The sequence below is a fragment of the Oncorhynchus gorbuscha genome, linkage group LG25 (assembly GCF_021184085.1).
Source record: "Oncorhynchus gorbuscha isolate QuinsamMale2020 ecotype Even-year linkage group LG25, OgorEven_v1.0, whole genome shotgun sequence".
Lineage (NCBI taxonomy): Eukaryota > Metazoa > Chordata > Actinopteri > Salmoniformes > Salmonidae > Oncorhynchus > Oncorhynchus gorbuscha.
In genome coordinates, this window is record NC_060197.1 from 19,732,658 (window position 1) to 20,021,015 (window position 288,358).

Here is a 288,358-nt window from a genome sequence, read left to right on the forward strand (position 1 = left end):
TATGTCATGGGGAATTGATGTACACTAACAATTCACACAATGAAGTGATGAAACAATGAATGTGCACAAAAAACACAGGATGTAGTACCCCCAGTTACCGTCAACCAATCATGTCAATGCGGAGCTATACCATGGGAGATTTTAGCATTTAAATCTTGGTGTGGAAGAATCCCCCCCAAAATGTAAGATGGATGCCAGCAAAGCCATTACACAACACATCATAAAAAAGACATTAATTGCACTACAACAGTGACAAACGGTGCCCACAAACTGTTAGGACCTACATAAAGCTGTCCCAACAGCAGAGCTTTCTTTTCAGCACCATGGAGTGAATCCTTACCACTGCTACACCTGGCTATCAGTGGAGCCTTGTCTGGCAGCGAAACAGTTCATTTAGCTTAATTTACTGCCTTTAAAAAAACAGTTGATATGGCTGACTTACATAAACAAATGTCGTTTCTACTGACAATTGAGACGTACAAACTATGGTATAAGGGGATGATGAGAGGATAAGAGACAATCCGCAATTTCTATTAAGACATTAATGACTGAGCTAGGACGGACATAGTCAATATAACTATTTGTTCAGCACTTTTGAAATGTACAGCGACAGAATTCAGAACATGGACCGATCTTACAGTATTCTCCCTGTACACCATGTCAGAACCGTAGTATAAATAAAGGGGGCATATAAGCACACAATAAAATCTCTTACAATAGTTGATGATTACATTTGTCTAAAACAGGCTATAGGCTACATGTACAGCATTAAGTCAGAACAGTATGAGGGGGAAAGGTACCAAATCATAAGGGTGATGCATATGGACTACTAACAGCTTACTACACAACATACACTTAGTATTACTTTCTTAGCTACAGTATACATATCTCCCTGGCATATTACAGAATTTATGCAGCAGCATACAAGACATTGTTGGACTCACCTTGTTGTGTTGTAAACAGGAAGGTGGCGCGGCACTCCATGTGGGCAAATTTTGTCATCTAACTTTGTCATCAAAGTCTGGCATTCTCTGGATTTATGGTACTTTCAAGACAACTGGGAACTCAATGAAAAAACAGGTTGAATCATGACCTCAGTGATCTTCAGGTTGGAGCTCTAGAAAGAGTTCCCGACTTGGAATTTCGAGTTGGATGACTGTTCAAAACTTATTTTCCCAGTGGGAGATCTTTTTTTTTTCAGAGTTCCCAGTTGTCTTCAACTGACTGAAGTCTGAGATTTCACAGTTCCGAGTTTCCAGTTGTTTTGCTGGATTGACAGCATGGCCAATGTATGCAACCTTTTCTGGCCCATGGTGTTGAATGTTTACCCTTTTAAGCTTGGAAAAGAGACCCTTAAACCCAGACTTTTATCACACACCCACTCCACTGAATAGCAGGCTAGTGATTGCTTTGCAACACTTGCAGTTAGCCACTGATTCCTTCCAAACCACTCATTGCTGAATTTGCGATTTATAATATTTATGTAATATTTATGTCCAATGGCCAATGAGCACCGATTCATTTTATCTATAATTTATCTTCATATGACAAGGATTGATTTGCCAGTAGATTGTCAACGTGATTCATGATGATGACTGCTTGTCTAGTTTGCTAGCAAAGATTTTGAATGTATGATGTTGACATGATCAGTCCAATCAAAGCTACGGTAGATATAAAGTGATTTGACATCATTTTATCTGCAGCCAATGATCTTGAGCCTTGGATGGGCACATCTAATGTAACTCTATGGCTCTGCCCCACCTGCCCTAAATGACGGGTCGCCACTCACCTACAGTGAATTTGGGCAGTATTCAGACCCCTATATTTTTTCCATATTTTGTTATGTTACAAACTTATTCAAAAATGTATTAAATAGTTTTTCCCCTCATCAATCTAGAAACAATACCCCGTAATGACAAATGTTTTTGGAAATTTTGCAAATGTAAAAAAATAAAAACAGAAATATCAAATATACATAAACATTCAGACCCATTACTCAGTACTTTTTTGAAGCTCCTTTAGCAGAGATTACAGTCTTTATGACGTGACAAGCTTGGCACACCTGTATTTGGGGTGTTTATCCCATTCTTCTTTGCAGATCCTCTCAAGATCAGTCAGGTTGGACAGGGAGTGTCGCTGCACAGCTATTTTCAGGTCTCTCCAGAGATGTTCGATCGGATTCAAGTTCGGGCTCTGGCTGGGCCACTCAATGACATTCAGAGACTTGTCCTGAAGCCACTCCTGCGTTGTCTTGGCTGTGTGCTAGGGGTTGTTATCCTCTTGGAAGGTGAACCTTTGCCCTGGTCTGAGGTCCTAAGCACCAGATCTCTGCTCCATTCATCTTTCCCTCGATCCGGACCAGTCTCCCAGTCCCTGCCACTGAAAATCATCCCCACAGCATGATGCTGTCACCACCATGCTTCACCGTAGGGATGGTGCCAGGTTTCCACCAGACGCTTGGCATTTAGGCCAAAGAGTTCAATCTTGGTTTCATCAGACTAGAGAATCTTGTTTCTCATGCTCTCAGAGTCCTTTAGGTGTCTTTTGGCAAACTCCAAGTGGGCTGCCATGTGCCTTTTACTGAGGAGGCTTCTGTCTGGCCACTCTACCATAAAGGCCTGATTGGTGGAGTGCTGCAGAGATGATTATCCTTCTGGAAGGTTTTCCTATCTCCACAGACGAACTCTAGAGCTCTATCAGCAGCAACATCAGGTTCTTGGTCACCTCCCTGGCCAAAGCTCTTCTCAGTTTGGCCGGGCAGCCAGCTCTAGGAAGAGTCTTGGTGGATCCAAACTTCTTCCATTTAATAATGATGGAGGCCAATGTGCTCTTGGGGACCTTCTCTCTTTCTTTCTCTCTCTATCTCGGATGACCTGAGCCCTAGGACCATGCCTCATGACTACCTGGCATGATGACTCCTTGCTCTCCCCAGTCCACCTGGCCGTGCTGCTGCTCCAGTTTTAACTGTTCTGCCTGCGGCTATGGAACGCTGTCCTGTTCACCGGACGTGTTACCTGTCCCAGACCTACTGTTTTCAACTCTCTAGAGACAGCAGGAGCGGTAGAGATACTCTTAATGATCGGCTATGAAAAGCCAACTGACATTTACTCCTGAGGTGCTGACTTGCTGCACCCTCGACAACTACTGTGATTATTATTATTTGACCATGCTGGTCATTTATGAACATTTGAACATGTTGGCCATGTTCTGTTATAATCTCCACCAGACACAGCCAGAAGAGGACTGGCCACCCCTCATTGCATTGTTACATTTTTTTGGGAGAAGCATGGCGATGCAGTACAGAGCTCGATTTGGCCTCTGCATGCCTCTGGAGGCTCTGCAATTGCGTCTGTCATGCAGGTGAAAGAGGACCCAAAAGCGACTTGGCGAAAACAGAGTCTTTAATCCAGTAAAGTAAATACAATCAAAAAAAACACAACTTTCACTCGAAATGACGAGGACAAACTGGAGACTCGATCTTGAACAGCAGGTGAACAGCAGGTTGCCTCGGGAAGGCACTTGAACCAGACAGACTCAGACACCTGCTCACCACGCAGCATCTGAGGAAAACACGACACGACAGGGCGATACACAAACACAGCACGGTGAATTCAAGACAAGGAACCGACAGGGCAGAAACGAATAACAAGGAGAGAAATAGGGACTCTAATCAGGGAAAAGGATCGGGAACAGGTGTGGGAAGACTAAATGATTGATTAGGGGAATAGGAACAGCTGGGAGCAGGAACGGAACGATAGAGAGAAGAGAGAGCGGGAGAGTGAGAGAGGGAGGGGGAGAGAGAGGGATAGAAAGAGGGAAAGAACCTAATAAGACCAGCAGAGGGAAACGAATAGAAGGAAGCACAGGGACAAGACAAGATAATAAATGACAAAACATGACAGTACCCCCCCACTCACCGAGCGCCTCCTGGCGCACTCGAGGAGGAATCCTGGCGGCAACGGAGGAAATCATCAATGAGTGAACGGTCCAGCACGTCCCGAGACGGAACCCAACTCCTCTCCTCAGGACCGTAACCCTCCCAATCCACTAAGTATTGGTGACCCCGTCCCCGAGAACGCATGTCCATGATCTTATGTACCTTGTAAATAGGTGCGCTCTCGACAAGGACGGGAGGGGGGGGGAGGGAAGACGAACGGGAGTGCGAAGAAAGGGCTTGACACAGGAGACATGGAAGACAGGATGGACGCGACGAAGATGTCGCGGAAGAAGCAGTCGCACAGCGACAGGATTGACGACCTGGGAGACACGGAACGGACCAATGAACCGCGGAGTCAACTTACGAGAAGCTGTCGTAAGAGGAAGGTTGCGAGTGGAAAGCCACACTCTCTGGCCGCAACAATACCTTGGACTCTTAATCCTGCGTTTATTGGCGGCTCTCACAGTCTGTGTCCTGTAACGGCAAAGTGCAGACCTCACCCTCCTCCAGGTGCGCTCACAACGTTGGACAAACGCTTGAGCGGAGGGAACGCTGGACTCGGCAAGCTGGGATGAGAACAGAGGAGGCTGGTAACCCAGACTACTCTGAAACGGAGATAACCCGGTAGCAGACGAAGGAAGCGAATTGTGAGCGTATTCTGCCCAGGGGAGCTGTTCTGCCCAAGACGCAGGGTTTCTGAAAGAAAGGCTGCGTAGTATGCGACCAATCGTCTGATTGGCCCTCTCTGCTTGACCGTTAGACTGGGGATGAAACCCGGAAGAGAGACTGACGGACGCACCAATCAAACGACAAACGGCGTCTAACGGGAGGCCATGAATTCTGAATACATTCTCGATAATGATTTGTGCCGTCTCCTTAGCGGAAGGAAGTTTAGCGAGGGGAATGAAATGTGCCGCCTTAGAGAACCTATCGACAACCGTAAGAATCACAGTCTTCCCCGCAGACAAAGGCAGACCGGTAATGAAGTCTAGGGCGATGTGAGACCATGGTCGAGAAGGAATGGGGAGCGGTCTGAGACGACCGGCAGGAGGAGAGTTACCCGACTTAGTCTGCGCGCAGTCCGAACAAGCAGCCACGAAACGGCGCGTGTCACGCTCCTGAGTCGGCCACCAAAAGCGCTGGCGAATAGACGCAAGAGTGCCTCGAACACCGGGATGACCAGCTAACTTGGCAGAGTGAGCCCACTGAAGAACAGCCAGACGAGTGGAAACAGGAACGAAAAGGAGGTTACTAGGACAAGCGCGCGGCGACGCAGTGTGCGTGAGTGCTTGCTTAACCTGTCTTTCAATTCCCCAGACTGTTAACCCGACAACACGCCCATAAGGAAGAATCCCCTCGGGATCAGTAGAAGCCACAGAAGAACTAAACAGACGGGATAAGGCATCAGGCTTGGTGTTCTTGCTACCCGGACGGTAAGAAATCACAAACTCGAAACGAGCGAAAAACAACGCCCAACGAGCTTGACGGGCATTAAGTCGTTTGGCAGAACGGATGTACTCAAGGTTCTTATGGTCTGTCCAAACGACAAAAGGAACGGTCGCCCCCTCCAACCACTGTCGCCATTCGCCTAGGGCTAAGCGGATGGCGAGCAGTTCACGGTTACCCACATCATAGTTGCGCTCAGATGGCGACAGGCGATGAGAAAAATAAGCGCAAGGATGAACCTTATCGTCAGACTGGAAGCGCTGGGATAGAATGGCTCCCACGCCTACCTCTGAAGCGTCAACCTCGACAATGAATTGTCTAGTGACGTCAGGAGTAACGAGGATAGGAGCGGACGTAAAACGTTCTTTTAGAAGATCAAAAGCTCCCTGGGCGGAACCGGACCACTTAAAACACGTCTTGACAGAAGTAAGAGCTGTGAGAGGGGCAGCAACTTGACCGAAATTACGAATGAAACGCCGATAGAAATTAGCGAAACCTAAAAAGCGCTGCAACTCGACACGTGACCTTGGAACGGGCCAATCACTGACAGCTTGGACCTTAGCGGAATCCATCTGAATGCCTTCAGCGGAAATAACGGAACCGAGAAAAGTAACGGAGGAGACATGAAAAGAGCACTTCTCAGCCTTTACGTAGAGACAATTCTCTAAAAGGCGCTGTAGAACACGTCGAACGTGCTGAACATGAATCTCGAGTGACGGAGAAAAAATCAGGATATCGTCAAGATAGACAAAAACAAAGATGTTCAGCATGTCTCTCAGAACATCATTAACTAATGCCTGAAAAACAGCTGGCGCATTGGCGAGACCAAACGGCAGAACCCGGTACTCAAAATGCCCTAACGGAGTGTTAAACGCCGTTTTCCACTCGTCCCCTCTCTGATGCGCACGAGATGGTAAGCGTTACGAAGGTCCAACTTAGTAAAGCACCTGGCTCCCTGCAGAATCTCGAAGGCTGTTGACATAAGGGGAAGCGGATAACGATTCTTAACCGTTATGTCATTCAGCCCTCGATAATCCACGCAGGGGCGCAGAGTACCGTCCTTCTTCTTAACAAAAAAGAACCCCGCCCCGGCCGGAGAGGAAGAAGGCACTATGGTACCGGCGTCAAGAGACACAGACAAATAATCCTCGAGAGCCTTACGTTCGGGAGCCGACAGAGAGTATAGTCTACCCCGAGGAGGAGTGGTCCCCGGAAGGAGATCAATACTACAATCATACGACCGGTGAGGAGGAAGGGAGTTGGCTCGGGACCGACTGAAGACCGTGCGCAGATCATGATATTCCTCCGGCACTCCTGTCAAATCGCCAGGTTCCTCCTGAGAAGTAGGGACAGAAGAAACGGGAGGGATGGCAGACATTAAACACTTCACATGACAAGAAACGTTCCAGGATAGGATAGAATTACTAGACCAATTAATAGAAGGATTATGACATACTAGCCAGGGATGACCCAAAACAACAGGTGTAAACGGTGAACGAAAAATCAAAAAAGAAGTAGTCTCACTGTGGTTACCAGATACTGTGAGGGTTAAAGGTAGTGTCTCAAATCTGATACTGGGAAGATGACTACCATCTAAGGCGAACATGGGCGTAGGCTTCTCTAACTCTCTGAAAGGAATGTCATGTTTCCGAACCCATGCTTCGTCCATGAAACAACCCTCAGCCCCAGAGTCTATCAAGGCACTACATGTAGCACCCGAACCAGTCCAGCGTAGATGGACCGACAAAGTAGTACAGGATTTTGATGGAGAGACTTGAGTAGTTGCGCTCACCTGTAGCCCTCCGCTTACAGATGAGCTCTGGCTTTTACTGGACATGAATTAACAAAATGTCCAGCAACTCCGCAATAGAGGCACAGGCGGTTGGTGATCCTCCGTTCCCTCTCCTTAGTCGAGATGCGAATCCCTCCCAGCTGCATGGGCTCAGTCTCTGAGCCAGAGGAGGGAGATGGTTGCGATGCGGAGCAGGGAAACACCGTTGATGCGAGCTCTCTTCCACGAGCCCGGTGACGAAGATCTACCCGTCGTTCTATGCGGATGGCGAGAGCAATCAAAGAGTCCACATCTGAAGGAACCTCCCGGGAGAGAATCTCATCCTTAACCACTGCGTGGAGTCCCTCCAGAAAACGAGCGAGCAGCGCCGGCTCGTTCCACTCACTAGAGGCAGCAAGAGTGCGAAACTCAATAGAATAATCCGTTATGGACCGTTCACCTTGGCATAAGGAAGCCAGGGCCCTAGAAGCCTCCCTACCAAAAACTGAACAGTCAAAAACCCGAATCATCTCCTCTTTAAAGTTCTGGAACTTGTTAGAGCAATCAGCCCTTGCCTCCCAGATAGCTGTGCCCCATTCTCGAGCCCGGCCAGTAAGGAGTGAAATGACGTAAGCAACCCGAGCTCTCTCTCTAGAGTATGTGTTGGGTTGGAGAGAGAACACAATCTCACACTGCGTGAGAAAGGAGCGGCACTCAGTGGGCTGCCCGGAGTAGCAAGGTGGGTTATTAACCCTAGGTTCTGGAGGCTCGGCAGGCCAGGAAGTAACAGGTGGCACGAGACGTAGACTCTGGAACTGTCCAGAGAGGTCGGAAACCTGAGCGGCCAGGTTCTCCACGGCATGGCGAGCAGCAGACAATTCCTGCTCGTGTCTGCCGAGCATGGCTCCTTGGATCTCGACGGCAGTGTAACGAGCGTCTGAAGTCGCTGGGTCCATTCCTTGGTCGGTTCCTTCTGTCATGCAGGTGAAAGAGGACCCAAAAGCGACTTGGCGAAAACAGAGTCTTTAATCCAGTAAAGTAAATACAATCAAAAAACACAACTTTCACTCGAAATGACGAGGACAAACTGGAGACTCGATCTTGAACAGCAGGTGAACAGCAGGTTGCCTCGGGAAGGCACTTGAACCAGACAGACTCAGACACCTGCTCACCACGCAGCATCTGAGGAAAACACGACACGACAGGGCGATACACAAACACAGCACGGTGAATTCAAGACAAGGAACCGACAGGGCAGAAACGAATAACAAGGAGAGAAATAGGGACTCTAATCAGGGAAAAGGATCGGGAACAGGTGTGGGAAGACTAAATGATTGATTAGGGGAATAGGAACAGCTGGGAGCAGGAACGGAACGATAGAGAGAAGAGAGAGCGGGAGAGTGAGAGAGGGAGGGGGAGAGAGAGGGATAGAAAGAGGGAAAGAACCTAATAAGACCAGCAGAGGGAAACGAATAGAAGGAAGCACAGGGACAAGACAAGATAATAAATGACAAAACATGACAGCGTCACACTCTCCATAAATTGTCTTTTAGTCTAGGCCTCCGCAATGGATTAGTTCACAGAGATGGGTGCAAATATATATAAATAAATATGTGTTGCTGCTCAACTAAAACAATCTTGGTCGACCAACAGCCTAACGACTGAACAATCAACCAGTCGACTAATTGGGGTCAGTCCTAATTTGCATATGAATGTACTGTATGTATCTTTATCTCTTTTTTTTATTGCGATGTACACTAGTCAACTGCTTATAATGGTCTTGATTATTGTATTAATTATGTATTCATTATGATGTAGGCTAGTTAGCTGCTTATCATGGTCTTTTTTTGTATTGAAAATATATCTATGGTGATGTAGGCTAGTTAGCTTATCATAGGCCCATGTATTTTCCTGTGTATTTCCCTGTTTTTCCCTGTTCGTTATGTCCTGTTTTTGTTCTACACCTAGGACCACATTGGAAACAAGTGTTTGTATGCTTTCATGTGTCATCCTCTGGGTTTCATGTACTTTTAACCCTTTACACTCGTGGGAATTGGCCTATATGGATAGGTACCATGGTAGCAATCGAAAGGGAACAGTTAGGAGACTATGGAGAAATTATTAGACCAACGTTGCGGACATAACAGTTCACCTGACACAAGACAGAATCCAAACATTACACTGTTGATTTTATATGTGGATTTTACATTTACTCTCCAAGCTGTGCCGTTGAGGCACTAGAACAAGCACACTTTTAGCTATTTTGTTTGAAACACAGCCCAGCATTCATGCCATCCCGCAATTAAGGTTGTTGTTCGCGCAATCCAAAAATGTCCCATTATAAATCGCAATCTGGGTCAAGTGGGCATCATTTGAAAGCTTGTTCAATTGCCAACATGACTAGCTAAATTACAATATACAGTTATGCTTTCACAGGGCAATTCATGGAAACAGATTTTAATTTTGTTGCGCATAAAAAGGAGTTGTGTGCATTCAAGTGCATGTTCCCAATAAACATCACAGGCTCATTCTGTTCAGAACAACCCAGGGTATGATGCAATGTCATCTTGTAACTGTAGGCCTACATCAAACATAGTGATCATAAACGTTGACACTGTATATGACATGGAAATGTGAAGTGTACATTTGTTTGGCTTGCTTGTATGACATCAAAGTGGTATTTATTATAATCCTAAACGTCTCATCTTTCAAAATACATACTGTAGAATCCTCTTAATTTACACCATTTCCCTCACTCAGATAACAAACCACTTGCAAAAGTTGCCCAATTAAGTGGGAGGGATCGGGCAACATTTGGTGCTCAAGTTCATAACGGCTGTCAGTCAAAACCAATGCAGCGTTGTGAAGTGCAGGGCCAAAATCTGCAGTTTATGGGTATAAGTGTAAAGGCTTAAACTGTTTTTAAATATTTCAAATGATTTTTTCCAAAATTAAATGAATCAATCAATCCATCATGGTATGGTATAGGCCTACAGTTGAAGTCGGAAGATTACATACACTTAAGTTGGAGTCATTAAAACTATTTTTTCAACCACTCCATAAATGTCTTGTTTAACAAACTATAGTTTTGGCAAGTCGGTTTGGACATCTATTTTGTGCATGACACAAGTCATTTTTCCAACAATTGCTTAAAGACAGATTATTTCACTTATAATTCACTGTATCACAAATCCAGTGGGTCAGAAGTTTACATATACTAAGTTGACTGTGCCTTTAAACAGCTTGGAAAATTCCAGAAAATGATGTCATGGCTTTAGAAGCTTCCGATAGGCTAATTGACATCATTTGAGTCAATTAGAGTTGTACCTGTGGATGTATTTCAAGGCTTACCTTCAAACTCAGTGCCTCTTTGCTTGACATCATGGGAAAATCAAAGATATCGGCCAAGACCTCAGAAAAAAGTATTGTAGACCTTCCAAAATGCCTGAAGGTACCATGTTCATCTGTACAAACAATAGTACGCAAGTATAAACACCATGGGACCACGTAGCTGTCATACCGCTCAGGAAGGCGACACGTTCTGTCTACTAGAGATTAACATACTTTGGTGAGAAAAGTGCAAATCAAAACCAGAACAACAGCAAAGAACCTTGTGAAGATGCTGGAGGAAACAGGTACAAAAGTATCTATATCCACAGTAAAAATGAGTCCTATATCGACATAACCTGAAAGGCTGCTCAGCAAGGAAGAAGCCACTGCTCTGCTCCAAAGCTGCCATAAAAAAGACAGACTACGGTTTGCAACTGCACATGGGGACAAAGATCGTACTTTTTGGAGAAATGTCCTCTGGTCTGATGAAACAAAAATACAACTGTTTGGCCATAATGACCATCGTTATGTTTGGAGGAAAAAGGGGGAGGCTTGCAAGCCGAAGAACACCATCCCAACTGTGAAGCACAGGGTTGGCAGCATCATGTTGTGGGGGTGCTTTGCTGCAGGAGGGACTGGTGCACTTCACAAAATAGATAGAAATAATATGTGGATATATTGGAGCAACATCTCAAGACATCAGTTAAAGCTTGGTCGCAAATGGGTCTTCCAAATGGACAATGACCACAACCATACTTCCAAAGTTGTGGCAAAATGGCTTAAGGACAACAAAGTCAAGGTATTGAAGTGGCCATCACAAAGCCCTGACCTCAATCCTATAGAAAATTTGTGGGTAGAACTGAAAAAGCGTGTGAGAGCAAGGAGGCCTTACAAACCTGATTCGGTTACACCAGCTCTATCAGGAGGAATGGGCCAAAATTCACCCAATTTACTGTGGGAAGCTTGTGGAAGGCTACCTAAATCACATTACCCAAGTTAAACAATTGAAAGGCAATGCTACCAAATACTAATTGAATGTAGTATGTAAACGTCTGACCCACTGGGAATGTGATGAAAGAAATCAAATCTGAAATAAATCACTCTTTACTATTATTCTGACATTTCACATTCTTAAAATAACTGGTGATCCTAACTGACCTAAAACAGGGATTTTATACAAGGATTAAATGTCAGGAATTGTGAAAATCTGAGTAAATGTCTTTGGCTAAGGTGTATGTAAACTACCGACTTCAACTGTATGTATCTCTATGGTAGCCTATAGTTCAGAAAAATGTTTAGAACTATCATGTTGAACTCATGGAATGTCAGTCCTTGCATCTATGGCTCCATCTATGTATTTGGGCTACATTTCTCCAGCCCCATGCCTCAGCTTCCCAGGAAAAGTTGTGGGGCTGCTGTTTGTCTGAATCACAAATTAAGGATTGTGGCTTTAATATATTCCCTATTGCAAATCCAGCAGTAGTTAGGCCTCCAAGGTAGAAAAAAATACTCAGTAGTCAAAGGATTGATTTGATTAAATCCAGACATACCAAGTCCTGGATTAACCTATTTCCTCTGTCCAACTAGTCCAATAGGGCTCTGCGCACTAATTTCACTTAAAGGCACAGTTCAGTCAAAAATATGATATCCTGTGTTTTATTTATATTTCCACGCTGAGGTTGGAATAATACAATGAAAATGATGATAATGCCCTTTTACTGTAAAAGCTGTTTTGAAGACTGAAATTTCTGCCTGTTTTGGTGGGATGGAGTTTTGGCCTTCCATGGTGACATCTCCATGCAGTAAATTGATTAATAGACCAATAAGAAAGGAGTGTTCCAAACTTGTCTGCCAATAACAGCTAATTTCAGTTTTCCCCTCCCCACTCAGACCACTCCCAGACATTCCTAGCAAAATTCTTGCTTGAGAATTTGCCCTTTGCTAAAAATATATATTTTAACATTTTAATTGAAAGGTAAATACTTAACAGTAAGGTACTTAATTGTTACCCAGAAAATATTTGATATTGAGATAGAAATGACTGCATTGGACCTTTAATACACAGTCTCAGTAATCCATGTCATGATCCCAAGGAGCACAGAACCTACACACCCATGTTTCCAAATAAACACAGCCATCTGTAGGAGGTCCAAATGTCAGACATGTCAAAAGACTGTTTGGGTCAAAAGGGAGTTGGTGTAAAAACCGTGCATACCACAAACTCACTCAACTCAGGAAGTTAATATGAAGTTGTCACGCCTTGGTCTTAGTATTTTGTGTTTTCGTTAATTATTTGGTCAGGCCAGGGTGTGACATGGGTTTATGTTGTTGTATTTCGTATTGGGGTTTTTGTATTATTGGGATTGCGGCTGAGTAGGGGTGTTGTATGGGCTTGGCTGCCTGAGGCGGTTCTCAATCAGAGTCAGGTGATTCTCGTTGTCTCTGATTGGGAACCGTATTTAGGTAGCCGGGGTTTCACTGTGTATTTCGTGGGTGATTGTTCCTGTCTCTGTGTAGTTTCACCAGATAGGCTGGAATTAGGTTTCACGTTCCGTTTGTTGTTTTTGTATTTGTATAGTTATTTCATGTGTCACTTTTTTCATTAAAGTCATGAGTAACCACCACGCTGCATTTCGGTCCGACTCTCTTTCTACAAACGAAGAACGCTGTTACAGAAGTAAAGAAAAAAAATCATAATGGGTATTTTTTTCATTGATATAATTGATTTGAATTATATGCATTCCCATGTGTTGACTTAATTAATTGACAACAACCCTTCTTAGCAAATAGGTTTTACTCACTGTCCTCGTTCCAGGGTTGGACCGTCTTGTCTGAATGGTGACCACAGAAAGGAGGACTGCATCAGGACTGTTAAGTGCACTTGATTACACAAACTCACTGGGCATCTCCTTAGGCCTGCCGTGTAATCTGCTGAGATTTAAACCTGCTGCTTCTGTTTAATAAATCCCACTGCGATTAAAATAGGATTAGAGCTCTGCTTTCACCCCCTAATAACATTGGATCATGAAACATTTTATTTTTGCCTGGTTCTCCTTAATTTTTCAGTCATTGACATCGTCCACGACAGGGACAAATTTCCAGTTCCTGCCCCATACTTCCTATCTTCTGTCTGTGGCCCAGCAGGTTGGTCCATAGTAGTGTGGGGTGATGAAGATTAACCTTATAATACGGTGCACACTCTGAGTGTACAGAATATTAGGAACACCTTCCTGTTATTGAGTTGCACTCCATTTTATTCTCAGAACAGAACAGCCTCAATTTTGGGGCATGGACTCTACAAGGTGTCGAAATTATTCCACAGGGATGCTGGCCCATGTTGACTCCAATAATACCCACAGTTGTGTCAAGTTGGCTGGATGTCCTTTGGATTGTGGACCATTCTTGATACACATGGGAAACTGTTCAGTGTGAAAAATCCAGCAGTGTTGCAGTTCTTGACACACTCAAACCGATGTTTGTACATTCAGTGTATATCTGTATATAAAATGAAAGCGTTGGAATGATATTTTGAATACATAACTAATACATTATTGTAATGATTGATTTTATAGTCAGATCTGTGTAAACGTGGATGTCATTAACTATATTGGTGCACTTACTTGTAACTATGTCACTGACATTGTCAAAAATAGCATTTTGCTTTTATGCTTTGAGTGTGGTCCGCAAATGTGATATATAAAATAGGACAATGAAATCGATAAGATGGTGCTATTCCGGTGGGGTATACTTTTCCCCCTTACTTTTTTACATTGAACATGCTTAGTACATGCTTAGTACATTACGTTTACTTCTAATAAGCCTGTCACACAATAACTTCAGATGTATACAAGTACATAATGTCTTGTTCTTAACTGACTTGCTTGATTAAATAAAGGTTAAATAAAAGTTATAGAACAGTTTTCTACTTAAATAATAAAAATGACAAGGAAGCAAAACATTTTATCACACTGAGCTCATAACAAGAACATACAAGGCCAACCATGCAATGCCATAATAAAATGAGGTATTGAGGGGTATAGAACATGTTTCTACTGAAAAAAACAATTCTATGGATTAAAAAAAACATGCATAAACAAAATGGAAAATGAACTAATGCATTTGATCCATATTCAGTATGATTTTGCTGTAAGAAGGCCCTGGCCTGTATATTGTGTTGATAATATGAAACCTATTTGGCATGCCTGTCATATTATATGGGTGATCTTGTAGGACGCTCAAAGTGACCTCAGCATTTCTGCATGCTGGTGTAATGTTAGGATATAATGACTTCCATAGAGGCAATCCACCATAGAAGGAAGTAGGTGAGCAGAGACTCGAAAAAAGCTTTTGTTGGTCAATGAGTGCTGAGCGAAACTATAAACTGGTAGAAACAGCAACTGTTATAGTGATTCCCAAATATACCCCCAGGGGTACGCGCAATGCAGTCGGGGGTACGTCAAATAAATATGTGATCTACAAAAAAACATTTAAAAATATATATACAGTGGGGCAAAAAGTATTTAGTCAGCCACCAATTGTGCAAGTTCTCCCACTTAAAAATATGAGAGAGGCCTGTAATTTTCATCATAGGTAAACTTCAACTATGACAGACAAAATGAGAGAAAAAATTGTAGGATTTTTAATAAATTTATTTGCAAATTATGGTGGAAAATAAGTATTTGGTCACCTACAAACAAGCATGATTTCTGGCTCTCACAGACCTGTAACTTCTTCATTTAAGAGGCTCCTCTGTCCTCCACTCATTACCTGTATTAATTGCACCTGTTTGAACTTGTTATCAGTATAAAATACACCTGTCCACAAACTCAAACAGTCACACTCCAAACTCCACTATGGCCAAGACCAAAGAGCTGTCAAAGGACACCAGAAACAAAATTGTAGACCTGCACCAGGCTGGGAAGACTGAATCTGCAATAGGTAAGCAGCTTGGTTTGAAGAAATCAACTGTGGGAGCAATTATTAGGAAATGGAAGATATACAAGACCACTGATAATCTCCCTCGATCTGGGGCTCCACGCAAGATCTCACCACGTGGGGTCAAAATGATCACAAGAACGGTTAGCAAAAATCCCAGAACCACACGGGGGGACCTAGTGAATGACCTGCAGAGAGCTGGGACCAAAGTAACAAAGCCTACCATCAGTACCACACTACGCCACCAGGGACTCAAATCCTGCGTTGGCAGACGTGTCTCCCTGCTTAAGCCAGTACATGTCCAGGCCCGTCTGAAGTTTGCTAGAGAGCATTTGGATGATCCAGAAGAAGATTGGGAGAATGTCATATGGTCAGATGAAACCAAAATGTAACTTTTTGGTAAAAACTCAACTCGTCATGTTTGGAGGACAAAGAATGCTGAGTTGTAGCCAAAGAACACCATACCTACTGTGAGGCACGGGGGTGGAAACATCATGCTTTGGGGCTGTTTTTCTGCAAAGGGACCAGGACGACTGATCCGTGTAAAGGAAAGAATGAGTGGGGCCATGTATCGTGAGATTTTGAGTGAAAACCTCCTTCCAGCCGCAAGGGCATTGAAGATGAAAAGTGGCTGGGTGTTTCAGCATGACAATGATCCCAAACACACCGCCCAGGCAACGAATGAGTGGCTTCGTAAGAAGCATTTCAAGGTCCTGGAGTGGCCTAGCCAGTCTCCAAATCTCAACCCCATAGAAAATCTTTGGAGGGAGTTGAAAGTCCGTGTTGCCCAGCAACAGCCCCAAAACATCACTGCTCTAGAGGAGATTTGCATGGAAGAATGGGCCAAAATACCAGCAACAGTGTGTGAAAACCTTGTGAAAACTTACAGAAAATGTTTGACCTCTGTCATTGCCAACAAAGGCTATATAACAAAGTATTGAGATAAACTTTTGTTATTGACCAAATACTTATTTTCCACCATAATTTGCAAATAAATTCATTAAAAATCCTACAATGTGATTTTCTGGATTTTTATTCTTCTCATTTTGTCTGTCATAGTTGATGTGTACCTATGATGAAAATTACAGGCCTCTCTCATCTTTTTAAGTGGGAGAACTTGCACAATTGGTGGCTGACTAAATACTTTTTTGCCCCACTGTATGTTTGAGGTGTGAATGAGCACTGATGTCTCACTTTCCCTTGTGCTGCGGTCTAATCAGCTCTAGGATTTACCGGTAAGAGACCTTCCTGTGGATTATCGTTCCCCTAATCTCTTTAGCTGGATGACAAAAATGAATATTCACATTTCATCCCCTCTCTGCTCATTGGTTTTGCTTCTCCATTCCAAATATGTATACTGTACCTCTAATATCTCAGACTGAGCAAACATTCCCCACTCTGTTCCAATTTAAAATCTCTGGTGAATAGCTGTGGGCGTCGATTGTACACCTAAACAGGCAGCTAAAGTGCAGGAAGATACATACAGTATGTTAGAGGCAGAAGGCAGCATATACATTTATGAAAAAAAAAATATAAAAACAAATTTCAGTTCATTGTAGTATGTGGTGTTCATCCAGTAAAGGCCTATCCAAGCCTCTTTGGTCAGTATTGTGGTTGAGTAGGGGGATTAGCATACAGCCATAATTTAATCTCATACCAGAGTCCCCCAGAAAGAAATCCTGTTTGGATGACCCTACACTTTTACTGTTTCGACCACCAAGCCACAAACCTTTGGCAATAATTGTGGTTAGTGAGGTTAAATTTGCTTTGGTGGCTGTGTCGCTCTCTCTCTCTCTCTTCGTTGGGAAAGCTTAACAGACCCCTCCCCGCATCTATCCCCCTTTACCATTGCTGACAAATGCACACAACTATGTGGCACACAAAAGCACGGATTTAGCCGCTGGCCCAAACTAAGGGTGGTATGGGGGGTAAGGCCAGGGTGGATCATTCTGTTGTTTTGTTTCGTGCAGATTTCAGACAAATCAAAACAAGTCCCATGACCAGTCATCACTTTTATGCTGGAGATGCAGCCAGATATGTGCCACTCAATGAGGAGGAGGCTGGGTGCCCATTGTGGAAAAAGAGCTGACTTAATGTCGGGATCTCATTTGATAGGCAAAATCATTGCCACAATTGAAGAGGGGTTGGTTGTAGTCAGGAAGTGTTGTGCACACAGGCCATTGGCCATTGTTACTTTATATTACAGTTATATTCACCACATACGATGCATGGATATTGTTACCCAGTAGTGGAAATGGTCTAGATTCAGTGGGAAAACCATAGTAGGGGGGTCAGGGGACAGACCTTGAGAAAAGGTTTTCTAATTTAACAACTAAATTCTGCATTTAATGGATTGAATAGAATAGTTACAGTACTTATTTACTTACTTATTATAAATAGATATTTTTGGCTTGTTTAACATTCCAAGAACATCAAATCAATATTCTAGTGGAAACATATTTCAGGTACAATGTGTACATTTGTCATTTGATAGATATTTCGAACACAAATCTAGGTATTTACACTACCTTTATGAATCAAATCAAAATCAAATTTTATTTGTCACGTACACATGGTTAGCAGATGTTAGCGGTAGCAGATGTTAGCGGTAGCGTTACTTCCGGGTTGGAGCGAGCGGTCGCATCGGCACTTCGCTCCGCAGGTAGTATAACTTTTTCCTTACATTTCATTATAGTACAACGGTTTGATTTGTCTAATCTTAGCAATTTCTTCTTAGCTAGCTACATAGCCGACTTTGTATCAAAGATAATTGCATAATTATCGTATTTCGTCGTCCTAACGTAGTCTACACTGCTATTTTCCCAGCAGCTAGCCAGCTAGCCAGCTAGCAAACGTCCACCGATTAGCAGCACTGTAGTAACTATTACACTCAACTGAACGACTTGATTAGTGTAGTGTTAGCTAGCTACATAGCTGTCTTTGCTGTCTTCGTATCCAAGATAATTGTGTAGTTTAGAGTGTGTAGTCTTAGAGTGATTATCTTAATTTACCGAGGTTAGCTAGCCAACTATTTGTCGTCCTATTTGTCGTCCTTAACGTAGGAGACTCTGCTAGCTAGCCAACAGCTAGCCGACAGCTAGCCAACGTCTACCGAATAGACTCAACAACCCGGTCGCATTCACAGGTAGTATCACATTTTCATTTCATTTCATTACAGTACAACGGTTTGATTTGTCTGATCGTAGCTAGCTACATAGCTAGCTACATAGCCGTCTTTGTATCAAATATAATTGTGTAGTCTAGAGCGATTTTCTAGGTTAGCTAGCCAGCTATTGTCGTTCTTTTAACGCAACGTAACGTAAACAACACTGCTAGCTAGCCAGCTAGCCCCCGAATAGCAGCACTGCAGAAACTATTACACTCAACGGAACGACTTGATTAGTGTAGTGTCAACAACGTACCCACTGCCAGCTAGCCTACTTCAGCAGCACTGTATCATTTTAATCATTTTAGTCAATAAGATTCTTGCTACGTAAGCTTAACTTCCTGAACATTCGAGACGTGTAGTCCACTTGTCATTCCAATTTCCTTGGCATTAGCGTAGCCTCTTCCGTAGCCTGTCAACTATGTGTCTGTCTATCCCTGTTCTCTCCTCTCTGCATAGACCATACAAACGCTCCACACCGCGTGGCCGCGGCCACCCTAATCTGGTGGTCCCAGCGCGCACGACCCACGTGGAGTTCCAGGTCTCCGGTAGCCTCTGAACCTGCCGATCTGCGGCCAACAAGGCAGAGTTCATCTCAGCCTATGCCTCCCTCCAGTCCCTCGACTTCTTGGCACTGACGGAAACATGGATCACCACAGACAACACTGCTACTCCTACTGCTCTCTCTTCGTCCGACCACGTGTTCTCGCACACCCCGAGAGCTTCTGGTCAGCGGGGTGGTGGCACCGGGATCCTCATCTCTCCCAAGTGGTCATTCTCTCTTTCTCCCCTTACCCATCTGTCTATTGCCTCCTTTGAATTCCATGCTGTCACAGTTACCAGCCCTTTCAAGCTTAACATCCTTATCATTTATCGCCCTCCAGGTTCCCTCGGAGAGTTCATCAATGAGCTTGATGCCTTGATAAGCTCCTTTCCTGAGGACGGCTCACCTCTCACAGTGCTGGGCGACTTTAACCTCCCCACGTCTACCTTTGACTCATTCCTCTCTGGCTCCTTCTTTCCACTCCTCTCCTCTTTTGACCTCACCCTCTCACCTTCCCCCCCTACTCACAAGGCAGGCAATACGCTCGACCTCATCTTTACTAGATGCTGTTCTTCCACTAACCTCATTGCAACTCCCCTCCAAGTCTCCGACCACTACCTTGTATCCTTTTCCCTCTCGCTCTCATCCAACACCTCCCACACTGCCCCTACTCGGATGGTATCGCGCCGTCCCAACCTTCGCTCTCTCTCCCCCGCTACTCTCTCCTCTTCCATCCTATCATCTCTTCCCTCTGCTCAAACCTTCTCCAACCTATCTCCTGATTCTGCCTCCTCAACCCTCCTCTCCTCCCTTTCTGCATCCTTTGACTCTCTATGTCCCCTATCCTCCAGGCCGGCTCGGTCCTCCCCTCCCACCCCGTGGCTCGACGACTCATTGCGAGCTCACAGAACAGGGCTCCGGGCAGCCGAGCGGAAATGGAGGAAAACTCGCCTCCCTGCGGACCTGGCATCCTTTCACTTCCTCCTCTCTACATTTTCCTCCTCTGTCTCTGCTGCTAAAGCCATTTTCTACCACTCTAAATTCCAAGCATCTGCCTCTAACCCTAGGAAGCTCTTTGCCACCTTCTCCTCCCTCCTGAATCCCCCCCCCTCCTCCCTCTCTGCAGATGACTTCGTCAACCATTTTGAAAAGAAGGTCGACGACATCCGATCCTCGTTTGCTAAGTCAAACGGCACCGCTGGTTCTGCTCACACTGCCCTACCCTGTGCTCTGACCTCTTTCTCCCCTCTCTCTCCAGATGAAATCTCGCGTCTTGTGACGGCCGGCCGCCCAACAACCTGCCCGCTTGACCCTATCCCCTCCTCTCTTCTCCAGACCATTTCCGGAGACCTTCTCCCTTACCTCACCTCGCTCATCAACTCATCCCTGACCGCTGGCTACGTCCCTTCCGTCTTCAAGAGAGCGAGAGTTGCACCCCTTCTGAAAAAACCTACACTCGATCCCTCCGATGTCAACAACTACAGACCAGTATCCCTTCTTTGTTTTCTCTCCAAAACTCTTGAACGTGTCGTCCTTGGCCAGCTCTCCCGCTATCTCTCTCTGAATGACCTTCTTGATCCAAATCAGTCAGGTTTCAAGACTAGTCATTCAACTGAGACTGCTCTTCTCTGTATCACGGAGGCGCTCCGCACTGCTAAAGCTAACTCTCTCTCCTCTGCTCTCATCCTTCTAGACCTATCGGCTGCCTTCGATACTGTGAACCATCAGATCCTCCTCTCCACCCTCTCCGAGTTGGGCATCTCCGGCGCGGCCCACGCTTGGATTGCGTCCTACCTGACAGGTCGCTCCTACCAGGTGGCGTGGCGAGAATCTGTCTCCTCACCACGCGCTCTCACCACTGGTGTCCCCCAGGGCTCTGTTCTAGGCCCTCTCCTATTCTCGCTATACACCAAGTCACTTGGCTCTGTCATAACCTCACATGGTCTCTCCTATCATTGCTATGCAGACGACACACAATTAATCTTCTCCTTTCCCCCTTCTGATGACCAGGTGGCGAATCGCATCTCTGCATGTCTGGCAGACATATCAGTGTGGATGACGGATCACCACCTCAAGCTGAACCTCGGCAAGACGGAGCTGCTCTTCCTCCCGGGGAAGGACTCCCCGTTCCATGATCTCGCCATCACGGTTGACAACTCCATTGTGTCCTCCTCCCAGAGCGCTAAGAACCTTGGCGTGATCCTGGACAACACCCTGTCGTTCTCAACTAACATCAAGGCGGTGGCCCGTTCCTGTAGGTTCATGCTCTACAACATCCGCAGAGTACGACCCTGCCTCACACAGGAAGCGGCGCAGGTCCTAATCCAGGCACTTGTCATCTCCCGTCTGGATTACTGCAACTCGCTGTTGGCTGGGCTCCCTGCCTGTGCCATTAAACCCCTACAACTCATCCAGAACGCCGCAGCCCGTCTGGTGTTCAACCTTCCCAAGTTCTCTCACGTCACCCCGCTCCTCCGCTCTCTCCACTGGCTTCCAGTTGAAGCTCGCATCCGCTACAAGACCATGGTGCTTGCCTACGGAGCTGTGAGGGGAACGGCACCTCAGTACCTCCAGGCTCTGATCAGGCCCTACACCCAAACAAGGGCACTGCGTTCATCCACCTCTGGCCTGCTCGCCTCCCTACCACTGAGGTAGAATAAAAGTGGCATAGTTTAAAGTGGCTAGTGATACATGTATTACATAAAGACGCGGTAGATGATATAGAGTACAGTATATACATATGAGATGAGTAATGTAGGGTATGTAAACATTATATTAAGTGGCATTGTTTAATGTGGCTAGTGATACATTTTTACATCAATTTCCATCAATTTCCATTATTAAAGTGAACTGGAGTTGAGTCAGTATGTTGGCAGCAGCCACTCAATGTTAGTGGTGGCTGTTTAACAGTCTGATGGCCTTGAGATAGAAGCTGTTTTTCAGTCTCTCTGTCCCTGCTTTGATGCACCTGTACTGACCTCACCTTCTGGATGATAACGGGGTGAACAGGCAGTGGCTCGGGTGGTTGTTGTCCTTGATGATCTTTATGGCCTTCCTGTGACATCGGGTGGTGTAGGTGTCCTGGAGGGCAGGTAGTTTGTCCCCAGTTATGTGTTATGCAGACCTCACTACCCTCTGGAGAGCCTTACGGTTGTGGGAGGAGCAGTTGCCGTACCAGGCGGTGATACAGCCCGACAGGATGCTCTCGATTGTGCATCTGTAGAAGTTTGTGAGTGCTTTTGGTGACCAGCCAAATTTCTTCAGCCTCCTAAGGTTGAAGAGACACTGCTGCGCCTTCTTCACGACGCTGTCTGTGTGGGTGGACCAATTCAGTTTGTCCGTGATGTGTACGCCGAGGAACTTAAAACTTACCTCCCTCTCCACGACTGTCCCATCGATGTGGATAGGGGGGTGCTCCCTCTGCTGTTTCCTGAAGTCCACGATCATCTCCTTTGTTTTGTTGACGTTGAATGTGAGGTTAATTTCCTGACACCACACTCAGAGGGCCCTCACCTCCTCCCTGTAGGCCATCTCGTCGTTGTTGGTAATCAAGCCTACCACTGTAGTGTCATCCACAAACTTGACGATTGAGTTGGAGACGTGCATGGCCACGCAGTCGTGGGTGACCAGGGAGTACAGGAGAGGGCTCAGAATGCACACTTGTGGAGCCCCAGTGTTGAGGATCAGCGGGGTGGAGATGTTGTTAACTACCCTCACTACCTGGGGGCGGCACGTCAGGAAGTCCAGTACCCAGTTGCACAGGGTGGGGTCGAGACCCAGGGTCTAGAGCTTGTTAACAAGTTCACATTCTAAAAACGGAGATCACATACTAAAAACGGATACACACAGGACAATGTTGAGCATGAAAAATCCAGCAGCGTTGCAGTTATTGTCACACTCAATCCGGTGTGCTTTGGCACCTACTACCATACCCCATTCAAAGGCATTTTACATCTTTCGTCTAGCCCACTCACTCTCTGAATGGAACACATACACAATCCATGTCTCAATTGTTTCAAGGCTTAAAAACCTTTCTTTAACCTGTCTCATCCACTTCATCTACACTGATTGAAGTAGATTTAACAAGTGACATTAATAAGGGATCAAAGCTTTCACCTGGATTCACCTGCTCAGTCTATGTCATGGACAGAGTTCATTATTTTTTGTACACTCAGTCTATATACACAGGCTGCTTCAGAAACAACATTTTCAGCCTCCTGAGACAAAAATTTAGCACACTAAATTCAACAAACTTCAATACTGACAGATACACAAAAAAACTCCTTCCAGCACAGTAAAATGTTCTGCAACCATCTAATTGATCAAATAGCCTACTTATCTATCCATCCATCAATCAAAAACTCATTTTAATTAACTTGTCTAACGGGTGAAGACATTCTCAGGAAAAAACTTTGGAGTCAGATGGCTAGGGAGCCTGATTGTGAGAGGCATTGCCCAATCCATTATGAGGAGTGAGCGCCAATGCATAATGGTTGAGCAAAGCAATTAAACTCTGAAACACTTTGCAAATAAATCAGTGGCCTAGTGGGCTTTTGCATCGGACAGCATTCAAACCAAAGTTGAATGAGAAGTCCCTGGGAGACCACGTTGGTTTCTCCGAGGGAGAAATGTATGTTATTACACACAAGATGTGTAAAGAATCATTGATAGCACTTCATATTAAGTCCATAGATAATGCATTAATTAAACAGACACATAATGGGTTATAATGCAGTCAAAGTGTAGTAGGGACATAGCTGAAGTCTGTCATCAGGCTATCATTACTCCTGGGAATTATTATGAAAACTCCTAATGAATGATTTTGAATAAATGTGCCATTTAGGTTGTTATGGAGGATACTGCGACACTGATAAAGGTGTTATTACCAATGTTCCCTCAAAAAAAATTCTGCTGAGCGCAAACTTAAAAAAAACTTCCAGCACACTGTTTTAACAGTGACCATGTAGCCTAATGTGGCTGTTTAATCATAATATCATAATCCTACCATCAAAAACAATGGAGAAAATGCATCCCATAATATTTTAATATGGAAATAGCTGTTCTTTCATTCAGCCTACAGAAGCCGCCTATGTGTGGTGTTCAATGTAGGCCTACATGCCATGGGATTTTACAAAACAAAATGCATTATTATTCCCATACCATTATTACAGAATCCTACTCCGAAGCGTTCTGCCTACAGCAAAATCTCTTGCATAGTTTGTTTTGTTTCAGTATGCTACATTGAAAGTGGCTAATATTTGGTTGATTTAACCACAATTGCCACAGTAAAGGGAAACATTGTTCGTGTTAACTAACAGGGAAAACTCTAGAAAGATAAGTGATGTGTCATGGCTGATGAAAGGAGAGGACCAAGGTGCAGGTGGGACGCGTTAATGATATTTTATTAAATCAGAAAACTTGAACAAAAATAACAAAGAGGAAAACAAACCGTTCTGTAAGGAAACTAAACTATACAGAAAACAACTACCCACAAAAACCCTGTGGGAAAAAGCTACCGAAGTATGGTTCCCAGTCAGAGACAACGATAGATAGCAGTCCTTGATTGAGAACCATACCCGGCCAAAACAAAGAAATACAAAAATATAGAAAAAGGAACATAGAATGCCCACCCAAATCACACCCTGACCAAACCAAAATAGAGACATAAAAAGCTCTAAGGTCAGGGCATGACATGATGTTCAATCTCGTGCTTCTCTTCATGTGCTGAAATTTCTACTGCACTCTGTGTAGCAGTCCAGGGGGAGCTGCCCGGCAGTCTCCGTTATCGTGCGCCCGCTCGGCTGTAACTGTAATTTAAGATATATATTTTTAAAGTATTATAAGAATATTCAAATCTTGATTTTGTCCAAAATAACAGACATCATTGTTATTTTTAGCTGTATAGACGATGCATTTTGGACGTGTATTTTGAACGCTTTCAGTGAATGCAATTATTCACGGTACTACAAAATGTGTTCACTAAAATGACAAAACGTTAATTGATTAACTCTGACAGCCCTAATAATAATAATTATGATATATTGTAATATGATTTTAAAACACTTTATGGGATCTTTTATTTGGGGCAATCTGGGATTGGCACATTCATTTTTGGACATTAAATTAATTGTATATACCCATCGATTCATTATTGAATGACATAACTTAGAAATGCTTCGTTCAACTGTCGTACCCCATCAGAACCCAATATATAAACTGTTTTAACTGCAATGTTTGTAAAAAATTGTAAATGTGAACAAACAATGTATAGCCTCAATTAAGGTTTAAAACTCCTTACTCCTTGCGTCCATAGTTCTGTCTATACATTTGAGAGTGGTTACATTTGTCCAGCCCCACCGCTCAGCTTTTTTTGGTGGGGTGCCTACTTTGTTATTGTTTGAACTGCATATTGCCAATCTGTGATTGGTACATACGTTTTGGGGTTTCTAAATGAATGATAATGTAGCAAACGGTAGGGAAGGGAACCTGGGTGCTGGGTGAAAGGCAAACACCCTACGCATCACGCCAATAGAGTTTGCCCACTTGGTGGGAATTGTACGTGGCTCATATAGCAAGGATTGAGGTGGAAAAAGGTGGAAAAAGGTTACCCAAGTATGATTCTCAATCAGAGACAACTAACGACACCTGCCTCTGATTGAGAACCATACTAGGCCGAACACAAACCCCAACATAGAAAAACAAACATAGACTGCCCACCCCAACTCACGCCCTGACCATACTAAAACAAAGAATAAAATAACAGAACTATGGTCAGAATGTGACAGCACCCGCCCCCAAAGGTGCGGACTCCGATCACAAAACCTGAACCTATAGGGGAGGGTCTGGGTGGGCGTATGTCCGCGGTGGCGGCTCTGGGGCGGGACGTGGACCCCACTTCACCATAGTTTTTGTCCGCCGCCTCAACCGCCCCCGTGGCCTCTTATGAGCGGCGACCCTCGCCACAGACCCCGGACTGGGGACCCTCGCCACGGGTCCCGAATGGATGGGAGATTCTGGCAGCGCCAGACAGGCGGGAGACTCTGGCAGCGCCGGACAGGCAGGAGACCCCAGCAGCTCCGGAGTGAAGGGCGATTCTGGAATCGCCTGGCTGTCTGATGGCTCTGGCAGCTCCTGGCTGACTGACGGCTCTGGTGGCTCCTGGCTGGCTGACGGCTCTGGCGGCTCCTGGCTGGCTGACGGCTCTGGCGGCTCCTGGCTGGCTGACGGCTCTGGCGGCTCCTGGCTGACTGGCGGCTCTGGCGGCTCAGGAAAGACTGGCGGCGCTGGCGGCTCAGGATAGACTGGAGGCTCTGGCGGTGGGCTGTGCTGGCGAACCAGGGACACCATGCGTAAGGCTGGTGCCATGTACGCCGGCCCGAGGAGACGCACTGGAGACCAGATGCGTAGAGCCGGCTTCATGGCTCGATGCCCACTCTAGCCCTGGCCGATATGAGGAGCTGGAATGTACTGCACCGGGCTATGCACACTCACCGGGGACACTGTGCTCCCCACCGCATAACACGGTGCCTGCCCGGTCCCTCTCGCTCTCTGGTAAGCACAGGGAGTTGGCTTAGGTCTCCTACCTGACCTAGCCACACTCCCTGTGTGCTCCCCCCAAGACATATTTGGGGCTGCCTCTTGGGCTTCCAGCCGCACTGCCTTGCTGCCTCCTCATACCAGCGCCTCTCCGCTTTCGCTGCCTCCAGCTCCGCTTTAGGGCGGCGATATTCCCCTGCTTGTGCCCAGGGTCCCTTGCCAACCAAAATGTCCTCCCAAGTCCAGTAGTCTGATATTTTCGGCCGCTGCTGCTGCTGCCCGTTACTATGCTGCTTGGTCCTCTTGTGGTGGGTGTTTCTGTAACGGATCTCATCCTCATCTGAGGAGGAGTAAGAATCGGACCAAAAAGCAGCGTGGTAAGTGTCCATATTGATATATTCAAAAATACAACTGAACACTGGAACAAAATAATAAATGTGAAATATACAAAACCGAAACAGTACCGTGTGGCCCAAACACTCACACGGAAACAGACACCCACAAAACCCAGGTGGAAAAAGGCTACCTAAGTGTGATTCTCAATCAGAGACAACTAACGACACCTGTCTCTGATTGATGACCATACTAGGCCGAACACAAACCCCAACATAGAAAAACCAACATAGACTGCCCACCCCAACTCACGCCCTGACCATACTAAAACAAAGAATAAAATAACAGAACTATGGTCAGAACATGACATATAACTATAACAACTGTTGTATTCCATCAGAACTCCCAAAATAAGCTTGTTGTACTCCATTGTTTGTAAACCATGTACTGCTAAACAAACACTGTATAGCCTAACATCATGAGCCAGGATTAAATACAAAATAAAAAGCTTGTGTTCCAGCATTGTGGATGTTGCATTTGCACAGATGAGGATCTGTGAAACCCACTCAACCTGAAGTATCCCCACTTGAACTGCCGAATAGCTAGCTTTTTGGTGACGCGACTAATAAGACTTTTCAGGAAGGCAGTCTTCTTTGTGTTCGAGCTTCGGTATGAGCTGAATCAGGGGGAAGCAGTACTCACTAAACAAGCAGCATGACGTTCTTTACACATTCACGGTAAATGCGGATAAATTGGGAATTACCTTTAAAAATGGCATTGTCTGCTGTGCAGAGCACTGGCCAACAGATAGAATCCCGGCCAATGTTAAAACTATTTTGATTTCATGTCCTTGTATCCATAGTTCTGTCTATTTGAGAGTCCTTACATTATTCTAGCCCCATTCCTCAGCTGTTTACAAAAACAGTGGCAAGGTGTCTACTTTGTTGTTGTTTGAACTGCAGATTGCACCTTTGAGTAAAGTAGGGTCACCATGTTGAGAAGTTATACAATTCTTTGAAAACTGCACCTTTATGTCATTTTATTTAATTGGCCAGATTATCAAATGTAGGTATGACATGCCAGCAATAAATGCTGCCACCACACATCCAAGTACAACTGATCAAATTATGAAAGACAACCATTGTAATTTTGAATTCCGTAAAGTGAGTGAGGAAGAAGTGTTGTCTGTCAACAATGACAAGCCACTGGGGTCAGACAAAATTACTGAGGATATTAGCGGACGATATTGCCACTCCTATTAGTCATATATTCAATCTAAGTGTGTGCCCTCAGGCCTGGAGGGAAGCTAAAGTAATTTAGTAAATAATAAAGCCCCCTTTGCTGGCTCAAATAGCCGACCAATCAGCCTGTTACCAACCCTTAATAAACTTTTGGAAAAAATTGTGTTTGACCAGATACATAGTGAAGGACATTCAAGAAGCACGGCACTTACAAAAATGACTGATGGTATGATAAAGGTATGATAAAAAGACTGTGGGAGCTGTTTTGTTACACTTCAGTGCGGCATTTGACATTATCGATCATAGTTTGCTGCTGGAAAAAATGTATGTGTTATGGCTTTTACACCACCTGCTATATTGTGGATAAAGAGTTAACTCTCTAACAGAACACAGAGGGTGTTCTTGAATGGAATCCTCTCCAACATAATCCAGGTAGAATCAGAAATTCCCCAGGGCAGCTGCCTAGACCCCTTACTTTTTTCAATCTTTACTAATGACATGCCACTGGCCTTGAGTAAAGCCAGTGTGTCTGTGTAAGCGCATGACTCAACACTATACACATCAGCTACTACAGCGACTGAAATCACTGCAACACTTAACAAAGAGCTACATTTAGATTCAGAATGGGTGGCTAGGAATAAATGAAGGGTGTCCAAAATATTTCACATACTAAAAGCATTGTTTTTAAAAATAATAATAATAATAATAATTTCACCTTTATTTAACCAGGTAGGCAAGTTCTCTTTTACAATTGCGACCTGGCCAAGATAAAGCAAAGCAGTTCGACACATACAACAACACAGAGTTACACATGGAGTAAAACAAACATAGTCAATAATACAGTAGAAAAATAAGTCTATATACAATGTGAGCAAATGAGGTGAGATAAGGGAGTTAAAGGCAAACAAAGTCCATGGTGACGAAGTAAATACAATATAGCAAGTAAAACACTGGAATGGTAGATTTGCAGTGGAAGAAGGTGCAAAGTAGAGAGAAATAATGGGGTGCAAAGGAGCAAAATAAATAAATACATTCAGTAGGGGGAGAGGTAAGTGTTTGGGCTAAATTATAGATGGGCTATGTACAGGTGCAGTAATCTGTGAGCTGCTCTGACAGCTGGTGCTTAAAGCTGGTGCTTAAAGCCAGTTTCAGAGATTTTTGGCAGCAGAGAACTGGAAGGAGAGACGGCCAAAGGAAGAATTGGTTTTGGGGTTGACCAGAGAGATATATCTGCTGGAGCGCGTGCTACAGGTGAGTGCTGCTATAGTGACCAGCGAACTGAGATAAGGGGGGACTTTAACTAGCAGGGTTGTGCTGCCATCCTGTTAGAAGATAACAGATTATTTTATTACAATGGGTAAATTGGATTTTCATTGTGTTCAATGGTGTTATTTGCCCCCTAGTGGCGCTTTCTGGTACTTAGAGAGACGACGCAAACAGGAAGTTCAGAATTTGTTTTGCACGCATAGAGCAGCTACAAACAACGCTACGTTGCAGGTCTTTCAATGTAGTTATTTCTTGTCACGCTTCAGCCTTGGAAAAATATTTGTTTGTAAGTTCGATTCAAGCATTTAGCTAATGATGATAATCTTGTTATTGATAGAGTTTCTTACATATCAATGTTGGTTGCATTTACTCACAAATCGCAATGCCTTTTGTGTATGTCGTTAGCTGTATTACTTTGCTCATGCGTCATGCAAACGAATTGTAAAATATACAATACTGTAGTTTTGTTACTGTTTCTAGTGTAATATGCTTTGTTATTCTACATAGATGGTTATACATTATTAGAGTAATGAAAGGAGCAATTACCATATGGTTAACAATTAGCTATATGGTTTGGCATCATGCCAGATGCATGGTACCTTAGCGCGTGCTTTGTATTTATGCAACTTCAAATGTTTAATGTACAGCTACAGTATGTCTGTGTGAATTGAACACTAAAGTATATTCTTTTCTGTATTTTGCAGTTTCACAACATAAACATTTTCAATATATTCATTCAAGAAAAGTCACGCCTTGGGAGTTTTATTGAAGACTTAGCTATCTGTCTAGTTTTGCATGGGAACGCAACTCAAGGGCAGAATAGTGAAAAAACATCATCACAGCGGGCTCAAGCACAAGAATAACTGCACACGGTGGTTATGTTTCTACGTTCATCAGCCAACAAAGCCTCTTATCCTAGGGAAGACCAGCAGTCTACGATGCAACAACCAGAGCCAGGTGTTCAACAGAGAGAGATGGAAGAGCCTCTTCAGCACATTGGGACCAAGTCTCAATCTACAAGATCAAGGTCATCAAAACAGTCAAGCAGATCCTCAACGGCGAGTTCTGCAGCCGTCAAAGCACGCGCCAAGGCGGAGGCAGCACGCGCACACGTCTCTTATGCTGAGAAGGAAGCTTCTGTGATGAAGCAAAAGGCCAGCTTGTTGAAGCAAAAGACAGAAATAGAGGCCAGCTTGTTGAAGCAAAAGGCAGAAATAGAGGCCAGCTTGTTGAAGCAAAAGGCAGAAACAGAGGCCAGCTTGTTGAAGCAAAAGGCAGAAACAGAGAAGCAAAAAGCTGACCTCGAGGCAAGTTTATATGTTCTCCAAGTTGAGAGAACAGCTGCTGCTGCATTGGCTGAAGCTGCAGCTTTTGAAGAAGTTGTAGGATCAGAACGCAGAGAGCTTCGCAAAGAACTAGACACCAGGACACAGCCCTTAAGTCCAGTCCAACGTACATGTGAGTATGTACAACAACATGCTAGGCCCTACTTTGCTGAACTTCCATTTGAAGTGGAGAAACAAGAGCTTAGTGTCGACCCAGCTACATGCCATAATCCAGAAAGTAGCAAACATGAGCAGAGACTCTCCGTTCAAAAGAAATGAACAGCAGCATGGTGGAAATGGAAAGCAAGCCCACTTCCAGTCACACACACACAACTTCCCTGAGTCACAAGTGGCACCAGACCTCACCAAGTACCTCCTACGACGTGAGATGGTGAGTTCAGGACTCCTGAAGTTTGATGATCGCCCTGAAAATGATTGGGCATGGAAAGCATCCTTTCTCAATGCGACCAGAGACTTGAATTTATCAGCCAGGGAAGAGTTAGATCTAATTACCAAGTGGCTAGGGGCAGAGTCGTCTGAGCAAGCAAACAGAATTAGATCTGTCCATATTTTCAACGCAACAGCAGGGCTTAACATGGTCTGGCAACGACTAGAAGAGTGCTATGGTACACCCGAAGTGATCGAGAATGCACTGTTGAAGAAAATGGATGATTTTCCAAAACTGGCTAACAAAGACAATCACAAACTAAGAGAACTAGGTGACATTCTTCTCGAACTGGAGTGTGCTAAAGTAGAAGGGTACCTTCCAGGCCTCGCTTATCTGGACACATCTCGGCGGGTAAACCCTATTGTAGAGAAACTTCCATTCAGTTTACAAGAAAAATGGATAGCACAGGGATCCAAATATAAGGAGGACTATCGGGTAGCATTCCCACCATTCTCGTTCTTCTCGAGATTCATCAGGAACCAGGCGAAAATTAGAAATGACCCCAGCTTCACCCTCTACACCTCAACTAACCAGGTGTCCATGAAAAGTGAGAAACCTGCCAGGTACAGCAGCAAGACACCTGTGACTGTATACAAGACAGATGTGTCATCTGAGGCTTCAGACCACCAAACCAAACCCAGTAAGACAAAGGTTGAAAACCCTGACCGTCACTGCCCAATACATAACAAGCCTCATCCTCTTAAAAAGTGTTGTGGGTTTAGATACAAAACTCTAGATGAGCGCAAATCATATCTCAAAGACAATGGCATTTGTTTCCGATGTTGTGGGTCAACTCAGCACAGAGCTAAAGACTGTAAGGTTTCAATCAAGTGCTCTGAGTGCGACAGCGACAGGCATCTTGCTGCTCTGCATCCAGGCCCAGCCCCTACAAATACATACACCGCTACAGCAGAGACAGATAATGGCGGGGAGCAAGGTGACGATGGTCTTCTATCTGTCACCTCAAAGTGTACAGAGATCTGTGGTGAGGCAGTCAATCCAAGATCATGTTCAAAAATATGCTTAGTCAAAGCTTATCCGGCTGGGAAAAGAGAGAAAGCTGTCAAAATGTATGTAGTGCTTGATGAACAAAGTAACAAATCTCTGGCCAAGACAGAGTTTTTCAGTCTCTTCAACATCAATGACAACTCTGCTCCATACACCATGAAGACGTGTTCTGGGGTAACAGAGACTTCAGGCAGGAGAGCCGTCAACTTCATAGTGGAGTCTATAGATGGACACATGCAGCTCACTCTCCCTACTCTGATAGAGTGTGATATGATGCCAGACGATAGGATGGAGATTCCCTCCCCCAACATTGCGTATCATCATCCCCATCTGCAACCAGTTATGGACAGAATTCCAGCTGTGGACCCAGACGCTCCCATCCTCCTGCTCTTAGGACGAGACATCTTAAGGGTACACAAGGTACGAGAGCAAATCAATGGGCCCCACGACACTCCTTATGCACAGCGACTCGACCTCGGGTGGGTCATTGTGGGTGAGGTCTGTCTGGGAACGGCTCACCGACCAGCCAATGTTAACGTGTTCAGGACAAACATACTTCAAAATGGTCGCACATCCTATCTGAGCCCTTGCCCTGACATCATCCAGGTAAAAGAGAACTACAACAGCGTAGCTCAGAAACACATCTCTCCCTCTACAGTGCACTTGAGAGATCCAATCACAACTGTGAACACAGACAGCCTGGGATGTTTCGTGTTTGACAAAACACAAGACGATGATAAACCAGCACCATCAGTGGAGGACAAAGCCTTCTTGGACATTATGGACAAACAGGTTTTCCAGGATGATGGCAACAACTGGGTGGCTCCACTACCCTTTCGCCCCAATAGACGTCGCCTTCCTAATAACAGGGAGCAGGCCATGAACCGTCTCACATCACTTCGCAGGACTTTAGACAAAAAGCCTGACATGAAGCGTCATTTTATTGACTTCATGCAAAAGATGCTGGATAACGACCAAGCCGAACCTTCACAGCCACTAGAGGGAGACAAAGAACGTTGGTATCTGCCCATATTTGGTGTTTACCATCCACAAAAGCCTAAACAAATACGAGTAGTATTTGACTCCAGTGCTAAGTGTCAAGGCGTGTCACTTAACGATGTTCTGCTTAGTGGTCCAGACTTAAACAACACACTCTTGGGTGTCCTAATGTGTTTCCGCAAGGATTGCATTGCACTAACAGCAGATGTGCAACAAATGTTTTACTGTTTTCGTGTACGTGAGAATCACAGAGATTACTTAAGGTTTCTCTGGTATGAAGACAACAACCCAGATAGAAACATAACTGAGTACAGGATGAAAGTCCATGTATTTGGGAACAGCCCTTCACCAGCCGTAGCCATCTACTGCATGAGACGAGCAGCGCTACAGGGTGAGAAGGAACACGGGTCAGAACCCAAGCAATATGTAGTGAGGAACTTCTACGTCGATGATGGTCTGACATCAGTAACTACTACAGAAGAAGCTATCAATATTCTAAGAAAAACACAAGCAATGTTGGCGGAGTCCAACATGAAACTACACAAGATTGCATCCAATAACGAAACAGTTATGGAAGCCTTCCCTATGGAGGACCATGCGAAAGACTTAAAAGATCTGGACCTAGGAGTGGATCCTCTCCCCTTTCAACGGAGTCTGGGACTTTCATGGAACCTGGAAACAGACAGCTTCTCATTCCAGGTGTCCCACAATGAGAAGCCTTTTACTCGGAGAGGCATCCTGTCCACAGTGAATAGTCTTTATGACCCCCTTGGGTTCGTGGCTCCAATAACAATGCAAGGTAAAGCCTTAATCAGAGAACTCTCTTCTGATCAGAGTGAGTGGGATGTCACTCTTCCAACAGAAAAAGAAGAGAAATGGAAACAGTGGAAGCAAGTCCAGTGTCTCGCTGACACCTTTTGGAAAAGGTGGAGACAGGAGTACCTGACAACGCTGCAGAGACGCAGAAAATGGACAGCAGAAAAGCCAAATGTAAAAGTGGGAGATGTTGTCTTATTGAAAGACAGTCAGGCACACAGAAATGACTGGCCAGTCGGGCTTGTGGTAAAAACCTTTCCCAGTACTGACAAAAAGGTTAGGAAAGTAGAACTAAAAATTGTCAAGCAAGGAGCTGCTAAGGTGTTTCTGAGACCAATCTCAGAGATTGTTGTTCTTCTTTCTGAAGCATCCTAGAGACAAAAGATAAAAATAGAAAGGACATTATTTGTTTCTTGATATGTTTTATTTCATAGTGGCACAATTTCATTATACCAGGCGGGGAGTGTGCTGCCATCCTGTTAGAAGATAACAGATTATTTTATTACAATGGGTAAATTGGATTTTCATTGTGTTCAATGGTGTTATTTGCCCCCTAGAGGCGCTTTCTGGTACTTAGAGAGACGACGCAAACAGGAAGTTCAGAATTTGTTTTGCACGCATAGAGCAGCTACAAACAACGCTACGTTGCAGGTCTTTCAATGTAGTTATTTCTTGTCACGCTTCAGCCTTGGAAAAATATTTGTTTGTAATTTCGATTCAAGCATTTAGCTAATGATGATAATCTTGTTATTGATAGAGTTTCTTACATATCAATGTTGGTTGCATTTACTCACAAATCGCAATGCCTTTTGTGTATGTCGTTATTATTACTTTGCTCATGCGTCATGCAACAACCAGAATTGTAAAATATACAATACTGTAGTTTTGTTACTGTTTCTAGTGTAATATGCTTTGTTATTCTACATAGATGGTTATACATTATTAGAGTAATGAAAGGAGCAATTACCATATGGTTAACAATTAGCTATATGGTTTGGCATCATGCCAGATGCATGGTACCTTAGCGCGTGCTTTGTATTTATGCAACTTCAAATGTTTAATGTACAGCTACAGTATGTCGGTGTGAATTGAACACTAAAGTATATTCTTTTCTGTATTTTGCAGTTTCACAACATAAACGTTTTCAATATATTCATTCAAGAAAAGTCACGCCTTGGGAGTTTTATTGAAGACTTAGTGGTTAGCTATCTGTCTAGTTTTGCATGGGAACGCAACTCAAGGGCAGAATAAGGGTATTGTAGATTTACCTGTAGCCAGTGGGTTTGGCGAAGAGTATGAAGTGAGGGCCAGCCAATGAGAGCAGTGGTGGGTAGTATATGGGGCTTTGGTGACAAAACGGATGGCACTGTGATAGACTGCATCCAATTTATTGAGTAGGGTATTGGAGGCTATTTTGTAAATGACATCGCCGAAGTCGAGGACTGGTAGGATGGTCAGTTTTACAAGGGTATGTTTGGCAGCATGAGTGAAGAATGCTTTGTTGCGAAATAGGAAGACAATTCTAGATTTAACTTTGGATTGGAGATGCGAGTCAGACAACTAAGGTATTTGTAGATGTCCACATATTCTAAGTCAGAACCGTCCAGAGTAGTGATGTTGGACGGGCGGGCAGGTGCAGGCAGTGATCAGTTGAAGAGCATGCATTTAGTTTTACTCGTATTTAAGAACAATTGGAGGCCACAGAAGGAGAGTTGTATGGCATTGAAGCTCGTCTGGAGGGCTGTTAACACAGTGTCAAAAGAAGGGCCAGAAGTATACAGAATGGTGACATCTGCATGTGTCATCTCACCTGCAGCAAGAGCGACATCATTGATGTATACAGAGAAGAGAGTCGGTCCAACAATTGTTCCCTGTGGCACCCCCATAGAGACTGCCAGAGGCCCGGACAACAGGCCCTCCGATTTGACACATTGACCTCTATCTGAGAAGTAGTTGGTGAATCAGGCAAGGCAATCATTTGAGAAACCAAGGCTATCGAGTCTGCTGATGAGGATGTGGTGATTGACAAAGTCGAAAACCATGGCCAGGTCAATGAATACGGCTGCACAGTATTGTTTCTTATCCATGGCGGTTAAGATATCGTTTAGGACTTTGAGCGTGGCTGAGGTGCACCCATGACCAGCTCTGAAACCAGATTGTCTTCGGCAGATCATACAAGAAAGAAAGGGTCCAGATTGTCTAGCCCAGCTGATTTGAAGGGGTCCAGATTTTGCTGCTCTCTCAGAACATCAGCTGACTGGATTTGGGAGAAGGGGAAATGGGGAAGGCTTGGGCGAGTTGCTGTGGGTGGTGTAGTGCTGTTGACTGGGGTAGCCAGGTGGAAAGCATGGCCAGCCGTATATTTTTTTTTCAATTATAGTGGATTTATCAGTGGTGACAATGTTTCCTATCCTCAGTGCAGTGGGCAGCTGGGAGGATGTGTTCTTATTCTCCGTGAACTTTACAGTGTCCCAGAACTTTTTCAGTTTGTGTTGCAGGAAGCAAATTTCTGCTTGAAAATGCGAGCCTTTGCTTTTCTAACTGCCTGTATATTGGTTTCTAGCTTCCCTGAAAAGTTGCAAATCACGGGGGCTGTTCGATGCTAATGCAGAACGCCATAGGATGTTTTTGTGTTGGTTATTAAGGGCAGTCAGGTCTGGAGAGAACCAAGGGATACATCTGTTCCTGGTTCTACATTTCTTGAATGGGGCATGCTTATTTAAGATTGTGATGAAGACATTTAAAAAAAATAACCAGGCATCTTCTACTGACGGGATGAGATCAATATCCTTCCAGGATACCCCGTCCAGGTCGATTAGAAAGGCCTGCTCGCTGAAGTGTTTCAGGAAGCGTTTGACAGTGATGAGTGGAGGTCGTTTGACAGCTGACCCATTACTGATGCAGGCAATGAGGCAGTGATCGCTGAGATCTTGGTTGAAAACAACAGAGGTGTATTTGGAGGGCAGGTTTGTATTTATAATATCATGATTTGTATATAATCATTGTAATATAATATATATAATATAATATATAATGATTTGTATTTGGGACAAATCATTCACTAAACCCTAAATCTCAACTACATTTTGTCAATAAATAATGTGGAAATTGAGCAAGTTGAGGTAATCTATCATGGTGAAAACATGTTGATACAACAGTAGCTAAAATGGGAGAAGTCGGTCCATAATAAAGTGCTGCTCTGCCTTTTTAACAACACAATCAACAAGGCAGATCCAACAGGCTTTAGTTTTGTCGCACCTGGACTACTGTTTAGTCGTGTGGTCAGGTGGCACAAAGAGGGACCTCGGAAAATGACAATTGGCTCTGAACAGGGCAGCACGGCTGGCACTTAAATGGACATGGAGAACTAACATTAATAATATGCATATAAATCTCTCATGGCTCAAAGTGGAGGAGAGATTGACTTCACCACTACTTGTTTTTGTAAGAAGTGTTGACATGCTGAATGCACCGAGGTGTCTATTTAAACTACTAGCACACAGCTCGGACACACATGCATACCCCACAAGACATGCCACCAAAGGTCTCTTCACAATCCCAAGTCAAGAACAGACTATAGAAGGTGCACAGTACTACATAGAGACATGGAACTCTATTCCACATCAGGTAACTGATGCAAGCAGTAGAATCATATATATTTTTTAAACAGATAAAATGATCCTTATTTAACAGCGGGGACTGTAAAATAGACACACATACACACAGACACGCACTCATGATAAGACACGCATATAGTAAATATGTGATACTGGAGTAGGGAACACACTAAATGTATTGGGTATATAGTTATGAAATGTAATGTCATGTAATATTTTAAATTGTATATAACTGCCTTAATGTTGCTTGACCCCAGGAATAGTAGCTGCTTCCTTGGCAGTAGCTAATGGGGATCCTTAATTAATAAATACAAACACAAAAATGTAAATGTACTTCCTGTAGTGGAATATTCGTATCGTATCTATTTTTTGCATTTAAGCCTCTGTTTTGGATTTTTCGTCAGACTCAATCTCTCCGAGTATCAGGAGTATGGGCATGGAACAGTCATGTCACCATTTTGACCTGATCAAATGAAGTCCAATACTCTCATTAGTCATACTGTTGAATTATAGTTTGGTAACACCTCCTACGAGTACCCTGTTTATAATGTATTGTCATAATTGTCATTAATTGTCATAATGCCTTATGCTACATATAATGTAATGCATAACATAACTGTAATGTTATAGCTGCTCGTAAACATGTACAATCATTATTATCATTATACAGTAGATGATGAACAATCTTTTTATCTATTTGTTAATTTTCGTACTTTTTAACTACATTTTTGGGAAGGGCTCGTAAGCATTATTACGGTAAAGTTTACATTTACATTACATTTAAGTCATTTAGCAGACGCTCTTATCCAGAGCGACTTACAAATTGGTGCATTCACCTTATGACATCCAGTGGAACAACCACTTTACAATAGTGCATCTAAATATTTTAAGGGGGGGGAGGGGGGGTGAGAAGGATTACTTTATCCTATCCTAGGTATTCATAATAATATAATAATAATAATAATAATAATATTCCTTAAAGAGGTGGGGTTTCAGGTGTCTCCGGAAGGTGGTGATTGACTCCGCTGTCCTGGCGTCGTGAGGGAGTTTGTTCCTCCATTGGGGAGCCAGAGCAGCGAACAGTTTTGACTGGGCTGAGCGGGAACTGTACTTCCTCAGTGGTAGGGAGGCGAGCAGGCCAGAGGTGGATGAACGCAGTGCCCTTATTTGGGTGAAGGTCTGATCAGAGCCTGGAGGTACTGAGGTGCCGTTCCCCTCACAGCTCCGTAGGCAAGCACCATGGTCTTGTAACGGATGCGAGCTTCAACTGGAAGCCAGTGGAGAGAGCGGAGGAGCGGGGTGACGTGAGAGAACTTGGGAAGGTTGAACACTAGACGGGCTGCGGCGTTCTGGATGAGTTGTAGGGGTTTAATGGCACAGGCAGGGAGCCCAGCCAACAGCGAGTTGCAGTAATCCAGACGGGAGATGACAAGTGCCTGGATTAGGACCTGCGCCGCTTCCTGTGTGAGGCAGGGTCGTACTCTGCGGATGTTGTAGAGCATGAACCTACAGGAACGGGCCACCGCCTTGATGTTAGTTGAGAACGACAGGGTGTTGTCCAGGATCACGCCAAGGTTCTTAGCGCTCTGGGAGGAGGACACAATGGAGTTGTCAACCGTGATGACGAGATCATGGAACGGGGAGTCCTTCCCCGGGAGGAAGAGCAGCTGCGTCTTGCCGAAGTTCAGCTTGAGGTGGTGATCCGTCATCCACACTGATATGTCTGCCAGACATGCAGAGATGCGATTCGCCACCTGGTCATCAAAAGGGGGAAAGGAGAAGATTAATTGTGTGTCGTCTGCATAGCAATGATAGGAGAGACCATGTGAGGTTATGACAGAGCCAAGTGACTTGGTGTATAGCGAGAATAGGAGAGGGCCTAGAACAGAGCCCTGGGGGACACCAGTGGTGAGAGCGCGTGGTGAGGAGACAGATTCTCGCCACGCCACCTGGTAGGAGCGACCTGTCAGGTAGGACGCAATCCAAGCATGGGCCGCGCCGGAGATGCCCAACTCGGAGAGGGTGGAGAGGAGGATCTGATGGTTCACAGTATCGAAGGCAGCCGATAGGTCTAGAAGGATGAGAGCAGAGGAGAGAGAGTTAGCTTTAGCGGTGCGGAGCGCCTCCGTGATACAGAGAAGAGCAGTCTCAGTTGAATGACTAGTCTTGAAACCTGACTGATTTGGATCAAGAAGGTCATTCTGAGAGAGATAGCGGGAGAGCTGACCAAGGACGGCACGTTCAAGAGTTTTGGAGAGAAAAGAAAGAAGGGATACTGGTCTGTAGTTGTTGACATCGGAGGGATCGAGTGTAGGTTTTTTCAGAAGGGGTGCAACTCTCGCTCTCTTGAAGACGGAAGGGACGTAGCCAGCGGTCAGGGATAAGTTGATGAGCGAGGTGAGGTAAGGGAGAAGGTCTCCGGAAATGGTCTGGAGAAGAGAGGAGGGGATAGGGTCGAGCGGGCAGGTTGTTGGGCGGCCGGCCGTCACAAGACGCGAGATTTCATCTGGAGAGATGATTTACACTTGTTGTATTCAGCACATATGACAAATACAATTTGATTTGATTTAGAATTGAGCTTCATAGAACATTTTACTGAAGTGTTCTTTAATTTGCATTCTATTTATGAAAGGCGTTTTTTTGTTAATGTGAAAAGAGTTGTGTATTTAGAAGGCTATGCATGAACAACAATAAAATAACAAGCCACTATGGAAGTGCACAATATGTTGTTTGGAATAGTAGAGACAAGAGTTTAAGGCTTTGAGGGGAGAAAGCAAGCCGTCCATCTCAATTTGTAGGTCTGAGCTTCTTACACCGTGGGTGGGTCAATCGGTGTGAATTGTCCATGAACGCATTTGTCTTTCAATGGTAAGTGGATATTGATAACAGGAATGCAGACAAGTTACTGTCTGTCTCTGTGCCCATTTTGGGTTAATTGCAGGTGGGAAGGGAGGGTAATCAATTAGGTCAGTGAATCGTGATATATTATCTACCACGAGGGCATTAGTGTCACACATACCTTGTCATGCTGTGCAGAGATTGCTGTCTTTATCTAACACGGCTTGTTTGGAATGTCTGCTAATGCTAAATCCTGCTGGGGGTTTTGATGTAAGAGGAACTGAAAGTAAACCTGAGAAGCAGGTTTGTAGAGATGGATGTAACGTCTACTGAGGGCTGAGCAACAGACAAATCCCAATTTGTAAGTCGCTCTGGATAAGAGCGTCTGCTAAATGACTTAAATGTAAATGTAATGTAATGTAAATCCTACAACACCAAATCCCACACAGTGTTTGACCTTGAAGTCATGACTGCAGTGCATTCCTTTATGGATCTCATGTCCCAAAATGCCCTGATGTTTCAACCTAGTTTCAGATGAATAATATCCAGATTACCCAATGTGGTAGGCTATACCACATCAATTGATGTAATTTCAAAACACTTCAACTCATTGATGACTCACAAATTCAAAACCATCTGTGCCCATATCCAAAGTGTTGATTTAGGATCAAGTCCCCCGTCTTATTCATTATAATAAAATAAAAAACAGATCATAGCTCTTACTCTGCTTTGTGAATAAGGCTCTGCTTTAGCTCCATTGGTGACTACCCTTCATTGCCTATACAAAAAAGATTGCAGTTTGAAACTGCAGTAAAAGTGCAGTAACTCGATTGGGATATTTTGGAAGCATTAATTGCAGAATAACTACTGCACTCTAACTGCAGTTACACTGCAAAATTACTGCAGTAAAAATAGTTAAATTTGGACGCAGTATTTGTAGCATACTGCAGTTATACTGCACTAACAGCAGTAGTACTGCACTCTGACTGCAATTTTTTTTCGTAAGGGTGACCTTCATATGAAGGATCAGACCACTAAGTAACATCATTGCACGTTATTTTAAAAACAAATCCATCCATCTATGTCAGCCCTATCTGTGTAGTTGAAATGGTGCCATTGCTGTAACCACGGCAACTCCATCCAAGTCTAGTATTTCCGTGGTATATGGTATCATTTGACGGTTTACACTGTACGTAGTCTACCAGCCAACCAGGGAAATGGTTTGTCCGTCGGATATTGTAGGCTATAGCCTCCGTATTCACGTGGTTGTACCGATCCAACATTGGGTTACAGTCTCTTCTCTTACATTAGCAAGGTACTTTCGGATTTCTCTGTGATATGGGAGGGATGATGCTGAGGTGAGCGCAGCTTGCAACCAGTTTGTCAGAGCTCCGCATCAATCGTCGGATAGGATAGTAACATCACATTTGCTCAATGAGAGCATAAGGACACGAGAGAGGATACTGAATTTCGACCTGATGCGATAACGTGCCGTTCTATGTACCTCTATATAAGGTAAGACATTCATAATGACTCACACATTTGTCAATGTTAAGCGTTTACGCATACATTTTACACAGATGATGTTAACGAACAGCCTAATAATTACGCAGCTTTGGAGCACTATTGTTAACCGGCAGGGCGATTTTTATTGAAGGACAGAGGCGCACGTTACAACAGCTGTTTGCTGGTCCTAGTATAAATGAAGAGATAAAATGCTGATATTTCATTGCACGATGCAGGCTATAGGCGTACGCAAGACAAGGCCAGTATGTTTGCGTTTAGGCTATTTAATTTCAACGCAAATAGCCTAACGTTACTGACTGACTTAAACGTACATTTCCAGCAATGTTTGTTATTTATTTGTAAAAATAAAGATTCTGCCGCAAGTAGTCTGTTGGTTAACCACGTTTGCGTCACGAAAAAAAATCGACGCAACAAAAAATGTAACATTCTGACAATTTATCTAGAAAATGATCGTCTCAACGCGCATATTATCCATGATGCTCTGCAGCACAAATATGGAGGAACTAATGGTACAACCCTAGTACAAAACAAACAAGTCTAAGCATCTAGGTGCCAGCCTCTTTCTCATATGGTAATGCGGTCAACCTGACTCTCAACTTGGACTGTGGCGTTGACAGAGGTGTAGGCATGTGAGTAGCCTGTGTCGCAGTCTTGTTGTGTACTTTTGTGGGTGTGGCTGAGTAAGTGTCCTGAGAATGTGACTGTGATCTCCTAGGTGAGGACTGCTGAGTCAGGGTGTCACTTAATAACAGTTCTGGACTACTCATGACTGGTGGTTCTGCCGATGTTGCTTTACTCAACAGTAACTGATATGTGTGCCTTTGACAGATGATGTCCTCTGCAGTCTGGACAGTGTAGGACACAGGACCAGTCTGAGCAATGACCAAAGCAGGAAAACCACTTTGGTTCTTTGAGGCAGTTCCTAGCTAAGACAGTTTCTCCAGCTCTGTCCTTTGCTCTCAGTTCACAACGTTTGACTTGACTCTACAGTCTCCTTTTCGTTCTGAGGTTGGAGTAGGTCGAAGCTTGTGCGTAGCTTTCGCTTCATGAGTCGCGATACAGGTGAAGCCTTTGTGGTTGCGTGAGGTGTGTTCCTGTAGGATAGCAGGAAGCTGTTCAAGTATTGGTGCAGTCTCCTTTGACCATGAGACGCTTTCAAGGCATGTTTCATCGTCTGTACGAACCTTTGTGCCAGCACTTTGGTAGATGAATGATACGTCGTGGACCTGTTATTTTGTATGCCATTCACATGTAGGAACATAGCCATTTATTGGGACACTAGCTGCATTCTGTTGTTGCTAATGAGTGGTGATCCGAACCGACTAAATACTTCCCCAAGCTACTTGATGTTATTCTCAGCAGTAGTAGACCTCATGATGGCAACCTTTTGCCATGAGGTTTCACGACCATGAGAAACATTCGGTCTTCGAATGGAACTGTGAAGTCGGTGTATGCGTTGCCATGCCTCCCCCGGCCAACCCCACGCATAAAAAGGTGCAAGTTGAAGTATGTTGTGACCCTTCTGACATGAGGAACATGTTTTTGCTTTCTCCTCAATGCTTCCATCCAGACTTACCATTAGGCAAGATGGGCAATTGCTTTGTGCCTCACATCATCAAGAGGCCTCGTGAGCTGGGCATAGTTAAAAAATAAATAATAATAGTGGTAATCTTTTTTTTATGAGGCCCCCCCTGCTCCACTCTAGGGGAGTTTTGCCTGGCCACTGTGCCCAGGTTAATGAGGCCGCATTGTTGACAACAAAAGGCCCCTCAAAAAGTTTATGAATCCATTCAGCCAAATTCATAATATATCAATCATTTATTTCCATGCATATACATATATTTCATATTAATATTAATATAATCCAAGTTTTAATAGTCAGGCTTGGGTTGGTTACTTTCTAAATGTAATCCGTTAGAGTTACCTGTCCAAAATTGTAATTACCAACATAACTTTTAGATTACCCAAACTCAGTAACGTAATATGATTACTTTCCCCTTAAGAGGTGCAGGTTAGTAGCTGGCACAGCCACAAAGTCATAAAATCTGCTTTTAAACCTAACCTTAACCCGAACCTTAACCATACTGCTAACCCTAAACAGATGGCCCATCTAACCGAAATCGCTCAGATCCAATTCCAATTAATTTAATACCCTTGATCTTCAAGAATAGGACTTGTAAATATAGATTAGCCAACCTGTTTTATCTGAGCATAACCCTAAAACTAAGGACTAATTAGCCGACTCTGTTGTTTATGATTTTGTTGTCTCGGAGGACTGATTAGGTTCATTGCTTCGAGTGGGGGAAAAAATACTGCTCTTGGAATGGCATGATTTGAGCACTACCGAAAAGTGCTAATTGCATGTGAAAAATCTAGTCTAGTGTTCAACCTTCCCAAGTTCTCTCACGTCACCCCGCTCCTCCGCTCTCTCCACTGGCTTCCAGTTGAAGCTCGCATCCGCTACAAGACCATGGTGCTTGCCTACGGAGCTGTGAGGGGAACGGCACCTCAGTACCTCCAGGCTCTGATCAGGCCCTACACCCAAATAAGGGCACTGCGTTCATCCACCTCTGGCCTGCTCGCCTCCCTACCACTGAGGAAGTACAGTTCCCGCTCAGCCCAGTCAAAACTGTTCGCTGCTCTGGCTCCCCAATGGTGGAACAAACTCCCTCACGACGCCAGGACAGCGGAGTCAATCACCACCTTCCGGAGACACCTGAAACCCCACCTCTTTAAGGAATACCTAGGATAGGATAAAGTAATCCTCTCACCCCCCCCTCCCCCCCTTAAAATATGTAGATGCACTATTGTAAAGTGGCTGTTCCACTGGATGTCATAAGGTGAATGCACCAATTTGTAAGTCGCTCTGGATAAGAGCGTCTGCTAAATGACTTAAATGTAAATGTAAAAATGTAAATGTAAAAATGTATTCCAAATTCTGCATTTGCTATAGGCCTGAAGGGAGGAACTCAGACTCTTATTCCATAGGCTGGGATACGCACTATGCGGCTGCTGCTAGCAATTTTTTTTACTGGCTGTCCACTGGGGGGGCGTAATCATTATTCTGATTCTGTTGCAAAACATTTCTTAAACCGAACGAAACGGGAAGGGACCTACCTGAATATGTCCAATAGAAACTCTCCTTTTGCTCTGTTAGCTTCCGTTTGGTTCGTAAACAGTAAAAGTTTTCCCGTCATAAATACAACCCTGGTAGCAAAAACAATGATTGACAAGCAGTTTAAACTTCTTCAATTCAACCATTATTGGGTTAACAAATTAACATCCATCCACAACATCCACAATCTGTAAGGTGCAAACAGTTAAATGAGAGAGCAGGAGTGTGATTTACATCAATGTGGCCTAGTTATCAATAATAAGTGATACCCATATCGCCTGTAGGCTACACCACTGCTGTCGTCCTTACCTCCAAGAATTTATTCCAGTTGGATAATCTTTGGATGCTAACAGCAGTTGCACAATTGGAAGACCTTCCGAAAGTATTCACACCCCTTGACTTTTTCCACATTTTGTTCTGTTACAGCTTGAAAAAAATCTATTAAATTGAGTTGTTTTGTCACGGGCCTACACACAATACCCCGTAATGTCAAAGTGGAATTATGCTTTTTGAAATGTTTACAAATGAATTAAAAATGAAAAGCTGTAATGCCTTGAGTCAATAAGTATTCAACCACTTTGTTATGGCAAGCCTAAATAAGTTCAGGAGTACAAATTTGCATAACAAGTCACATAATATGTTTCATAGACTCTCACTCTGTGTGCAATAATAGTGTTTAACATGATTTTAGAATGACTACCTCATCTCTGTACCCAACACATACAATTATCTGTAAGGTCCCTCAGTCAAGCAGTGAATTTCATACACAGATTCAACCACAAAGACCAGGAAGGTTTTCCAGTGCCTAGCAAAGAAAGGCACCTATTGGTACTGTAGATGGGTAAAAAAAAAAGAAAAAAAGAAGCTTAGTGGTGGCTATATCATGTTATGGGTATGCTTGTAATTGTTAAGGACTGGAGAGTTTTTCCATGAAAAAAAAGTCTCCTAAGCACAGGCAAAATCCTAGAGAAAAACCTGGTATAGCCTGCTTTCCACCAGACACTGGGAGAGGAATTCACCTTTCAGCAGGACAATAACCAAAAACACACTGGAGTTGCTTACCGTGAAGACCGTGAATGTTCCTGAGGGTCCGAGTTACAGTTTTGTTTTAAATCTATTTGAAAATCTATGGCAAGACCCTCAAATGGTTGTCTAGCAATGATCAACAACCAATTTGACAGAGCTTGAAGAATTTTGAAACAAATAATGGGAAAATGTTGCACAATTCAGCTGTGGAAAGCTTAGAGACTTACCCAGAAAGACTCACAGCTGTAATCACTGCGAAAGGTGCTTCTATAAACTATTGACTCAGGAGTGTGAAAACTTTTGTAAATTAGATATTTCTGTAATGTTCAAGAAATGTGTTGAAATTTCTAATAACATGTTTTCAATTTGTCATTCTAGGGTATTGTGTATAGATGGTTGAGAAAAAACACATTTTTAATCCATTTTGAATTCAGGCTGTAACACAATGAAATGTGGAGAGAGGAATACTTTCTGAAGGCATTGTAGCTTGGACCATTACTGCTCTTTTCTTGCGATCCATCAAACACATGTGGCATGTCATCATAGTGGTCTCTGAAGTAGATAAAGGGCCTCATTGCTAAAATACCTAAGTAGCCCTTTAAACTTGCTCCTTTTTTCAATGCTAATTTGAATATAATTGAGAAAACAGAAATGTCTCCAAAAACATATTTTCTGAATTGTTAAGTAATCCTACAAGTAATCATTTAGTTTTTAAAACGTTTCTGTAATCTGATTACACTATTTTTGCTGGTGATGTAAAACAGGTTACAGTTGGTTTGTAATCTGTTCAATGTAACGGATTACATATAATCCTCAATGAGGCCCTTCACATGTAATCTGTTACTCCCCAACCTTGATAATAGTAGAAACAAGTGTCATTAATCACCCATGGACTGGATCATAATAATGAACTATTCCAGATGCAGCAATGAGGTTCTTTTAAGATGTAATTTGTCTGTTAAAATTCAGTAAATTAATGCATTTCTTTAGTAAGAAATCACCAAGTCCACCCCTGGCCACCAGAAGTAGCTTTGTGTGATTTCCATCATGTGAACCATTCCATAATGACTTGAGTGTAGCTGTTGCAAAAGGGGTTTCCTCACCGAAGGCGGAATGATAACCCTCCTTCCCCACAGAAGACAACCGGACTGTACTGACAGCTCAGTTCTCCTGGAAAGGTAAAGTTTCAGTGCCGTGGCATCCCTTGCAGCCCTGCCTTTGATGATAAGTCGTTTCTGGTGTTTCTGCGCACTTGTGTTGAAGTGACTGGTGCATTTTCCACTTCTCTGAAGTAGAAAATGTCTACTTGGCGTGACTGTTGCAATATAGTTCTGACTTGCAGTTCTTGATATCGTAGGTGTGTGCTGACAACAACAAAACCCATCTTTGCATTCTGCTTACAGTAAGTGATGTAATCCCTGTATGCAGTCCAAAGATGCACGTTAGGGGACGATGATCTGTAAGAAGGGTCAACTTCCTCCCGTACAGACACTGGTGAAACTTACGCAATCCAAAAACGATGCCTAGGGCTTCCCGTTCTATTTGTGCATTGTTTTTGTTCAATATCCTCGATGCGAAAGTGATCGGCTTCTCTTCATCTGAAGGCATGATATGGTAATGACTAGGGATGGGTATCATTAAGATTTTAATGGTATTACTACTCTTACCGATACTGCTCATCTATCCGGTACTTTAACGATATTCTTTTCGGTTCTTTTTGCAATTTTTTTACAAAAAAAACCCTGAAACAAATTAAGAACAGAATTAACATTGCTTTATTTTCTGAAATGTAAAATAAATAAAATAAAAACGATTTACAGAAAAAGAAACAGCAATATTTTGAACAAATCACTATTATAGACCCTAATGTTGTGATGATGGAAATGTAAAACAAATTCAATAAACAATATTTTCCTGCAAAAGAAAGTACAGTGGTATACATGTAGAGCAAAACGGGTGGGGTATGCAGGTAGTTTGCAAAAGGACTAACAATCCTTAGCAGTTCTTCTGGAGAAAGATCAACATATTTGCCTTCTCTGGCAGAAGTCGGGACGTCTCCTGACTTATTATGTTCCCTGCAGTCGAATATACCCTCTCGCTAGGGGCGGAGGAGGCTCGAGCACAGAGGTAACTTGTTACAATGTTTATGAGGAGGGACAGAGTAGCTCTCTTCTCCCACCGTCACAGGATCTTCAGCCATGGGGATGGGAGGCAGGCCTTTGTAGAGCTCGACCTCTAGGTCAACACGCTCGCTGAGGGGCAAGGTGTCCTGTTGGATCGTCAACCTCAACTTCCTGTACTCCTCTGAGAACAGCTCCTCCAAGGCACTCCTTGTTTTGTACAACAGAGGGACTGGACTGTCTCCTCCATTTCCTTTCCTTCAGACTCCTCCTGTTGTTGGTGCTCTGTGCTTGTCTGCTCCTGCTCCTCTGACAGCCCTGGTGTTGCTCCTGTCACATTGACCTCAACAGTTGCCTTCCTCAGCCTGTCCCAGGTGGCGTCACTCACCGGCCTCCCTTTAATTCTGGGGTCCATTGCTGTGGCCTCATGCAGGAAGGCTTGAATGTCCTCACCCTGATAGCACTCGGAGAGATTCTCCCACACCTTCACTTTGATGGTTGCCACAAATGTTGTCTTCATGCTTCTCAGTGAAGTGCTCTTCCAGTTTTTTGAGGATGGGTATGATCTGTCGACAGGTGGCATTCTTTTCACATGGCACACACAGTGTGGATGTATAGAGGATTGTCAAACTCAAAATCAAATCAAATCAAATTTTATTTGTCACATACACATGGTTAGCAGATGTTAATGCGAGTGTAGCGAAATGCTTGTGCTTCTAGTTCCGACAATGCAGTGATAACCAACAAGTAATCTAACTAACAATTCCAAAACTACTGTCTTATACACAGTGTAAGGGGATAAGGAATATGTACATAAGGATATATGAATGAGTGATGGTACAGAGCAGCATACAGTAGATGGTATCGAGTACAGTATATACATATGAGATGAGTGTGAAGACAAAGTAAACAAAGTGGCATAGTTAAAGTGGCTAGTGATACATGTATTACATAAGGATGCAGTCGATGATGTAGAGTAGAGTATATACATATTCATATGAGATGAATAATGTAGGGTAAGTAACATTATATAAGGTAGCATTGTTTAAAGTGGCTAGTGATATATTTACATCATTTCCCATCAATTCCCATTATTAAAATGGCTGGAGTTGGGTCAGTGTCAATGACAGTGTGTTGGCAGCAGCCACTCAATGTTAGTGGTGGCTGTTTAACAGTCTGATGGCCTTGAGATAGAAGCTGTTTTTCAGTCTCTCGGTCCCAGCTTTGATGCACCTGTACTGACCTCGCCTTCTGGATGATAGCGGGGTGAACAGGCAGTGGTTCGGGTGGTTGATGTCCTTGATGATCTTTATGGCCTTCCTGTAACATCGGGTGGTGTAGGTGTCCTGGAGGGCAGGTAGTTTGCCCCGGTGATGCGTTGTGCAGTCCTCACTACACTCTGGAGAGCCTTACGGTTGAGGGCGGAGCAGTTGCCGTACCAGGCGGTGATACAGCCCGCCAGGATGCTCTCGATTGTGCATCTGTAGAAGTTTGTGAGTGCTTTTGGTGACAAGCCGAATTTCTTCAGCCTCCTGAGGTTGAATAGGCGCTGCTGCGCCTTCTTCACGACGCTGTCAGTGTGAGTGGACCAATTCAGTTTGTCTGTGATGTGTATGCCGAGGAACTTAAAACTAGCTACCCTCTCCACTACTGTTCCCTCTGCTGTTTCCTGAAGTCCACAATCATCTCCTTAGTTTTGTTGACGTTGAGTGTGAGGTTATTTTCCTGACACCACACTCCGAGGGCCCTCACCTCCTCCCTGTAGGCCGTCTCGTCGTTGTTGGTAATCAAGCCTACCACTGTTGTGTCGTCTGCAAACTTGATGATTGAGTTGGAGGCGTGCGTGGCCACGCAGTCGTGGGTGAACAGGGAGTACAGGAGAGGGCTCAGAACGCACCCTTGTGGGGACCCGTGTTGAGGATCAGCGGGGAGGAGATGTTGTTGCCTACCCTCACCACCTGGGGGCGGCCCGTCAGGAAGTCCAGTACCCATTTGCACAGGGCGGGGTCGAGGCCCAGGGTCTCGAGCTTGATGACGAGCTTGGAGGGTACTATGGTGTTGAATGCCGAGCTGTAGTCGATGAACAGCATTCTCACATAGGTATTCCTTTTGTCCAGGTGGGTTAGGGCAGTGTGCAGTGTGGTTGAGATTGCATCGTCTGTGGACCTATTTGGGCGGTAAGCAAATTGGAGTGGGTCTAGGGTGTCAGGTAGGGTGGAGGTGATATGGTCCTTGACTAGTCTCTCAAAGCACTTCATGATGACGGAAGTGAGTGCTACGGGGCGGTAGTAGTTTAGCTCAGTTACCTTAGCTTTCTTGGGAACAGGAACAATGGTGGCCCTCTTGAAGCATGTGGGAACAGCAGACTAGTATAGGGATTGATTGAATATGTCCGTAAACACACCGGCCAGCTGGTCTGCGCATGCTCTGAGGGCGTGGCTGGGGATGCCTCAGCCTTATGGAAGGTTGTCCTTGGTCATTGCTTTTCGCAATCGTGGGTCCAAGGCTGCTGCTTGGATCACTGGATACTGATCCATGAATCTCTCTATCATTAGATAGAGCGAGTTCCATCTGGTCTTGACATCAAGGATGAGTAAGTGTTGCGGAAGGCCTGAAACGACAACAAAAAACAACATGCATTTAATTACAGCACACTTGAATATTGAATTCAATTGATAAATTTGGGAATTTCAAAATAATACTTTAATAGATTGAACTGGCTTCTTACCAAGGAGCTGCTGCTTTTCTTTCAAGACTGTTTAGAATATCGAGGATCTCTTGAATCACACGGCCACTGCTCTGATTCGAGCTGCCCATTTATCAATTGAAGTAATATTGTCGATTTTCTTCACTGCCAGATTCAATGTGTGTGCAAAGCATCCTATTTTGATGGCGACATCCATATTGCCAGCATTATCAACAGTCACAGCTACAATCTTGCTCTGGCACTATTTCGCCAGTTTGTGATTTGTACACTGCCCTGTTATGGGGGACCTTCTGTTTTACACTGCCCTGGCTTGTGTAGTGCACTGTAACAGTGAGATAGTGGTCCTGACAGAGGCTGGTCCACCTGTCTGATGTGATGGCCAGCTTTGGCACATCCTTCAGCTCAGTGATCACATTGGCCTTTTCTACACCATACCAGGTAGGAATTATTGTGCCACTGAGGTAATTCCTGGAGTGAGGGGTATATTTGGGGTTGAGTGCCTTGCTTATCTCCCTACAGTAAAAAAAAGAAGATAATTCAACACATGAAAACAATCATTATTGTGTTGTTGTGTATTGTGGAGTGATGGGACTAACATATAAACCTTTTATACTACTATATCCTAAAAATGAATACAACTCAATATATACTCACAGACTGTTACCTAAAGCCCTTGGACTACTGTTTCAAATGGGTGTAGGCCTTTCACTATGAACTTGGTTAAGGCTAGATGGCACTCATTCACCTTCTCCTCTGTCATCCTCCCACTAGCTGCCAGTGTGAAGGGGCTATGGGCTTGTCTTTGGCTTGGACCAGCGCAATTAAAGGGAGGAGTGGGTTGCTTCATTGTGGCTGCAACATTAACAAAAAAGTGACAAAGTCTTTAAATGGGTGATTGAATTTATGAACGCACCCATAGCTAAACAATTAGCTGGCTAATGGTTACTTTTGATCATGAACCCATGTTCACATAATTTAGTTAACTCTGTGTGTGGGCTCTAGGCTGCTAGCATACATACCAAACGTAGATTGGGCAACGAGTGATGAACTACGAGCTAGGCAGTCAAAAATTGTGCATTTCTCTGCCTGTACATGATGCACCTTTGATAGATGTTTGGACAGATTGCTCAAGTTTCCGACCTTACAAGCAAATGTCTTGTTGCACTTGTGCCAACGAGCATTGTCCGCATCGACTCTGAAGTGTTACACACTTTTGAACGTTTAGTTCTCTCTCTCTACCATCGTCACTAATTAAGAGCAGGCTCTTTTGTGTGTGTGTGTGTGTGTGTGTGTGTGTGTGTGTGTGTGTGTGTGTGTGTGTGTGTGTGTGTGTGTGTGTGTGTGTGTGTGTGTGTGTGTGTGTGTGTGTGTGTGTGTGTGTGTGTGTGTGTGTGTGTGTGTGCTGTAGCGTGTGAGAGACACAGGCTCCACGCGAGAGAGATCTCTCTTCTGGATTGGGAATAGCGAAAATGCACCACAGACTAATGTTTTCATCCTATTGCAAATTTGAAACAGTTGGTGAGACTAAATGTGCAAGATAATGTTTATGTAGCAATAATAAATAGGAAATGTGTTTTCTTAATTTCTCCAGTACCGAAAGCAGAACCGATAACGTCAGAGCTTATCGATACTACGTTCCTTCATAATTTAGCCCTGGGGCCTGTTTAATACCGGGTTTCGGGACCCATCCATAGTAATGACTGCTCCCACACCATAGGGACTAGGATCACAAGCTAGTTGTATTGGCAATGGCCGATCAAAGTGTTTTAAGTGCCTCATTTCAGGAATGTTTGCTTGGTTTTCACGATACTTCCCAGCATTGTTCTGTCCATTTCCATGTTTTGTCCTAACAAAGCAACTGATGCATACTACATATAAAGTGTACATAGTATTTCAGTAACCCCAGGAAAGAACACAGTTGACTGACTTTCTGAGGAGCAGGGGTATCCAAGATGGCCTTGACCTTGTGAAGGCCCTTAGCATCGACAACTTGTCCGAGGTATTCAACTAGGGATGTGATAAATGGACACATTTTCTTAACGTTTAAACACCAATTTCTTAAAATCGGTTTTCCGTTAAAAAGATAATACGAATTCATACAATTCTACGTGAATTCACAATAGAGCTGCGATGCTGCCAGCAATGATTTGGGTTTCACGCACGGTTTGGGTCCCTTTCAGATGGTTAATCATTGCACATGTACTACCATTATTGTACCTCAATTCCACCTGTCAAAGTTTTAATTTCCTTATCATTTAACTTCTTGCGTCGAGCAATCCCGTATTCAGGAGCGTAATCATAGCCTCAAGCTCATTAGCATAATGCAACGTTAACTATTCATGAAAATTGAAAATGAAATTAAATAAATATATTGGCTCACAAGCTTAGCCTTTTGTTAACAACACTGTCATCTCAGATTTTTAAAATATGCTTTTCAACCATAGCCATATTGATAGATAGCATAGCATTAAGCCTAACATTCAGCAGGCAACATTTTCACAAAAACAAGAAAAGCATTCAAATAAAATAATGATGTTTTCAATGAGGAGACTCTGTTAGATAGCAAATGTTAAGTTTTTCCAAAAATATTATTTGTGTCGGAGAAATCGCTCCGTTTTGTTCATCACGTTTGGCTAAGAAAACCCCCCGAAAATTCAGTCATTACAACGCCAATTTTTTTTCCAAATTAACTCCATAATATCGACAGAAACATGGCAAACGTTGTTTAGAATCAATCCTCAAGGTGTTTTTCACATATCTATTCGATGATAAATCATTCGTGGCAGTTTGGTTTCTCCTCTGAACCAAATGGAAAAATGCACGCAGCTGGAGATTACGCAATAATTGCAACGGAGGACACCAAGCGAGCACCTGGTAAATGTAGTCTCTTATGGTCAATCTTCCAATGATATGCCTACAAATACGTCACAATGCTGCAGACACCTTGGGGAAACGACAGAAAGTGTAGGCTCATTCCTTGTGCATTCACAGCCATATAAGGAGACATTGGAACACAGCGCCTCCAAAATGTGGGAAATTTCCTGTTTGATATTTCATCTTGGTTTCGCATTGCACTCCTGGCAATCCACTCAAGATCTGACTCATTGCCCTCTCGAACAGCGAGGATGCACTACCAAACGCTTGACGACAGTACCTGAAGATCCATTTGTGTGTCCGCAGAGCAGCTCTTTTTGCTTTTCATACACAATCATCTGCGAGTAGGCTTTCCAGAAGTCAATTTTGCTCAACTTAGGACCCTAGGCCTGCGAAAAGGTTGTCGATGTGTGGTAGCAGATACTGCTCTGCGGACAACACAGGGTTAACTGTGTGTGTTTCTGAATATGCATACTACCTTGCACCACACTCTCATGCTCCAAGTGCATTCTTTGAGGATGTTCTCTTGAGTACGTAAAACATTTAATTTGACAAGCACTCGCACTACCCCTACTGTATTACCTCAACGCTGCATCTCCCCATTCACTGACCCTTCTTCCAGCCAGGACAATGCCTCAATAGAGACGAAACAAGAAAGCAAACATTATACTTTATTATCAACTAGATAATCTCAGCCAAAAAAGAAACGTCCTGTCACTGTCTACTGCGTTTATTTTCAGCAAACTTAACATGTAAATATTTGTATGAACATAACAAGATTCAACAACTGAGACATAAACTGAACAAGTTCCACAGAGAGACATGGGACTAACAGAAATATAATAATGTGTCCCTGAACACAGGGGGGGGGGGTCAAAATCAAAAGTAACAGTCAGTATCTGGTGTGGTTGCCAGCTGCATTAATTATTTGCAGTGCAGCTCCCCCTCATGGACTGCTCCAGATTTGCCAGTTCTTGCTGTGAGATGTTACCCCACTCTTCCACCAGGGCACCTGCAAGTTCCCGGACATTTCTGGGGGGAATGGCACTAGCATTCACCCTCCGATCCAACAGGTCCCAGACGTGCTCAATGGGATTGAAATCCGGGCTCTTCGCTGGCCATGACAGAACACTGACATTCCTATCTTGCGGGAAATCATGCACAGCACGAGGAGTATTGCTGGTGACATTGTCATGCTGGAGGTTCATTTTAGGATGAGCCTGCAGGAAGGGTACCACATGAGGGAGGAGGATGTCTTCCCTGTAATACACAGCATTGAGATTGCCTGCAATGACAACAAGCTCAGTCCGATGATGCTGTGACACACCGCCCCAGACCATGACAGACCCTCCTCCTCCAAATCGATAACGCTCCAGAGTACAGGCCTCAGTGTAACGCTCATTCCTTTGACGATAAACGCGAATCCGACCATCACCCCTGGTGAGACAAATTCGCCAGTCCTGTCTCGTCCAGCGACGGTGGGTTTGTGCCCATAGGCGCCATTGTTTCCAGTGATGTCTGGTGAGGACCTGCCTCACAACAGGTCTACAAGCCCTCAGGCCAACCTCTCTCAGGCTATTGAGGACAGTCTGAGCACTGATGGAGGGCTTGTGTGTTCCTGGTGTAACTCGGGCAATTGTTGTTGCCATCCTGTACCTGTCCCGCCGGTGTGCTATTCGGATGTACCGATCCTGTGCAGGTGTTGGTACACGTGGTCTGCCACTGCGAGGATGATCGGCTATCCGTCCTGTCTCCCTGTAGCACTGTCTTAGGCGTCTCACAGTACGGACATTGCAATTTATTTCCCTGGCCACATCTGCAGTCCTCATGCCTCTTTGCAGCATTCTAAGGCATGTTCACACAGATCAGCAGGGACCCTGGGCATCTTTATTTTAGTGTTTTTCAGAGTCAGTAGAAAGGCCTCTTTTATTTTTTTTATTAAACTAGGCAAGTCAGTTAAGAACAAATTCTTATTTTCAATGACGGCCTAGGAACAGTGGGTTAACTGCGTTGTTCAGGGGCAGAATGACAGACCTTGTCAGCTCGGGGGTTTGAACTTGCAACCTTCCGGTTACTGTTACTGTAAACTGTTAGTGTTTTAACGACCGTTCCACAGGTGCATATTCATTCATTCTTTATGGTTCATTGAACAAGCATGGGAAACAGTGTTGGTCTGTCAAGCTATTTGGATTTTTACAACAGGGTCCTGAAAAAGGGACGTTATTTTTTTGCTGAGTTCCTATGTGAATCGTAAACTTGCTTGTTAACAGGCAAAACTTATCTAAAGCTAATGTTATGCAAGGTAGATATAAATTCTTTGTGGGTGGCTAGCTAAGAGTTCTTCATGTCTAGCCAGTTAGCCCGATTGACTTATCCATTCACGGAACCGTTCTTCTTCAAGCCAGCAAAATGGGTATTGTACAGTGGGTATTATAGGCAGGTTACCATGCCAAAATTAACACAGCATGTACAGTTGAAGTCGGAGTTTACATACACCTAAGCCAAATACATTTAAACTCAGTTTTTCACAATTCCTGACATTTAATCCTAGTAACAATTCCATGTCTTTGGTCAGTTAGGATCACCACTTTATTTTAAGAATGTGAAATGTCAGAATAATAGTAAGGGGAATGATTTATTTAAACTTTTGTTTCTTTCATCACATTCCCATTGGGTCAGAAGTTTACCTAAACTCAATTAGTATTTGATAGCATTGCCTTTAAATTGTATAACTTGGGTCAAACTTTTCGGGTAGCCTTCCACAAGCTTCCCACAATAAGTTGGGTGAATTTTGGCCCATTCCTCCAGACAGAGCTGGTGTAACTGAGTCAGGTTTGTAGGCCTTCTTGCTCGCACACACTTTTTCAGTTCTGCCCACAAATGTTCTATAGGCTTGAGGTCAGGGCTTTGTAATGGCCACTTCAATACCTTGACTTTGTTGTCCTTAAGCCATTTTGCCACAACTTTGAAAGTATGCTTGTCCATTTAGAAGACCCATTTGCGACCAAGCTTTAACTTCCTGACATCTTGAGATGTTGCTTCAATATATCCATATAATTTTCTTCCCTCATTACGCCATCTATTTTGTGAAGTGCACCAGTCCCTCCTACAGTAAAGCACCCCCACAACATGATGCTGTCACCCCGTGCTTCACGGTTGGGATGGTGTTCTTCGGCTTGCAAGCCTCCCCTTTTTCCTCCAAACATAACGATGGTCATTATGGCCAAACAGTTCTATATTTTGTTTCATTAGACCAGAGGACATTTCTCCAAAAGTACCATCTTTGTCCCCATGTGTAGTTGCAAACCATATTCTGGCTTTTTTATTGCGGTTTTGGAGCAGTGGCTTCTTCCTTGCTGAGCGGCCTTTCAGATTATGTCTCTATAGGACTCGTTTTACTGTGGATATAGATACTTTTGTACCCGTTTCCTCCAGCATCTTCACAAGGTCCTTTGCTGTTGTTCTGGGATTGATTTGCACTCCTCTAGGAGACAGAACGCGTCTCCTTCCTGAGCGGTATGACTGCCGCGTGTTCCCATGGCATTTATACTTGCGTACTATTGTTTGTACAGATGAATGTGGTACCTTCAGGCATTTGTAAATTGCTCCCAAGGATGAACCAGACTTGTAGAGGTCTACAATTCTTTTTTCTGAGGTATTGGCTGATTTCTTTTGATTTTCCCATGATGTCAAGCAAAGAGGCAATGAGTTTGAAGGTAGGCCTTGAAATACATGCACAGGTACACCTCGAATTGACTCAAATTATGTCAATTAGCCTATCAGAAGCTTTTAAAGCCATGAGATCATTTTCTGGAATTTTCCAAGCTGTTTAAAGGCACAGTCAACTTAGTGTATGTAAACTTCTGACCCACTGGAATTGTGATACAGTGAATTATAAGTGAAATAATCTGTCTGTAAACAATTGTTGGAAAGATTACTTGTGTCATGTATAAAGTAGATGTCCTAATCGACTTGCCAAAACTATAGTTTGTTAACAAGAAATTTGTGGAGTGGTTGGAAACAAGTTTTAATGACTCCAAACTAAGTGTACGTAATTTTCCGGCTTCAATTGTATTTATTAACATAACAAGATAACATTTTGCAGTCAGGCAACATATGAGATGTGAATAGGCAACATTTCAGTGTATTTGCTCTCGCTTCAGCTCAAATAATGGCCTCATTTGCATAATCTGTATGTGATTGCGTCATATTTCTTTACATACTTTCTGTTGAAGCTTGCATCGATGCATGCTTCAAAATATATACAAACGTAGTACGCATTTGGGAAGTGCCCTCCATGATCCAAGCTATTTTTATTTCTGCAGGCTCATTCAATGTGGGCCTTTTTACCACAAGCTCGGTGTTCAGTGTCCTTACACAAACACGTAGACACCTGATGTCCCGATTTTCCTGTCTCTGATTTTCAGTTACTATGTACACTTTTTTTGTGATGAACTCAACTGGTGAGCCTCTTTAGCAGCTCGTTCCATGGAAACACTGACTTCAATAGCCTTTGCCAAGGTTAGATGATTTTCAGTCAGTAGGTTATTTTCTCTAGCATCAATCCATAGCCCACATACTAGTCTGTCTCTAAACATTGTCATTGATTCTCTCTTTTCCTGATTTCTCTGTGGAACCTTTTTATTTAACTAGGCAAGTCAGGTAAGAACAAATGTTTATTTACAATGACGGACTCGGAACATTGGGTTAACTGCCTTGTTCAGGGGCAGAACGACAGATTTTTACTTTGTCAGCTTGGGGATTCAATCTTGCAACCTTTCGGTTACTGGCCCAATGCTCTAACCACTAGGCTACCTGCTGCCCTGGTTTTGGTGAAAAGTGTCCTTTAAGTATTTCCACAATTTATTTTACATTTTTTGTTTCACCTGTATTTAACCAGGTAGGCTAGTTAAGAACAAGTTCTCATTTGCAACTGCGACCTGGCCAAGATAAAGCAAAGCAGTTCGACACATACAACAACACAGAGTTACACATGGAATAATCAAACATACAGTCAATAATACAGTAGAAAAAGTCTATATACAGTATGTGCAAATGAGGTAGGATAAGGCAGGTAAGGCAAACAATATAGCAATTAAACACACTGGAATGGTAGATGTGCAGAAGATGAATGTGCAAGTAGAGATACTGGGGTGTAAAGGAGCAAGATACATAAATAAATACAGTATGGGGATGAGGTAGTTGGATGGGCTATGTACAGGTGCAGTGATCTGTGAACAATATCCCCATATGTCTTATTACCTGGCCTGTCTAGCTGTTGCAGGCTGCATAGTAAATTAAATGTCTTTGGTCCCATTACACAAAAACATGTGCAACTATTTTGTCCTCCAACAATAACGCTTTCATCCACAGTTTTTATGCGAGTAAAGTCATGCTGTATAAAAATAATCTTATGATAAACTTCATAGGGTGGTGAAAGTGTGCAGTGATCTTGATGCACCTTTCCAATAAATATCTAGGGTCTTATTTTAGTGACATGATGATCGATGCTTGACTGCAGTTTGACAAATAAAAATATTATTGCTCTTAGGCTATTCATAATAATCTGATGTAGACTCGCACAACCTACCCGCTCAACCTACCTGAACTGTATCTGCGAGCTGTTGGCTAGAGCGCACGTACCAAGACCATAGTAGGCACACTTGCTATTTAATGCAACGGTTGTTGTGACAAAACTATCTGTAGAGTTGAAAATGCAATGGAAACATATTGAAGATATTCAAGATTTTTATATGGTACATGAAAACTTAGTGCACACACACAAAAAACTCTGCTTATGTCATAATGCAGTGATTTTTATCCACAACAAGTCCACTGGTGGGAAAATGTGCAGATTTTCTTAATGCGTTTTAATTTTTTTATATTCACATGAAAATTGGTCGCAAATTGGTTCGAAATCTATAGAATGTAATTTGCAAAAACAACATATTTAAACCGTTCTGTGCGTTCTGTACGTATATGGAGCTCCACTGCTCAATACTTTCATTAAACTGTTCAACAGTTCCAGCCATCCAGCTCATTTCTCAATAGTATGCTGGACACATGACATTTTTAACAACGCTTTTTTTCTGATAAAAACGAGTTCATTGCATCCATCGTATGACCATATTTCCCAGCTGCTTGCCATTGTTTTGAAGTAGTCAGAAAAAATCTGGCCTTATTTTAGGGCATTTTTCACCCTGCCAGCTCCTATTAGTTCTATTGACCATCGTGGCACCAACTTGCCTTCCAAACATTCTATTCCCAGCTTATTGTTCTACGTCACAATGCCTGCTTCGCTATTGTTGGCAATGAGACCTGCTCACGTTGTTTATAGTTAAATGTTAACAACAACAAAGAATGGAGTTCGTCCCATTGTTTCCTATAGGGGAAATATAGGCATGTTTGTCTATTTCACCAAATATCTCGCAATGTGTATATTTAGTTTTTTTCGGACGCCATTTTAATCATGACAATCTCCTCTTTCTAATTATGTAAGTCTGGGCAGCGAGCCCGGTTGTCATCAAATGCTAGCCCCAAAATACTTTTTGCCCTTGGAACAAAAACTTAGTTGTTGTCTTCCTATGGAAAGGCATGCCTGTCTATTTCGCCAAATATCTCACAATGTGTATATTTTAGATTTTTTCAAGTTGGGCAGCATTTTAATCAGGATAATTTTCTCTTTGTAATTATGTTCAGTTCAACCATTTATCCAGAATGTGATCATCTCAACACACATTAGCCATAATACTCTGCATCACAACTACGGTAAGTATGGAGGTGCAAATGGTACAACCCTAATACATAACATAGATGATCTGCTTTCAACACCGCAATCCAATTGTATAGTGGGCTAGTCTGTAACTATAACCTTTATAAAGGTATCACTGAAGTTTCTTTTATTTCAAGGGCATTTGGTGCATCACATTGCAAGTAAGCCCATAATTTTGTGGAATTCTGCTATTTGCATACATTTTACCTGGATACCATGCCATTAGTAGTGTTGATTTATTTTTAGGAATATTATATTATGAACCCTATTTGTCCGAGTAGGCAATTACTATATTATTAATTCAAACATTTGCAGATTTTTTCCCCAATGTTATATGCTTATTTCTGAAAAGATTAAGTGGGATATAGCTATTGCCTCTGAACCCATGTATGGATAACTGGATAACCACTGGTCAGGACTAAGTTATGGTGTTAAATTCACTACAGAATTGTAGTAGGCAAATGTGACAGCTAATAGTTTGTTGCTGTGTGTGAGTTCTACATGTTGACGCTTCCTCCTTTTCTTTTTCTCTTTCATTTCTATTGAAATCTTGTTTTTAGAGGCTAATATGAAGACATCAATGGTCAAGCCAGACCCTGGAAATTATCTGGAATCCTCCCATGTTGTTTGAAGCCTAAGGCAGGACCATGCATTGTGTCTGGTGAAAACCAGTCCACCCTCCTTCTACCAAACCATTGAGAGTGAAGACACACACACGCACGCACGCACGCACGCACGCACGCACGCACGCACGCACGCACGCACGCACGCACGCACGCACGCACGCACGCACGCACACACACACACACACACACACACACACACACACACACACACACACACACACACACACACACACACACACACACACACACACACACACACACACACACACACACACACACACACCACAGAGATGGGTTTGGACCAGCCCTGCTTGGATATGGTGGTGCAAAGGCCCTTTCTGGGTGCAACATGTAATAGGCACCCCCACCAGAACCTGCGAAGAAAGATGAGGCCCATACGAATCCTGGGTTTTGTATTCAGCCTGGTAGCCATAAGCGCAATCTCATTTTCCTTCAGTGCCTTGACCTGGAGCTCAGGGACCTACTCAGAGCCGCTCCTGCCCCAGGAGGCCATCCTTCAGGCAGGCCCAACTCCACACAGGACTCTACTTTCCACACAGCACCAGAGGGACCGCAATATCTCAGCCGACATTCCCGTGGCAATGAGGTCTTCGGCAGACGGCAACGAGAGCCAGGGGGACTACCCCACGGACCTGTTCACGCTGGAGGAGAGACGCCAGGGTGCTGTGGTGCTCCACATGTTTGGGATGCTGTACATGTTCATCTCTTTAGCCATTGTGTGTGATGAGTTCTTCGTGCCCGCTCTGACAGTCATCACAGAGAAGCTGGCCATCTCTGATGATGTGGCGGGGGCCACCTTCATGGCGGCAGGTGGGTCGGCGCCGGAGCTCTTCACTTCAGTCATTGGTGTATTCGTCTCCCACAGCAATGTGGGCATCGGGACCATTGTGGGCTCAGCTGTCTTCAACATTCTCTTTGTCATTGGAATGTGCGCCATCTTCTCCAGGGAGATCCTCAATCTGACCTGGTGGCCCCTCTTCCGTGACGTCTCCTTCTACATCATGGACCTGATCATGCTCATCTGTTTCTTCCTGGATAACTACATCTCCTATTGGGAAAGTATTGTGCTACTTTCAGCCTATGCCGCCTATGTGATCTTTATGAAGTTCAACAGCAACGTGGAGGGCTTCGTGAAAGGCTGCATGAACAAGAATCAAGTGGTGGAGGTGGAAGTGCAGCCCAAGGTGAGTCTATTTCCCTATTTTTCTTTATCTATCTTTCCCGACAGAGCTTCATCACCATTACCTCTGCCTCTCTATCTTTCAAATGAATGTGACCATTTGAATCTAGCGGTTAGAATCTCAGATCACAAGTATTGTACAAAATAACAATAGACAAATGTAACAATAAAAAGTTGTCTCTGTAACGGATAGACTTGATCTTATATGGGATAACCCCACCCCCATTTAATAACAAAAATGTAACCTTAATTTAACTAGGTAAGTAAGTTAAGAACAAATTCTTATTTACAATGACGGCCTACCCCTGCCAAACACTAACGCGGATGATGCTGGGCCAATTGTGCACCACCCTAGTGGTTAGAGTGTTGGAAAAATTTAAAATAAATAAAAATCATGGCTGGTTGTGATACAGCTTGGAATCAAACCAGGGTCTGTTGTAATGCCTCCAGCACTGAGATGCAGTGCCTTAGACCACTGCACCACTCGGGAGCCCCATCCCCAGCCACCAACCCACCACACACATGCTCACACACACAACACAGCCTATGAAGGGATGGATCAATTCAAAATAAGTCAGTCAATTGAGGAAGTGATACCCTTTTTTCTATTATGGAATTAGAATATCTGGTTACTTCCTGAATTGACTGACTGACCTGAATTGACTGACATTTCAATTTATTTTCAATATTTATTCATTTTTGGACTTGCCTAGGCCTGTGACCTACAGACTGCAGGTGTCGTTTACATGCCTTGAATGCTTACCTTGTGCTCTGAAATGAAAAATGTGTATTTCATGATTGTTTTATTTTATTTAAACCTTTATTTAACTAGGCAAGTCAGTTTAAGAACATATTCGTATTTACTATGATGGCCTATTTTATGAGTACAACCAATAAATTATTGTGAAAATGCCGTCAGAGCTCCCAGAACTCCCTCTACAGGTGATTTGGTGGACATGCAGTGGTGCAAGTAAAAACCAATCCTCAAACCTCAAAATGCAAGTTTTGAAATTAAAACAATACTCCAACACACTAAGCCCGTACTACACTATAGATTGTTTTAAAGGTAGTCTGAACAAGGCCAACATATGGCTTTTGATGAATTTCTCAATCAATTTAGGTTCCAATGTCAGTGGCTTCACATCCATTGACTTTTTCCACATTTTGTTATGCTGCAGCCTGAATTTAAAAACGGATTAAATTGAGATTTTATGTCACATATTGTCACAGTGGAATTAGGTTTTTCGAAATTATTACAAGTTACACTGAAAATATAAATGCTAAATGTAAAGTGTTGGTGAGCTGAAATAAAAGATCCCAGAAATCTTGAATATGTACAAAAATAGTATTTCTGTATGGACCTCGCTTTGTGCACGGGGAAATTGTCATGCTGAAACAGGAAAGGGCCTTCCCCAAACTGTTGCCACAAAGTTGGAAGCGCAGAATTGTCTAGAATGTCATTAGTGTTAAGATTTCCCTTTACTGGAACTAAGGGGCCTAGCCCAAACCATGAAAAACAGCTCCAGACCATTATTCCTCTTCCAACAAAGTTTACAGTTGGCACAATGCCTTCGGGCAGGTAGGGCTCCCCTAGCATCCGCCAAACCCAGATTTGTCCCTCAGAATGCCAGATGGTCAAGCGTGATCATTACTCCAGAGAACACGTCTTCACTGCTCCAGAGTCCAGTGAGCTTTACACCACTCCAGCCGACGCTTGGCTTTGCACATGGTGATGTTAGGTTTGTGTGTGGCTGCTCGGGCATGAAAACCCAGACAAACATTTCTGGTGCTGACGTCGCTTCCGGAGGCAGTTTGGAACTCGGTAGGGAGTGTTGCAACTGAGGACAGTCGATTTTTACGCCCTACGCACTTCAGCACTCGGCAGTTCCGTTCTGTGAGCTTGTGTGGCCTACCACTTTGCAGCTGAGACGTTGTTGCTCCTAGACATCTCGACTTCACAATAACAGCACTTACAGTTGACCGCCCTGCTCTAGCAAGGCAGAAGTTTGACGAACTGACTTGTTGGAAAGGTGGCATCCTATGACGGTGCCATGTTGAAAGTCACTGAGCTCTTCAGTATGGGCCATTCTACTGCCAATGTTTGTCTTTGGAGATTGCATTGCTGTGTACTCAATTTTATACACCTGTCAGCAACGGTGTGGCTGAAATAGCCAAATCCACAAATTTGAAGCGGTGTCCACATACTTTTGTATATATAGTGTAAGTTCAGGAGTAAATATTTCTTAACAAATCACTCACTCTTTGGGAAATAAACGTGCTTAACATTATGTTTGAATGACTACCTTATCTCTGTACCCCACACATACATCTCAGGTTCCTCAGTCGAGCAGTGAATTTCAAACAACCACAAAGACCAGAGAGGTTTTCCGATGCCTCGTAAAAAAAGAAGCAGACATTTAATATACCTTGGAGCATGGTGAACCTATTAATTACACTTTAGATGGTGTATCAATACACCCAGTCACTACAATGATACAGGCGTCCTTCCTAACTCAGTTGCTGGAGAGGAAGGAAACCACTTAGGGATTTCACCATGAGGTTGATGGTGACTTTAAAACAGTTACAGAGTTTAATGGCAGTGATGGGAGTAAAACTGAGGATGGATCAACAACCTAGGTAGTTACTCCACAGTACTTACCTAAATGAAAAGTGAAAAGGAGGAAGCCTGTACAGAATTTTAAAAATCCTATACATGCTTCCTGTTTACAATAAGGCACTAATGTAAAACTGAAAAAAATAATTGGCAAAGAAATTAACTTTATGTCCTGAATACAAAGTGTTATGTTTGGGTTAAATCCAATTCAACACATCACTGAGTACCAGCATGGTGGTGGCTGCATCATGTTATGGTTGTCATCGGCTAGGACTGGGAATTTGTTAGGATAAAAAGAAATGAAATGCACAGGCAAAATCCCAGAGGAAACCTTGTTCAGTCTGCTTTACTGCAGACACAGGGAGACAAATTCACCTTTCTGCAGGACTTTAACCTAAAACACAAAAGTCAAATATATGCTGGAGATGCGTTGCATGTTCCTGAGTGCCTAGTTACAGATTTGACATAACATCTATGGCAAGACTTGAAAATGGCTTGCCATTATGGGTTATTGTTTTCAGTTTGCCAATATGGTGTTGTTATGCTGGTGAATGAGGACCCAAAAGCGACTTAACAGAAACAGAGTCTTTATTCCAGTCTTAAACAAAAACGATAATCCTGGAAATTATCTTAGGTAAATACAAAACAGGAAAACTGAAATCCTCTCGTCAGTAGAGAGGAACGACTGGAGACGCGACCACAGACTGCAGGTCGCTTCGGGAAGGCACAGGCCGTAGCTGACATAGACACCTGCTCACACGCAGCATCTGAAGAAGGCAAAAACACGACAGGGCGGAACAAGGACACAGAACAGCAAACATCAAACAAGGATCCGACAAGGACAGAAGCGGAAAACAGAGGGAGAAATAGGGACTCTAATCAGAGGGCAAAATAGGGGACAGGTGTGAAAGAGTAAATGAGGTAGTTAGGAGAATGAGGAACAGCTGGGAGCAGGAACGGAAAGATAGAGAGAGGGAGAGAGGGAGGGGGAGAGAGAGGGATAGAAAGAGGGAAAGAACCTAATAAGACCAGCAGAGGGAAACGAATAGAAGGGAAGCACAGGGACAAGACATGATAATCAATGACAAAACATGACAGTACCCCCCCACTCACCGAGCGCCTCCTGGCGCACTCGAGGAGGAACCCTGGCGGCAACGGAGGAAATCATCAATCAACGAACGGTCCAGCACGTCCCGAGATGGAACCCAACTCCTCTCCTCAGGACCGTAAACCCTCCCAATCCACTAAGTACTGGTGACCACGTCCCCGAGAACGCATGTCCATGATCTTCCGTACCTTGTAAATAGGTGCGCCCTCGACAAGGACGGGGGGAAGGGAAGACGAACGGGGCGCGAAGAAAAGGCTTGACACAGGAGACATGGAAGACAGGGTGGACGCGACGAATATGTCGCGGAAGAAGCAGTCGCACAGCGACAGGATTGACGACCTGAGAGACACGGAACGGACCAATGAACCGCGGAGTCAACTTGCGAGAAGCTGTCGTAAGGGGAAGGTTACGAGTGGAAAGCCACACTCTCTGACCGCGACAATACCTAGGACTCTTAATCCTACGTTTATTGGCGGCTCTCACAGTCTGCGCCCTGTAACGGCAAAGTGCAGACCTGACCCTCCTCCAGGTGCGCTCACAACGTTGGACAAAAGCCTGAGCGGAGGGAACGCTGGACTCGGCGAGCTGGGACGAGAACAGAGGAGGCTGGTACCCAAGACTACTCTGAAACGGAGATAGCCCGGTAGCAGACGAAGGAAGCGAGTTGTGAGCGTATTCTGCCCAGGGGAGCTGTTCTGCCCAAGACGCAGGGTTTCGAAAAGAAAGGCTGCGTAATATGCGACCAATCGTCTGATTGGCCCTCTCTGCTTGACCGTTAGACTGGGGATGAAAACCGGAAGAGAGACTGACGGAAGCACCAATCAAACGACAGAACTCCCTCCAAAACTGTGACGTGAATTGCAGGCCTCTGTCTGAAACGGCGTCTAACGGGAGGCCATGAATTCTGAACACATTCTCAATGATGATTTGTGCCGTCTCCTTAGCGGAAGGAAGCTTAGCGAGGGGAATGAAATGTGCCGCCTTAGAGAACCTATCGACAACCGTAAGAATCACAGTCTTCCCCGCAGACGAAGGCAGACCGGTAATAAAGTCTAAGGCGATGTGAGACCATGGTCGAGAAGGAATGTCATGTTTCCGAGCCCATGCTTCGTCCATAAAACAACCCTCAGCCCCAGAGTCTATCAAGGCACTGCAGGAAGCAGCCGAACCGGTCCAGCGTAGATGGACCGACAAGGTAGTACAGGATCTTGATGGAGAGACCTGAGTAGTAACGCTCACCAGTAGCCCTCCGCTTACTGATGAGCTCTGGCTTTTACTGGACATGAAATGACAAAATGTCCAGCAGAACCGCAATAGAGGCAAAGGCGGTTGGTGATTCTCCGTTCCCTCTCCTTAGTCGAGATGCGAATACCTCCCAGCTGCATGGGCTCAGTCTCTGAGCCGGTGGGAGGAGATGGTTGAGATGCGGAGAGGGGGAACACCGTTAACGCGAGCTCTCTTCCACGAGCTCGGTGACGAAGATCTACCCGTCGTTCTATGCGGATGGCGAGTGCAATCAAAGAGTCCACGCTGGAAGGAACCTCCCGGGAGAGAATCTCATCTTTAACCTCAGCATGGAGTCCCTCCAGAAAACGAGCGAGCAACGCCGACTCGTTCCAGTCACTGGAGGCAGCAAGAGTGCGAAACTCTATAGAGTAATCCGTTATGGATCGATCACCTTGACATAGGGAAGCCAGGGCCCTGGAAGCCTCCTTCCCAAAAACTGAACGATCAAAAACCCGTATCATCTCCTCTTTAAAGTTCTGATAATCGTTAGTACACTCAACCCTTGCCTCCCAGATAGCTGTGCCCCACTCCCGAGCCCGACCAGTAAGGAGTGATATGACGTAGGCGATCCGAGCTCTCTCTCTTGAGTATGTGTTGGGCTGGAGAGAGAACACAATATCACACTGGGTGAGAAAGGAGCGGCACTCAGTGGGCTGCCCAGAGTAACATGGTGGGTTATTAACCCTAGGTTCCGGAGACTCGGAAGACCAGGAAGTAGCTGGTGGCACGAGACGAAGACTCTGAAACTGTCCTGAGAGGTCGGAGACCTGAGCGGCCAGGGTCTCAACGGCATGACGAGCAGCAGACAATTCCTGCTCGTGTCTGCCGAGCATTGCTCCCTGGATTTCGACGGCAGTGTTGCGAGAATCCGTAGTCGCTGGGTCCATTCTTGGTCGGATCCTTCTGTTATGCTGGTGAATGAGGACCCAAAAGCGACTTAACAGAAACAGAGTCTTTATTCCAGTCTTAAACAAAAACGATAATCCTGGAAATTATCTTAGGTAAATACAAAACAGGAAAACTGAAATCCTCTCGTCAGTAGAGAGGAACGACTGGAGACGCGACCACAGACTGCAGGTCGCCGGGAAGGCACAGGCCGTAGCTGACATAGACACCTGCTCACACGCAGCATCTGAAGAAGGCAAAAACACGACAGGGCGGAACAAGGACACAGAACAGCAAACATCAAACAAGGATCCGACAAGGACAGAAGCGGAAAACAGAGGGAGAAATAGGGACTCTAATCAGAGGGCAAAATAGGGGACAGGTGTGAAAGAGTAAATGAGGTAGTTAGGAGAATGAGGAACAGCTGGGAGCAGGAACGGAACGATAGAGAGAGAGAGCGAGAGAGGGAGAGAGGGAGGGGGAGAGAGAGGGATAGAAAGAGGGAAAGAACCTAATAAGACCAGCAGAGGGAAACGAATAGAAGGGAACCACAGGGACAAGACATGATAATCAATGACAAAACATGACAGGTGTGTAGATGGGTGATAATTATTCTTATTACTTTAATCAATATTGAATGTAGGCTGTAGCACAACAAAATGTGGAATAAGTCAAGGGATATGAATACTTTCTGAAGGCATTGTATATCCTAGAAATGCACACTGTAGTTATCACATAAATGTTGGTACCAACGTCAAAAATATATCCTAGTAATAAAAAAAGGGAAATGGAAAATGGAGATTGTTTTCTTTGTAGTCAAATATCTGATGAAAACACACCATGTACCTTTTTTGAATTTATTTTCACACAAATTGCCCAACATAGTCACCATTTATTTTATCTATCTTTATTTTAGTTTCTCAGATATTTTCAGACTTAGTGTTCTTCTGTTGAGATGGCATTGGCCTGTGTCACCCAAGCTGCCTCACAGTATTCCTCTGTGGGATTAATAAAAATGACAGTGTCATTCTAGGTTAAGCTGGACAAATTGTGTCCCAGTTTGACAAACAATCCCTTGAAATATATGGAAACTCTACAAACCAAATTTCATTTGACAATGTCAAAGGAAGGTCTGTTTTGAAATGGGTTTAAAAATATATAAAAATGAAGATATCCAAAAGATGTTAGATATCAGTCCTTAATGTATGATTATTAGTATGATTGCCTCATTGCAAGGAGAAGCAGTTTCTGTACACAAAATTGCCACTGTGGTACAATGGTCTTACTCCATCTGTCTTTCAGTCGCCCTCATTAAGAAATTCTAAGAATCTTGAAATACTCCCTCAGGTTAAATTATGCTGTAAAATATATTTTTTTGTTTATTCACAAATTATGACTGGTATCTTCCTTGTGATACATGTATATCTATAGGATTCCATTGACTTCACAAAGCATAGAATGCTATCTTCAATGACACTGGAGGGCAAAGGGAATATATTCCATAGCAATTTGATACTGTTGTTGAGATTATCCGGATGGATTTAGGTTACTTTGAGATACGAGATGAAAATTAGTTTTTGAGATATTAACCCAGAAAGCTGTACTGTAATAAAGCTTTAAATAAATCAGGATTTACTTTAAGTAGATAAAGGATATTTCATTGGAGGCCACACAACACAATACTGGGAATCGAACATCAAATAGACTCTAGAATTCACATACATTCAAGGTTGGCTAGGTGCTTGATATGTTCATTCCCAAGTGAGAATCTAGTAAAGCTTTCAAAATATAAGGTCTTGAAAATGGGTGTGTTGTGTCTATAGTGATGTATTTTGGCTTCTGGCTGCTACTAGTGAGTTAAATAAACCTAATAAGAATGCAACAGGGAGTGCCAGAGCAAAGAGGAGATTCAGTTGACCTTGAGATGCAATACATGAGACGACTGGAGAAAATAATAGAAAAACAAGTCCAAAAAGGTGGATACACAGACGAGTCGATCAACCATGCTTGTCTCTGTTCTCATCCCCACAGCTCAATTATCACTCATGGCATGTTTAAGTCTCTCCTATCATGGCCGGCTGAGGAATGCCTCCACCACTGCCCTGTTGGCTACAGACCATATTGTGTTGGACTGTTAGATTCTGACATTATGACTAAATATCTTTATGTCGATGATTTTACACTTGAGAGTCCTTATTCTTTGTAGAATTATGTGTACAGTGCCTTCAGAAAGTATTCATATCCCTTGACTTATTCCACATTTTGTTGTGATACACCCTGCATTCAAAATTGATCAAATATTTTTTAAATGTCACCTAGTACCCCATAATGTACACAGTACCCCATAATGTACACAGTACCCCATAATGGAAATGTTTTACAGTAAAATGAAAATGAAATACAGTAATATCTCATTTACATGCAGTGGGGAGAACAAGTATTTGATACACTGCCAATTTTGCAGGTTTTCCTACTTACAAAGCATGTAGAGGTCTGTAATTTTTTATCATAGGTACACTTCAACTGTGAGAGACGGAATCTAAAACAAAAATCCAGAAAATCACATTGTATGATTTTTAAAGAATGAATTTGCATTTTATTGCATGACATACGCATTTGATCACCTACCAACCAGTAAGAATTCAGGCTCTCACATACCTGTTAGTTTTTCTTAAGAAGCCCTCCTGTTCTCCACTCATTACCTGTATTAACTGCACCTGTTTGAACTCGTTAGCTGTATAAAAGACACCTGTCCACACACTCAATCAAACAGACTCCAACATCTCCACAATGGCCAAGACCAGAGAGCTGTGTAAGGACATCAGGGATACAATTGTAGACCTGCACAAGGCTGGGATGGCCTACAGGACAATAGGCTAGCAGCTTGGTGAGAAGGCAACAACTGTTGGCGCAATTATTCGAAAATTGAAGAAGTTCAAGATGACGGTCAATCACCCTCGGTCTGGGGCTCCATGCAAGATCTCACCTCGTGGGGCATCAATGACCACGAGGAAGGTGAGGGATCAGCCCAGAACTACACGGCAGGACCTGGTCAATGACCTGAAGAGAGCCGGGACCACAGTCTCAAAGAAAACCATTAGTAACACACTACGCCGTCATGGATTAAAATGCTGCAGTGCATGCAAGGTTCCCCTGCTCAAGCCAGCGCATGTCCAGGACATCTGAAGTTTGCCAATCACCATCTGGATGATCCAGAGGAGGAATGGGAGAAGGTCATGTTGTCTGATGAGACAAAAATAGAGCTTTTTGGTCTAAACTCCACTCGCCGTGTTTGGAGGAAGAAGAAGGATGAGTACAACCCCAAGAACACCATCCCAACCGTGAAGCATGGAGGTGGAATACATGGCCCCATGGCCCCCGCGATACATGGCCCCATCCATCCTCCCCTCTGCAAAGGGGACAGGACGACTGCACCGTATTGAGGGGAGGATGGATGGGGTGATGTATCGCGAGATCTTGGCCAACAACCTCCTTCCCTCAGTAAGAGCATTGAAGATGGGTCGTGGCTTGGTCTTCCAGCATGACAACGACCCGAAACACACAGCCAGGGAAAGAAGCATCTCAAGGTCCTGGAGTGGCCTATCTAGTCTCCAGACCTGAACCCAATAGAAAATCTTTGGAGGGAGCTGAAAGTCCGTATTGCCCAGCGACAACCCTGAAACCTGAAGGATCTGGAGAAGGTCTGTATGGAGGAGTGGGCCAAAATCCCTGGTGCAGTGTGTGCAAACCTGGTCAAGAACTACAGGAAACGTTATGATCTCTGTAATTGCAAACAAAGGTTTCTGTACCAAATATTAAGTTCTGCTTTTCTGATGTATCAAATACTTATGTCATGCAATAAAATGCAAATGAATTACTTAAAAATCATACAATGTGATTTTCTGGATTTTTGTTTTAGATTCTGTCTCTCACAGTTGAAGTGTACCAATGATAAACAATTACAGACCTCTACATGCTTTGTAAGTAGGAAAACCTGCAAAATCGGCAGTGTATCAAATACTTGTTCTCCCCACTATACATGCAGTACCAGTCAAAGGTTTGTACACACCTAATCATTCCATTTATTAAAAGCTATTTTCTACATTTCAGAATAATGAAGACATCAAAACTATGAAATAACACATATGGAATCATTTAGTAACCAAAAAAGTGTTAAACAAATCAAAATATATTTTATATTTGAGATTTTTCAAAGTAGCCACCCTTTGCCTTCATGACAGCTTTGTACACTCTTGGCATAATGTCAACCAGCTTCATGAGGTAGTCACCAGGAATGCATTTCAATTAACAGGTGTGCCTTGTTAAAAGTGAATTTGTCCAATTTCTTTCCTTATTGCGTTTGAGCCAATCAGTTATGTTGTGACAAGGTAGGGGTGGTATACAGAAGATAGCCCTATTTGGGAAAAGACCAAGCCCAAGAACAGCTCAAATAAGCAAAAATAAATGACAGTCCATCATTACTTTAAGACATGGTCAGTCAATATGGAACATTTCGAAAACTTTTACAGTTTCTTCAAGTGCAGTTGCAAAAACCATCAAGCGTTATGTGAAACTGCCTCTCATGAGGACCGCCACAGGAAAGAAAGACCCAGAGTTACCTCTGCTGCAGAGGAAATAAATACGTCATAGAATCCATCAGACACATCTCAACATCCAACTGTTCAGATGAGACTGTGTGAATCAGGTCTTCATGGTCGAATTGCTGCAAAGAAACCACTACAAAAGGACACCAATAAGAAGAAAATACTTGTTTGGTCCAAGAAACAAGAGTACATTAGACCAGTGGAAATCTGTCCTTTGTTCTGATGAGTCCAAATGTGAGATTTTTTGGTTCCAACCGCTGTGTCTTTGTGAGATGCAGAGTAGGTGTGGTTCCCATCGTGAAGCATGGAGGAGGGCACGTGATGGTCTGAGGGGGCATTTGTTGGTGACACTCTGAGTGATTTTATTTAGAATTCAAGGCACACTTAACCATCATGTCTACCACAGCATTCTGCAGCGATACACGGTCCCATCTGGTTTGCGCTTAGTAGGACTATCATTTGTCTTTCAACAGGAAAATGACCCAACATACCTCCAGGCTGTGTAAGGGCTATTTGACCAAGAAGGATAGTAATGGAGTGCTGCATCCTGACCTCGACAATTGAGATGGTTTGGGGTGAGTTGGACTGCAGAGTGATGGAAAAGCACACAACAAGTGCTCAGCACATGTGGGAACTCCTTCAAGACTGTTGGAAAAGCATTCCAGGTGAAGCTGGTTGAGTGAATGCCAAGAGTTATCAAGGCAAAGGGTGACTACTTTGAAGAATCTAAAATCAAAAATATATTTGGATTTGTTTAACACTTTTTTAGTTACTACATGATTCCATATGTGTTATTTCATAGTTTTTGATGACTTCACTATTATTCTACAATGTAGAAAATTGTACAAATAAATAAAAAGTGTGTGCAAAACTTTGTCTTGTACTGTAAGTATTCACACCCCTGAGCCAATACTTTGTAGAAGCACCATTGGCAGATTATACAGCTGTAAGTCTTTCTGGTTAATAAATCTTCTTAAGGATGTAGCAGAATACAGTTCCCTGGCAGGAACATCACTCAGCGGAGTTTCAGAGCGCCATCTATAGTTTTTGATAAAACTCAAACTGTCATTAAACTTTCATTAAAATACACATTCAAGGTAGTGAATTAAAGCTACACTCGTTGTGAATCTATCCACCAAGTCAGATTTGTAAAATGGTTTTCGGCGAAAGCATGAGAAGCTATTATCTGATAGCATGTAACACCCCAAAAGACCCGCAGGGGACGTAAACAAAATAATTAGCATAGTCGGCGCTACACAAACCGCACAAATAAAATATAAAACATTCATTACCTTTGACCATCTTCTTTGTTGGCACTCCTAGATGTCCCATAATCACCATTGGGTCTTTTTTTCCGATTAAATCGGTCCATATATAGCCTAGATATCGATCTATGAAGACTGTGTGAACAACGAAAAAAATAGCGTTTTCTAACGTAACGTCATTATTTAAAATTAAAAAAGTCGCCGATAAACTTTCACAAAACACTTCAAAATACTTTTGTAATGCAACTTTAGGTATTAGTAAACGTTAATAAGCGATCAAATTGATCACGAGGCGATGTATATTCTATAGTTGTCCGTCTGGAAATAATGTCCGGGTAAATCTCAACCAAAATATCTGAGACCGGAAGAACTGGGCTGTCTCTTCTTCGTTTGACCAAGAAACAAAGCCTAGGCAAATGACAAGACTGTTGACATCGTGTGGAAGCTGTAGGTAATTGCAACCTCGGCTTCATTTAATCTGGGTCACCTTTAACAATTGGTTGAAGTGGCGCATGGATATATTTTTCCATTTTCAGTGATCAGATTTTCCTGCACTTTTCGATTAAACGCACGTTCTGTTATAGTCACAGCTGTGATTTAACCAGTTTTAGAAACGTCTGAGTGTTTTCTATCCACACATACTAATCATATGCATATACTATATTCCTGGCATGAGTAGCAGAGCGCTGAAATGTTGCGCGATTTTTAACAAAAAGCTGCGAAAATTCGCAGCCTCCCTAAGAGGATTTATGTCTCTATGAGCTTTCCACACCTGGATTGTGACCATTGTTCTTTTCAACTCACGAACATTCACTGTCTACTCCAGTGTAGATTTGGCCTTGTGTTTTAGGTTATTGTCCTGCTGAAAAGTGAATTAATCTCCCAATGTCTGGTGGAAGCAGACTGAACAAGGTTTTCCTTTAGGATTTTGCTTGTGCTTAGCACCATTCCATTTATTTTTTAAACAAAAATACTCCTCAGTTCTTAATGACTTTCCCCAAACATATATTTTGTATGCACACAGAGCAAGTCTATGCAACTTATTATATGACTTGGTAAGCACATTTTTACTTCTGATCTTAGACTGTCCATAACAAAGGGGTTGAATGCTTATTTACTCAAGATATATTTCAGTTTTTAATTTGTAATTAATCTGTAAATACTCAGGAAAACATAGTTCCACTTTAACATTATGGGGTATTGTGTAGTGGACCGGTGACAAGAAATATCACAATTCAATCCATTTTAAATTCAAGTCCTCAACTGGCAGCTTCGTTAAACACCAGTGTTGTGCGGGTACTATTTAATAAAGCTGCCTGTTGAGGACTTGTTAGGCATCTGTTTCTCAAACTAGACACTCTTAATGTACTTGTCTTCTTGCTCAGTTGTGCACCTGGGCCTTAGAGACAGTTTGCTCAGTTCTGGGAAGGGAGTAGTACACAGCGGTCTACCAGATCTTCCGTTTCTTGGCAATTTCTCGAATGGAATAGCCTTCATTTCTCAGAACAAGAATAGATTGACGAGTTTCAGAAAAAAGGTCTTTGTTTCTTGCCACTTTGAGCCTGTAATCGAACCCATAAATGCTGATGCTCCAGATACTCAACTAGTCTAAAGAAGGCCAGTTTTATTGCTTCTTTAATCAGAAAAACAGTTTTCAGCTGTGCTAGCATAATTGCAAAAGGTTTTTCTAATGATCAATTAACCTTTAGAAATGATCAACTTGGATTAGCTAACACAAAGTGCCATTGGAACACAGGAGTGATGGTTGCTGATAATGGGCCTCTGTACGCCTATGTAGATATTCCATAAAAAAATCTGCCGTTTCCAGCTACAATAGTCATTTACAGCATTAACAATGTCTACACAGTGTTTCTGATAAATTTAATGTTTTTTTAAATGGACAAAAAATTAGATTTCTTTAAAAAAAACAAGGACATTTCTAATTGACTCCAAACTTTTGAACGGTTGTGTGTGTGTGTGTGTGTGTGTGTGTGTGTGTGTGTGTGTGTGTGTGTGTGTGTGTGTGTGTGTGTGTGTGTGTGTGTGTGTGTGTGTGTGTGTGTGTGTGTGTGTGTGTGTGTGTGTGTGTGTGTGTGTACTACCAAGCAAAAAGATAAACACAGCATGTAGAGCACATATGTCAGAGTCAAGGCCCGCGGGCCACATCCGGCCCGCGAGAAGGTTTTTTACGGCCCCTGGGATGATCTTGATTTATTATTAGAACCGGCCCGCAGACCGCAGCAAGCCGGCAGCCCGCAGATCTTTTACACGCACCAATACTACATTTCCCACAATGCAACGGTGACGCACCGAGCAGTAGGCTGCTTCATTTCAATATTTATTGGCACAGCAGTTGTCAGCATCACAGTAAAATTAACTTTCAGATACCCATCAAAAATGGCAAAACGGAAGGTGGACACTGAGAACCGGGGTTTCAAACAAGGTGGGAGTCGGAGTATTTGTTCACGGAGGTAGCTGGAAAACCTGTGTGTCTTCTGTGTGGAGAAAGTGTGGCGGTACTGAAAGAGTATAATCTGAGACGACATTATGAAACGAAACACGCGGACAAAAACAAGAATATGGACATGGAACAAAGGCTACAAAAGGCAGAGGAATTAAAACGAGGCCTCAAATCTCGACAGGCTCTGTTCAAAAAAGCCAAATCACAAGGCCAGGCTGCTGTCAAGGCCAGTTTTATTTTGGCAGAAGAGATCGCTAAATCAGCCCGGCCATTTACGGAGGGGATTTCATCAAAAACTGCATGATTAAAGTTTGTGACGAAGTTTGCCCAGAAAAAAGGCAACTCTTTTTAAATGTGAGTCTGAGCAGAAACACCATTGCCGAGAGATAGACCAGTTGTCCATCAATCTAAAAGAGCAGCTTGTGAAAAAGGGAAAAGATTTCATTGCATATTCCTTGGCTGTGGATGAGAGCACCGACATTTCTGACATTGCCCAGTTGTCAATTTTCATCCGCGGAGTGGACTCCAGCCTAAGCGTGACAGAGGAGTTTTTGGCTTTACGTCCTATGCATGGCACAACTACGGGCATGATTTGTATGAAGAGGTGTCAAGATGTGTAAATGAGATGGAGCTGCCTTGGGAAAAACTCGTGGGTTTGACAACCGACAGAGCACCTGCGATGTGTGGACACAGGAGCGGACTGGTGGCTAAGATACGGGAAAAGATGCAAGAGGAAAACGCGACAGGTGAGCTGACAGCTTATCATTGTATCATACACCAGGAAGCGTTGTGCGGTAAAGCCTTGAAAATGGAGCATGTAATGAGCATCATCACGCGCACAGTTAACTTTATCAGAGCCAAAGGTTTGAATCACCGCCAGTTCAAGGCATTTCTGACGGAGTTAGAAACGGAGCATGGTGATTTGCCTTATCACACAGAGGTGCGATGGCTAAGCCAGGGAAAGGTGCTTCAAAGATGTTTCGAGCTTCGTGAGGAGATTTGTCTGTTCTTGGACAGCAAAGGGAAAGACACAACACAACTCCGAGACGAAATGTTTCTGTGTGAAATGGCTTTTCTGTGTGACATTACGAGTCATCTGAATGCAATGAACTTGCAGCTGCAGGGTCGGGATCGTGTCATCTCTGATATGTACAGTACAGTGAAGGCATTTAAAACCAAACTGACTCTGTGGGAGACGCAGATGCGGAAAGAAAATTTGAGCCACTTTCCCAGCTGCCAGACCATGAAAGAGAAGCTCTCTACCAGTGCGTTCCCGAGCGCACAGTTGGCTGATAAAATAGGTATGCTTGCCGCTGACTTTCGACGCCGATTTGCTGACTTTGAAGCACAAAAAAGCAGGTTGGAACTGCTCGGTAACCCATTTGCTGTTGACGTGGAAAGCTCACCACCAAACCTCCAAATGGAGTTGATTGACCTCCAATGCAATGATGCACTGAGGGCAAAATATGCGGCAGTGGGTGCTGCGGAGTTCGCCCGTTTCCTCCCCGACACAATGCCCCAGCTGCGCATCCAGGCTGCTCAAACGTTGTCTATGTTTGGCAGCACATACCTGTGTGAACAACTGTTTTCTTTGATGAACTTGAACAAAACATCACACAGAAGTCGACTTACTGCTGAACACCTTCACTCAATTCTGAGGATTTCCTCAGCTCAGAGCCTTACCCCGAACATTGATGAACTTGTGGAAAAGATGGGACACCACCAAGTATCACCCTCAACCTCAAACAAGTGAACATTACTGTGCAATCACATATTTAGAGTTTTTACTCAGTTCAAGTTTAAAAGTTAAAGTTTAATATTTGTTTTCACTGCATGTTACTTCTCCTTAAACAAAGTGTTGTTTTTGATTAATAGATTTTTGCACTTTATTTATTTTATTGTATTTCAATCCAATTATATTTTAAGAATATTTCAGTTGAGTGGATGATAGAAAATTGCTATTATTGTTTTTTTCTTTGAAGTAAATTTAGCCCACTTTTGCTAAAATAGAAAATATAGGCTACTGATGGTGCCTTGAATACCGGTTTCTTTCATTTAATGTTCATGTTATGGGGATTTTTATATAAAGGAAATTTGTCTTTTGTGTCTGTTGAAAATTAAAGATTACTGACAGAGCCATAAGAAAATATTGCTTTATTTATCTGATCATATTGGAATATATTTGTTAGGTTTTCAGTAGGTTCAATTAGGTTCACTAGACTATATGCGTCATTTAAAAAATTTTCAATGAACATTCGAACAGTCCGGCCCTCGGCTTGTAGCTAAATTTTTTATTTGGCCCTCCGTCCATTTGACTTTGACACCCCTGATGTAGAGTGTAACATTTTCCATATGTACAGAAAGCTTCTTTCTCTAAAATGTTTTGCACAAATTGATTTTACATCCCTGTTAGTGAACATTTCTCCTTTGCTAAAATAATCCATCCTCCTGACAGGTGTGGCATGTCAAGAAGCTGATTAAACAGCATTACCATTACACAGTTTGTTGTAAAGGCTTTTTTATGGCAACCCTCCCAAACAACTTGTGGTTATGTAGGTGGCGTCTGATCATAGTTTTGGAGACTTTCTGACCCCAAAACCCAACTAACGTCTGAAATTCACCAGCTGTGATTCTTGCAGATTTTTTGGCCACTCTAACCATCCTCCTCACTGTGCGTGGGGTCAATATAGACACACGTCCTCTTCCAGGCCGATTGTTAGCATCTCCAGTTGCTTTAGACTTCTTAATTATTGCCCTGATAGTGGAAATGGGCATTTTCAACCGTTGAGCTATTTTCTTATAGCCATTTCCTGATTTGTGCAGCTCAACAACCTTTTGTCTCACATCATTACTGGAATTCTCGTGTCTTTCCCATAGTGATGGATGACTATGGGAACTCGGCCTGTGTGTCACCTCATATTTATACCCTAGTGAAACAGGATGTCATGAATTACCACTTAAGTATTCCCAATCGCTCAGGTGATATTAAGAACATAAAATATGAATGGGAATATACTTCAGTTAGATTTTATTCATAAGAATTTCTAGGGGTGGCAAAAATTGTGGCACACGCTCCTTTATTTTTTTCAATCATTTTACTTCAATTAAAGGTTACTTTTTGTGAATATTTTGAATGAGAGATTTTGAATGAGGATAAACAGCAAAGACATTTTTTCTCATATTTACCAAGGGTGCCAATATTAGTGGAGGGCACTGTAATAGCATAGTTTAGTTTCTATGCGGCATCTGCATACCAACCATTTGATCTCAGTCAGTTTCATGGGGATATGCTCGAGATCATCTTGAGTTATACAGCGTTGTTTTCAATTATGTACAATAAACAATTTTTAGAGCAGATGGTGTCAACAAACTGTAGCATAGTCTCTTTGTATTTTGCCTAGTGGCGCGCTGTTGAGTTTTAGCCACATGAGTGAAAAATGCAGCGAGTTTTTGTCTTACAGTAACTAAACTATTACATTAGGTTCTGTTATGTAGAATACTATCATATGTGATCTTGCAGACATTGATCTAACTTAATTTAACAAGCACCATTATCCGGAGTAGCATGCAAAGAACATGATCCACACATGCTCAGAATGTGTGGATCACATTTACTTTGCGCCATATTGCTTGTATTCCTTATGTAAAGTCTTAATGAACTTTGTTTTTGTCTTAGACATCCTTTTAGACAACATTTGCATAAAAGCATAAATCCCCTCAAGCATTTATCAGAGGTAGGACTGTAGGCCTTAGCCCAGTAACTAGACAAATATCTAGTGGAGAATGATTAAGGGATCCTCTTTTGTAGCACAAGGTCAATTACCTTTGACATGCAGTAACACGAACATCTGGTAATAATAGTGCACATGGGGTGAGGAATCCCTGAAGCAATAGCATGACAGTGTGTTGTCTCCATACAGTCTCACACAGTGCTGCGAAAAGCATAAAACAAACAGGGAGAGCAGAATGAGGGGGGCACATTGTGAAAACTCAGACAGTACTGAGCCTTCAGTTGGTGATTGGCATTCTGCCATCGCCATGGCGATAGACAGGCTCAGGCGAGGCGACTTTTGCTGTGATCATGAGGTCTGGAAAAAGCTGTAACACCTACAGGATGCTAATGAGAACATTGTGTGCCACAGAGAGTGTGAGAGCAGAAGAACCTGGGAGTGCTATGGTTGATCTTATAAACTGGGCATTCGTAACTAATCTATGGGTATTTCAAAACCAGTGAAAATTATGAATCATCAGTCTTAGTTTTCAATGAATGCGATGCATTGGAAATGGTTAGTTGAATGCAATGGGTTTTGCTAAATTTACATTGGGCAGTCCATGAAAGCCCATGAGCTCATGTTGCGCAATGTTTCTATAGGCTATGCAATTGCGTGAGAAAATAGAGTGATGGCTACTAATAATATTCAACTTTCCTAATATTAAGCATATATTAAGCACATTGCTTATATTTACAACAGGAGTAAATATAAACCACAGGGAAAAGCATCCTCCATTCGCTATTTAAGTGCATAGATGACATGTATTTTCCCCCCGCTGCCCCTGTTTTGATACAGGTGCATGATAATGGTCCATTCTAAATCCAAACAAATTTCACACGTATTATTTAGTATATGTAAAGACAAGATTAAATCAAGAATAGTCTGATATGGGAGACAATATTAGCCTATCACTTGTTAATGATGCCCAGCATAAGAAACAGTGCCATTTTTTTGCGACTTGTTCGAATCATAGTCACACACCTCATGTAGCTTAGCCCATAGGCCTATATGTTTTCATAAGGTTTGCATCACAACTAAAGTGACCAAATAACTTAAGCACATTAATCCGCTTTACAAGTGGTGTAGAGCCTCACTGGCATACAGTAAATAAGCAGTGTGTGAGTTTCAAGATAATTTTCACCATAAAAATTCACCTTTAAAATAAAAGCATTACATGCATAATTGCATTTGCGGTCACATTTGATAATGGTGTTTTCCACTAATGGAAAATTTGCGCTTATAGCCTACTACCATGTGCGCATTGCTGCGCTTATAAAGTGATTGAATAGCCTAATAGTTTATTAGCATTTTAAGCTAAACGTTCTGATTTGTTAGTCAGCCACATAGCATAAACAAAATGTCTGATGCTAGTGGTTGTATTAATTTGGAATCTATTCCATATCACAACTGTCCCGAGACTGTTTGAAATGTTTTTTTTCTCATACAGAATTGAATTGGTCGACTTTTGTACTATGGGAGATAGAAGATTGACATAGGTTTGTGCTTTTTTTGTTCGTTAGGCCTACTCATCTTGTTGGTTGACAAAAAGTAAATGTGAACAGTTCATCCAATATCTTCAATATGCACCTCGAAATTGGATAAGAACGCTCGCATTAGTGTCCCCGATGTGTCTGTCTTAACTTAGCCTGTGAAAAAGACCAGATCATGTGATAGAGAGCCGTGTGAGTGAGAGATTCTTCGGATTGCGCAGCACACTCCGGGAGAAGGGCACAGTGCAGAATCTTTTTTAGGGTGCATTACGGCCACAAATGGGATGCTGCTGTGAAATTCAAAATAGGGATGCACGATATATCGGTGAACATATCGGAATCAGACGATATTAGCTAAAAATGCCAACATTGGTATCGGCCCGATGTCTAGTTTAACGCCGATGTGCAAAACCGATGTCAAAGCTGACGTGCATACCTATATAACATAGGTACATGGCGTAATGACGCCACGTAAAATTTTGCACTACACATGCAACACAGCATTCCTAACCTAGCCCAAAATGTCTGCTGTGTGGATCGAGTAGTCAACAAGTCGAGCTGTCATTTGAAAGAGTAAAAAAGTTTCAGCAAGACAACTCAAAGGAGAAATCCGCCTTTAATTAATGCCAAGATAATAGATTCGTTGCACTTGACAATCAACTGTTCTCTGTTGTGGGTGATGTTGGCTTTCGCAACTGGTCGAGCACCGGTAGACACTACAAAGTGCGCAATTTTTCAGATGTTGCCTTCCCGGAGTTACACAGTAATAGTGTCACTGCTATAAGCTTCACGACAAACTATGCACATGCAACACAAGTGCCACCACTACTATCAGTAGCACTATCAAGCTGTACAAAAAAGTCTGCAAACAAGCAAACACCGGCCACAAACTATGTCTTTACAATACCGCATTGGTAATAAATAATGATTTGTTTGACCGCAACTTCTGGGGTAGCTTGGTACCTAACTAGCACCAAATACAACCAGCCTGAAAACAATGACCAGTAGAAACTGCAGGAAGTTTCATTATTCTTAGCAATGATTTATGAATCCTTGTGAGTACGTATTAGCTAGGTTGTTGTTTGTTTATTGAAATTGAACTTCAATTCATGAAAATAAACAGCTAGCCAGCTACTTAACCCTGTTGCCCAAAGCTAACGTTATAAGCAGCCAGCTTGCTTCATCTGCCTATTGAGGCTCGACCGGACATGGTTATGTGGACTTTGCGGTTTGCCTTCAAAATAAATAAAAGTACCTCTTTGAAAGTGATGCAGAAGGTTACAATTGGTGGAATCATGCCATATTTAGACTATATGTTAAAGAAGGTCGGAATGTGAAGCAATGAGATGGGATATTAGTCTACTCGGTGACATCCACAGAACAGAAATTTGAAGAGTTTAGCAACTATTAGCATTATAGCTCTTATCGCGGGACTGTGACTGTGTGAAATCATCTCCCCAGTCAGCCTATTGTGTGTATTGACATTCATATTGCACTGTACAGCTTTACCTAAGGATTGCGTATCAATGAAGTGGGGTATCAACCTACTCAATAACCAGGCAATTTTTTTCCCAACATCCCCCTCAGAGTTATCAGACTCTAAACATCCACGCGGTATTGTTTTTCCTCAAAGAATAGTGTACAATACACATAGGTTGACAATAAATGTGGCTCAATTCACAGTTGTTTCAGAGTCCTGCAATAAGAGCTACAATGCTAATGTTCTCTGGGTGTCACTGAGTAGACTGGTACCCCATGGCATTGATCCACAATCCATAGGTAAGGCTGTACAGTGAAATAAGTATGCCCCCAATGCAATTCTAAAGTATATACATCCAGTGTGATATATACATCCAGTTGTCAAATTATCAAATTATTGTCTTTTGTTGATTTTATATAACAACATTCCAACCTCGTTTAGCATGATCTAGTCAATTATGGAATAATTCTACTATTTGTATTAATTTGCATCACTGTCAATTACATACTTTTATTTTGAAGGCTAACCGGAAAGTCCACTACTGTGGCTAATCCTTATTGTGGCTTGCTTCACATCGATGGATCTAACCACCATTAATCAAATAAGAACTGCCTTATAAATTAGGGTTATTTTAGATGACACCTAGCTATATAGTTAGCTAGCTAGCTAACTATATAGCTACTGAAATAGATGTCATTTTGAATTTTGATATGTTTTTGGAAAAGAACATTGCATCCATGAGCTAACTAGCTTTTTTATAACCAGCACTATAGTTGCGCGAGACAACTTCACGAGCATCATCCTTATTTACAATGACGGCCTATGGGACTCCCAATCACGGCCTGATGTGATACAGCTTGGATTCGTACCAGGGACTGTAGTGAAGCCTCTTGCACTGAGATGCAGTGCCTTAGACCGCTGTGTCCATGTGTATGTGTTTTTAACTGTACTAGAATGCTTAAAAGGCCAAAAAATGTAAATATCGGTTAGCAGTGTCTTTCTTTTTGGCAAGGAAAATATTGGATATCGGTATCGGCCAAAAATGTCATATCGGTGCATTACCAATTCAAAGCATTATCATGTGCTTATCAAATTGTGAATGAGAGACTATTAGAGTGTGTACAGCCTCCGCAAAAATGAAAGCAGAGCTTATGCCCTTCAAGCGACTTATTTCAAATCATCATTAGTCTCATCATGCAGCCTTACAATGTATTAAAAATCTTAACATATAGCCCAATGTTTGAAAAACAACTAAATTTACATTAATAACTCTAAAATAAGCATATATGAATACCATTTTCTTTGTTAACCATTCAACACAGAATAGCTTCATGTGCGGACTCCCTCATTGTTTGGAGAAAGTATTTACATTTTATTCATCTTTGTTCAATTGGGTTCTTCATACTAGAAAATAATGCAATGGAATTCTAGGCAAATCTTGTCTGCAAAATGAACTAGTGTAGCCCACAGCCATTTGGCATAGCCACATCAAGACAACTCAGAGTATGCTATTCTTTTCTTCTGAAATAGATTACATTTTCTTCATATGATGCTTCTTTAGACCTATCTAAAATAAATTATGGATTTATTGTGAAGGTATAGGCTATATTACATGGATGTATTAGACTTTTAAAAATGGCTTGTAGGCCATGTGTGGAAGCCAGGAGATGCTAAATGTGTTTATTTTGTGGTTAATTACCGTGAGACCGACCAGTTATTTGCTTGACAATCACCAGCTGGGCTGCTGTTTTGTTGTTTTTTTAAATCCCAGAATGTAACTTTAACGAAGCATTCATAAACCCTTTAGTTTAAAAGACCTGCATAGATGCTTCACAAATCGACAATAAACCAAGGTCATACTATATAAGGGTGATATCATCAGGTCATTAAATCTGGTGCTTTGCAGATTGTGACATAATGTTTTTGCCGCCCTTTATAGTATGACATTTTAATTTAAAAATTATGTAAATATTTGATGTAGGCCGTATAAAGGGCTTATAAAAACTTTGTATATTATTAACATTTACTTCTTACCAAATCTGAAATTTAGTCTGAGATGTATTTTAGATGTTCTTTTTACCCTTTTTTTCTCCCCAAGTTTGTAATACAGAATTGGTAGTTAGTCTTGTCCCTTCGCTGCAACTCCCGTACGGACTAGGGAGAGGCAAAGTTTGCGAGCCAAGCGTCCTCCGAAACACGCCGCAAAATTTTAAGTAAGTATTTTATTCCCTATTGTGTAAAGTGTGGAAGTCTAGTGTTCATTTTACACCACAATTATGTTTGTTTCAATGTCTTCCATCTTTCTAGAACACAATGACATTCTTTCACTTTGCATCTTGCAAAGAGTGCACATTGCTGTAGGTCTGGGACATGAAATGGAGAAAACTGGCGGCCGTTGTCGATTACTAGACGAGTCAGTTAAGCAACTCAATTTAACCCTGGGGGTAATGCATAACACCATCAATACTTCAAACTGAAACTGTCTGTCCCCACTTACGTTTCGTGCTTGCCTCTGGGAAGGCCTCTATTGGTCATCAGTTGGTCTCCCTGCAGTGTATTAACCAGCTAAGGGTTCTATTCACACGTACTGTATCAGTATTATTGGCAGCTCACTGGGTGACAGTAGACTGTTTCCTTGCTTCATCAAATGTATTCCATGATACAGCATCCATCCAATTAACAAAACTACACAATACATAGATGTGCTGTACATTTTAATGGCTTTAAAATTGAAACCACTTGTGTGCCAGAAAGTGTACTCACGTCTGGACACTTGGTATTAAATGTAAAGGGGATTGACAAACGTTTGAGAAACCAAAGAGCTCTCCAACGATGTCAGGGAGAAGATTGTAGACCTACACAAGGCTGGAATGGGCTACAAGACCATCGCCAAGCAGTTTGGTGAGAAGGTGAAAACAGTTGGGGCAATTATTCGCAAATGGAAGAAACACAAAAGAACTGTCAATCTCCATCGGCCTGTGGCTCCATGCAAGATCTCACCTCATGGAGTTGCAATGATCATGAGAACGGTGAGGAATCAGTCCAGAACTACACGGGAGGCAAACAAATAAAGGCATTACAGTCACAGGAAAGCAAATGCAAACAAGAAAGTAACCAGAGTCAAACCCTGAGATTGTAACATTAGCAAAAAACATTAGTCTTTAGAAAGGTAGTGTTAATTGAATAGCCAATGCCAACTTAGTTCAAACAAAAACATAAACACATATTGGATATTTAACATGTTACTAGTACCAGCTAAGCAAGTCAGCCATCCAATGTTACTTAAATGGATACAGGTCTTCGTTGAGTTGATTTTAGATGTAGCTAGCTAGGTAGTTGTCCATATGTCAAGCTATATCTCAGCTAGCTAGCCACTAGAGATGTTGAAGTGCCTTGCTAAATCAAAATTCAAATTTCAAATTTTATTTTTATTTTTTTATTTGTCACATACACATGGTTAGCAGATGTTAGTGCGAGTGTAGCGAAATGCTTGTGCTTCTAGTTCCGACAATGCAGTAATAACCAACAAGTAATCTAGCTAACAATTCCAAAACTACTACCTTATAGACACAAGTGTAAGGGGATAAAGAATATGTACATAAAGATATATGAATGAGTGATGGTACAGAGCGGCATTGGCAAGATACAGTAGATGGTATTGAGTGCAGTATATACTTATGAGATGAGTATGTAAACAAAGTGGCATAGTTAAAGTGGCTAGTGATACATGTATTACATAAGGATGCAATAGATGATATAGAGTACAGTATATACTTATACATATGAGATGAATAATGTAGGGTATGTAAACATTATATTAGGTAGCATTGTTTAAAGTGGCTAGTGATATATTTTACATAATTTCCCATCAATTCCCATTATTAAAGTGGCTGGAGTTGAGTCAGTGTGTTGGCAGCAGCCACTCAATGTTAGTGGTGGCTGTTTAACAGTCTGATGGCCTTGAGATAGAAGCTGTTTTTCAGTCTCTCGGTCCCAGCTTTGATGCACCTGTACTGACCTCGTCTTCTGGATGATAGCGGGGTGAACAGGCAGTGGCTCGGGTGGTTGTTGTCCTTGATGATCTTTATGGCCTTCCTGTGACATCGGGTGGTGTAGGTGTCCTGGAGGGCAGGTAGTTTGCCCCCGGTGATGCGTTGTGCAGACCTCACTACCCTCTGGAGAGCCTTACAGTCGTGGGCGGAGCAGTTGCTGTACCAGGCGGTGATACAGCCCGACAGGATGCTCTCGATTGTGCATCTGTAGAAGTTTGTGAGTGCTTTTGGTGACAAGCCGAATTTCTTCAGCCTCCTGAGGTTGAAGAGGCGCTGCTGCACCTTCTATGCGATGCTGTCTGTGTGGGTGGACCAATTCAGCTTGTCTGTGATGTGTACGCCGAGGAACTTAAAACTTACTACCCTCTCCACTACTGTTCCATCGATGTGGATAGGGGGGTGTTCCCTCTGCTGTTTCCTGAAGTCCACAATCATCTCATTAGACACTACACTCCGAGGGCCCTCACCTCCTCCCTGTAGGCCGTCTCGTCATCGTTGGTAATCAAGCCTACCACTGTTGTGTCGTCCGCAAACTTGATGATTGGGTTGGAGGCGTGCGTGGCCACGTAGTCGTGGGTGAACAGGGAGTACAGGAGAGGGCTCAGAACGCACCCTTGTGGGGCCCCAGTGTTGAGGATCAGCGGGGTGGAGATGTTGTTGCCTACCCTCACCACCTGGGGGCGGCCCGTCAGGAAGTCCAGTACCCAGTTGCACAGGGCGGGTTCGAGACTCAGGGTCTCGAGCTTGATGACGAGCTTGGAGGGCACTATGGTGTTAAATACCGAGCTGTAGTCGATGAACAGCATTCTTGCATAGGTGTTCCTCTTGTCCAGATGGGTTAGGGCAGTGTGGTTGAGATTGCATCGTCTGTGGACCTATTTGGGCGGTAAGCAAATTAGAGTGGGTCTAGGGTGTCAGGTAGGGTGGAGGTGGTATGGTCCTTGACTAGTCTCTCAAAGCACTTCATGATGACGGAAGTGAGTGCTACGGGGCGGTAGTCGTTTAGCTCAGTTACCTTAGCTTTCTTGGGAACAGGAACAATGGTGGCCCTCTTGAAGCATGTGGGAACAACAGACTGGGATAGGGATTGATTGAATATGTCCGTAAACACACCAGCCAGCTGGTCTGCGCATGCTCTGAGGGTGCGGCTGGGGATGCCGTCTGGGCCTGCAGCCTTGCGAGGGTTGACATGTTTAAATATTTTCCTCACGTTGGCTGCAGTGAAGGAGAGTCCGCATGTTTTAGTTGCGGGCCGTGTCAGTGGCACTGTATTGTCCTCAAAGCGGGCAAAAAAGTTATTTAGTCTGCCTGGGAGAAAGACATCCTGGTCCGTGACGGGGCTGTTTTTCTTTTTGTAATCTGTGATTGACTGTAGACCCTGCCACATACCTCTTGTGTCTGAGCCGTTGAATTGGGATTCTACTTTGTCTCTATACTGACGCTTAGCTTGTTTGATTGCCTTGCGGAGGGAATAGTTACACTGTTTGTAGTCGGTCATGTTTCCAGTCACCTTGCCCTGATTAAAAGCAGTGGTTCGCGATTTCAGTTTCACGCGAATGCTGCCATCAATCCACGGTTTCTGGTTTGGGAATGTTTTAATCGTTGCTATGGGAACGACATCTTCAACGCACGTTCTAATGAACTCGCTCACCGAATCAGCGTATTCGTCAATGTTGTTGTCTGACGCAATACGGAACATATCCCAGTCCACGTGATGGAAGCAGTCTTGGAGTGAGGAATCAGATTGGTCGGACCAGCATTGAACAGAGCTCAGCGTTGGAGCTTCTTGTTTTAGTTTCTGTCTGTAGGCAGGGATCAGCAAAATGGAGTCGTGGTCAGCTTTTCCGAAAGGAGGGCGGGGCAGGGCCTTATATGCGTCGCGGAAGTTGGAATAGCAATGATCCAAGGTTTTTCCAGCCCTGGTTGCGCAATTGATATGCTGATAAAATTTAGGGAGTCTTGTTTTCAGATTAGCCTTGTTAAAATCCCCAGCTACAATGAATGCAGCCTCCGGATATATGGATTCCAGTTTGCAAAGAGTCAAATAAAGTTTGTTCAGAGCCATCGATGTGTCTGCTTGGGGGGGAATATATACGGCTGTGATTATAATCGAAGAGAATTCCCTTGGTAGATAATGTGGTCGACATTTGATTGTGAGGAATTGTAAATCAGGTGAACAGAAGGACTTGACTTCTTGTATGTTGTTGTGGCCACACCACGTCACGTTAACCATAAAGCATACGCCCCTGCCCCTCTTCTTACCAGAAAGATGTTTGTTTCTGTCGCCGCAATGTGTGGAGAAACCAGCTGGCTGCACCGTCTCCGATAGAGTCTCTCCAGTAAGCCATGTTTCCGTGAAGCAAATAACGTTACAGTCTCTGATGTACCTCTAGAATGCTACCCTTGCTCGGATTTCATCAACCTTGTTGTCAAGAGACTGGACATTGGCGAGGAGAATGCTAGGGAGTGGTGCACGATATGCCCGTCTCCGGAGTCTGACCAGAAGACCGCTTCGTTTTCCCCTTTTTCGAAGTCGTTTTTTGGGGTCGCCTGGCTGGGATCCATTCCGTTGTCCTGGGTGAAAGGCAGAACGCAGGATCCGCTTCGCGAAAGTCATATTCTTGGTCGTACTGATGGTGAGTTGACGCTGCTCTTATGTTCAGTAGTTGTTCTCGACTTTATGTAATGAAACCTAAGATGACTTGGGGTACCAATGTAAGAAATAACACGTAAAAAAACAAAAAACTGCATAGTTTCCTAGGAACGCGAAGCGAGGCGGCCATCTCTGTCGGCGCCGGACGTCACTAAATCCCCCGCCACATTCAGATAGCCCAGTCAGTGCTTGAGTACTTCGGTTTTTGTTGTATGTAGCTAGCCATGCTAGCAAGTCAGCCCAATGTTACTGTTGTCTGAAATCTTCTTAGCCAAGTATATATGTAATAGAGATATCCCTGGGTGTTTCTGGAGTTACGCATTCATCTTGTTGCCATGTAAAAAAAATGTTTTGTTTAAATGTGGCATTAGCTAGCCAGCCTGATAGTAAACAGCCAAGTGTGTCCAGCCAGCTCCCGCTAAGCCAGCCAATTTGATTATGATGTATAAGCTAATGTTGCCACTCACCTCAGTCAAATAAAATAAAATAAATATGTGATCGGGTACTCCCAGAATGAGAAAAAAACAAAAAAAGCTTTAATGTGAAAAGTAATATCCAAGTGAATGTGATGAAAACCATTCAGTTTCCAGCTCGCAAAGTAGCCAGCTACATATTCCTCCTGCCATGGCCAGCCAGCCGGGCCACTTCCTCTATCGACTTTACTCTATGCGCCAGACATAGAATGATTTAGCCTCGGCCAGTGTGCCAAAAATGTGGGTCTCTCCCTCATAAAAGAAACGAAGATGGCCTTGGTGTAGGAGCGGAAACTTTATACCCTTCCTATAGAAGGATTTTGTTGTATTTGAATCTGTCTCTTTTCTTCCCGAGAATCGTATATCTTGGCCACGGAATTTTGGTTGATGATCCCTCGCCCAGCACATTGCACGTTCCTTGTCTTGGTAATGATGAAAGTGCGCTATAATCGCTCTAGGCCTCTCCCCTGAGTTGGGTTTGGGATGTGTGCGATTGGTCGAGCTCCGGTGGCTTGTTTACCCATCACTTCCACCAGCATGTCAGAGACAAATTTCACAGGGTTGACTCCAGTCTCAATTCCCTGCATGGCGCCAACGATCTGGATGTTTTCCCTTCTGGTATAATTCCAACGAATCTACCTTGGAAAGTAGAGCTGTGTTGGCCACTTTTATATGAGAGACAGCTGCCTCTAGCTTGGCAATCCGCTCGGTGTTGTCAGTGGAGAAATCTTCTAGTGTACTGTGGCGTCGCCCAAACGTGTTGACCGTTTCTCAAAAGGCGTCACTGGTAGTTTGGAAAGGTGCCAGTGAAGTCCTGATGAGAGAATCTATATCCTCCTTTAGGATACTTATTTTTTTAGCTTGCTCAGCTACAAACGTGGTTATAGACAAGGCCCCTGACTCTGCAGGAGGGCTTGCCACGCTTGCCACAACAGCCATTTTCGGTGTTCGGGTAGTTGCTTCGACCTTCGACAATTTGTTGGTCGTAGCAGTTGTCCTCGGGTTGGTCTTGCTCATGGTACCATGGAAATTTATATTTTTTAAATGTTTACATTTTATTTCACCTTTATTTAAACCAGGTAGGCCAGTTGAGAACAAGTTCTCATTTACAACTGCGACCTGGCCAAGATAAAGCAAAGCAGTGCGACAAAAACAACAACACAGAGTTACACATAAACAAACGTACAGTCATTAACACAATAGAAAATAAAAATAGAAAAATCAATGTACAGTGTGTGCAAATGTAGAAGAGGAGGGCAATAAATAGGCCATAGAGGCAAAATAATTACAATTTAGAGTATATTCAGTCCGTAGGTGGAATTTGAGACAAAAAATATATGTGAAATATATACGAAGAAAAACGATATATACACGGGATGGGACAAGACAATCAAAACAGACATCAAAACAGACTGCTATCCCATCTTGGATTAGAAGAATATAATAAACTAATACATCCACATAAACATCAACAACGTTAAAATTAAAGTCTAATTAGAGACCTTAAACACATCGTCTAACATCGCCGACTGGAAGTTTCTCTCCAGCACATTTCAATCTTTAATAACATCCTATAGCAAACCTTTAGTAAGAGTTTACCGCCGAGGACAACCCAATACGAAGTTAATGAGGTTGATGAGTTGGTCAGTTGGGAAGTGATTTCAAAATCAGATGATGCATAGTAGCAGAAAGAACAAACATGAAATGCACAAAAAACTGTGTACCATTATGTTGTTTATGTGATGTGACTGGCACTGATCAGAACATTCCCCCTCTAGCGTGTCCATTGCAGATTAAAGTGGTTTGCGAAAGTATTCACCCCCTTGGTATTTTTACTATTTTGTTCCCTTTACAACCTGGAATTAAAATATATTTTTTGGGGGGGTTTGTATCATTTGATTTACACAACATGCTTTAAAGATGTAAAATATTTGTTATTGTGAAACAAGAAATAAGACAAAAAAACAGAAAACTTGAGCGTGCATAACTATTCACCCCCCCAAAGTCAATACTTTGTAGACCAACCTTTTGCAGCAATTACAGCTGCAAGTCTCTTGGGGTATGTCTCTATAATCTTGGCACATCGAGCCACTGTGATTTTGCCAGCTCTTCAAGGCAAAACTGGCCCAGCTCCTTCAAGTGGGATGGGTTCCATTGGTGTACAACTGATGGTGTACAGCAATATTTAAGTCATACCACAGATTCTCAATTGGATTGAGGTCTGGTCTTTGACTAGACCATTCCAAGACATTTAAATGTTTCCCCTTTAACCACTCAAGTGTTGCTTTAGCAGTATGCTTAGGGTTGTTGTCCTGCTTGAATGTGAACCTTCGTCCCAGTCTCAAATCTTTGGAAGACTGAAACAGGTTTCCCTCAAGTATTTCCCTGTATTTAGCTCCATCCATCATTCCTTCAATTCTGACCCATTTCCCAGTCCCTGCCAATGAAAACCATCCCACCAGCGTGATGCTGCCACTACCATACTTCACTGTGGGGATGGTATTCTCGGGGTGATGAGAGGTGTTGGGTTTGCGCCAGACATAGCATTTCCTTGATGGCCAAAAATCTACATTTTTGTCTCATCTGACCAGAGTACCTTCTTCCATATGTTTGGGGAGTCTCCCACATGCCTTTTGGCGAACACCAAACGTGTTTGCTTATTTTTTCCTTAAAAAAAAAAAAGTTTGAAATATCCAATAAATGTCGTTCCACTTCATGACTGTGTCCCACTTGTTGTTGATTCTTCACGAAAAAATACAGTTTTATATCTTTATGTTGGAAAGCCTGAAATGTGGCAAAAGGTCGCAAAGTTCAAGGGGGCCGAATACTTTCGCAAGGCACTGTAATTAGGAATAAAGTGACTATGCAATAGTAGCAGCAGCGTATGTGATGAGTCAAACAAGTTTGTGCAAAAAGGGTCAATGCGGATAGTCCGTGTAGCTATTTGTGACTAATTTCAGGAAACTCGGCTTGAGTCGTGGGCCACAACTTCACAGGAGAGGCATTTGAATATAAACGTTTTTTAAATTTAAAATTAGTTTTTCTGGGCAGAAATGCCTTCTGGAACATTCCTTTATAATTTGCCTCAATAACAAACTTGTTTGCCATCTGTAAATATAACGAATATAATTCTTAAATTATTAGCCTAGTTGGTTTAGCCACTGAAAAAGAAAGGAATCTTCTCGCTAGCCATGATTGGCTGAGATAATGTGTGGGCTGGACATGCCAAGAGATGAGTTTGGTTTGGTCTTCCATGTATCACACTTCTGTCTATAATATGAGCTGGTCAGTACGTGTAGGTAATCCTTTCAAACTCAGATTTTTTTGAAAGATATCACAAGTGTTGCTCTCAACTTTCTGGACTGAGTTTTGAAATAAGTGTGAATTTAGAGTATGATAGCCCGGTGAATTTAGAGTATGATAGCTAAGGAAATCGAGAAAATTCTGCCGTTTGATTGCAAATATGCAGGGAGTCGAAAAGAACACACGGAAGGCTGTTGTATAAAACACCTGTCTCCGGATTACATCTTCAAACTAAGGGTAACCATGGCATCCGTGACAGAGATGGAGAAACGTCCTGCCATGTATACAGTAAAGGTCTAGCTAGCTACATTTTCAGATATTATACTTTTCTAATTTAGTCAGAAAGTCGTTTTCATTTGAAGTTAAAGCGTGCTGTTAGATATCTAGCTAATGTTAGCTGGCTGGCGGCTTGCTAGCTAATGTTACGTGTGATCTCGATCTTGCTAATGTTAGCTGACAAGCGGCTTGCTACGTTACATGTATGATCTGTGTAATAATATTATTCGTATCTCAGAGCCATTTGCATTGCTAGTTGTAGCCTAATGTTAGCTAGCTAGCTAACATTGAACCTTGTTGGTTAGCTACCTACAGATTCATGCAAGGCAGTAACATTATGAGTTGGGATTATGGTAAATTGTTTAACTAGCTCGCTAGCTACATGTCTAAACAAAAGACTCCACTATGTAAGTAACCATTTCATTACACCTTCTGTATCCTGTGCATGTTACCAAATCAACTTAGATTTTATTTGATGTAGTATGTGTTTAAGATGAGATCAAATCAAATCAAATGTATTTGTCACATACACATGGTTAGCAAATGTTAATGCGAGTGTATCGAAATGCTTGTGCTTCTAGTTCCGACAATGCAGTAATAACCAACGAGTAATCTAACCTAACAATTCCAAAACTACTACCAAGTGTAAAGGGATAGAGATATGTACATAAAGATTTATAAATGAGTGATGGTACAGAACGGCATAGGCAAGATGCAGTAGATGGTATTGAGTACAGTATATACATATAAGATGAGTAATGTAGGGTATGTAAACAAAGTGGCATAGTTTAAAGTGGCTAGTGATACATGTATTACATAAAGATGCAGTAGATGATATAGAGTGCAGTACATACATATACTGGAAGAACATGACCTGCACCAAAGTCAAATATAAGAATATAACGTTAGGCCAACGAGACCGTGTCCAAGTTTAAAATTGTCCTCAACATTGCACTGCTTTTATTTCATCACATTCACAATTCTGTAATTGGCTTGCCATGAACTTGTAAATAATGATCTTATTTTCCTCTAATAATGAAAACAAATTAGCTAAAGAGAACACGTTGTCAGCGAACTTAACATTAGCTAGCTTGCTAACAAGCTAGAAACAAACCAAAACATTGTTTAGAAAGTTGCTTTTAGTTGCCTGGTTTGCTAGATTGACATATACTAAATTAATTTCTAAACGTGTGGTTTTATTGGTGTTAAAATACACCAGTTATGCTATTTGGGACCACCAGGCTGCTGGTGTCATGCAGCCTGTAGTTTTTGTGTTTCTTTTTCATGACGACAATGACAAGTTTGATGTCGGAGGACAACAGAATGTTCATGATGTCACTGTGACAAAATGTCAATAGACGTAGTGTAAACCAGCCTTTAGTCTTGAAATCTTTGGTTGTTTAGTACATGGCCTCACATGTGAATCTTTAAAGAGATGGGTGGGGGTAAGGCTTTTAAGAGGATGTAAACAATACTCAATGAGTGTAGACAAAAAGAGCTCTCCAGTAGGTTTACCAAAACATTCAAGGGACTTTCTCAAAAGTGAGGTAACAAGTTTATCAACTTTCAAAGCAAAATTACTTTCCCATTGTTCCTCAACTGTAGTGTGTGATAAAAAAAAAACTTTTACAATTTTGCTACGTTATAACGAATGGAGCCGGTCGGTCACATTTAACTAACTATTTAGCAGTCATATGGCATGAGGCAAGATGCTGTTCAGGGTCCTGTTTGTTCCAGATTTGGTGCATCTGTACCGTTTGCCGTGTGGTAGCAGAAAGAACAGTCTGTCTTGGGTGGCTGGAGTCTTTGACTATTTTTAGGGTCTTCCTCTGACACTGCCTGGTGTAGAGGTCTTGGAAGGCGGAGCGCTCATTTGTCTTCCTGACCTTGAGGGAGGTTGTTGTCCTGACACCACAATGCCAGTTCTCTGACCTCCTCCCAATAGTAGGGTAACAGTGGACAACCTGACTCTCAACAACATCTTTGGACTGTGGCATTGACACAGATGTAGGCATGTGAGTAGCCTGTGTCACAGTATTGTCATGTACTTGTGTGAGTCCGTGTCCTGAGAAAGTGAATGTGAGCCCCTAGGTGATGGAGGCTGAGTCAGAGTGTCACACAGTAACAGATTTGGACCATTCAATACTGGTGGTTCTGTCTGTGTTGCTTTTCTCAATAGTAGTTTATCTGTGTCCCTTTTCCAGATGATGTCCTCTGCAGTCTGGACAGTGTAGGACATAGGACCAGTATGAGCAATGACTGTTGCAGGAACCCACTTTGGTCCGTTGAGGTAGTTGCTAGCTAAGACAGTTTCTCCATGGTTGAAAGTGCTGTCCTTTGACTCAGTTCACAACGTTTGATTTGACTCTCCTTTGTGTTCTGAGGTTTGAATATGGGACATGACTGGTCCCACACCATATGGACCAGCTCCACACACCAGTTGGATGGGCAATGACAGTTCGAAATACGTTAGTGCCTCAAATTTCAGCAGTGTTTACTTGGTGTTCTTCACAAAAGTTTCCTCGCATTGTTCTGTCCATTTCCATGTTTTGTCCTGACAAAGCAACTGATGCAGTGGCTTCAGTTTTGTTGCTAAACTCAGGATAAAGCGTTCAAAATCATTCAGTAACCACCGGAACGAACGTAGTTAACTGACGTTCTGAGGAGCTGGAGCGTTCAAGATAGCCTTGACCTTGGACAGAAGACTTATGAAAGCCGTATTATCAATTATGTGTCTAAGGTATTCAACTACGGTCTGCAAGTCCTTACAAACTTGCAGTCCATAGTCCTTCAATCTCTTTAAGGTTGTATCCAAGTTCTGGAGGATGCTATCCAGGTAGCATTGTACTCCTGGAAATATACTCAAGATTTGGTCCATTTCCCTCTGCAACAGCGTTGGCGCACTTGTGATTCGAAACGGTAGACGACAGTACCTGTCGTGGCGGTCAGCAGGTCCTTTGACTTTTCATCCATGTGCATCTGCAAGTACGCTTGGCATAGGTAGATTTTGCTGAACTTTTGACCCCCAGCTAAGCCCACGAAAAGGTTGTTGATGTATGGTAGCAGATAGCCTAGTGGTTAGAGCGTTGGACTAGTAACCGGAAGGTTGCGAGTTCAAACCCCCGAGCTGACAAGGTACAAATCTGTCATTCTGCCCCTGAACAGGCAGTTACCCCACTGTTCCCAGGCCGTCATTGAAAATAAGAATATGTTCTTAACTGACTTGCCTGGTTAAATAAAGGTAAATTTAAAAAAATACTACTTAAAGTCTCCACATACAGTATCCTGAATCCACCATCCTTCTTAAGGACTGGTACGATGGGTGTAGCCCATTCACTCACGCTGACCGTCTCCATTGCTTAATGCTAAGCTAACTTTCATGCTACCCAGCTTTCCATTAAATACTCCTCCATGTTTCTTTAAGATGGCGGGTAGGCCTGTGTCTCCAAGTGTCATTGTACGCACTGATGGCCAGTCCAGTGTGATTTTCTCTAGCTACGAACGTCCCAGTAGTGATGGATAGTCTCCTTTTACAATGTAGAGTATCAGCTTTTCAGTTTGTCCATTTAACTGAACTGAGACCTCAGTGAGGCCTCTCACGACGACTGATTCACCTGTGTGTGCTGGTTGAAGTGGAAAGTGTTTCAGTGACTTTTTGTAGACTCAGTCTGTAGTTCCAGCTGCCCCATTAATCCCCTTATTCTGATAGCTGTGCAGTTTAAGGGGACATGGTTGACTTTTGCCCACGCAGAGGTCTGACTGTGGCTCATGGGGTCACCCACCATACATACACATTGTGGGTAAAGGGCATCAAAAAATGAAATTTCTCACATATCAGTGTACACATTCCAGATACTACCACTACCTCATACATTACTACTGAATGCACACACATGATAGAATGTGGAACAGGCACTTGACCAAAGCATGATAATATCACAGTCCAAGGTCATTTTATGGCTAGCCTCATGGCAAGACATGTCAGTGGCTTACAAGCCAGATGCACTATCTAGTTTGAATGTTCCTGTGGAACTACAGTATGATTTCTTCCTGTATACTTTTCTCTCCTTGTCCTTCACTCCCATTGGTGAGGCAGCACATGCAGAGACAACCTCAAGGCAGTCACTGATCCACATCCTCCCCATTATTAGTATTCCAGGCCCACATTTTTAGATTGTGCCCCTACTCTACAAGTCAATCAATGCATGACCATCGTCTCTGCCAAGCATAGCGATGTGATATGTTGGCAAGTTTATAGTTTTAATTTTGGTCACGAGCCCATTACCCTAGTCCCTTGGTTTTCAGAGATATGGAATGACTAGATATGTGAAAGAAACATGACAGAATGTTATTCCACTTACCCAATCGGAGCCTCGGTGAAGCCAATGTATGCTTACTTACACCTATCCATCTATTTGAGGTCTATGAACACCAGGGTGGATCTTGCAGCTATCTGTTCCCTCCTTAGACTCAAGGTATTTACATTGCCCAATGTACAAATTAAATATTGGCAGCTTTACAAGACCATGTATTCCTATGTTTTCAAGGACTAGTCTTTGTAATTCTCAATGCCATATTCTTTATTGCTGACTTCTTACCTTTTCATTCCTTGCTGCATTTCTCACAACACCTGACTCACTACACATTTCATATGGACATATGGACATTGCTTGGCGATATATAAAACCATTGTGTGTAAATATCCCATAATTATAGTTTCTGCGAAATAGAGACTAAAATAGTGAAAGTTGTAGCTTGTATTAGTTGCAGTTGTTATAGTCATATTTGTAGAATGTTGTTGTCATGTTGTGGCATCCATCAATATCGTCAATAACAACTCTCTTTAAAAGAGTGTCTTTGTACTGTACACACTGTAAAAAAGCCAACTTAACCAATTGCTCAATCAGTATTATTATGTGAGTTGGTTGGACTTCAGAAGGACAAGAAATTGAGCTAATATGTGAACATTTGTTTACTTAACAAACTTTGCTCACAGTGAGCTGAACGTATAAAAACTTGTTGAGTTGAATTACAAATTCATGTTTGTCTTTGGAAGATCCAGCTATATGTCCAAATGTTGAGCAAATTCACCATCCTATTGCAGCTGGTTGCCTAATAATTGTATGTTGAATTTGAACAATCTACAAGTGTATGTTTGCTCAAAACCATACCAATCATTATCACGTTTCCCAGCATGCTCTATTGCACATTGTTTTTCAGAATTGTTTGTCTTAATACCTGTGTTTTTTCCATGTACATTGATTGGTTGATTAATCTTATGCTGCACAAAGATAAATACAATTTTTCTAAACTAATCCAATCTGACAGTAGTTAGACTTGTTGCACCCGTTACTGCAACAAGTCTGGTTGTTCCAGTTCATATGATTTAGGTAGCTTCATTAGTTACTCTTTTTTTTTACCCTGGCAATCATTCTCAATGCAGGTTGTGGGTGATTAAAAGTTCCAATTGTTGGATATCTTCACACTAGCTGGATTCCAATAGTAATTGCACATCACTTTGCAAGCCAGCGTAATGTGACTTGAAGGTGTGATGTGGACTTTAAACCGGGAGTTTCAAACCCCTGCATTAGGGTGTAACTAGGACCTCAAAGAAAGGCCTTATGATGTATGTATTGTCATAAAGAGTTAAATGTTACACTCTGGGTCTGGTAGATTAGCTAGCACTTTGCTCATGATGGTTTGATGAAAGACAGAGAGTACCGTTTTGGCAATGTCACGCACTGGCCATAGAGAGGCTTTTTATCTCCATTTTGGTTAGGCCAGGGTGTGACTAGGGTGGGCATTCTAGTTTCTTTATTTCTATATTTGACCGGGTATGGTTCTCAATCAGGGACAGCTGTCTATCATTGTCTTGGGAATTGGGAATCATACTTAGGCAGCCTGTTTTCCCACCTGTGTTTTGTGGTTAGTTGTTTTCTGTATAGTTTATGCACCTTACAGAACTGTTTCGGTTTGTTAACGTGTTTTGGTTAATAAAGAATCATGAACACTTACCATGCTGCATTTTAGTCCGATCCTCATTACGACGAGAGCCGTGAAAGAACTACCACAAACGGACCAAGCGGCGTGGCCAGGAGGAGCAGCGCTTTCTGGAGGAATGGACATGGGAGGACATCCTGAATGGGAAAGGATCCTGGACATGGGAGGAGATCCTGGCTGCAAAGGATCGCCTGCCATGGGAGCAGGTGGAAGGATGGCACGAAAGACCGGGAGGCCACTGGCAGAGTCAGGATTCAGACCTGAGCCAATTCCTCGTGCTTACCGTAAAGGAGCGTGGTACTGGTCAGGCATCGTGTTATGCGGTGGAGCGCACGGTGTCTCCAGTGCGCGTTCACAGCCTGGTGTGCTATATTCCAGCTCCCCGCATTGGACGGGCTAGAATGGACATCCAGCCAGGACGGATGGTGCCGGCTCAGCGTGCCTGGCATCCAGTGCGTCTCTTCGGCCCAGCGCACTGTGTCTCCGGTGCGTCTGCACAGCCCAGTGCGTCCTGTGCCAGTGTCCTGCATTTGCCGGGCGAAGGTAACCATCCAGCCAGGACGGGTTGTGCAGGCTCTACGCTCAAGACCTCCAGTGCGCCTCCACGGTCCAGTGTATTTGGTGCCTCCTCCAGGAACCAAGCCTCCAGTATGTCTCCCCAGCCTGGAGAGTCCTGTGCCTGCTCCCAGAACCAGGCCTCCTGTATGTCTCCCTAGCTTGGTGAGTCCTGTGCCTGCTCACAGAACCAGGCCTCCTGTATGTCTCCCCAGCCTGGTAAGCCCTGTGGTAGCTCCACGCACCAGGCTGCCTATACATCTCACTCCAGTGATGATCCATGGCACGAAGCCTCCAGGGATGATCTATGGCATGAAGCCTCCAATGATGATCCATGGCACGAAGCCTCCAGTAATGGTCCATGGCCCTGAGCCTGCAGTGAGGATCCATGGCACGAAGCCTCCAGTATTGATCCGCAGTCCGGAGCCTCCAGCGATGGTCTCCAGTCCAGAGCCTCCAGCCGTCCACACCTTTGGGGGGGTACTGTCATGCCCTGGCCATAGAGAGGCTTTTATTCTCTATTTTGGTTAGGCCAGGGTGTGACTAGGGTGGGCATTCTAGTTCCTTTATTTCTATGTTTTCTGTTTCTATGTTTTGGCCGGGTATGGTTCTCAATCAGGAACAGCTGTCTATCGTTGTCTCTGATTGGGAATCATACTTAGGCAGCCTGTTTTGTCACCTTAGTTGTGGGTAGTTGACTTTGTTATAGTGGCCTGTATAGCCCTAGTAAGCGTCGTGTCGTTTTTGTTGTTTCTTGGTTTTGTTGGCGACATTCATAATAAAAAGGAATGTGCACTCACCATGCTGCACCTTGGTCAGGTCATTTCCCTGACGACGTTCGTGATTGGCAAGTTGGTAAGCCTGACCTTTTTGTGTGAAGGTTGATATACCAAAAGTCTAAACAATACATTACATACATTTTACGTCACAATGTTTATATTAAGACTTGTTAGCGCATTATTTAAATTGACAGTGAAACTGGGCTACATGATGAAGGCTGGTAAAAGTAGCTGCATGTGGATTGGACATATTACAGTAGGACAAATGATTTTGTCTTTATCAGATAACTTTTGTTGTAAAACAACATTAGGATTCATCTATTGATTTAAAATGGAAAATTATATTAAGTCCTACCATCTAGTTAGTTATCTTAACTAGCTAGGTTAATTGAAATACCATGATATTTTTTATATAAATGAAGGATCTAGCTTTTCTTCCAACAAGACATGGAAAACAATATGTCATATACAAAGTCAGGCAATTTGCAATATGTGGAAATTTTGATAAAATATAAAAATATAGACAGGCTTGGAGAAAATCTGCAATCTGATTGGCTAAAATGCTGTTCAAAGCCAAACTCAGTCCTCTGGACTTCAAAGGGTGCACGTTTTGGTCTTTGCCCTTGCACGACACAGCTGATTAAAATAATCAACTAATCATCAAGTTTTGAGTGTAGTGTTAGGGCAAAAACAAAATGTGGACCCCTTGGGGTCCCAAAACGCTGCATTAAAAAGTAAAGGCAAGTTGAGTGGGGACAAAAAATAATTAGCACACGTAGGGCAAGAAACATCAAAGCTTCTATGAATAAGATGGAAGGTACATAGGAAATAAGCAAAAAGGGGTGAAAAGATCTGTAGGATTCCGTGCCAATCCACAATATTAGATGCCTGTGTCATCCATGTTTGATAAGCCAGTGTACCGAGGCAGATGTTGGTGTAGAGATGGAAGGTGCAACCTCCAGTGCATTACCAATCTAAAAATAGAGGTACAGAAGCAATTTCCACCATCAGGATGCACTTCAAAGATTAGTTTAAAAAAGGATTGTGTGCAAGCACAGATCACTGCAGTTCCCTCCTGCAGATTTAAACATGTGGGTACTGGTGTTGATGTTGTGTAAGTCCCACTTATATAAAGTAAGTTATTCAGGAGATGCTAGTCAGTAATATTTTTGCTGAATCCAGTTTAACAACCATCTTAGGTGTGTGTGTGTGTGTGTGTGTGTGTGTGTGTGTGTGTGTGTGTGTGTGTGTGTGTGTGTGTGTGTGTGTGTGTGTGTGTGTGTGTGTGTGTGTGTGTGTGTGTGTGTGTGTGTGTGTGTGTGTGTGTGTGTGTGTTTTGCTTAATGTTTATGTTGTAAATTCGGGGCTGGGAAAAAGGGGGCTGGGACAAAACGTGAGCTGACCAAGAGGTGGGGTGCCCTGGGAGCCTCTGAGGTACTGGAACCACCTTTATAATCACCTTTTATAATAGACCATTGCATGCATTATCATCGTTTTTGTGTACTGGCATAGAGCAGTAGAGTAGAGGCGCTTGCAGAAGTTGCATACATGGGGAAATTATTTTTGTAACCTAGGTTCTGGGAAAAATGTGGCCTTTATAAACGCATTTCTACATCGTGCTAGATGACTGGAGACTTTAGCAGAATATTTTTTTGATTTCTTCACAAATGTTTGAAATTACAGACTACTTTGACACTGACAAACCAACAAACTGAGAATCTGAGATCAATGGGGCTGGGAAAAAGGGGGCTGAGATCCATCAATAACCTAGGGTTGGGTGTGTGGAGACACACATATTGTATAATATGAATAGGAAATGATATTCCTAAAAAAGTTTTCCGGTTTCACTGACTCACCCAATGGTGTGGTGTTCACTCACCGCCAATGGCCGATACGCTCGTGCCAAAGCTTATCTCTCTTGTTTTCCTTTGCAAAACAATGTAGTTCCCTCAATAGGCCTATTTGGAAGTTGATAACTTGGTAGCCTACAGTCAGATTAGTCTTTCCAACCTGTGTTTTCCTGCGATTGTACACTGAACAAAAATATAAATGCAACATGTAAAGTGTTGGTCCCATGAGCTGAAATAAAAGATCCCAGAAATGTTCCATACGCAAAAAAAAGAAGCTTATTTCACTCAAATGTTTTGCACAACTTTGTTTACATCCCTGTTAGTGAGCATTTCTCCTTTACCAAGATACCCCATCCACCTGACAGCTGTGGCATATCAAGGAAGTGATTAAACAGCATGATCATTACACAGGTGCACCTTGTGCTGGGCACAATGCAATGTCACTCTAAAATATAAATTTTTGTCAAACAACACAATGCCACAGATGTCTCAAGTTTTGAGGGAGCATGCAATTGGCATGCTGACTGCAGGAATGTCTACCAGAGCTGTTGCGAGAGATTTCTCTCCCATAAGCTGCCTCTGTCATTTTAGAGAATTTGGTAGTACGTCCAACCGGACTCAGTCATGTGAAATCCATAGATTAGGGCCTAATTTATTTATTTCAAGTGACTGATTTCCTTATATGAACAGTAACTCAGAAATTGTTGCATGTTCCCTTTTGCTGTGCTGCTGGATGGAATTTAGCTGTTAACAGTTAGGTAGGTTGCTGATAGCCTGATGGATATTAAAAAGTGGCTTCGCCATGGCACAACGGCAGCATCGGATCAAAATGGCGGGGAGGGGGAGAAGCCTGCCACAGAGGTCAAGGCCGCTAAGCCGACGCTAATCGCCAGCAGCCTGGTGACATAGGAGGTAACCAACCCGAGGAGGGGTCTGCAGCCGCCAAGACCGAACCTAGCAGCAACACCAGGATATTACAACCACCGACGCCTCCGTTAGTGCGTGACAACCTCGGGGATGAGGAGCTAGCACAGGTTTGTCTGGGGAAATACCCAACACGCCCGTACTGTGGGAGAAAACAAGCATTTTACGTGTGGTTCAAAGGCTAGAATATTCCTGAAAGGCAGATACAGCTTTCTGCTGTCCATGTCGAAAATTTAACATCGGCTTCAATGCTAATGCCAATAAGGCATTCACCCAAACTGGATATAATAACTGGCGACATGCCATTGATAGCAACAAGGGACTGGGGAGGCACGCATCAAGCAAAGAACATTTGAAATGTATGGTACTTTGGCCAGAAAGACAATCTAGGAATAGGCAGCGGAGATTTCAACACTTGTGAATTCTGCACAGCTTTCAAGAAATTATATGTGTCATTGATTGTGGAATTTCTTGCTATCAACGAGTTTCCTCTCAGGGGAACGTTGGATGCAAGACCGGAGGGGGGCGGTGGACTATTCCTGGCTATGTTAGATTATACGCTCAGGAAAGACAAGGAACTTGCTAGTGCCTTAAGCACAATACCCTGCAATGCCACAAACACATCTCATAAGATCCCAAACAAAATAATTGGACTCATGAGTGACGGAGTCACAGAGGACATTGTGAAGGAAGTAGGTGATTCATGGTACACATTTAAAGGGGATAGAACTAAAGACCCAACCGGGTGCGAGAATGTTTCAATTGTACTCTGTAACATTGGGGAAAACAACCGTGTTTGTGAGAAGCTACTGTTAATGGCAACAAGTAAAGAATGTGATGCTTTATATCGCTGACTAACTTGGTCCTGTCAGAGCTAACAAATTTTGGCATTAGCACTGAGAAGATTCTTGGTCAATGTTATGATGGGGCCAGTGTGATGTCTGGTAAACATGGGGGCATGCAAAAGGTAGTGCAGGACAAGCTAAATTGGGAAGGGCCGTATCTGCATTGCTTTAACCACCAGCTGCATTTAGTCATAGTGCACGCTATGTCCTCTGAGGGTGCATTGGATTACTTTTTTAATGTATGTAATCCCCTTTACAAGTTTCTCAGGAAACCAACTCTGGCTTCGCAATATACGGGAGAGAAACTGAAACGGCTGCTTTAGCAGCCACGTTGAGTGCCTTTATAAAATCTAACAAGTTACTTCAGGCTGAAGCAACTGATCTGTACACTGGCATCAGAGGTGTCCCCAGCTCCCACAATTGCATTGAAAAACTGTGCCGTGACAGTAAATTTGATGAGTTATGGAAAAACAAGCACGTGGACACCCCCGCTCCAAGCAAACGGAAAAGAGTAGTGAGTAGTAACCTGAAAGAATATGTGGTCGAAACAACAATGGGCCAACAAGAAGAGGATAATGAGAGGGAGTGCAAAATACTGTTTTTCAGCAATCTGGATGGATGCTGTACTGGGAGAAATTTAACGAACGAAACAGCCAACTTGTTGAGGCCTTGTGTGCCTTGCACCCAGATAATGAAACCTTTATGGGTGTGGAAAAGGTGAAACCACTGCTAGACTTAATTTCAGGGGACTTTGTGGAAGCTGAGCTTACTGTTGCACGCCAGTTTCTACAGACTGAAATTGCCCGATCTGGGGAAGAAAAATGGACAAAGGCAGAGCATTGTGGGCCTCTAACAGTAATGCCTACTGTGATGATGGCATTGAAGCTGGGATTAACATTTGGAGCATCCACGACAACTTGCGAGAACTCTTTTTCAACGTTGAAAAACGTTTCAGTTGAGCACAGACAGAACATGTTGCACAGGAGGAAACGCAGCTGATTCAACTGGCATTTGAGAGGCATCTTGCAAGCAAATTATGTGGGGGGTGGAACGAGAGACTGCCGAGGAGGTTCAACACAGCATCAAGGCGCCTGCAACTCTTTTGAATTTGGGTAACAACAGGCAGCCAGATGGGGCTTGTATTATTTTGTTATTTGCTAGCTTTTGGAAATGCGTGGCAAATGTCAGAAATGGGAGTAGATGTGATTTTCTTTATTGGCGTTGCTGCCAAGTCTACTGCTTCAAATCAAGTTTTATTGGTCACATACAAGACGAAATGCTTGTGCTTCTAGTTCCGACAGTGCAGTAATATCTAACAAGTAATCTAACAATTTCCCAACAACTACCTAACACACATCTAAAAGGGATGAATGAGAATATATACATACACAATTGAAGTCATAAGTTTACAGATTTCAATTTAGGTTGGAATCATTAAAACTCTTTTCCAACCACTCCACAAATCTCTTGTTAACCAACTATAGTTTTGGCAAGTTGGTTAGGACATCTACTTTGTGCATGACACAAGTCATTTTTCCAACAATTGTTTACAGACAGATTATTTAACTTGTATTGCACTGTTTCACAATTCCAGTGGGTCAGAAGTTTACATACACTAAGTTGACTGTGCCTTTAACCAGCTTGGAAAATTCCAGAATATGATGTCATGGCTTTAGAAGCTTCTGATAGGCTAATTGACATAATTTGAGTCAATTGGAGGAGTACCTGAGGATGTATTTAAAACTCAGGGCCTCTTTGCTTGACATCATGGGAAAATCAAAAGAAATCAGCCAAGAACTCAGAAAAAATAATGGTTGACCTCCACAAGTCTAGTTCATCCTTGGGAGCAATTTCCAAATGCCTGAAGGTACCACGTTCATCTGTACAGACAATAGTATGCAAGTAGAAACACCATGGAACCACGCAGCCATCATACTGCTCAGGAAGGAGACACGTTCTCCTAGAGATGAATGTACTTTGGTGTGAATCAATTTGGTGCGAATCAAGTGCAAATCAATTCCAGAACAACAGCAAAGGACCCTGTGAAGATGCTGGAGGACGCATGTACAAACGTATCTATTTTCACAGTAGAATGAGTCCTATATTGACATACCCCGAAAGGCTGCTCAGCAAGGAAGAACCCACTGCTCCAAAACCGCCATAGAAAAGACTATGGTTTGTAGCTGCACATGGGGACAAAGATCGTACTTTTTAGAGAAATTTCCTTTGGTCTGATAATGACCATCGTTATGTTCACTGTATCACAATTCCAGTGGGTCAGAAGTTTACATACACTAAGTTGACTGTGCCTTTAAACAGCTTGGAAAATTCCAGAAAATGATCTCATGGCTTTAAAAGCTTCTGATAGGCTAATTGACATAATTTGAGTCAATTCGAGGTGTACCTGTGCATGTATTTCAAGGCCTACCTTCAAACTCATTGCCTCTTTACTTGACATCATGGGAAAATCAAAAGAAATCAGCCAAGACCTCAGAAAAAAAGAATTGTAGACCTCCACAAGTCTGGTTCATCCTTGGGTGCAATTTACAAATGCCTGAAGGTACCACATTCATCTGTACAAACAATAGTACACAAGTATAAATGCCATGGGAACACGCAGCAGTCATACCGCTCAGGAAGGAGACGCGTTCTGTCTCCTAGAGGAGTGCAAATCAATCCCAGAACAACAGCAAAGAACCTTGTGAAGATGCTGGAGGAAACGGGTACAAAAGTATCTATATCCACAGTAAAACGAGTCCTATAGAGACATAATCTGAAAGGCCGCTCAGCAAGGAAGAAGCCACTGCTCTAAAACCGCAATAAAAAAGCCAGAATACGGTTTGCAACTACACATGGGGACAAAGATAGTACTTTTGGAGAAATGTCCTCTGGTCTAATGAAACAAAATATAGAACTGTTTGGCCATAATGACCATCGTTATGTTTGGAGAAAAAAAGGGGGAGGCTTGCAAGCTGAAGAATACCATCCCAACCGTGAAGCACAGGGGTAGTAGCATCATGTTGTGTGTGTGCTTTGTTGCAGGAGGGACTGGTGCACTTCACAAAATAGATGGTGTCATGAGGTAGGAAAATGATGTGGATATATTGAAGCAACATCTCAAGAACTCAGTCAGGAAGTTAAAGCTTGGTCACAAATGGGTCTTCCAAATGGACAATGACCACAAGCATACTTCCAATGTTGTGGCAAAATGGCTTAAGGACAACAAAGTCAAGGTATTGGAGTGGCCATCACAAAGCCCTTTGTGGGCAGAACTGAAAAAGCGTGTGCAAGCAAGGAGGCCTACAAACCTGACTCAGTTACACCTGCTCTGTCAGGCGGAATGCGCCAAACTTCACCCAACCTATTGTGTGAAGCTTGTGGATGGCTACCCAAAATGTTGGTCCCAAGTTAAACAATTTAAAGGCAATGCTACCAAATACTAATTGAGTGTATGCAAACTTCTGACCCACTGGGAATGTGATGAAAGAAATAAAAGCTGAAATAAATTATTCTCTCCGCTATTATTCTGACATTTCACATTCTTAAAATAAAGTGGTGAACCTAATCTGACCTAGACAGGGAATTCTTTACTTATTAAAGTGGCCAGTGATTGTGTCTCAATGTAGGCAGCAGCCCCTGAAGTTAGTGATTGCTGCTTAGCAGTCTGATGTTCTTGAGATAAAAGCTGTTTTTCAGTCTCTCTGTCCCAGCTTTGATGCAAATGTACTGACCTTGCCTTCTGGATGGTAGCGGTGTGAACAGGCAGTGGCTGAGGTGGATGTTGTCCTTGATGGTCTTTTTTGCCTTACTGTTACATCGGGTGCTGTAGGTGTCATGGAGGGCAGGTAGTTTGCCCCCAGTGATGCATTGTGCAGACCGCACCACCCTCTGGAGAGCCTTGAGGGTGGTGCAGTTGCCGTACCAGGCTGTTATACAGCCCAACAGGATGCTCTCTATTGTGCATCTGTAAAGGTTTGTCAGGGTTTTGGCTGACAAGCCAATTATCTTTAGCCTCCTAATGTTGAGGAGGCGCTATTGCGCCTTCTTCACCACACTGTCTGTGTGGGTGGACCATTTCAGTTTGTCTGTGATGTGTACACCGAGGAACTTGAAGCTTTCTACCTTCTACACTGCTGTCCCTTCAATGTTGATAGGGGGTGCCCCCTCTGCTGTTTCCTGAAGTCCATGATCATCTTCTTTGTTTTGTTGACGTTGAGTGAGAGGTTGTTTTCCTGACACCACACTCCGAGTTCCCTCACTTCCTCCCTTTAGGCTGTCTCATCATTGTTGGTAATCAAGCCCACTACTGTTGTGTTGTCTGCAAACTTGATGATTTAGTTGGAGGTGTGCATGGCCACGCAGTCGTGGGTGAACAGAGAGTACAGGAGGGGGCTGAGCATGCACCCTTGTGGGGCCCCAGTGTTGAGGATCAGCGAAGTGGAGATGTTGTTTCCTACCTGGGGGTGGCCTGTTAAAGTCCAGGCCCCAATTGTACAGGGCGGGGTTAAACCCAGGGCCTCCAGCATGATGATGAGCTTGGAGGGTACTATGGTGTTGTATGCTGACCTGTAGTCAATGAACAGCATTCTTACATAGGTACTCCTCTTGTCCAGATGGGATAGAGCAGTGTGCAGTGTGATGGCGATTGCATCATCTGTGGACCTGTTGGGGCGGTATGCAAACTGAAGTTTGTCTAGGGTGGCCAGTAAGGTGGAGGTGATATGATCTTTGACTAGTCTCTCAAAGCACTACATGATGACAGAATTGAGTGCTTTGGGGCGGTAGTCATTTAGTTCAGTTATCTTTGCCCTCTTTGGTACAGGAGCAATGTTGGCCATCTTGAAGCATGTGGGGACAGCAGACTGGAATAGGGAACGATTTAATATGTCCGTAACACACCAGCCAGCTGGTCTGCCAATTGCTCTGAGGACTTGGCTAGGGAGGTCGTCTGGGCCAGCAGCCATTGCTTTGATAGGGTTAACACATTTAAATGTTTTTCTCACGTCTGGCACCGAGAATTGTTGCCTTCCAGAGAGAAGTCCTTGTTAGTTGGCTGCGACGGTGGCACTGTATTATCCTCAAAGCGGGCAAAGAAGGTGTTTAGTTTGTCTGGAAGCGTGACGTCAGTGTCCGTGACGAGGCTGGATTTCTTTTTGTAGTCCGTGATTTCCTGTAGACCCTGCCACATACGTCTCGTGTCTGAGCCCTTGAATTGCGGCATTTCACTTGTTTGATAGCCTTGGGAATAAGTACACTGTTTATATTCAGCCATATTCCCAGACCTCTTTTCCTGGTTATATGCAGTAGTTCTCGCTTTCAGTTTTGCACAAATGCCACCATCCATCCACGGTTTCTGGTTAGGGTAGATTGTAATAGTCACAGTGGGTACAACATCTCCAATGCACTTCTTTATAAACTCACTCACCGAGTCAGCGTATAGATCAATGTTGTTATCTGAGGCTGACCGGAACATATTCCTGTCCGCATGGATCAAAACAATCTTGAAGCTTGGATTCCAATTGGTCAGACCAGCGTTGAATGGTTCTAGTCACTGGTCGTCCTGTTTTGAGTTTCTGCCTATAAGACGGTAGGAGCAAGATGGCGTCGTGGTATGATTTGCCGAATGGAGGACAGGGGAGGGCTTTGTATGCATCACGGAAGTTAGAGTAGCAGTGATCGAGTGTTTTACACCCGCACATAGTGCAATCAATATGCTGACAGAATTTAGCTAGCCTTGTTCTCAAATTGGTTTTGTTAAAATCCCCTGCTACAATAAATGCAGCCTCAGGATATACGGTTTCCAGTTTATATGGAGTCCAGTGAAGTTCCTTTAGGGCTGTCTTGTTGTCTGCTTGAAGGGGAATGTACACCGCTGTGGCGATAACTGACGAGAAATCTCTTGGGAGATAATATGGCCGGCATTTGATTTTAAGGAATTCTAGGTCGGGTGAGCAGATGGACTTGAGTTCCTGTATGTTGTTATGATTTTACCGTGAGTCGTTAATCATGAAGCATACACCCCCTCCCGTCCTCTTCCAAGAAAGGAGTTTAACCCATCTGCCCCTTTTGCTGCAACGTTGTTTTGGGTCGTCTTCTGGGATTAGGTCCATTGTCCTGGGTGGTGGTCCAAACAGTGGATCCGCTTCGGGAAAGTTGTGTTCCTGGTCGTAATATTGGTAAGTTGACGTCGCTTTTATATCCAATAGTTCTTCCCGGCTGTATGTAATAAGACTTAAGATTTCCTGGGGTAACAATGTAAGAAATAATACATAAAAAAACAAAATGCATAGTTTCCTAAGGACCTGAAGCGAGGCGACCATCTCTGTCGGCGCCATCTTGCTTGATTTCTGTGTTGTGATTGTATTGGAAATGTTTAGTTTATAATATAATTGGATTGTTTTTAATGTTGTTTTATATGGTAGAAGAGGTGGTTTACATTACATTGATGAGGGTGGGCAGACCGTGACTAATGGTTGAGTAACGATGTAGCTATAGTGTTGTCATAAACAACTCGTTACAATGGAATACTAATTTCTCTGTTGTCATATGCAGCGTAGTACGGCTCTCTTGTGGGAAGACAGCTTGGTACCGATAAGTCTTCGTAGTGCATTGTACATTATTGTTTGCTTTCCGCGATTGGAAATGCATTGTATTGGCATGGGGAAGTGTTATTACAGTAATTAGCAACTGTTTTGCATTGCATTGATGGGTATTATGCATGTAGCTGTGTAGCGTCATAACCTGCAATTCCTTGTGCCGGTTATGAATCGTCCATGTTTGTAAAGCGGTGCAGTAGCCTGTATTCTTGTGGCAAGAAAGCCATGCATGGCTGCAAATACATTGTGTGTAATTGTACTTTCGATTATTATCCGTCCTATGTTATCAGCAAGCGAAAATAATTGTGCCCCCTTAGTTATTACTGATACCCCTTTGCCGAGTTAATCCTGCCGACGGGCCTGCTGTCCAGGTCATAAAGAGATCGTCTATATAGCGGATAAAATATTTAACATGATCTTTGTAAGGATTATCTTCATAAATAAAATCCAATTTGAATTTCCCCATAAAGAGATTTGCATAGTTGGGAGCTAATGGAGTTCCCATTACTGTTCCAAAAGTATGTAGATAGTAATATTTATTATTTTAGTAAGCACTAGTTGTGCAAGTTCAATTATATAATTAGTAGGCACATCGCTTAAGCGGTTGGAGAGGAATAATTTGAGGGCCTTCGGCATTCGGAATATTGGTATATAGCGATAAGACATCAAGAGTGACTAACAAATCTCCTTCACTAATAACTGGTATATACAGTGCATTCAGAAAGTATTCAGACCCCTTGACTTTTTCCACATTTTGTTGTTTACAGCCTTATTTTAAAATTGCTTAAATAGTTTTTCCCCTCATCAATCTAATGACAAAGCAAAAACACGTTTCTATACATTTTTGCAAATGTATAAAAAATACAAACTGAAATATCACATTTACATAAGTATTCAGACCCTTTACTCAGTACATTGTTGAAGCACCTTTTGCACAGATTACAGCTTGGCACACCTGTATTTGGGGAGTTTCTCCCAGATCCTCTCAAGCGCTGTCAGGTTGGATGGGGAGTGTCGCTGCACAGCTATTTTCAGGTCTCTCCAGAGATGTTTAATCGGGTTCAAGTCCGGGCCCTGGCTGGGCCACTCAAGGACATTAAGAGACTTGTCCCGAAGCCACTCCTGTGTTGTCTGGCCTGAGGGCTTAGGGACACTGTCCTGTTAGACTGGGGCAAAGGTTCACCTTCCAAGGTCCTGAACTCTCTGGAGCAGGTTTTCATCAAGGATCTTTCTGTACTTTGCTCTGTTCATCATTCTCTCGATCCTGACTAGATAAATAAAGGTTAAATTAAAAAATGAAATAGTCTCCCAGTCCCTGCCGCTGCCACCGCCATGCTTCACCTTAGGGATGGTGCCAGGTTTCCTCCAAGCGTGACGGTTGGCATTCAGGCCAAAGAGTTCAATCTTGTTTCTCATGGTCTGAGAGTCTTTAGGTGCCTTTTGGCAAACTCAAAGTGAGCTGTCATGTGCCTTTTACTGAGGAGTGGCTTGCAGAGAAGGTTGTCCTTCTGGAAGGTTCTCCTATTTTCACAGAGTGACCATCGGGATCTTGGTCACTTCCCTGACCCAAAGCCCATTTCCCCAGTTTTGCCGGGCAGCGGGCTCTAGGAAGGGACTTGGCTCCTCCAAACTTCATCCATTTAAGAATGATGGATGCAACTATGTTCTTGGGGACCTTCAGTGTTGCAGAAATGTTTTGGTACCCTTCCCCAGATCCGTGCCTCGACACGATCCTGTTTCAGAGCTCTATGGACAATTCCTTCGACCTCATGGCTTGGTTTTTGCTCTGACATGCATTGTCAACTGTGGGACCTTATATAGATAGGTGTGTGCCTTTCCAAATCATGTCCAATCAATTGAATTTACCACAGGTGGACTCTAATGAAGTTGTACACCTGGATTGTAGAATATTTCCCAATTATTATTTTTTAAATTCTTCAAGTTGATTGTTGATCATTGGTAGAAAGACATTTTCAAGTCTGGCCATATATTTTAAAGCCGATTTAAGTGGAAACTGTAATTCGACCACTCAGGAAATTTCAATGTTGTCTTGGTAAGTAACTCCAGTGTAAATGTGGCCTTTTGTTTTAGGTTATTGCTGTTGAAATGGGAATTCATCTCCCAGTGTCTATTGGAAAGCAAACTGAACCAGGTTTTCCTCTAGGATTTAGCCTGTGCTTATAGCAGTATTGTTTAGTTTTATCCAAAAATGTATTCCATTTATTTTTTATTCTAAAACACTCACTAGTCCTTGCCCATTACAAGCATACCATAAGATGATGCAGCCACCACTATGCTTTAAAATATGAAGAATGGTACTCAGTGATGTGTTGTGTTGGATTTCTTCCTATTCAGGGCAAAAGTACATTTCTTTGCCATATGTTTTGCAGTATTACTTATTTGTATTTGTATTTATTGTGGATCCCCATTAGCTGCTGACAAAGCTGGGGGTCCAGCAAAATTAAGGCAGTTTATACAATTTTAAAACATAACAATACATTCACAGATTTCACAACACACTGTGCCCTCAGGCCCCTACTCCACCACTACCACATATTTACATTACTAAATCTTTATCCACATTATATCAGGGAGTGTAAAGCCAGGACACACAAGTTTTTCCAGCAGCAGACTATGATCAATAATGTCAAAAGCTGCACTGAAGTCTAACAAGACAGCCCCCACAATCAATTTATCATCAATTTATCTCAGCCAATCATCAGTCATTTGTGAAAGTGCTGTGCTTGTTGAGTGTCCTTCCCTATAAGCATGCTTAATTTCTGTTGTCAATTTGTTTACTGTAAAATAGCATTGTATCTGGTCAAACACATTTTTTTCCAGAAGTTTACCAAGGGTTGGTAACAGGCTGATTGTTCAGCTATTTGAAAAAGTAAAGGGGCTTTGCTATTCTTGGGTAGTTGTTACACAATACATGTATGTTTTGTTCATATTTATATCCAAAAATCTGAGTTTACATTGGCTCCTTACCTTCAGAAGTTCCAAAACATCCTTTGATTTTGCGGGGAGCCACATAAATTTACAGGAATACTCATAATAAACATTGCTAAAAGATACAACTGTTATGCATGGAATTTTAGATGCACTTCTCCTTAATGCAACCACTGTGTCAGATTTCAAAAAAGCATTACGGAAAAAGCAAACCATGCAATAATCTGAGTCAGATTATTGGTGCTCAGAGCCCAATCAAGACAAATATATCTGCCATATTATGCAGTCAACAAAAGTCATAAATCGCATTATAAATCTTCACTTACCTTTGCTGATCTTCGTCGGAATGCAGTCCCAGGACTCCCACTTCCACAAGAAATTTTCATTTTGTTCAGTAATCTCCATAATTTATGTCCAAATACTTACTTTTGTTAGCAAGTTTGGTAAACAAATCCAAAGTCACGAAGTGCGTTCACTAAAAGCAGATGAAATGTAAAAAAGTTCCGTAACAGTCAGCAGAAAAATGTCAAACGATGTATTGAATCAATCTATGGGATGTTTTTAACATAAATCTTCAATAATATTCCAACCGGAGAATTCCATTGTCTTCAGAAGTGCGATGGAGCAGAGCTTCCTTTCATGTGAACGCGCATGGTCAGAGCATGGTCAGCTCATGGTAGACCTTACTCATTCCCTTCTCCTTCGGCCCCACTTCACAGTAGAAGCATAAGACACGGTTTTAAAGACTGTTGACATCTAGTGGAAGCCTTAGGAAGTGCAACATTACCAATATCCCAAGTTATCTTCCATAATTTGGTCCAATATATTTGGATGTGTAGCGTCAGCGTTTGTTGCTGGAATGTTATCCCTAAATTTGCTAATCTTGCCAATGAAAAAGTCATTAAAGTAATTTGCTATGTCAGTGGGCTTTGTGATTAATGAGCCATCTGATTCAATTAATGAATGAACCGAGTTGGCTTTTTTTCCCCAAAATGTCATTTGAAAGGTCAGGAGTAAAAATGTACTTAACAAATCGCATAATAAGTTGCATGGACTCATTTTGTGTTAAACAATATGGGTTAACATGCTTTTTGAATGACTACCCCACACATTATCTTTAAGGTCCCTCAATCGAGTCATGAATTTCAAGCACAGATTCAACCAAAGACCAGGGAGGTTTTTCAATGGCTCGCAAAGAAGGGCAGCGATTGGTAGATTAATTAGGCTTTGGATGGTGCATCAATACACCCAGTCACGACAAGGATAAAGGCGCCCTTCCTAATTCTGTTGCCGGAGAGGAAGGAAACTGCCAATGGCAATTTTAAAACAGTTACAGAGTTGAATGGTTGTGATATGAGAAAAAACTGAGAATGGATTAACAAAACTGTAGTTACTCCACAATTACTAACCTAAATTATAAAGTGAAAAGAAGGAAGCCTGTACAGAATACAAATATTCCAAAACATGCATGCTGTTTGCATCAAAACACTACCCATCTCGGCGGCCCCATCAACACAAAACACCTGACACTGACGTCATCAGAGCGCGATTTATGTTTGTTGTTGTTGAATGCTCTCGAACACTGAAACCTGAGCTAAAGACCTCGGTTTAAAAGCTGACTGTTTTTATATACTTATTTTATTTTTAATCCTGCAGCTCTGTTGGGCTAAATTGCTGTGAGCGCTGCTATCTGTCCTGGGATCCTGCCAGATTCCGTATAGGGGGAGAGACGCAAAATCCCAGCTAGCCTAGCTGGCTCGGTGGACTCAAATGGAGGCCGCTATTGATAGTTTCCAATGTTGCAGGAGCTGCGTTTACATTGCTTTGTTCCGGGACAATGTGGACCACATTGACTTTCAATGTAGCAACTGCTTACGGAGGGACTACAGGAGTGAAGTAGCTACTCTTAGCAAGCAAGTAGCAAACCTACATAAGCTACTGGGAAACCCACCAAACGTTTTATTTTTCTTCCACCCCAGTAGCAGGACGCCGCTCTGGTCTGGTGGAAGTTTTGTCGCTGTGTCGGCACTCCACAGCCGACTGGTTGGTGCTAGGCAGGGTTCCATCCCTGAAGGAGTCTTCCCCTTCCCTGGAGAACGAAGCAAATCTCGACCTAACCAACCAGCCATGGAGGTACGTCACTTACCGTGGAAGTTGAAGAAGGCATCCTCTGGCAAAGGGAGTCTCCATGGAGCTGTTGAGCCCAGAACTGACACAGATCAGAAACAGCTTTTCCGCCCTGGATCCAGAAGTTCTGGCGCCTGTGTCCGTGGTGGCTTCCCAATCAATATCGGATCTGGAGGTACCTGTGTCTTTGTCCTTGGCTGTCTTCCTCTCCCATGGCTTCTACCTCGGGTTCAGATCCTCAGAGCTCCCAGCCTCACCAGACCTTGAGGCTGCCTGAGTGACTGGCCAATTCAACATCCCCAGCTGTCATCAAAGGCATCTATGGTGAGAAACATCTCGGTCCCCAAGGCAAAAACCCAGTGCTACCCAGGAGCATGATTACAGGACTTAACAAGGCTGCTTCCGACTGTTCTACCACAGATGCAAGGAGCTGACACTGTCGTAGTCCATGTGGGGTCAAACAACATAAGGAGGGCTAGCTCGGGAACATTTGAAAAAGGATTTTAAAAGAACTGATTTTAGCATTAAAAGACTCTGAAAACGGACAATAATTTCAGGTCCAGTACCATCGTTAAGGCAGCGGGTGTGAAAGATTCAGCAGACTGCTGGCATTACACATCTGGCTAAAAGACTACTGTAGCTCTGCTGGAGTCACATTTATTGATAACTTTGACACCTTCTGGAAACAGAAGACACTCTACAGGAATGACGGAGTCCATCCAAATCATCTTGGCTCCTGGACTCCCTTTCAAGGCTGCGTTGAAACAATAACCGGTAAATGATCCAGGACCAGCTAAATTAATCCCTACCATTGTGACAATGAGTCATTATAATGCTGCATCACATGTACATGATCTTAGGGGCTTTGGCAAACACAATGTAAGTAATTTAATTTATGTAACCCTAATTGCACCGAATACATCTGTTTATCCTACAGCTATTGTAAGCAGTAATCATGTGCCTATAAACCAGAGTTACACTGTTAGCACTGAGGCGGTGTGAAAAAGTAGGAAGACCACTTTATGCAGCTCACCCTGCACTAATCAGCTCCAATGTAAATAACATGAGTATGTCTACTTCGGATAAGTTTCCCAGTAAAGCATTAAACAATCAAGCAATCCAGAAAAGTGCTAAAAATAGCCCACATTAACATATGTAGCCCAAGAAACAAGGTCCATGTAGTCAATAACTTGCTTGTAACAGATGACATTCATATTCTAACGATCTCTGAAACTCACTTAGATAATACCTTTGATGATACAGTGGTATGAAATACATGGTTATAACATCTACCAAAAAGACAGTCGGTCTATACTCAAAACCACATTCCAGTAAAGGTTAGAGATGGAATAATGTTAAATACTGTTGAAGTAATATGGCTACAGGTTCATCTGACTCACCTAAAGCCAATTCTTGTGGGAAGCTGCTATAGACCCCCAAGTGCTAACAGTCAGTATCTGGATAATATGTGTGAAATGCTTGATAATGTATGTAATATCAACAGAGAAGTATATTTTCTGGGTGATTTAAATATTGACTGGCTATCATTTTAAGCTGCCCACTCAGGAAAAAACTTCAAACTGTAACCTTTGCCTGCAACCTGGATCAGGTTGTCAGTCAACCTACCAGTGTAGTTACAAACACAGGAATTCAATCATCAACTTGTATTGATCATATTTTTACCAACATTGCAGATATTTGCTTTAAAGCAGTATCCAAATACATAGGATGTAGTGATCACAATATAATAGCCATATCTAGGAAAACCAAAGTTCCAAACGCTGGGCCTAATATAGTGTATAAGAGGTCATACAATAAGTGATTCATATGTTGATGATGTAAAGAATATTTGCTGGTCTGTGGTGTGTAATGAGAAGCAACCAGAAGCTGCACTTGACACATTTAAGAAACAACTTATTCCAGTTACTAATAAGCACGCACTCATTAAGAAAAACTGTAAAAACTGTTAAATTCCACTTTGACATTTTGGGGTATAATGTGTAGATCAGTGACACAAAAACTCAATGTAATCAATTTTAAATCCAGGCTGTAACACAACAATATGTGGAAAAAGTAAAAGGGTGTGAATACTAAAGGCACTGTAGCTCTGCTCCTTTACTGCGCCAACAAATCAAGTCAATTTCTCATTTTGTTTTCACCTCTTTGAGAATTCAGCTCTACCCAGTCCCCCTTATTGTGAAACTCATAGGCCATACCCTTAACTTTAGAAAGCAGTGCATGTTTTTCCTCTTCACAAGGGTGGGAAGCCGAGTGACCTAAATGACTACCGCCCTACAACAAAGCTTTTGTGTTTGTCTGAAATATAATAATTGCTAAGGTCTTAACTTCATTTCTTCTCAACCAGGAACTGTTACCTAAATACCATTCTGGATTTAGACAGAGACACTATCAACTCAGCTGCATCACCTGTTGTCAATGGCATTGCATGCTCTCTTGACAAAAAACAGCATTTTACTGACTTATTTATAGACATGTCAAAAGGTTTTGATAATATGGATCAGTCATTATTATTGCATAGACCAGTGTATCCCAACTCCGGTCCTCGAGTAACCCCAAGAACACACATTTTTGTTGTAGCCCTGGATAAAAACACCTTATTCAACTTGTTAAGGGCTTGATGATTAGTTAACAAGTAGAATCAGGTGTGCTTGTCCGGGCCCACGTAAAAAATATGTACTGTTCGCTGTACTTGAGGACCGGAGTTGGGAAACACTGTCATAGACTGTCCTCTGTCGGACTTGATAGTAATGCATGCTGTTCAAATATATAGTTGCTGACTGTGTCAACTCAACTTTATGCTGATTATCCTGTTGGCCTTTAGCTGGTACTGAATGTGGATAAAACAAAGTACATGCTATTCTCTAGAATAGAGCCCACAACATGACGCCACAGACTTACATATTTCCATGTTGAATGGAGTCCAAATTGAGCGAAAGTATTCGGCACCCTTGAACTTTGCGACCTTTTGCCACATTTCAGGCTTCAAACATAAAGATATAAAACTGTATTTTTTTGTGAAGAATCAACAACAAGTGGGACACAATCATGAAGTGGAACGACATTTATTGGATATTTCAAACTTTTTGAACAAATCAAAAACTGAAAAATTGGGCATGCAAAATTATTCAGCCCCCTTAAGTTAATACTTTGTAGCGCCACCTTTTGCAGCGATTACAGCTGTAAGTCGCTTGGGGTATGTTTCTATCCGTTTTGCACATCGAGAGACTGACATTTTTTCCCATTCCTCCTTGCAAAACAGCTCGAGCTCAGTGAGGTTGGATGGAGAGCATTTGTGAACAGCAGTTTTCAGTTCTTTCCACAGATTCTCGATTGGATTCAGGTCTGGACTTTGACTTGGCCATTCTAACACCTGGATATGTTTATTTTTGAACCATTCCATTGTAGATTTTGCTTTATGTTTTGGATCATTGTCTTGTTGGAAGACAAATCTCCGTCCCAGTCTCAGGTCTTTTGCAGACTCCATCAGGTTTTCTTCCAGAATGGTCCTGTATTTTGCTCCATCCATCTTCCCATCCATTTTAACCATCTTCCCTGTCCCTGCTGAAGAAAAGCAGGCCCAAACCATGATGCTGCCACCACCATGTTTGACAGTGGGGATGATGTGTTCAGGGTGATGAGCTGTGTTGCTTTTACGCCAAACATAACATTTTGCATTGTTGCCAAAATGTTCAATTTTGGTTTCATCTGACCAGAGCACCTTCTTCCACATGTTTGGTGTGTCTCCCAGGTGGCTTGTGGTAAACTTTAAACAACACTTTTTATGGATATCTTTAAGAAATGGCTTTCTTCTTGCCACTCTTCCATAAAGGCCAGATTTGTACAATATACGACTGATTGTTGTCCTATGGACAGAGTCTCCCACCTCAGCTGTAGATCTCTGCAGTTCATCCAGAGTGATCATGGGCCTCTTGGCTGCATCTCTGATCAGTCTTCTCCTTGTATGAGCTGAAAGTTTAGAGGGACGGCCAGGTCTTGGTAGATTTGCAGTGGTCTGATACTCCTTCCATTTCAATATTATCGCTTGCACAGTGCTCCTTGGGATGTTTAAAGCTTGGGAAATCTTTTTGTATCCAAATCCGGCTTTAAACTTCTTCACAACAGTATCTCGGACCTGCCTGGTGTGTTCCTTGTTCTTCATGATGCTCTCTGCGCTTTTAACGGAACTCTGAGACTATCACAGTGCAGGTGCATTTATACGGAGACTTGATTACACACAGGTGGATTGTATGTGTGTGTGTGTGTGTGTGTGTGTGTGTGTGTGTGTGTGTGTGTGTGTGTGTGTGTGTGTGTGTGTGTGTGTGTGTGTGTGTGTGTGTGTGTGTGTGTGTGTGTGTGTGTGTGTGTGTGTGTGTGTGTGTGTGGGTGGGAGGGAGGGAGAAAGAAAAACGGACTAACCGTTTGCTTAGATGGTTAGAAAATCAACGGTGAGTGCCTTGATCATTCAGAGATCCTCACTGAACTTCTGGAGAGAGTTTGCTGCACTGAAAATAAAGGGGCTGAATAATTTTGTTTAAAAAGTTTGAAATATCCAATAAATGTCGTTCCACTTCATGATTGTGTCCCACTTGTTGTTGATTCTTCACAAAAAAATACAGTTTTATATCTTTATGTTTGAAGCCTGAAATGTGGCAAAAGGTCACAACGTTCAAGGGGGCCAAATACTTTCGCAAGGCACTGTAAATACCTTGGGTTTTGGAACATTGACAAGTTGTCATTCAAAACACATGTAGATGAGCTAATGAAGAAATTAAGAATTAAACTGAGCTTCTTCTACAGAAATACGAAAATACCTTTTTTATTTTTTTTATTTTTTATTTCACCTTTATTTAACCAGGTAGGCTAGTTGAGAACAGTTCTCATTTGCAACTGCGACCTGGCCAAGATAAAGCATAGCAGTGTGAACAGACAACACAGAGTTACACATGGAGTAAACAAGTCAACAAGTCAATAACACAGTAGAAAAAAAAGAGAGTCTATATACATTGTGTGCAAAAGGCATGAGGAGGTAGGCGAATAATACATTTTTTGCAGATTAACGCTAGAGTGATAAATGATCAGATGGTCAAGTACAGGTAGAGATATTGGTGTGCAAAAGAGCAGAAAAATAAATAAATATAAACAGTATGGGGATGAGGTAGGTAAAATTGGGTGGCTATTTACCGATAGACTATGTACAGCTGCAGCGATCGGTTAGCTGCTCAGATAGCAGATGTTTGAAGTTGGTGAGGGAGATTTCTGCAATTCGTTCCAGTCACAGGCAGCAGAGAACTGGAACGAAAGGCGGCCAAATGAGGTGTTGGCTTTAGGGATGATCAGTGAGATACACCTGCTGGAGCGCGTGCTACGGGTGGGTGTTGCCATCGTGACCAGTGAACTGAGATAAGGCAGAGCTTTACCTAGCATGGACTTGTAGATGACCTGGAGCCAGTGGGTCTGGCGACGAATATGTTGTGAGGACCAGCCGACTAGAGCATACAGGTCGCAGTGGTGGGTGGTATAAGGTGCTTTAGTAACAAAATGGCACTGTGATAAACTGCATCCAATTTGCTGAGTAGAGTGTTGGAAGCTATTTTGTAGATGACATCGCCAAAGTCGAGGATCGGTAGGATAGTCAGTTTTACTAGGGTAAGTTTGGTGGCGTGAGTGAAGGAGGCTTTGTTGCGGAATAGAAAGCTGACTCTAGATTTGATTTTAGATTGGAGATGTTTGATATGAGTCTGGAAGGAGAGTTTACAAACTAGCCAGACACCTAGGTACTTATAGATGTCCACATATTCTAATAATATAATATATGCCATTTAGCAGACACTTTTATCCAAAGCGACTTACAGTCATGTGTGCATACATTCTACGTATGGGTGGTCCCGGGAATCGAACCCACTACCCTGGCGTTACAAGCGCCATGCTCTACCAACTGAACCATCTAGGTTGGAACCATCCAGGGTGGTGATGCTAGTCGGGTGTGCGGGTGCAGGCAGCGAACGGTTGAAAAGCATGTATATTAGGTTTTACTAGCATTTAAGAGCAGTTGGAGGCCACGGAAGGAGTGTTGTATGGCATTGAAGCTCGTTTGGAGGTTAGATAGCACAGTGTCCAAGGATGGGCCGGAAGTATACATAATGGTGTCATCTGCGTAGAGGTGGATCAGGTAATCGCCCGCAGCAAGAGCAACATCATTGATATAAACAGAGAAAAGAGTCAGCCCGAGAATTGAACCCTGTGGCACCCCCATAGAGACTGCCAGAGGACCGGACAGCATGCCCTCCGATTTGATACACTGAACTCTGTCTGCAAAGTAGTTGGTGAACCAGGCAAGGCAGTCATCAGAAAAACCGAGGCTACTGAGTCTGCCGATAAGAATATGGTGATTGACAGAGTCGAAAGCCTTGGCAAGGTCGATGAAGACGGCTGCACAGTACTGTCTTTTATCGATAGCGGTTATGATATCGTTTAGTACCTTGAGCGTGGCTGAGGTGCACCCGTGACTGGCTCGGAAACCAGATTGCACAGCGGAGAAGGTACGGTGGGATTCGAGATGGTCAGTGACCTGTTTCTTGACTTGGCTTTCGAAAACCTTAGATAGGCAGGACAGTTTGGGTCCAGGGTGTCTCCCCCCTTTGAAGAGGGGGATGACTGCGGCAGCTTTCCAATCCTTGGGGATCTCAGACGATATGAAAGAGAGGTTGAACAGGCTGGTAATAGGGGTTGGACAATGGCGGCGGATAGTTTCAGAAATAGAGGGTCCAGATTGTCAAGCCCAGCTGATTTGTACGGGTCCAGGTTTTGCAGCTCTTTCAGAACATCTGCTATCTGGATTTCGGTAAAGGAGAACCTGGAGAGGCTTGGGCGAGTAGCTGCGGGGGGGGGGGGGGGCGGAGCTGTTGGCCGAGGTTGGAGTAGCCAGACGGAAGGCATGGCCAGCCGTTGAGAAATGCTTGTTGAAGTTTTCGATAATCATGGATTTATCGGTGGTGACTGTGTTACCTAGCCTCAGTGCAGTGAGCAGCTGGGAGGAGGTGCTCTTGTTCTCCATGGACTTCACAGTGTCCCAGAACATTTTGGAGCTAGAGCTACATGATGCAAATTTCTGCCTGAAGAAGCTGGCCTTTGCTGCGTGTATTGGTTCCTGACTTCCCTGAACAGTTGCATATCGCGGGGACTATTCGATGCTATTGCAGTCCGCCACAGGATGTTTTTGTGCTGGCCGAGGGCAATCAGGTCTGGAGTGAACCAAGGGCTATATCTGTTCTTAGTTCTGCATTTTTTGAACGGAGCATGCTTATCTAAAAGGGTGAGGAAGTTACTTTTAAAGAATGACCAGGCATCCTCAACTGACTGGATGAGGTCAATGTCCTTCCAGGATACCCGGGCCAGGTCGATTAGAAAGGCCTGCTCACAGAAGTGTTTTAGGGAGCGTTTGACAGTGATGAGGGGTGGTCGTTTGACTGCGGATCCGTAGCGGATACAGGCAATGAGGCAGTGATTGCTGAGATCCTGGTTGAAGACAGCGGAGGTGTATTTGGAGGGCCAGTTGGTCAGGATGACGTCTATGAGGGTGCCCTTGTTTACATATTTAGGGTTGTACCTAGTGGGTTCCTTGATGATTTGTGTGAGATTGAGGGCATCTAGCTTAGATTGTAGGACTGCCGGGGTGTTAAGCATATCCCAGTTTAGGTCACCTAACAGAACAAACTCTGAAGCTAGATGTGGGACAATCAATTCACAAATGGTGTCCAGGGCACAGCTGGGAGCTGAGGGGGGTCTGTAGTAGCAGGCGGCAACAATGAGAGACTTATTTCTGGAGAGAGTAATTTATAAAATTAGTAGTTCGAACTGTTTGGGTATGGAACTGGAAAGTATGACATTACTTTGCAGGCTATCTCTGCAGTAGACTGCAACTCCTCCCCCTTTGGCAGTTCTATCTGGACAGAAAATGTTATAGTTGGGTATGGAAATCTCAGAATTTTTGGTGGCCTTCCTGAGCCAGGATTCAGACACGGCAAGGACATCAGGGTTAGCAGAGTGTGCTAAAGCAGTGAGTAAAACAAACTTAGGGAGGAGGCTTCTGATGTTGACATGCATAAAACCAAGGCTTTTTCGATCACAGAAGTCAACAAATGAGGGTGCCTGGGGACATGCAGGGCCTGGATTTACCTCCACATCACCCGCGGAACAGAGGAGGAGTAGTATGAGGGTGCGGCTAAAGGCTATCAAAACTGGTCGCCTAGAGCGTTGGGGACAAAGAATAAAAGGAGCAGATTTCTGGACATGGTAGAATATATTCAGGGCATAATGCGCAGACAGGGGTATGGTGGGGTGCGGGTACAGCGGAGGTAAGCCCAGGCACTGGGTGATGATAAGAGAGGTGGTATCTCTGGACATGCTGGTTGTAATGGGTGAGGTCACCGTATGTGTGGGAGGTGGGACAAAGGAGGTATAAGGGGTATGAAGAGTGGAACTAGGGGCTCCATTGTAAACTAAAACAATGATAACTAACCTGAACAACAGTATACAAGGCATATTGACATTTGAGAGAGACATACAGCGAGGCATACAGTAATCACAGGTGTTGATTGGGAGAGCTAGCTAAACCAGTAGGTGAGACAACAACAGCTAATCAGCTAGCACAACAACAGCAGGTAAAATGGCGTTGACTAGGCAGATAGGGTCGGATTAACTACACACAGAGCCTGAGTGCGGCTGGGGCCGACAGATAAAACATAGTACCGTGATTGGAGTACCAATGGAGTACCGTGATTAATGGACAGTCCAGCAGGCATCTGCTATGTAGCCAAGTGATCACAGTGTCCAGGGGGCAGCGGTGGATGGGACAGGGAAGCTAGACTGGAGTGCGACTGGAGTACTATCCAGGCTAAAAAAAAAACTGGCTCGCTGTGCAGAAGGTAAAAGCCGCTAGCAGTGGCTAACAATGACTAAATAGCTTGTAGCTAGTTAGCTGGTAGGCTTCTGGAGGTTCTTGAATGGGTTCTAAAAATTAAAAATAATAGCGATTCCGTATCACATTGGGTGAGGCAGGTTACCGGAAGGTATAATCGAATTAAAAATAGAAAATAGATTGAAAGTAAATATGGGTCCAGTGAGTGGATGGGCTGGGTGCTAACAAGCTAACAGTTAGTAGGCCGGGGCTAAACAAGCTAGCGGTTAGCAGGCCGAATTAGCAAGCAAGCAGATAGCAAAGGCTAGAACATTAGCCTTTGGTGGATGTCGCGATGGGGGTTAAGTCTGTTTATGCCTCTTCATGCGGTGACATCGATAGACCGGTCGTGGATCCGGATATTGTAGCCCAGGAGTATGCTTCGGTGGTAGCACAGGAGCTCTGGCCGGGCTAGCTTCAAGCTAAGTGGATGGGAACGCTAGCCAGGAGTAGTCATCCGGGGTTGCAGTTAGCTAGTTGTGAAGATCCAGATGAAAAAGTTCTGTTTGCGGTGGGAATCCGGGGTAAAAAATAATAGGTCCGTGATGCTCTGGTTAGAGTCGCGTTGTTCGAACTGGCGAGAGCTGGTGACCGCTAGCAATGGTTTGCTGACTGATAGCTGGTAGTTAGCTGGCTAGCTTCAGTTGAGGGGTTCCGGATCCGAAGTAAATATAAATACTTTAGAAAAAAAAGCAGATCCACACTACATTGGGTGAGGCGGGTTGCAGGAGAGTATTTCGATGTTGAGGTTTAGAAAAATGTTTTAAAATATATGCAAAGAAAAATATGTTTAAAAAAACGAATATATACAAGGGACACGACATGACGTCTGACTGCTACGCCATCTTGGATCACACACCTTGCTAGCTATGGCTGAATTGTATAACCGTGTAACCGATAATTGTGGATTGTTGATTGATTATGGATGAAGACTGTCATGAAACTAAAATAATCGTCAAAAGCGCTTTAATACATTCATTTTGGAAAACGTTTTTTATTAAAAAAAATTGTTTAAAGTCGACAAACCACCCAAAAGCAGTAAAGTAAACATAAACCTGGTTCACATCTAACAGTCAACATGAGGAGAGGAAACAAAACGAGCCAGTTTTAGAACTTGGGGTTTTGGAACAGCTGACTGACGAGGGGACATTCAAAAAGATGAGATGCACGGTTGATTCCGTTTCCGCAGTAACATGGACTCTTTACAATGTGATGAAACTAAGTGGCTCCTTATTTTAGCAAGGTTTTGCCTACACACACACATGCACACAACCATATTTAGAGACATGCTAAAAAGATTAGCTCCAGCATATAGGATTATGCCAAAGATGGCAGACCCAGGATCCAATAGCGTCTTAAAATAGAAACGTTTGTGCTTTGAACTCAGTATGGTCTTCAGTCTTTGTCAACCATTCCAGCTTCAGCTCATCCACTGAAATTAAATCAAATTTTATTTGTCACATACACATGGTTAGCAGATGTTAATGCGAGTGTAGCGAAATGCTTGTGCTTCTAATTCCGACCATACAGTAATATCTAACAAGTAATCTAACAATTTCACAACAACTACCTTATACACACAAGTGTAAAGGAATGAATAAGAATATGTACATAAAAATATGTCAATGAGCGATGGCCGAACAGCATAGGCAAGATGCAGTAGATGGTATAGAGTACAGTATATACATATGACTGTGACTGAGATGAGATATCACATATAACATATGACTGAGATGGCATAGCAGTCAGGCATGCTTTGTCCTCGTCTTGTCGTGTCCCGTGTATATATATATTTACATATTTTCCTCAATATCTTTTTAACCCGCCTCACCAATTAAAAAATATATATTATTCACCTCAAATCTGAAATCTACAATAGAAGCTAGCCAGAAGCTAGCCAGTTTACTAGCTAACGTTAGTATTCAGTGAACCGCGTTTGGTGGTCATCAGCTATCATTTAGCTTGAAAAGCTATCACCAGTCTTGTACAACGCGACTCAGACCAGAGCATACCGGACCTATTTTCTCTCCATATCCCCGGATTTCAACCGCAAGCTCTGGACATTTCCACCTGGATCTTGCAGCTAGCTAGCAGTTATCCGAGTGGCTATTGCTTACGTCGGTCCCGGGGAAAACATAAATTATTCCAGAGCTAGCCAGCTGAAGAGTTCCATCAGCTACTCCTGGGCTACAATCACCTATCCGGATCCGTTTTACTGCCAATGCGGAGCCCCACCAGGCCTTCACGACTGGACTACCGACGTTATCTGCCCGAGGGAGTTATCCAACTGGCCCCTCCGTCGCGACGTTACCTGAACGCCCATCGGCGGCCCGCTAATCGTTAGCTGTCTTATCGGCTGCTATCTGAATAGGTCTATTGACAATTTTCTTGGGTCACTATAACTATATCTATTTTGCCAATTGGATTGGTCCCCTTTACCACAAGGAAACCCATTAATCTACCGACGGACCTCCATCCTCTGCTAGCTTACTACCCATGGCCCGGCTGCTGTCTGAATCGCCGTGACCCCAACCAACCTCACTACTCACTGGACCCTTATGATCATTCGGCTAAGCATGCCTCTCTTTAATGTCAATATGCCTTGTCCATTGCTGTTCTGGTTAGTGTTTATTGGCTTATTTCACTTTAGAGCCTCTAGCCTCTAGCCCTACCTTATCCAACCTTTCAGTTCCACCACCCACACATGCGATGACATCACCTGGTTTCAGTGATGTTTCTAGAGACAATATCGCTTTCATCGTCACTCAATGCCTAGGTTTACCTCCACTGTATTCACATCCTACCATACATTTGTCTGTACATTATAACTTGAAGCTATTTTATCGCCCCCAGAAACCTCCTTTTACTCTCTGTTCCGGACATCGTAGATGACCAATTCTCATAGCATTTAGCCGTACCCTTATTCTACTCCTCCTCTATTCCTCTGGTGATGTAGAGGAGAATCCAGGCCCTGCAGTGTCTAGCTCCACTCCTATTCCTCAGGCGCTCTCTTTTGATGACTTCTGTAACCGTAATAGCCTTGCTTTCATGTATGTTAACATTAGAAGCCGCCTCCCTAAGTTTATTTTATTCGCTGGTTTAGCACACTCTGCCAACGCGGATGTTCTAGCCGTGTCTGAATCCTGGCTTAGGAAAACCACCAAAAACTCTGATATGTCCATCCCTTACTACAACATTTTCAGACAAGATAGAATGGTCAAATGGGGCGGTGTTGCAATCTACTGCAGAGATAGCCTACAGAGTTCTGTCCTACTTACTATCCAGGTCTGTACCCAAACAATTCTACCTTTTAAAATTCCAACTCTCTAAAAACAAGTCTCTCACTGTTGCCGCCTGCTATAGACCACCCTCTGCCCCCAGCTGTGCTCTGGACACCATATGTGAACTGATTAAACCCCATCTATCTTCAGAGCTCATGCTGCTAGATGACCTAAACTGGAACATGCTTAACACCCCAGCCATCCTACAATCTAAGCTTGATGCCCTCAATCTTACACAAATTATCAATGAACCTATCAGGTGCCACCCCAAAGCCGTTAACACGGACACCCTCATAGATATCATCCTAACTAACTTGCCTTCTAAATACACCTATGCTGTTTTAACTGCCTCATTGCCTGCATCTGTAATGGGTCAGCGGTCAACCTGAAACACTTCAGTGAGCAGGCCTTTCTAATCGACCGGGCCCTTCTAATCGACCTGGCCCGGGTATGCTGGAAGGCTATTGACCTCATCCCGCCAGTAGAGGATGCCTGGTTGTTTAAAAAAATGCCTTCCTCACTATCTTAAATAAGCATGCCCCATTCAAGAAATTTAGAATCAGGAATAGATATAGCCCTTGGTTCTCTCCAGACCTGACTGCCCTTAACCAACAGAAAAACATCCCATGGCATTCTGCATTAGCATCGTACAGCCCCCGTGATATGCAACTTTTCAGGGGAGCTAGAAACCAATATACACAGGCAGTTAGAAAATCCAAGGCTATCTTTTTCAGGCAGAAATTTGCATCCTGCAACACAAAGTCAAAAATGTTCTGGGACACTGTAAAGTCCATGGAGAATAAGAACACCTCCTCCCAGCTGCCCACTGCACTGAGGATAGGAAAATAAAGTATAGTAGATAAATCCACTATAATTGAAATTTTCAATAAGCATTTTTCTATGGCTGGCCATGCTTTCCACCTGGCTACCCCTACCCCGGTCAACTGCACTGTACCCCCCACAGCATCTCACCCAAGCCTTCCCAATTTCTCCTTCTCCCAAATCCAGTCAGCCAGCTGATGTTCTGAAAGAGCTGCAAAATCTGGACCCCTACAAATCAGCCGGGCTAGACAATCTGGACCCTTTCTTTCTAAAATGATCTGCCAAAATTGTTGCAAACCCTATTACTAGCCTGTAAAGACCTATATCTATCCTACCCTGCCTTCCTAAGGTCTGCGACTGCCAAGTCAACAAACAGAGTACCGACCATTTTGAATCCCACCGCACCTTCTCCGCTATGCAATCTGGTTTCAGAGCTGATCATGGGTGCACCTCAGCCACGCTCAAGGTCCTAAACGATATCTTAACCGCCATCGATAAGACACTGGCCCTTCTTTAGACACTGTGTTAACAACCCTCCAGACGAGCTTCAATGCCATACAACCCTCCTTCCGTGGCCTCCAACTGCTCTTAAATACAAGTAAAACTAAATGCATGCTCTTCAACCAATCGCTGCCTACACCTGCCCGCCCGTCCAGCATCACTACTCTTGATGGTTCTGACTTAGAATATGTGGACAACTACAAATACCTAGGTGTCTGCTTAGACTGTAACCTCTCCTTCCAGACTCACATCAAACATCTCCAATTCAAAGTTAAATCTAGAATTGGCTTCCTATTTTGTAACAAAGCATCCTTTGTAAAACTGACCATTCTACCGATCCTCGACTTCGGCGATGTAATTTACAAAATAGCCTCCAATACCCTACTCAATAAATTGGATGCAGTCTATCACAGTGCCATCCGTTTTGTCACCAAAGCCCAATATACTACCCACCACTCAAACCTTTACGCTCTCGTTGGCTGGCCCTCGCTTCATACTCGTCGCCAAACCCACTGGCTCCAGGTCATCTACAAGACTCTGCTAGGTAAAGTCCCCCCTTATCTCAGCTCACTGGTCACCATAGCAGCACCCACCTGTAGCACGCGCTCCAGAAGGTATATCTCTCTGGTCACCGCCAAAACCAATTCTTCCTTTGACCACCTCTCCTTCCAGTTCTCTGCTGCCAATGACTGGAACGAACTACAAAAATCTCTGAAGGTGGAAACACATCTTGCTCACTAGCTTTAAGCACCAGCTGTCAGAGCAGGTCACAGATTACCGCACCTGTACATAGCCCATCTATAATTTGCCCAAACAACTACCTCTTCCCCTACTGTATTTATTTTATTTATTTATTTATTTTGCTCCTTTGCACCCCATTATTTTTATTTTTACTTTGCACATTCTTCCAAATTTACCATTCCAGTGTTTTACTTGCTATATTGTATTTACTTTGCCACCATGGCCTTTTTTTGCCTTTACCTACCTTATCTCACCAATCGTTTCTTTTTGGGGAAGGTTTTAATTGTCTCTGTGGGTACAACATCACCGATGCACTTGCTAATAAACTCGCTCACCGAATCAGCGTATTCATCAATGTTATTGTCCGACACTATGCGGAACATATCCCAGTCCACGTGATTGAAGAAATCTTGAAGCGTGGAATCCGATTGGTTGGACCAGCGTTTAACAGACCTGAGCATGGGCGCTTCCTGTTTTAGTTTCTGTCTATAGGCTGGGAGCAACAAAATGGAGCCGTGGTCAGATTTTCCGAAAGGAGGGCGGGGGAGGCCTTCGTATGCATCGCGGATGTTAGAGTAACAATGATCCAGGGTTTTGCCAGCCCGGGTTGTGCATTCGATATGCTGATAAAATTTAGGGAGCCTTGTTTTCAGATTAGCCTTGTTAAAATCCCCAGCTACAATAATTACAGCCTCAGGACATGTGGTTTCCTGTTGAAGTTCTTTCAGGGACGTCGATGTGTCTGCTTGGGGGGGATATACACGACTGTGATTAAAATCGAAGAGAATTCTCTTGGTAGATAATGCGGTCGGCATTTGATTGTAAGGAATTCCAGGTCTGTTGAACAAAAGGACTTGAGTTCCTGAATGTTGTTATGACCACACCACGTCTCGTTAATCATAAGGCATACACCCCAGCCCTTCTTCTTACCAGAGAGATGTTTGTTTCTGTCAGCGCTATGCGTGAAAAAAACAGGTGGCTGTACCGACTCTGATAACGTATCCTGAGTGAGCCATGTTTCCGTTAAACAAAGAATGTTCAAATTTGATGTCTCTCTGGAAGGCAACCCTTGCTTGAATTCCGTCTACCTTGTTGTCAAGAGACTGGATATTGGCGACTAGCATATTGGGTTGCGGTGTGCGATGTGACCTTCTAAGGAGCCTGGCCAGAAGACAGCTCCGTCTGCCGTGCCGTTGTTTTGGGTCACCGGCTGGGATCCGATCCATTGTCCTGGGTGGTGGACCAAACAGAGGATCCGCTTCCGGAAAGTCATATTCCTGGTCGTAATGTTGGTAAGTTGACGTCACTCTTATATCCAATAGTTCCTCCTGGCTGTATGTAATAAAACTTAAGTTTTCCTGGGGTAACAATGTAGGCCATCTCTGTCGGCGTCAGAAGAGGAGGTAGATGTGATACAGTAGACAATAATGAGTTCCCTATTGTGAGTTTACCTTATCGTGGGCTGTGAGGAATTATTGCAATCCTTTCATTATATTTTCAATGGCTCTCTTTATTATCTAGATTAGAGTATCCACATGCCTTTTATTTGTGTGCCTTTTCTTCTGCAATGGCTCTGCACTATTGATGAGTTTGAAATAGGAATAATTATTCCTCATTACTTTGATCTTATTTCACCTTTATTTATACAAGTTAATTAAGAACAAATTATTTTTTAACATGACGACCTGTCAAACACATCAATAAACAACAATTACACTATACATATCTACTGTATATAGGCATACAAATCAATTGCACAATACATGAAAAGCAAACACAAAACATGAAAAGCAATCATATGAAATAAACACATTCTTCAGTAAAAATGCCCTCTAACATCTGCCTAAATTGCCCTAGAGGCACCAAATCCACCAACTTTAAGGACTTTTGGAGATTATTCCACATGAGAGTTACACAAAAAACTAAACCAGATTTACCTAGCTCAGTGGAGAATGGTTTTATTGATTTATTCGGATCCAATGACTTATGACCCAAGACGGGCTCAGTTAATCCCTACCAATGTGACTATGAGTCTTCATAATGCTGCATCAAATGTACATTATCCTAGGGGCGTTGTAAGTAACTTAATTTATGTCCCACTAATTGACCTGAATACCTCTGTTGATCCTACAGCTATTGTATACAGTAATCATGAGCCTATGAACCAGAGTTACTCAGTTAACCCTAGGTGTGCCCTAGTAGGAAGACCACTTTGTGCAGCTCACCCTGCACTATCAGCTCCAATATAAATAACACGAGCAAGTCTATTTCTGATAAGCTTCCCAGTAATGCATTAAAAACAATCAAGCAATCCAGAAAAGTACTTAAAATATCCCATATTAACATATGCAGCCTGAGAAGCAAGGTCCATTAAGTTAATTAATAACTGCTTGTAACAGATGACATTCATATTCTGACTACCGAAAAGACAGAAATGCCAACGGGGGCGGTGTTGCGGTCTATATAAAGAACCACATTCCAGTATGGCTTAGAAATGATCTGATGTTAAATACTGTTGAAGTAATATGGATACAGGTTCATCTGCCTCACCTAAATCCAATTATTATTCAATCCAATTGTAGACCACCAAGTGCTGACAGTCAGTATCTGGATAATATGTGTGAAATGCTTGATAATGTATGTGAAATCAACAGAGTGGAAAAAACTTCAACCTGTATCAGGTTGTCAGTCCACCTACTAGGGTATTTACAAACAGCACAGGAATGAAATCATCAACATGCATTGATCACATATTTACTAATGCTGCAAAGATTTCCTTTAAAGCAGTAAAAAAATCCATAGGACGTAGTGATCACAATATAATAGCCATATCTAGGAAAACCAAAGTTTCAAAGACTGGGCCTAATATAGTGTATAAGAGGTCATACAATAAGTTTTGTAGTGATTCATATGCTCGGAAGCCAGGGTAGCGTCCAAAAAACTCTCATCGGCTCCAGAGTCAATGAGGACCCGGAGAGATTTAGACTGGCTACCCCACAACAGAAAGGCAGGAACAGGGGTGCGAGCAAGGGAAGCAGGAAAGTTCTCCATATGGCCCACCAGAGTTCTCGCTCCTACCAGGGAGCCTGATCTCTTTTAAGGACAAGAGGACACAAAATTACCAAGAGTCCTTCAATACAGACGCTTCTTCGTGTTGATCCTGTATTGCCGTTCCGCTGGTGATAACCCAGCTCTACCTATTTGCATAGGCTCGGGAAGCGGTGACTCAGCCGTCTCCATCGACTCTCGGGGCAGGTTGGGAAGCCTCGGGTTCTCTCGGCAATGGGATCATTGGGGACTACTGAGATGATTCAGATGTACGGTGAAATCCCTGGGCGTGTGAGCGAAGTTGAATTTCCTCTCCCTCCGTTGTTACCGTAGTCGCACATCGATATGGATGGTCAAAGCGATGAGGGAATCGAGATCCGTAGGTAACTCCCGAGCAGCAAGCTCGTCCATGACCTCCTCCGAGACGTCGTGCAGGAACATATTGAACAGTGCATCCTTGTTTCAAGCGCTCTCTGCTGCCAACGTGCGGAAATCCACTGCATGGTCAGCCACACTACAGAAGTCCTGCCAAAGCTTCCAGGCAGCTTCTCTCCTGGAGAACGGGGCGAAAAAAAACTTCTTCACCTCTTCCCCTCCGGACTAACGCATATGGCCAGCTGTTGTTCCCATACAGCAGTAGCCCAGGCGAGAGCCCTCCCGGACATCAACGTGATGAGATAGGCTACCTTGGAGCGATCCAAGAGAAGGAGGAGGGCTGAAGCACAAAAATTAGGTCACACTGAGCTAGAAATGCTCGACAGGTGCCTGACTCTCAATTGAAGTGGGGTGTACACGGGGCTCCCAAGAAGGTGGAGTGGTCGATGAGACATACTGCTAGCAGCCGAGGAGCTGCGGGGTTACCACTGTGGTAGGCTGCCTCCCAGACAACCACAGAATTGCTCCAGCAAACTGTTCAATGTCCGGTCATGGCATTGAAGGCCACGAAGCAATTCCTCGTGCCTCCCGATGGCGGCTCCTTGGGAGGAGATAGCGTCGCGCAGCTGGCCCGGGTCTGCTGGGTCAGTCATGGCCAGTTCATACAATCAGGAATCAAGGTGAGACCCATGCATATACTATAGTCCTGGCATGAGCAGCAGGGCGCTGAAATGTTGCACGATTTTTAACAGAATGTTCGAAAAAGTAGGGGGTAGGAGTAACAGGTTAATGCAGCTGGTGGCCACACCAGATACTGACTGTTACTTTTGACGTTGACCCCCTTTGTTCAGGGACACATTATTCCATTTCTGTTCGTCACATGTCTGTGGAACTTGTTCAGTTTGTGTCTCAGCTGTTGAATCTTGTTATGTTCATACAAGTATTTACACATGTTAAGTTTGCTGAAAATTAACACAGTTGACAGTGAGAGGAGGTTTCTTTTTTTGCTGAGTTTACATCTTGTAATGGATAATGTGGAAATTGAGCAAGTTGAGATGACTAAACTGCTCGGAGTAACCCTGGATTGTAAACTGTCATGGTCAAAACATATTGATACAACAGTAGCTAAGATGGGGAGAAGTCGTCCATAAAAAAAGGGTTGCTCTGCCTTCTTAACAACACTATCAATAAGGCTGGTCCTACAGGCCCTGGTTTTGTCACACCTAGACTACTGTTCAGTAGTGTGGTCAGGTGCCACAAAGAGGGGCTTAGGACAATTGCAGTTGGCTCAGAACAGGGCAGCATGGCTGGCCCTTAAAAGTACATGGAGAGCTAACATTCATGACATGCATGTCAATCTCTCATGTCTCAAAGTGGAGGAGAGATTGACTTCATCATTACTTGTTTTTGTAAGAGGTGTTGACAAGCTGAATGTACCAATCTGTCTGTTTAAAATACTAGCACACAGCTCAGACACCCATGCATACCCCGGAAGACATGCCACCGGAGGTCTCTTCACAGTCCCCAAGTCCAGAACAGACTATGGGAGGCGCACAGTACTACTACATAGAGCCATGACTACATGGAACTCTATTCCACATCAGGTAACTGATGCAAGCTGTCGATTCAGATTTAAAAAGCAGGTAAAGATGCACCTTATGGAACAGCAGGGACTGTGAAGAGACATGCAAAGGTACAGAGACATGCATGCTCACAAATTGTGATATTGTTGTATGGTGGTATTGAACATTTTGTTTTGTGGATATGTGGTGGTGTCGGGATGTTATATGATGTACTGTTTTATCTTTAGCTCATTCAGTACAAACATAGTTCACTGTTTTATATTTAGCAGCTCCTGCCCCATTGGGAAAGCTATTGTACTGCCTATACAATTTCCCTCCATGCAAGAGTTGAACTGTTTAAATGATATATGGTCCTTATTAAGGCAATGCGAGGACTGTTTAAACAGTTCAAACCATTTGGCCCGTAAGGCAACCATAAGGATGGTCTGCCAGACTCCGGCTCTTGCACAGAAGAAAATCTGCATAGGTCCAGACTGTGAGCCACTTCTCTCCCTTTGATGCTTAATGAGCATGTGTTCTGAAGTGGCCTTTTCAATTGATTTGACCATTGTTTGTCCCACTGTTGTTTTAGGCCCTGAGGACTGAGGTGTGCAGATGGTTTTGAGTATCTTTTTTTTAGTATCTTTGTCTAGCTTTCAGGATATTGTTAGATTCTTCGATAATCGTAAAAATAGTTCACAGTATAATTGTAATACCAATGTATCAACGCCTTGAAATGATACATTTAGCTGTTTGCAGGTTTAGCAAGACATAGACTAGAGAAATCCTGGATTGCAGCCAGTTCTCTTTCATAAACAATTTATAATGCTCTATTCAATTCTGTGTCTACACAATGATTTAGCTTTAATTGCGCAGGTGTTCTGGTTGTCATGGTATCACAATGTATATCCAAACACAGGACCAGGCTGATACAGATGCCTATTTGAGCACCTCATTTCAGAATAGCCTCAAAATGTATAATCTTCATTAGGTCTAAGACACAAGACGATACAATGCAAAACAGAGGGGCAATTCTCTCTTTGATAATTTTATTTAGAATGAAATGGGCCCCTCCCATGTCAAATAGGTCATAACATCAATCCATCCCGATTTGGTTGCACTTGCCTCTTTGACACATGTAAAGCCATTCTGCTGGCCTTGGTACTTTTTCAAGATTCAACGTCACACGTGGCAAGGATACTCAAGGTGAAGAACTGAGACAAATGAGAAACTGGAAGCTCAATCGATACTGGCTATTTTGAAAGCTAATGTAGCCACTGTAAAAGCACCGTCTGAAGGGCACTGGTATCCTCAGTGTTCATCCCGAGGGGATTTTGTGCTGTAATGTAGTGGTCTGAGCAGGACTGATTTCTTCATCCCGCTCCTGTCTGCACTAGCAGCTGGTCCCAAACGCAACCGCAGTCCCACAATGTTATTTTAGGCATATGTGACGCAGCTCACTTTCCAGCCACGGTCCCAGCAATTTTGCGCCCTAAGGGCAATAAACAATGTGTTTCAAAAAAAGTTTATCACATGTCCCGTTATATTATGTTATCTGTATTACTGGGCTATATCAGCCACTATGCAAAATATAGTTTGAAGAAAGCAGAGTTGGAGAGACTTGCACTTTCTCTTGAGCTATTTTTATGGATTTTTTTTTAGGAATGGGAAGATTTTCAGATGGAGAAATATGGGTGATCAATACTTATTTCTAGGCAATGTAGTAAACTATAGCCTAATCATATTTATTGACTGGTTGGTTCGAGCCCTGAATGCTGATTGGCTGAAAGCCGTGGTATATCAGACCATATACCACGGATATGACACTTTTTTTTTTTTTACAGCTCTAATTTTATGTTGGTAAACCAGTTTATAAAAGCAATAAGGGATTCATACTGCAGGAGGGAGTGGGTGGTCTTTGGGATGTAAATATTTTTGTTGTCCTGCAGATTATTTGGAAACGGTCTTTCTGCTTTGTATGTGTTAGCCTACCTATTGTATTAAAAGTACGTATTTTGGACATTATTCACACAAGGAATTTGCTGCTTAAACTTTGGTAGCCTACCTCTCCTTTGGTAGCCTACCTCTTCGGCGTGCGAGTTCAAGTGCACCTATGTGTGGTCTCATTGAAATAGAGTTGGCTGCCTACATGGGTGGAGAATCCCGTGGCAGTTAACTTAAATATGAAATTAACCTAAATATGTTTAGACTGTAGTTTACAAGTGTCTGTAAATAAATATTGATAATGGAAAGAAGTGGAAGGCGCTCAACCAACATGAGTTGAGGTGCAATCAACATTTTTATCATCAGTGAAAAAGAAAAGGCACAAAGCGCATAGGTTAGGCTACTATAGTGAGCAAGCATTGTGCCTTTTCCTTTTCAATAACTATTGATTACCCATGTATTTGTTTCTGCCTGCAAATCCTCCTCCTAAAAGATGGGCTAAATTCTATATGCAAAATGTAGCAAGTGTCACTGTCATCATTTTTGCTGTTAAGTAGCCATATGTCAGGATTTGGCCAGGGTTGTTCCGGTTTTTGGTCACTAGATGCCCCCATTGTGCCTTTTGACCTTTTCTTTTCCCTTGATCCCCATTATTATTTGCACCTGTGCCTCGTTTCCCCTGATTGTATTTAAACCCTTTGTTTTACTCAGTTCTTTGCTCTGTGTTTGTATGTTAGCACCCAGCCCTAGTACTCTGTGAACTCTTGTTGATCCCGGTGGACTCTCTTGTGGAATTCTGTTTTTTGTTCTTGTTTGTTTGTTTTTTAAGTATCTTTTGAGGCTTTTTTGTGCTATTACCATCCACCTTGTGGATTTACCTTTTTGTCTTGGAGGATTACCTTTGTTCTTGTGGAATTTCTTTTGAGGTTGTGGAGTTTTCTGTCAGGACCCGGTTACAAACCCGGGTCTCCGGAGTGAGAAACAGTCACTAAACCAACTGAGCCACGAATAGTCAGCAGAACCCAAAAGATGAGGCAGACACAGCAGTACTTGAGACGGTGTATTTAATGAAGTAAAATGTGAAGTTCTTCAGGAAAACATGTAACTCCACAACCTCAAAAGGAATTCCACAAGAACAAAGGTTATCAGTTATCTTTCCAAAGAAATGTACTTCCTAATTAAGCAATAAGCCCGAGGGGGTGTGGTATATGCCCAATATACCACAGCTAAGGCTGTTCTTTGCACAACGTAACACGGAGGGCCTGGAAACAGCCCTTAACAATGGTATATTGGCAATGTACCAGAAACACCCAAGGTGCCTTAACATCCTGACCCCGCCACAATGATCTTTGCGGGGCGCGGGCATCCTTCTATTGTAATGTTGTTGGTCTAAGCAGCACCAACCGACTGCTGTGAGAGAGGGTTAGCGTTTCAGTTTATGTTACACATAATACACAAAATCTTAGGAGAACTACTGTGGTCACTCTTGTTTTCTTCTCTCCCATTGACTTTATGTATTGAAATAACTGTCATTCCCATGTAGCTCAACCTCTTTTGAAGTTGTTGTAGTAGCAGCCGCAGCAACGGTGGTAGTAGTAGTAGTACTAATAAGTGTTACTATCTCTCAGGGGGAAGTAGGTTTTTAAGCAGAATTTTTTTGCCTGTGAGCTTGGTAAATATTGTAATAATGCAGTTCATACTCATCAATAAATGTGGTTGCTTTATGCATGCATTTGTGAAAATGACACAGCATTATTTCTCCACTTGCCTCCCACCAACATTTACATTTACATTTAAGTCATTTAGCAGACGCTCTTATCCAGAGCGACTTACAAATTGGTGCATTCACCTACCAACAAGCGCAGCCTGATTCGGGGAGAGCAATTTTGGCTCAGTTTTGTTGGGCATGTGGAACGTTGCCTTGTGGGAAATCAATGATTTGGCAGCTCCTGTAATTAGTTCTGCTTGTTAGAAAAATGAAGGGGTACTAATTTGCAAGTGGCTGGCTTCTTGACTTGTTGTCTCCCCCCCCCCCCCTTCCATGAAGATCATTATTATTATCTTCTCTTGGTAAATCTAAGAACCCTTATGGCAGAGGCGAAGTTTTGCTGCTCAACAGTTTCATGTCAAATCAGTGCAGTTCTCAAAGGGGTGACTGACAGCCTGTAGCCTGTACTGCCGCACTGTATGCACGTACTGGTCAACTTCTGCTGGCTATTCACTACAGCATCTTGGATTGGAAATCAGGCCTCCCATCTTCGTATTGGAAAGAGAGCTAGCCCATGACAGCTGGTAAGACTATGATGCGTCTGCCAATTTTAGGGAACCAAAAGCTTGATTTGATAGCAACCACAAGCAGAATGTGTATACAGTTGAAGTCAGAAGTTTACATACACCTTAGCCAAATACATTTAAACTAAGTTTTTCAAAATTCCTGACATTTCATCCGAGTAACAATTCCCTGTTTTAGGTCAGTTAGGATCACCACTTTATTTTAAAAATGTGTAATGTCAGAATAATATAGAGAATTATTTATTTCAGCTTTTATTTATTTCCACACATTCCCAATTGTTTAAATTAGGTCAAACGTTTCGGGTAGCCTTCCACAAGCTTCCCACAATAAGTTGGAGGAATTTTGGCCCATTCCTCCTGACATATCTGGTGTAACTGAGTCAGGTTTGTAAGCCTCCTTGCTCGCACACACTTGTTAATTTTTTCATTTATGCCCTCAAATTTTCTATAGGGTTGAGGTCAGGGCTTTGTGATGGCCACTCCAATACCTTGACTTTGATTTTCTTAAGCCATTTTGCCACAACTTTGGAAGTATGCTTGGGTCATTGTCCATTTGGAAGACCCATTTGCGACCAAGCTTTAACTTCCTGACTGATGTCTTAAAGATGTTTCTTCAACATATCCACATGATTTTCTTTTCCTCATAATGCCATCTATTTTGTGAAGTGCAGCTGGCCCTCCTGCAGTAAAGCAGCCCCACAACATGATGCTGCCACCCACGTACTTCATGGTTGGGATGGTGTTCTTCGGCTTGCAAGCCTCCCCTTTTTCCTCCAAACATAACGATGGTCATTATGGCCAAACAGTTTTTTTTTGTTTCTTCAGACCAGGGGTAGTCTGGCTTCTTTATGGCCTTCTTGGAGCAGTAACTTCTTCCTTGCTGAGCGGCCTTTCAGGTTAGGTCGATATAAGACTTAATCTCTAGGAGACAGAATGTGTATCTTTTCTGAGTGGTATGATGGCTGCGTGGTCCCATGGTACTATTGTTTGTACAGATGAACGTGGTACCTTCAGGTATTTGGAAATTGCTTTCAAGGATGAAATAAGGTCTTGGCTAATTTATGATTTTATATTACATCCACAGGTACACCTCCAATTGACGGAAATTATGTCAATTATCAGAAACTTCTAAAGCCATGACATTTTCTGGAATTTTCTGACCTGTTTAAAGACACACGAAGTTGACTGTATGTAAATGTCTGACCCACTGGAATTGTGAATACAGTGAATTATAGGTGAAATAATCCGTAAACAATTGTTGGAAAAATTACTTGTGTCATGCACAAAGCAGATGTCCTAACTGACTTGCCGAAACTATAGTTCGTTAACAAGAAATTTGTGGAGTGGTTGAAAAACGAGTTTTAATGACTCCAAACTAAGTGTATGTAAACTTCCGACTTCAAATGTACATACAGTATTGGTAATTTGGTAGTTTTATCAAATTTGATTCAACCTTTATTTTATCCAGGAAATCCGATTGAGACCAAAGCTTATTTTGCTAGGGAGCCCTACATGTGCACGAATTATACAACATTTACAAATAGAATGTAATAAAAACATACATTTCTTGTAAATATTGTAAGAAAAGCAATCACATTCATCAACAAGGAGGTCTTACATTCACAACCTGAACTGCCTTAGAGTTAACAGAGCATCAAGGTGCAGAGAGCTCTGCAGATCATTGCATACACAGCTCACAAAAAAACGCAGATTTACCTAATCATGTAGAGGTCAACTGGACCTCTAGATTTAGCCATCCGTGTGATCGCGTTTGGTGAATCGTATTGTATATCTAATTTGACATTGAAGTAAAGTACGGTGAAAGTTTGATCCATCTACGAGACATAGACCTTTCCACTAACAGTCCCGGTCATCCTGTATACGGTTGAAATTGACAGGTTTTGTCATTTAAAGTTGCCTACAGTGCCTTCGGAAAGTATTCAGATCCCTTGACTTTTTCCACATTTTGTTACGTTACAGACTTAAACTAACATTGATTAAAACCATAATGACAAAGGAAAAGCAGGTTTTTAGAAATGTTTGCAAAACTATTAAAAATAAAAAACAGAAACCTTATTTACATAAGTATTGAGACCCTTTGGTATGAGACTAAAAAAATTAGCTCAGGTGCATCCTGTTTCTATTGATCATCCTTGAGATATTTTTACAACGTGGTTGGAGTCTACCTGTGGTCAATTAAATTGGTTGGACATGATTTGGAAAGGCACACACCTGTCTATAAGGTCCCACAGTTGACAGTGTATGTGAGAGCAAAAACCAAGCCATGAGGTCGAAGGAATTGTCCATAGAGCTCCGAGACAGGATTGTGTCGAGGAACAGATCTGGGGAAGGGTACCAAAATATGTCTGTAGTATTGTAGGTCCCCAAGAACACAGTGGCCTCCATCATTCTTAAATGGAAGAATTTTGGAACAACCAAAACTCTTCCTAGAGCTGAGCGCCCGGCCAAACTGAGCAATCCGGGCAGAAGGGACTTGGTCAGGGAGGTGACCAAGAACCCGGTGGTCACTATGACAGAGCTCCAGAGTTCATCGGTTCATCTGCTTGGTGGAGTGCTGCAGACAACCATCTCTTTAGCACTCCACCAATCAGGACTTTATGGTGTAGAGGCCAGACAGAAGCCACTCTTCAGTAAAAGGCACATGACAGCGCTCTTGGAGTTTGCCAAAAGGCATCTAAAGACTCACAGACCATAAGAAACAAGATTCTCTGGTTTAATTAAACCAAGATTAAACTGTTTGACCTGAATGCCAAGCGTCACATCTGGAGGAAACATGGCACCATCCCTACTGTGAAGCATGGTGGTGGCAGCATCATTACTTTTGGGATGTTTTTCAGCGGCAGGGACTGTAGTTTCTGATTGATAAAATGACAAAATGTCTGTGTTTTAGAATTAGTTTCTTATTAGGATTTATATCGATGTGTTAGAATACAGCTGTTTACGTAACAAAATGTGAAAAAAGTCTAGGTGTAACGGTTTTCTTCTGGTGAAAGAGAGGCGGACCAAAATGCAGCGTGGTGGTTATTCATGTTTTTAATAAAGACGACTATACATGAACAGACTAAACAAAACAAGAAAAGTGAAAAACTAAACAGTCCTATCTGGTGCAAACACAGAGACAGGAACAATCACCCACAAAACCCAACACAAAACAGGCTACCTAAATATGGTTCCAATCAGAGACAATGACTAACACCTGCCTCTGAGAACCATATCAGGCCCAACATAGAAATAGACAAACCAGACACACAACATAGAATGCCCACCCAGCTCACGTCCTGACCAACATTAAAACAAGGAAAACACATACGAACAATGGACAGAACATGACACAAGGGGTCAAAAAAATAGGCAAGGTGGCTTCTCTCCCTCTAAAAACATAAATATTTTGGTCTTCATATAATTTTGGCCTTTATTCAGATTACAATCTTTCACTTTCGTTTTTTGGAGAGAAAAAAACATTAAAACAACATATCGTTAAATATAGCCTACCCACTATGGTCAACTATTTCACTACCGTTTCACACTGCTCTGAGACAAGCATGGAGAAATTAAATTGTTCAATTATATTCCATAATATTCTTAAAATGTATGTGTTGACAGAATATAATCAAGTGATGTCTGCTAAATAATCAAGTTGATGGCAGTCATATAGTCTCGGCACCTACTTAAAGCTGAGTGACTCACTCATTCATGGCTTTGGATCAAAATAAATACTTTTATTTTTATTTTTTATGTAACTAGGCAGGTCAGTTAAGAACAAATTATTATTTACAATGATGGCCTACCAAAAGGCAATATGCCTCCTGCGAGGTTTGGGACTGGGATTAAAAATATATATAAATGACATGAAAAATATAAGACAAAACACACATCCCAAAAAGAGAGACAACACAACACTACATAAAGAGAGACCTAAGAAAACAACATAGCATGGCAGCAACACATGACGAGTACCAACAATCTTTCTGATAGTCTTTAATAAAGAAATGTTTTGGTTATCCTGACCTGGACACCATGTACAGTATTATAATTGCCCATTATGGGCTATTAGCAGGACAATATACGCTTATTAACACCTCTCTGTATTTTGATACTTTGTGCAAGGTAATTGGAGAGGAGAGTCCTTGAAAAAAATATTTTTGGGTGGTCAAACTAGCACTAACTAGCATTAATGGTAACAATGTCTGACAATTAAGTAAAGCTCCATATAATTATATACTGTAAATCTACCGTAGGCAACATGATTATCACTTGTGTTGAGTAATGTGCTGTTAAATGTGGTGTAGGTATTATTTATTTAAAAAACATACTGAAGTTAGAAGCAATAGGATTTGAAGCAATAGCCTACCTGCTGTGGTCAACTATTTCAGCACCATTTCGCACTGCTCTGAGACAAGCATGGGGACTGGTCTTGATAAATCAATGAGATTTCTATTTTTACTGAATCTCTGTTTGGGTATGGGTTAGACTACAATTAGGGTATGGAAATGTTATGCTCTTAGTACTGTAGCCTACTCCTGACCATCACGTTGTACAGCTCCAGATTTTCAATTCCATCCTAACGGAAACCCTGAGGGTTTCATTGTTCTTCAAATAAAAACACCATAATATTAATCAAATTAATGAAGAAAAACTTCTTAAAATCAATCTCATATATGATGTTCTTGCAAAAAAAGGTTTTAAATTCTCTAGTACAGCCACTATTGAAGGCTATCAAATACTTCTCAAATATGCCCTCTGGTGGACAAACTTGCACTAACTAGCATTAATGGTAACAATTACATAACACTCCATAGAATTATGCGGCAGCCTGCAAGGTGTGCTGCAGTATGATGCAACGTTTAAAGCAGGAACCACTGTTAGTGCTATTTGACCAAGAAGGAGAGTGATGGAGTGATGCATCAGATGACCTGGTCTCCACAATCACCCTACCTCAACCCAATTGAGATGGTTTAGGATGAGTTTGACCGCAGAGTGAAGGAAAAGCAGCCAACAAAAGCTCATATGTGGGAACTCCTTCAAGACTGCTGGAAAAGCATTTCATGTGAAGCTGGTTGAGAGAATGCCAAAAGTATGCAATGCTGTCATCAAGGCAAAGGGTGGCTGCATATATTTTTCTTTAACATTTTTGGGGTACTACATGATTTCCATATGAGTTCTTTCATAGTTTTGATATCTTTACTTTTATTCTACAATGTAGAAAATAGTAAAAATAAACTTTTTCCACCACTGATTTCAGATAAAGATTCAATAAAACAAGTCTCAAATATAAGGAAAATGTCTATACTTTTCAGCTGTTTCAAAAACATTGCTCTGCTATTAAGATGTTTACTGTAGGAGCATTTGGCTGCACAAGACAATTCTGTTTACATCCAATGCCTCGGAGGGGGTGACTCTCAAGCAAAACTCTCCCTGTGGCATAGGAGACGTGACAAGTTTGCATGACAGTAAAAGTTCTAGCCGAGTGTATTTTCTCAAAACCTCGAGAGCAGGGTTATTCAACTCTAATCCTACGAGGTCCGACGCCTGCTAGGTTTCTGCTCTATCTGATAATTAATTGTACCCACCTGGTGTGCCAGGTCTAAATCAGTCCCTAACGAGAGGTGAACAATGCCAACAAGCAGTGGAACTGGCCTCGAGGTCCAGAGTTGAGTTTGAGAGCTCTAGAGAATCTTTCATAGTGAGAATACAGTCTTAGCCTTAATCACAGTCCTGCTATTCATTTGCAAATTAAGGTACATACATTACAACTTTTTTTATTTATCATGATCAAATGGCCTCTGATAGTGTATTTACTGAGGTAGAGAGCCTTGATTTTTGCACTTAGGCCATACTTCCAGTCCCAGGTATTATTCAAAACATTTCAGACAATTCTGAGATATTCCAATGTTGCAGACTTCTTTCTAATCATCTTGAATACTAAAATGGCTAATTAGCTTAAGTTGTTATCTAGGTCATTCCACATTATTTTATGTCCGTTGGACATTGTGTGTAAATTGTGTTAAAACACTACATGTAACAGTTGGATTACATACATGTACAGTATGCTCTAACTACTGTAAACCAAATCCCAATGTTGGCATTGTCCCACGTAATATTTTATCCAAATTCTATGAAGAATTTAATCCACTTTACCCAAGATTGTCCCAAAGTCGTCATCATTATTGCGAAGCCCTAGTTATTTTGTTTGTATGGGAAAGTCTGGAGATTTAGTTATGATTAGTGATTAATTTAATTTTGTCCCCCAGGTTTAAGGTCAGCCCTGTAACTTGAACTGAACTTTCGTTTTAATATAGTAAAATTATATTTAAAAAAACAAAAAAACATTAAATATATAAAAGTCAAATTAAAGTGCAAAAACGGAGCTGCTTCTACTCTTTTTGGACATTTTCTGGTGGTATGTGGTGGAAAATGGAATGCATCGAGCATAACCCATTCATAGATCGGCTAGAAATGTTTTAACAAGTATAAATATTGTTGTTAAGCTTGCATTCAATCCCCCCTCCTCCGTTGCACACAACAAGCTTTCATTCCCCGTCCCCTTGTCACATGAGGAATTATGGCTGATTTAAGATTAAATCCTCAACCCTGTTATGTCACTTTTATAGTCACTTCTGGCAATTGTCTCTTCAACCATGTTACATTGACATCAATTTCTCATCAACCATTTGCTATAACAGGATTGACACTTGCGTAACAAATATGTTTCTTAAAAATAAAAAATTCTTGGCAACTACAAAGTTTATTCCAATACATTTGTGTAGAGAAAGAGGATATTAAAAAGCCATTGAGTAGATGTGGAATTCAAATCACTATGAATCCTCTACTTTCAGTACTTTTTAAGAGGAGCTGAGCGACAGAAACAACTTCTAAGGTTGAAAATGGCCTATGTGGCATCGATATTAGTGAGAAACGTATTTTATTGCCAAAATTGACTACAAAGTGTAAATAGTATAATTTTGGTCATAAAGTCAAGTTGTCATGCTGCGTCACACAGCTGCTAAGCTATTCTTCACGCTCAGGTGGCTGTTTGAGATATTTCAAGGAACACAAATGGTAGAGAACATTACACACCCACTTCAAACTCATAGCATTTCTTAATGAAAAGTGAGGCGAAATTATTGAGTTCAGCCCCCCTTTAATGGATAGTTGTGGACAGGAGGTCTGTTTTACACGTAATACTTTTGCTTTCATCGAGGATGTTTCCATGATCCGTTTCCTGGAATGATCCTGATGTGACATTACATAAGAAGTGGAACCAGAGCTATTGGGATTAGCACGCACAGTGACTCCAGAAGACGTGCTAATCTCCCTGTCATTATTAGTCATGATATTTAACACTAGTTTAATGAGAGAAACAGATTATATGACATTCTCCTGTTCTATCTGCCTCTCTGGGTTGCCTTTAAGAAAGGTACAAATCATTTAAATGGATTTATTTAAAATCAGGGATTATTCAAAAAATATGGAATGGCAGAAGAAGGTTTTAGCGGTTTAGTCCTGATAAATCTGGACTAAAAGGGAGGTCCAGGTCCTTTTGATAGATAAAATGTTCAGGTGTTGGACTGGTTGAGTGGGTAACACTATCACCTCTGGAATCATATACTTTCCCCTGTGGCAGGTTTGATCCCCCAGATGAGCCCTATGCACTTCTGCTACCTCCAGGGCTGTAGTGGTGCCTGGAGAAGTGCATATACTAAAATAATTCCCAAAATGGCCACCCTTGGAAGGAATGGTGCTCTGTGTGAAACATTATATGAGAAACAGTGACATGTCCTATTAATGACTTAAAATAAAAATGCATTTGTTTATTAGGTACACCCATCTAGTACCAGGACGGACCCCCCTTTTCCTCCAGAACAGCCTGAATTAGTCGGGGCATAGATTCTACAGGGTGTGGCGTTCAAACGTTGCTCAATTGGTATCAAGGGACCTAACATGTGCCAGGAAAACATTCCCCACACCATTTCATCAATGCCGCCAGCCGGCACCATTGACATAAGGCAGGATGGGGCCATGGACTCATGCTGCTTATGCCAAATCCTGACTCTGCCATGAGCATGATGAAACAGGGACCAGGATTTGTCAGACCAGGCAATGTTTTTCCACTCCTCAATTGTCCACGGTTGGTGATCACATGCCCCCTGGAAACCCACTTCTTATTTTAATCAATCAAATTAAATCAAATGTATTTATGAAGCCCTTTTTAAATCGGCAGATGTCAAAGTGTTATACAGAAACCCAGCCTAAAACCCCAAACAGCAATAAATTCAGATGTAGAAGCAGGGTGGCTAGGAAAAACTCCCTAGAACAGGCAGGAACCTAGGAAGAAACCAAGAGAGGAACCAGGCTCTGAGGGGTTGGCCAGTCCTCTTCTGGTTGTGTCGGGTGGAGATTATAAGAGTACATGGCCATTCAAGGCCAGATTTGAACATCTTGAAGAACAATGTTCATAGATGACCAGCAGGGTCAAATAATAGTCAGTGCTTGTAGAGGGTGCAACAGGTCAGCACCTCAGGAAAAATGTCAGTTGGCTTTTCATAGCCGAGCATTCGGAGGTTGAGACAGCAGGTGCGGTAGAGCGAGAGAGAGTCGAAAACAGCAGGTCCGGGACAGGGGTAGCACGTCCGGTGAACAGGTTCCTTAGCCACAGTCAGAACAGTTCCAACTGGAGCAGCAGCATGCCCAGGTGGACTAGGGACAGCCATAAATCACCAGGCCAGGTAGTCCTGAGGCATGATCCTAGGGCTCAGGTCCTCTGGGAGGGAGAGCTGATAGGAGATGAGCCCGATGTGGTCGTGTGCTGCAATAGCCCATCCGTGACAAGGACCGGCAAGTTGTACGTTCCGAGATGCTGTACTGCACCGTTATTTGCCTGTTTGTGGCCCAGCTGTTAGCTTGCACTATTCTTGCCATTCTCTTTCGACTGCTCTCTTCAAAGAGCTGTTTTCACCCATAGGACTGCAGCTGACTGGATGTGATTGTGCACTATTCTCGGTAAACCCTGGACACTGTCGTGCGTGTGAAGACCAGGAGGCCGGCTGTTTCTGAGCTATTGGAACCGACGTGCCTGGCACCGACAATCACTCCATGCCTAAAGTCACTTAGGTCACTCGTTTTGCTCATTCTATCATTCTGTCAAACCGTAACTGAAAGCCTCGATGCCTGTCTGCCTGCTTTATATAGTAAGCCACGGTCACGTGACTCACTGTCTGTACTGGCCACTGAGTGTATTTGTAAACCTGTAGTAACCTTAGAACAATTGGCTGAGAATTTGGTTCATGGGTAATTGGATTGGTTCATGCTCATACATTCTGAATGGCCACTTGATTAATGATTCATCTTTGTTTTTGATTGGAGATACCTTGTGTCAATTCCAGAACATTGCATAGGATTTTCTACCTGCAGCGACACTAGCGGGATATTACTGGAAATACCGGTAAAAGCACACTGCCTTATGAAATTGTTCAAAACACAGGGCCCTACTCATGGGAGATGTGACTCACTGTGCCCAAGGGCTTTACCTAATCTCAAGCTGTCAAATCACTATTTGTTTACTTATTTCCCATGTCATTCAAATACAGCAATATATAAGCGCAGAGCTTCTCTTAGTATGCAACTGATAGAATGTGTAAGCACAGTGCAATGTATGTACTGTGTATGTAACGAGATGTGTATGCTCTTAGAAAAAAGGGTTCCTCGGCTGTCCTCATAGGAGAACCCTTTTTTCCATGTAAATTAAGCAGTGATTACGACTACCCAAGGAGACTGCAAATAACATTTCTGGATATTATTTTTTAAACACTCCTAGCAATAGTTATGCAAGGGCACACGACAACACTGAACAAAACATGAGACCTGAGCAACTGGCCCAGTCCACAGAGGAACATAAATGGTAATCCGGAAGGTGATCCCAATAAGCCCAATCAGGGTCATCTGGATACTAGAGGAAACCCACAGGTGCACTCCAGTGGCAACCACAGGTAGTACACTCCAGGAAGAAACCCTGACCTGTGACACTTTCAAGATTAGGAATATAAGAAAGGTAGTCTTTGAAAATGTGTTTTAAGGCCTGTGAGGTGGCTCATTGATATAAATGAGGTGGCTGATGTAGGTAGCACTCAATCAGGTTGGAGATGACAGAGGACAGATGGATGGCTTGACCATCAGTTGTAGGGCAGATGTTTCCAGCACTGGCGACCTGCTTGGTTGTCCCAATAAGCATAGCCTCAGTCTTAATGCTGTCCTGCTGGAGGAAGTTTTCTTTCATCCATACTCTGTCATAAGGCAGCTGCCAAGTTTTCCTAGGGCTAAGATGGTGCCTGTTTTGGTGTTAATATATACTTCAGTATCGTCAGCGTATGATGTTATAGATGTTATAGTCTCTGAGAATTTGACTGAGGGAGCATGTAGATTAAGAACAGAATAGGCCCCAAAAAGGACTCCTGTTGGACACTGCATGTGACTGTAGACTCCACCGATCTGGACTCCAATCGTTATGTATTGCTTCCTATTGGAGAGGGGTAGGAGGAGAACCAGGTCAGAGCAGTTCCAGAACTGCAGTGTGCTCTCTGAGATGCCACAGGAGGGTATTGTGGTCAACGGTGTCAAAAGCAGCACTGAGATCTAAAAGGCGAAGGAGCCTAGGTGATCCAAAACCTGCATCCATTAGTAGGTCGTTGGTAACTTTCATCAGAGTTGTTTCGGCGCTGTTTGCAATGATTGGAAGCCAAACGGGAAAACTTTGTATACCTGCTCGCAAGACAGATGGGATTGATAGAAAAGGGAGGTTGGAGAGGATGTCCTGTAGTTGGATAGGATGTCCTGATCAAGGTTGGGTTTCTTCAGTAAGGGAGTGACTGCGGCTGTTTTGAAAAGTGATGGTACCTCCCCGATCAGCAGGTGAAGATGGTGACAAAAAATAAAAGCTGATCGTACAGCATAGCAGCTTGCTTGGTGGTCTTTGTTGGCCAGTAGATGGACAGTGAGGCCATCCTTCCTCCGACGCCTCTAAAGCTTACAGCCATGAGTCTTAATTCACAGCAGTTCTTCAGTGAACCAGGGTGAAGAGCGTTAGAAGGTTACTTTTCATGTTTTTTGGGGGGGGAGCAAGGATGTTCTGGGTAGTACTCAGAGTGCTGTTATACAGGTTGACCAAGTCGCAGAGTGCCAGCTCAGGCAGTGTGGGCTGTATGTGTGCCAGGAAGAGGGATGGGTTCAATTTCCTTAGGATGCAGAATTTAATTGTCCTCTTTGGGCAGTGGAGAGGAGTGGGCACAGTCAGAGACAGTGTCACAGCCTTGTGGTCATATATGCCAAGTTTGAGGACATCCAAGTCATTGCCAGTGAAAAAGAGGTCCAATGTGTGTCCACGGTTGTGGGTGGGGACATTAACATGTTGCACAAGGTTTTGACAGTCCAGCAAGTTAGGGAAGTCAGCAGCCATAGTGGACTTGGATGAGTCAACATGTTACATTTGACCAAAATCACAATGTTGGAGATGGTGGGGCAAATCAATCCCAGAACAACAGCAAATGATCTTGTGCAGATGCTGGAGGAAACAGGAACAAAAGTATCTATATCCACAGTAAAACGAGTCCTATATCGACATAACCTGAAAGGCCGCTCAGAAAGGAAGAAGCCACTGCTCCAAAACCGGCATAAAAAAGCAAGACTACGGTTTACAACTGCACATCGGGACAAAGATCGTATTTTTTGGAGAAATGTCCTTTGGTCGGATTAAATCAAATATAGAACTTTTTGGCCATAATGACAATCATTATGTTTGGAGGAAAAGGAGGTAGGCTTGCAAGCCGAAGGACACCATCCCAACCGCGAGACACGGGGTGGCAGCATCATGTTGTGGGGATGCTTTGCTGTAGGAGGGACTGGTGCACTTCACCACTTCACCTCCTCCTTTGCTGGAGGAGGGACTGGTGCAGTTGAAGCAACATCTCAAGACATCAGTCAGGATGTTAAAGCTTGGTTGCAAATGGGTCTTCCAAATGGACAATGACCCCAAGCATACTTCCAAAATTGTGGCAAAATGGCTAAAGGACAACAAAGTCAAGGTGTTGGAGTGGCCTATAGAGGGCAGAACTGAAAAAGTGTGTGCGAGCAAGGAGGCCTTACAAACATGACTCAGTTACACCAGCTCTGTCAGGAGGAATGGGCCAAAATTCACCCAACCTTTTGTGGGAAGCTTGTGGAAGGCTACCCGAAACGTTTGACCCAAGTTAAACAATTTAAAGGCAATGCTACCAAATACTAATTGAGTGTATGCAAACTTCTGACCCACTGGGAATGTGATGAAAGAAATAAAAGCTGAAAATAAATCACTCTCTACTATTATTCTGACATTTCACAATCTTGAAATAAAGTGGTGACCTAACTGACCTAAGACAGGCAATTTTTACTAGGATTAAATGTCAGAAATTGTGAAAAACTGAATGTATTTGGCTAAGGTGTATGTAAACTTCCGACTTCAACTGGATGTGTAACATCAGGCGTTAACTTAAAATCCCAAAGCCTACTTCCAAATGTTATTTTCTTCAGGATCGCAGTGCAAAGGTTGTTTATCTGCGTTTGTTTGAATCCTGGCCTGGGTTGGCATCTGAGGATGACAAAAATGCTACAAACAAGTTATTCTTGTCGTGGCTTAGGATGATGCTTGGGGGCGAGTCTGATGTCATTGGTGGAAACAAAGGAAACAATACAGGATACATAACAAGAGAAATAACACAATTGAGAGACATAATTCAATCTTTGAAGTTACTGGAATTCCACATAAGTAGGTTTAATATGCAAGTCTTTAATATCTTCCGGATAAAGGGAATTGGCACTTGTAATTTCTTTACATGTACTAGTTTATATATAAATCGTAAATAATTACATGAATGCTAGGTTTACCTTTTCCTCTATTTGTTTGAGTCGATTGGGGTGCTGCAGAGTTAAATGGTCTGTGAATAGAATGGTTTTCCATGTGGCTGATTAATCTCAAAAGCCTGATGAGAAGAACATTTTTAACCATAAGCCTATCTTGGTCTGCTAGATAGTGAGTGACACAGCACAGCGGTGGTGTCAGTCTCTTGAATCTGTCTATGTCAAATCATCATCAATACGACAATGGAATGTCTCTCTACTGTCTTTTCATCTGTCTACCTGTGGTTTGTAAGACATGCTTCACATCTATGTGCTCTTTCTCTTTCTCCCTCTCTCACTTTTTCAACTCTCTTTTCTTGGATATGAAGGCTGTGAGTCCCGGGGCACCAGAGGATGAGAGCAAGCTGTCGGTAGGTCCTGTCTGGTTTGTCTATGTTTGTGTTTGTGTCTATGTAGCTACTCTAACTTTTTTCTCTCCTTCCCTACTATACTCTAAATCCAACCTCCATGTGTGCCTGTAGTATCTCCGTCTGTCCTTGCAATTCTAAAATGACTCTCTCAGTAGGTCACTAGTGCACTAGCATGCAATGACACCTCCAGTTTCAAACGCTTGAAGAACAGTTTATACATCCAAAATGCTAAAAACAAAGTTCTTATATATATATATATATATATAGTACCAGTCAAAGGTTTGGGCACACCTACTCCGTCTAGGGTTTTTCTTAATGCTTACTATTTTCTACATTTTAGAATAGTAGTGAAGACATCGAAACTATGAAATAACACATATGGAATCATGTGGTAACCAAAAAAGTGTATGTTTGGTGGGAAGTTGAGGGAATATTCTCTTAAAACACATAAAACTGGACACATGAGTGGTCTTGCAAAGCTCCCATTAAACGTGTTTAGAAAATATACAGTACCCCGCCATCCTTATGGCCTTTCACAAAGTGCAGACACTCTGTCTGCCCCCCCTCCCCCGCCCGCCCGCTCAAACCCAGGAAGCCAAGTGGTTAAACTATAGTCAGTGCCACCAACCAATAGTATTAGCATTTTCTTATCAAAACCCCTCAAAATTAAAATGTCCAATGTTAGCATGCTTTTGCATGCTTTTGCATTTGCCCATTGTGTACAGTAGTTCAATGAGTTGGGTTGAAGTAATTTTGATATGATTTGGGCATGATATTTGAGTTCAAATCAAACCAAATTTAATTTGTCACATACACATGGTTAGCAGATGTTAATGTTAGTGTAGCGAAATGCTTGTGCTTCTAGTTCCGACCATGCAGTAATATCTAACACGTAATCTAACAATTTCACAACAACTACCTTACACTTGTGTGTATAAAGGAATGAATAGGAATATGTACATAAAAATATATATGGATGAGCGATGGCCGAACGGCATAGGCAAGATGCAGTAGATGGTATTGAGTACAGTATATACATATGAGATGAGTAGTGTAGGGTATGTACACATTATATAAAGTGGCATAGTTTAAAGTGAATAGTGATACATTTATTACATCCCATTTTTAATTATTAAAGTGGCTAGAGATTGAGTCAGTATGTTGGCAGCAGCCACTCAATGTTAGTGATGGCTGTTTAACAGCCTGATGGCCTTGAGATAGAAGCTGTTTTTCAGTCTCTCGGTCCCAGCTTTGATGCATCTGTACTGACCTTGCCTTCTGGATGATAGCGGGATGAACAGGCAGTGGCTCATGTGGTTGTTGTCCTTGGTCATCTTTTTGGCCTTCCTGTGACATCGGGTGCTGTCCTGGAGAGCAGTTCTGGAGATGTAACATGTCACTTAGTTATTTGACTGGTTTCATGGAAAGGACTTGCACATTGTTTCACCAAAAGACACAATTAAAGGCAACATACATTTTTTAAACCAATGGGATGTCACAGGTGGGATCTGAACCTGGAGCTCTCACAGGAAAAACAAACATCTTGACTGTTAGACCAAGGGGAAATTACATCTTGTGCCCAGGGTGACAATGATTTTGAAGTCACAGTTAGGGCTACTTCATCACAAGACCATGAGCCCTATTGATGGTCACGAGATTCACCCCCTTTTGACCTCATCCTCGATGAGACACCGTCCTACAGTTGGGTGCCATTTTCACAGGCAGGATCTGAACCCAGGTCTCTCAAAATCTTGACTGTTAGATTAAGGGGACATTCCAGGGCAGGGAATTTCCACTACAGGGACAATCAAACTTTAGACCTGATACAGATAATGACCTAAGAAGAGGGCCAGCACTCTGCATTTTGCTTTGGAAATGATGATACTGCATTATTTTGTATGAGAAATACAGCTAACACTACAGTGTTATAGTGTCCTTCAGGTATTTCCTTAGGGGAACCACCAAGGACTAGAAAGAGTTGTGTAATGGTGCCATTGTTTGTGTAACTGCAATGTGCTCCTTTTGCAGGCTAGGCCCCGGCTTCAGAGAGGTGGTAGCTCAGCCTCCCTGCACAACAGCCTGATGAGAAACAGTATCTTCCAGCTTATGATCCACACACTGGACCCTCTCAGTGAAGGTAAGCTTTTATCCAACACACAAAATGGTCACTGTTTCTCTACCTCTGTTTTTCTAGTGTTTACTCAAAGCAGCATGGAATGCTTTTGTTTATCTTTGCCTGGTTCCACTTCCATACAGAGCCAGAAGGTTTAGAGGCAAACTGGTGCTCATAATTCCAGTCATTTTTAGGTTAACCCAGGTTAACGTTTCTCTGCCACTCTGCCAACATTCAATGAAGATAGTTCTTGCACATACTGGACGTTTTTGCTATTAGATGGATTCTGATAGAACCGTCTTCTTCATGAGATATTTATAAAAGAAATTAGGAACACATCATAAAGCCTAGAAAGGGCTAGGAGAATATTCAATCAACATCCCATAGAAACTGGGCACAAATGTTCTTGCAATGTTTTCCATGAAACATGTCTAGAATCTTGATATCCTATATTCTGAGAACATGGTAACCATGTGTATGTTTGGTGGGAAGTTGAGGGAATATTCTCTTAAAACACATAAAACTGGACACATGAATGGTCTTGCAACGTTCCCATGAAATGTGTCTGTCACATTGGCATGAGGGATCGAGAGACAGATGCAGGAATGCGTAATAGTTTTTTTGTATTGTACCCAAATTATGGCGTGCCATGTAAAGGCATGGGGACGAAGACCAAACAAACACTATATAAAAACAGAGGGTCGAAACACAAACAAAAGAGCGAGGAGTACATCGAATAAATACACACGCGCACAATGATTAACACACGGGACAAGACTCATAAATCATCTGCGCAATCCACAAGGGCACGAAAGCCCAAAACACACAGCACAGGTACTCGCAAGCACTAACGGACATTGTAACATTAATCGACAGCACTATGGTGAACAAAGGGCACATATAAAAAATACTAATCAGTGGAAATAGGGGACAGGTGTGTGTGAAAGTTCTGGAGGGATCCATGACAGTACCTCCCCGACGCGCTGCACTTGCAGCACAACGACACCGGCCTCGAGGACGATCACAGGAACGCGGTGCGGGTTGATCAGGACCCGATGCAGCTGCCGAAATTGCGTCATCGTCGGACGGGCCATTCCCGCTGTCTCCCTAAATGGTCGATTATTCTGTCACGTTGGTATGAAGTGATTCAGGAGACAGGGTTTTTATAATAGGGGGTTTTATTCCCAAATTAGGGCGTGCTGTGTAATAGCATGGGGATGAAGACCAAACAAACACGTAACAGAACACAGGGTAGAAACCCAAACAAAGGAGCGAGGAGCACCTCGAATAAATAACTTAAGCGCACGATGATAAACACACGGGGCGAGACCTGTAATCATCTGAGCAATCCAAAATGGCACGAAAGCCAAAACACACAGCACAGGTACTCACACGAACCAACGGACATTGGGCCAATAATCAACAAGACATTGGAAACCAAAGGGCACATACATACAAATACTAATAAGTGGCAATAGGGGACAGGTGTGCGTGTTGAAAGTTCTGGAGGGATCCATGACAGTGTTTATAAAAAATATTCTCTGAATATTTTATGTTCAGAGAACATGGTAACCATGTTCTGTGTATGCTTGGTGGGACGTTGATGGAACATTCTCCTAACCCACAGAAAACAGGATACAAATGTTCTTGCAATGTTCCCATTAAATTGGAAATTCTGAGAACATGGTAACCACTTTCTTGGTAAGTTCAATTTGACATTAAGGGAATGGTCTCTTGGAAACATTCCTTGCATATCAGGGGAACATTTGTTGTTGGATGGGTTATTGCTCTGAGATCTGTAAATAACTTTTCCAGGCATCCACATTGTCTAACCACCAAATCTCTTTGTTAAACCTGTGCCCTATACAATATAACCTGTGGTTAGGGACCCTACCTATACAGGAAGTCTCAGTAAAGCACTCAGTACAGAATTGGTCTAATGAACCGGACACGAGGCTACAAGACTGTTAAACTAGTACAGACTGGAATATGGGATTCATCTGATAGCATTGAGGGGTTTACTAAGTCCGTCACATGCTTCATCAATAAGTACATTGACAATGTCGTCCCCACAGTGACCATACATATGTATCAAACCAGACATTTTGGATTACAGGCAGTATCCACGCTAGATAGAGCTACTGCTTTCCATTAATGGGACACATACAAGAAATCCTGCTACGACCTCCAATGAGCCATCAAACATGAAAATAGGGATAAAATGGGATAAAGCTCTGACGCTCGTCGGATGTGGAAGGGCTTGTAGATGAATACGGATTACAAAGGGAAACCCAGCCGTGACTTGCCCAGTCACGCAGGCCTCTCAGGCAAAATAAATGCCTTCCATGCTCGCTTTGAGGTAAACAACACTGAGTCATGCAGGAGAGTCTTTGCTGTTCCGGACGACTGTGTGATCTCGCCATGGGCCATGTGAGTAAAACTTTTAAGTATGTTATTACTCGAAAAACCACTGGGCCAAACGGAATACCAGGTCGCGTTGTCAACATGCGCAGACCAGCTGGCAAGTGTCTTCATAGACATTTTCAAACTCTTCTTGTCGAGCTATCTTCTGTAATCCCAACACGTTTCAAACTAAACCTAATCGTTATTGTTCCCAATAACTCCAGGGTAACCTGCCTGAGTGTGCCAGAGCGCAGAATAACTTATGAATGCTCAACACCTATTGAATATGGCCGGTGTCAGTAAACGTTGACAAAGAAGTGTTATTAAATTGTTGCCAGCAGCACAGTTACAGTCACCAACACTGGATAACATGAAAACAGCCTAACCAGCTCTGCTAGGGTGAGGAAAATGGTCAGAGTGGGGTGTTGTCTCATTTGTGTCTGGAAGTATCTAGCAAGCTAGCCAATGTTAGCCAGTTAGCTTGCAGGTTTGACTGTCGTTGTGAGGTCAGAACATTCTGATCAACCCTGCTCATCAGGCAGAGTGTCCAGTGTGCGCTCTGAACGCTCCAAAAGCGAAACGCTTTGAATTTATGAACAGACAATCTGACAGACAGTTAAAGTCACCAACGCTGTGGATAACATAACAGCCTAACCAGCTCTGCCATGGCAAGTAATGTTCAGTGACCTGTTCTCTCATTTGTGTCCGGAAGTAGCTAACAAGTTAGCTTGGGTGCTTGACTGCTGTTGTTAGTACAGAATGCACGGATCTACCCTTAAAGATATGGGAGTGGCTACAATTTAAGAGGGTGTGAATGCTGGATGGGTGTAGACAAAGAAGTGGTCTCCAGTAGTAGAACCAAAACATTCAAAGGCCATTGACTCAAAAGTGAGTTTACAAGTTTATCAACTTTCAAAGCAGAATTACTTTCCCATTGTTCCTCATCTGTCGTGTATGATATACACTTTTCTAGCTCTGAGTCTCTATGTTTATCCAATGTGAAAAACACAATTTCAAATTTTGCTACATAAGACAGATTTGAGCTGGTCAGTCACAAATGACTATCGTCTCATAGCACTCACATCTGTAATCACAAAGTACTTTGAAAGATTGGTCATGGCGCACATCAACACCATCATTCCAGACACACTGGACCCACAATAATTCATATAGCGCCCCAACACATCCACAGATGTGCACTTCGCACTGGTCTATCCCACCTGGACAAGAGGAATACCTATGTAAGAATGCTGTTCATTGACTACAGCTCAGCATTATCATCAGCAAGCTCAGATCCTGGGACTGAACACCTCCCTCTGCAACTGGATCTTGGACTTCCCGACAGGCCGCCTCCAGGTGGTGAGTGTAGGCAACAACACCTCCACTACACTGACCCTCAACATGGGGACCCCACAGGGGTGTGTGCTTAGTCCCCTTCTGCATTCCCTGTTCACCCACGACTGCATGGCCACGCACAACTCCAACATCACGTACGCTGATGACACGACCGTGGTAGTCTTGATCACCGACGGCGAAGAGACAGCCTACAGGGAGGTCAGAGAACTGGCATCTTCTCCCTCACCATCAGTAAGACCAAGTAGCTGATCATGGACTATAGGAAACAGGGGGGTGAGGACACCCCCATCCACATCAACAGGGCTATAGCGGAGCGGTTTGAGACCTTCAAGTTTTTCAGTGTCCACATCACAAAGGGATTAACATAGTCCACACACACACTGCACAGATGTGAAGAGGGCACTACATTGCCTCTTCCCCCTTAGGAGGCTGAAAAGATTTAGCATGGGCCCTCCAATCCTCAAAAAGTTATTCAGCTTCACCATTGAGAGAATCTTGACTGGACGTATCACCGCTTGGTATGGCAACTGCACCACTCTCGACCTCAAAGCGCTACAGAGGATGGTGCAGGTGGCCCAGTACATCACTAAGGCAGAGCTCTCTTCCATCTAGGACCTCTATATCATGCGATAATTTGCCAAAGACTTCAGCCACCCAAGCCATAGACTGTTCTCTCTGCTACCATCTGGCAAGCAGCACCGGAGCATCGGGTCTCGGACCAACAGACACACACACACACACACATCTTCCTCAACTACCTTAGACCCCTGAAAATTTAAATGGTATTCCCTGTATATAGCATCATTCTTGTGTGTTTTTTTCCTCTTGTGTTATTATTTATATTCTTCTTATTTTTAACTCTGCATCATTGGGAAAGGGCTTGTAAGTGAGCATTTCACTGTAAAGCACCTGTTGTATTCGGCACATGTGACATATACAATGTGATTTGATTTATACTTTATATTTAGACATTCCATTCATCCCATTCCAGCCTTTACTATGAGCCCATCCTCCAATTTAAAGTTTCACCAACCACCACTGACTGCAATACCCTCTGTGAGTCATGGTGTCAAAAAACGAGGTATTTTAACTGTGGGCACCTCACTTCCCCCATGTGAGATGAGGTCTTAATTCCCTGTTGTTATCTCATATCTGCAGGGGAGGATGGAGTCCTATAAGACACCTGCTGGTTTAGCTGTATGTAATTGAACTTTTTTCAGTTTATAAGGCTTTAGGCATTCTCTGTTTAGGATTGGTCTTGGCCATGGATTAGATTGCACTTATTTTCCAATAGCCAAACCCACTGGCTCCATGTCATCTACAAGACCCTGCTAGGTAAAGTCCCCCCTTATCTCAGCTCGCTGGTCACCATAGCATCTCCCACCTGTAGCACACGCTCCAGCAGGTATATCTCTCGTCACCCCCAAAACCAATTCTTTCTTTGGCCGCCTCTCCTTCCAGTTCTCTGCTGCCAATGACTGGAACGAACTACAAAAATCTCTGAAACTGGAAACACTTATCTCCCTCACTAGCTTTAAGCACCAACTGTCAGAGCAGCTCACAGATTACTGCACCTGTTCATAGCCCACCTATAATTTAGCCCAAACAACTACCTCTTTCACAACTGTATTTAATTTATTTATTTATTTTTCTCCTTTGCACCCCATTATTTTTACTTCTACTTTGCACATTCTTCCATTGCAAAACTACCATTCCAGTGTTTTACTTGCTATATTGTATTTACTTTGCCACCATGGCCTTTTTTGCCTGTACCTCCCTTCTCACCTCATTTGCTAACATTGTATATAGACTTGTTTATACTGTATTATTGACTGTATGTTTGTTTTACTCCATGTGTAACTCTGTGCCGTTGTATCTGTCGAACTGCTTTGCTTTATCTTGGCCAGGTCGCAATTGTAAATGAGAACTTGTTCTCAACTTGACTACCTGGTTAAATAAAGGTGAAATATATATTTTTTAAAGCTGCTGTCTATCTTCAAACCAGTAGGGCATCAGTAAGGATTTTTTTTCATTATTATTATTTTTGACAGGGAAGTCAAGCTGAGACCAAGGTCTCTTTTACAGGTGAGCCCTGTAGATACAAAAATATACACATCTGTTCAATAAAAGCATTTAAATATACACAAAAATACACACAATCATACACACAAAACAATCATAAAAACAAATACGTTCATCAATAAAAAAAAGTCTGATGTCTGAAAAGCCCTATCGGCACCAATTCCTCCAATTTCAGGGTGTTTTGGAGATTGTTCCACGTGAAAGGTGCAGAAAAATTAAAAGCAGATCTACCCAATTCATTGGAGGTCGAAGGGATCTCCAACGTTAGCCATCCCTGAGCCTGGGTCAGGTAGTCCGTATGCCTGTACTTCAACAATGTAGTAAGGTAAGGCGAGAGTTTATGTAAGAGGACTATATAAACAACAGAATGCAGTGCATTGATCCACGATACTTCAGAGAGTTCCAACCTACTTACTGATACAAAATGCAGTGATGTGTGCTGAACCTATTGCCCCTAATAAAGCTTAATATGCTATGGTACACAACATCTAATGGCTTCAATACAATTGGCAGCTGCATTCATATAGATCAGTGGTCACCAACCTTTTCTGAGTCAAGATCACTTTGGCAGTCAAAAAGTAAGCTGAGATCTACTGCTCAGATTTTTTGTTGTTGTACATTAACCTCACACAAACAGTTTTTTAGGAATGAGGTTTGGGCAGTAGGCCTAATACATTATCACAGCATATTGGCTATATGATTGGCCTGCCAATATTGTAAATAAGACCATATTATATTTCAAAATTTGAGCTTTGATAACAAAATAGATCTGTTGGTTTAGCACTTGTGAGGCACTGTGGAGCATGAATTGAAATAATTAGCTTTTTTATTTTACTGGGCTGATGGTACCTGCATCTGATGGTCAACGAGGTCAAAGCACGACGTCAGTGATCTTCAGGTTTCGAAAAGTCAGAGCTCTAGAAAGATGGACGATCGACCGGTTGGCGACCACTGATATAGATGATATCGCCATAGTCAATAACCAGAATAAATGTTGACTAAATTATTTTTTTTCTGCTATTTAATGAAAGGCATGATCTGCTCCTGCATAGGAAGCCTATTTTAATTTTCAATTTCTTAACTAACTTAACATGTTTTTTGTAAAAAGCCCAGATATCAGGGACACGATCAATGAGTGCACCATTCAATGTACGTATGCATAAATAATCAGAAACATTTTTATGTGATTTAGAAAATAGCATATACATGGTTTTACATTAATTGAGAACCAGTTTCAGTTCAACAAAGGCTTTCTGCAGTGAAGTAAAGACAGATTGAAGCTCAGAAAGAGCCTGCTCAACCGTGAGGCCAATAGCATATACAACAACTGCATACAAGTGAATGGTAAAACAATTCGCAGAGAGAATAATATTGTTTATATAGACATTAAATAGATAAATACACTGGGGAAGATGTGCAACACCTGGAGAGGGGTGGAGACAAGCACAAAGACAGGTGAAACAGATCAGGGTGTGACATATACACAATACCACAATGTCAAAGTGGAATTATGTTTTTTGAAATTTGTACAAATTTATAAAAATGTAAAGCTGTAATGCCTAAAGTCAATAAGTATTCAACACCTTTGTTATGGCAACCCTACATAAGTTCAGGAGTAAAAATGTGCTTAACAAGTCACAAAATAAGTTGCATGGATCACTCTGTGTGCAATAACAGAGTTTAACATTATTTTTTAATTACTACCTCATATTTGTACCCCACACTTACAATTATCTTTAAGGTCCCTCAGTTGAGCAGTGAACACAGATTCAACCACAAATACCAGGGCTTGCAAATAAAAAAAAATAAAAGCAGACATTGAATATCCCTGAGGTTGGTGAAGTAAGTTATTAATTACACTTTGGATGGTGTATCGATGCAAGCAGTCACTACAAAGATAGTAATTGGTAAGGACTGGAGAGTTTTTCAGGTTAAAAAATAAATATAATGGAGCATAGCACAGGCAAACTCCCAGAGGAAAACCTGGTTCAGTCTGCTTTCCACCAGACACTGAGAGATGAATTGACCTTTCAGCAGGACAATAACCTAAACCACAAGACCAAATCTATACTGGAGTTGCAGTGGCCGAGTTAGATTTTTGACTTAAATCAGCTTGAAAATCTATAGCAAGACTTGAAAATGGTTGTCTAGCAATGATCAAAAACCAATTTGATCGAGCTTGAAGAATATTGAAAATAATAACGTGCAAATGTTGCACAATCTCCAGGTGTGGAAAGCTCTTAGAGACTTACCCAGAAAGGTGCTTCTACAAAGTATTGACTCAGGGGTGTCATTCTTATGTAAATTACAAATTTCTCTATTTCATCTTCAATACGTTTGCTAGAATTTCTAACCATATGTTTTCACTTTGTCATTATAGGGTATTGTGTGTAGATGGGTAAATATTTTTTTTATCTAATTTTGAATTCAGGCTGTAACACAACAAATGTGACGACCGGCTCAAATCGGTCTGATGTAGCAAAATTTGAAATTGTGTTTTGTACATTGGATAAAAGTGGAGACTACAAAATGGTATATCATAAAACTACAGTTGAGGAAAAATGGGAAAGTAATTTTGCTTTGAAAGTTGATCAACTTGTAAACTCACTTTTGAGAAAATGGCCTTTGAATGATTTGGTACTACTATTGGGGAGTCCTTCTTTGTCTACAATCATTTAGCATCGTTCACACCCTCTTAATAGGGCTAGGTGTCCCGTCAGCGGGACCCGTTGCATGCATGACCCGTTGCAATTTCCGGTGAAATTGGAGGGCATGCAATTCAAATAAATAATCATAAAATTATGGATATTAAACATCTAGGTACATACAAGTCTCTTATGTCGGTTAGAAGTGTAAATTCTTGTTAATCTAACTGCATTGTTCGATTTACTACAATAGGCTTTACAGCGAAAGCATGCCCTGTGATTGTTTGAGGACGGCGCCCCACAACATATTTTTCAACCAGCACAGGCTTCATAAAATCACAAATAGCGATTAAATAATCCCTTTCTTTTTGAAAATCTTCCTCTGATTTGCAATCCAAAGGGTCCCAGCTACAACATGCATGGTCGTTTTTTTGGATAAAATCCTTCTTTATATCCCAAAAAGTCAGTTTAGTTGGCACCATCGATTTGAGTTCAACATGCAGACAAAGGAATCCAAAAAGCTACCACTAAACTTTGTTAAAACAAGTTAAACTGCATTTCTATTTAATACTCAGGTACCCTAAAATGTAATTAAACTATAATATGTTATACGGAAATAAGTATGTTCAATAGAAAAGTAAAATTAGCAAGTGCGCATCATTTTTACCTTTGAACAAAGACTGCTGACATCTAGTGGAAGCTATAAGAATTGCAATCTGGGAGCTGGAATTGCATAGGACCCATAGCTTTCCATTGTAAGTGCATGGAATCTAAAAAAAACTATTCTGGTTGGTTTTTCTTTGGATTTTCTCTTACAATATCAATTGTGTTATAGTCTCATACATTATTTTAAGATTTCTACAAACTTCAAAGGGTTTTCTATATCCAATGGTACCAATTATATGCATATCCTGGCGTCTGGACCTGAGTAACAGGCAGTTTACTTTGGGCACATCAGTCATGCGGTAGGCATTTCTGCCAAAAAAACGCATTTTGGTACAAAAAAACTAGACATATGCCAAGTTTCCTGAAACAGGTCACAAATATGGAATAAGTCAAGGGGTATGAATACTTTCTGAAGGCACTATATATATATATATTAGATCATTCATCAATTATGTTTTAAATTATTATATTAGATTGAGTTCATTAGGCACACGCACATAACTCGTAACAGTCATGGGAGCCTGGGACATGATAAACCGGACATCTACATCCAACAAGAGTTGAAGGGCAGAGGGATACACTAGCTAGAACCTTCTCATCGTGGATCTGGTAGGACAAAAAAGCATGTCGGTGGCCTAATCCCCCCCCCCCCCATGTTGTTCATCAGGGTCTACTGTAGGTGAAAGGGCGATATGTTGTGTGGACTCAAGCACCATAAAACCAGGTGTATCATGAAACCATGATAAAATTAATTAGAACAGCCTAGTATGTAGTACTTTTTTAAAACCACGATGCTGCATGCTCTTCTCCATTTCATAAACAAAACAAAAACTATAAAAAATGCATCTGGGGCGACCAGTGGCACTGTTTCACCTTATGCAGATCTCAGCTTTAAGGTCCAATGTTTTATCATGTTTTATCTACTTGTACATAATCTGGTTGATCTTTTCCCTCTCCCTTCTATCTCTTTGTATCTCTTTTTCTTCCTCTGTCTCCTCAGAATTTGCTGATTCTGGTGAGTTACTTTTCTAATTATCTTTGCCAAAATGCTGTTCATTATCATCTCCATAGCTTGGAAGCGACTTTTTGCCAAACTTTCCTCTTAGTTTGTACCGCTCCCTGATTGCAGTTACATTGCTTTCAGAAAGCATAAACACCCCTTGACTTATTCCACATTTTGTTGTGTTACAGCTTGAATTAAAATGCATAACATTTTGTTTATTTGTCACTGGGCTACACACAATACCCCATCATGTCAAAGTCTAAATTTTTACCAAGGTCCCTCAGTCGAGCAGTGAATTTCAAACATAGATTCAACCACAAAGACCAGGGAGGTTTTCCAATGCCTCGCAAAGAAGGGCACCTATTGGTAGATACGTATACAGTGAGGCAAAAAAAAAGATTTAGTCAGCCACCTATTGTGCAAGTTCTCCAACTTAAAAAGATGAGAGAGGCCTGTAATTTTCATCATAGGTACACTTCAACTAGGACAGACAAAATGAGGGAAAGAAATCCAGAAAATCACATTGTAGGATTTTTAATGAATTTATTTGCAAATTATGGTGGAAAATAAGTATTTGGTCACCTACAAACAAGCAACATTTCTTGCTCTCACAGACCAGTAACTTCTTATTTAAGAGGCTCCTCTGTCCTCGACTCGTTACCTGTATTAATGGCACCTGTCCACAACCTCAAACAGTCACACTCCAAACCCCACTATGGCCAAGACCAAAGAGGTGTCAAAGGACACCAGAAACAAAATTGTAGACCTGCACCAGGCTGGGAAGACTGAATCTGCAATAGGTAAGCAGCTTGGTTTGAAGAAATCAACTGTGGGAGCAATTATTAGGAAATGGAAGACATACAAGACCACTGATAATCTCCCTCGATCTGGGGCTCCATGCAAGATCTCATCCCGTGCGGTCAAAATGATCACAAGAACGGTGAGCAAAAATCCCAGAACCACACGGTGGGACCTAGTGAATGACCTGCAGAGAGCTGGGACCAAAGTAACAAAGCCTACCATCAGTAACACACTACGCCGACAGGGACTCAAATCCTGCAGTGCCAGACGTGTTCCCCTGCTTAAGCCAGTACATGTCCAGGCCCGTCTGAAGTTTGCTAGAGAGCATTTGGATGATCCAGAAGAAGATTGGGAGAATGTCATATGGTCAGATGAAACCAAAATATAACTTTTTGGTAAAAACTCAACTCGTCATGTTTGGAGGACAAAGAATGCTGAGTTGCATCCAAAGCATTTCAAGGTCCTGGAGTGGCCAGTCTCCAGATCTCAAACCCCATAGAAAATCTTTGGAGGGAGTTGAAAGTCCGTGTTGCCCAGCAATAGCCCCAAAACATCACTGCTCTAGAGGAGATCTGCATGGAGGAATGGGCCAAAATACCAGCAACAGTGTGTGAAAACCTTGTGAAGACTTACAGAAAACGTTTGACCTCTGTCATTGCCAACAAAGGGTATATAACAAAGTATTGAGATTGAGAACTTTTGTTATTAACCAAATACTTATTTTCCACCATAATTTGCAAATAAATTCATTAAAAATCCTACAATTTGATTTTCTGGAGAAAAAAAATCTAATATTGTCTGTCATAGTTGAAGTGTACCGATGATGAAAATTACAGGCCTCTCTCATCTTTTTTAAGTGGGAGAACTTGCACAATTGGTGGCTGACTAAATACTTTTTATGTCCCACTGTATACAGTACTAGTCTAAAGTTTAGATACACATACTCATTCATTTCCAAGAGTGTGCAAAGCTGTCATCAAGGCAAAGGGTAGCTACTTTGAAGCATCCCAAATATAAAATATATTTTCATTTGTTTTTAACACACTTTTGGTTACTACGTGATTCCACATGTGTTATTTCATAGTTGTGATGTCTTCACTATTGTTCTACAATGTAGAAAATAGTAAAATTAAAGAAAAACCCTGGAATGAGTAGGTGTGTCCAAACTTTTGACTTGTAATGCATATACAGTGGGGAGAACAAGTATTTGATACAATGCCGATTTTGCAGGTTTTCCTACTTACAAAGCATGTAGAGGTCTGTGGTTTTTATCATAGGTACACTTCAACTGTGAGAGACGGAATCTAAAACAAAAATCCAGAAAATCGCATTGCATGATTTTCAAGTAATTAATTTGCATTTTATTGCATGACATAAGTATTTGATCACCTACCAACCAGTAAGAATTCCGGCTCTCACAGACCTGTTAGTTTTTCTTTAACAAACCCTCCTGTTATCCACTCATTACCTGCATTAACTGCACCTGTTTGAACTCGTTACCTGTATAAAAGACACCTGTCCACACACTCAATCAAACAGACTTCAACCTCTCCACAATGGCCAAGACCAGGGAGCTTTGTAAGGACATCAGGGATAAATTGCAGACCTGCACAAGGCTGGGATGGGATACAGGACAACAAGCAAGCAGCTTGGTGAGAAGGCAACAGCTGTTGGCGCAATTATTAGAAAATGGAAGAAGTTCAAGATGACGGTCAATCACCCCCGGTCTGGGGCTCCATGCAAGCTCTCACCTCGTGGGGCATCAATGATCATGAGGAAGGTGAGGGATCAGCCCAGAACTACACAGCAGGACCTGGTCAATGACCTGATGAGAGCTGGGACCACAGTCTCAATGAAAACCATTAGTAACACATTACGCCGTTATGGATTAAAATCCTGCAGCGCACACAAGGTCCCCCTGCTCAAGCCAACACATCCCAGGACCGTCTGAAGTTTGCCAATGACCATCTGGATGATCCAGAGGAGGAATGGGAGAAGGCCATGTACCAAATAATAAGTTATGCTTTTCTGATGTATCAAATGCTTATGTTATGCAATAAAATGCATATGAATTACTTAAAAATCATACAATGTGATTTTCTGGATTTTTGTTTTACATTCCGTCTCTCACAGTTGAAGTGTACCTATGATAAAAATGACAGACCTCTACATGCTTTGTAAGTAGGAAAACCTGCAAAATTGGCTGTGTATCAAATACTTGTTCTCCCCACTGTATATTTTAAAACATACATTGCATATCCCTTTGAGCATGGTGAATTTATGAATTACACTTTGAATATATCAATACACCCAGTCACTACAAAGATACAGGCGTCCTTCCTAACTCAGTTGCCATGAGGCCAATGGTGAGTTTAATGGCTGTGATAAAAAACTGAGGATGGATCAACAACATTGTAGTTAGTCCACAATACTAACCTAATTGACAGATGAAAAGAAGGAAGCATGTACAGAATAAAAATATTCCAAAACATGCATCCTGTTGTAACCATGCACTAAAGTAATACTGCAAAAAATGTGGCAAAGCAATTCACTTTTTGTCCTGAATACAGTGTTATATTTGGAACAACACATTACTCCGTACCACTCTGCATATTTTCAAGCATCATGTTATGGGTGTGCTTGTAATCATTAAGGACTGGGGAGTTTTCAGGATAAAAAATACAGAATGGAGCTAAGCACAGGCAAAATCCAAGACAAAAACCTGTCTCAGTCTGCTTTCCACCAGGCACTGGGAGATTCATTCACCTTTCATAACCTAAAACACAAAGCCAAATATACACTGGAGTTGCTTACAGAGAAGACAGTGAATGTTCGTGAGTTGCCTAGTTACAGTTTTGACTTAAATGTACTGTGGCAAGACCCAAAAATGGTTATCTAGCAATGATCAACAACCAATTTGACAGAGCTTGAATCATTTTTTACAGAATAATGGTCAAATGTTGCACAATCCAGGTGTGTAAAGCTCTTAGAGACTTACCCAGAAAGACTCACAGCTGTAATCGCTGCCAAATGTGCTTCTACAAAGTATTGACTCAAGGGTGTGAATACTTATGTGAATGAGATATTTCTGTATTTCATTTTCAATAAATTTGCAAACATTTGCAAAAACATGTTTTTACTTTGTCATTATGGGGTATTGTGTCATAATGTTTTAAATATTTAATCCATTTTTAATTCAGGCTGAAACAACAAAATGTGGAATACTTTCTGATGGCACTGTACAGGTATGTCAATGAATGTCCAAACATAAGTTTCTATGCAGACATATTTTTACTATTTTATGTGAATGTATACCTCTGTAACCATTTTTGTTTTCTCCATTATCCCTTCCATCTCCCCTCTTGTTTTACCCCTTGTAAGCTAACCATTGTAACAATACATATTATACTAACTATCTTGCATGCATGGGGCTGGGAGATACATTGGGGCCAAACATTGAAAGAGCTGACTACATGTTTTGTTCTTTGACACACATTAAAAAAACATAGAGGACACAGGACCAACGATCGACCGAAAAGAGTCAGTGTCCGACAGGGTTGGGGAGTAACTGATTACATATAATCCCTTACGTAATGTAAGCAAAAATATGAGATTACAGATTACAAATACTTTTAAAAAACTTTTAAATGAAAAAAGGATGTTTGAGAAAGAAGACATTGTAACACATATCTGTTTCTCAATTGACATTAAATTCAGCATTGAAAAAAGGCGCAAGTTTAAGTTTGTTCCACCTGAGCGAGTCTGACGACAAGTCAGAATCCACTGTGATGACACACCAAATGCGTTTCATGGATCCTTTTCGTCTTCTTCTAATGCCTCTTAAGGGGAAAGTGAACAAAAATTGACTAAAAGTCATCAGATTACGTTTACTGAGTTTGGGTAATCCAAAGGAACGTTACTGATTACAAATTTGGACTGGTAACTAGTAACTCTAACAGATTACATTTAAAAAGTAACCTACCCAACCCTGGTCGCCGACCATTACCCACTGTATCTGTGGTGTGTTTGCACAGTTGCTTTCCACTTTGATTCCTTAACACTAGAATCTACAAGTAACTGCCAAAATAATGGAAACACTTGAATAAATAACAGTGTGGTACCTGAGTTAATTAAGTAATTAACATCCCATTGTGCTTTGGGTCATGTATCGAAATGCTTGTCAGGCCATTATTTTGGTTACCATGGCTATGTCCCATAGTATGACAATTCCACCATCCACAGGGCATGAGTGATCAAATCAAATCAAATTGTATTTGTCACATACACATGGTTAGCAGATGTTAATGCGAGTGTAGCGAAATGCAGTGATAACCAACAAGTAATCTAACTAACAATTCCAAAACTACTGTCTTATACACAGTGTAAGGGGATAAATAATATGTACATAAGGATATATGAATGAGTGATGGTACAGGGCAGCATACAGTAGATGGTATCGAGTACAGTATATACATATGAGATGAGTATGTAGACAAAGTAAACAAAGTGGCATAGTTAAAGTGGCTAGTGATACATGTATTACATAAGGATCACAATGAGGATCACAATGGTTTGATGAGCATGAAAATGATGTAAACCATATTCCATGGCCATCTCAGTCACCAGAACTCAACTGAATTGAACACTTATGGGAGATTCTGGAGGGGCACCTGAGACAGCTTTTTCACCACCATTAACAGAACACCAAATTATGACATTTCTCATAGAAGAATGGTGTCGCATCCCTCTAATAGAGTTCCAGTCACTTGTACAATCTATGCCAAGTTGCATTGAAGCTGTTCTGGCTCGTAGTGGCCCAACACCCTATTCAGTCACTTTATGTTGTTTACTTTTTCCAAACTCTAAATACAAAACTCTAAACTGATAACACTTATGTTCATAACCTTTGATTGTGCATTGGAGTTGGAGTTGAACACATCTTTCACCCCTGAGTTATTCCTGCAAAATTGTTTTCTGTGAAATACCATGAGAATATTTAGTTTATCCACCAATACATCCGATAATGATAGGCTCACCACTTAGTCATTTTAACTACCATTTACATTTTTTATCAATCACTTTAGTGCTATTTTCACAAGTATGTGGTGATTTTTCAAAACTCTTAGTACAAAAAACTCCAAACTGGTAACACTTGTAACGCATCAAGTATTGTATTCCAAACCTATTATTGTGCATTTGTTTTGTTTGGAGGCATCTTTCACCACACAACCATTGATCCAAAATATAAGATTACTGTGAAATACCATGAGAACATTGATTTAATCACCAAAGCAATATCTTCTGAATTGAGTCATTTTAACAACCAATTAATCCAATATTTTAAAAAAGTAAGATACATGTTTCAAAATTGCCCTTTGAATGTTATATGCTACAGTACTGTAATTTACAGAACATTGTTTTTTTCACATTAGGCAATATACTATCACTGAAAATCATATTTCCATAATTTCTATCCCATGTATTATCAATGGTGTAATCATTGAAAACATCTTTCCCAATCATTGATGCAAAAAATAAATGTATTGTTCAGATATAATCACAAAATGAGTGTACTGTAATCAAATTGAATGAATTAAGGAAACATAACATTTAGTAGGCACTAGTTTGTATATCAAGCCTGCATTTGGCCATAGGTTCTCATTGACATTGCAGTAAATGTCGTCATTGTTCATTCACCTGGGGAAAAACCTTTTGGCATGGCGAATCCAAGCCTGATATACTGTAGGCCTGGATTGATGCCATTGCATTCCTAATCCATGGCCTGGAGGAGGGTGGCACGCTCATTGGGGTGGCAATCATACACCTTCCACCTGTATTGTAATCATGTATTTTACAGTATTGTACTTACACATTGTAGCTATCCTGTGAGGCTCTGTTAGTAAGAGCATGGCACTTGCAACAATAGAGTTGTGGGTTCTATTCCCACTGGGGTCACATACAAAAATGTATGTATAAAAATTCCTGCTATATAACTGACATATTTTACCGTTTTCCAGTACTGTTTTGGCCAATGCAATTATTGTAAATCCGTGTGAAACTATTCCATCAAAGAAACGTCATTTTGGATACATATTTACTGTATAGTGGATGCATTACATACAGTACATGCCATCATAATAGTACATTACAATATACATCATAAATACTTTTTATGTTTATACTTTACAAACATACATTTTCATTCTGTAACTCTCAAAATCTGTTGTAGACAAACCATTTTAAAATATATAGGTGTGATTATCAATTAAGAGCAGTCAGATTAAGTAATAGTAAAATGTATTTTGACAAATGAGAAGACAATCATGTCAAAAGTAAATGTGAGCATTGCATTGTGAAAAGAAATTACTTTATATGAACATGTATTGCAATGTGAAACATAGTTCTAGATTAAAAGGTCATTCCACGAAATGGGTGCCTTTTGCGTTGATAAGTGTAATGGATGTGAAACGGCTAGTTTAGTTAGCGGTGCGCGCTAAATAGCGTTTCAATCGGTTACGTCACTTGCTCTGAGACCTTGAAGTAGTAGTTCCCCTTGCTCTGCAAGGGACGCGGCTTTTGTGGAGCGATGGGTAACGATGCTTCGAGGGTGACTGTTGTCGATGTGTGCAGAGGGTCCCTTTTTCGCGCCCGGGTATGGGCGAGGGGACGAACGTAAAGTTATTCTGTTACATATGCCAGTAGACATTGTGCATCAATATTGAATTTTAAAAGCCTGTTTTGTTAAATGAAGTGCCCTTTAATATAGACCACATGGGCTGTGTTTTCACATGCAGCCCAATTCTGATATGTTTCCACTTATTTGTCTTTTGACCAATCACATCAGAGTTTCTTTTTCAGAGCTGATCTGATTGGTCAAAAGACCAATTTGTAAAAAAAACATCAGAATTGGGCTGCCTGTCTAAATCCAGCCATGGATAATTCAATAAATTCGATGTTTCATATGAATAAAGACTTGTTAAAGTGTCAAAATTCATCATGTCCCTCCGTCAACCCTGTATCCCCTCTAACCCACTTAACCCCAAAATGTCAATATAAAGCTCTAGTTATTTTGTTGCGTTGAAAGTTATTTCTGAAGATTATTGTTAATATTTTAAGGTTACGTGAAATTAATTATTGTTTTGATATGGTGAAACTATTACTTTTTAAATATTGTTTTCAAAAGAAACATGGACATCTACAAGTGAAATCATAGTGCAAGTGAGCTGGTTCTTCACTTTTGGTACATTTTCTGTTGTTTTGTGGTGGAAAACTGAGCAGGTTGAGCGTAACACATCAACCGTGTTACCGATAGATTGACAGCCTAGACATGTTTTAACAATAAAAATAAATGTGAAGCTTGCATTTAATTGCCACTCCCTGTTGCACGCAACAATCTTCCATTCCCATGTCACAAGGGGACTTATGGCTGATTTATGATTACATCATCAACCCTGTTATGGTCAACCCTGTTACTTTATTTGCCACTTACTATGCACTAGTATTTTTTTATTTAACATCTTGAGATGGGAAACTTGTTTTTAGGGTGTTGAAAATGTGTTCTTTGTGATAATTTTAACATTCTAAGTGAATAAAAAAAAATTGACGAAGTTACACTTCACAAAAGCCACCGAATTGGTGGAATGAACCTAAACATTTCTTAAGTTTAGTGAAAAAGGGAATTTGTGTGTTTGTAGTTTTTAAACAACAATGTTTTTGATGATCTGTTTTGAGTTTTGTACTAAGCATTGTGGAAATTTACCACATACTTGTGAAAATTGCACCAAAGCAATTGAAAAAATCCAAGATACTGTTCTTTTTGAAATGCTGAATAGACAGATAGTAGATGATAAAAATAATTTTCATACAGTATTTGACTACATTTGACAAAATTGATAAAATAATTTTTATCAAATGGAAAATCTAATCAAATGTCACATGTTTCATAAACAATAGGAGTGGACTAACAGTGAAATGCTTACTTACGGGCAATTTCCAACAATGCAGAGAGAAGGAAAATAAAGAAATAATAGAAAAGTAAAACACATAATAATAAATAATGATAGATACACAATGAGTAACGATAACTTGACTATATAGACGGGGTACCAGCACCGAGTCGATGTGCAGGGGTACGAGGTAATTGTGGTAGATATGTACAGTCGTGGCCAAAAGTTGTGAGAACGACACAAATATTAATTTTCAGTTTGCTGCTTAAGTGTCTTTAGATATTTATTTATAGATATTTTTATCAGAGGTTAATATGGAATATGGATGTTGTTAATATATGGATGTTGTTAAGATGTTAATATGGAATAATTATGTATAATTACAAGCATTTCATAAGTGTCAAAGGCTTTTATTGACAATTACATGAAGTTGATGCAAAAAGTCAATATTTGCAGTGTTGACCCTGCTTTTTCAAGACCTCTGCAATCCGCCCTGGCATGTTTGTCAATTAACTTCTGGGCCACATCCTGACTGACGGCAGCCCATTCTTGCATAATCAATGCTTGGAGTTTGTCAGAATTTGTGGGTTTTTGTTTGTCCACCCGCCTCTTGAGGATTGACCACAAGTTTTCAATGGGATTAAGGTCTGGGGAGTTTCCTGCCCATGGACCCAAAATATCAATGTTTTGTTCCCCCAGCCACTTAGTTATCACTTTTGCCTTATGGCAACGTGATCCATCATGCTGGAAATGGCATTCTTTGTCACCAAACTGTTCATGGATGGTTGGGAGAAGTTGCTCTCGGAGGATATGTTGGTACCGTTCTTTAGTCATGGCTGTGTTCTTAGGCAAAATTGTGAGTGAGCCCACTCCCTTGGCTGAGAAGCAACCCCACACATGAATGGTCTCAGGATACTTTACTGTTGGCATGACACAGGACTGACGGTAGCGCTCACCTTGTCTTCTCCTGACAAGCTTTTTTCCGGATGCCCCAAACAATCGGAAAGGGGATTCATCAAAGAAAATTACTTTACCCCAGTCCTCAGCAGTCCAATCCCTGTACCTTTTGCAGAATATCAGTCTGTCAATGCTGTTTTTCCTGGAGAGAAGTGGCTTCTTTGCTGCCCTTCTTGACACCAGGCCATCCTCCAAAAGTCTTCGCCTCACTGTGCGTGCAGATGCACTCACACCTGCCTGCTGCCATTCCTGAGCAAGCTCTGTACTGGTGGTGCCCTGATCCCGCAGCTGAATCAACTTTAGGAGATGGTCCTGGCGCTTGCTCGTCTTTCTTGGGCGCCCTGAACCTTCTTCACAACAATTGAACTGCTCTCCTTGAAGATCTTGAAGATCCGATAAATGGTTGATTTAGGTGCATTCTTACTGGGAGCAATATCCTTGCCTGTGAAGCCCTTTTTTGTGCAAAGCAATGACGGCACGTGTTTCCTTTCAGGTAACCATGGTTGACATGGTTCCAGTCTGTTATTTGAACTCAATCAGCATGACAGAGTGATCTCCAGCCTTGTCCTCGTCAACACTGTGTTAACGGGAGAATAACTGACATGATGTCAGCTAGTCCTTTTGTGGCAGGGCTGTATGCAGTGGAAATGCATTTTGGGGGATTCAGTTCATTTGCATGGCAAATAGGGATTTGCAAGTAATTGCAATTCATCTGATCACTCTTCATAGCATTCTGGAGTATATGTAAATTGCCATCAAACAAACTGAGGCAGCAGACTTTGGGAAAATGTACATTTGTGTCAGTCTCAAGACTTTTGCCCACGACTGTACTGTATAACTAGGAATAAAGTTACAGATAGTAAACAGTACCAGCAGCGTATGTGACGAGTCAAAAAAGTTACTGCAAAAAGGGTCCATGCAGATAGTTAATTAAATAGCTAACCAAATAGGACTATGTAGCAGACATATGTTTTGGGGGTAGAATCTGTTCAGGGTCCTGTTGGTTCCAGACTTGGTGCATCAATGCCACTTGCTGTGCGGTAGCAGAGACAACAGTCTTCACTTGAGTGGCTGGAGTCTTTGACAATATTTAGGGTCGTCCTCTGACACCGCCTGGTATAGAGGTTGTAGATGGTATGGTGGGAGCTTGCCCCTCTGTTTCCTGTAGTCCACATTCAGCTCCTTTGTCTTGCTGACGTTGAAGGAAAGATTGTTGTCCTGGCACCACACTGCCAGGTCTCTGACCTCCTCCCTATAGGCTGTCTCATCATTGTCGGTGATCAGGCCAATCTACCACCGATGTCTTGTCGGCAAACTTAATGATAGTGTTAAGATCAGTGCAGATGTTGCTTGTAATCAATGGCTTCTGGTTGGGTTATGTAGAGTTGAAGTTGGAAGTTTACATACATACTTAGTTTGGAGTCATTAAAACTTGTTTTTCAACCACCCCACAAATTTTTTGTTTACAAACTATTAGTTATGATTATTTTGTGCATGACACAAGTACTTTTTCTAACAATTGTTTACAGACAGATTATTTCACTTATAATTCACCGTATCACAATTCCAGTGGGTCAGAAGTTTACATACACTAAGTTGACTGCCTTTTAAAAAGCTTGGAAAATTCCAGAAAATTATGTCATGGCTTTAGAAGCTTCTGATAGGCTAATTGACACCATTTGAGTCAATTGGAGGTGTACCTGTGGATGTATTTACAGGCCTATCTTCAAACTCAGTGCCTCTTTGCTAGACAATCATGGGAAATCATGAAGAAATCAGCCAGGACCTCAGAATTTTTTTAGACCTCCACAAGTCTGGTTCATCCTCGGGATTAATTTCCAAATGCCTTAAGGTTGCACGTTCATCTGTACAAACAATAGTACGCAAGTATAAACACCATGGGACCATGCAGCTGTCATACCGCTCAGGAAGGAGACACGTTCTGTCTCCTAGACATGAACGTACTTTGATGCGAAAAGTGCAAATCAATCCCAGAACAACAGCAAAAGGACTTGTGAAGACACTGGAGGAAACAGGTACAAAAGTGCTATATTCACAGTAAAACAAGTCCTATGTCGACATAACCTGAAAGGCCGCTCAACACTTTTTGGAGAAATGTCCTCTGGTCTGATGAAACAAAAATATAACCGATTGGCCATAATGACCATTGTTATGTTTGTAGGAAAAAGGGACGTTTCTGAGCCGAAAAACACCATCCCAACCGTGAAGCACGGGGTGGCAGCATCATGTTGTGGGGGTGCTTTGCTGCAAAAGGGACTGGTGCACTTCACAAAATAGATGGCATCAGGAGGAAGGAAAATTATGTGGATATATTGAAGCAACATCTCAAGACATCAGTCAAGTTAAACTTCTTATGGCTGGGGTTAGTATTGAGTAGCTTGGATGAATAAGGTGCCCAGAGGTGCCCAGAGTAAACTGCCTCCTACTCAGTCCCAGAAGCTAAGATATGCATATTATTGGTATATTTGGATAGAAAACACTGAAGTTTCTAAAACAGTTTGAATGTTGTCCAACCAATAAATGGGAAATCTGAGGTTTGTAGTTTTTCAACTCTTGGCCTATCGAATACACAGTTGGATATTGGTCATATTGCACTTCCTAAGGCTTCCACTAGATGTCAACAGTCTTTAGAACCTTGTTTGATGCTTGTACTGTGAGGTGGGGGCGAATGAGAGGGGAATGAGTCAGAGGTCTGGCAGAGAGCCACGAGTTTAGTTTCACGTGCTCACGTGAGAGCGAGCTCTGTTCCATTGAATTTCTACAGACAAATGAATTCCCCAGATTGGAAAATTATTGAAGATTTATTTTAAAAACATTCTAAAGATTGATTCTACTTCGTTTGACATGTTTCTACGACCTGTAATATAACTTTTGGGACTTTTCGTCCGTACGTTCCGCTGGACTTGCACACACGTCGTGAGTTTGGATTTGTTTACCAAACGCGCTAACAAAAGGAGGTATTTGGACATAAATGAACTTTATTGAACAAATCAAACATTTATTGTGGAACTGGGATTCCTGGGAGTGCATTCTGATGAACATCATCAAAGGTAAGTGAATATTTATAATGCTATTTCTGACTTCTGTTGACTACACAACATGGTGGATATCTGTTTAGCTTGTTTTGGTCTCTGAGCGCTGTACTCAGATTATTGCATGGTTTGCTTTTTTGGTAAAGCTTTTTTGAAATCGGACACAGTGGTTGCATTAAGGAGAAGTTTATCTAAAGTTCCATGTATATTTTCATCAACATTTATGATGAGTATTTCTGTAAATTGATGTGGCTCTACAAAATCACTGGATGTTTTTGGAACTACTGAACATAACGTACAAATGTATATTGAGACTTTTATATAAATACGAACTTTATTGAACAAAACATACATGTATTGTGTAACATGAAGTCCTATGAGTGTCATCTGATGAAGATCATCAAAGGTTAGTGATTAATGTATCTCTATTGGTGCTTTTTGCGACTCCTCTCTTTGGCTAGAAAAATGGCTGTGTTTTTCTGCGAATAGGCACTCCCCTAACATAATTGTTTGTGGTACTTTCGCCGTAAAGCCTATTTGAAATCGGACACTGTGGTGGGATTAACAAGAAGTGTATTTTTAAAATTGTGTGAAATACTTGTATGTTTGAGGAATTTTAATTATGAGATTTCTGATGTTTGAATTTGGCGCCCTGCACTTTCACTGGCTGTTGTCATATCGATCCCGTTAGCGGGATCTCTAAAAAGTGACACACACCACCCCTTGAGCTTACCTGATGCTGCCGTTCTGTCCTGCTGATGCATTAAAAAAATCTGCTTCTATTACCCATGTCCTTGTTCAGTCAAGTTTCATATAAACATAGGATAATACAGTTCTTCAATACCTATTGACAGGATTGTCTTGAATGGAGCTTGTCCAGTTTGTTCTCCAGTACATTTGTCAATAGAACAGAGGGTATAGGTGGTTTATTTACTTGCCGTCACAATTTCATCAGGGTGCCCAAACGGCGGCCTTTATATCGCCGTCTCGTTCTCTTCTGAGTGTCGGGGAATAAAGTCTGGTCCTGGGTGAGCTGTATCCTGCGCCGCCGACCCGTTGATGTATAAATCTTAATCTAAATCGAGGTTAGTGATCACTGTTCTTATGTCCAGAAGCTGTTTTCGGTCATAGGTTTCATAAGAAACATTATGCACAAAAAAGTTTAGATCAGTGGTAGCCTAGCGGTTAAGAGGTTGGGCCAGTAACCGAAAGGTAGTACATAGAGTGACTCTTTCCTATGGTCCTTCATCTTAAAGCACACTGGCTGATGGAGAATGAGGATGATGTAGTATTTACAGCTACATCCATATATTTCAAATATCGGCTTAATAAAGGTTAACAAAAAAATACAAGATTATTTTGACCTTACAATATAAATTGATGTCAATTGATAGATGTAATATAGAATGTTAGTGTTCAGCATTTATCAAAATATATCAGTTTTATCAAAATATATCAGTTATCTAGGCACTACATAACTTTGGTTCTGTTTTGAGCAGTTTGATTGAGTTATAGTTACATGTATTGTTCACAAATGACAAGAAAATCATATCAAAATTCATGCTGACAAGGTACAAATCTGTCGTTCTGCCCCTGAACAGGCAGTTAACCCACTGTTCCTAGGCTGTCATTGAAAATAAGAATTTGTTCTTAACTGACTTGCCTAGTTAAATAAAGGTAAAATAAAACATAATTTTTTTAATATTGCATTTGAAAAGCAGATACTTATGTATCCAATTTGTATTTATTATTTTAAATTTAACCTTTATTTAAATAGGGAAGTCATTTAAGAACGAATTATTATTTACAATGACAGCCTACCTGAGGCAAATCCAGATAACTATGCTGGGCCAATTGTGCGCCATTCTATGGGACTCCCAATCACAGCCGGATATGATACAGCCTGGATTTGAACCAGGGACTGTAGTGACACCTATTATACTGAGATGCAGTGCCTTAGACCATTGCGCCACTTGGGAGAAAGATTGATTTGGTGCAGTGAACCAGTGACTTTTAGAATTTATTTGTTGCACTCAGTCAATTGAATATGTGCTTAGAGTTTTGAAGCATGAGCCATTTTGATGACCTGTTTGTATTTTCTGTGCTTAGAGATGTGAAAATGGTCCACATACAGTGAGGCAAAAAAGTATTTAGTCAGCCACCAATTGTGCAAGTTCTCTCATTTAAAAAGATGAGAGGCCTGTCATTTTCATCATAGGTACACTTCAACTATGACAGACAAAATGAGGGAAAAAATCCAGAAAATCACATTGTAGGATTTTTTATGAATTTATTTGCAAATTATGGTGGAAAAGAAGTATTTGGTCAATAACAAAAGTTTATCTCAATACTTTGTTATATACCCTTTGTTGGCAATGACAGAGGTCAAACGTTTTCTGTAGGTCTTCACAAGGTTTTCACACACTGTTGCTGGTATTTTGGCCCATTCCTCCATGCAGATCTCCTCTAGAGCAGTGATGTTTTGGGGCTGTTGCTGGGCAACACGGACTTTCAACTCTATCCAAAGATTTTCTATGGGGTTGAGATCTGGAGACTGGCTAAGCCACTGCAGGACCTTGAAATGCTTCTTACGAAGCCACTCCTTCGTTGCCCGAGCAGTGTGTTTGGGATCATTGCCATGCTGAAAGACCCAGCCGCGTTTCATCTTCAATGTCCTTGCTGATGGAAGGAGGTTTTCACTCAAAATCTCACGATACATGGCCCATTCATTCAGTCCTTTACACGGATCAGTCGTCCTGGTCCCTTTGCTGAAAAACAGCCCCATGATGTTTCCACCCCTATGCTTCACAGTAGGAGTTAAGTTTTTACTAAAAAGTTCTATTTTTGGTTTCATCTGACCATATGACATTCTCCCAATCTTCTTCTGGATCATCCAAATGCTCTCTAGCAAACTTCAGACGGGCCTGTACATGTACTGGCTTAAGCAGGGGGACATGTCTGGCACTGCAGGATTTGAGTCCCTGGCGGCGTAGTGTGTTACTGATGGTAGGCTTTGTTACTTTGGTCCCAGCTCTCTGCAGGTCATTGACGAGGTCCCCCCGTGTGGTTCTGGGATTTTTGCTCACCGTTCTTGTGATCATTTTGACCCCACGGGGTGAGAAATTGCGTGGAGCCCCAGATCGTGGGAGATTATCAGTGGTCTTGTATGTCTTCCATTTCCTAATAATTTCTCCCACAGTTGATTTCTTCAAACCAAGCTGCTTACCTAATTGCAGATTCAGTCTTCCCAGCCTGGTGCAGGTCTACAATTTGGTTTTTGGTGTCCTTTGACAGCTCTTTGGTCTTGGCCATAGTGGAGTTCGGAGTGTGACTGTTTGAGGTTGTGGACAGGTGTCTTTTATACTGATAACAAGTTCAAACAGGTGCCATTAATACAGGTAACGAGTGGAGGACAGAGGAGCCTCTTAAAGAAGAAGTTACTGGTCTGTGAGAGCCAGACATCTTGCTTGTTTGTAGGTGACCAAATACTTATTTTCCACCATAATTTGCAAATAAATTCATAAAAAATCATACAATGTGATTTTCTGGATTTTTTTCCCTAATTTTGTCTGTCATAGTTGAAGTGTACCTATGATGAAAATTACAGGACTCTCTCATCTTTTTAATTTGGAGAACATGCACAATTGGTGGCTGACTTAATACTTTTTGCCCCACTGTACTTGTAAGAAAACAGTCATTTCCAATGTAACCATGAAGGTTTTTCTTACACATACGGGTAATTTGGTATTTTGTTTTGGTTCCTAAATTGTGCTGTGCCCAACCTGTTTTATTGAATTTAAATCTGGCCAGCCCCCTCTGCTATTTTGAGGTCTCTACAGTTTGATCAGGTTCAAGTCCGGGCTCTGGCTGAGCCACTGAGGGACATTCAGGGACTTTTCCCGAACCTATACCTGCATTGTCTTAGCTGTGTGCTTAGGGTCATTGCCCTGTTGGAAGGCTAACCTTCATCCCAGTCTGAAGTCCTGAGTGCTCTGGAGCAGGTTTTCATCAAGGATTTCTCTGTACTTTGCTCAGTTAATCTTTCTCTCGATCCTGACTAGTCTCCCAGTCCCTGCCTCGGAAAACCGTCCCCACAGCATGTTAATGCCACCACCATGTTTCATCGTAGGGATGGTGCCAGGTTTTCCTCCAGGCCAAAGTGTTCAATCTCGGTTTCATCAGACCAGAGAATCTTGTTTCTCATCGTCTGTCCTACAAAACCAAAAAAAGAACTATTTCCTGAATGGATTTATCTCACGTTTTCACATGCTAAATCAGTTCTGTTATACTCACAGACACGATTTTAACAGTTTTAGAAACTTTAGAGTTTTCTATCCAAATCTACCAGTTATATGCATATCATATCTTCTGGGCCCGAGTAGCAGGCCGTTTAATTTGGGCATGCATTTCATCCAAAATTCCGAATGCTGCCCCCTACCCTAGAGAGGTTAAGTACTGTGCTTGTTGAGTGTCCTTCCCTATAAGCATGCTAAAATTCTGTTGTCAATTTGTTTACTGTGAAATAGCATTGTATCTGTTCAAACACATTTTTTTACAGAAGTTTACTAAGGTTTGGTAACAGGCTATTTGAGCCAGTAAAGATGGCTTTGCTATTCTTGGGTAGTGGAATTACTTTAGCTTCCCTCCAGGCCTGAGGGCACACGCTCTCTAGTAGGCTCACATCAACACCATCATGCCGGAAACCCTAGACCCACTCCAATTCGCATACTGCCCCAAAAGATCCACAGATGACTCAATCTCAATCAAACTCCACACTGCCCTTTCCCACCTGGACAAAAGGAACACCTACTGTATGTGAGAATGCTGTTCATTGACTACAGCTCAGCATTCAACACCATAGTGCCCACCAAGCTCATCACTCAGCTAAGGACCCTGGGACAAAACACCTCCCTCTGCAACTGGGTCCTGGACTTCCTGACGGGCCACCCCCAGGTGGTAAGGATAGGCAACAACACATCTGCCATGCTGATTTTCAACACTGGGGCCCCTCAACAAGGGTGCGTGCTTAGTCTCATCCTGTACTCCCTATTCACCCATGACTGCATGGCCAAGTACGACGCCAACACCATCATTAAGTTTGCTGATGACACAACAGTGGTAGGCTTGATCACCGACAACGATTAGGCAGCTCGTAGGGAGGAGGTCAGAGACCTAGCAGTGTGGTGCTAGGTCTATCAGGATATTGAAAAGAGATGGAATGGGTCCCCAGATCCTCAAAAAGTTATACAGCTGCACCATCGAGAGCATCCTGACTGGTTGGCGTGACAGAGGTTGGTGCATACGGCCCAGTACATCACTGGGGCCAAGCTTCCACCATCTTATACTAGGCGGTGTCAGAGGAAGGCCCAAATAATTGTTAAAGACTCCAGTCACCCAAGTCATAGACTGTTATCCCCCCCTTTGTTTTTACACTGCTGCTACTCGCTGCTTATTATCTATGCATAGTCACTACAAATTACCTCAACTAATCTGTACCCCCACACATTGACTCAGTACCGGTACCCCCTGTATATAGCCTGGTTATTGGTAATGTAATTTTCTTGTTATTTAAAAAAAATAATAATAATAATAGTTTATTTAGTAAATATTTTCTAAACTCTATTTCTTCAACTGCATTATTGGTTAAGAGTTTGGCCAATCTAAGCATTTCACGGTAAGTTTGTCAGTGACAAATAACATTTGATTTGAAGAGAAAATGTAAATTTTGGTAGTATTCACTATGCTAAATCTTAAATCAGCAACACAAACATTTTAATTACAGACAAATCAAAGCATGATAACTTCTGTTCGCCAGGAGTCCACTTTAATCCCTCCACTCATTAATAATTTGTGTTTTAATGCATCCCCATGGTTACGGCATATACTATAACCAATCTCCGTTGGATGTTCAATGCCCTGTGTTTGGCTGTGCCAATTCTAAACTTGTTGTTACCTTTTAGAATCCATTCCCCTTTCATTTCGCATAGCTTATCCAACCCCATAATAGGTTGCACACCCATTGCCGTGTAAAATCATCCTCTCGCCGAACCACAATCGAACGTATAGAGGCCAGCCAGCCCTATGTGAAGTATTCCTGTCCCGCTGTCTTCAAGAGAGTTCACCGCTGCTCGTCTATTAATGCTGCAAATGCCTTCATCTTAGTATTCTCTCCAAAGGCAGTGGGTGCAGTAGGCTCCCGTATCATGCCACACTCCCTTTTCCAATGACCAACAGCCCCACACCTAAAACAGGGCTTTGATGCCTTGCGCCTTGGGACCAATTCACTCCCCTTTCCTCCCTGTGTCTTTGTCTTTCCTTGGCCATTGACTTTCCCTGTGGCTGTATTAACCACACGCACTGCTGCGAAGTGAGCGGAATTAGATTCCACTCTCTAAGCTGTCTTTACTATCTCATCCCAGTGAAAATGTTGGTCCCCTACCCCCGCATTAGCCGTTTTGATAACAGGTTTCAAACCTGCCATCAAAGCAGACCTAAAAACTATATCAAGGTACTCACATACCCATTCCTTTTGACGCTGAGTACATAAAATTCCGGTGTATTGAGCTTTTGATATTTATTTTACGTCATTCTGCCGTATCACAATAGCATCTCTAAATTATTTATTAAATTGGAATTTTCTGTCAGCAGGGAAATGCTGACCAATTTAATTCCATTTGCTCAAATTTTTCCATATTTGAATCAAAATGGTACAATGCTTGTGCGCTTCTTTTAGAAAATCTATGGCTTTGCTATAGTTTTCCTCTTATTTTCCCCCATTTACGGGAGTGTCAGAAGCCACTGATGCCATTTCAATGGTGGTTATTTATGTGCCTTTCTCTAGTGTCCAGGGTGTTTAGATTTCCTCACTCACAGCTTTAATACATGCCCTCTATTAATAATTTTCCAAGGTAGTGATACCCACTTCCCCGGAGACTAGTTATGGTATTTGTGCCTATTAATTGGTCACCTGATACCTTGTATTCAAACCAATACTGAAGCGTCTGCCAATTTACTACTGGAAAATACAGGGAGACCTAATGTCTTGTACCAGGGTCACACTTCAAATATTGCTGTTGTTGACAACACACATTATCAAAATTGTCTTCCTATTTCCACATAATCTGTCATGGTTCCTCGCGTCAATAAGGCATAAACCAACCTCTCTCTTATTGCTACTGCTAATAAACTCAAATAATGTTCAAACAACCTTCAAATATCCTTTGGCATATATAACCATGAATGAGGCACTCCTCCATAACTTGTAGGCAACCTTTTATCACCATTCACATTGCCACTCACTGACAATGTTTCATCTCAAGATATATTCTCAGATATCTCCTATTCTCCAGCGAACGCACTTCCTTCCTTTGTCCTTCTACATGGACTACTTCTCTACAACCTTTCATACTAGTATACAAGCATGACAATTTATCCGTAAACAAATACTCTACGGCCTTACGACCACCGCGGCTGGGACTTTTGTCCCACTTCGGATCTCGCAGGGGAATACCCCCACGAGGGACCTATCCTACACGGAACCTACCCTACACTGTGGTGTCACTCACGGATCTCTTAGAGAACTATCTCCACTTGGGACCTATCCTTATGCAACCTACCCTAAACCATTTATTTCTATGGCTCTCACAAAGGAACACCCCGTCGGGACCTATCCTTACGGAACCTACCCTAAACCATATATTTCTGACAGGTCATTCCACAATGGGCCTACAGAATAAACTCAGGCTTTCTAGGTCTGCATCCTATAATTATTTCAGAATAAGTGGTAACAGGTGTAGGAACTGTGCCCACATTGTTTTTAGTTTCGGCTCCTGTTTCACTGATTTGGACTGTAGTTCGACTGTAAATCGTGGTGAATCCTGCCGACAACGCCAAGTGTTAGATTCTGAACAAACAGAGTAAAAACTCACGGACAACTAGTAAAAGTTCAAATCAAGTTTATTCACTCACTGGGTCAAACAGCTGCAAAGACAAAGATACGTTTCCCCCAGCATAAGTATGTATACCCTCCTACGAGGCAGAGGCAACTCCTTGCACATGTAAACAGCTATAACATCTCTGCTGCTAGGCAGGAACTTAAGGGGTGTGTGTGTAATAGGACTGTTCCTTCTCACTTCATCTGACCTCGGCCTGAACTCTTCACTCCTCCCTAATCCACGGCATCCAGTGATTGCCTTTTTCCTCACTCAGTAATTTTCCATACCCTTAGTTCTTATCCACCCTCTATTGACCCCACCATATACATTCCTTAAATATGTAATCAACAACTTATAGTATGGTAAGTATATTTCAAGCTAGAATCCAACAAGATAGTTTGGGTACCATTAATTGACTATTTAGCAGTCTGGCTATTTAAATTCAGATTTTGGTTTCCCAAAGCATCTTAATTAAGGCTAAGTTTATCATTAGAAGCTTTGGAGGAGCGTTGTTAAATCTCTGATCTGTTGCCCAAAACCATCATTATTAACGTTACACTTGGAAATGCTCATAATCTACCACTCATAGAAGAGCGAAGTGCATCGTTAGATGCTTCCCCCCCCTCCTGCGTCACTTTATCCATAGAAGATCTCCACTAAACATTTAATTACATTGTTTATCCGGCTCTCTGTGACTGCCTATAACTCCAGAACAAAGTTGAGTACAAATACAACGTTATAAAATATGATTAAAATGAAAACCGAGATCACTGCCTTCAAATATAAACAGTAGGCGGTATTTCAGTATTTCATGCTCAATCAATTGAGTTCTATTTTGCTACTTGTAGGCTACTGTGTGTAATTTGTCTCCATATACTTCATGTTATGTAGCCTGAAATATTTGCAATGATGTGCCGAATTTGTATTATCTCTATATGAGATGTTTTGGGAAATGCATGTTACATCTTTGTCTGTTGTAATAAATATCCATCGTTAAAACCCTCGTAAGTCTATGTTCCAAGCCCTGGACTCTTCACTGGCCACTCAAGAACATACCAGAACATGTGTGTTTGGGGTTGTTGTCCTGCTGGAAGACCCACAACCTTCTACAGAGACCTAGTTTTTGGACTTTGGAATGAACATTCTACTTCAAAAAAACTTGACTGCTGATTTCATGATGTATTGCACACATTCAAGGCCCCAGGTACCGGAGACACCAAAGCAACCCCACATCATTATTAAACCTCTACCATGTTTGATTGTGGGGAGAGTGTTTTCTTTGAATGCTTCATTTGGTGGTTAATAAACATAGCAAGACACCACTGCTGAAGGAGGCATAAGAAAGCCTTATTTAACTTCTCATAAACCCACCTAAACAAGCTTAAATCCTGGGAGAAATCTTCTATGGACCATTGAAACAAAATTAAGCACTTTGGCAATATAAATCAGCACTGTGTTTACTGACAACCGAATTAAGCATTCAATGAAAATAACACCCACTACAATCAAAGATGGGGAGGTTTGATAATCCTGTGGGGTTGCTTTGCTGCCTCTGGTACTAGAGGCCTTGAATGTACACAATGCATCATGAAATCAGCAGATTATCAGGTGTTTTACAGTCCAATATTCAACCCGGTGTCCAAAAACTGGGTCTCCATAGAAGGTTGTGGGTCTTCCAGCAAAACAACGACCCCAACAAACATCAAAAAGCACCAAGGAATGGTTCAAGAAGAGATGCTTGACCATTCTTGGGTGGCCAGCAAAGACTCCGATCTGAATCACATCCAAAAGCTATGGTGAGATCTGAAAACAGCAGGTGGTGTATAAAAAAATATAATTGGTTCTGCGATGTTGAAAATCAAAAACAAGGTGTTGTGACCAAATATGTGTATATACAGGTATATACGGTATCTTTTTCTACTTATTTGAGAATAAATAGGAAATGAATTAAGAAAAGTGCATGGGTGCCAATATATAAGTCATGTTATCATTGCAACACAATGTGAATGACAGTGTTGGCTATACATCACAGAGCACGCTCTGGCAGAGCATATGGTGGAGAACAGCAACGCTATGCTGGTACTGCATGCTGTGAAACGACGTGGGAAGCAGCTGAGTAGCGAATATTTCTTTAGAAATCAACAACTTTGGTTAGTCACAAATTCAAAGATGATAGTAGACAAAATAAATTACAATACAATTTGGTGCTTTATCTTGGAGGGACAAAGGCCAAACTGAAGTTTGAGTAGGAATGCGGTACAAGCCCTTCCTTCAGTGATGGTCTGCCACTGGCGATAGGGTCATAAAGTGACAGGCTCCTCTTTGGTTTCTTTTTAATACCCCATTATATAGTAAAAGGAGACTAGATAGTTGCTGCATTGTAGTGTGGACATGTTGTTGCTGTTATCATTGCTATATGGCATTGACCATTGCTGAACAGACCAGACAAAGCTGTCTAGTTTACCATGAATGGTTCATCCCTCAACACACACACATACACCAAAACTACAACTTGTCACGCAATCAAAATAATTAATGTTTCAACAAAGAGTGGCTTTTCTGCTAGATTTGATTTGAACTGTTAATATGCAATTTTTTACAAACAATCAATTGGTTATAAAAACAAAACTGAGTAAAGGAATATAACAGATCACTATTTGATTATATGTTCTATATACTCTATATTCCACATAAAATATTTTATATTGTACCAGAAAGTTAAATATTAATGCAACTTTCATGCATCATGCTATATATAAAACCCATGTCAAATGTGGCAAGGTGTTCTTAACCTTGGCCCCTGTATGGTGTCTGCAACTACCCTACATCATTGCATTTGTGTCCCATGTCTGGCGTGTATCCGGTCATAGTGTGTGGTTGTTGTCGCACCTGCACTGTGTTATGACCCAGAACTAATTTATCACGCAGCTGATTCAGTGCCCCCTGCCCTGTTCATTGTCCACCATCCACGCATACTTGTTTTAGGAAAACTGCAGAGTCTTGCTGCTACAGCCATTCAGTGCTCCCAGGCTTTTACTACCCCACACATAAATAGTTACATGAATAATAGGGCCTTGACAAAGTTATGTAAACCCCCCCCCCCCCCAACTCGTGGCTGGCTGTTGAAATAATCAATGTTAAAAGCCTTCTGCTCCAGTACAGACTAATTTTCATGACGCAAAAAACAACTGCAGCAGAGAGGTCATGCCACAAGGACAAAAAGCCATTTGATAAACAGCTAAAAGTTATTATGTCCTGTAACAAAGGGCAAACAAACATGGTAGTGATTTGTTAATAAGGTATATTTCTCCATAAGTGGCAACAGTTGATGACAACACCATTAGGGAGGTTATCAACTTGAACTTAACACTGAGCTCCCTTTTCCCAGCATTAATATACCCAGATATAATTTAGCTGCTGCTTTGTTTTCACAACTCCATCACCTGCACCTCTCCACTTCCTGGAAGTAGGACTCTAATAGACTCAACAAGTCTCGTTTCCACGAAACCTTTTCAAATTATAGAAGCCTCTCAAAACACTTTTAAACACAGATTTAAAAAAATACAACTCTTGATTTGGATGAGTGTCCTGAACATTTGAATATGCATTCCAAAATCTAATTTATTTCGTTTTATTTTGGTTTCTCATAGTTACACGTGTTACAGATAAGTTTAGACAGCTGACTCATTCATTCTGATGACTGGGCGAGATAGAATACTTTCAGTAAGGGAAAGAAGCACGGTTTTCCAGACAAAGCATCCTGATGTGTCAGATTCTATCTATTGCAGTGTCCTCAACACTGGATTTTCCAGTTGAGCAGTGTCTGCAGCTTTTAAATCCTGGCTAATTCGTCAAAAAGAGTGTCTCTTCTCTATATACATAAGAATCAAAACATTTCGCTAGATTGATCTCAAAAAAGCAAATGCTCATTGTAAATGCCCTTTTCAGTACTCATCACTACAGAAAAGAGAACTGATCTTTGCTGTGTACACACACACACACACACACACACACACACACACACACACACACACACACACACACACACACACACACACACACACACACACACACACACACACACACACACACACACACACACACACACACACACACACACACACACGCACAGTGGGGCAAAAAAAGTATTTCGTCAGCCACCAATTGTACAAGTTCTCCCGCTTTAAAAGATGGGAGGCCTGTAATTTTCATCATAGGTACACTTCAACTATGACAGACAAAATGAGGGAAAAAAATCCAGAAAATCACATTGTAGGATTTTTTTATGAAGACCCACTTGAATTGTGATATAGTGAATTATAAGTTAAATAACCTGTCTGTAAACAATTGTTGGAAAAATGACTTGTGTCATGCTCAAAGTATAGATGTCCTATCCGACTTGCCAGAACTATAGTTTGTTAACAATAAATTTGTGGAGTGGTTGAAATACGAGTTTTAAAGACTCCAACCTGAGTGTGTGTAAACTTCTGACTTCACTTGTACATACTGTATACATATATACACATACATACATACATTTGGTTTGTCAAAATTAATACGTCTATAATTTCTTGAGGTGCTATACGCCTTTTAGAGCCTCTATTTTCATTAACTATACCAAACATTAGGAACACCTTCCTAATTTTGAAAACCCCAGCAGCGTTCAGTTCTTGACAAATTGAAACCGGTGCGCCTGGCACCTACTACAATACTCCGCACTTTATGTATTTTTTCTTGCCCGTTCATCCTATGAACGACACACATACACAATCCATTTGAATTGGCTCAAGGCTTAAAAATCCTTCTTTAACCCGTCTCCTCCTCTTCATATACTACACTGATTTGAAGTGGATTTAACAAGTGAAATCAATAAATCATAATTTTCACCCGGATCCATCTGGTCAGTTCATGTCATGGAAAGAGAAGGCATTCCTAATGTTTTGTATACTCAGTTTATATTGAGATCTCTGCAACCACCGATTAGATTGAACATGTAGCTACTGCATATGTATCTCGGATACGAAAATGTAACTCATTCAAAGTAGTTGTAAGGATTCAATCGTTTTTTCGTAGTCCTTGCTGCTTGGTTTTGCACTTATACAGTGATGTCTTGGTGTGAGAGAGAATTTACTGTCTTTGTGTATTGTGTGTACGATGATAAACCTTCAGAATTTCTTGACCTTTTCCATGTCTGTCATAATTGCCTTACCTTAATTGCCTTGTCTTTTACTGTAATGTTGTAGAACTTGTGACTTATGGAAAACTAAAATATTATCAAACAATGACCGAGGAAGGTAAGCTTTTTCAATAGATTCTTTGAGTCACTTTTCCCATCTGTTTTATTTTTCTCTCCATTTTGATTACTTTGACTTATGCTTCATTATTTTGTGATTGTTATGTATGCTTTTGCTTGTTTGATTACCTCTCTCTACGAGATTTCACTGACATAAGTGAAAATCATTTTCCAATGCTTGGACATCTGCATGTTTGGACATCTACATTATATTTTCTTGTTCTTCATGCTCAGAGGTATTTAACTCTTGTTTGTTTTAGTGTTTCGTGATGGATAGCATTTGTTAACGTGTATAATTGTGTTTTGTTTGTCTAATAGTTTTAAAAAATGTGTCAAGCTGAAGTTAATAGGTGTAGTGTCAACCATACAGTTATTTAAAAGTTTGTGTGAGATTTTTCACCCACTCTTTTTAGATCTTCTAAAGGGTTTTGCCTGATGGTTCAAAATATGACTGTAATTTAGCAGGCAGAAGGGCCGTGCTAAGTTATTTTCCAACTACAGATCTGCTTGTGAGTGGATATGTACTGTCCTGGTTTGGGGGTACTTTCAGCCCTAGGGCCTTGTCATTGACCATAGAAGATTAGTAGGGGTATCTGACTCTTTTCCACGTTAACATATATACACAAACATGCCTGCAAGAACATACGCAAGAACACACACAGACTCCCCCCAAAAAACATTGGAACATCACATCAGTCCTTTCTCTCTTTCATCTTGGAGACACAAAATCGGCCATGCCTCCGCACACTCTCGGAATCCCCACAATCTGCAATGAGAACGGAACCGAGTATGCAAGTAAGATTTACGCCACTGATTTTGGCAGAGTGGAGTGACTCATCCACCCAGGAATTGCATAACAAGCGTCACTGTCAGAAAACCTAGTAACCAAAGAGATATAATGTAATAATGATAACTGGGAAAGGGCTGTCCTCCAATGGTGAGTCAGGCTAGAAGCCGCAGACGTGGAGGGTGTGTGATCCATATCAGTGTGTCAGAATGTATTAACGAGTGTGTGTGCCGAGCAAGGGTGTTGATTGCTACAGACAGCAGAATGAGAAAGAGGGTGGAGAGCTCTGTGGCACTGGATTGCTGTTGAACAGTTAATGATTTCGCTGGAAGGTCACACATGGTGACAAGGTACAGCTCGATGACTCACCACAGCCGTCCTGACAAATTAGCCGACCTTGGAAGCTTTCATGTTGAGCCTGGTTGAAAGTATGACCAACATGCGTGCACTGACTTTCATGCAGCATGCCCATACAGTGCCTTGCGAAAGTATTCGGCCCCCTTGAACGTTGCAACCTTTTGCCACATTTCAGGCTTCAAACATAAAGATATAAAACTGTATTTTTTTGTGAAGAATCAACAACAAGTGGGACACAATCATGAAGTGGAACGACATTTATTGGATATTTCAAACTTTTTTAACAAATCAAAAACTGAAAAATTGGGCGTGCAAAATTATTCAGCCCCCTTAAGTTAATACTTTGTAGCGCCACCTTTTGCTGCGATTACAGCTGTAAGTCGCTTGGGGTATGTCTCTATCAGTTTTGCACATCGAGAGACTGAATTATTTTCCCATTCCTCCTTGCAAAACAGCTCGAGCTCAGTGAGGTTGGATGGAGAGCATTTGTGAACAGCAGTTTTCAGTTCTTTCCACAGTTTCTCGATTGGATTCAGGTCTGGACTTTGACTTGCCAATTCTAACACCTGGATATGTTTATTTTTGAACCATTCCATTGTAGATTTTGCTTTATGTTTTGGATCATTGTCTTGTTGGAAGACAAATCTCCGTCCCAGTCTCAGGTCTTTTGCAGACTCCATCAGGTTTTCTTCCAGAATGGTCCTGTATTTGGCTCCATCCATCTTCCCATCCATTTTAACCATCTTCCCTGTCCCTTCTGAAGAAAAGCAGGCCCAAATCATGATGCTGCCAACACCATGTTTGACAGTGGGGATGGTGTGTTCAGGGTGATGAGCTGTGTTGCTTTTACGCCAAACATAACATTTTGCATTGTTGCCAAAAAGTTCAATTTTGGTTTCATCTGACCAGAGCACCTTCTTCCACATGATTGGTGTGTCTCCCAGGTGGCTTGTGGCAAACTTTAAACGACACTTTTTATGGATATCTTTAAGAAATGGCTTTCTTCTTGTCACTCTTCCATAAAGGCCAGATTTGTGCAATATACGACTGATTGTTGTCCTATGGACAGAGTCTCCCACCTCAGCTGTAGATCTCTGCAGTTCATCCAGAGTGATCATAGGCCTCTTGGCTGCATCTCTGATCAGTCTTCTCCTTGTATGAGCTGAAAGTTTAGAGGGACGGCCAGGTCTTGGTAGATTTGCAGTGGTCTGATACTCCTTCCATTTCAATATTATCGCTTGCACAGTGCTCCTTGGGATGTTTAAAGCTTGGGAAATCTTTTTGTATCCAAATCCGGCTTTAAACTTCTTCACAACAGTACCTCGGACCTGCCTGGTGTGTTCCTTGTTCTTCATTATGCTCTCTGCCCTTCTAACGGACCTCTGAGACTATCACAGTGCAGGTGCATTTATACAGAGACTTGATTTACATACAGGTGGATTGTATTTATCATCATTAGTCATTTAGGTCAACATTGGATCATTCAGAGATCCTCACTGAACTTCTGCAGAGAGTTTGCTGCACTGAAAGTAAAGGGGCTGAATAATTTTGCACGCCCAATTTTTCAGTTTTTGATTTGTTAAAAAAGTTTGAAATATCCAATAAATGTCGTTCCACTTCATGATTGTGTCCCACTTGTTGTTGATTCTTCACAGAAAAATACAGTTTTATATCTTTATGTTTGAAGCCTGAAATGTGGCAAAAGGTCGCAAAGTTCAAGGGGGCCGAATACTTTCACAAGGCACTGTATATGCATTCACGCCACTTCAGTAACACGTGTGATGTAGTTCTGACCCCTACACACAATACGCTTTAATGACAAAGCAAAAACAGGTTTTTAGATATGTTTGCAAATGTATTAAAAGTGAAAAACAGAAATACCTTATTTACATTCAGACCCTTTGCTATGAGACTCGAAATTGAGCTCAGGTGCATCCTGTTTCCATTGATCATCCTAGAGATGTTTCTACAACTTGATTTGAGTCCACCTGTGGTAGATTCAATTGATTGGACATGATTTGAAAAGGCACACACCTGTCTATTTGAGGTCCTACAGTTGACAGTGCATGTCAGAGCAAAAACCAAGCCATGAGGTCAAAGGAGTTGTCTTTAGAGCTCCAAGACAGGATTGTGTCAAGGCAGAGATCTGGGAAAGGGTACCAATACATTTCTGCAGCATTGAAGGTCCCCAAGACCTCCATCATTCTTAAATGGAAGAAGTTTGGAACCACCAAGACTCTTCCTAGAGCTGACCGACCGGCCAAACTGAGCAACCGGGGGAGAATGGCCTTGGTCAGGGAGATGACCAAGAACCCGATGGTCACTCTGACAGAGCTCCAGAGTTTATCTGTGGAGATGGGTGAACCTTCCAGAAGGACAACCATCTCTGCAGCACTCCACCAATCAGGCCTTTATGGTAGAGTGGCTAGACAGAAGCCACTCCTCAGTAAACGGCACATGACAGCCCACTTGGAGTTTGCCAAAAGGCACCTAAAGGACTCTCAGACCATGAGAAACAAGATTCTCTGGTCTGATGAAACCAAGCTTGAACTCTTTGGCATGAATGCCAAGCGTCATGTCTGGAAGAAACCTGTTACCATCCCTACGGGGAAGCATCATGGCTGTGGGATGTTTTTCAGCAGCAGGGACTGGGAGATTAGTCAGGATCGTGGGAAAGCTGAATGGAGCAAAGTACAGAGAGATCCTTGATGAAAACCTGCTTGAACATATTACTGAGTAAAGGGTCTGAATACTTAAATAAATGTGATATTTTCGTTTTTTTTCTACATTTGCAAAATAGTTTGTCGTTATCAGGTTATTGTGTTTAGATTGATCAGGGAAAAAACGAATTAACAAAGTCGAGTAAAGCTGCAATGTAACAAAATGTGGAAAAAGTCAAGGGGTTTGAATACTTTCCGATTGTGCTGTATATGCCATTTTGCAGACACTTTTATACAAAGCGCACTATAGTTTTCAGGATTTGGCCAGGGTTGTTCCGGTTTTTGGTCACTAGATGCCCCCATTGTGCCTTTTGACCTTTTGTTTTCCCTTGATCCCCATTATTATTTGCACCTGTGCCTCGTTTCCCCTGATTGTATTTAAACCCTTTGTTTTCCTCTGTTCTTTGCTCTGTGTTTGTATGTTAGCACCCAGCCCTAGTACTCTGAGAACTCTTGTTGATCCCGGTGGACTCTCTTGTGGAATTCTGTTTTTTGTTCATGTTTGTTTGTTTTTTGAGTATCTTTTGAGGCTTTTTGTGCTTTACCTTCCACCTTGTGGATTTACCTTTTTTTTGTCTTGGAGGATTACCTTTGTTCTTGTAGGATTCCTTTTGAGGTTGTGGAGTTACATGTTTTCCTGAAGAGCTTCACTTTTTACTTCATTAAATACACCGTCTCAAGTACTGCTGTGTCTGCCTCATCTTCTGGGTTCTGCCGACTATTCGTGGCTCAGTTGGTTAAGTGACTCTTTCTCACTCCGGAGACCCGGGTTCGTAACCGGGTCCTGACAATAGTCACGTGTGCATACATTTTATGTATGGGTTGCCCCAGCAGGAATCGAACCAACAACACTTGGCATTGCAAAAAACATTCTCTATCGACTGAGCCACACAGGACTACTGCCAGAGCTGTTCTGAAGGAAGTTTTCAAGGAAGTGAGTTTGTGTTTATACAGGGTCTCCCGCCCTCACCTTCCGTCAACCAATCATGTCAATGCAGAGCTATACGGAGCCCTCTGTATTGTTACCACATTTTAGAGGTGCATGGCGATGCGGTACGGAGCTCAATTTGTCCTCTGGAGGCTCCACAATTGCGTCACACCATCCATACTGTGCCTCTGACCACATTTTCGGGTTAAGCATACATTTATTCTCATGCAATAATGGGGATTTGCAGCAAACTCAGCTTTTACACCTGCTAATATACCGCAGCTTTATTGATGTGCAGGCCAAAATTAAGTTTTAGGTGCTCGTATGAATTTTATAGCCAATCAGCGTTGATCTAAACTGAGTGAACTCAGCTGTGACTGGTCTTTGAGCACCAAAATAAATGTGTAAAAAGGGAAGCCAGTTTGAATTTGGCTTCAAACCAATCACATCACATCAATAGCCAAACGTCATTGACAGAAAAAAAACTTGAATTGTTCCATTTCATTGTGTTGTTGTCCTCTGGTGGCTAGCTAGCTAAAGTCAGCCCTTTTCTAAATTAGCCATGGATGGTGTTGTGGAAATTCATACTGGGAGACTTTGGTATTTCTTCAAACAATTATAGACCTATCGGCTGCCTTCGATACTGTGAACCATCAGATCCTCCTCTCCACCCTCTCCGAGTTGGGCATCTCCGGCGCGGCCCACGCTTGGATTGCGTCCTACCTAACAGGTCGCTCCTACCAGGTGACGTGGCGAGAATCTGTCTCCTCACCACGCGCTCTCACCACTGGTGTCCCCCAGGGCTCTGTTCTAGGCCCTCTCCTATTCTCGCTATATACCAAGTCACTTGGCTCTGTCATAACCTCACATGGTCTCTCCTATCATTGCTATGCAGACGACACGCAATTAATCTTCTCCTTTCCCCCTTCTGATGACCAGGTGGCGAATCGCATCTCTGCATGTCTGGCAGACATATCAGTGTGGATGACGGATCACCACCTCAAGCTGAACCTCGGCAAGACGGAGCTGCTCTTCCTCCCGGGGAAGGACTGCCCGTTCCATGATCTCGCCATCACGGTTGACAACTCCATTGTGTCCTCCTCCCAGAGCGCTAAGAACCTTGGCGTGATCCTGGACAACACCCTGTCGTTCTCAACTAACATCAAGGCGGTGGCCCGTTCCTGTAGGTTCATGCTCTACAACATCCGCAGAGTACGACCCTGCCTCACACAGGAAGCGGCGCAGGTCCTAATCCAGGCACTTGTCATCTCCCGTCTGGATTACTGCAACTCGCTGTTGGCTGGGCTCCCTGCCTGTGCCATTAAACCCCTACAACTCATCCAGAACGCCGCAGCCCGTCTGGTGTTCAACCTTCCCAAGTTCTCTCACGTCACCCCGATCCTCGGCTCTCTCCACTGGCTTCCAGTTGAAGCTCGCATCCGCTACAAGACCATGGTGCTTGCCTACGGAGCTGTGAGGGGAACGGCACCTCAGTACCTCCAGGCTCTGATCAGGCCCTACACCCAAACATGGGCACTGCGTTCATCCACCTCTGGCCTGCTCGCCTCCCTACCACTGAGGAAGTACAGTTCCCGCTCAGCCCAGTCAAAACTGTTCGCTGCTCTGGCCCCCCAATGGTGGAACAAACTCCCTCACGACGCCAGGACAGCGGAGTCAATCACCACCTTCCGGAGACACCCGAAACCCCACCTCTTTAAGGAATACCTAGGATAGGATAAAGTAATCCTTCTCACCCCCCCCCCTTAAAATATTTAGATGCACTATTGTAAAGTGGCTGTTCCACTGGATGTCATAAGGTGAATGCACCAATTTGTAAGTCGCTCTGGATAAGAGCGTCTGCTAAATTACTTAAATGTAAATGTAAATTATCTTTATTTAATATTGATTAATTATTGCAATAATGAGACTAGTTAACCCAACACTATTGACTGTTGGGCTGAGCAGTCTAACCTTCACAGAAATGCAGAGTTCTTTATATAGCTGACACCAAGAATGCTTAGTCATGGCTGGTTCCACCCCTCCGAAGCAGATTGGGGCAACATAAGCCACTCTGGGTTCATCCTGTCGTTATCTGCATGGGTGGTATTGTCTTAACCCCACCCTGGCTTAGTTTCCCAGATGCCAGGATGATTATGAGACAATGAGGGATCATTCTAAACCTAAGCTATCTCTAACAAAACCCATTCTTGACTATACACCCAGATTAGCTTCAGGGACCTAGAGTGGAGACCATAAAAACACATCATTAGTAGAACTGAAATGTCTTACTTTTTGTTACGTCTGAATTGTTAACCATTAATATCAAATCAATCAGGTAAATACATCATTTTTCTCTCACAATTTAAAAAAAATATATATATATTTTACCTTTATTTAACCAGGCAAGACAGTTAAGAACATATTCTTATTTTCAATGACAGCCTGGGAACAGTGGGTTAACTGGCTGTTCAGGGGCAGAACGACAGAACGACCTTGTCAGCTCGGGGGTTTGAACTCGCAACCTTCCGGTTACTAGTCCAACGCTCTAACCACTAGGCTACGCTGCCGCCCCACAAACAAATGGAGATAAGGATATTGACTTGTGGTTTTACGTAATTCTCCATACTGACCAATGATTATAGTGGCGGTTCTGATCCAACCATACATTCATTCATTGTGCCTGTAGCCTGAGAAGATGGAAGTTCAACATGTAGCTAGATGTAGTATGCTAATGTTAACTAGCTGGCCTGGCGCATCATTGCCAATGAAAGGAAGTTAGGCTACCGATCAAGAATCTTAGCCAGGTAGCCTAGGACAACAAAAACGAAAACCATGTAATGTATGACAGAGTTATAGACCGTTTTAGTCAACATGAAAGAGGAGGATGGCAATGACGTTACTCTACAAGTTGGGTGAGTCAACATGTTTTTTCGACATGCATGCACTGACTTGCACACACACACAAATCAGTAGCATGGACAGCCACATCATATTTAGTTTACATTGATTGGACTAAATACATTTTGGTATCTTTTTTTGTCATTGTATTAGACTAAGCATAGGTGATTAGATGTGGAAATGTTGAAGTTGAATTTTCCTGTGCGAGCACCATTATGAATATCAAGAGGCTGTATCTTGCATAGGTAAGTTATCTCTAAAGAAAAGTAATGGACATTCAAACTGTTGCTTGTGCAAAGCACATTTTCACTGTGAATGTATTATTGCGCCAAAAAGTCTGTTATCAACACACATGGCAGTCCATTCAAAATGGCAACAATGGAACATGTGGTTTTTGATATGCATCTATTTCAAAGCCGACCTTTGGATGGGGTTTAAACACATCAAGGTGATATTCAGACATTATTTGATGGATTTTGACAATTCTAAAAGCGTTGAGTATCTTACATTTATCAGAACTGTATTGTTGACCTTTTATCAATTTTGACAACCGTTGCTGCTTACATACACTAGCGGTCAAACATTTTAGAACACCTACTCATTCAAGCGTTTCCTTTATTTGTACTATTTTCTAGTGAAGACATCAAAACTATGAAATAACATATATGGAATCATGTAGTGTGAAATAAATCGAAATACACTACCATTCAAAAGTTTGGGGTCACTTAGAAATGTCCTTGTTTTCCATGAAAACATACATGAAAATAGGAAATATTGTCAAGATGTTGACAAGGTTATAAATAATGATTTTTAAATTGAAATTATCATTGTGTCCTTCAAACGTTGCTTTCGTCAAATAATCCTCAATTTGCAGCAGTTACAGCCTTGCAGACCTTGGCATTCTAGTTGTCAATTTGTTGAGGTAATCTGAAGAGATTTAACCCCATGCTCCCTGAAGCACCTCCCACAAGTTGGATTGGCTTGACGGGCACTTCTTACGTACCATACGGTCAAGCTGCTCCCACAACAGTTTAATAGGGTTGGGATCCGGTAACTGTGCTGGCCACTCCATTATAAACAGAATACCAGCTGACTGCTTCTTCCCTAAATAGTTATTGGATAGTTTGGAGCTGTGCTTTGGGTAATTGTCCTGTTGTAGGGGAAAATTGGCTCCAATTAAGCACCGTCAACAGGGCATGGCGTCTCAAAATGCAGTGATAGCATTCCTTCTTCAAGATACCTTTACCCTGTACAAATTTCCCACTTTATCACCACCAAAGCACCCCCAGACCATCACATTGCCTTCACCATGCTTGATAGATGGCGTCAAGCACTCCTCCAGCATATTTTCATTTTTTCTGTGTCTTACGAATGTTCTAATTTGTGATCCGAACACCTCAAACGTCAATTTGTCTGTCCATAACACTTTTTTCCAATCTTCCTCTGTCCAGTGTCTGTATTATTTTGCCCATCTTACTATTTTATTTTTATTGGCTTGAGATATGGCTTTTTCTTTGCAACTCTGCTTAGGCCAGCATCCTGGAGTAGCATCTTCACTTTTGACGTTGAGACTGGTGTTTTGCGGGTACTATTTAATGAAGCTGCCAGTTGAGGACTTGTGAGGTGTCTGTTTCTCAAACTAGACACCAATGTACTTGTCCTCTTGCTCAAGTGTGGAACCGGGGCCTCCCACTCCTTTATCTATTCTGCTTAGAGCCAGTTTCCTCTGTTCTGTGAAGGGAGTAGTACAAAACATTGTACGAGATTTTCAGTTTCTTGGCAATTTCTAGCATTTAATAGCCTTCATTTCTCAGAACAAGAATAGACTGACGAGTTTCAGAAGAAAGGTCTTTGTTTCAAGCCATTTTGAGCCTGTAATCGAACCCACAAATGCTGATGCTCCATATACTCAACTAGTCTACGGAAGGCCAGTTGTATTGCTCCTTTAACCACAACACAGTTTTCAGCTGTGCTAATATAATTGCAAAAGGGGTTTCAATGATCAATTAGCCTTTTAAAATTATAAACTTGGATTAGCTAACACAACGTGCCATTGGAACACAGAAGTGATGGTTGCTGATAATGGGCCTCTGTACTTCTATGTAGATTTTCCATTAAAAAAAACTGCCGATTCCAGCTCCAGTAGTAATTTACAACATTAGCAAAGTCTACACTGTAATTCTGATCAATTTGATGTTATTTTGATGGACAAAAACAAGTACATTTCTATGTGACCCAACACTTTTGAAAGGTAGTGTATATTTTATATTTGAGATTCATTATAGCCACCCTTTACCTTGATGACAGCTTTGCACACTCTTGGCATTTTGTCAACCAGCTTCACCAGCTTCATGCTTTTCCAACAGTCTTGAAGGAGTTCCCAAGTATGCTGAGCACTTGTTTGCTGCTTTTCCTTCACTTTGCGGTCCGACTCATACTAAACCATCTAAATTGGGTTGAGGTTGGGTGATTGTGGAGGCCAGGTCATCTGATGCAGCACTCCATCACTCTCCTTCCTGGCAAAATAGCCCTTACACAGCCTGGAGGTGTGTTGGGTCATTGTCCTGTTGAAAAACAAATTCATTAAAATAATTTATTTGGGCTGCTATTTCTGAGGCTAGTAACTCAAATTAACTTATCCTCTGCAGCAGAGGTAACTCTGGGTCTTCCATTCCTGTGGCGGTCCTCATGACAGCCAGTTTCATCATAGCTCTTGATGGGTTTTGCGACTGCACTTGAAGAAATGTTAATGTCTTTATTAAAGTAATGATGGACTGTCATTTATCTTTTTAGGGATAGGGGGCAGCATTTTCACTTTGGATGAATAGCGTGCCCAGAGTGATCTGTCTCTCTGTCCCAGATGCTAATATATGCATATTATTACTATTGGATAGAAACCACTCTGAAGTTTCTCAAACCGGTTTGAATGATGTCTGTGAGTATAACATAACTCATATGGCAGGCGAAAACCTGAGAAAAATCCAACCAGGAAGTGGGATATCTGAGGTTGGTCGATTTTCAACTCATCACCTATTGAAATCCCAGTGGGATATGGATATGTTTGAACTTCCTACGGCTTTCACTAGATGTCAACAGTCTGTAGAACCTTGAATGAAGCTTCTACTCATGTGGGGCCGGATGAGAGGGGAATGAGTCAGTGGTCTGGCAGAGAGCCAGGTCCTGGTCACGCGCATTCCACATGATATCGACTTGTGTTCCATTACTTCTATAGACACAAAGGAATTCTCTGGTTGGAATGTTATTGAATATGTATGATAACATCCTAAAGATTGATTCTAAACTTAGTTTGACAAGTTTATTTCGACCTGTAAGTTTTTGTACGACGTTCGCCTGTTTCTATCCGAGCGCCGTTTCAGATTATTGCATGGTATTTTTTTCCGTAAAGTTTTTCTGAAATCTGACAGCGGTTGCATTATCTTTGCTTATTTGAGCTGTTCTTGCCATAATATGGACTTATGTATACCCCCATACCTTGTCACAACACAACTGATTTGCTCAAAAGCATTCAAAAGGAAAGAAATTGCACAAATTAACTTTTAACAAGGCACACCTGTTAATTGAAATGCATTCCAGGTGACTACCTCATTAAGCTGGTTGAGAGACTGCCAAGAGTGTGCAAAGTTGTCATCAAGGCAAAGGGTGGCGATTTGAAGCATCTCAAATATAAAATATATTTTGATTTGTTTAACACTTTCTTGGTTACTACATAATTCCATATTTGTTATTTCATAGTTTTGATGTCTTCACTATTATTCTACAATGTAGAAAATAGTTTTAAAAATCTAGAAAAACTCTTGAATGAGTAGGTATTCTAAAACTTTTGACCGGTTAGTGTAAGCTAGCCACCAATTTAAAACAGATAATGTTGGTTACCATCTTTATTAAATTGTCCAATATGATCTGATCTACATCCTTATTATTTAAAGTAGTAAAGTAAGGAAATTGACCTCTATGTTGAATGTCATTATTTTTGCATTCTGTTTATGCCATTACTGTCTTTTTTATTACAATATTTTGGTACGTCGTATGTGAATACGGTGACAAGAAGAGGTTACTAATGATCAAAGATGGACCTCATCAAGAAACATTTATTAAGAATTTGCCTGGTGCAAAGTTGGCAGTCGGCAACCCCGAAAGAATATCTTGCGGCAGCTACTCAAATAAGTTCTGAGGGGAGCTGTATGAGAAAAGATACTAGAACGAGGAGCGAAAGAAGGGCGATAACTCCACCTCCCTCACTCTTCAAGTTTCTCTAAAGTCTATAGGTAAAAATTTTAAAGAAGCTCACACATGCTAAATCGGCATTTGTACAACTAATCAGTGACGAAAAACCATCCCACCGGAACAACCATTGCTCGTTTATTGTTGCATCCCACAGTCTTTTGACAGACATTACCATACCATATGTTACATAGTCTGTCCAAGAAAGATTAGTAACAAAATGTTTTTTCTGAAATGGATATTATCAAGTGCAATATCTTAATCAGTCTCTTAAATTGTATGTAACTGTTTTGTTCTATCTTTTAGACTAAATGCTATGCCTCCAGAAAATAAAAGTGTACAAATTTAGGTTCAACTAGAGTAAAGGCTTAGTATACCTGGCCATAGATTGGGTGTGACCGATTATGCTTCATAAAGTGTTCTCTCCCACTGGCATGCATCTAGGACATTGCTGGGTCATTAGTACATTATATGACATTGACTTTAAACTGTAATTTGAATAGTGATATGAAAACTTGCTTCCGTTTTCCTTTGAACTTAGATAGGTCTGGAACCATGAGAAAGGCAGAGGAGCCCTGAGTCCAGGCAATGGACCTGTGAAGGTGACACAGGGCTTACGTCCCCTACTGTAGTTAACTCCCTGATGGTTATGTTGCAGGACAATTCAGAGAAAAGGCATCCATCCTTCATAAGATTGCCAAAAAGAAATGCCAAGTAGAGGACTGCGAGAAGGCTAATGGAGTCGCCAGCCGATCAGGTGAGTGGTCTCTACTCTGGGGGTTGGTCTAGTGTAGTCCCATGTGTTAACACAAGTGAATGATATCAGAAACACAAACAAGTTGAAGAGTGATCTCTTCAAATATTTGTATGTTTAGAAGTTGGCTAAACAGACAGCAGTTGGCTAAACATTTGTATGTTTGGCAGTTGGTTAAACATTTAAATAAATCCATTCAATGCTCTATATTATTTTGAAACCATGTAATTGTTAGATATTTGTTATTATATAACAGGTTCGGAAAAATCTACTATCTGATGAAATGCAGGTCGAAGCTATTCAATAATATCCAATAACCACACAGGCAGAGATCATCACTATTTGGCCATGTTACAAAGTACAGAAGTTCCAAACAGTCATTATGCCTGTCCTTACTAGCATGCCCATCTAGTGATTATCACTCTGTCGAAGGAGTGCTAGTTGTAACTTGATACATCCAATCTCAATATACCAACTCCAGGCTCTGACGAAAACAAAAAACATGGTGAACATTTTGCCATGCTCTGGGTCTGTAAACAGTAGTAACCACCAACTTCAGTTTATTTTATCTTAAATTAACAGACTAATCTAACATTCCTACACCCTACTCTCATAACCCATGATGCTGGATTGCTACCACCTTGAGGTTTAGCCTTCTCTCCTGCGTTTTCTAAAACAGCTCACTAGCTTTTGAGAAACGCAAATACTATTGCCATTGTTTTGTCACAGCAAGAAAATAATCCAGCAGCAACAGGAAATGTGAATTATTATGTGAATTACAATTAATGGACATTTTTTGTAGGGGTTGATACAGTTGTTCTTCCTTTAAAAGTTGCGTCATACTTCAGCACAGCTTACAGGCTGCCGCAGAATTCTATGGCACGTTATTTAATTGTCAGCCATTGTTACCATTAATGCTAGTTAGTGCAAGTTTGACCACCAGATGGCATCTTTGAGAAGCATTTGGATAACCTTCAAAACTGGCTGTACTAGAGAATTTAAAAGCTTTTTTGTAAGAACATAGTACATGGGATTAATTTTAAGACATTTTGCTTAATTAATTTGATTAATATTATGGTGTTTCTATTCCAAGAAAAACAAAAAACAAAACCCTCAGGATTTCTGTGAGGATGGAACGGAAAATATGGCACTGTTCAACGTGACGGTCGGGAGTAGGCTACAGTACTAAGAGCATAACATTTCCACACCCTAATTGTAGTCTAACCCATACCCAAACAGAGATTCAGTGAAAATTGACATCTCATTGATTTATCCAGACCTGTCCCCATGCTTGTCCCAGAGCAGTGTGAAACGGTGCTGAAATAGTTGACCATACACGGGTATTCTATTGCTTCAAGTCCTATTGCTTCTAACTTCAATATGCTTTTTAAATAAATAAGACCTACACCACTTTAACCTCTCTAGGGTACGTGAGACACTAGCGTCCCATCTGGCCAACATCCAGTGAGGTTGCAGAGCGCCAAATTCAATTACAGAAATGCTCATCATAAAAATTCAGAAAACAAAACATATTTTTGTTGAAAGATTAACTTCTTGATAAACCAACCACAGTGTCATTTATAAAATGCTTTTCGGAGAAAGCATACCTAGCCCAGAACCTAGCCCAGTTGACAAATTATTACAAACAGTAACCAGCCAAGCAGAAGCGTTACAAAACTCAGAAATAGAGATCAAATTAATCCCCTACTTTTGATGATCTTCATATGGTGTTAATCAGAAGACATTCATTTACTCAATAAATGTTCCTTTTGTTCGATGAAGTCTCTTTACATCCAAAAACCTCCGTTTTGTTAGCACGTTTTCTTCAGTAATCCACAGGATCAAACTCAGTCAAAACAATCAGACAAAAATCCTAATTGTTTCCCTAAAGTTCATAGAAACATGTCAAACGATGTTTATATTCAATCCTCGGGTTGTGTTTTAGCCTAAATAATCTATAATATTTCAACCGGACAAGAACATCGTCCATATAAAAGGTAAACAAGAAATGCACATGCACCTGAAAAAACTCTGCGACACTTTAGGGTCCACTCGTTCAGACTGGTCTTACTCCCTCATATATAAGAATACAAGCCTGAAATGATTTCTAAAGACTGTTGACATCTAGTGGAAGGCATAAGAACTGCAAATGGAGTCCTAAGTCAATCGATACTGTAATGGCAGTGAATAGAAAACTACAAAACCACAACAACAAAAAATGTTCTCAGGTCTCCGCCTGCTAAATCAGTTCAGTTATACTCAGACACTATTTTAACAGTTTTTTAAACTTTAGAGTGTTTTCTATCCAAATCTACCAGTTATATGCATATCATATCTTCTGGGCCCGAGTAGCAGGCTGTTGAATTTGGCTATGCTTTTCATCCAAAATTCCAAATGATGCCCCCTACCCTAGAGAGGTTAAACAGCACATTACTCAACACTAGTGAGACTCATGTCGCCTTCGGTAGGCCTACAGTATATCACAAAATATTTTTTCAATCACGTGACCCAGCTAACAATGAGGAATTGGCCCAGAGGTGGCCCTCTTCTGGGGGGCCGGAACTGATTGAATCGGCCCGGCGTCAGGTGTCGGACTGGGAATCAAAATTAATGACTGCTCAGAATCGGCCCAAGTACATCGGGCCGTTTCCATCTACCGTAATTCAGCCGACTTTGCCGGCAACTTGCCGATGCAAATTTACATTTAAAGAAATATATATAAATTGACCCAATTTAGTAACTTTAAATATTACTATTATATATTTTATACATACAAATTATACCCATTCACAAAAAAAAAACATTTTGTGTTAGAGGAAACACCACCTGGTGACCGTGTCAGCGTGCATGTGCCTGGCCCGCCACAGGAGTCCCTACAGCATGATGGGACAAGGGAATCCCGGTCGGCCAAACCCTTCCCTAACTCGGACGATGCTGGGCCAATTGTGTGTCGCCTCATTGGTCTCCCGGTCGTGGCCGGCATGGGACTCGAACTAACATCTGTAGCAACGCAGTTTGCACTGCGATGTATTGTCTTAGACTGCTGCGAATCTCAGGAGGCGCCATCCACAAAGTTTGCTTTGTCAACTACCTTGTACAAAAAAATGTGTTAGGTCAAATCTGATCTGTGAGGTTATTTAAGGGGCTTTTATATCATTCTAAATGAATTCATAATAATTGTGCGGCGCCCTATGGTACTCCCAATCACAGTGAGATGTGATATAGCCTGGATTTGAACCAGGGACTGTAGTGATGCCTTTTGCATGGAGTTGCAGTGCCGTAGACCACTGTGCCACCCAGGAACCATGATCAGTATATATTGTGCTGCTAATAGCCCATCCTAGAAACGTTGTTTGCAGAATTCACAGCCTGCTGTGCTTGTTAATAATAATACTTTCTTCCTTCCACTTGATAAAAGTTTTTTTACAGAACGAATAATACAACTAATATTGTTGTTAAACTCAAATATACTAATTATATTTGAGTTTAACCACAATATTTGTTGTATTATTTGTCATGTATTTTCTGGTGGATTAAACTGAAATTGCAACCAACCTGTCTATGACCTGTTTAAAAACTAACGATATTTTGGAGATTATTTAATTTTCAAATAACTTAGTGAGCATGTAAAAGGCCATTCTTGAACATGGGGTGAGACATTGTTACAAATGTATAAATAAAGCCAGTTTGTTATTCAGAATTATTTATTTCTGTTTTTAGAGGGAGGGAAACCAAAAACCTACCGTCACCTCATAGGTTACAACCTGCACAGATATTGAACCAGCATCTGTAGCAACACAGTTTGCACTGCAATGCAGTGTCTTAGACCGCTGCACCACTCAGGCGCTGTACAAGGTAACTGGTCGGGAGTAGCCTACAGTACTAAAGTAAGAGCAAAATAATCCTAACATTTCCACACCCTAATTGTAGTCTAAGTTTCTCTTAGAATAAAAACCTTAGTGTAACAACAGTTTTTGTAAGTAATACTGACGAGTAGAGATAAAATAATAAGTGTATTTTTCCAGGTGTGTGCGTACAGGACAGAGGAATCGCAATTCTTAGAGTATTGTTCTAAATTCAATCATCTCCTTCATCCTCATCATTCAGTTAAATGAAAGTCGTGCAGAATTATCAGTTTCTATTTGGTTTATGTTGCCCATTCATTGTCAAAGACCGTAGCACCTTGGGACTCAAAAGCATAATCAGTCCTCTAACTCCCCCTTGTGCTGGTCTGGAGCAATGAAGTAGTGACACGGGGTACGGTACTAAAACACAAATTACATCTAAGTCCCGCAGCATAATCGCAAAACTTTTAGTTGAGCAGCCACTGTACATTTGTGTTAGGATAAATCAAGTCTTACATTTTAAAGTGGAATTAACTATCTTTAGAAGCCTTTTTAAACCTTGAATACACTAGAATTAGTATTTCCTGCTGCACATGAACATTCTCTACAACAGCAGAGTGATTAAATTAAGATAGCACATCTGTATAGAAAAGTAATTGGGGAGCTCTATCTTGGTAGGGGATCTGTATATGGTCCAAATCACTGACCCAGGTCCACAATGATATTTATAACCTGGCATTATGCCTCAAAAGAAACCTGGATTCAAAGTAAGGTCCTGGCTATTTATCAAATTCCTAAAAGCAGAATTTTATGTTTTTTGGCTGGGGTCAAAATATATTTTTAAAGCCCACATTGATGCAGAAAATCTAAAATATTGGTGTAGTTATTAGGAACATGTTGACTGACAAAGTCCTCAAATTGGGAGGATGGAATAAACCACCATTGCTATCTTTTGGGTTAATGAGGCGTCAGTTCTAAAGCCAAGCAAGCATGCCATTTAGAAGTGCCAAATCAATTGTGACTGTTGTCTTAGAGCAATGTTTTGTTCAATTGAGCCACTGCCAAGTGTAATTCCTGTGTGTTTTCACTTCAAAGAGCTCTGACGCAATGGTCCAAAAGATACTCAGAGGGGCCATAGAAAGATCTTTCATGTGTATAATGTTCCCATACAGACAAAATCAAAGAGGGACATGGATATTTATTACTGAGACTAAATTAGGCTAACAGTGCTATATTAACATATTAACATCTTAACAGAACCCAAATTCATGACAAGTATCAATTTAAGATTAGAAGTTCATGTTGCTGGTTAAACAAGTTTGTACTTTAAAAAATATTGTACTGTAGTCCCCAAAAAATGTCAAATGTAATTAATATACAAATGCGTAGTGTAATGTCTTATTTACTCAGAAAGTAATATGCGACTAGTATATCAAATTGACATATCAAATGTATCATTCATTTGAATATGTTCTATGGTTTAGTTTATAGTGCATAGGATCCCTTCCAAAAGGGCCGGGGAAGTCATTTGTTAGACAATAGGAGTATCAGATCATTTGACCTCCCTGGCAATATCCTGCTATGTCACAACCACACTTGGATTAAACCAATTTCCATGTCAATTTTGTTATAGTCATCCGATTTTATAGCTTTCGGCATTTTGTATTTTAATGAATAGTGTAAGTAAATCTGTCCTTAAATGAAATGGCGCCCTAAATGAAGTTCGACAAAAGGTAGCCCTCTTACAAGATATAGGTTGCTGCACTACAGGAACACACACTCACAGGCACCCTAGGTCCAGCATCTCATCGCTTAGCATTTCTGATGCTGCTAGCAATGCTTATGGGGACATATTGTGCTCTGAAAAGCCCAAAACAATATATGCAGCCACTGTTTGAACCTGTAAGGCATGATTGTGAAAGACGTGAAGGTTGGATGTCCTAATGCAGTGTTCCTCAATCCTTGTCTTAAAAAGATCATGTACACCTGCAGAAGACCTACAGAGCTGACTATTGTTTTTGTTTTTTTATCTTTCTTTCATGGCAACACTTTGTGAGGGTGAGAAAAGTTGTTTGCGTAAAGTAGTGTGTACAATGATTATTTTCATCATCGGATACCGTAGATAGTTTGATTGATGGATTTGCAATTATAGCTAGTTATTTCTTAATGAATGAATCTCTTGATTAATCATAGCAGCATTTTACAGTGTTGTTTTACGAATATTACTCTGTATTTGGCTAACTTGCTACACTGAATTGGCTTTTTTCCTATCTGTATTCATGGGTTGCATCTCCGTCACTTGATCATGCCATTGTTATGAAAGTTCTACAGGCGCCTCAACAATAGTCATGCTCGAAGTCGAGTGATAGCCAGGCATTGTCAACATTGGTTAGTGACCGTTTCGTCGAAATTACACTATAGTGGCCTGGAAATATGATGACGTGTCTAAAGTAGGCAAATAATTAGTAGGAAACAACTTTGCCATCACTATGGTGTCATAAAATGTACTTTAGACAGATGGCAAGGTTGCCATTAGATAGCAAAGTTCTTTACAAATAGCTAATATAAACTCGTACATCGCCTTGGTCCGTACAATTGCCCTTATTTTAGCGCCCCAAAAAAGTAATACTTCCAGATCAACTGTAATGTCAATACATTTACATTTACATTTAAATCATTTAGCAGACGCTCTTATCCAGAGCGACTTACACCATGGTAAAGCACAATTTCTCCCCTTTCCAACAGAATCAATTACATGACCTAAACACTGCCTGTTTCTGCATAATTCAAGCAGGCAATGAGCCCCGTCGGGTCTTTAAAAAAATGGCGGGTGCGGAAACTAAACCAATGTGTGATAGTGAGAAGGAGAGGTCGTGTGGGAAAATTGCTTTTTTTAACTCGATCTGTCCAACATCACCTAATCGCATCTAAAATGTAAATAAAAAACTATAAAGAGTTTATATAATGTGTCATTACATACCTATTTGAAGGTTTGTGTCGAATTTGAATTGGGTTTTTAGGGCGGTGCTAAAGTGATCTTAGAAGTAAACAGCGGCTTTGAGAATGACACAAAAATGACAAGGTATCCCCCCTTACCCCCGTTACTGTCCATTTCCTTTTTTAAAGGATGAGAGAAGTGCTACACCTGGTGGAGAGAGATTGTAAGACAGAAATAGTTGCTTTATGTATGCTGTACGTTACGACATGACACGTCTAGATGTAACGGAGGGTCCGTTTTTTCAACTTTTCTCCAATACTATAGAGCCATTACCATGTCGATCAACACTTGAATAGAAACCCAGTTCACACCCCCGATTTTGAAGTCAACCCAGTCGCTACAGTCCCATTAGTTCTTTGTAGCCTCGTTTGAATGTTCCGGTTGCTCACATTTGTACGGAATGGGGTGAGTTTACATTAGCGATGAAAACTATAGCTAGTAAAAATGTGGTGCTGTCCCCTCAATCTTAGCTTGCTAGCTAGAGTTTTGCTGCATGTTATACTGCATCACAATGATGACAAAAGGTTTTCTATATATCTATATATATGTCTCCATTTGAAATGTCATCATGTTTCCAAGACACGATAATGCACTTTAGACTAAATCTTCATCAGCGCCAATTCAGAATTAATTGAGTAGAACATTCAGAGGGCGCAGTGCCTAAAAAGAATCTTCATTCTGGAGAAGGTCTGTATGGAGGAGTGGGCCAAAATCCCTGCTGCAGTGTGTGCAAACCTGGTCAAGAAGTACAGGAAACGTATGATCTCTGTAATTGCAAACAAAGGTTTCTGGACCAAATATTAACCTCTTAAGTTGACCCGACACGCATGCGTCCCATCTAGCCATCTGGAAATGCAAATGCGCTACGCTAAATGCTAATAGCACTCGTTAAAACTCAAACGTTCATTAAAACACACATGCAGGGTACTGAATTAATAATAATAATAATAATAATAATAATAATATATGCCATTTAACAGACGCTTTTATCCAAAGCGACTTACAGTCATGTGTGCATACATTCTACGTATGGGTGGTCCCGGGGATCGAACCCACTACCCTGGCGTTACAAGCACCATGCTCTACCAACTGAGCTACACAGGACCAGATTTTTAAAATGCTTTTCGGCGAAAGCATGAGAAGCTATTATCTGATAGCATGCAACACCCCGAAATAACTGAAGGGGGCGTAAACAAAATAATTAGCATAGCCGGCACTACACAAAACGCAGAAATAAAATATAAAACAGTCATTACCTTTGACGATCTTCTTTGTTGGCACTCCTAGACGTCCCATAAACATCACTATTGGGTCTTTTTTTCAATTAAATCGGTCCATATATACCCTAAATATCGATCTATGAAGAGTGTGTGATCCAGGAAAAAAAGACAATTTTAAAACGCAACGTAATTTTTTTAAATTAAAAAAGTCGATGATAAACTTTCACAAAACACTTCGAAATACTTTTGTAATCCAACTTTAGGTATTAGTAAACGTTAATAATCTATCAAATTGATCACGGGGCGATGTGTATTCAATAGCTCCACGTCTTGAAATCATGTTCGGAAATTTCTCATCCAAAACATCCTGTCGGAGACCGGAAAGAATGGGCTCTCTCTCACTCGTTTGACCAAGAAACAAAGCCCAGGCAATTGACAAGACTGGAGACATCGTGTGGAAGCTGTAGGACTTGCAATCTCAGCCCCATGTAATTTGCTTTCCAATAGACAATACATGCAAGTGGCGCATTGATATGTTTTCCAGATTTTGGTGATCAGTTTTTCATGCGCTTTTCGATGAAACACACGTTATGTTATAGTCACAGCTGTGATTTAACCAGTTTTATAAACATCAGAATGTTTTCTATCCACACATACTAATCATATGCATATACTATATTCCTGGCATGAGTAGCAGGACGCTGAAATGTTGCGCGATTTTTAACAGAATGTTCGAAAAAGTAGGGGGTAGACTTAACGTTCTGCTTTTCTGATGCATCAAATACTTATGTCATGCAATAAAATACAAATGAATTACTGAAAAAAATCATACAATGTGATTTTCTGGATTTTTTTTTCCGATTCCGTCTCTCACAGTTGAAGTGTACCTATGATAAAAAATTACAGACCTCTACATGCTTTGTAAGTAGGAAACCTGCAAAATCGGCAGTGTATCAAATACTTGTTCTCCCCACTGTATACCGCAATTACATTAATTGCTCTCCATGTTTTCTCTTTTATTGCAGATAAAAATCTTCCAAACAGCTCAAATGTTGAGGTGGAAGTCACACCACCAATGAATGGCACTACAGGACAAGAAGGGGAAGCTCTGGTAAGAAACCCATTTTAGGGGCACACACACACAAACCAACATAGACCCGACTGCAAACAAGTGGGCACACAACTCAATAATTCCCATCCCTCCCACTTGTGCACATAGTTACTAAGGTACAGATACAGTAGAACCTCAAAGATATTAACCTTAGAGTTATGGAATGCCGAACCTGAACAATAATTAAATGGAGAAAAAAAACTGAATTACTGCAGGTTACAGACTAACTTAAATGTTGCCTTCATGTGAATCATAAAAAGAATCTTCAGATAGGGTCTTCACTCACATGCTTCTTGCTCATTTCACGGATTCCCCCAGTACTGCTGCTCATTCCGTGCACCAGTTCCCGGAGGTCTACTTCACCGGCCTCTAGCCGTCACTGCACTGTCTCAATACACACACCTGATTCCAATTCCCTCGATTAGTAATTGTACATATGTGCCCTCTGTTCACCATTGTCTTGTTGGTTATTGTTCCCATGTCCGTTGGTCTGTGAGTACCTGTGCGTTGTTATTTCGGCTTTCGTGCAGCGTGTATTGTGCACTTGTTATTACGGGTCTCGCCCCGTGTAGTGTCTTGCAGGTATATATTAGGAGGTTTAACCTCGCTCATTTGGTTGGGTTACCTCCCTGTGTTTATGTATACATGTTCGTTTTGGGCTTCGTCCCCGTGCCTTTTCATGGCATGTTGTATATTTTGGGTGGAGTAGTATGAATTCCTGCTCCTGTCTCCAATCATTAATAAAATGTCATGTTTAAGCACAGATTAAGCCCACTTTAACTTCTTGCGGCGAGCCATCCCGGATCCGGGATCGTGAATACAGCCTCAAGCTCATTACCATAACGCAACGTTAACTATTCATGAAAATCGCAAATGAAATGAAATCAATATGCGAGCTCTCAAGCTTAGCCTTTTGTTAACAACACTGTCATCTCAGATTTTCAAAAATATGCTTCTCAACCATAGCAAAACTAGCATTTAGCAATTAGCATTAGCATTTAGTGTTAGCATCAGAAGGCAACATTTTCACAAAAACCAGAAAAACATTCAAATAAATAATTTACCTTTGAAGAACTTCGGATGTTTTCAATGATGAGACTCTCAGTTAGATAGCAAATGTTCAGTTTTCCTGAAAGATTATTTGTGCAGGAGAAAATGGTCCGTTTGGTGCGTCACGTTTGGCTACCAAAAAAAAAGGAAATTCAGTTATTCAAACGCCAAACTTTTTTCCAAATTAACTCCATAATATCGACTGAAACATGGCAAACGTTGTTTAGAACCAATCCTCAAGGTGTTTTTCACATATCTCTTCGATGATATATGGTTCGTGGAAGTGTCCTTTCCCCTCTGAATCGCATGGCAAAATGCATGCAGCTGAAGATTACGCAACAATTTAGACAAAGGACACCGGGCGGACCCCTGGCAAATGTAGTCTCTTATGGCCAATCTTCCAATGATATGCCTACAAATACATCACAATGCTGCAGACATCTTGGACGAACGGCAGAGAGCTTAGGTTCATTCATCACACATTCACCGCCATATAAGGAGACGATGGGAAACAGAGCCTCAAAAATTGTGCTCATTTCCTGTTTGAGGTTTCATCTTGGTTTCGCCTGTAGCATGAGTTCTGTGGCACTCAGAGATAATATCTTTGCAGTTTTGAAAACGTCAGAGTGTTTTCTTTCCAAAGCTGCCAACTATATGCATAGTCGAGCATCTTTTCGTGACAAAATATTGCGCTTAAAACGGGCACGTTTTTTTTATCCAATAATGACATAGCGCCCCCATAGGTTGAAGAGGTTAAGCACTTTGGAAAAAAAGTGTCTGCTAAATGGTGTATATATTTATATATATACACACTTAAGCAATAAGGCCCGAGGGGGTGTGGTATATGAATAATAGACCACGCTAAGGGCTGTTCTTAAGCACGATGCAACGCGGAGTGCCTGGACACAGCCCTTAGCCGTGGTATATTGGCCATATACAGTATCACAAACTTCAGATGTGCATTATTGCTTTTATAAACTGGTTGCCAACGTAATTAGAGCAATAACAATAAATGTTTTGTCATACCTGTGGTATACAGTCTGATATACCATTGCTGTCAGCCAATCAGCATTCTGGGCTTGAACCACGCAGTTTATAATATATTATATATCATCCCCAAAGACTAGAAGTGGAAACCAAAAAAATGGCATCAGAATATATTGGTTCGCCTGATTATAGCACGGTTGTGGACGCCATGCTATTGATAACAATTCAATCATCTGGATGTGGAGAGGGAGGAAGAGAATAGCTCTTTTGTTTTACTGCTGTTTCAATGCCAAGGTTACAAGCAAGTCTCTTGTCAGCGCCAACGGTCATGGCAGATTAAGCAGCCTGAGCTGTCATCAGGTCCATCTTCTATAGTGCTCCAACCCGCTTAATATGCCGCGTAGGTACTTCATCTTGAACTTTTTTACATTTCAAACCCAACGAATCAACCGTTGGTCTCATTAGAACAGGATATCATACCCCTAGGTTTGAAAACAAAGAATACTCTGGTCAGGGCGTGTCAGGCAGTTACTTTTTATAATGCATATGTCTGCTGCTCTACATGTAGGTCTATCTATCTTCCTCTCTCATTTCTTACTGTCCTGTGAAATAAATGATTTAAAAAATACAATCTGTTGTAACATACTCTGTTTCACAGAAACATGGCTCTCTCGGGATACACTGTCGGAGTCGGTCCAGCCATCTGGATTCTCAGTTCATCGTGCCAACAGGAATAAACATCTCTCTGGGAAGAAGAAGGGTGGGAGTCTCTGTTACATGATTAACGACTCATGGTGTAATTGTAATAGCATACAGGAACTCAAATCCTTTTGTTCTACCGAACTCGAATATCTTACAATCAATGTTATCTCCCAAGAAAAAAACAATTTGGTTATTGTCACAGGTGTGTTTCTCCCCCTCAAGCCGATACCACGACGGCCCTGAAGGAACTTCACTGGACTTTATGCAAACTGGAAACCATATTTCCTGAGGCTGCATTTATTGTAGCTGGGGATTTCAACAAAGCAAATTTGAGGAAAAGGCCACGTAAATTCTATCAGCATATCAACTGTAGTACTCACACTGGAAAAACACTCAACCATTGTTACTCCAACTACCAGGATGCATACAAGGCCCACTCCCGCCCTCCTTTTGGCAAATCTGACCACGACTCAATTTTGCTCCTCCCTTCCTATAGGCAGAAACTCAAACAGAAAGTACCCATGCTAAGGACTATTCAACGCCGGTCTGACCAATTAGAATCGATGATTCAAGATTGTTTTGATCACACGGGCTGGGATATGTTCCGGGTAGCTTCCGAGAATAATATTGACTTATATACTGCAACGGTTACTGAGTTTATCAAGAAATATATAGGAGATCGCTCAGACACGAGACCTATGTGGCGGTGTCTACAGACAATCACACACCACAAAAGGAAAACCAGCCATGTGTCGGACACCAACATTTTGCTTACGGACAAGCTAAACACATTCTTTGCCTGCTTTGCGGATAACACAGTGCCACAGACACGGCCAGCTACCAAGGAATGTGGGCTCTCCTTCTCTGTGGCCGACGTGAGTAAGACATTTAAACGTGTCAACCCTCGCAAGGCTACCAGCCCAGAGGGCATCCCTATCCCTAGCTGGCTGGTGTGTTTACGGGCATATTCAATATCTCCATATCCATGTCTGCTGTCCCCATATGCTTCAAGATGGTCACCATTGTTCCTGTACCCAAGAAGGCCAAGGTAACGGAACTAAATTACTATCGCCCCGTAGCAGTCACTTCTGTCATCATGAAGTGCTTTGAGAGGCTAGTCAAGGATCATATCACCTCCACCTTACCTGTCACCCTAGACCCACGTCAATTTGCTTGCTGCCCCAATAGGTCCTCAGACGATGCAATTGCCATCACGATGCAATCACCATCACACTGGATCCTATCCCATCTGGACAAGAGGAATACCTATGTAAGAAGGCTGTTAATTGTCTATAGCTCAGCATTCAACACCATAGTACCCTCCAAGCTCATCCTTAAGCTCGAGCCCCTGGGTCTGAACACCGCCCTGTGCAACTGGATCCTGGACTTCCTGATGGGCCGCCCCCAGGTGGTGAAGGTAGGAAACAACATCTGAACCTCAACACTGGGGCCCCACAAGGGTGCGTGCTTAGCCCCCTCCTGTACTCCCTGTTCACCCATTACTGCATGGCCATGCGCACTTCCAACTCAATCATAAAGTTTGCAGATGACACAACAGTAGTAGGCTTGATTACCAATAATGACGAGCCTACAGGAAGGAGGTGAGGGCTCCGGGAGTGTGGTGTCAGGAAAATAACCTCTCACTCAACGTAAACAAAACAAAGGAGATGATTGTGGACTTCAGGAAACAGCAGAGGGAGCACCCCCCATCTACATCGATCGGACAGCAGTGGAGAAGGTGGAAAGTTTTAAGTTCCTCAGCGTACATATCACTGACAAACTGAAATGGTCCACCCACACAGGCAGTGTGGTGAAGAAGGTGCAACAGTGCCTCTTCAACCTCAGGAGGCTGAAGAAATTGGGCTTGTCACCTAAAACCCTCACAAACTTTCACAGATGCACAATTGAGAGCTTCTTGTCGGGCTGTATCACCGCCTGGTACGGCATCTGCACCGCCTACAACTGTAGGGCTCTCCAGAGGGTAGTGTTGTCTGTACAACGCATCACCGGGGGCAAACTACCTTCCCTCCAGGACACCTACAGCACCCGATGTCACAGGAAGGCCAAAAAGATCATCAAGGACAACAACCACCCGAGCCACTGCCTGTTCACCCCGCTATCATCCAGAAGGTGTACAGCTACAGGTGCATCAAAGCTGGGACCAGAGAGACTGAAAAACAGGTTATATTTCAAGGCCATCAGACTGTTAAATAGCCTTCACTGCTGCTGCCTATGTACTGTACACAGACTTGAAATCATTGGCCATCCATATATTTATATATTCTTAATTACATTCCTTTACTTAGATTTGTGTGTATTAGGTATTTGTTGTGAAAACGTTAGATATTTTCCTTCACCCGCAATGACATCTGCTAACCACATCTGCTAACCATGTGTATATGACCAATAAAATGTATTTCATTTGTATGACTATGTCCTTTTGTCCTTTAACTCCAATTTGCTGATGAAAGTTGTACAATAAAATACTAAAATCACATACCCAGATAGGGAAGTTAGCTCAAATTAATGCATTGATAATGTTATGTATTATGTATAATTTACAGTATATCATGACATTATACATTTTTTTTACTATACTATACTTTACTACTAGCTTAAATGCAGACTACATCTTGCTCTCTCGGGTCTGTTCTGGTGGACTGTCATTACAATCACTTATTGCGAACTTTGTAAAAATGTCTAGTTAGCTACAGTACAATATCAATGACCTATCAAAGTCAAAACTATAATTTCATATTTGGAAATGACTCCAACACGCTCTACACGTCTGGAATCCCTTTTGCAAGTACCGCAAGTACACAGTACATTTTCTGCTCCACCTTTGTTGGTGTAGGCTAGATGTTGTCAAGATCTGTGCAGATGCACCTGCAGATGAGCCGAAAATACCTAACTCGTCACTGCTCAGGTTCTTAAACTTGTTCCACGTGTTTTAGGGAGAAGAAAATGTCTTCAATATTGTGACAATAATGCAATATATCAGGTAACTGGGTCTGGAATTTTGGCCAGAAGAGGCCTGCTTGGATTAATGTCATGCGGTGAGACAGATTTCTGTGTTAAAGTGAGCCACTGCCTACTTATCTTTAGAAGTTGAGGTATCTCACTTGTTTGGCATTCTGATAACCACACTGAAGGTGCAGCAGTCCAGACATTCGATCGTGTGCCAGCACCTGATGAGAAGAGAGTCAGGCTCATCCAGGCTTGGAGCAATCTTCCAAACCACTGTGTCATCAAACACCCCTCTCTCAAGGTCACAGAGAGTGAGGGAATGCCAACCAACTCTCTAATCATTTCCGAAGGCCTTAGTTGTCATTATTATTTATCATCATCATCATAATATTCATATTTTCTTCCCCAGAAAGGCCTGGCTGACCCTGATTGCACCACAATTTGAGCACAGATCTCCCATTTTCTCCAAACCAATTTCACATTTAACTGTATCAATACTGCAGGTTTCTCTTTTCTTTGAATTTATTGCATTAATCCGATGCACGAGAACTCAGATGTACGAGTGCTGTATTTAATTTGGAAACTATCGATACAGAAAGCCTCTCTTTTCCACACTTGCTCTCTTTTCTTAGGCTGAGGATGAGGAGGATGAGGACCAGCCTCTGAGCCTGTCCTGGCCAGATACCATGCGCAAGCGTTTCACCTACCTCATCATCATGCCCATCGTCTTCCCTCTGTGGCTAACACTACCTGATGTCAGGAAACCAGTAAGTTATTCCCCTCCATTTCTATCTCTTACTGTTCCAGTTTGTCAGATAGAGAAATATTCCCAAATGGAACCCTATTCCCTATATAGTGCTCTACACGCTATGGGCCCTGCTCAAAAGTAGTATAGGGAATAGGGTGCATTTGGGACGCAGACATAGAAAGACTCATGTTTGGTATGAATTGTATCTGTCTATACTTATTTAGCTATAACTGGTCAATAATAAGTGTGATGTGTTGTTTGCTTTAGATACCTGTAGAATAATAATATTGAGGCTTCATTTGTCATTTACGCCTTTAGAGTAACCATAGCCTTTTCCTCCTTTGTCTAACAGACTGCAAAGAAGTTCTTTCCCATCTCATTTCTGGGTTCTATCTGTTGGATTGCTGGATTCTCCTACTTAATGGTGTGGTGGGCTCACCAGGTACGTGGGGTGCACTGGGGGCTAAATTAATTGAACCATTACGGGTTTTTCACACTACTGAGCCAAGCCAAACCAAGCTGTACTGAGCTGAGCATGATCATTACACAGGTGCACCTTTGTCACACAACACAATGCCACAAATGTCTCAAGTTGAGGGAGTGTGCAAATGGCATGCTGACTGCAGGAATGCCCACCAGAGCTGTTGAAAGATGATTGAATGTTCATTTCTCTACCATAAGGCGCCTCCAACGTCATTTTAGAGAATTCGGCAGTACGTCCAACCAGACTAAAAACCGCAGACCACATGTAAACCATGCCAGCCCTCCACATCCGTCTTCTTTACCTACGGGATCGTCTGAGAAAAGCCACCTAGATAGCTGGCAGTATTTCTGTCTGTAATAAAGCCTTTTTGTGGAGGAAAAACTAATTATGCGCCCCTGCCCAGTCATGTGAAATCCATAGATTAGATTATTTCAATTGACTGATTTCCTTATATTAACTTCAATTCAGTAAAATCTTGAAATTGTTGCATTTATATTTTTGTCCAGTATACATTTAGTGAAATCGTGTTTCCTTTTGTAAAGACGCTAAACCACCTCCCACAGAACAGAACACTAGCATGTTCACAAGCAAGTGACAGGATGTATAGGTAGTTAGAAAAGGAGAGGGATATTCAGAGGATTAGAACACTGTGATATTTTTTATCAAGAAGCCTTCCCTGTGTAACTACACCTCTCAATCAAAGCTAGACCACATTAAATAGTCAGAGTTCATGAATACAGGGATTTCAGCAGAATATGAAAAAAGAAAACCCCAAAATATGTCAAAGTATAGCTGTTTAATTCCTTAAACCTCACCTCCACTTAAAATATTTATTTACCCCATTTTTTTCTGTTTACTCTTTACAGGTTGGAGAGACCATTGGGATTACAGAAGAGATTATGGGCTTGACTATATTAGCAGCTGGTACCTCCATCCCTGACCTAATCACCAGTGTCATTGTTGCACGGAAGGGGCTGGGGGATATGGCCGTGTCCAGCTCTGTGGGCTCCAACATCTTTGACATCACTGTTGGGTACGCTTTTGTCATCAGTACTGTAATCACTCTAATTTCTAATTACCGTAAAAATGCAATTAATAGCAAGGGTATTTATTTGCTTAAATCACTGAACACAACAGGCACTTATTAGAGAGAGGCTTCTAATGCACACAGATTTTGCTCATTTGCATAGTTAATTGTTTAGTTCCAGCTTCTAGCATTCCAGCTTCTAGCATTTGAATAAATGTTTTAATTTCCTGAACTAATGTATTATAATTTATACACTATCTCACATTTCTTTTGTCTTAATATGCCTCTATTTAAATATATATTTAATTAATTTATAGAACATAATAATAATTATTCTCCTTTCGGAACTTCTTGCTTTCACCATTTCTAGAGGGGGGTCTGTACCCACTAAATAGTTGACTGTTTTTGTGCTTGCCAGTTAGCTAGCAGTTCTCAGCGGCTACCAGTTTCTCACTGGCAATAAAAACTTATGATTGCCATAAAACATTTTTGTCATTACTGAATTATTTAACGTAACAAATCAAACAAATTAAACCTTGTAAACAATTCATGGTAATTTATGGTAACCTTGTAAACAATTCATCAAGAACTGGCCTTTATTTGAAACAGCTGTTTATTTGCTGAAATGAACGCTGTTGCCTGACTATTAAAAAGATACCAACGGTTATTTAAGACACTGCCTTTCATTTAAAGATGCACTATGCAAAAATTTGAATAGTTCGCCTAATTTCAATTTATGTGACAAAACAAGCAAGTATTGTGCAGAGAATAATTGTTCCATCTAAACCGCTGTGAAATATATTTTCCATAACCAAAAATGTATTTTCAGCTGTTTCAAGCTGGTGTACAAAACCGAAAGTAAAAGATGCAAAAATGTAACTTAAGCACTGAAAGCATATAAATAGTGCACATAGAACAGATATACCGTTCTTAGACTTGCTTTCAATGACAATGACATATTTTTCTCACATTTCTATGTGAATTTGGTTGGGTTGCCCAAAAAGTTACTTTTTGCAGGTTTAAGTTTTACAGTACTAATTTATTTTAATATATGTTCCTTTCACATTTTGAACATTGTTTATTATTAGATTAGTCTTATTAGCATTTTTGCAGTGCTGGGGGATGTTTTTACATATTACATAGTAACAGTCATACAGTATTACTTTGTTCTTATCCAATAAGTAGGTTTCGGTTTCATTGGGATGAATTAAAACCACACTTCACGTCATTTTGATAACAATTATTACCAGATTTATGATAAATGCTTGGTAGACACCAGATACTTTATAATAGGATGTAAAAGTTCATTTAACTTAATTGAACTGTTGTATTCTCAAATTTATTCATTTGAATAAGGTTTGCCCATCGGTGGTGACATGGAAGTTCCCACTGTGGACATTTTGCCAAGGGACTTTATTCATTTACAACCCAGAGGCGTCCATTCTCAGGTCTAAACTGAACAATAGCTATTATCTAGATTTATTACACAGATGTATGTGATGCTGAAAGATAAACTTTAAGTATGGCTGAAGACCATGTAACACGTGTGTCTGTTTATTTTGTGTGTTTCAGCCTGCCGTTCCCATGGCTCCTCTGGTCCATTATCAACAACATGCGGCCTGTGGCGGTGAGCTCTAACGGGCTGTTCTGCGCCATTGTGCTGCTCTTTCTCATGCTCATCTTCGTCATCATCTCGATTGCTGCCTGCAAGTGGCGGATGAGCAAGCTGCTGGGCTTCATCATGTTCGTGCTCTACTTAGTTTTCCTGGTGGTCAGCGTTATGCTGGAAGACAAGATCATCGCCTGCCCTATATCCATCTGAGACCCCTCCACTCCTGCCACAAAATGTTCACTCCTTCTACAGGATACAAGAAGCATGGATAGGGATAGAGGAAATACATTTTTTTAAAACTTTCAGAATAAGGGCGCGTGATTAGGCTCGGCTGATTCACTGGACGGCTAGACCTGAGCGGAAGTAGATAATATTAATAATAATCAATCATCATCATCATGATAATAATAATACAAAATAATATTATTATTTTGGGGCGGGTGGTTGGGGGTTGTAGATGGCCGGGGGATGTTGTTTTTTGGGATGGGGGGGTGTATTAGCCAGGTAGAGGAGCAACTATGCCGTCTTATGCATGTCACTTGTTTTACTCAGTGGACTACTCAGTAGAATACTCAGTAGATTGAGGAGGCTGAAGGAAGTACACAAGAGACTTCTGACAAAGCTGTGGTGGCTGAGCCTGGCATGAAACACCAGAGGTGCAACAATAATGCTTTCTGCTTCAGGACAGATTGTGAGAAACCTTTTTGAATAAAACTTTGGATGACACTCTTTAACTGGTTTCACTGACTGACCAGATGACTTCACTCGACTTGTCACTCCAGGTGTTTGTTGTATAGTGAGTTTGATGATGATGAAGGGATGTTGCTGATACTCCACACAATGTGTGGATACACACAACACTAAAATATGGTTTGGAGCCATGATTATCTCCTCTCTTGTGTACTTAGTGACAGAGCATCAAAATACGAAGCAGTCCAAGCAGTTTTGAATGCAGAGCTGGAGATAGGAACTGATTTTGGCAAATGTATCTTTTGCTTTGTCCAAAAGACTAAAGTTCAAATATTCCATCTCCCCTTCTGGATGTCATTGCTCAACATGTCTGTTCAGAAGATTCATGTATTATTTTTGGATCAACACTATAGCTCTAATTACTAAAATAGTAGTAGCCCAGTTGTACTGTAGCAGTAACATGTACTCTAGGTGTTGGATCTTGCCTCTTCCTGGGTCCTGATAGGCCTACTTATGATCTTATCCACTTCTCCACCCGCCATTGGACATAAGAGTTCATATTGTACAGAGCTTGCCATGCTTCACACACCAATTGGAAATGTAAACTCTACTGGAAATGTTTAACTTGAAACCCAATTCAATCAATTGCAGACAAATGAAAAAACATAACATAATTGACTCAATGTTTAAGCTGGAATATAAGGACAGATGTGGTTGCACATCAATATACAAAGACTACAGATACGATTCAAAATTGAGATAAGTGAATGAAACTGCTACTTTTGTATCAATTTGGAATAACGCCAAGAGATTGGGGTTGTGTCCATTTTCAAACATTTAACAACTCTGACACACAGTGTAAAAATTCTGAGTAAAACCACAGGGTAGTTTAAAAAGAATCTGCACTTGATTGAATTGGCCTCATCTGCAGCCTTTCAAAAATATATATTAGCTTCCAATATTCTTCACTCTGAATAAACAAAGCATGTGTAGACTCCGATAGGACACTCATAACCAATATGTAAAGTCAAAATACAGTAGTAGATAAGATAACTGGCACTCGATGTTTGAAATAGTCATAAAATGCTATACTTAGATTAGTGAATGTTTAGCACACTCTTGAAATTAAGACTTTAATTAATATGCAGGCTCCTAGAGAAGTTTATAGGAGCAGTAAAATGCATGATACATTTTCTTGTTATACCTGCCAGAATAATCACTACCCAAAAAATTATGAATTCTCAAATATTTAGCATTTCAATATTTCTTTGACGCAAGAGTGTTAGGCTTCTATGTACAAAACGACAACAATATGTATGGTTAATGTCTATCAACCTTGTGCAATTTATTTTCAATTGAAGGGTGCTTTTGTCTGCATGTGGGAAGTCTGTATACTCTGCCATTGTAAAAATGGACATTTGATTAACAAAAAGGTACAGTAATAACAAATGAATGGAGGTTACCAGTATTTTGCAGCAAATGGAAACTTATTATAGAAATCTATAATTATCTATATAGTCAGCAAATCTCATGCAGTCGTTTTTACAGTCACCCATAAACTACAGTACATGGAACATTGACATCACAAAACTAACAGCAATATACTGTATACTGTATGTCAGGGTTGGGGTCAATTCTGATTTTAAAAATGTTTTAAAGGAGAGTGGAATTCCATTATGCATAAGTATCTTCTGAATCTTTATTTAGACATTGAATAATTAAATAGGGAACACAGGCAAGGAGGAGGGAAGTCAGCAAGGTTAAGGGGGGGGGGTTAAATCAGTGACCGTCAGGATTGTACATGTGTGCTTTCTGCTTTCTACGAGTATTACCATTGGACCACACAGTCTAATTCAATTCCAGAATTGTATTGGCCACACCCCACAGAAAGAAGAATTTGAATTGAATTAAGTGGAATTGAATTGAATAAAATTCTATGAAATTCAAATGGAAATGTAATTTAATTAAATCCAGAAATTCAGACTGCTGTACTTGCCGTGACCTCTATCGTGACCTCTATACCTATACATATAAAAACGATTTCTCCTGAAATCCTCCAAAATGTCTCCATGTGGCTCACTTTCAGACATCTAAACTGGCCAGACACACCTGCATTACCTCAGTTCTCTCTCTGTATATTAGCAAGAATTGACTGTAAAATATGAATAACTAAATAATGTGAATGTATGAGGAAAAGTGCATGTGAGGAATTTGGGCTGGTTACCCATGGGCGGCACACATGAAATGGAATTATGTACTGTACGTTAACCTTATGCATAACGCAAAAATAAGAAAATACGTAGAAAATACATGTAAATAAAAAATATGCCTTTATAAGATTCCTTACTTGAACCAATCTAGAACAAAACTCATTGGTTCAGGTTTGTATGGTGTTAAAAAAGAGTATTTAATGTTTCAGTGGTAAGAAAACTTTTATCTTTCAGAATATTGATATAGTAAGCTTGTTCTCATATTATCATAGTATTTTTTTTTAAACAATCAAATATGAAGTCACCCTCAACACTTCAAGGATTCAGTAATATCATGATTGATTGGTTGGATACTTCACCTGTGTGTACACCACATTTGTGTATTGTTTTGCTGGTATAAAAAATTAGGGCTTTAGATACCACATTGCCTCCTGGTATTTGTCTATTACCACTACTATTTATACCACTACTATTACCACAATTTTTTTCCCTTTTACCTCTACCTGTCTTTAAAGTGTAGGTGCAAAAGTCAAGGGGCAGATTGGGCTGTCACTGCCAAGGAACCATTTATTCTTCCCTGCACGCATGCACAGACATGAAAACACAAGTTAGAAAGCTAAGACATAAGTTGTGAGCATCCCCTCATTCACATGTAGATAATAAGATAACAGATGTTTTCCACACACACCTTTTTTTTAAATCTTCGCTATATAGTGCCCATTGCCTTACCCTGTAGTACGATCCAGAGAAAAGGAGAACTGTGTTTGTGTGGCTAAAATACAGTACATGAATGTGTCAGGCATATTCTGTCATTGAATCGCTCCTACCCACAGTCTCATTGGTCTTACCTCACCAAACCACTTGACTTAACCTTTTTCTCTTAGGTGGGGGTTGAATTCTTGAGATCAAACTTCCCCAACCTTAGTGAAACTGACATTTCATAGTGCACTTGTACTTTTCATTCAGCCTCACTTTTCCAGATTCCCTCAGTGACATTTATGTCTGGTGTCGAAGGTACTATCAAATAATATCCTATGAGCAGAGGCACTGTTTCCAAAGTTACATGGTATATTGTGTGCAAGCATGAATGCAAAAACAACCAGTTTAGCATGTGAGACTGACATTGATTGCAGATTATAGGGTGAGTCAAACACTAATACACATTTTTAACTGTAAATGTTTTTATTTTATTGGTGTTAATGTAAGATTTATTTAAGGTGTACATATATACAGACAATTAACCATATAATCTAGATGTGTAAAACAACTATGTAAAACTACTGTAAAACACAAAGTATCTAATACAATGAATAAAGGTAACAAGGAAATTATTCAAACTTGTACTTTTGTTTTATTTTCCATTATGTTAAAGCTGCAGTCTGGGATTAGAAAAACAACAAAACTGCCACCCTGCCACTTTTTTTGGTAAACAGCTGAGGGATAGGGCTGCAGAAATGTAACCACTCAAAGTTCATAAATGGGTCCCAAGAGATGGTCTGGCGGTTAAGGCATACGGCATACGGCATATGACAGATCCCCCTGCGCATCCCGGAGCATGTGACAAAGTCAATGGTACAAAGCCAAAGATATTGATCTGTTTGATGACTATAAACTTTTATACTAACATCACCAATCTGAGGTAAAAGGATGTGTAATTCCACTTAATGTTATTGAATTTATTTTATTTTGGGTAACAGACATATACAACTAAATGTACAATGTGGACCCAGAGGATATCACTTAAAAGCATTAATTAAATCACTTGTTTCCAAAGTGGTCCTCTATGGTAAAAACAATAACACATACAGTGGCAAGAAAAAGTATGTGAACCCTTTGGAATTATCTGTATTTCTGCATAAATTGGTCACACAATTTGATCTGATCTTCATCTAAGCCACAACAACAAACAAACACAGTCCGCTTCAACTAATAACACACACATTATTGTAATTTTCTTGTCTAAATTGAATACATAATTTTAACATTCACAGTGTAGGTTGGAAAAAGTATGTGAACCCCTAGGCTAATGACTTCTCCAAAAGCTAATTGGAGTGAGGAGTCAGCTAACCTGGAGTACAATCATTGAGACGAGATTGGAGATGTTGGTTGGAGCTGCCCGGCCCTATAAAAAAAAAACTCACAAAATTTTTGTTTGCTATTCACAAGAAGCATTGCCTGATGTGAACCATGCCTCGAACAAAAGAGATCTCAAGACCCAAGATTAAGAATTGTTGACTTGCATAAAGCTGGAAAGGGATACAATGTCACGGTTTACTTCTGTTGAAAGAAAGGTGGACCAAAACGCGGCGTGGTTTGTGTTCATCTTGATATTTAATTAAAGAAAGAACTGAACACTGAATACAAAAACAATAAACAAATAACGACCGTGAAGCTAAATGAGAACTGTGATGACACAAGCAATCACCCTAGACAATCACCCACACTCAAACAGTGCAACCCAGGCTACCTAAGTATGATTCTCAATCAGAGACAACTAACGACACCTGCCTCTGATTGAGAACCATACTAGGCCGAAACATACAAATCCCCAAATCAGAGAAAAACAGACTGCCCACCCAACTCACGCCCTGACCATACTAAATAAATACAAAACAAAGGAAATAAAGGTCAGAAAGTGACATACAAACGTATCTCTAAAAGCCTTAATGTAAAACAAATGGTCTATAAATGGAGAAAGTTCAGCACTGTTTCTACAACGGTTCCTCCTTTAAAAGTTGCATCATGCTACGGCACACCCTGTGTGCTGCTGCAGCGTTTGTTTATATAAAAACAAATATTTAACCTTTATTTAACCAGGTAGGCTAGTTGAGAAGTTCTCACTTACAACTGCGACCTGGGGAAGATAAAGCAAAGAAGTGCTGCACAAACAACAACACAGAGTTACACATGGAATAAACAAACACGCAGTCAATAATACAATATAAAAAATGTCTATATACAGTGTGTGCAAATGAGGTAGGATAAGGGAGGTAAGGCAATAAATAGACCATAGTGGTGAAATAATTACAATATAGCAATTAAACACTGGAGTGATAGATGTGCAGGAGATGAGTGTGCAAGCAGAGATACTAGGGTGCAAAGGAGCAAAATAAATCAAATAAATAACCGTATGAGGGATGCGGTAGTTGGATGGGCTATTTGCAGATGGGCTATTTACAGGTACAGTGATTTGTGAGCTGCTCTGACAGCTAGTGCTTAAAGTTAGTGAGGGAGATATGAGTCTCCAGCTTCAGTGATTTTTGAAGTTCGTTCCAGTCATTGGCAGCAGAGAACTGGAAGTAAAGGCGGCCAAAGGAGGAGTAGGCTTTGGGGTGTCCAGTGAGATATACCTGTTGGAGCGTGTGCTACGGGTGGATGCTGCTATGGTGACCAGTGAGCTGTGATTAAGACGGGGCTTTACCGAGGAAAGACTTGTAGATGACCTGGATCCAGTGGCTTTGGCGATGAATATGAAGAAAAGGCCAGCCAACGAGAGCATATACGTCACAGTGGTGAATAGTATATGGGGTTTTTGTGACAAAACGGATGGCACTGTGATAGACTGCATCCAATTTGCTGAGTAGAGTGTTGGAGGCCATTTTGTAAATGACATCAAGGATCGGTAGGATAGTCAGTTTTACGTTTTTATGTTTGGCAGCATGAGTGAAGGACGCGTTGTTGCGAAATAGGAAGCCAATTCTAGACTTAATTTTGGATTGGACATGCTTAGTGTGAGTCTGGAAGGAGAGTTTACAGACACTTAGGTATTTGTAGTTGTCCACATATTCTAAGTCAGAACCGTCCTGAGTAGTGATGCTGGACGGGCGGGCAGGTGTGGGCAGCGATGGGTTGAAGAGCATGCATTTAGGAGAAGTTGGAGGCCACGGAAGGAGAGGTGTATGGCATTGAAGCTCATCTGGAGGTTTGTTAACACAGTGTCAAACGAAGGGCCAGAATTATACAAAATTGTGTCGTCTGCGTAAAGGTGGATCAGAGAATCACCAGCAGTGAGAGCGACATCATTGATGTATACAGAGAAAAGAGTCGGCCTGAGAATTGAACCCTGTGGCACCCTCATAGCGACTGCCAGAGGTCCGGACAACAGGCCCTCCGATTTGACACACTGAACTCTGTCTGAGAAGTAGTTGGTGAACCAGGCGAGTCATTTGAGAAACCAAGGCTGTTGAGTCTGCCGATAAGAATGTGGTGATTGAAAGAGTCGAAAGCCTTGCCCAGGTCGATGAATAGAGCACAGTATTGTCTCTTATCGATGGCGGTTATGATATCATTATGGACCTTGAGCATGACTGAGATGTATCCATGATCAGCTCAGAAACGAGATTGCATGGCGGAGAAGGTACGGTGGGATTCGAATTGGTCGGTGATCTGTTTGTTAACTTGGCTTTCGAAGACCTTAGAAAGGCAGGGCAGGATAGATATCGGTCTGTAATAGTTTGGGTCTAGTGTCGTCATCCCTCCCTTCAAAGGGGGATGACCGCGGCAGCTTTCCAGTCTTTGGGGATCTCAGACGATACGGAAGAGAGGTTGAACATGCAATAGGGGTTGCAACAATTTCGGTGGATCATTTTAGAAAGAGAGGGTCCAGATTGTCTAGCCCGGCTGATTTGTACGGGTCCAGATTTTGCAGCTTTTTCACAACATCAGCTATCTGGATTTAGGTGAAAGAGAAATGGAGGAGACTTGGGCAAGTTGCTGTGGGGGGTGCAGGGCTGTTGACCGGGGTAGGGGTAGCCAGGTGGAATGCATGGCCAGCCGTAGAAAAATGCTTATTGAAATGCTAAATTATCATAGATTTATCAGTGGTGACAGCGTTTCCTAGCCTCAGTGCAGTGGGCAGCTGGGAAGAGGTGCTCTTATTCTCCATGGACTTTACAGTATCCCTGAAAAGTTGCATATTGCAGAGGCTATTCGATGCTAAATGCAGTACGCCACATTATGTTTTTGTGTTGGTCAAGGGCAGTCAGGTCTGGAGTGAAACAAGGGCTATATCTGTTCCTAGTTCTACATTTTTTGAATGAGGCATGCTTATTCAAGATGGTGAGGAAAGCACTTTTAAAGAATAACCAGGCATCCTTTACTGTTGGAATGAGGTCAAAATCCTTCCAGGATACCCGGGCCAGGTCGATTAGAAAGGCCAGCTTGCTGAATTGTTTTAGGGAGCGTTTCACAGTGATGAGGGGTGGTCGTTTGACCACAGAACCGTATTTGGGGTTGTATCTGGTAGGTTCATTGATCATTTGTGTGAGATTGAGGGCATCAAGCTTAGACTGTAGGATGGCTGGGGTGTTAAGCATGTCCCAGTTTAGGTCACCTAATAGCACAAGCTCTGAAGATAGATGGGGGGCAATCAACTCACATTTGGTGTCCAGGGCACAGCTGGGGGCAGAAGGTGGTCTATAGCAAGAGGCAACAGTGAGAGACTGGAAAGGTGGATTTTTAAAAGTCAAAGCTCAAATTTTTTGGACACAGACTTGGATAGTAAGAAAGAACTCTGCAGGCTATTTCTGCAGCAGATTGCAACTCCGCCCCCTTTGGCAGTTCTATCTTGGCGGAAAATGTTATAGTTAGGGATGGGAATTTCAGGGTTTTTGGTGGTCTTCCTAATCCAGGATTCAGACACGGCTAGGACATCTGGGTTGGCAGAGTGTGCTAAAGCAGTGAATAAAATAGGAGGCTTCCAATGTCAACATGCATGAAATCAAGGCTTTTACAGTTACAGAAGTCAACAAATGAGAGCGCCAGGGGAATGGGAGTGGAGCTAGGCACTGCAGGGCCTGGATTAAGCTCTACATCACCAGAGGAACAGAGGAGGAGTAGGATAAGGGTATGGCGAAAGGATATAGAACTGGTCATCTCGTACGTTCGTAACAGAGAGTAAAAGGAGCAGGTTTCTGGGCACGGTAGAATAGATTCAAGGCATAATGTACAGACAAAGGTATGGTAGGATGTGAATATGGTGGAGGTAAACCTATGCATTGATTAACGATGAGAGAGATATTGTCTCTAGAAACATTATTTAAACCAGGTGAGGTCACCGCAAGTGTGGTCGGTGGAACTAAAGGGTTAGCTGAGGCGTATTGAGTAGGGCTAGAGGCTCTACAGTGAAATAAGGCAATAATTACTAACCAAAACAGCAATAGACAAGGTATATTGACATTAGGGAGAGGCATGCATAGCCAAGTGATCATTGGGTCCAGTGAGTAGCTGGGCAAGCTGGAGACACGGCGATTCAGACAGCTAGCGGGCCGGGGCTAGCAGAAGGGCCAAAGAGGGATGTTGCGACGGAAGACGTCAGTTGTCATTGCTCCCGGCGCCGACAGAGATGGCCGCCTCGCTTCGCATTCTTAGGAAACTATGCAGTATTTCATTTTTTTATGTATTCTTTTTTACACTGTTACCCAGGAAAAAGTAAGTCTTATTACATACAGCCGGGAGGAACTATTGGATAAAAGAGCAACGTCAACTTACCAACATTATGACCAGGAATACGACTTTCCCGAAGCGGATCCTCTGTTTTGTCCACCACCCAGGACAATGGATCCGATACCAGCAGGCGACCCAAAACAACGGCACCGCCAAAGGGGCAGATGGAGTAATCTTCTGACCAGGCTCCTTAGACGTGCACATCGACCACCGCTCCCGAGTTTTCTACTTGCCAATGTCCAGTCTCTTGACAACAAGGTTAGATGAAATCCGAGCAAGGATAGCCTTCCAGAGAGACATCAGAGATTGCAACATTCTCTGTTTCATGGAAACGTGGCTCATTCGGGATACGAGTCGGTACAGCCATCAGGTTTCTTCACTCGCGCCGACAGAAACAAACATCTCTCTGGTAAGAAGAAGGGTGGTGGTGTATGCCTTATGATTAACGAGTTGTGGTGTGATCATAACAACATACAGGGACTCAAGTCCTTTTGTTCAACAGACCTGGAATTCATTACAATCAAATGCCGACCGCATTATCTACCAAGTGAATTCTCTTCGATTATAATCACAGTCGTGTATATCCCCCCCAAGCAGACACCTCCACGGCCCTGAAAGAACTTCATTGGACTCTATGTAAACTGGAAACCACATATCCTGAGGCTGCATTTATTGTAGCTGGGGATTTTAACAAGGCTAATCTCAAACCAAGGCTCCCTAAACTTTGTCCTCAGATTAATGCAGATGAAGGGAGTTAGATATGCATAGTTTTTTTTCTGTATATATGAATTACAAATCAATCATGTTTCTAGTCTATTGCATAGTGCAATGTGTAATCATTGTAATAATTCAAATAATGGATCATGGAGTTTGATATGACTGAAAAATAATATTTCAGAGATTCATACCTGAACCACACCTTTATTTGCCATGGAAGAGTACATGATCAGTGAATATATTCAATGTACAGGCTACAATAACTACAGTGCATATGTAGTACTTGCAGTATATGTAGGACTTGCATCCTTGGCACAATACAGTTATTATATTCTACTCTGTCTATAGGTTTCATTAATGCCATTTAGACTTGAAGTTGATACAACTATGATAGCTGAGGTTTATAGATTGGTATGAATATTAGTTCAGAACTTATCGTTTCAGGGTCCATACATGGATCGGCTACATACTGCAGCTAGCTACACATCCATAGGCATACAGTTATTTTTATCCTTCACTATACAATAGGCAAGTAAATAGTTAGCTAGCTATGTTACTTCAGCTGCATTGCACAGCAAGCTTACACAATTGTACATTAAATTAGCAGTAAATGCTTTAGCTAGCTAGATTCTTTACGTCCACTGTTTCACAAGATGACAGCCTGGTTCTCAGGATTCCCTAAAACATTAAACAACACGAATTACAAATTAATTCGCCTAACACTAGCTAGCTAGCTAACGTTAGCTAGTCAGATAACTAGCTAAACTAGCGATTTCCGTAAATTAACTTTATGACAAAAAAATATGCACAAACGTTTGTCTCTACATTAACTAACATATTCTTCTCATTTGTACATTTGTTCCTTGACTCGTTACGATGTTATAACAACTTACATCTGGTTCGACTGTAATGTTTTGTCAGCCATTTTTGTTGAAGAACGCCACAAAGGCAAGGGTGGCTCGTGTCAAAATTCGTCATTGGAACCACTTGATATGATTGGTCATATAAAAACCTTGGTACCCAAATGCATAATGAGTGCTCTCTCCCCCTTGTGGTGGTCTGGAGCAATGAAGCCATGACACTGGGTACCTCTATGTCCAGAGGTGCAAGCTCGCAACTTTTAAAGGAGGAACCACTGTACTGTCCGTAGGAGTGGCCGTCCTGCAAAGATGACTGCAAAAGCACAGTGCAGAATGCTCAATGAGGTTAAGAAGAATAGAGTGTCAGTTAAAGACTTACAGAAATCTCTGGAACATGCTAACATCTCTGTTGACAAGTCTACGATATGTAAAACACTAAACAAGAATGGTGTTCATGGGAGGACACCACAGAAGAAGCCACTGCTGTCCAAAAAAAACATTGCCTGCACGTCTGAAGTTTGCCAAAGAGCATCTAGATGTTGCACAGCGCTACTGGTAAAATATTCTGTGGACAAATTAAACAAAAGTTGAGTTGTTTGAAAGGAACACACAACACTATGTTGGAGAAAAAAGTCACAGCACACCAACGTCAAAACCTCATTCCAACTGTAAAGTATGGTGAAGGGAACATCATGGTTTGGAGCTGATTTGCTGCCTCAGGGCCTGGACAACTTGCTGTCATCGACAGAAAAATCAATTCCCAAGTTTATCAAGACACTTTGCAGGAGAATGTAAGGCTGTCTGCCAATTGAAGCTCAACATAAGTAGGGTGATGCAACAGGACAATGACCCAAAACACTATATCACTAGCCACTTTAAACAATGCTACCTTATATAATGTTACTTACCCTACATTATTAATCTCATATGCATATGTATATACTGTACTCTACATAATCGACTGCATCCTTATGTAACACATGTATCACTAGCCACTTTAACTATGCCACTTTGTTTACTTTGTCTACTCACTCATCTCATATGTATATACTGTACTCGATACCATCTACTGTATGCTGCTCTGTACCATCACTCATTCATATATCCTTATGTACATGTTCCTTATCCCCTTACACTGTGTATAAGACAGTAGTTTTGGAATTGTTAGTTAGATTACTTGTTGGTTATCACTGCATTGTCGGAACTAGAAGCACAAGCATTTCGCTACACTCGCATTAACATCTGCTAACCATGTGTATGTGACAAATAAAATTTGATTTGATTTGATTTGATTTGAACACAGAAGTAAAACAACAACAGAATGGCTTCAACAGAAGAAAATACACCTTCTGGAGTGGCCTAGTCCTGACCTCAACCCAATGGAGATGCTGTGGCAAGACCTCAAGAGAACGATTCACACCAGACATCCAAAGAATATTGCTGAACTAAAACAGTTTTGTATAGAGGAATGGTCCAAAATTCCTCCTGACCGTTGTGCAGGTCTGATCCGCAACTACAGAAAACTTTTGGTTGAGGTTATTGCTGCCAAAGAAGGGTAGGGCTTCCGAGTGGCACAGCAGTCTAAGGCACTGCATCTCAGTGCAAGAGGCATCATGACAGTCACTGGTTTGAATCCAGGCTGAATCGCATCCGGCCTTGATTGGGAGTCCAATAGAGCAGCGCACAATTGGCCCAGCGTCGCCTGGGTTTGGCTGGGGTAGGCCGCCAATTGTAAATAAGAATTTGTTCTTAACTGACTTGCCTAGTTAAATAAAAGTTTAAATATTGAATCCAAGGGTTCACATTATTTTCCCACCCTGCACTGTGAATGTTTAAATGGTGTGTTCAATAAAGACATGAAAACGTATAATTGTTTGTGTGTTATTAGTTTAAGTATACTGTTTGTCTATTGTTGTTACTTACACAAGTGGCAGTGGAATGGTTTCTCTCACTTTTGTCTGCTTTTTAAAGCTATTTCTACTTTTTCTTTGCTTGATCTCCAAGGGGAGGCTATTCCATAGAATTCCTTCATAGAACAACGTGCTCCTCACAGTACTGTTTACTCTTGGGATTTCACAAGACATAACACTGCCTCTGGTATTGTAAATGTGTTAGTTATAGACCATATAAATACAGTTTTTCATTTAACCTGGGGCACGATCATTTAAGATAACTAAAATATGATTAAGTTTAAGTTGGTTCGCGCTGGACTCCAAAGGCAACAAGCCCACCTCCCGTAACTCCTGTACCGCTATGTGGGTCCTAGAGGGGGGGAGGCATATACCTGATAACTTACTTTGCATGACCTGCATTGTCTTTTTCAGCTTTTTTTGATAGCCCACTATTAACATGAATAGCAGGAATAATCAAAAAGACAATGAATCAAGGTTAAGACAAATCAGTTTCTTATATTTAATGTTGAAATATCTTGTGTTACGATATAAACATATCAATTTGTTTGGCATTTTAGAAATAATTTTTGCAGCAATCAAGTCTCCAAAAAAGGGAAACATCATTTAGGGAGACAAGATAAATTGCATTTGTTTTAGATTCAAATTTCATTGCCTGCACAGTTTAGCTTTATTTTGTCCACATTTTGTTCCAAACAAAATCGATTCAGTTTTTCCCAAATGTAGTAACAATTTGTTGTCAGTCAACCAATCTCTAACAAAATGCAATTCCTTATTCAGGGTCTCCTCTATGTAAACTGTATCCTTCCCTGATACCTATTTGGCTAAGTCATCAGCATAAAGCAGGAGTTTGCACTTTACTGTATCTGGCATATCATTGAAGTATTTAAGAAATAAGAGAGGCTCTAAAATGTATCCCTGCGGTACTCCACAGGATATTTCTTTGACCTCTGACCGAACATCACCAACATTACATACTTGTGTTCTGTTGGTCAGATAAGACCTAAACCAATTCACTGCTACATCATTTAGACCCATGTATTTCAGTTTCATCAGTAGAATATCATGGTCCACAGTGTCAAAAGCTTTGTGCAAGTCTAACATGACCATACCTGTATAGTTCCCCTTTTCACTTTCCTGCTTGATGTGGTCAAAAAGGTGGATACGGCAAGTATCAGTCGAATGAGCTGTTCTAAAGCCAGATTGGAGATCATAAAGAAGTTTGTGCTCGAGAAGGTATCCCCCAAGTTGATTAAAAACAAATCTCTCAATGACTTTGGATAAGGTGCTGAGGGTTGACACAGGCCTGTAGTTTCCTACATTTGTTTTACTGCTCTTCTTGTGGAGCGGAACTGAGAATTGTAACTCTACGAATAGAAAGGTTTTACAATATGCGCTATCATTTTAGCAGTGACACAAGCACTATCCTTTATGAATCTTTCAGGAAGGTTATCAAATCAAATTTTATTGGTCACATACACATATTTAACAGATGTTATTGCGGGTGTAGTGAAATGCTTGTGTTCCTAGCTCCAACAGTGCAGTAGTATCTAACAATTCACAACAATACACACACATCGAAAAATTGAATAATGGAATGAAGAAATATATCAATCATGAGCAATGTCGGAGTGGCATTGACTAAAATACAGTAGAATAGAATACAGTATATACATATGAAATTAGTAAAACAGTATCTAAACATTATTAAAGAGACTGGTGTTCCATTACCAAAGTGACCAGTGATTTCGCTTTTATATATATATATATTTGAGGCAGCAACCTCTAAGGTGCAGGGTTGAGCAACCGGGTGGTAGCCGGCTAGTGATGGCTATCTGATGGCCTTGAGAAAGAAGCTGCTTTTCAGTCTCTCGGTCCCAGCTGTGATGCACCTGTACCGACCTTGCCTTCTGGATGGTAGCGGGGTGAACAGGCCGTGTCTCGGGTGGTTGATGTTGTTTATGATCTTTTTGGCCTTCCTGTGACATCGGGTGCTGTAGGTGTCCTGGAGGGCTGGCATTGTGCCCCCGGTGATGCGTTGGCAGACCGCACCACCCTCTGGAGAGCCCTGGGGTTGCGGGTGGTGCAGTTGCCGTACCAGGCGGTGATACAGCTCAACAGGATGCTCTCAATTGTGCATCTGTAAAAGTTTGTGAGGGTCTCAGGGGCCAAGCCAAATATCTTCAGCCTCCTGAGGTTGAAAAGGTGCTGTTGCACCTTCTTCTGTCACTTTTGCACCATCTTCTGTTGCTGTTGCTCCTTCTTCACCACACAGTCTTTGTGTGTGGGCCATTTCAGATGTTCAGTGATGTGTAAGCCGAGGAACTTGAAGCTTGAAGTTTAGCATTTTAAATGGCTAATTGATCATTAGAAAACCCTCTTGCAATTATGTTAGCACAGCTAAAAACTGTTGTTCTGATTAAAGAAGCAATAAAACTGGCCTTCTTTAGACTCGTTTGGAGCATCAGCATTTGTGGGTTCGATTACAGGCTCAAAATGTCCAGAAAAAAATCAGTTTCTTCTGAAACTCGTCATTCTATTCTTGTTCTGAGAAATGAAGGCTATTCCATGCGAGAAATTGCCAAGAAACTGAAGAACTCGTACAACACTGTGTACTACTCCCTTCATGGAACATCAAACTGGCTCTAACCAGAATAGAAAGAGGAGTGGGAGGCCCCGGTGCACAACTGAGCAAGAGGACAAGTACATCAGCTCTCATTGAAACCTTCAGAAATCACTCTGCCGTGTATCACGTGCTGCTGTGCGTTTTGTTGCTAACCTTACTTTGCTACCTGCATGGTTTTTACTTTTTAGTTAACTTTTGTATTTCTAATTTTTCCCCTCGCTCAACTTTTTTCTATTTTTTTTCTACTTCTTTCTAATATTCTAATTTTTGGTGACTTTAATATTAACATGAAAAGTCCACAGACCCACTCCAAAAGGCTTTCAGAGCCATCATCGACTCACTGGGTTTTGTCCAATATGTCTCCGGTCTGCCACAGTCATACTTTGGACCTAGTTTTGTCCCGTGGAATAAATGTTGTGGATCTTAATGTTTTTCCTCATAATCCTGGACTATCGGACCACCATTTTATTACGTTTGCAATCGCAACAAACAATCTGCTCAGACCCGAACCACGGATCATCAGAAGTCGTGCTATAAATTCTCACACAACCCAAAGAATCCTAGATGACCTTCCAGACTCCCTCCACCTACGTATTCCTCCAAAGCTCAGTTGTCCTGAGTCTGCACAACTCTGCCAGGACCAATGATCAAGGGAGTCACTCAAGTTTTTTAGTAGTATATCTCTTGACACATTGATGAAAATAATAATGGCCTCTAACCCTTCAAGCTGCATACTGGACCCTATTCCAACTAAACTACTGAAAGAGCTGCTTCCTGTGTTTGGCCCTCCTATGTTGAACATAATAAAACGACTCCCTATCCACCGGATGTGTACCAAACTAACTAAAAGTGTCAGTAATAAAGCCTCTCTTGAAAAAGCCAAACCTTGACCAAACAAAATATAAAAAACTATCGGCCTATATCGAATCTCCCATTCCTTTCAAAAAAAATGAAAAAGCTGTTGCGTAGCAACTCATTGCCTTCCTGAAGACAAACAATGTACAGTCTTGGCCAAAAGTTGAGAATTAAACAAATATTAATTTTCACAAAGTTTGCTGCTTCAGTGTCTTTAGATATTTTTGTCAGATGTTACTATGGAATACTGAAGTATAATTACAAGCATTAAATAAGAGTCAAAGGCATTTATTGACAATTACATGAAGTTGATGCAAATAGTCAATATTTGCAGTGTTGGCCCTTCTTTTTCAAGACCTCTGCAATCCGCCCTGGCATACTGTCAATTAACTTCTGTGCTACATCCTGACAGATGTCAGCTCATTGTTGCATAATCAATGCTTGGAGTTTGTCAGAATTTATGAGTTTTTGTTTGTCCACCCGCCTCCTGAGGATTGACCACAAGTTCTCAATGGGATTAAGGTCTGGGGAGTTTCCTGGCCATGGATGTTTTGTTCCCCGAGCCACTTAGTTATCACTTTTGCCTTATGGCAAATGCCCCAAACAATTGGAAAGGGGATTCATCAGAGAAAATGACTTTACCTCAGTCCTCAGCAATCCAATCCCTGTACCTTTTGCAGAATATCAGTCTGTCCCTGCTGTTTTTCCTGGAGAGAAGTGGCTTCTACATTATTCATCTCATATGCATACGTATATACTGTATATACTGTACTCTACATCATCGACTGCATCCTTATGTAATACATGTATCACTAGCCACTAACTATGCCACTTTGTTTACTTTGTCTACATACTCATCTCATATGTATATACTGTACTCGATACCATCTAATGTATGCTGCTCTGTACCATCACTCATTCATATATCCTTATGTACATATTCTTTATCCCCTTACACTGTGTATAAGACAGTAGTTTTGGAATTGTTAGTTAGATTACTTGTTGGTTATCACTGCATTGTCGGAACTAGAAGCACAAGCATTTCGCTACACTCGCATTAACATCTGCTAACCATGTGTATGTGACAAATACAATTTGATTTGATTGATTTTATTTCTTGACACCAGGCCATCCTCCAAAAGACTTCGCCTCACTGTGCGTGCAGATGCACTCAATCCATAGGGATTAAAGGGATGTGTTTGCTGTGGGTGCCTATAAATGGCCCATGGATTTAGTTTGTGGCTAAATGCTTGAGTTATCATGGGTAAGTATGCCCTCTTGTGACAAAGTTCACATTACAAAAGTATGGGACAGCTCACACAGCAGAGGACTCAAATTAATTTTGTCAAATAATTTAAAATACTTAAACTGTGGTTGGTTTGCCTGGTACAATGGAAAAGTCAAAAGTGCAAATTCCAAAATAAATCACCAGCACCAAGTATTTAGTATAGTAATATTTAGCATAGTATTTGAACCAGACCTGGTTCACGGCCCACTCTTTTGAAACAAATAATAGACTGACAATAGGACAGCACAATTGGCACAGGACATTATTATAATTGAAGGGAATTGAGCTGCCGTCCAGAACATTCCTATAAGATTTCAGTTTTACATTCCTAAAACGGACTGGGAGACTCGGGTTTGAGACCTGCAAGGAGAATAGTACTTTCGCCGTTCACTAAAATCCTTGGGGGGCCATTGGGGGGCCATTGAAGAAGCGTGTACACATGAGCGACTTGGTATATTGAAGCATGGGAACATGGTGTGCATGTGAGAGACTTGGCATAGCGAAGTGTATAAACACGCAAATAGACAAAATATTATATATTTTATAACATTGCCTAGGTAATCCTGTTTACAATCCCATTTCACACCACCAGGACCCTCCCGCTCTGTAAGAAGCTGAGTCCCCTGTTTGTGGGGCTCTTCAAGGTTCTCCGGAGGGTCAACAAGGTCATTTACAGATTACATACTAACTACCGGATCTCACCATCTTTTCATGTTTCCCTCAGGCCGGTGGCTGCTGGTCCCCGGCTGATGCCGTCCTCCACGACACCCCTCCGCCTCCCTTGAACATCAAGGGGAGCTCCACTTATGCCGTCAGATCACTGCTGGACTCCCGACGTCGTGGGGGTCGGCTCCAGTACCCGGTGGACTGGGAGGTGTACGGTCCAGAGGAGCAGTGCTGGGTTCCAGTGGATGACATTCTAGATCCCAACGTCATCCATGAATTCCACCTTTGCCGTCCGCACTGGCCCGCTCCTCGCTCTCGGCAATCCTTCTGGACGCACAGCTGGCAACCCTCATTACGCACACCTGAGCCCCATCATGAGGCATACCTGGACTCCATCACTACCCTGAGTACTCCCCCTTTATCTAGCACTCCCTAGCATCCCTCTTCAGGCAGTTTTGGTTATATTTCCTTGTCAGAAATTGCTCTTGCTTTGCATCGCGCTACTATTATATTTATTATTATTATTATTAAACTCACTAATTGCACGTGTTTCCTGACTCCATGCGTCAATGTTACAGGTGTCTCTAGCTTGAATGGTTCAAGACTTACTGTTGGTGGGTAATTGTATGCTAATTTTTACAAAGGTGTATAGTTATAATTGATACATTTTTTATAATTTGGGAATGAGACATGAGAAATTTGGTTTTGCGTCTCTAGCTTGAACAGTTAGAGTTACTGTTGGTGGTTAATTTATGCACATTTATAGCCTGAATGTTGTAGTTGATATTGCAGATTAATTGGCCAAGAAGCAGGAGCATTTTGAATAGCTATCACATTCATCTCTAACTGTTTTAAAGTCACCATTGGCCTCATGATGAAATCCCTAAGTGGTTTCCTTCCTCTTCGGCAACTGCGTTAGGAAAGACGCCTGTATCTTAGCATTGACTGGCTATATTGATACATCAAGTGTAATTAATAACTCCACCATGCTCAAAGGGATATTCAATGTCTGCTTTTTCCCCCTTATCCATCTATCAATAGGTGCCATTTGAGAGGCATTGGAAAACCTCCCTGGTCTTTGGTTGAATCTGCTTTTGAAATTCACTGCTTGACTGAGGGACCTTACAGAACTATATGTCTGGGGTACAGAGATGAGGTGAAACACTATTGCTCACATTTGTGACTTGTTAAGCACATTTTTACTCATTAACTTATTTAGGCATGTGATAAAAGGCATTGAATACTTAATGGCTCAAGACATTTCAGCTTTTTATTTTAAATTTGTCAGCATTTCCAAAAACAATTCAATTTTTTTCATTGTGGGTTATTGTGTGCAGGCCAGTGACACAAACTCTCAATTTAATTCACTTTAAATTCATGCTGCAAGACAAATGTGGAACATGTGAAGGGGTGTGAATACTTTTTGAAGGCACTGTAAGTCAGTCTATGGCCCCCATAGGCAATTTCAAGATACAAGACCTGGTTTGACTGTTTCAAGTTATCTAGGAGGATGAAAGGCGGTACTGTTTTGGCAGTGTGCATTTACAGTGGTTCCTCCTTTAAGTTGCATCATACTGCGGCACACCTTGCGTGCTGCCTCAGCATTCTGTGGCACGTCATTTAATTCTCAGCCATTTCTTCTGATACTGCAAGCTATTGATAGTTATACCACCAGAGGGCATCTTTGAGAAGCATTTGATAGTATTCCGTCTTGGCATTACCAGAGAATATAAAACCTTTTTTGTAATAACATAGTATACCGTTACCTAATCATTCCCAGTTTTATTTGTATTGCTTTTAAATCTTTTTAAAACATTTAACACTAGCTATTTGTCTAAGTAGCTATCAAGTAAACACTAGCTCATTCATCCCCCTCCTCTCCACTATAACTATTCCCCAAGTCGTTGCTGTGAATGTGTTCTCAGTCAACTTACCTGGCAAAATAACGGTAAAATAAATTATGCGGTGGGATTGATTTAAATAAATATTGCTTAATTATTTTTTATATTATGGTGTTTGTATTCAGAGAAACTAAACCCCCGGTTTCTATGGCGCTTGTCAGCGCGACGTCGGGAGTAGGCTACAGGATCGGATGATTCTTGTTTGCCTTCATTAAACAACTGTGTTCCAAACTTTTTACTGGTACTTGATTAATTAATTTGATTAATATTATGGTGTTTCTATTCCATGAAAAACCCTCTGGGTTTCTGTTAGGATGGAACGGAAAATAAGGTGCTGTACAACGTGATGTCCGGCAGTGCAGTACTGTGCCATTTAGCTAAAGAATCCCTGTGTCGTGCTGGTCTCAGAACAGCAGCGTGAAACAGTCCTAAACTAGTTGTAGGCTTTTACTTCTAACTTCAATATGCTCTTTAAATAAGACCTACACAATTTAACAGAATATCAACAAAAAAATTGTGACTCTCCGCCAATAATTACATTTAGAGAATTGGAGGACTGTATATTAATATCTAAGGGGCATTTTCCGTTAGGCTCTGTGAGAATATCTAAGGGGCTTTTATTTAATAATAATCACCTTGTTTAAAAAGTTACACTATGTTGGAGATTTTTAATTTAACCTAGTGTGAGCGATTTAAAAATAAAAATAAATAAAAAAATGTAAAAAGCAATTCTTGAACAGGATGAGACATTCTCACTAATTTGTAAATAAAGCCATTTTTTAAATTATTTCTGGAGAAATGTAAATTGATTATTTAGCAGACATCACCTGCTTTTATTCAGTCAACACTTATTTTAAGAATATAATGGAATATTTGAACATTTTCGTTTATCCATGCTTGACTCAGAGCAGCGCGAAACAGTGCTGAAATAGGTGGCCACAGCGGGAAGACTATGTATTCTGTGCCCACTCATGAGATCTCTTTTCGGTTACACATTCTTGGAATAGCATAACGGTCCAGGCGGACCTAGCTGTGCCTGGTGGTCAAGTTGGCCATGTTCTGTTAGAAGAGGAATGGAATGGAAATGTCAGGGTGAAGCGAAAACCTGACCAACCCGCCACGTACTGTATGTTGACTCTGCCTGTTTGAGGTGAAGTTCCAGAGCTCACGGGTGTGCCTGGCATGGATTGTGACTCCATCTCGTTCCTTTTCAACGTGTGAGTGAGTCAATGACTATTCAAGCCATTTACTCACTGGCGAATGATGATAAGCGATCGGTAAAGACTGCGGGTGATCGCTGCGGGCATCACGGATCGGTAAGAAATGTTTTATATATAATTTTTTTTAAACTCTCAGAACATTAACCGCGTGTTCGCTTGTTTTGTACTGTTCTGTAGTTTGACCCAATGATTTGCTTCTTGCAGGCCCAGATCAAAGCTGGTGAGACATTCAATAACGTGATCTTCAGACAAATCAACCGTGGCCTTTGAGCAATTTGCTAAAAATTGCTACAGAAAGATTAACGAAAGCATAGATGTTGATGAAGAAATGCTGTTTTGAGTTACAAATGTAATCGAATACATTGCATGCTGATGGATTTTCACAACAGTAGCCGGGATATAAAAAGTATATTGTCCGCCTCCCGGGTGGCGCAGTGGTTAAGGGCACTGTGCCACCAGCGCCAGCTGTGCCACCAGAGACTCTGGGTTCGCGCCCAGGCTATATCGCAACCGGCCGCGACCGGGAGGTGGGGCAATGCACAGTGTCGTCCAGGTTAGGGAGGGCTTGGTAGGGATGTCATTGTCTCATCGCACACCAGCGACTCCTGTGGCGGGCTGGGCGCAGTGCACGCTAACCAAGGTTGCCAAGTACACTGGTGCGGCGCTGTGTTAAGAAGCAGTGCGGTTGGGTTGTGTATCGGAGGACGCATGACCTTTAACCTTCGTCTCTCCCGAGCCCGTATGGGAGTTGTAGCGATGAGACAAGATAGTAGCTACTAAACAATTGGATACCACGAAATTGGGGAGAAAAAGATGTAAAAACAAAACAATTACTTTTAGAGTTTGGGAATTACAAATGTGTGCTTTCTTTTTAGCCTAGAACTATATGAAATAACTTAACTGGCTGAGGTAGGTCATGAAGCTTCACAGCCTAATAGAAGTAGTATTTGTTAGGTTCGATTGTGCATACTTTTTTTCTTTAAATTATTGTTTTATGTAGGATGCAACATTTTTGACCAGTTGCAATTGTAAGTAGACCTAATAACAAATACTACTTCTATTAGGCTGTGAAGCTTCATGACCTACCTCAGCCAGTTAAGTTATTTCATATAGTTCTAGGCTCTGAAGAAATAGACTAAAATTAAGCCCTCTTGTTTTGTTAAATTCAAAAGGCACTCGCACATCTGAGCTATCTTTTTTTGCAGGTGCATGGCAACAACCGGGTGAGATGAGGAAAAATAAGAAGGAACCCGCACACTGCTCTTGATCGTAATCACTGATCTTAATAAGCTTTATGTATCGGCCTCATGACCTTCATCAGAGCTTTTGTGAGTTTTTAAAATTATCACCCTTATTTATACCTAGCCACACCCACATCCGTTCCACGCATCGAAAGGGGTTGGAGGCAAAGGAAAAACAAATAAGTGCTACCAAATATAACAAGATGCATTTTATAAATATTCAAATAGTGTGTACATAAAACGTATTAAGAACATCTGTAAAACAACAATGAGGACATCGACCTACCAAGCAATTTTTCATAAAATATTGGGTACAGTGTAAGAATAACGTCAGAGTAATCTGAAATAGGGGCATATTTCATCATTCATTTTCAAATTTACAACATAACATACATATGCATTTCATCATTAAGAACATTAGGAAATAATGTCTGGAGGGTGAAAATCCCAAAACATTCTGGATGATTTTATTTTGTGGCTGGCAGTTGGCATGGACCAATTTATGGCGTAAATGAAATATGCTAGTGTTTCTTGACCTCATCTCCCACTTCTCGCGAGTTCAAAGTATACGTAGTTGTGAACATTACAGGATGTTCTTTAGCAGGTCTTTTTTTGTAGCAGTACATCTCATGTTTTCCCCAATGCCAAATTAAGAGCTTCATCCAGTGATGCCAAATGAGCAATTGTGTTGCTATATTTAGCAACTTTTCAGACTACCCTGGCAACTTTTTTTTCAAACAGCACCAAATTTAGCTACTTTCAAACAAAATTGAAAAGTGACTCAAATGCTAAAATGCACACATTTTCCCTCTAAATGACACAAAAACGATTTTCTCTGTCACGCACTCATTCACAACGCAGGTGCCTAGCTGCAATAGTGAGTGACGCCAGCAGCAATTTCAGCAAATTGCAAATCATTGTTAGCTGACTGCAGCAGCAGTAGTATGGGTTCGACGAGCCAATCCCAATTAATATAGTTGGTCACGAATGTTTGATCTTGAAAAGAACTTACAACATCAATCAACATATCTCAATGACAAATGTACAGAAGAGTGGGAGTCTGTACCTGAACAAATGTCAAATAATATTTTTTGCGAGATGGCCAATCAAATCATATTTTTTTGCCAGATGGCCAGTCAATTTGAGTAACGTTAAGTAATTATATCATTGCGTGATAACGTAAAACTGTGTTATTACATCACAACGTAATTTAGCAACTTTTGGTAACAAATCAACCTGCCTCTACCAACTTACCCTGAAAATTAATTAGTTGACAACACTGGCTTCATCCACACATTTTGTGGAGAATAGCCACTTCTTAGAAACTTATTGCGCATCTCCGCTGCTTTTTCCGCTTTTTCACACCTAGCTCGGCTATGAGACAATTCTTTAGTAAAGGTTGAATAGTCTATTATTCAGCTAATAGCCCGTCCTGCTATGCTTGTGAAAAACTAATAATAATACTACTTCCTCTTTCCAATTGATCCAAGTGTTTCTTAGCCACAATCGGCCCCAACCCCAATTACTAAATTTGGGCACAGTCGGTAGCGTGCTGGACTTTGGGCTAGAATGTTGAGGGATCAAAACCTGCTCCCTGCTTGCTATAACGAATTAGTTTGATACACCTGGTATTTGATATGGCTGAAAAAAAGTTACTAAATAGCAAATTTCATAAATTTACTTTATGACAAATATGCACCATCGTTTGTCTCTACACTAACTGACATATTCCTCTCAATTGTACATGTTTTTATTGACTCGTTCTGACGATATAATTACTTAAATTAGTTTCCCCGTAATGTTTTGTCAGCCATATTTGCTGAAGTCACCAGGGATGGGTGGGTCGCGTAAAATTCGTCATTGGAACTACTCGATATGATTGGTCATATAAAAACCTTGGGACCCAAATGCATAATAAGTGCTCTAACTTCCCCTTGTGGTGGTCTGGAGCAATGAAGCCGTGACGCTGTGTACCTTTGAGTCCCGCGGTGTAAACTCAACTTTTAAAGGAGGAACTACTGTACAAACGCGTGGTGTGGCCTTATTACTCGTTTGTACCCTTTAGTATAACTTTATGCAGCCGGGAGCGTTATTTTGTATTTCTGGGCTCCCAGTCCCCACCTGCTGATAAAGTCAGAAGACAATGCCTAAGAAGTAATAAAAATGTGAAAGAAGAAATTAGCATTACAGCAGCAATATTAACATCACGGCAGCAACATTAAGACTTTTCGGTTTTCCGATTTTGCCTTCAAAATCAAATGATGCGGTAGAACGGTATGTGTATGATACGGAATCAATAATTGTTTTACTTTGCATAGTACATAATGTTACCAAATTTACGTAACTACATCAGTGGAAAATCGAAACTAAAGAGTTACTACTTTATATAAGGTGGAGCACATTGAAAAATGGTTGGAGATTTAAGGTAATGAATGTAAAGAACATAATATTCTACAGACCCTATTGATATATGGTGTTATTTCTTGAGGGACTATAGTCTAAATACCCAGCAGCTCTTTCTACTCCATCCATTTACATTTGTCCCAATCCAAGACAGTGTAGACCAATAAATGACATATTGTCTTATAGAGAAAACTATTATGTGTTGATGTAAAGGTTTGGTTGGGAATACTCAGTATATGGTGTCATTTCATGGGGCTCTGAATAATACAAAGTGTTGCTGGCCTTTTACTGTGGTCAAACAGCTTAAAATTGGGTGCCAGGACACTATAGGAAAAACAATTATCTGTGCCAATGTAAAAGTGGGGTAGGGACTACTCCGTAGGGTCTGTGGAATCTATATTATGGTGTCATTTCACAGGGGCTCTGAATAATGCTGAGTGTTGCTGACCTTTTACTTGGCCCATTACATTGGACACAATACAAATGACTGTATTTGCATAACACATTGATTGGCTTATGGAGAAAAAAACTATTATTTGTGCCGATGTACAAGTGGGGTAGGGAGTACTCAGTAGGATCTGTAAAATCTATATAGTGTAATTTCATGGTGGACTGTGGTTAATATGCTCAGCAACACTTTCTACTCCACCCACTCAGAAAGAAGTGGTAGATATTTTTAAAAGTTCTCATTGGTATGCCTATTTGCACCCCGAGAAGCAGGGTCCAGAAAAGTTTAATCCTCTGCTTCAACCTTTTAGAAAACAGTAGCAGTTGTGTTTATGTGTGCTTGTTCTCTAAAGTAGTCTTATGAGAGGGCAATGTAAATGAGCTTTTTCACAATGGCATGCGAGACTGTTTTACAAGCGTTATCGGAGAGTAAATTACTTAGTTGAAAGAAGTTAAGGTTTTAAGCTTGACCGATACAGCAGACTGATGACATTAAGCTATATGCTTAATAATGAAATTATATTTAAATATCAATATCGAATTGAAAAATGCTACTGATATCGACATAGATTTTCCAAATCGGTGCCCATCACTAATTTAATGTATTTATTTGATGAGAGATTGAAATGACAATGTCAGACCATACATTTTTTACTGACAAATTTGATGAAATATTTAATTGAAACGAATTAATGTATCCTAGAGTGTGTTTGACCATGAACTTTAACCGACACATTTTACAAAATTGGTGACTGTACCCATAGCTTGGTTGACATTCATTATGTTTAAATTGTAAATGAATGTTTGTTTTTTTACATAACCCAATATGTATAGGCCTACAGTGTGTTGTATTGTCTCATCACTGCAACTCCCGTACGGAATGGGGAGATGCAAAGGTCGAGAGCCGTGCGTCCTCCGAAATACAACCCAACCAAGCCGCACTGCTTCTTGACACAATGCCCACTTAACACAGAAGCACCAATGTGTCAGACCTTGTCAACTAGTGTGCAATGGGACAAGCACATCCCTGCCGGCCGAACCCTACCCTAACCTGGACAATGCTGGACCAATTGTGTACCACCCCATGGGTCGCCACCAGCTGCGACAGAGCCCAAACGCGATCACGATACGCTGGTTAAAATAGCAAAACAAACTCTGAACCAATTACATACATTTGGGGACAGGTAGAAAAGCATTAAACATGTATGGCAATTTAGCTAGTTAGCTTGCACTTGCTAGCTAATTTGTCCTATTTAGCTAGCTTGCTGTTGCTAGCTAATTTGTCCTGGGATATAAACATTGAGTTGTTATTTTACCTGAAATGCACAAGCTCCTCTACTCCGCCAATTAATCCACACATAAACGGCCAACCGAAACGTTTCTAGTCATCTCTCCTCCTTCCAGGCTTTTTCATCTTTGGATTTATATGGTGATTGGCATCTAAACTTTCATAGTATTACCATGACTACCGGCAAAACATTCAGTCTTTCAATCACCCATGTGGGTATAACCAATGAGGAGATGGGAGAGGCAGGACTTGCAGCACGATCTGCGTCAGAAATAGAAAGGAGTTCTATTTTAGCCCTTGGCAACCAGACTCTCGTTGGCACACAATAATTGAATAACATGGATTTCTACATTTATTTTGCGACGTTCTCGCACACGCGACTGAGTGGCGGTCCAAGTGTATTGCACGAATGAAGTGAATGGAGAAGGAAGTGTTTCTGGGTATTTAGACCTCAGTCCGCCATGACATAACACCATTTATAAATTCCACAGACCCTACTGAGTATTCACAACTTTTACTGCAGCACCAATAATACTTTTTGCTCTATAAACCAATATATTCCATATACAGTGATTTGCATTGTGGCCATTTATTTGACAGTGGAACATGTTTAAATATCACATGTAAGGCAAATATGAACCATTGTTAATGTTTCGACAATAAATGTTTTCTACTATTACATGGGACTTTATTTAGGATTTTTCCGAAATTATGTGACCCGGAAGTACTTTTTTTTAGTGTCACTGACAGAGAAGGAGATCTCTAGCGACTGGTTCGTGACAGTGAAAACAGAAAGAAAGGTAAAGCAGATTAAAAAGATAAACGCTACAATAACCAGTAGCGAAATCAAGATTTTCAGAAACGGTGCTGAGCGTCACTTGGATTCGTCGTTCTTCACATTACACTCAGATTCTGGATTAGTCGTCGCATAGCTTCGTCCCGCTACTAGCCATTTAAGTCACCATTTATATTAACACGTTTGATTTACAGATAATGTAAATGGTCATTTAAATGGCTAGTTGCGCGACAAGCTAGTCGTATAGCATAACGTTAGACGCAGGTTGTACTTTGTACTTGAGTTTCGTGAGGAACACGTTCCCTAAAGTACACGTGTATACTGACGAATTGCGTATGTTAATCTACACATCTATTTGACAGCAATTGTTGAGATGAATAGTGAAAACTTTTCCATAAGTGAGAAGATTGTGTCGCCATCATATATTCGCCAGGGGAAACAGGCACGTCGCAGTCATGAGCAACTGATTAGACTGCTTTTGGAACAGGTATTATCCGATTTTACAGACCTTAGAATTATCTGAATAGGGACGTCAAACGTTCAGCCTGCTGCACAGACCCTATTGACGACCTAGTCTAGAGCGCCTGGTTAAAATCTATTTAAGAGCATTTACAAAATAGGAAAAAAACTATTTAAATGGTTAATACTAAGACGTATGTGATTATTGAACAAATGTGTGAATTTGCTTAATTTACTATCATCCTAAATTAAGATATTAAGACAAAAAAATCTAACATGTCAATTTAGGATGATAGTATATGTTGTCCACTCACAAGCTATTGCAACAATTACACCTATTTGTCAAAAAATGTAGTGTTTAAAAATGCTCTCAAACCCGATTTAACTGGCTCCTCTAGACTAGAGCTCCATAGTCTGTACAGCAGCTTAAATGTTCGATGGCACTACTAGTATTGGACAAATTCAGGTAGGTCCCTCCCCGTTTCTTTCTGTTTACTTACCAACTTTTGGTTCTGAAACGATTTCCGCTGCAAGACGTAATGGAACCAAGCAGAAACAAATGAGGAGGGACCTATCTAAATGTATACAATAGAAACTAATTTTTATTGCATAACGCAACAGTTTGGACTAATGATTACATCCATGATGTGAATGGAGATGGAGTGCACAACAACCATAACTTAGATGGATACTCACTGTACCTTATAGGGCAAATGTCCTGAGGAGGGATGGAGCGAGAGCACAATAGAACTTTTCCTGAATGAACTGGCTGTGATGGACAGCAACAACTTCTTGGGAAATTGTGGCGTTGGCGAGAGAGAGGGCAGAGTGGCCTCTAGTCTGGTGGCCCGACGACATTACAGGTTATCAGCTGTTACTTGGAGCATTATCAAAATAGACAAATTTACTTTAGCTTTGCTAAATTCCAAGTAGCCTTCAGTTTTGTCATGCATGTCATGATCATGAGATCTGTGTTTATTGCTTTACACAGGTTAATCCATGGGATAGGACGATCTGGGGACATTGCTGCAATTCAACCCAAGGCTACAGGTTCCAGTCTGCTGAACAAACTGACTAATTCAGTTGTGCTGGACATTTTAAAACTTTCAGGTGTGTAACTAAGTTTTCATTCAGCCTACTGATAAATTGATGGGGGAAAAAATCGATAGTATGCCAACATATCACAATATTATTTTGGACAATATTATATCGATACTTTTACTCCCAAGTATCTATTTGTTTATTTAATTTTTAATAGTATGATTATTATAAACTCTTAACATGTGTAAACATTTGTATGAACATAACAAGATTCAGCAACTGAGACATAAACTGAACAAGTTCCACAGACATGTGACTAACAGAAATGGAATGTGTCCCTAAACAAAGGTGGGGTCAAAAGTAACAGTCTGTATCTGGTGTGGCCACCAGCTGCATTAAGTACTGCAGTGCATCTCCTCCTCATGGACTGCACCAGATTTGCCAGTTCTTGCTGTGAGATGTTGCCCCACTCTTCCACCAAGGCACCTGCAAGTTCCCGGACATTTCTGGGGGAAATGGCCCTAGCCCTCACCCTCCGATCCAACAAGTCCCAGATGTGCTCAATGGGATTGAGATCCAGGCTCTTCGCTGGCCATGGCAGAACACTGACATTCCTGTCACGCACAGAATGAGCAGTATGGCTGGTGGCATTGTCATGCTGGACGGTCATGTCAGGATGAGCCTGCGGTAAGGGTACCACTCGAGGGAGGAGGATGTCTTCCCTGTAACGCACAGGGCTGAGATTGCCTGCAATGACAACAAGCTCAGTTCGATGATGCTGTGACACACTGCCCCAGACCATGACAGACCCTCCACCTCCAAATCGATCCCACTCCAGAGTACAGCCTTGGTGTTACAAAACCGTGACTCGTCAGTGAAGAGCACTTTTTGCAATTCCTATTTTGTCCAGCGATGGTGGGTTTGTGCCCGTAGGCGAAGTTGTTGCCAGTGATGTCCGGTGAGGACCTGCCTTACAACAGGCCTACAAGCCCTCAGTCCAGCCTCTCTCAGCCTATTGCGGACAGTCTGAGCACTGATTGAGGGATTGTGCATTCCTGGTGTAACTCGGGCAGTTGTTGCCATCCTGTACCTGTCCTGCAGTTGTCATATTCGGATGTACCGATCCTGTGCAGGTGTTGTTACACATGGTCTGCCGCTGCGAGGACGATCAGATGTCCGTCCTGTCTCCCTGCTGCACTGTCTTCGGCGCCTCTCAGTACGGACATTGAAATGTATTGCCCTGGCCACATCTGTAGTCCTCATGCCTCCTTGCAGCATGCCTAAGGCACGTTCACACAGATGAGCAGGGACCCTGGGCATCTTTCTTTTGGTGTTTTTTAAGAGTCAGTAGAAAGGCCTCTTTAGTGTCCTATAGCTTGTTCTCCATCTTCTTTTTAAGTAGTGAGCAAACATGTTTTCAGCACATTTATTTCCATGACTTGCTGCAGTAGACATATACAGATCAATATGTTTGGAACATCAAATAGTCATAAAATTGCAGTATCGATTTTAAATATCTATAGAATAATTTATTTTCTTTTATCTGCACCTACAGTGCATTGGAAAGTATTCAGACCCCTTGACTTTTTCCACATTTTGTTACGTTACAGCCTTATTCTAAAATGGATGATAATTGTTTTTTCCCCCTCATCAATTTAGACACCATACCACCCATAATGACAAAGCAAAAACAGAATTCAGACCCTTTACTCATTACTTTGTGGAAGCAACTTTGGCAGCGATTACAGCCTCAAGTCTTCTTGGATATGACGCTACAAGCTTGGCACAGCTATATTTGGGGAGTTTTCCCATTTTCTGCAAATCCTCTCAGTTAAAAAAACAAAATAAATACAGATCCTCTCAAGCTCTGTCAGGTTGGATGGGGGGTGTCACTGCACAGCTATTTTCAGGTCTCCAGAGATGTCCGGGCTCTGGCTGGGCCACTGAAGGAAATTCAGAGACTTGTCCCGAAGCCACTCGTGCGTTATTGTGGCTGTGTGCTTAGGGTCATTGTCCTGTTGGAAGGTGAACTTCGCCCCATTCTGATGTCCTGAGTGCTCTGGGGCAGGTTTTCATCAACATTTACATTACATTTAAGTCATTTAGCAGACGCTCTTATCCAGAGCGACTTACAAATTGGTGCATTCACCTTATGACATCGAGTGGAACAGGATCTCCCTGTACTTTGCTCCGTTCATCTTTCTCTCGATCTAAGAGAGCCAATATTCTATGCCAGGCAAAATCTCACATTAGCTCATTGTTATGGAGGTGTCCCCAAAAAATCTATAGAAAACCACTTAAATGTGAATGCAGCAACTTTGCTGTTGTTCTGGCTTTTTTGTTTGACGTGACTGTCATAGCCAAAGTTGGCTAGCTAGCAAGCAAGGTATTAGAACGTTGTCAGCCATCATGGCAATGGAAAATTTAGAACGAATGACTTGGTTGCTTAACAACGGTCTCGTCTCTGGTAACCTATTAGAACGAACGACCAGCCGGCATGGGTAGCAACCCTAGATTTGTGCCAGGACTATATCTTGTGGAAGTATGAAATAGTATCAATAAATTCATCAAAATAATGTTATGTAAATAATTGTTTGAATATGTTGGAGATCTGTTGTATTAAAGTAATAATGCCCTCAAAGCCAGTGTTTGGAGGATATATTGGCACGGTTTGCCGGCCAACAAAAACAAACCATGCCAATATTGGCATTATCACTTAATTATCACTTAATTGTGTGTGTTTGCAGGTGTGCGAAGTGTGACCAGTTGTTTCGTAGTTCCAATGGCAACAGGGATGAGCCTGACACTGTGCTTCCTAACACTTCGCCACAAGAGACCAAAGGGGCGCTACATCATCTGGCCCCGCATTGACCAGAAGTCCTGTTTCAAAGCCATGATCACTGCAGGTTAGGCACTAACATTAACATGAAAGTATGTTCTGCTCAATCCATCAACAGTTTATTGTACTCTACATTCATGCTCTGATTTGTTATTCTTGCAATAGATTTACCTATCAGTTCAGTTGGGTTTGAAAAAATTACTTCTCTTTTCTAAGAGCTGCTTAACATGCATATACTCGATGTGTAGGGTCTAACTTTTGCAGAGTGTGACATGCTCCTATTAATTACAATGAAACCTGGGCATGAGCAGCATGGGTCAATTAGAGACTCGCCCTGCTCAGCACAAAATTACTCTTGGTTTCTAATTTCAAGAATAAGTCTCACGGCTAGGGTTGCACATTTTGGTGGAAACTTTCCATGGGAATATATGGGAATTAACAGGAATATATGGGTTATTAATGGACATGTCTGCAAATTAATATTAATACTATTTAAATTTAGATGTTTTTTGCATTGAATATATTTACTATATCATATGGAGACAGAAACATAAACCTTTTACCTTATTATAAGTAGACATTATTGCAAATGATTAAATCCTTCCAATAGAAATAAAAGTTGACTCTTCACATGGGATAATATCACAGAACAACAAAAGAAAGGGAATATTGAGTGATCCCCAATGATCCATCTCATCTCCCAGAAACATTTTCAACATAAAGCTTCAAAATGATAGTCTAGAAACTAAAGCTTTGGTTGTCTTCCTCTCAGGCTTCTGTGTCTTCTCCCTGGACCACCTCAATGTCCACTTCTTGAACATCAGACTCTGAGGCCTCATCTTCACTGTCATTTTCTAACCTTGTTGAGGATGGCTCATTGTCAGGCTCAAAAAGCCTCAAATTTGCCCGGATTGCCACCAATTTTTCAACCCTTGTATTGGTCAGCCTGTTGTGTGCTTTGGTGTGTGTGTTTCCAAACATGGACTAGTTGCGGAGGCAACATGGGAAAGAGCCTCAGATCCACAAAGTCCCTTCCACCAGGTGGCTGATGAGATGTTGGCACGACTGCCATATTGCATCTCCATCCCAAAGCCCTTGTTTGGAAGTGTACTTCGCCAGACTGCCAAGAACCATCCATGCCAAGGTCGTGAGACACGGTAGTGATGACACCATAGACCTTGTTGATCTCTGCACCAGACAGGATGCTCTTGCCAGCATACTTGGGGTCCAACATGTACACTGCGGTGTGTATGGGCTTCAGGCAGAAGTCTTCACGCTTTCTGATGTATTTCAGAACTGCAGTTTCCTCTGCTTGGAGCAACAGTGAAGTGGGCAGGGCAGTATGGATTTCTTCTCTTACATTCAGAAGCGGAGTCTGAACATCAGACCGGATGGCATTGTCTCCCTCAATCCGTGCAATGGCTACTGCTTTAGGTTTCAAGAGTTTCAGGATACTTACCACTCTCTCCCGAAATACATCATCCAGGAGGATCCTCTTAATGGGGCTGTACATATCGACCGACTGTGATATCCAGGAGACTGTCAAACATGATTACAACACCACCCCAGCGGGTGTTGCTGGGCAGCTTCAATGTGGTGCTCTTATTCTTCTCACTTTGCTTGATGAGGTAGATTGCTGCTGTAACTTGATGACCCTACACATACCTAACCATTTCCTTGGCTCTCCTGAAGTGTATCCATTGTTTTCAGTGCCATGATGTCCTTGAGCCATGAGCTGTTGCTATCGATAAGGTGTCTGATTCATCATTTTCATCTTGAGTAGAAGTAGAGGGACTTTTGTCAGAGGTTGCTTGTTGTGAGCACTGAGGGAACTTTTTGCACTTGGCCAGATGATTTTGCATCTTCGTTGCATTCTTCAAATATGATTTGGCACAGTATTTGCAAATGTGCACAGCTTTTCCTTCTACATTAGCTGCAGTGAAATATCTCCACACATCAGATAGTGCCCGTGACATTTTCCTGTAAAGAATAGAAAAAAATGAGTAAAAAAACAACAAATACAATTCCATGTACAGATTAACAGTTAAGAAGTTAGATTAAACATTTCCTTTGTTTGATCAATGTTTTAAAATGAAACATGTATGGAAACGGGTGAATTAACACTCCTCAGTTAGCAGGCTCAAGCAAGCTAAAAACCCACATGGTAGCAAAAACGAACTAGCATAAATTGATTTAAACACACATTACTGTAGGCTACTATTTACTAGTTAACAAAAAATCATGTATGTCATCTACAATATATTCACCCCACCCAGTATTTTAATCAAAATTTACCAGAAAGTATGTTGTCCTTGGCTCAGACAGTGTAGTAGTGTGAGCTCAATAGAATCTCATTAGTGTGCAAGATCTTGAGAATCAGCTGTACATGTGATGGAAGAGTGCACTGTGCATGCAGAGGGTTGCAATTCCATTGACTTGGTGATAGTTTAACCAAAATATGCCGCAAGCCTTATGTATATCCCACAAAAAAGATTCACTATTATGAGCAAACTTTTTTGACGAATTTAAGCAAAATTCCCGTGCTTAACTCCCCATGGAAAATTTCCGGAAAGTTTCCGACCTTTTTGCAACCCTACTCACAGCTCACAGTATCTTGCTCTCTTGCTCAATTTATGCATCCACTGTGGCAGCTAAAAACCTACTGTTTTTGCGCTGCCCCAGTGTAGTTCACCATGAGGCAACCCCAACATTGACAACTCTCTTGCTCCTTGTAACCATGGACAGGGTTTGAACCAGTGGTGGTTGAGAACATTTTGGAGGGTGATGAGCTGAGAACAGATATGGAAGCTGTGGAACGTAAGGTGCAAGAGCTGGGAGCAGAGAACATCCTTTGCATCCACTCCACTACTTCTTGCTTTGCCCCACGTGTTCCCGACAGGTATGCCTTGTCCTCAAGCCATCCAATCATGGTTCAGTAGAGCTGTGAAAGGTAGATGTGCATGTCCAATTATCATGTGCTATAATAAATGGTATGACTTGAAACAAATGTTATTTGTGTAATCTACATGTTGTTTATTATCTAATTCATGGTATTGACAAACATACACTGGAGTAATGTAGAAGTATGTTAGGTCAAGAGTACGAGGGCATTATTGATGACTTTTCTCTTTTCTTGCAGATTGGAGGAGCTAGCCACTATATCTGCCAAATATGATATCCCCCATGTTGTCAACAATGCTTATGGAGTGCAGTCATCCAAGTGTATGCACCTTATTCAGCAGGTACCAACTCATAATACCCCCCCCAAAAGTATTCAGACCCCTTGATTTTTTTCAAAATGTGTTCAATTTTATTCTACCGTCTTGTTCTAAAATGTATTAAATATTTTTTTCCCCCTCATGAGTCTACACAATATCCTAAATGGACATTTTTAGATTTTTTTTCATATTTTAGATTTTTAAAGATGATTTTTTTTTCACATTTATGAAGAATTAAAAAACTATCACATTTACATAAAATGTAGGCAGTTAAAGTCAGTTGAGAACAAATTCTTGTTTACAATGACGGCCTAGGAACAGTGGGTAAACTGCCTTGTTCAGGGGCAGAATGACAGATTTTTACCTTGTCAGCTCGGGGTTTCGATCTAGCAACCTTTCGGTTACTGGCCCAACGCTCTAACCACTAGGCTACCTGCCACCCCACCCCAAAAGTTTGGGGTCACTTATAAATGCCCTTGTTTTTGAAAGAAAAGTAAAACATTTTGTCCATTAAAATAACACGAAATTGTTCTGAAATACAGCGACAAATGACTATTGTAGCTGGAAACGTCCAACATTTTTTACGGAAAAGGCGTACGGAGACCCATTATCAGCAATCGTCACTCCTGTGTTCCAATGGCACGTTGTGTTAGCTAATCCAAGTTTATCATTTTAAAAGGCTAATTGATTATTAGAAAACCCTTTTTCAATTATGTTAGCACAGCTGGAAACTGTTGTTATGATTTAAAGAAGCAATAAAACTTTCCCTTAGACTAGTTGATTATCTGGAGCATCAGAGACATTGTCCCGAAGCCACTGCTGCGTTGTCTTGACTGTGTGCTTAAGGGACCTTCAATGCTGCAGAATTTTTTTGGTACCCTTCCCGAGATTGGTGCCTCCACACAATCCTGTCTCGGAGCTCTACAGACAATTCCTTTGACCTCAAGGCTTGGTTTTTTTCTCTGACATGTCAACTGTGGGACCTTATATAGACAGGTGTGTGCCTTTCCAAATCATGTCCAATCAATTGAATTTACCACAGGTGGACTCCAAGTTGTAGAACATCTCAAGGATGATCAATGGAAACAGGATGCACCTGAGCTCAATTTCGAGTCTCATGACAAAGGGTCTGAATACTTATGTAAATTAGGTTTTTCAGTTTTTATTTTTAATACGTTTGCATAAATTAAAAAACCGTTTTTGCTTTATCATGATGGGGTATTGTGTGTAGATTACTGAGGGAATCAAATTATGTAATACATTTTAGAATAAGGCTGTAATGTAACCGAATGTGGATAAATGGATGGGGTTTGAATACTTTCCAAATGCACTGTATATTATTTTTATACATAGCAAAGTTTTTTTTTTTCTATAATCTCATTAGGGAGCTCGTGTTGGAAGAATCGATGCCTTTGTACAAAGCCTGGACAAAAACTTCATGGTTCCAGTAGGTGGTGCCATCATTGCAGGTTTCAATGAGTCTTTCATTCAGGAGATCAGCAGAATGTATCCAGGTTAGTGCTGTTTAAAATTCCTAAGGGCCATATGCGTTTGAACCAGGGCTGCAACCTGTTTGTGTAAAGTTGCCATTATCTGGATTAGTTACTAGTTTGTTATCATGTGAGGCTCATGTAGTGTAATTGTTCTGCCAGCCATCAGTGGTTGTATTTCTGTGTGTGTATTATGTACAGTGGGGCAAAAAAGTATTTAGTCAGCCACCAATTATGGAAGTTCTCCCACTTAAAAAAGATGAGAGGCCTGTAATTTTCATCATAGGTACACTTAAACTATGATAGACAAAATGAGAATTAAAAATCCAGACAATCACATTGTAGGATTTTTAATGAATTTATTTGCAAATTATGGTGGAAAATAAGTATTTGGTCAATAACAAAAGTTTATCTCAATACTTTTGTTATATAGTCTTTGTTGGCAATGACAGAGGATCATATGTTTTCTTTAAGTCTTCACAAGGTTTTCACACACTGTTGCTGGTATTTTGGCCCATTCCTCCATGCAGATCTCCTCTAGAGCAGTGACGTGTTGGGGCTGTTGCTGGGCAACACGGACTTTCAACTCCCTCCAAAGATTTTCTATGGGGTTGAGATCTGGAGACTGGCTAGGACCTTGAAATGCTTCTTACGAAGCCACCCCTTCGTTGCCCGGGCGGTGTTGTTTGGGATCGTTGTCATGTTGAAAGACCCAGGCACGTTTCATCTTCAATGCCCTTGCTGATGGAAGGAGGTTTTCACTCAATCTCGCGATACATGGCCCCATTCATTCTTTCCTTTACACAGATCAGTTGTCCTGGTCCCTTTGCAGAAAAACAGCCCCAAAGCATTATGTTTCCACCCCCATGCTTCACAGTAGGTATGGTGTTCTTTGGATGAAACTCAGCATTCATTGTCCTCCAAACACGACGAAGTTGGGTTTTTACCAAAAAGTTATATTTTAGTTTCATCTGACCATATGACATTCTCCCAATCTTCTTCTGGATCATCCAAATGCTCTCTAGCAAACGTCTTCCATTTCCTAATAATCGCTCCCACAGTTGATTTCTTCAAACCAAGCTGCTTACCTATTGCAGATTCAGTCTTCCCAGCCTGGTGCAGGTCTACAATTTTGGTTCTTTCTGGTGTCCTTTGACAGCTCTCTGGTCTTGGCCATAGAGGAGTTTGGAGTGTGACTTTTTGAGGTTGTGGACAGGTGTCTTTTATACTGATAACAAGTTCAAACAGGTGCCATTTAATACAGGTAATGGGTGGAGGACAGAGGAGCCTCTTAAAGAAGAAGTTACAGGTCTGTGAGAGCCAGAAATCTTGCTTGTTGGTAGGTGACCAAATACTTATTTTCCACCATAATTTGCAAATAAATAAATAAAAAATCCTCTCATTTTGTCTGTCATAGTTGAAGTGTACCTATGATAAATTACAGGCCTCTCTCATCTTTGTAAGTGGGAGAACTTGCACAATTGGTGGCTGACTAAATACTTTTTTTAATGGGTCTTAAAGGACCCATTAAAGGACTATGCCAGTTCTGGACTTACTAGGTTTACACATCTAGTTTTTCTGGATCTATGTCAAGTAATGCAAGGGGAAAAAACTGCACAGCACCCATTTTGGGAGGGGGTGTGGATGACCACACACTATAGAATAGAATCCTAGGAAGGGTTCAGATTCGAAAGTGTTTGTCTGTCCCCTTTACTATGACACTGACTTCCCTCCGTTTCCAGGTCGCGCATCAGCGTCACCCTCCCTAGATGTGCTCATCACCCTGCTCACCCTGGGAGCCAGCGGCTACAGGAAACTCCTGGCAGAGCAGAAGGTTGGGGCCTAATTTAATATTCATTCAGTTTAGGAAATAAAGTGAAACTGATTTGCATGTATTTTAATTTAGTGAAACATCTTAGTACAACAAGGGTGTAAGTCAGCCGCTATCCGTTTTTTCTCCCGTTGTCAGCACTGTGTGTTCTCTACATGTAAACTCCAGAGATAAAATAAAATTTAAGTAGAGGGGGAGGGCGACAGCAAGGAGAAATCCATTCAAGTGAAGGAGAGGAGTTTCCAAAATAGTCCCTGTTGGCTCCATTTACTAAAATAGAGCTAACAATACAGTATACTAAAACGTGTAATTTACTACACCATTCCCAGACACTCCTAGGCAATATATGTGGAAAATCAGACTTGCAAAAGGGATAAAAATAAACTCAGCAAAAAAACGGCCCTTTTTCAGGACCATATCTTTCAAAGATAATTCGTAAAATCAAAATAACTTCCCAGATCTTCATTGTAAAGGGTTTAAACACTGTTTCCCATGCTTGTTCAATGAATCATAAACAATTAATGAACATGCACTTGTGGAATGGTCGTTAAGACACTAACAGATTACAAACGGTAGGCAATTAAGGTCACAGTTATGAAAACTTAGGACACTCGAGGCCTTTCTACGTACTCTGAAAAACAAAAGAAAGATGTCCAGGGTCCCTGCTCATCTGCGTGAACGTGCCTTAGGCATGCTACAAGGAGGCATGAGGACTGCTTATGTGGCCAGGGAAATGGGTCCCTGCTCATCTGCGTGAACGTGCCTTAGGCATGCTACAAGGAGGCATGAGGACTGCTTATGTGGCCAGGGAAATAAATTGTAATGTCTGTACTGTGAGACGCCTGATACAGCGCTACAGGGAGACGGGATGGACAGCTGATCGTCCTCGCAATGGCAGACAACGTGGAACAACTGCAACTGCATCACAACTGCAGGACAGGTACAGGATGGAAAGAACAACTGCCTGAGTTACAACAGGAAAGAACGCACAATCCCTCCATCAGTGCTCAGAATGTCCGCAATAGGCTGAGAGAGGCAGCACTGAGGACTTGTAGGCCTGTTGTAAGGAAAGTCCTCACCAGACATCACCGGCAACAACATTGCCTATGGGCACAAACCCACTGTCACTGAACGCGGATCCTGTGTTCTGCCTTTACAAACAGGACAACGGAATGGATCGCATGCAGCGACCCAAAAAAACGACTCAGAAAAAAAGGGAAACGAGGCGGTGTTCTGGTCAGACTCCGAAAAAGGGCACATCCCGCACCACTTCCCAGCATTCTTCTTGCGAATGTCCAGTCTCTTGACAACAAGGTTGACGAAATCCGAGCAAGGGTGGCATTCCAGAGGGACATCAGAGACTGCAACGTTCTCTGCTTCACGGAAACATGGCGCTATCCGATGCGGTGCAGCCAACGGGTTTCTCCACGCATCGCGCCGACAGAAACAAACATCCCTCTGGTAAGAAGAGTGGCGGGGGCGTATGCCTCATGACTAACGGGACATGATGTGATGAAGGAAACATACAGGAACTCAAATCCTTCTGTTCACCTGATTTAGAATTCCTCACAATCAAATGTAGACCGCATTATCTTCCAAGAGAATTCTCTTCGATTATAATCACAGCCGTATATATCCCCCCAAGCAGACACATCGATGGCTCTGAACGAACTTTATTTAACTCTTTGCAAACTGGAAACCATTTATCCGGAGGCTGCATTCATTGTAGCTGGGGATTTTAACAAAGCTAATCTGAAAACAAGACTCCCTAAATTTTATCAGCATATCGATTGCGCAACCAGGGGTGGTAAAACCTTGGATCATTGTTACTCTAACTTCCGCGACGCATATAAGGCCCTGCCCCGCCCCCCTTTCGGGAAAGCTGACCACGACTCCATTTTGCTGATCCCTGCCTACAGGCAGAAGCTAAAACAAGAGGCTCCCACGCTGAGGTCTGTCCAACGCTGGTCAGACCAAGCTGACTCTACACTCCAAGACTGCTTCCATCACGTGGACTGGGACATGTTTCGTATTGCGTCAGATGGAAATATTGACGAATACGCTGATTCGGTGTGTGAGTTCATTAGAACGTGCGTCGAAGATGTCGTTCCCATATAGCAACGATAAAAACATTCCCAAACCAGAAACCGTGGATTGATGGCAGCATTCGCGTGAAACTGAAAGCGCGAACCACTGCTTTTAATCAGTGCAAGGTGTCTGGTAACATGTCCGAATATAAACAATGCAGCTATTCCCTCCGCAAGGCTATTAAACAAGCTAAGCGTCAGTACAGAGACAAAGTGGAATCTCAAGTCAATGGCTCAGACACGAGGCATGTGGCAGGGTCTACGGACCATATCACCTCCACCCTACCTGACACCCTAGACCCACTCCGATTTGCTTACCGCCCAAATATGTCCACAGACGATGCAATCTCAACCACACTGCACACTGCCCTAACCCACCTGGACAAGAGGAATACCTATGTGAGAATGCTGTTCATCGACTACAGCTCGGCATTCAACACCACAGTACCCTCCAAGCTCGTCATCAAGCTCGAGACCCTGGGTCTCGACCCCGCCCTGTGCAACTGGGTACTGGACTTCCTGACGGGCCGCCCCCAGGTGGTGAGGGTAGGCAACAACCTCTCCTCCCCGCTGATCCTCAACACGGGGGCCCCACAAGGGTGCGTTCTGAGCCCTCTCCTGTACTCCCTGTTCACCCACGACTGCGGGGCCACGCACGCCTCCAACTCAATCATCAAGTTTGCGGACGACCCAACCGTGGTAGGCTTGATTACCAACAACGACGAGACGGCCTACAGGGAGGAGGTGAGGGCCCTCGGAGTGTGGTGTCAGGAAAATAACCTCACACTCAACGTCAACAAAACTAAGGAGATGATTGTGAACTTCAGGAACCAGCAGAGGGAAGACCCCCCTATCCACAGCAGCGCCTCTTCAACCTCAGGAGGCTGAAGAAATTCGGCTTGTCACCAAAAGCACTCACAAACTTCTACAGATGCACAATCGAGAGCATCCTGGCGGGCTGTATCACCGCCTGGTACGGAAACTGCTCCGCCCTCAACCGTAAGGCTCTCCAGAGGGTAGTGAGGACTGCACAACGCATCACCGGGGGCAAACTACCTGCCCTCCAGGACACCTACACCACCCGATGTTACAGGAAGGCCATAAAGATCATCAAGGACATCAACCACCCGAACCACTGCCTGTTCACCCCGCTATCATCCAGAAGGCGAGGTCAGTACAGGTGCATCAAAGCTGGGACCGAGAGACTGAAAAACAGCTTCTATCTCAAGGCCATCAGACTGTTAAACAGCCACCACTAACATTGAGTGGCTGCTGCCAACACACTGTCATTGACACTGACCCAACTCCAGCCACTTTAATAATGGGAAATGATGCAAATATATCACTAGCCACTTTAAACAATGCTACCTTATATAACGGTACTTACCCTACATTATTCATCTCATATGCATACGTATATACTGTACTCTACATCATCGACTGCATCCTTATGTAATACATGTATCACTAGCCACTTTAACTATGCCACTTTGTTTACTTTGTCTACACACTCATCTCATATGTATATACTGTACTTGATACCATCTACTGTATGCTGCTCTGTACCATCACTCATTCATATATCCTTATGTACATATTCCTTATCCCCTTACACTGTGTATAAGACAGTAGTTTTGGAATTGTTAGTTAGATTACTTGTTGGTTATCACTGCATTGTCGGAACTAGAAGCACAAGCATTTCGCTACACTCGCATTAACATCTGCTAACCATGTGTATGTGACAAATAAAATTTGATTTGATTTGACATGCGCCTCCGAAACAGGACCCTACCAAGCTGCACTGTTTCTTAACACACTGCTCGCTTAACCCGGAAGCCAGCCGCACATATGTGTCGGAGGAAACACTGTTCAACTGACAACCAAAGTCAGCCTGCAGGCGCACCACAAGGAGTCGCTAGAGCGTGATGAGCCAAGTAAAGCCCACCGGCCAAACCCTCCCCTAACCCGGACGACGCTGGGCCAATTGTGCACCGCCCTATGGGACTCCTGGTCACGGCCGGTTGTGATCGAACCCCAGGTTGTAGTGAAGCCACAACACTGCAGTGCTTTAGGCCGCTGCGCCACTCTGGAGGCCCTTTTATCACCATGTCTTTATTACCAGTCTTTTGGAGCATTATTCCCATGACCGAGAATAGGGTAGTGTATTTGCAACTAAATAGCTGTAATTGGGAATACTTTTTATGATGGTCTTAAATTAATATGATTGGGCAGTACAGAGACTCTAGGCGTTACCATAAAAGATCAGACACACCAGTAAGATTATCAAACGTTTGCCTGCCAACAATATTTAGCACCCCCTGAGTGTCAGCAGTCAATCTCTTTTTTGTGTTCATACAGCAAAGACCTTGAAGTCATTGTTAATATACTCCAAACCAGAAGGAGTCGGTAGCGTCGTTTGGCAATGCTTATTCGCGTGAGTTTCTTAGTCAGAGAGGAAGAGGCAAAGTGAGAGGTTTCAGTCTCGCCAAAATCTGTACAAAATGCGTTTCTTTGGGCTTATTTTGGACCTAAGCTTGTTGCCTGCCTTCCTGCCTTTGGGACAACGACTCCCATTGTTAGGGCAGAGACATGAGCATCTTGTCACTATATACAGATTACTGGCTTAGTTAATGGTCTATATTCCAATGTTAACTAGCTAACTATGCTAATGTTGCTATTTTGTAGAACACCTTTGCCAGATGGCCACAGCTAGATAACTACCTAGCAAGATGATAAAGAAACAATTTAATTCACTCGCCATAGTCCCATACTGCCAGCGCCAGTCCGTAGCCAAATGTTTAGCTAGCTAATGTTAGCATGTTCGCTAGCTAGCACAACATAGTTAGCTAAGACACTGCACTACCTCAGCAGTGGACACGAGAAGGGTCAATCTGCAGACCTTGTTTACTACATGCCATGCCCACAACGTGCTGCGCCCAGTACGCGCGTGTCACTTACTACATGCCAAGCCCACTGCCGTTGAGGCTGCTAGCGATACTACAAAAATATGTGGACAGTCGGCTATTTCAGCCACACATCCGTTTCTGACAGGTGTATAAAATAGAGAACACAGCCATGCCTTCTCCATAGACAAACATTGGCAGTAGAATGGCCCATACCGATGAGCTTTCTGCCCTGGTAGAACTGCCCCGGTCAACTGTAAGTGATGTTATTGTGAAGTGGTAAGTGCAGCCACGAAGTGGTAGGCCACACAAGCTCATAGAATGGGATTGCTGAACCCCGTAGAGCGTAAAAAATGTCTGTCCATGGCTGCAACACTCACTACCAAGTTCAAAACTGCCTCTGGAAGCAACGTCAGCATAAGAACTGTTCGTCGGGAGCTTCATGAAATGGGTTTCTATGGCCGCGGAGACGCACACAAGCCTAAGATCACCATGCGCAATTCCAAGTATCGTGCTATAGCTAGCTACTTCCCTCGCCGTAACATTAACAGAACTGTGGGAAAGCAGTGCTCAGCTGGCGGAGGCAAAGGGCACTACACCGGTGTAGCTAGCTAGCAGCCTCCTTCTTCTGTGGGGTTTTTCGGCAGTTGGCATTCAACGTTGGTGCATTACCGCCACCTACTGTGCTTGGAGTGTGGGCCAGAGACGGCGCTTGTAGCCTCAATGGCAGTGGGTGCGGCATGTAGTAACAGCAGTCGGCAGATTGACATTATTGGCTAACACAGGCAGCTGTTTCATAGTAACTCATCTATAGTGACTTAATTATGTCAATGCTAGCTGCAGTGGTTAGCTCACTTGGAGGAAGTACAGTGCCTTCAAAAAGTATTCATAACCCTTGACTGAATTCAAAATTGATTAAATACATTATTTTTTTCTCACCCATATACACATATATCCCATAATGACGAAGTGAAAACATGTTTTTTGATATTTCTGCGAACTTATTGAAAATTAAATACAGCCATGTCTTATTTACATAAGTAGTCACACCCCTGAGTCAATACTTTGGAGAAGCACCTTTTAGCGGTGATACCCAAGACTACTCAAAGCTGTTATGTCTATATCAGCTTTCCACATCTGGATTTGGGGATTTTCTCCCATTCATCATTGCATATTTTCTCAAGCACTGTTAAGTTAGGTGAGGATCAGCAGTGAACAGCAATCTTCAATACTTTCCACAGATTTTCAATGGATTTCAAGTCTGGGCTTTTGTCTGGGCCACTCAATGACTTTCACATTCTTGTTCTGAAGCCATTCCAGCATTGCTTTGGCTGTATGCTTGGGGTCATTGTCCTGTTGGAACACACATCTTCGCCCCCAGTCTAAGGTTGTTTGCACTCTGAAGCAGGTTCTCATCAAGAATTTGCCTGTACTTGGCTCCATTCATTGTACCCTCTATCCTTACCAGTCTCCCAGTCCCTGCCACTGAAAACCATTCCCATGGCAGTTTGCTGACACCACTATGCTTTACGGTAGGGATGGTGTTAGATGGTGATGAGCTGTGCATTGGATGCACTGTGAGAGTTATTTAAGATACTCTTCAATGAGGTAGGGTTTCAGATGTTTTCGAAAGATGGGTAGGGACTCTGCTGTCCTGACTTTAGGGGGAAGCTTCTTCCACCATTGGGGTAACAGGACAGAGAAGAGCTTTGAGGGGTGTGAGGGCCAAGAGACCAGAGGTAGCAGAATGGAGTGCTTGGGCTGGGATGTAGGGTTTGAGCACAGCCAGAAGGTAAGGGTGTGCAGTTCCCCTTGCTGCTCCGTAGGCAAGCATCAGGGTCTCGAAGATGATGCAAGCTTTGACTGGAAGCCAGTGGAGTGTGCAGAGGAGTAGGTTGACATGGAAGAACTTAGGAAGTTTGAACAACAAGCAGGATTCAGCATTCTAGATAAATTGCAGGGGTTTGATGGCACAAGCGGGGAGCCCAGCCAACAGCGTTGCAGTAGTTTAGATGGGCAATGACAAGTGCCTGGATTGGGACCTATGCTGCTTCCTGTGTTAGGAAAGGTCATACTCTACGGATGTTGTAGAGCATGAACCTGAAGGAACAATTCACTGCTTTGATGTTTGCAGAGAACGACAGGGTATTGTTCAGGGCACGCCAAGTTTCTTTGCACTCTCAGAGTGGAACACCATGGAGTCGTCAACTGTAATGGTTAGGTCCTGGGTAAGCTGAGATGTCTGCCAGGCACACAGAGATGCGTGTCGCCACCTGAGTGTGAGAAGGGGGGGAAGGAGAAAAATAGTTAAGTGTCATCCGCATAGCAATGATAGGAGAGACCATGTGAGGATATGAAGGGCCGAGTGACTTTGTGTTAAGAGAAAAGAGGAGAGCGCTTAGAACCGAGCCCTGGGGGACACCAGTAGAGAGAGCAAGTGGTGCAGACACAAATCCTCTACATGCCACCTGGTAGGAATGACCTGCCAGGTAGAATGCAATCCAGGAGTGTGCAGAGCCTGAGACACCCAAACCTGAGAGGGTGGAGAGGAGGATCTGATGGTTCACGGTGTCGAAGGCAGTTGATAGAGCTAGGAGGATAAGAACAGAGGAGAGAGTGTCAGCTTTGGCAGTGCGGAGAGCCTCTGTGACACAGAGCAGAGGAGTCTCAGTTGAGTGATCTGCCTTGAAGTGGGACTAATTAGGGTCAAGAAGATCGTTCTGAGAGAGATAACTAGAGAGTTGGTCAGAGACAGCACATTAAATTGTTTTGGAAAGAAAAGAAGGTATACCGGTCTGTAGTTTTTGACGTCAGGGGTCGAGTTGGTTTCTTGAGGAGGGGCCAACTTGAAGTCAGAAGGGACACAGCCAGTGATCAAGGGATGAGTTGATGAGGAATGGGAGGAGGGGATGTAGTCAAGTGGGCAGGTTGTCGGGCAGCCAGACATCACTAGTCGCAGGATTTCATCTGGAGGGAGAGGGAAGAAAGAGGTCAAGGCCACAGGAGGCTGCTGAAGGGAGAACGGCTTATAATAATGGCCGGAACAGTGCAAATGAAATGGCATGAATCACCTGGAAACCATGTGTTTTATGTATTTAATACCATGCCACTTATTCCGCTTCAGTCATTACACGAGCCCGGTCTCCCCAATTAAGGTGCCACCAGCCTCCTGTGGTCAAGGCATATGGCAAAATCAACTGTTCCCAGGAGACTGAGTGAATCAGGCCTTCATGTTTGAGTTGATGCAATGAAACCACTACTAAAGGACACCAATAATAAGAAGAGACTTGCTTGGGCCAAGAAACACGAACAATGGACATTAGACCAGTGAAAATCTGTACTTTTGGTCTGATGAATCCAAATAAAAGGTTTTTGGTTCCAACTGCTGTGTCTCTGTGAGATGCAGAGTAGGTGAACGGATGATCTCCGCATGTGTGGTTCCCACCGTGAAGCATGGAGGAGGAGGTGGGATGGTGTGGGTGTGCTTTGCTGGTGACACTGTCTGTGATTTATTTAGAATTCAAGGCACACTTAACCAGCATGGCTACCACAGCATTCTGCAGCGATACACCATCCCATCTTAGTGGGACTATCATTTGTTTTTCAACTGGACAATGACCCAACACACCTCCAGGCTGTGTAAGGGCTATTTGACCTAGAAGGAGAGTGATGGAATGCTGCATCAGATGACCTGGCCTCCACAATCACTCGACCTGAACCCAATTGAGATGGTTTGGGATGAGTTGGACTGCAGAGTGAAGGAAAAGTAGCCAATAAGTTCTCAGCATATGTGGGAACTCCTTCAAGACTGTTAGAAAAGTATTCCAGTTGACAATGGTTGAGAGAATGTCAAGAGTGTGCAAAACTGTCAAGGCAAAGGGTGGCTACTCTGAAAAATCTTTTTTTTTGGTTACTTCATGATTCCATATGTGTTATTTCATAGTTTCGATTTCTTCACTATTATTCTACAATGTAGAAAATAGTAAAAAATAAAGAGAAACCCTTGAATGAGTAGGTGTGTCCAAACTTTGGACTGGAACTGTATTTTAATAGATGTGGCCTAAAGACGAGATTAAATTTAATAACCGTGTGATGGGTGTCAATATTATCAATTGTAAAATTGAGAATGAAGAGACTGATGACCAGCACTGTGTGCATTGACAAAGAAAAGAATGGAGCTTTCCAAGTAAGCTCTTCTTCCATATTATCCTACAGAGGTCCATGCAGGAGAGACGTTTTGATTGCTATACCCTATAAAAAAGAGCAGATTCCAAGGTTTCTAATGAACCTTTTTTGCCAAACAACATCATCAAATCAAAGTGTATTTGTCACGTGCTCCGAATACAACAGGTGTAGACCTCACAGTGAAATGCGTACTTACAAACCCCAATCAACAGTGCAATGGAGGACAAATGTATCTTTGTCATATAAACCATATTGCTTACAGTAAATTACAATGGATTAAGAGCTATTGCTCCTTTTTATATTTATTTAACCTTTATTTAACTAGGTAATTTAGTTAAGAACAAATTCTTATTTTACAATGACGGCCTACCACAACCAAACCCTCCCCTAACCCGGACGATGCTGGGCCTATTGTGCGCCTACATCTACAGTATCCTATTTGACTGGTTGGGCTTGCATAACTGTTGTTATATTTACTTTTTCCGATAAGTCGGGGTGGGTATTTACATTACCCACCCCGACTTATCCAGGTCTGCTAACTAAACCGTAAAGGTCTGACATTTTTTGCTGTTTTTGTTTTAGTTCATTTTGTAATACCTGCTAAGAGACTCCATTACAGGGAGGGGTCTTCTGGGTGGGGAATGACCAATGGAATAATTTTAATTTAACTTAAATTTAAGAATTTGTTCTTAACTGACTTGCCTAGTTAAATAAAGGTTTTTAAAAAATGGGTATGTTTCCCTGTGGGCCCTGCTTTTTGTTACACATCCATGGGCTTATCAACGCTAAAGATAACAATTATATAATTAATATAACGGTCCTTTATGAAAAACAATGCTAATGCTATTCTCTTTGAATTTGAAAGGCCAAAATGTTCCTAATAAACGCTCCAGCTGTCTTCATATCCTAGCAAGAAACCATTATTGATATAGTAATGCTCCAAGAAACACACCTGCTCCATAAGGACGCACATAGAAACTTGTAGAAACTGGCTGCTTTTTCATCAGCCCCAAACCAAACTAAAGGTGTAATCATAATTATACTTAAACTCAATCACCATCTTGGTTTAAGGCAAAGACCAAGAAGGCAGAGTCGCTTTCCTTAAATGTATCCATAATGTAAAGAAAATGACCTTTTATTAGTGTGTACACTCCGAATTCATATAATTTTGATTGTCTGAACAGCATATTGTTAGAATTAACTGAATTTCATCTGGTTATTGGAAAGATATGAATGTCATTTTGGACATGCGAGACATCTAATAAGACCAACTGCATTCCACACTCTCCAGCATATACTCTCTGATTACAACCTCATTGATGCATGGCAAACACGTAATCCTAAGCAAAAGAGTAGACTTTCAACTCAAACAGGGATAAAACATTCTCACAAATGAATTTCATACTATTTGCTACATCTCTATTTTTCTTTATCAAGAAAATAGAAATTTGACATACTGGATGACCACCACGTTTACTACTGTCAAGTTCAAATCTTGGATATCTGCTATTCTCTGCCTTGTTTAAATGTTGTTGTTTTTTACCAGGTCTTAACCTTTTAGAGGCGTTCCAGAGGATTCCAAACAACCTTGTTATTTACACCCTATTTTGGACTCGAAGTGTCAATGTATGGTTCATACATACATAATAAAACATCTGCAGTCCTCTCCCAGCAGTGAAAGGCACAGAATCCTTACATTTTTACCTGGCATCATTTAGTGCATGAGACACGCTCTCGTTCATGTCATGTATCCTAGTGAGGCATGTGATCTGAAGCGAGTGGGATTGCCTGACTACATGGGTTTAACATGAGTTATTTTCATAACAGCGAAAATACATTGAATAAATCGAAATCCACGCATCATAAGTTAGATCTATTTGACCTTGTTGTTTTTTAATTTCACTCTTTCAATAGGCTAAATTGATCTGAAAACCAAGCACAAAATGTGTGTAAGAAATTGCATTTTAGCCAGGCACATACATTAGAAGACAATTGTCAAATTGATCAGAAACACTATGCACACAATCTGAATCTCCTAAATGGTGTCGCTGGTGTATTTAGTTAGAATTTGGGTAGGTAATTTGAATAGATTACGCAATAGACTAGGGTTTTTACCGGGCGTGAATCTCAACACAACAAACATAACTTTGATGTGCTAGAGAAATGTATACTTTCAAATTTCACCCACTTTTCAGATGAAAATACATCACCCTACCTTTCTGTTGTTTCAACCATCCATATCATATAATTCCATGCCATTTGTCCTTGTAGATGTACACTCAGGTATGTATGTGTTCCATGATATGTGTTAAAAATCCAGCACTGCAATTAATTGCCAGCGATCATCATTCATCACGTATGCAAATGCAATATATAATCATTACACTACTTTCAAGGAATCGGGCAATTGATGCAAACATGTAAGTAGGCATTAACTTTTCCATTATATGAAATGCATTCTCACAATCACTTGCTTGCCATACTAGCCTACAACAAGGGATTAGCCAGCCACAACCAAACTTTGAGAGACCATGTTGATTGGCAGGTGGAATGATGTTCCAATGCTGTTGCAAGGTTAAAGACCAAATAGTTCAAAAGTATAAGATTGATGGTGTTCTTAATTTTGTCTCTGAGCTCTACAGACAATTCCTTCAACCTCATGGCTTGTTTTTTGCTCTGACATACATAGTCAATTGTGGGGACCTTATACAGTGCATTCGGAAGGTATTCAGAACGCTTTACTTTTTCCACATTTTGTTATGTTACAGCCTTTTTCTAAAATATATTTAATTGTTTTTTCTCTCATCAATCTATACACAATTACCACATAATGACACATTTTAGCAAATGTATTAAAAATAAACTGATATATTACATTTACATAAGTATTCAGACCCTTTACTCAGTAATTTGTTGAAGCACCTTTGGTAGCGTTTACAGCCTCGAGTCTTCTTGGGTATGGCGCTACAAGCCTGGCACACCTGTATTTGGGAAGTTTCTCCCATTCTTCTCTGCAGATTCTCTCAATCTCTGTCAGATTGGATGGGGAGCGTCACTGCACAGCAATTTTCAGGTCTCCCCAGAGATGTTAGATCGGGTTAGAGTCCGGGCTTTGGCTGGGCCACTCAAGGACATTCACCCACTTGTCCCAAATCAAACCAAATCCAATTTTATTTGTCACATACACATGGTTAGCAGATGTTAATGCGAGTGTAGCGAAATGCTTGTGCTTCTAGTTCCGACAATAACCAACAAGTAATCTAACTAACAATTCCAAAACTACTGTCATATACACACAAGTGTAAGGGGATAAAGAATATGTACATAAAGATATATGAATGAGTGATGGTACAGAGCGGCGGCATAGGCAAGATACAGTATATACATATGAGATGAGTATGTAAACAAAGTGGCATAGTTAAAGTGGCTAGTGATACATGTATTACATAAAGATGCAGTAGATGATATAGAGTACAGTATATACGTATACATATCAAATCAAATTTATTTATATAGCCCTTCGTACATCAGCTGATATCTCAAAGTGCTGTACAGAAACCCAGCCTAAAACCCCAAACAGAGGAACCAGACTATGAGGTGTGGCCAGTCCTCTTCTGGCTGTGCCGGGTGGAGATTATAACAGAACATGGCCAAGATGTTCAAATGTTAATAAATGACCAGCATGGTCGAATAATAATGAGGCAGAACAGTTGAAACTGGAGCAGCAGCACAGTCAGGTGGACTGGGGACAGCAAGGAGTCATCATGTCAGGTCGTCCTGGGGCACGGTCCTTGGGCTCAGGTCCTCCGAGAGAGAGAAAGAAAGAGAGAATTAGAGAGAGCATATGTGGGGTGGCCAGTCCTCTTCTGGCTGTGCCGGGTGGAGATAACAGAACATGGCCAAGATGTTCAAATGTTCATAAATGACCAGCATGGTCAAATAATAGTAAGGCAGAACAGTTGAAACTGGAGCAGCAGCATGGCCAGGTGGACTGGGGACAGCAAGGAGTCATCATGTCAGGTAGTCCTGCGGCATGGTCCTAGGGCTCAGGTCCTCCGAGAGAGAGAAAGAAAGAAGGAGAGAATTAGAGAACGCACACTTAGATTCACACAGGACACCGAATAGGACAGGAGAAGTACTCCAGATATAACAAAACTGACCCTAGCCCCCTGACACAAACTACTGCAGCATAAATACTGGAGGCTGAGACAGGAGGGCTCAGGAGACACTGTGGCCCCATCCGAGGACACCCCCGGACAGGGCCAAACAGGAAGGATATAACCCCACCCACTTTGCCAAAGCACAGCCCCCACATTATGAGATTAATAATGTAGGTTATGTAAACATTATATTATGTAGCATTGTTTAAAGTGGCTAGTGATATATTTTTCATAATATCCAATCAATTCCCATTATTAAAGTGGCTGGAGTTGAGTCAGTGTGTTGGCAGCAGCCACTCAATGTTAGTGGTGGCTGTTTAACAGTCTGATGGCCTTGAGATATAAGCTGTTTTTCAGTCTCTCGGTCCCAGCTTTGATGCACCTGTACTAACCTCGCCTTCTGGATGATTGCGGGGTGAACAGGCAGTGGCTCGGGTGGTTGTTGTCCTCGATGATCTTTATGGACTTCCTGTAACATCGGGGGGTGTAGGTGTCCTGGAGGGCAGGTAGTTTGCCCCCGGTGATGCGTTGTGCAGACCTCACTACCCTCTGGAGAGCCTTACGGTTGTGGGTGGAGCAGTTGCCGTACCAGGCGGTGATACAGCCCGCCAGGATGCTCTCGATTGTGCATCTGTAGAAGTTTGTGAGTGCTTTTGGTGACAAGCCGAATTTCTTCAGCCTCCTGAGGTTGAAGAGGTGCTTCTGCGCCTTCTTCACGATGCTGTCTGTGTGGGTGGACCAATTCAGTTTGTCTGTGATGTGTATGCCGAGGAACTTAAAACTTTCTACCCTCTCCACTACTGTTCCATCGATGTGGATAGGGGGGTGTTCCCTCTGCTGTTTCCTGAAGTCCACAATCATCTCCTTAGTTTTGTTGACGTTGAGTGTGAGGTTATTTTCCTGACACCACACTCCGAGGGCCCTCACCTACTCCCTGTAGGCCGACTCGTCGTTGTTGGTAATCAAGCCTACCACTGTGTCGTCCGCAAACTTGATGATTGAGTTGGAGGCGTGCGTGGCCACGCAGTCGTGGGTGAACAGGGAGTACAGGAGAGGGCTCAGAACGCACCCTTGTGGGGCCCCAGTGTTGAGGATCAGCGAGGTGGAGATGTTGTTGCCTACCCTCACCACCTGGGGGCGGCCTGTCAGGAAGTCCAGTACCCAGTTGCACAGGGCGGGGTCGAGACCCAGGGTCTCAAGCTTGATGACGAGCTTGGAGGGTACGATGGTGTTAAATGCTGAGCTGTAGTCGATGAACAGCATTCTCAAGAGGTATTCCTCTTGTCCAGATGGGTTAGGGCAGTGTGCAGTGTGGTTGAGATTGCATCGTCTGTGGACCTATTTGGAGTGGGTCTAGGGTGTCAGGTAGGGTGGAGGTGACATGGTGTCAGGTAGGGTGGAGGTGACATGGTCCTTGACTAGTCTCTCAAAGCACTTCATGATGACGGAAGTGAGTGCTACAGGGCGGTAGTCGTTTAGCTCAGTTACCTTAGCTTGCTTGGGAACAGGAACAATGGTGGCCCTCTTGAAGCATGTGGGAACAGCAGACTGGGATAGGGATTGATTGAATATGTCCGTAAACACACCAGCCGGCTGGTCTGCGCATGCTCTGTGGACGCGGCTGGGGATGCCGTCTGGGCCTGCAAGCCTTGCGAGGGTTAACACGTTTAAATGTTTTACTCACCTCGGCTGCAGTGAAGGAGAGGTCGCATGTTTTGGTTGCAGGCTGTGTCAGTGGCACTGTATTGTCCTCAAAGCGGGCAAAAAAATGATTTAGTCTGCCTGGGAGCAAGATATCCTGAGTCCGTGACGGGGCTGGTTTTCTTTTTGAAATCCGTGATTGACTGTAGACCCTGCCACATACCTCTTGTGTCTGAGCCGTTGAATTGAGATTCTACTTTGTCTCTATACTGACGCTTAGCTTGTTTGATTGCCTTGCGGAGGGAATAGCTACACTGTTTGTATTCGGTCATGTTTCCGGTCTCCTTGCCCTGATTAAAAGCAGTGCTTCGCGCTTTCAGTTTCACGTGAATGCTGCCATCAATCCACGGTTTCTGTTTTGGGAATGTTTTAATCGTTGCTATGGGAACGACATATTCAACGCACGTTCTAATGAACTCGCACACCAAATCAGCGTATTCGTCAATGTTGTCGTCTGACGCAATACGAAACATATCCCAGTCCACGTGATGGAAGCAGTCTTGGAGTGTGGAATCAGATTGGTCGGACCAGCGTTGAACAGACCTCAGCGTGGGAGCTTCTTGTTTTAGTTTCTGTCTGTAGGCAGAAACAAAATGGAGTCGTGGTCAGCTTTTCCGAAAGAGGGCGGGGCAGGGCCTTATATGCGTCGTGAAAGTTAGAATAGCAGTGATCCAAGGTTTTGCCAGTCCTGGTTGCGCAATCGATATGCTGATACAATTTAGGGAGTCTTGTTTTCAGATTAGCTTTGTTAAAATCCCCAGCTACAGGATGTATGGATTCCAGTTTGCAAAGAGTCAAATAAAGTTCGTTCAGAGCCATCGATGTGTCTGCTTGGGGGGGGGGGGGGGGGTAATATATACGGCTGTGATTATAATCAAAGAGAATTCCCTTGGTAGATAATGCGGTCGACATTTGATTGTGAGGAATTCTAAATCAGGTGAACAGAAGGACTTGAGTTCCTGTATGCTTTTGTGACCACACCACGTCTCGTTAGCCATAAGGCATACGCCCCCGCCCATCTTCTTACCAGAAAGATGTTTGTTTCTGTCGGCGCGATGCGTGGAGAAACCAGCTGGCTGCACCGACTCCGATAGCATCTCTCCAGTGAGCCATGTTTCCGTGAAGCAAAGAACGTTAGTTTCTGATGTCCCTCTGGAATGCTACCCTTTCTCGGATTTCATCAACCTTGTGTCAAGAGACTGGACATTGGCAAGAAGTATACTGGGGAGTGGTGCACGATGTGCCCGTCTCCGGAGTCTGACCAGAAGACCGCTACGTTTCCCTCTTTTACGAAGTCGTTTTTTTGGGTCGCCGGCTGGGATCCATTCTGTTGTCCTGGGTGAAAGGCAGAACACAGGATCCGCTTCGCGAAAGTCATATTCTTGGTCGTACTGATGGTGAGTTGACGCTGCTCTTATATTCAGTAGTTCTTCTCGACTGTATGTAATGAAACCTAAGATGACCTGGGGTACTAATGTTAGAAATAACACGTAAAAAAAAAAAAACTGCATAGTTTCCTAGGAACGCGAAGCGAGGCGGCCATCTCTGTCGGTGCCTGAAGTCCTGCATTGTCAAGGCTGTGTGCTTAGGGTCGCAGTTCTGTTGTGAGGTCCTGAGCGCTCTGGAGCAGGTTTTCATCAAGGATCTCTCCGTTCATCTTTCCCTCGATCCTGACTAGTCTGCTGACTGCTGAAAAACATCCCCACAGCATGATTCTGCCACCACTATTCAGTCCAAAGAGTTCAATTTTGTTTCTCATTGTCTGAGAGTCTTTTTGACAAACTCTAAGCGGGCTGTCATGTGCCTTTTACTGTGGAGTGGCTTCCGTCTGGCCACTACCAGTGGTGGAAAAAGTACCCAATTGTCATACTTGAGGAAATGATACCTTAATAGAAAAGAAACTCATCCAGTAAAATACTACTTGAGTAAAAGTCAAAGTATTTGCTTTTAAATATACTTTAGTATCAAAAGTAAATGCAATTGCGAAAATATACTTTTAAAAGTAAAATTATAAATGATTTCAAATTGCTTATATTAACAGAACTGCACAATTTGTTTGTTTTTGTTAATTTACGGATAGCTAGGGCAACACTCCAACACGAAGACATAATTTGCAAACGAAGCATATGTGTTTAGTGAGTGTGCCAGATCAGAGGCAGTAGGGACAAAATAACGTAACAAAATGTGGAATAAGTCAAGGGTTCGGAATACTTTCAGAAAGCACTGTATACTTGGGATATTGTTTTTCAACAGGAAAAGTAAAAAGAAATAGCTGGATTTTGTCTTTAATGTCAGACCAGGCAAGACTGAACGTGCATTATAAAGAAAGGAAAAGCTGCACACTAGTAGATCCGATGCATTAATCTATTCAACAATGTTTGACAGCTAAACTGTCTTAATCAGGGTACATAGATCCCCAAATTTATATTAGTGTATTTATTTTTAAGTGTCTTAGATTCTGTTTGTAATGAAAAGCGCTATATAAAATAAATGTATTGTTATAATGCTAGCACAGTTTGGGAACGGGAGTTAAAAGGAGTGAAAACTAGCACTTGAGAACTGACTAAATCAGTCTGGTAACCATCTTAGGGACTGATCAGCATCATCCCAGGGACCGGTGCCAGTCACAGACCAGAGGTTGAGAAACACTGGTCTACGTGGAGGAAAACTGATAGATGAGTAATAAACAGCCCTCTGCTAAAATAAGACTGAGGGAGAGAGTGGGAGCGTAATGCTATTTATATCTATCTCTGTTTGCATGGCCTGAAGGAGATGTACACCTACCTGGCACAGGAGCTGAAAAGGCTTGCTGCGGCTCATGGGGAGAGACTGCTGCACACCCCACACAACCCCATATCACTGGGTAAGATGCACCCTCACACAACCCTATAACTAGGGAAGATACAGCGCACACAACTCAATGGCAGTGGTTAAGATAGATGCCTTTTACACAACCCTTGTCACACTTAAGAATTGCAATACCTCAGATCCAGTAATTTAAGGATAATTCAGAGATAAGAAATTAGCCCAGAGATTCATCCAGAGATCTCTAGATTAGTCCTAAATTACTGGATCTGAAGTATTGTAATTCTTAAATCGGAGTACGGTTGCTTTCACATTACACAATATTCGCCTGAAATTTCATGTTCGTGCGATATTCTTAGTTTGGGGCATCCTATGAGAATATTAGAGCAAAATTTGTGTGGTGTGAAAGTTTCTACGAATGCTGTCTACGTCCGAAATCTAAACATGCTTGATTGACCCCAATGCAAATTTCATTCTACATTACAAATTAGTATGTAGAGTGGAAGGTAATATCTTTCAAAATGTGTATTAGTAGCTATTTTCTCTCCATAGTCAGTCCTTGTAAACTTGCAACTAATCTAAAGCTTTAACCCCAGTAAAGTTCAAACAAGCTAGCGTATGCATGTCACAGCACTTTTCTGCTCGTCACATGCTGGGTGAATATTGCTTCTATGTCTGTAAAATTGTGACTTATGACAAAGTAAAAGATGTGAATTCCAATGTTGTGTTGACCTTTTGTCTGTGCATGTTTTCATGTAGCCATGTCTCTGGATGGCCTCCAGACACAGAGCGGCAAGTCTGTGACTCAACTGGGCTCCATGCTGTTCACCAGGCAGGTGTCTGGAGCCAGGTAATTATTTAACTAGGCAAATTCTTATTTAAAATGATGTCCTACCCCGGCCAAACCCTAAACGGGGTGACGCTGGGCCAATTGTGTGCCGTCCTATGGGACTCCCAATCACGGCCGGTTGTGATACAGCCTGGAATCGAACTAGGGTCTGTAGTGACGCCTCTAGCACTAACATGCAGTGCCTTAGACCGCTGCGCCAAACAAAAATATTTTTTTCCCAGCTCAGTGGAGACCAGCGGGACAATTTAATAAGTGAGTTGGGGTAGTGGGGGGAGTCTCTGAAGAACCTCATTGTATACTAAAAGTAGCCAGTGCTGGGCCCTTCTGGTAGTCAGAGACTACCAGCCAACAGAACTATACAAAATGCAGTGATGTGTAAGAAAATTGTCCCGAGTGATAAAACGCAGTGCTGAGTGATAGTCTAAAGTCTTGAAAACAGAGGCTGCCGCATGCATGTAGATTATATCAAGTACTGGGAGAAGCATTGCTTGAACAATCTTCCTTATACTTTCCAAAGTGAGGCAGGATTTATTTCTATAAAAGAAACCAATCTTAATTCTCTGCTTTTTTTGTCACTTTTTCAATGTGTGTTTTAAAAGTGAGTTTATCGTAAATTCAAATACCGAAGTACTTACTGTGGGGCAAAGAAGTATTTAGTCAGCCACCAATTGTGCAAGTTCTCCCACTTAAAAAGATGAGGCCTGTAATTATCATCATAGGTACACTTCAACTATGACAGACAAAATGAGAAAAGAAATCCAGAAAATCACATTATAGGATTTTTAATGAATTTATTTGCAAATTATTGTGGAAAATAAATATTAATTAGCTTTGCCTGTTCATTCAAATAGGAAGCAATTTTGTAGTATGGGATAAATTTGCTATCCCTTTCTCTTTTGTGGGCGTTTCTTCCAAGCATCTTTTTAAACTTGCTTATTTCAAGACAATTTCTGCATGCAGAAGGTGAAGTAATGGTAATGTCTGTTTTCAGGGTAGTTGCCCTTGGTAACAAACAGATGGTGAGCGGTCACATGTTCTCTGGCTTCATGTCCCACTCAGAGGCGTACCCACACCCCTATCTCAATGCCGCCTCGGCTGTTGGCATCACACGGGATGACGTGACACTCTGCATCAAAAGACTGGACAAGTGCCTGAAGAGCCTCAGGAAGGAAAGCAGTGCAAGAAGTGGTTCACCAATACCTCTCACAGGCCAAGAGGACCATGCTGGAGAGTGAATAAAAAATATGTAGGGAAAAAGTGCTCATGTACTTTTTCAGATAGTAACATTTTATGCCTCGTGAAAATCTTCAAACCCCTTGCTTTCACATGTGTCATATTTTGCTGCCTGAAATGTGAATCTTAAAAAGGATTACAATTACAAAAATCTTCTAAAATTATATAAAAAAACAAAGATGTATTAATTGCATAGGTCTTCACACCTCTTGCTGTGCCAAATCTAAGTAAGTTCAGGAGCAAATAAATGTGACACCTGTGGTGTGAAGACACTATATGAGCTTAAAGCTGAAATAAAGATTGTTGGTCCATGGAAGTATAGGTCTTACAAAATGTCACCATCATTAACACATGACAATACTGCATTCCAGCGGCACTGTGGAAAACAAGTTCTGTGTGACTAATGCTTTGCTTGTACAGATTTACACTGATAAGTTATCCAATGTCTGTATGAATTGGTTGCATTAATTAAAGAATCCACTGATCATAAGGACATTGAGGCAATAGTGTGGTCTATATAAAGTACCTTGTGAAAGTATTCACGCCCCTTGACTTTTTCCACATTTTCTTGTTACAGCATGAATTTCAAATGGATGTACATTTTTTTTGTCACTAGTCTACACACAATACCCCATAATGTCAAAGTGGAATGATGTTTTTAGACATGTTTACAAATGTAATAAAAAATGAAAGGGTTGAGCCAATAAGTTTAACCCCTTTGTTAGGGCAAGCCTAAATACTTACCCAGAAAGACTCACAGCTGTAATTGCTGCAAAAATTGATTCTAACATATCGACTTGGGTGGGAATACTTACACTAAATAACCAAAAGTATGTTGAACATCTCATTCCAAAATCATGGGCATTAATATGGAGTTGGTCCCCCTTTTCTGGGAAGACTTTCCATTATATGTTGGGACATTGCTTAAGGGACTTGCTTTCATTCAGCCACAAGAGCATTAGTGAGGTCGGGCACTGATGTTGAGTGATTAGGCCTGGCTCGCAGTCGGCATTCCAATTCGTCCCATAGGTGTTCCATGGGGTTGAGGTCAAGGCTTTGTGCAGGCCAGTCAAGTTCTTCCAAACTGATCTCGACAAACCATTAATGTATGGACTTTGCTTTGTGCACGGGGGCATTGTCATGCTGAAACAGGAAAGGGCCTTCCCCAAACTATTGCCACAAAGTTGGAAGCACAGAATCATCTAGAATGTCATTGTATGGTGTAGCATTAAGATTTCCCTTCACTGGAACTAAGAGACCTAGCCCGAACCATGAAAAACAGCCCCAGACAATTATTCCTCCTCCACCAAACTTTACATTTGGCACTTGCATTGGGGCAGGTAGCGTTCTCCTGGCATCCGCCAAACCCAGATTCATCAGTCGGACTGCCAGACGGAGAAGCGTGATTCATCACTCCAGAGAAGGCTTCCACTGCTCCAGAGCTTTACATCACTCCAGCTGACGCTTGGCATTGCGTATGGTGATTTTAGGCTTGTGTACGGCTGCTCGGCTTTGAAAACCAGACAAACCGTTATTGTGCTGATGTTGCTTCCAGAGGCAGTTTGGAACTCGGTAGTGAGTGTTGCAACCGAAGACACGTTTTTTACGCACTACACACTTCAGCACTCGGCGGTCCCGTTCTGTGAACTTGTGTGGCCTACCACTTCACTTTTGTATATATAAACTCAGCAAAAAAAGAAACGTCCCTTTTTTAGGACCATGTCTTTAAAGGAAATTCGTAAAAATCCAAATTACTTCACAGATCTTCATTGTAAAGGGTTTAAACGCTGTTTCCCATGCTTGTTCTATGAATCATAAACAATTAATGAACATGCACCTGTGGAACGGTCGTTAAGACAGGAACAGCTACCAGACGGTAGGCAATTAAGGTCACAGTTATGAAAACTTAGGACACTCAAGAGGCCTATCTACTGACTTCCTCCTTCCTCATGTGGTACCCTTTCTGCAGGCTAATCCTGACATGACCCTCCAGCATGACAATGCCACCAGCCATACTGCTTGTTCTGTGTGTGATTTCCAGCAAGAAAGGAATGTCAGTGTTCTGCCATGGCCAACGAAGAGCCCAGATCTCAATCCCATTGAGCACGTCTGGGACCTGTTGGATTGGAGTATGAGGGCTAGGGCCAATCACCCCAGAAATGTCCGGGAACTTGCAGGTGCCTTGATGGAAGAGTGGGGTAACATCTCACAGCAAGAACTGGCAAATCTGGTGCAGTCCATGAGGAGGAGATGCACTGCAGTGCTTAATGCAGCTGGTGGGCAATCTATAGAGCCAATTGGAATCTGGGGATGATTAGGCGGCCATGATGGTCAGATTGAGAATTTAGCCGGGCCAACGGAGTTAACACCCTTACTCTTACCATGGAATCTTTAGTGATCACAGAGAGTCAAGACACCCGTTTAACAACCCATCCAAAAAGCGGCACCCTACACAGGGCAATCATTGCCATGGGACATTTTATTTTTACCAAAGGAAAGAGTGCTTTCTACTGGCCCTCCAACACAACTTATAGCAGCGTATGGTCTCCCATCCAGGGACTGACCAGGAACAACCTTGCTTAGCTTCAGAGGCAAGCCAGCAGTGGGATGCAGGATTGTATGCTGCTTTCTCTGAACAAGAATGAAAACAATAACATACATTTTTTTGTGAGGTGCAGCATTTCAGGTAGTACTATGGGATCTTTTCACACATAAAATTTCATTTTAAAGAGATACAACCAACCATAGAGGACTCATCTTTATATCTGTGCCATTATAGCATCTGTGACAGCATGGGCAGCGCCGTTGAGGATATCTCCATTTTGAAATAGTCAATTTTGGGGGTAAATACAGGCAAATATATTGATAAGTCACCTTGTCCTAGAGAGATTTACACAGTTATCAAAACGTCACATCAGCGCGAACTCTAGGTTTTATGGGTATTATGACCCATGACCCATACTGTGGTACTCTATACCCATAAAACCTAGCGGTCAAACAGGGAAATGGTTCCAATAACAATTACACATGACTGTAAGTCGCTTTGGATAAAAGCGTCCGCTAAATGGCATATATTTTCCACCATTAATTTTTCCCATAGGGGACAAGAGAAACACTTAAAAATAAGGGCTGTGTTACACTGGCATGATGTTTTGATAACTGTGTAAACAGTGGTTTAAAGTTCTTAAGTAAAAATACTTTAAAGTGCTACTTAAGTAGTTTTTTGGAGGTAACTGTACTTAACTATTTATATTTTTGACTACTTCAGCAAATATTGTACTTTTAACTCCATACATTTTCCTTGACACCCAAAAGTACTTACATTTTGAATGCTTAGCAGCACAGGAAAATAGTCAAATTCACACACATATCAACCGAACATCCCTACTGCCTCTGTTCTGGCGGACTCACTAATAACAAATGATTTGTTTGTAAATTATGTCTGAGTGTTGGAGTGTGCCCCTGGCTTTCCGTAAATAAAATGAAAAAAACTGGAATATGGTGCCATCTGGTTTGCTTAATATAAGGAATTTGAAATTATTTCTACTTTTACTTTTGATACTTAATTAAGTATATTTGAAACCAAATACTTTGTAGACTTTTACTCAAGTAGAATTTTACTGGGTGACTTTTACATTTAATATTAAGGTATCTTTACCTTTTCTCAAATATGACAGTTGGGTACTTGTTCCGCTACGTGTAAATCTCTCTACGACAAGATGACTTATCAATATATTTGCCTGTATTTACCCCCTAAAAATGAAATTATAATTAGCGGCTAATATGGTTATCATAAATAACTACAAATTCCATGATGATCTGGGCAAGACTGCTGAAACGAAGCAAAGGTAAGAATATGTGTATTAACTAATGTTATCTTAATGTAGTGAATACATTGGCAACATTTATTTAAACGGACTGTTAACTGTCTTGTTCAAGTTTTAATTTGACACAATACCTGTAAACAAAGGTGTCAGCTAGAGATGACGTGTATGAGTTTGCAGGGATTTGTAATTTTGCACAGTCTACTTTGATGCCATAAGGGGGAAAAGAGGGAATCTCATTCGGTTCATAAAATGTATAGCTGAGGAGGTGACACCTACAAGAGGGTGGGGACCAAAAGGAGGGAAGAGTATAAGATGTTTTGTGAACTTTCTAAATGTATGCACACAGTTGACTGTATCCTTGGTATTAAACACTTGAAACTTCTCTTGAGCTTTTGGTCTTAATTCCTTATTGCAAAGAGGTTGCAATAGCATTTTTCTATTTAACACATGGTTATCAAAACGTCACGCCAAGGTAAGCCTACACGAAACAGCCCTTATTTTAAGTGTTTCTAAAATCCCCAAGTAAAATAATGAATGGTGAAAAAACTATTGGAACCATTTCTGTTTGACTGCTAGGTTTTATGGGTATTATGACACCTCCAATGTGGGGCTCTATGGTCTATGCTAAAATGGCCTCTATCATTACATTTACATTACATTTAAGTCATTTAACAGACACTCTTATCCAGAGCGACTTACAAATTGGTGCATTCACCTTATGACATCCAGTGGAACAGTCACTTTACAATAGTGCATCTAAATCTTAAAGGGGGGGGTGAGAAGGATTACTTATCCTATCCTAGGTATTCCTTAAAGAGGTGGGGTTTCAGGTGTCTCCGGAAGGTGGTGATTGACTCCGCTGTCCTGGCGTCGTGAGAGAGTTTGTTCCACCATTGGGGGGCCAGAGCAGCGAACAGTTTTGACTGGGCTGAGCGGGAACTGTACTTCCTCAGTGGTAGGGAGGCGAGCAGGCCAGAGGTGGATGAACGCAGTGCCCTTGTTTGGGTGTAGGGCCTGATCAGAGCCTGGAGGTACTGAGGTGCCGTTCCCCTCACAGCTCCGTAGGCAAGCACCACGGTCTTGTAGCGGATGCGAGCTTCAACTGGAAGCCAGTGGAGAGAGCGGAGGAGCGGGGTGACGTGAGAGAACTTGGGAAGGTTGAACACCAGACGGGCTGCGGCGTTCTGGATGAGTTGTAGGGGTTTAATGGCACAGGCAGGGAGCCCAGCCAACAGCGAGTTGCAGTAATCCAGACGGGAGATGACAAGTGCCTGGATTAGGACCTGCGCCGCTTCCTGTGTGAGGCAGGGTCGTACTCTGCGGATGTTGTAGAGCATGAACCTACAGGAACGGGCCACCGCCTTGATGTTAGTTGAGAACGACAGGGTGTTGTCCAGGATCACGCCAAGGTTCTTAGCGCTCTGGGAGGAGGACACAATGGAGTTGTCAACCGTGATGGCGAGATCATGGAACGGGCAGTCCTTCCCCGGGAGGAAGAGCAGCTCCGTCTTGCCGAGGTTCAGCTTGAGGTGGTGATCCGTCATCCACACTGATATGTCTGCCAGACATGCAGAGATGCGATTCGCCACCTGGTCATCAGAAGGGGGAAAGGAGAAGATTAATTGTGTGTCGTCTGCATAGCAATGATAGGAGAGACCATGTGAGGTTATGACAGAGCCAAGTGACTTGGTGTATAGCGAGAATAGGAGAGGGCCTAGAACAGAGCCCTGGGGGACACCAGTGGTGAGAGCGCGTGGTGAGGAGACAGATTCTCGCCACGCCACCTGGTAGGAGCGACCTGTCAGGTAGGACGCAATCCAAGCGTGGGCCGCGCCGGAGATGCCCAACTCGGAGAGGGTGGAGAGGAGGATCTGATGGTTCACAGTATCGAAGGCAGCCGATAGGTCTAGAAGGATGAGAGCAGAGGAAAGAGAGTTAGCTTTAGCAGTGCGGAGCGCCTCCGTGATACAGAGAAGAGCAGTCTCAGTTGAATGACTAGTCTTGAAACCTGACTGATTTGGATCAAGAAGGTCATTCAGAGAGAGATAGCGGGACAGCTGGCCAAGGACGGCACGTTCAAGAGTTTTGGAGAGAAAAGAAAGATGCTCTATGGATACAACTTAATAATAACTTAATAATACCAGGTGGGTACAGTAAATCAATTACCTTGGCTAGTATTTCAACCAGTCTGTAAAGAAGCATGTAAACACTTATTTACTTTAGTAATGTGGAAGTCATTTAAAGCTTTTGTATACGTAATTTCTGTGTTCAATATTTGCAATTACAATCCTTGCCAAACCTTTCAATGGGAACATTATGCCATAGACATGTCAGAAAACCATAGTGATATGTAAAAATGGTTTGCTCAGTTGTTTAACATGGAATAATTTCCTTTATCTGCCACAATTGTGAGATTCCTTCTACTTTTGTCCAAATATTCAATAACTTTTTGTTGCCACTGGATTTCAAATAATCAAACAGATTGGATAATGTAAAAAACAACTGTTTTAATTTGAAATGTTTTCTGCTGGACATAAATACTTTGGAATGAGATACAGTGTACATCCAAACATAATCCCATTCAGATCACATGCCTCTGATGTAAACGTCATGCACGTGCATATATGCGGTTTCTTCAGATTGCAAGTAAAAATAAATATTTACCAATCTTAGTCTGCCCCTTTAAAGCTTTTGTATTGATCAAGTTTACTGCAATATGTACATCTTAGGAAGTCTATCTGCCACT

General features: G+C 42.0%; 2 protein-coding genes across 8 annotated transcripts; both read left to right on the forward strand.

Annotated features, from left to right (window-relative positions):
* Positions 1-41,774: 41,774 nt before the first annotated feature.
* Positions 41,775-225,861, forward strand: LOC124014542 (sodium/potassium/calcium exchanger 2-like). Of its 3 annotated transcripts, XM_046329657.1 has the most exons (11): positions 41,775-42,071; positions 61,258-62,528; positions 153,691-153,732; positions 155,761-155,869; positions 165,998-166,012; positions 204,575-204,673; positions 213,759-213,844; positions 220,183-220,317; positions 220,651-220,740; positions 221,649-221,815; positions 223,382-225,861. In XM_046329657.1, exons 2-11 carry the CDS (start codon positions 61,614-61,616, stop codon positions 223,629-223,631), a joined length of 1,908 nt encoding a protein of 635 aa, XP_046185613.1. In that variant the 5' UTR covers positions 41,775-42,071; positions 61,258-61,613; the 3' UTR covers positions 223,632-225,861. The 3 variants fall into 3 exon arrangements, with proteins under 3 accessions (XP_046185613.1, XP_046185614.1, XP_046185615.1); XM_046329658.1 differs by lacking the exon at positions 165,998-166,012; XM_046329659.1 differs by lacking the exon at positions 153,691-153,732.
* A 22,162-nt stretch (positions 225,862-248,023) lies between these two features.
* On the forward strand, positions 248,024-282,280 carry sepsecs (Sep (O-phosphoserine) tRNA:Sec (selenocysteine) tRNA synthase). 5 transcript variants are annotated; one of them, XM_046328825.1, is made up of 12 exons: positions 248,024-248,323; positions 251,346-251,470; positions 252,151-252,305; positions 252,434-252,552; positions 255,231-255,389; positions 258,068-258,221; positions 258,462-258,564; positions 259,925-260,054; positions 261,773-261,864; positions 279,667-279,760; positions 280,462-280,552; positions 281,544-282,280. In XM_046328825.1, exons 2-12 carry the CDS (start codon positions 251,357-251,359, stop codon positions 281,785-281,787), a joined length of 1,455 nt encoding a protein of 484 aa, XP_046184781.1. In that variant the 5' UTR covers positions 248,024-248,323; positions 251,346-251,356; the 3' UTR covers positions 281,788-282,280. The 5 variants fall into 5 exon arrangements, with proteins under 5 accessions (XP_046184781.1, XP_046184780.1, XP_046184779.1 ...); XM_046328824.1 differs by lacking the exon at positions 248,024-248,323 and adding an exon at positions 250,839-250,987; XM_046328823.1 differs by lacking the exon at positions 248,024-248,323 and having other exon boundaries at positions 250,924-251,470.
* Positions 282,281-288,358: the final 6,078 nt, after the last annotated feature.

Coding starts and splice junctions, on each gene's coding strand:
- LOC124014542 (XM_046329657.1), top strand. CDS start 61,614: ATGGGTTTGGACCAGCCCTGCTTGGATATGGTGGTGCAAAGGCCCTTT. Junction 62,529..153,690: donor AGGTGGAAGTGCAGCCCAAG/GTGAGTCTATTT, acceptor TTGGATATGAAG/GCTGTGAGTCCCGGGGCACC. Junction 221,816..223,381: donor ATCTTTGACATCACTGTTGG/GTACGCTTTTGT, acceptor TGTGTGTTTCAG/CCTGCCGTTCCCATGGCTCC.
- sepsecs (XM_046328825.1), top strand. CDS start 251,357: ATGAATAGTGAAAACTTTTCCATAAGTGAGAAGATTGTGTCGCCATCA. Junction 252,553..255,230: donor GGACATTTTAAAACTTTCAG/GTGTGTAACTAA, acceptor GTGTGTTTGCAG/GTGTGCGAAGTGTGACCAGT. Junction 261,865..279,666: donor AACTCCTGGCAGAGCAGAAG/GTTGGGGCCTAA, acceptor CATGGCCTGAAG/GAGATGTACACCTACCTGGC.